General features: G+C 40.3%; 6 protein-coding genes across 15 annotated transcripts; 1 reads left to right on the top strand and 5 right to left on the bottom strand.

The window, feature by feature from the left end:
* Positions 1-5571: 5571 nt before the first annotated feature.
* On the bottom strand, positions 5572-69637 carry arid1b (AT rich interactive domain 1B (SWI1-like)). Of its 3 annotated transcripts, XM_023289158.3 has the most exons (23): positions 68405-69637; positions 62165-62356; positions 49543-49734; positions 45084-45197; positions 32528-32774; positions 32352-32435; positions 31602-31757; positions 31128-31470; positions 30017-30217; positions 28709-28881; positions 28504-28613; positions 24063-24203; positions 17526-17735; positions 17048-17267; positions 15130-15265; positions 13412-13590; positions 12639-12783; positions 11944-12060; positions 11474-11555; positions 9541-10303; positions 9093-9223; positions 8273-8969; positions 5572-7753 (listed from the first exon to the last, which is right to left on the bottom strand). In XM_023289158.3, the coding sequence occupies exons 1-23, from the start codon at positions 69620-69622 to the stop codon at positions 6696-6698; spliced, it is 6909 nt and encodes a 2302-aa protein (XP_023144926.3). In that variant the 5' UTR covers positions 69623-69637; the 3' UTR covers positions 5572-6695. The 3 variants fall into 3 exon arrangements, with proteins under 3 accessions (XP_023144926.3, XP_023144927.3, XP_023144928.3); XM_023289159.3 differs by lacking the exon at positions 24063-24203; XM_023289160.3 differs by lacking the exon at positions 30017-30217.
* A 14009-nt stretch (positions 69638-83646) lies between these two features.
* LOC111576621 (claudin-20-like) lies at positions 83647-92857 on the bottom strand. Of its 3 annotated transcripts, none has more exons than XM_035953813.2 (3): positions 92671-92857; positions 88034-88071; positions 83647-87882 (listed from the first exon to the last, which is right to left on the bottom strand). In XM_035953813.2, the coding sequence occupies exon 3, from the start codon at positions 87541-87543 to the stop codon at positions 86728-86730; it is 816 nt and encodes a 271-aa protein (XP_035809706.1). In that variant the 5' UTR covers positions 87544-87882; positions 88034-88071; positions 92671-92857; the 3' UTR covers positions 83647-86727. The 3 variants fall into 3 exon arrangements, with proteins under 3 accessions (XP_035809706.1, XP_035809707.1, XP_054872034.1); XM_035953814.2 differs by having other exon boundaries at positions 83647-87641; XM_055016059.1 differs by lacking the exon at positions 92671-92857 and having other exon boundaries at positions 88034-88378.
* A 2079-nt stretch (positions 92858-94936) lies between these two features.
* On the bottom strand, positions 94937-163679 carry LOC111576617 (rho guanine nucleotide exchange factor TIAM2). Of its 2 annotated transcripts, none has more exons than XM_035953818.2 (24): positions 163538-163679; positions 131995-132171; positions 128689-129915; positions 127216-127690; positions 125565-125740; positions 123102-123326; positions 119303-119488; positions 119037-119183; positions 111597-111662; positions 110983-111061; positions 110408-110497; positions 109977-110204; positions 109205-109302; positions 104515-104703; positions 103607-103675; positions 103388-103513; positions 102627-102735; positions 102295-102474; positions 100633-100751; positions 100417-100525; positions 100246-100304; positions 99149-99239; positions 98922-99009; positions 94937-97718 (listed from the first exon to the last, which is right to left on the bottom strand). In XM_035953818.2, exons 3-24 carry the CDS (start codon positions 129907-129909, stop codon positions 97175-97177), a joined length of 4674 nt encoding a protein of 1557 aa, XP_035809711.2. In that variant the 5' UTR covers positions 129910-129915; positions 131995-132171; positions 163538-163679; the 3' UTR covers positions 94937-97174. The 2 variants fall into 2 exon arrangements, with proteins under 2 accessions (XP_035809711.2, XP_054872033.1); XM_055016058.1 differs by having other exon boundaries at positions 163542-163560.
* Positions 163680-170476: 6797 nt separating this feature from the next.
* On the bottom strand, positions 170477-198876 carry LOC111576618 (NLR family CARD domain-containing protein 3-like). Of its 4 annotated transcripts, none has more exons than XM_055016114.1 (14): positions 198727-198876; positions 198097-198240; positions 196604-196705; positions 196394-196504; positions 196187-196297; positions 195764-195877; positions 195518-195596; positions 194317-194536; positions 192203-194009; positions 191937-192110; positions 191446-191619; positions 190990-191163; positions 172464-172510; positions 170477-171692 (listed from the first exon to the last, which is right to left on the bottom strand). In XM_055016114.1, the coding sequence occupies exons 3-14, from the start codon at positions 196690-196692 to the stop codon at positions 171163-171165; spliced, it is 3630 nt and encodes a 1209-aa protein (XP_054872089.1). In that variant the 5' UTR covers positions 196693-196705; positions 198097-198240; positions 198727-198876; the 3' UTR covers positions 170477-171162. The 4 variants fall into 4 exon arrangements, with proteins under 4 accessions (XP_054872089.1, XP_054872090.1, XP_035809699.2 ...); XM_035953806.2 differs by lacking the exons at positions 170477-171692; positions 172464-172510 and adding exons at positions 186781-188660; positions 188870-188916; XM_055016115.1 differs by lacking the exon at positions 191937-192110.
* zgc:172076 lies at positions 177429-185459 on the top strand. 2 transcript variants are annotated; one of them, XM_035953810.2, is made up of 9 exons: positions 177429-177566; positions 179648-179846; positions 180151-180308; positions 180855-180987; positions 181373-181529; positions 181870-181993; positions 183264-183453; positions 183591-183626; positions 184972-185459. In XM_035953810.2, the coding sequence occupies exons 2-9, from the start codon at positions 179669-179671 to the stop codon at positions 185130-185132; spliced, it is 1137 nt and encodes a 378-aa protein (XP_035809703.2). In that variant the 5' UTR covers positions 177429-177566; positions 179648-179668; the 3' UTR covers positions 185133-185459. The 2 variants fall into 2 exon arrangements, with proteins under 2 accessions (XP_035809703.2, XP_023138140.2); XM_023282372.3 differs by lacking the exon at positions 183591-183626 and adding an exon at positions 178177-178223 and having other exon boundaries at positions 177454-177566.
* Positions 198877-200714: 1838 nt separating the features above from the next.
* On the bottom strand, positions 200715-229812 carry si:ch211-202p1.5 (uncharacterized protein LOC103909337 homolog). Its single transcript, XM_023282367.3, has 4 exons — positions 229361-229812; positions 211833-211992; positions 203186-203305; positions 200715-203091 (listed from the first exon to the last, which is right to left on the bottom strand). The coding sequence occupies exons 1-4, from the start codon at positions 229419-229421 to the stop codon at positions 202986-202988; spliced, it is 447 nt and encodes a 148-aa protein (XP_023138135.3). The 5' UTR covers positions 229422-229812; the 3' UTR covers positions 200715-202985.
* Positions 229813-251170: the final 21358 nt, after the last annotated feature.

The following is a 251170-nucleotide window of genomic DNA, read 5'->3' as shown; positions in this document are numbered from 1 at the left end:
CCCGGTGGTGCCATTTTGTTCAAAGCTGAGTATGTTAATCTATAAGACTGAAAAACAAACTGTGCAGCTTGGAATCAAACTCAAATTATATGCTAAAACTCTGTTAGCATTTAACATATGCCAATATATGTGACAACATGCTAAGCAAAGGTGTTTTAACATAGCAACAGTGCCATTATGCTATAATGAGACAGCTTTCAAAGTATTGCACTTTGAAAGCTAATTTTCCTATTAAACCTCTGCAAAATTTGTTTTCAAAGTATTGCACTTTGAAAGCTAATTTTCCTATTAACCTCTGCAAAAACACAGACCAGCAGCTGAATCCAACTCGGCTGGTTTAAATAGAGCTGAGTCCTGACCAAGTCCAGTTTAGATTATCGATTGATAAACAGCAGATTTTAATGAAGTTTAGACTGCTTTAATTACAGGTGAGTCACAATAAGTCTAGTTGAGGCTGGTTTAAATACAGTTAAATCTGACTAAGTCCAATTTAGACTGATTCAAATGCAGCTGAGTTTGAAAAAGTCTGACTAAATACAACCTCGTCTAAAAGTACAACTCACACCCATTTAAATACAGCTGAGTCGAGTCTGACAAAGACAGATTAAACTTGTTTAAGTTCAGTGAAGTCTGAATAAATCCAGTTTAAAGTGATTACAGGCAAGTCTACATCCAGTTTAGACTGACTTAAGTCCAGCTGAATTCAAGTAAGTCTAGCTTACATGTTTTAAGTCTAACAAAATCCACCTTAAACTGAAATAAGTATAGCTGAATCCAAACAAGCCTGGCTCAGACTGCTTTAAATACAGCAGAGTCTGACAAAATCCAGCTTAGACTGGTTTAAGCACAGCTAAATCTGAATAAATCCGTTACAGCTGGGTCCAAATATTTCCGGTTTGGACTGGTTTTAAACAATTTATCCTGTCTGAAAAAAATCCAATTAAATCTAAATAGAGCCAAGTCCAAAGAAATCCAGTTCAGAATGATTTAAACAGAGCTGAGTCCAAATGAGTCTGATTGAAGCACAGCTGTCTGACATATTTAAGTCAAATCTGAATACAGAGCTCAGCCTTAGTTTGAAACTGAGCACATGTGCATTTAGCAGTTTTATTCATGCTAATATGCTACCACTGGCTCAGAACACAACTGAGATGAGACATTCCATAAAGGCAACCATACAAAGGATTAGTCAATTGAAGTTAGAACCTTTCTTCTAGTGCCACCATCAGGACAAATCATATACTTCAGACCTGTGGCCCTCACTTCTCACCTGATGAAGACCATGGAGAGGATCGTCCTCAGGAACCTCCGTCCCCAGGTGAGCCAGTATCTGGATCCACTGCAGTTCGCCTACCAACCGAACATTGGAGTGGATGATGCAGTGGTCTACCTGCTGCACAGATCGCTGACACCTGGAGAACCCCAGCAGCACTGTGAGGGTCATGTTCTTTGACTTCTCCAGTGCTTTCAACACCATCCAGCCTTCTCTGCTCAGGGTGAAGCTTGAAGGAGCAGGAGTAGACTGTCACCTGGCTGCTTGGACCATCGACTACCTCACCAACAGACCACAGTACGTGAGGCTTCAGGACTGTGTGTCTGATGTGGTAGTCAGCAGCATGGGGGCCCCACAGGGGACAGTGCTCTCCCCCTTTCTCTTCACCCTGTACACATCGGACTTCCACTACAACTCTGGGAGCTGTCACCTCCAGAAGTTCTCCGATGATACAGCCATTGTTGGGTGTGTATCTGAGGGGGACGAGCGGGAGTACAGGATGGTCATCTCTGACTTTGTTGACTGGTGTGAGCGAAACCATCTGCAGCTCAACGCCAGTAAGACGAAGGAGATGATTGTGGACTTCAGCAGGAGGAGGACACCCCAGACTGCACCGGTGAACATCCAGGGTTTGGACATTGAGATGGTGGACACATACAAATACCTGGGTGTTCACCTCAATAATAAACTGGACTGGACACACAATACAGAGGTCCTGTACAAGAAGGGCCAAAGTCGTCTCCACCTGCTGAGGAGACTGAGGTCCTTTGGAGTGTGCAGGACTCTGCTCAGGACATTTTATGACTCTGTGGTAGCGTCTGCTATTTTCTATGCAGTGGTCTGCTGGGGAGCAGGGAGTACTGAAAGGGACAGAAAGAGACTGAACAGACTGGTCAGGAGGGCCGGTTCTGTCCTGGACTGTTCCCTGGACTCCATAGAGGAGGTGGGTGAGAGGAGGATGTTGGCAAAGATCACATCCATCATGGACAATCCCTCTCACCCACTGCATGACACTGTGGGGTCTTTAAGCAGCTCCTTCAGCAGCAGACTGAGACATCCACCCTGCAAGAAAGAGCGCTATCACAGGTCCTTCATCCCATCTGCTATAAGACTTTACAACATCAGCATCACTGGCTGATGTTAACATAAACGGCTCATATCATATCATCCCAAACCATAAAATTTGCACAGACATTATTGCACTGCTACATCTTTGCACTTTTTAAACTTTATTTTTTTAAAGCCACTTTATACTGCATTGTCTTACAGTGTGTCAATACTGTACTATTTCATCCTCATTTCTCACCCCTGCACATATTGTAAATATTATTACTACTGTTCTATTATTATTTTATTTCTATTACTACGTCTATTGCTACATAAGCTGCTGTAACAATGTGAATTTCCCCTGGCATGGGGAGAAATAAAGGACTTATCTTATATTTTTCCTAATGCAAGTTGGCCCACTTTTGTCCCCACACACTTTGAGATAAAAATGTTTGATTTGAAAGCATTGTTTGGAGAAAAAAAATGAAACTGTGAACATATACAATTACATGACACACTTTTAACTTTGTGGCATAATAAACATTCACCCTCACATGGGCACTGAAGTGAAAAACACATACTTACCTTGTGAACAGATGACAGTTGATTCCTCTGCAGTTGAGAAGTAAAACCCTGATGTTACCTTGAAATCTTCTCCCATTTAGTACGGTGATAATGCTTCAGTGTCTTCCTAAATGTAATCCTAGAACGTAGTTAGATCCTGGAAAATATATTGTACTCTGTTAAATGTTTCCAGAAGCTGTAGAGTGAAATCTGCCACACAGTTTGAACAAATAGTAAAGTTTGGTTTAAAATACAGTTGTCACAGCGAGACGCTGATGTGATGAGTACAACATTAATGCAACCATGTTTTTATAGTTGCCCGATTACTAAATAAAAAGCCCCCATGTGCTGTTACTTTAGAATCAGGTTTCATTGTCACTGTCCTCTGTGTTGCCTAAGTTTACAAGTTAATTGATGGATTTCCCATAATTGTGGCTGTTCAGGTGACAGAGGTCATCATCATGACCATAGGAGGTCGTTTGCAACCACTTACTTCTGTTTTGGAAGAAATCCTCGAAGACTCATCTGGCAATCTAGAAGGAAAAAAATCCAGAGTAAATCTAGAAGGTGAAATCTTCACTTGGACCAACAGCTTCTTCTGAATAGGACCATGTGGAACTCAAACTGGACCCTGGATGGAATCATTTTAAACATACAGGAGGGAAAACACATTTTGAACTGGATCATGCCAAACCTTGCATTCTCCACCTCTGTTGTAGTGTTTCGGGTAAACAAAGCCTGAACCTCCTACAGCTTTCCAAATAAACACAACTGTTTCTGAGTTCGACTGCCAGTAAACACAGAAAGCAGCCAACTGGAACAAACATTATGTCCAACTGCAAAGGGACCCAGATCTAGCTGGCTGAATCACCCTGTATATTCATCTGCACACTGTGGTTTGTGTACATGCTGTTATACTTGTCTTCTGTGAAATTCAAAGCACTAAATGTAGTGATCGTTTGCGGACTATTATCAGGACAATCACGAGCCATTTTATCTTGATGGGTGACTGGATATACTGGAAGTAAAGAGCAACTAGAAGAGGATTTGAATTGTGTTTGCTGGAGATCATATTGAAGATCAAACTGTTGCTGAAGAACAGGAAATAACCCCATTTTCAAGAAAAGCAGGAGTGCTGCAGTTCACCGCAGTTTTTCTGGAAGTAGTCTGAATAAAAAGCTGTGGAGAGACTTCAATCACAGAGCGCGAAACATCTTTGATGAACATTTTTAACATTTGCACAGCTGCTTAGTAACGTTAATGTTGCGACTGGATTTGGCCTTTTCTTGCAGATTCCTCAGTCTCCATTTAACACTCAGAAGATACACGACATGTCATACATGACTGTTCAAAAGCCAACATTAACATTCAACATTGGCATTAGCAGAGGTGTCATCGAATCGGTTTGTCTTGCAAATCACAAGTAAGTTTCCAAAAAAGCCCTGAGACAAGACCAATAAGATTCAAGCTTTAAGACAAGTCTAATGTGAAGTACCAAAGACAAAACAATACAAGACAAATAAGTCCTCCATCAAGTCACAAGTCCAGACCAACAAGCCCTAAATCCAAGACAAAAAAGTACCTTCTTGGTTTCATGACCAGCAAGTTCCAAGCTGAGTCTCATTTGAAGACTAAGAAGTCCTGAATTAAGACCAAGAAATCTAGTGTGAAGTCTCAAATTAGCACCCACATGTCCTAAGTCAAGACTGACAGATTCTAAGTCAAGCTTAAAAGCAAAACCCATAAGCCCCCAAGTCAGAGCAGAGTTCCTGATCCCAAGACCAACAAGTGTCAAGCTAAGGCCTATTTGAAGACCAAGAAGTCCAAAGTACAGACCAAGATGTCCAGAGTCAAGACCTATGTGTAACAACTTAGAACCAAGTCGAGTCAAGCCTAAATTCAAGGTAGACAAGTCCAAAGTCAAGACTCAAGTCAAAACCTACAAATCCCAACCAAACTACAAGTTGTGAGTCAAGCCCCACGTTAAGCTGTACATGTCCTGAGTTGAGTCCCGTTCGAAGACTTAAACGTCTAAAGTCAAGAACCATTTGAAGACACAGAAGTCCTGGAATCAAGTTGAAAGTCAAGACTAAAGGTACAGACCGCTAACTCCCAAAACAAGTCCAAAATTAGGACGGTAAACTTCCAAGGCAAACGCAGCATGAAGACTTGAAGTCCCTAGTTGAGTCCTGTTTGAAGATCATAGAGTCCTCTAGATGTCCTAAACTAGCCCCAATGCAACTCCTAAGTCAAGATCAACAAGTCTGGAGTCAAGTCCTCAGTCAAGACCTACATGTCCCAAGTTATGAAAAGACCATGATCAAGAATTAAGTGAGGTCCAGCAAGTCCAGAGTCAAGACAAACAAGTCAAGATCTACAAATTCCAAATCAAGACCTAGTAGTTTCAACTAAGCCCAAAGTTAAGTTGTACATGTTGCAAGTTAAAATCTGCAATCTGCATATTCTACGATCTACAGCTTTTGTGATTCCTGACCTGAATTAACTCTAAACCACTGCATTCAAACCAAAGAGAGGAAAGGCTGTCCATGAATTTGTCAACAGTTTTCTTCGTACAGATGTGCAATGACCTTCACAGCCTGAGAAGGACGCTCCTGTGGTTGCACATCCTTAAGTTTTAAATTCTGTCAGTTTGGATCTTGTGCTTACAAAACCATCCCAGATCTGCGTTCACAGTGCTCAACCAGAGTTCATGTACGTTTATTCTTTAACATGTTGTGGAACATATAAAGATCTCATACTGAAGAAACAACGTCTGTCAAATCAAACAGGAGACGTTCTGAATGTAGAGATTTTCTTTTTCTCTCTTTACATTTGTTATAACTGTTTTTGAAGTCGTGTCAGTTAACAACATGAGTACAGCCCCGCCCCCTACCTCCTGTACATACAGTCTCTCAGATCAAACACACCCTCCCAGATCAGAGCCCATAAAACATCCTGAAACTGAGGCTTTTCTTTAAATACAGAAAAAAAATACTCTTCATCTGCTTCGAAGAGAAAAACTGAACGTTCAGGTGAGCAGAAATGTGATTATAAATGATGACCGTTAATTGATTACCAGCTACCGTCACCGAGTCATGACACCATGTATTGCAGCTCAAATATACATCGTCTATTTACAGGAGGATGATGACGGTGGAGGAAAATTTGGATTTGATTGGTGGAGGAGATGTAAAAAGTTCTTAAAAAACAGAAAGTGACGCAGTCCCCCGTTCGTTTGATACTGCTGTGGTTCGGCAAAATACTGATGGTCAAACGGCAGATGGTCAAATAATTCACATTTAAAAACGCCCAAAACAAACTTATTGCACCAGAACAAAGTACATGACTGAACATCAGTGTTTCCTCTGTCATACCACGTGAGAAAAGAAAGGCCTATCTACAACATGTGTCACTATTTAAATAACGCTGACCCCGCCCCAAATCTAACTAACCCCACCCCCCTGAACAGAAAGAAACGACCACGTCTGTTTAAAAACATCAAAGAGAGCCAGAACCCGAGCATTCTCCACCGTCACACTTTGGTTAAAACAAAAAACAAAACAAAAAACTGACAAAAGAATTAAAAAATTAAAAATACAAGTATTAAATATTTTTGTATTAAAATTACTTAAAAATCCCAAATAAACATTTGCGGATGGAGCCGAGGAGCTATATATATTCTATATATATTCATTTGTATGTAAAAACATTTGTTTTCTGTTCTTTAAATAAAAATATAATAGGAGCCAGTTCGTCACATGAGCGGAGCTGCTTCTAGAGCCACTGAGCATGCTCCATGGCGGTGTTTGTGTCACGAGCGGCCGATTTTAAACAGTACTTCACACATGATGGCCGCCACAGAGGAGTTGAGGGCGGACGAAAGCGAAATGTCCAGCAGCCGGCTCTCATACAGAACAAACTCCGTCCGGTTCTCTTCCACCTTCGCCATGGCCAGCAGCGCCTTGGCAGCGCGGCACATCATGTTGATGCTGGGCGGCTCCGTTGGGGCCGTGGCGTGCAGCAGGCTGTGTGGATTCTGTTGGTACTGAGCCACGGCGACGCTGTCCTCGAGGAAACCAATCAGAGTGCCTACACTGCCCTTCTGCAGGGCCACAGCCCTCGCCGCTGTGGAGTCGCCCTGAGCCAGGTTGGACAGGACGGCCACCGCCATCTCCCGGCACACCTGGCTCTTCCTCTCACCCACCAGGCGCACCAGCGTGGAGAAGAGCTTCTGCTGGCGGCTGAAAGGCGGCGTGGCGAGCAGCAGGTCCACGTTGCAGTCCTGGATGCTCAGCTTGCACAGACACTCCAGCACCAATCTCTGAGGAGTGAGCGACGAGAAGCCGCCCGCCGAGGAGAAGGGGTCCTGGGCCTCAGCGGACGGACACACCATCCAGTGCAGCAGCCCGTCCAGGATGGGCAGGCAGATGCTCTCAGGGTACAGTGACAGGTCCAGCTGGCCCGAGATGTTGGCCAGCGTCACCAGCGTGTTCTCCCTGAGCGCCGCCAGGCAGTCCCACCACCACTCGTCCCGGCTGCAGGCCAGACCCTGCTCTTCCTCCCGCTGGTAGGTGGGAGGTGTCCGTTTCCTGCGGGGGTGGTGGTGATGCAGCAGCACCAGGCGGCCCAGGATCAGCACCAGACCGGGGTGCCGCGACAGGACGGCATCGTTGCCGGGGATGAAAGAGAGGCCACGCACGATGTTGGAGATGCAGACGCAGCGTTTAGCCAGAGAGTCCTGCCAGGACTCGGCTGTGGACAGAGGAGCCTCGTCCCAGCAGCGAGGCTCGTCCTCCTGATGGCTGATGGGACTCCGAGCCGCCTCACCAGGAACCGGTGGCCTCTGACCTCTAACCTCTGACAGACAGTCTGTTGGCAGAACACAACAAAAGCAGAGTCAGACAAGAGAAACACTTCAGTTTATCGTATGATTAGGGAAAGCCAGAGTCTGATCATACAATTGGGATCAATCTTTGGATAAAATTTACATTTATTATCAAACAGAAATATAATAAACAGCAAGAAAAACTGTATTCAAATGTTTGGTGAGACAAAGAAGTACTGTTTCATTTTATCTTGGCTTACTTTGACATTTATGCGCTGGCCTGAAGCTTCATTCTAGTCTCTGTCATGGTGCTCCTAAACAAGCTTAACTCCAAACACCACATGCCCTCATCTTCTCAACGTTACAGGGTTAAATAGTAAGATACCAGGTACTACAGCTGATGTAGCTGATGTACAGCTTAAAGTATGCACATTAGGAAAATGGTATCGGCTTTCAACTGATACCTCATATTAGCTGACATGGATCAGCAGCAAAAAACAAACAAAAAAAACTTGATCAAAATCACTTTTTAAAGATTTCTCCACCCTCCTCCATGTATTTACCTTGTTGTTTGTCAGCTTGCGTTTCACCTCCATCTGCCAGGTTTATGTCCACGCCTCCGTCCACCTCGTCCTTACCCTGCTCACATCCCTCATTTTCTGGACTCCCCCCTTCGTCTCCTCCCTCCCTCCCCTCCCTCTCCAGCAGCTCGGGGAGAGCAGACTCTCCCATGCGGGACTCAAAATGTGTCTGGATGTGAGTGGTGGAGTCTCCTCCTCCAGCCTTCCAGTGCAGGAGGCCGCTGATGAAGCCATTGGGTCGGCTGAGTCCGGCCCAGCGCTGCTCCACCTCCTCCCACTCCTCCCCCTTCTCCTCCACCCTGATTGGCAGCTTGTCGTACTTGCTGGCCTGTTGTGGGCGGGGCTCTGACTGCTCCTGATGCTCCTGCTTCACCTCCACCGCTTCCTTGACGACGGGTTTGCTGTCTGTCGTCTCCTCTTGAAAAGCCGCGAGTTGCGGCTGCATCTCCTCCACCTCTATCGCAGGCCTCCTCTGGATCCTCTGCTCCTCCGCTGACCGGCCGTCAGGTTCAAGGGTCGCAGCTGGAGGCTCCTTCAGCACCTCCTTCTCCTCCTCAGGCAGAGGTCCCAGCAGGGTCTTCTTGCCCTCAGCTCCCACTTCATACTCCTCCAGGATACCAAAGATCTGGATGAGGCAGCGGCGATAAAACTCCACGATGAGCTCCAGGAAACCAGGCAGCTGCAGGAGGACAGGCGGAGGTGACTCATTGTTTACAAAGTTCACACAAACAATTACACATTTTTTACAAGTTTGTTGTTACTTTAAGGATATTTTGATCCTTTTTCATCAGTTTTGTCTGACCTGTGTGAGGCTGAAGGAGCCCACAGTGCTGTCGTCATACAGCAGGATGTTGATGGTGTCCAACGCCCAGGTGCTCTCTGCTAATAGGCCAGATTTCAGTGACATCATCACCCGCCACGCCTCTGGGGTTCCTGATGAATTAAATCACAGAATGAACTTCAGCTGAGAGAAAAAATACAAAAGTGACAGTCAACACGGATAATCACAGACAGGAGCCAGTGTGTCAGTGTGTTTGTGTTACTGCGTGATATTGTGTATTTGCTGTTTCTGCGTGTCTTATTGTTTGTTTGTGATACTGTGTTTATTTGGTTGTGAATGTGTATATGTGTGTGTGTTTGCTTGTTATTGTGTGTTACTGTTCTTGTCTAACAGTGTGTGTGTTACTATATCACTGTGTGACTGTTACTGTGTGCGCATTTGTGTTAATGTGTGTTACTGTATGTGCTACCTGTGTCCTTGGCGGTCAGTCGTCGCCGTGGTTTCAGTTTGGGGGGCGTGGCCTCCACAGAGGCTGGGGGAAAGCTGACTTCTCTGTGGACGAGGGGGAGGCCCTGAGTGGGTGGGGGCCCCGGCGGGGCACCTGGCAGCCCCGGCTTCTTGATGGAGGGCAGGTATGGGGCACTGTTGGGGGACAGAGAGCCTCCCAGTGGTCGGGGGAAGGAGGAGGGGCTGTGAGAGCGGCTTACATGGTTAGGGACGGTGGGTGTGGCCTGAAAGGAGGAGGGGGGCTGTCTGGAAGGCAGAGGGGGCATGGAGGATGAAGAGGAGGAAGAGTGGGGGGGAAAGGGAGGTTGGCGCTGGCTTAGGTGACTGGGGGGCCACTGGTTGTCCTGAGGGGCCCTGCCCTCCTGGTCGTCCCCTCGGTTCATGCCAGGGTAGGGGGGCCCCTGACCCTGTCGGCTGTATGAGTAACCCATGTCTGTCCTGGGGTGCCACATATTGGCCTGTGGACCCTCCCCGGGACCCCCAGACACCGTTGGCGGTCCTGAGCCCATCATACCGTGCTGCGGGGGCCCCTGTCGGTCTCGGCTATATGGATATGGATACTGTCCCTGGACAGGCCGGCGCTCAGGGCCCATGTAGCCCCCACCTCCTCCTCCAAAAGGTCCGAACATGTCGGGCTGCTGTGAGCTGTACTGCTGCACACCGAAGGCCTCCCCCTCATGACGCTTGGCAGCAGGATACATCCCCTCCATGGGACGCTTGTAGCCCTGCAGACACACAGACTTTTCAGACCTGCAGACATACTTCAATAACCTGATCACAGCCACGACTCTCATGTCCATGCAAACACTCTTCTGTTTCCTGTTGTGTGGCCGTTGTCATGGATACAGCCAATGCCTGTGATCCATGCAGGAGTATTTCTCTTTACAGATTGCATAAATCACATACATTACCATTCAAAAGTTTGGGGTCACCCAGACAATTTCATGTTTTCCATGAAAATCCACAATTTTATTCATGTTCTAACATCATTGAACAAAGGTTTTCTAATCATCAATTAGCCTTTCAACACCATTAGCTAACACAATGTAGCATTAGAACACAGGAGTGATGGTTGCTGGAAATGTTCCTCTGTACCCCTATGGAGATATTCCATTAAAAACCAGCTGTTTCCAGATAGAATAGTCATTTACCACATTAACAATGTCTAGACTGGAATTCTGATTTATTTAATGTTATCTTCATTGAAAAAAAAAAAGTTTTTCTTTTAAAAATAAGGACATTTCTAAGTGACCCCAAACTTTTGAAGGGTAGTGTATATGAAAACTTACCACATAAATAAACTTGTTTTTAAAAAGGAAGATGGTCTTCAGTATTCACAAATTTATTCTGGCGAATAGAATATAATTATAATATAATATAATAACTTCTTTAGGTCCTAAGAGCTTTAGTAGAAGGCAACTAGTCTTCTCTTTTTGTGGTTGGAAAACTCCTTTGAGGACAGCAATGTTGACATTTTGGGGAGAGAAGACAGATGATTTGGAGTGAAGGAAGAAGTTAAACTGAACAACCACCAGGAGCCGGTGTACAACACCACTTATCAGTTACTTATAATACAGTCTTTGGATCCATTTCAGAGAGTTTCACCACCATTAACACTTTTGAGTCACGCATCACCTGGCAGTTTCACAACTCACACCTGGATGCATGCGACTCTTGCCACGTCACTTGGTGGTGAGAATAAATATCAGGGACTCTCCATCAGTCAGTTAGAACTGAGGAACCGTCTTTGATGAGTGAGTGAAACATATTCAAAAACAACAAAAAGAGAAGTTCGGTTGCTTTCTAGACTGTGAATATACACAAATCCTTGCGAGTAGGTTGTACAGGTACAACCTGTAGTTTATTTTGCAGTGAAGGACAATCTGAATGGTCACCTGCTGCTGAGGATACAGGGGCTGATGGGAACCATAGGCCATGCTGTGAGGATACTGCTGCCCATAACCATCGTGTCCATGCCTGAGGAGAATGATGAGTCAGCAATAATTTACCCCCGAAAGACTGAGAGAAATTAAAACTTTGCTCAAAAAAACCCCCAAAAAACATTTTTTCTGCACTAAACCTAATGTCAATCACATTATTGTAACAATAAACCAGACCTAAGTATCACAGTATGTACAATAGTGAGAAAACAAGAAAACACTGCCATCATCGGGCAAGAAATGCAATTTTCATCATCTAGTAAACTCTCTACATGACAAAATTAAAAAATAATAATAATAAAGCTTTGTATTACTTTTGACATTCTGACAGTAGAGCACTGTTCCAGACAAACAGTGGATGGAACACCAGGAGCTGTGTGCATTACAGGGTTAAAAATATTAATTGTCTCTGAGCCTTCTCTTACCTCTGGTGGGGGTATCTGTTGGGAGGATACATGCCAGCCTCGTTTCCAGATGGACCCATGCTGTTCTGTCCCCCAGGGGGCGCCATGCCTCCGTCTGGACCAATCACATGGTCTGGTCTGCAGAAACACACAGAACCCACATGAACTTTAGGGTCGTCATCAAATAAAAGCAATTTCACATTCCTTATAGGCTAAATATCTTTAAAATAAATGTAGTCATGTAAGGCTGAAGCAAGTAATTTATTTCAATTTCCCCTTGAAAACATGACCATACCATGAATGTAAGTAGTTATAGAACCAAAACATTAAAGAAAAAGTGAAAAGAACTAGAGTTTTTAAGAGTTTTATCTATTTTCATATAGAAAAAAAGTATTGAAAACATTTAGTATGTTGTATTTTCATAGCTGAAGCCCATAACCTCAGATAGTAAACTGAAAAAATCATGTGTTTTACTATAAAAACCGGACTATTTACACTTTTTTGCATCACTGTCCACTCTTTATATATTATATACATGGTTCATACAGATTAATTGTTACCTAAACAGTACACCACATATTTATTAGTAGTTTAGTGTTTGCAACTGGTTAAATAAAACAATAACATTCATCTATGTTCTTTCACACCGAGACAAAAATTAGCAACAGTAGTAGCAGCAGTAATTGTGAGAGAAACTGCGGCTCTCAGTATCTTACCTCCGCTCATAGCCAGGGCCGTAGGGATACTGTGGTCTGGGACCCATCCCTGTCAGGTGCCCGGATGGCGGCCCACGGGGGTACATGTCCTGCATGGCACCACTGGGCATCTGACCAGGACCGAAGGCTTCGCCGGGCCCAGGACCTGAGGAGGAACAAATGATTAGTGACAAAAATGAAAACTCCTGACTCCTGAAAACCTCTAGCGGTGCAGTTAAAGTTTTCTTAGCTTGTTTTTATAAATGGACTGTAACGACGTAGAAGGAAGAAATAGGACTGGCATACTGCTGAATACTGCTCAGTGGTGATGTAATGTGGATGTAACCGAGGAAAAACTGCAGCAATCTGGAATAAGAGTGATAGTTGAGGTTTCAACCACCAGGGGGCAGCAGAGCACAGTCATTTCTGCAACTAAAGACCAGAGCCACAACACAAATCCAACATAAAGCACTACTGCTCCTTTAAAGTCATCCTCGGTCTGACAGCTGCTGGGTTTCTCCTGGTACTGTTTATGGATTATGGGCCAGGGTCAGGGTTTTGAGAGAAAGTACAACTGTTCTATACTAAAACTTACACAATACGATCCTGTAAAAAAATATGTTGACGAGCATTTAAACAGGTGAAATGAGTTGCTCATTAACCAAACGGAGCTCTGTGAACTATAGGCAGCTTATGAGCTACAAATTCATGCAAATAGAAGTTTAATAGATGTAATTTATAAAGTAACCTATCCTGTTTCAACTCATGAGCACAGTGTTCTTCCTACTCCTCACCCTTCCTCGGTCCTCCGAACGGGTCTTTGTTGGCATCATACTGCATCCTCATGGCGGGGTCTGTTGGACCTCCTCCCTGCTGGTAGGGGGCGCCGCCGGGTCCTGGGCCTCGCTTGGTGTGGAAGGCTGGATCGCTGCCTTCAGAGAAGGGATCCTGGACACTAACTCCTCCAATGTTCCTGACAGGGAAACCACACCACATTATCAACCAATCAATCGAATTTTGTTTATATAGCCCTTTATAACAGCCCAAAGGGTGATCAAAGTGCTTCACAGTGAAAGACAAGAAAATAACTTAGAGACAGCAGTAAAATATACAATAAAACAATTTTAAAAACAGCAATTTAACAGCACTAAAATATACATCTAAAAGAAACAAAAGTAATAAAATGTCACCATGCCGCTAGGAATTAAAAGCCATTTTAAACACGACGGTTTTGAGCTTTGACTGAAAAAAACCTAGGTCAGTGATGGGAGAGCTTGTTCCAGAGCCTGGATGCAGCTACAGAGAACACCTGGTCACCCCAGTGTTTGTATTTAGATCTCGGTACATCAAGCAGCCGCTGATCAGACGACCTCAGAGTTCTTTTTTGGTCCCGTAAAATTAAAAGCTCGGATAAATAAGGCAGAGTAAGACCATTGATAGCGTTATTAACAAAAATTAAAAGTTTAAAAAGAATTCTGGACTGGACATTAGAATAGAATAAAATATCCTTTATTAGTCCCACAAGGGGAAATTTGCAACAAGACAACATGCACTTAACTGAAACTGAGATTTTAAAAAATGCATAACCTCAGTGTAGAAATTTTAAATACAAAGGTACGGTTTCCATATTTCTGTATTTTCTTTCCGGTCATGAAAAATTGATAGTGTTTAAGTGTATTTTGTTAGTGACATGCAGATTTAGAAGAAGAGTTTTTCTTGGAGTTTCTAAATCAGCATCAGCAGTGTGGCAGACAGCCTGCTACCACAATATCTTTAAAGGTTGTGTATGAAAATTTTAGTATTTAGAAACTAAGCATCATGCTTGGGACCAGAAAAAGTACCATTAAGGATTTGTCATTCCCAAACCTTTTTACTACATGCTACAAAACTGTGAAATACCCGTCACCTCTGCTTAATACAAGTTAAGATAAGCTGATTTCTAGAACAGGAGCGGTCATCAGTCTATTAATCAATTAGTCAATCAAAATGAAATTAATCTAAAAACCGTCTGGTTCCAGCTTCGCAAAAGTGAGCATCTACTGTTTATTTTAAAAACTTAACAAAGACAACAACTGACAATAAGATAATATTTTCTGCAACAGGTTGGAAAAGTGAGTCTACACCTTCAGAACATTGCAGGGTTAAAGCTCAATTATTTTTGCCTCATCTGATGTCTCATCAGTGATAATTTAAGCTGGGGTGTGCCTCAAGGCTTGATCATGGATCCCTTTCAGTTTAGTTTATATTTTTTTGCTTTATAAGCCTAATATTAAATTCACATTCAGCTGACATTCAGTTTTAGATGTGTCATACCAGAAAATAAACTTTATTTCTGACATCAATCTATGGATTCTGCGTCTTCCTCAAGCTGAACAAAGACTGCAGAAAATGTAGTCAAGAGAAAAATGTGATTAAAAATAGCTTTAAAACATTTCAACTCTGAGCTACTTTGTGTTGAGATGCTGAGTAGTTCCTTGACAGGTCATTCAGTTTGACCAGGTGAGTTTCCTACCGGTTTCCAGGCTGGGGGCCCATCTGGCTGTGCGGGGTCGAGGCGGGTGTTGGGGGCTTCAGGTCTCCGGGGGCCTCGGTCAGGGAGCTGCTGCTGGACTGGGGGGTGTTGGGGCCTTGTAAAGAGCCTGAGTTGGCTGCAGAGATACAAAGCACATCTGATCAATATCCGCTGAGAACAAGGCCTACGAATCATCGTGTAACGAGAAACAAAGGGCATACTGATCGGCACAAAACTATTCCACAATGGTTTCGATAATCAATTTTAGTCAAACTTTTAAGAAGAAACTTCTCTGGTTTAGCTTCAGAGTTAATACCTGTGGTTTTGGACTACTTGTTGGACAAACACCATATCTGATAATGTCAACATGAACTTTGAGATCATTTTTTAACATTTTAGAAACAAAACATTTAAGTGCTTCAATGACAAAATGATTAGTAATAAAAACACTTACTAGTTGCAGCCCCTAAATTTCAGTGATAAATACCAGCTAGTGCCAGGAATAACTAATAACAGCAGCAAATTTTGATAAAAGATTAGTCAGTCCAAGCCAAAATACCAAATTATTTCTGTTTCAAATGTGATGATTTGATGCTTTTCTTTGTCTCACAGTAAACTTGACAGCTTTGGATTTCACACTATCAGACAAAACAAAACATTTAAAGACATAATATATCATATTTCATTAAGTATTTACTGAGATTCTGTTGAACAAATGCTTAGAAGAAATACAGTTGCGGAGGTTCTTCATCTGATATTTTGAACATGCAGTGGGTTCAGAATTTCTGCAGTTTCAGGTGAAAAACAAGCCTCAGTAATGAAACACTGCTAAAATTCTGTTATTCTGTTTTGATATTGTCTGCAAAAGGCTGGAAAAGAAAGTCCACCTCTTAGGTCATCTTAATTTAGTTTATTCTCTAAGTCTGATCAGTGTTAATTTCAGATGAGGTGTGCCACAAGGTTCGATCATGGCCTCCTTGTGGTTCATATCAAATATGCTGTTTCTAAAGCCAACACCAACTTTTTAAAATTCCTTTCCAATTGGAAACTAACCTTCAGATTAATCAGTCAACGAAAATGAAAACGCTTAGTAACTGCAGCCCTATTTACTACTGTTTTATTTACTATTGTTAGAGAAACTGTTAAGAGATACCCATCTGTGAGCTGCCATAATTAAGGAATATGGAGCATTATGCTGTTTATATTTTTCAATCTATACCATTGTTTGTTCATTTACATATGATGAAATTGTATTGCTTTTCCCCATTTTATTTCAGTCAGGTTGTATATCCAGTTTTCTTCCCCACTGTCCTATGATTTGATGCATAGTTTTTAGATAGTGGCGGAATTTGTTTTAGAATGTTTGTTTTTCTTTGTACACACCATGTAGATCTGTTTTGACCCTTCCAGGTGAATAAAAGTTATTAATACTGTGGCACTAGTGTACGTGTCTAGCCGAAGACACAAAAGGAATTTCCAAAAGGATAATAATAAATGCCACGAGTTGTGCTCACTCTGCAGTGCATGTGAGGAAATACAGAGCGGCATCGTGGGAAATTAGGTCAGATTGAGGTCACTGATGTTTAAATTCACACTCTCCTCCCCGCCTGACAGCTCACTCAGTATCTCTGTTACATAATCAGATGAGTGTGTGTTTTTGTGTGTGTGTGTGTGAGAGAGAAGGGATCCCTTCCAGCAGCAATCTGGCATCAATAACACTCGTTTCACACAGTCCAACTGCAACAGTACAGGCGTCATCTCTCTTTAATTTTAGTCCTTGTGGGATTTTTATCAGCTGGAAACAGAAGGAAGAACATTTGCCAAAACCTCACAGGTTTCTTACAGTTTATTGTGCGAAGACCCGGCCTCCAGGCTGGAATGCCTTCTGGTGGTTAAAATATAACAAGTTATTTCTTACCTGGGGAGGGTGGCTGAATCTTGGCCTGGAGGGAAGGAGGTTTCTTGCTTTCTCCAGCTGGCCCCATGGCTTCAGGTGGAGGTTCCTCCCCTCGCTCCACCTTGCACTCGTAGGCGAACAGGTACTGGATGTACTGCTTCTTGAGAGAGCTGGCTGAGCTGCTGGACGTCCCCACGTTCAACAGGGACGACAGCTCCCTCCACTTCTTATTCTTATTGACCTGAAAAGAGTAAGAAGAAAACAGATTGATGGGCTAAATTCACCAATAACTGATCAGAAAACACTAAAGTAATATTAAGTCTATCTTTAAGCTGCTTGTCTGAAGCTGAATCTACATTGTAATCAGATCATGAGGACACATACTGACTACATTAGACAAGACAGACATTAGGTGCATAAATTAACACTGCAGGAAGAAGTAAGTAAAGAGGATGAAAAGAAATAGAAGATGGAAAGAGGAGTGTCAGTGATGTCTCACCATGGCCAGTCCTCCGATCTCTCGAACAGCCAGGTACAGTCTGCAGAGGTCCAGCGGCTTCTTTCCGACGGCAGGCAGGTTTGGGACGGGCGTCCCCCTCTCCTCCATGAAGGACAGGTAGCGATCCACCCACAGCCTTCTCTCTGGCTCGGAGCCCATCTCATACAGCCGGGTGATCTTCTCGTTGGTCATGGTGGCCACGCTGGGCTTCTGGAGAGACCGAGACACGAAGACAACCGTCAGTTTCAAGTTTGGATCTCACAGCAGAGATGGAACGCACAATAAAACCAAACATCACCTTGTCACAGCCAACATATATTAAACAGACGTTCTCAGAGGGAACCTTTGAATGGAGCTTGTTTGGCTACACTAACGTCAAAACCCACCACAGGCCAGGGGCTGATGGTCATTTTCCACCACATTAGTCCTGGGATTTTTCAGATTAGTTGCACTTTAAAGGACCACTAAGCAGCTTGAAAGGAAAAAAATGTAAATAAAGAGGTGAAGTTCAGCCACTGTACTATTATCACAGACAGAAACCAAAACCATCTGCCTGCAGAAATATTAGCACAGGAACATTTGCTTTTCTTTAGTAATTTTGGTGAACTGACACCTCAAGAATTTTTTTTTTACAATTTAGTGTGCCTTTTTAAAATTGATACGTTGAAGGAAACTTTCATTCTTGCACTGCACATCTCTGCACTTTTAAACTTTATTTTTATTTTTTCTGTTAAAAAATTTTGCCACCCTTGTATATATTGTAAATAAAGCTGCTGTAACAATGTAAATTTCCCCTGGAGTGGGGAGAAATAAAGAACTTTATCTTATCTTATCTTATCTTATCTCAACACTGAAAATCAGAGCTAGATGAGATTCTTTAAATGTGTAAAATAATATGTTTCTGTAGATGACAATTAGGTGCACAAAACATATCTGAATTTGTCAAAACCTAATCGAAATATTTAAAGCTGACTTTAATTTGCTGTTTTTTCAGACTTTTTATCATGTCAAGGATTTCAACAGAGCTGAAATCCAGTGTTTATCCACATTTCACACACTTTCATAATTAAAAATCAGACTTTGAAATAACATTTTCTGGCCTTAAACTTTATGGAATAAATGTAAGACTTTGAGAGGATGGTAAAACATCTACCATGAAAGACATACTGATCAGATTTATTGACTCCGCCTGGTCTAAATGACGGTCTACTATAAAATAAAACACCAATTTATGAAGGTTAAAGTCATTTACATTTACAAACTGAGGCTTTTGATTAAAAAAAAAACATTACTGGTTAAGGAAGAGATGTTGAATTAATATTATTTAATTTAATTTTCAAGATAGAATATAAACAAGTAACAAACCAAGACAATTTGCTTTACCTTGAACATACTGATCAGTGATTAGCAGCCGTGTCATGTCAGATATTTTATAAACTGGCAGTGTGACAGACTTTAAAGGAAAATGCTTAGTGCTCCATAAAAGTGCAACTCCACACTAATGACCAACATGAAAGTCTGAAGTCTGTAAATCAGTTTTCATGAATTTCACATGCATTTTAGCAGCTGTGCAGTTTCACGTTGTCACATCACAAAGACAAAAATGACACAAAACATCAGTGCTACCCAACCTTTTTAACGCCGGCCCACTACAGAGGAGCCATGTCACCCTACAGTCTACTTCCACATCACTGCACCAAGGTAAGATGTTAAACCGCTGGAAGTTGGCAAAAACAACCCCTTTACAGACCTGCAGCCCTCACGTCTGATATGCTCAGGTGACATTTCTGCATCATGTTCAACACGAAATCATTTGGAATGATTTTTAAGCCTGTGCAAGACGACCGAGTACTGAAGACGGTTCAGAAGTGACCATTAAAACAGACGTAATTTAGACGTAGCGAGGGCAAAGAGGAGTTGTTTTGGATTATTTGCTGACTGGCACAAAAATATTCAGAGATAAGAAGACAGCTTAATGGCATGTGTACTGCTTAGTCTCACCAAATGTGCAAATCTTGACTCTTTCTGTGATAGTCTTGTCTGGGCAAAGCTGCAAGGAACAGTAACATCGCTAACAACACAAAGCCGTCACTTTACCGGCTTAATGAAGCAGCAGAGTTATGTATTCCTTATCTTAAAAAGGCTTTACTATTTGAGGGATTATTCCGGTTTGTTTAGGTCGTCTGTATTATCTTATAATGTGAGTCTGTTGTATCTCTATGGGCCTCTATCCCAAGATTCATAGAAACAACAAGGTGAGATTCAGACTCAGCTCAGTAAAGTTTGTTTAAATGATGCTCGATGTGTGTTGCAAGAGAAACTGGTGTGACTGCTGCCAGCATTGATTGTTAAATTCCCTCAAGACAGGTGGTTAAATCTACATAATTAGAATATTAGTTTTATTATAAAGGTTTAAAATTCTACGTGCTAAAAAAAAAAAAAAAGATAGCTGCATATTAAAGAACAAGATGGAAACATTTTATGTCTTGTTGGTTTTCAGCCCAATCCAGATGGACAACCATGTGGAAGTAGATCAGAGATGAAACACAGCCGGCAGACGTCCTACAGGTTGGGCAGCACTGTGGCAGACAGCCGACACTGAAAACACCAGCAGAGGAATGACCACACGGTTCATCCTGTGTCTGAGCGCGACACCTTCACAGCTGGAGAGACTTTCTCATTAAAACAGTCACATAATCAGCGACGAATTGAACCATTTCCAAGACTTTAAAGACTTCACACAACATTTCAAAATGTCCGACTCTTTGGTTTTAGAGCTACGGTGCTGAGTGTCAAGTAATAGCCATTTGTGGTGAAGTTTCTTCCTTCTTAAATGAGATGATCGGCTGCTTGTGTTTCACATCTGGCAGTAAACCGAACGTTTTTAGGTGCTGAATCTGAATACATCACCTTTGTGGGAATCATTGCTGACATCTATTGTTTTCTGACAAAACAAGTGAAATATTACCTGAGAAATGATCAAAATTAGTTAGTAGCTGGAGCCCTTGTTAATCAAATTTTGTTTCTCTAATGGATCATACAACCCAGATAAACCTCCCTTATCTTCTGCCTGAACACCGATGGAATCTACTGCATCTTCTGCTCTTCTGATTTGCAGTAATGTTTGTTCTGCTGCAGAACAACCTCCTCCGGCTGAGATTCTACAACCATCACATCCAAACTCTAAGTGGCTTTGAACGTAAAATTTACATGAGTTTAATTTAGAATTATTTTGTAGACGAGAAAACAAAATGAGGTCTGAACATTTCTAAGAGAGGCCTGATGAGGGCGACGCCAAACCTCTCCTTTCACAATTAAAGGTTCCTGGTTCGATTTTGAGAACGCTAATTGCATGTACACCTTAGTTATCTCTTAATATCCAGCAGTAACTGTGGATTTTATAAATCAAGAAAAACTTTTAGTCACTGACTTAATGAGAAAGTATTGGTTAAAATTCAAAGGCAAAACATAAACAGCTTTCAGACATGAAAAATATACGGGACTGTGCAAAAGTTTCAGGCACTTTTGATGTCTAGATTCTCATTCATTCATTCTGCAGGACAAACATCCAGTCATAAATCTTCATCTACGAGAAGAACAAGGAGTCCTGCAGCAGATTTGAACCCCACCGAGTCCTGATTTCAACATCACAGAGTCAGTCTGGATCACATGAAATGACCAAAGACTGAGAAAGACTGAATCCTCAGGAGAACTGTGTGCCAAGATGTTGAACAACCTTCCTGCCGAAAAGATTAAAAACTGTGTGCAGGTGTTCTGAATGAACTGGTGACAAAGTGCCAACACTTTAGCACAGTCCTGTATGTCAGATGGAGGCACATTGTTGCTTTGTCTAATGAAAACCTTGTATGTCCAAAAAGTCACATTCTGGAAAAGTGGTAAAACAGGAGATCATGATCAGGTGGACGTCAACATCACCTGCAGGGTTTTAACAGCCCGTTCAGACATGCACTTCTTCTGTTAATCTGACAACTGTAATTTGGTTTGATGCTAACACAAGAGACATCACAGCGTTTAATCTGCAAGCCCTCGATTTCAAGTGTGAACATGTTCTCCGACATACTGAACATTTCACAGTCAGAGAGTAGTTAGTGTTGTAGATACAGGGTGGCAAAAATATTTAATAAAATGCCTCTGAATTAGTCTGAGATCAGAGAGCTGCTCTGCCTTTGTAAGACAACTATGCAGCTCAACAGAACTGAAGAGTCTCAAAAACCACACTGAATGTCCTCTAATGTCTGAATAAAGCTGGAGGTCCCCCATATCCATGGCTGGACTACCAACCAACTCAAAAGGGATTCACTGGCAGTTCAGTTAATTGCACAAAAACCTGAATTACAATATCAACAAAGGCTAGGGCTGTAACTAACGATTATTTTCATTGTCAATTCATCTGTCGATCATTTTCTTTATTAATCGATGAGCTGTTTGGTTTACAAAAGGTCAGAAAATGTCAGTCAGTGTTTCCCAAAGTCCAAGTTAACATCCTCGAATTTCTCATTTTGTTCACAACCCCAAAATATTCAGTTTAGAGGCACAGAGGGATAGAGAACCCAGAAAATATTCAAATTAAATAAGCCAAAAACCGAGATTTTTTTAAATTCTAAAACTCCTCAAACTGATCAAATTATCATCTGACTATCTAGGTAGGGGTCATTTAATAGGGGATAATTAATCAATTAATTGTTGCATGTTTTTGTTTTACTTCAGTTCATTGTAACAAATGTTTTTCTGATGCATGACTGCGGAATTGTAGAGTCACGCCGTCGGTTGTTTTTGGCTCCAGTCACTGGTCAGCTGCAGCTAGTGCTACCATTTTAGACAATAATGGCCACAGCAAAGTCTGTTAAATGTGAAAGTTTTCATAGACCCAAAGCTTTTAGAGCATTTGAATACTTTAGATGATCACAGGACATAAAAATGGTACAGAGTTTCAATAACATCAATAGCTATTCGATGGAGAGGCATTTTACATCTGTTTACTTCTCTCCTGCTCTCTGTGTCAGTCAGTGGGTCAATTTATAATTGCGGGACTTTTTGTAACATAGTTGACAGGTATCATAGTTGACATTTTTTCTGTTTTCAGGCCTAAAATCAACATGGCCGCCCATAGCCAAACACCACATGGCATTTTTTAGAGAAAGATTCTTCTAAATATTATACATACAATTGAGTAAAATCGAAATTGAAAGTTATTTATAAAGATATTGTAGTAAACCTGTTGACATGCCATAAATCCACACTTGACTCACACACTACTTTATATTAAATAACTCAGAAAGCCTTGGCATCTTCCCAGTCTTTTCTTCAGGAGGAAATGACATCATGTGGAGCAGGTCATGTGATTTGGAACCAACACATTTCCTTGAGAGGTGTTTTTGTCATGGGTAACTTAGTTGATTTCTGGGACACAGATGCAATTAGTCATTTTCCATATAAAATTTAATATATTGCCAAAAAAGAAATATCTGTCATGATTATCTCAACTTAATAAAAAGAACACAATCAAAACTATTTTTGAATAAGCTTTGTTATTATATAGCTAGTTAGAAGGAGGTTGATTAGTAAATTCGGACGGTTATTTAGTTGACATTTTAGTGATATCCAGTCCTTTTTTTTTTATGAATAAGCAATTGTTTCCATAAATGATAGAATTAGTAAATACATGATAATAATGAACATAAAACAATATTTGTTTTATTTATTTTTAATAAAAATGTATGCAAGATATAGTCCATGAATTTCAAAAGTCCCTCAATTATATATTGACCCCAGTGATATTTTCATAAAAGTCGAAGCTACCAAAGAACAATTTCACAATAAGGAGCTCTTAAAATATCCCCGTTGGACTTGGTGCAATATATAGATTGATTTTTTTCACTTCTTGACAGGGTTTGATAGAAATTTGGATATCTTTTTGAAATGCACTACTGAGTTCAATTATAAGCAATTGCTTTGTTTGCTATGTTGGAGTTCAAGGATTTCCAGTTTAACACAACAGTTTTGCACTTTAATATGCAAAAATGGTTTCTTTTCCATATTGTGGGGCACTTACACAATGACATACAGACAGTAAAAATATAACAAGCTTAAAGTGGGCAAATTGTTTTTTTTCAGAGGAAAGTTAATTTCTAAGTTTAGTACCTTTGATGGATTAATTGACAAAGAAATGATGGTTAGTTGCAGTCCTAAATATCAACCAGTTCTGTGGTCTTTATCCAGCCTCTTTGCGCACACAGTACAGATTCCTAAATGAAGCAAAGAGTTGTGTGAACTGTAACAACATGGCTTTGGACAGGTTAACCTATTCATTATGCAGTCCATGTCTGAAAAGGGCCCAAAAAGCTAATGGAGCAAAGTATAAATGCAACAGGATCTGGAATTACAAGGTTTTCATCAGTAGCAGCAGAAAGGAGGACTCTACGGTGTAGAGACTTCAGAGGATCAGAGTCAAAGATCATCAAGAACACTGTAGAACCCTGAAAATACATGAACAAGAGTTGTGCTAGGGGCACTTACGGGGCTGGTCGGAGTCCTGAGCCAGGCGGGGCTGCTAATGCTATCACTGTCCTCCCCGTGACAGGAGGACAGACTAGCTGAGCTGGGGGACATGGGGCAGGGGGTGGGGGGCTGGGACACACACTGAGAGCTGTAGCTGTCCTGTGATACAAAACACACACACACAGACATCATTCACACACACACACACAGAGGCAGAAGAGGGAAATCTTTCTTCTTCAGGTTTTAAGTTTCACACCACAACATTCAGAAAAGCTCAGGAGGGAAAGCTGCTTCAGACAGCGGCGTTAGCATTTAGCATCCAGCAGATGGACAGTCAGGTTAATGTGTGCGGAGGTCAGCTGACGGCAGATGTTTGATGGCGGCTGGTTAACAACAAACCACCGGCTGCTGTTTCCTTTCATTAGACAGCAACAGCAAGAACGAGTGAAAAGAGATGCAACAAAGGCTGGACTCACGGGATGCTCTAGTTCTGCTGCTGCTCTGGAAACAGTTGCACGAAACACCTCGAGTTTCTCCTTAAGTGTGACACCTTAATTGTTCTATAGCTGATGGATTTACTTATGGGAGTTTCCTTAGTTAACCTAAAGGCATTTAGTGCATCGAAATAGATTCTACAGCGATAAAATCCTACAGTTTCCATGGAGACTGCTTGCTTGCACTTGTGATACCTGTTATCATCTCACCTGCTACCACCTCACAAAGATGGAGCTTAGATAATGAAAAACAGCAAAAGACAAGAAAACCAAATCAGTCAGGAGGAGATGCTTTTCTTATTGATTCCTGTGCAAGCATTACACTGAAAAACCAATTTGATCCTTAAGATAACAGCAAACAATGGCCGTAAGAGGAAACCGCAACAGAGGAGTGGTACGTTCATTTTCTTCATTTATTGCCATTAACTCAGTTTTGTTGCAGTTAAAATAGACTCCGAGGTAACTGAAGTTTTCCTCCTTACTTTTCCTGCAAAGGTCTTTTTGGATTCCTTAAATACAGGACCAAGATATGGAAGCACCCTTAAATATCTAATGGAATATTTTAAGGAAACCTTAAGGAGTCTTACGGTGTTTTCTGCAACAATTTTATTTTAAGGAAATCTCAACTAAGACTAAAGTGATTTTTATATATAAATTTGTCAAGCTACACACAATGTTTAACAGTCTAATGTTGATTCTGGCTGATCATGTAGCAGAATTAACCCACAAAGGACAGATCCCTTGCATTCCACTGTGTATTTTGCACACTGGATGTCATGTATAAGCTGTAAAACTGTTTTTTTAAAAGTGAAATATCAAGAATTTCACAACTACGGTAGACTCATACAACAGTGGAAGCATAACTTAGAAATTTTTATGTGACAGCACGTCAATTAAATATAAAATCTATCAATACAAAATAAAATGATCAGATCAAAAAAACAGGTTAGATAACATTTATCTTTTGTCTAATTGCATGCTGCCTCTGATTATTCTATTTTTATTAGATTTTTAAAAATGTCAAGCCAAATAATGAAAGAATTCACTCAGATAAGACCATTCATCTCAAGAGTCGGCCTGTTACTTGTTCAGATCACTGATAGGAAACAATTCTATTCTTTTTTGAATGTGTTTTACCAATTGAATGTTTGTTTTTGTCCTTGAGGGCCACCATAGCCAATAAATGTCCCTTAAAAGGCTTAAAAATAATCCACAATCCGACACAAATATATAAATAAATAAATGTCAGAGAAGAGAACTGCCACAGACTCAACAAATACTTCAATATTAATCAATATTCATGAGTTTTAACTTCACTTTAGTAGTGACATTTTATCGTGATCAAAAGACAAATAAACAGTCAGGTCTTCCCCTGCGCCTCAAAGAAAACAAGCGGAATCGTTGTGAATTTTAACATCCCACTGAGTCTTTAAAGTTTTTACATTTCCTGTTGTCTCACATCTATTTTGAAATTCTCTGACAGTTGAGATGAAAAAAACAACCGCCGAACTTATGGAGTGTCAAACTGTGAGCAAACTGTTTCAGCACAAAACAAAAAGTGGCAAAAATTAGCAGCAGCAGCGTCTCCGCACTCTGGAGAAACTTGAAGCCGAGCTGCTGTAACTCCTCGACAAACTGCAGACACAAAGCAGCCACTTCTCATCAACCTAACCCAAGTCAAAGCGGAGGTAGAGATGAGCCGTCTCTCGTAACCCCCGACTGCCAGAAACAGATCTGCGCCGGCTGTGATCAAGGTCGAATCTTCGCTATTAGATAATGAGGAAAGGCGAGTCAGAAGAGAGCAGCGAGTAGAAGTCGGAGCTTTCAAAACTCTCCAGCTGCTGAGCCGAGCGTGAGAGAAACAAGACGGAAAACAAGAAGAAACAAGCAGACGGAGAAGAAAAAACCTGAAGAGAAGCTGTGTTGGAGGAACTCTGGCTCGTGTTGGCAGCAACCGGTTATTTTGGGTTTTCTGTAACACTTCCAAACCAGCCAAAGCCAGATGAAATAATGACAGGTGTAACAAACACCGAGCTGCTGAAAACAAACTGATCAATACTGTCAGCTACAATGAAGCGCAACCAGCGAGGAAGATGCAGTAAAAGCACGAGGGAATCAGTGTCTTTGTGGAACCTGGAACAAACAGACTGCACTGAAAAGCTGACATGTCAATCTGAATCACACGTTTCTTCTGCAGCTTGTTTACAAACCCTGACAGATGCTGCTTTCTGATTCTCAGAGTCTCCATTTTTTTCTCTTTTGAACCTGCTAGCCATCCCCGGCTCAAAAACTCTATGCTCTTATCGTCCTCCAGCTTAGGCATAATTACGAACGTGCGGTATGGATGGGATATTAAAGCTTTAATTTATATTAAAAGTTATTAAAGCTAGATTTTGAAACAGGACCTCAAAAGTCACGAGCTTCCGACAATCAGTTAATGAAAACAACTAGTTGACATTGAATTTGGTGCCTCAGTTTGCTCATCCAGCCTTGGTTTCTCATCTTTGAGGGAAAATACTTCTCGATACTGACTGCTTAATGACAGTTTGTGTAAATATAATCATAAAACACTTCAAAATATCAAACAAAACTAAGAATGAAGAGTGAAAAAAACTCACTGAAATAAAAAAAAACCATCATCTGAAATGATGAGCTTATAACTTGCAAACAAATGATTGGATTTTCTTTGACATTATACCCTTTTGTTTATAATTTTCTCTTTTTCAATCTCACTGATCAGACTTTAACCTTTCCTGTCAGCTTTGTGGTTGCACCACCTGCCTTCTCGTTTGTGTCACCTGACTTCCTGTTTGCAGTTCAGATACAAGCCTCTCATATGGGTAGGGTGTTTACAGGGGTGCATTCCCATTGTGTAATGAGTTTTTGCATGACAGTTCAGTGTTCCAGATGTTTAGTGCCGGACAGAGACTGTTTGCTAAGTAAAGAAATGAGAAAGACCTCTTGTTGCTTCTACATTTCTCTCTGAGTGATCACTTCACATCTAAACACGGTGAATTCTCAGCACAGCTGCTGTCTTTAACTTCTGAGCACGATCACTTTGTCAGATGACATTGTGGTTTTTAAATCTGGTTTTTAGCGGTGCAGAGTAGCAGCTTGGAAGCGACTGCTGCTTGACATGTAGTCTAAATGTGCCATGTTTCAGTCACTATTTTGTTCTCGTTCTATTATCTGACAACAGAAACAGAAAGATATCCAAATGTGAACTCCATTGGGATTTAGCTATAATCAAATGCAGCATTTGTGAGCACAGAGAGCAGGAGAGAAGACACCTGATGAAAAGGGCTGACAACAGCTGGCTGCAAATACTCCAGTCACTCATAAACTCAATAGCCTTTGGGAAGGCACACCTGAAAATAAACAAACAAGATAGTAGCCTGATTTTTTGCAAACAGAAAGACAAGAGAAGTGATAGCGGCTGCAAAACCACCAACCTGACAGTGAAGGTTCAGATCAGTGAAAAGAACAAACAATTTGTTTGCAAGTGCTAAGTTTAACTTTTGAGAAGACCCTTTCTTGCCCCAGTTAGCATTCCTCTTACATTTATTTTTGCTTCGATGTGTAAGAGGTCTGGTTTGATTATTTTAGCAACAAATCGGACTCTATAAGCAGAGAGTAAGCTGACTGATGGATTTTGATGTAACTCATCACATGTATACAAGAATGTTTCTTCATATTCATCTAAAATCTCAGTGGAGTTATCTTTCCTGACTATCATCATTATCAAACTTTGGGAAATATAGAAGTATTTTGTGGTTTATAACATGTAAATTGCTAACATCACACTGCCATTAGAAACCATTATCAGAGCTGTGAAGGTGCATTCCCTGCATCAGGCTCAGCACTCATGCATCTGTTAGAACATGCCAGGAGAGCAAAGCCGGCATTGAGAGACACTGGCAGAGCCAACAGTCACTGTGACTGGTTAACAGAGCCAAATGACAAACCTTGGGTTTGGGTGGTTCGGTGGCAGCGCCAACTCCCTCTTTACTGAGCTCAACTCTTTGCTTGACATCTGCGTGAGGACCCATCCCTTCTGCTGACATCATCATAGGCCCTGAAAGGTAAAGGCAGCAGATTCACTTTTAAATGGTGGTCAAAGCTTCTGGATCACAGTCTGAATCATTTGTGACAGATGTTCTATGATCCTACCTGATGATGGGGCACTGTAGGGGGGTCCCTGTGGCGTCATCCTGCCAGAGTTACTGCCTGGCTGCTGGCTAAAAGGACCTCCAGGACCTCCGGGACCACCTGGGCCTCCAGGGCCTACAGGGCCTCCAGGGCCCATTCCACCCATCGGCGTCATGCCCGGGTAGCTGCCCTGCCTGGAAATCACACAAGAACAAAGGGTTTTGATTATCTGTGAGATGTCATTCAACAGGTGAGGTGGCAGCTCACATGCAGGAGGTTATGCAGAAGAGGAAAGTGAGGAATAAAGCATCAGCGTCCAGGATCTAAGCAGGAAACAGATAAAAAGAAAGACCTGAAGGGTTTCAAGATAAGAAGCTCAGTGGCAGACGAGGTCATCTGGATGAAACTCTCCAGCATGCTGTATTAGGCCCTCTACACCTGTATGTTTACTTGAAATATATAATTTAGTTACAAAATGCACTGCATCACTTTGTTTTGCAAGTTACTGTTAAGTTAGTGTAAATACTTGGTCAGTAATTGACATATTGGCCAAATGTCCTAAAATAAATTGTTGATTTTCAGTAGGATGTAAGGTTTTTTCATGTGTACAGAGCTTAACATCCTCCACTGGATGTCTGTATACAGTGTCCTGTTGACTCATGTTGTTTGGGGTCTGTCAAATAGTACATTTAAATTTTATCACGTCAGTGTTTGTTTGGACTTCCTGTTTGCAGGCTAACAGTAATGATTGTCGACGTGACAACAGGGTGCACAAACACACGAGTGTGTGATTGAAAGCTACTAACTTTACAATGACATTAGTGAGGGATGAATTCAAATGCAGTGCAGAGTTTTTCCTAATTTTATAGAATGGTGAAAGGAAAATGTGAAATATGTTTTTTTTTTGTTACTATTTAGAGTTTGGTTGGTCAGATAAACAGCAGATAGATGTAATGCTATTAACTGATGCAGAAGAAGAGGACACAATGGAATGTTATTAAGAGCTCCAGTGAAAGCTCAAACAATACAAAACATGATGGAAATAAGACATCACGGTTAGTTCCAGCTGTAAAAAAAAAAAAAGACGTCAGCAGCAGCCTTTCTGAAGCCAAGCAGTCTGTCAATGGACAGGAGGTTCGGTTAGTAACACACCCCATAACCTCTGTGTGTACGCAGACCACTGACAAACACTCATCACACAGCTTCATCAGGTGTAGAGCTTATAGCCGCATTTTGTGCTTTATTGTAAGAATAAACCACATTTGCGCAAGAGCAGCAGAAGACAGATGAAGTGTTTCTGTATCTGCCAGGCTCTGACACCAAACCTACCCATAATGCTCAGGGGGGGTCTGCACGGTGGGCTGGGGCTGAGCATTGGTGCCCTGTTGCGAGTGGTGAGGAGGGTGAGGAAGAGGAGGATGATGGTGCTGAGGGTGAGGAGGGTGGGAGGGGTGAAGGGTAGGAGAGAGGGCGGGTCGACCCCCGAGCCAGGACTGGTTGTGGTAGACGGGCGAGCGAGCGAAGGGAGGCCTGGAAACATGGTGGGATGGTGGAGGTTGAGAGGCAACACACAGTCGACTTTCATCAGTTTAACCTCCAAACACATCAAACACAAACCAACGGACGCTCTTTTGCTCTGTTTTGGAGAAATTCCAGTTTAAATATTTTGGGAAATGTTTTGTGAGGAAGAAAATACAACAAACTGACTCATGGTAGCACATGAAGGGCTTTGAAAAGAGTAAAACAGAACTTTATTTTGAACCCCTTTCTATAGTTGGCATTTCTTTACAGTTCTGAATTTGCACAGTTTTGTTTTACAGTGAAGCTACTATTTTGTTTAATCTTTACATTTCCTTAGCACAAATTCCTAAAGTTTTGATGTACAAAAAAGACATTTGTTGCTCCTAACTAACTTTTCCAAGTGGTAGCAATGATGCCACCAGTACATGATTTGGTCATATCGCTGACACTGTGCACACAGAAGCCTCTAGTTTCCATTTAATCAATGCAGCTGTGGGACCAAGAATTACTTTGAAAAGAGTGACTTCTAATGAAAATATCACCCAAGTTGTCCCGAGCATTTTGGACCATTTTAAACGTAAATGTCGCAGTTGACCATGTTTATTTAATTTCATTCATTTTGCTGTGCTGCGTTAGCCACTGCAATTAAAAGTAGTTCAGTTTCTTCTCACTGACTCAGTCGATGTCTGTCTGCCTGAAATTTTAACTCACACACTTCCAAAAGACAGTTGCATACAGGATGTGACAATTTTTTTGGTCACAGTCTAGACCCTGAAGCCACGTTTGGGTTAATGAGCTATTTGTTTTATATTAAAACAAGCTGGTGTCCACTGCTATCTAAATCCTCTTGGAACTCCTAGTATTTTCAAGATGTTTCCAGGAGTCTCCAGCACTATGACCTGCCTCTGTCAGGACTCACCTGCTTTGGGTGGCAGTCGAGGACGAGGAGTTGGCACTTGGTCCAGCGTTGGGGCCAATCTCAGGTGGTTTGCAGCTGGTGTTGGGCCCTGGAGGTCCCATGCCCTGCCCGGCAGGCTGCGGCATGCCGGGGGAGGTGGGGGCCATGGTGTTGCCTCCAGTGTGGTAAGGCCGGCCCCCAGCACCAGGCCCAGGGCCACGACCTGCCGGGGTGGAAGGGCCCTGACCGTGCATGGGGCTGCTGGCGTTCAACCCCAGGCTGTTGGCCAGGCCAGAGCCTGGGCCGGGCCCACTGTAATTGGCACTGGGGGCCCCGCCATAGTGGGGGGGGCGAGGATAATTACCTGAGGAGCATGAGGCAAGACATGAGACGGAGACACAGCGAAGACAGACGAGACAGCAGACGGAAGTATATATTATTTCACTGCAGAGGTTAAACACGCAAAAAACGTTTTCTAGTTGCACCCGTTCCTACCTGGGGGTCCATACTGGCCAAAGGAGTGGCTGCCCTGCTGGTAGGAGCTGTGGTGCATGGGACCCCCTGGGGCTGGGTGAGGAGCCATGGGTGGTGCAGAGTGCTGGGGACCAAACTGGGACCCCGCGGTGCTGCGCTGCATGGAGGGTGGGAAACCTGAAGGAAACACAAACCAAGAAAGGAGAAAGTAATTTACTTTATGTATTTATGATCCCTGCAGAATGGATTGAAATCATATGAGTGATTCTCTGACTTCTCATCATAAGGTCCACACTTTGAGTTGCGACCAAATACCTGAAAAACAGCTTCAACCCGAGTTGGCCTTTAGCATGCTAACAGAGGACATTATACCCGATGCACATTAGCATCATCAATGAGCATTAATAAGAGTACACAGTTTAACTTGCCATTAGATCCTGATCTGTCCTATCTTGACGTTGAGGTAATTTAAAATTATTAACAATTGCTAAAATTCTGCTATTGTTCCATTTTCGTAAATGGAAGCAACTGTTTTTCTTTGGAGATGCTCATATTTATCCAGCTGCTATCTGATGCTGTAGTTCTTTAATAAACTCAGAGGAAAGATTCCTACAAGCAGCTGGAAACAACATACAAAACTTCAGCTGCTGTTGTTCCCTGCTCAAAGTCAAATGTTACCAGGTCTGACCTTGTAAGATTGCGGTTCAGAAGCTGTTTGAATAACTGAAAGAAATGCATGTCTGAAAAAGGCTTTACACTGGTGAGTCGTACCTCTGTCCTGAGTCATGGCAGACTGGGAGGAATGAGGACCAACATCTGATCCAGGACCAGACATCTGAGGAGTCAACTGAGAGCCTAAATCAGACAGAAGGACAGAGTGAGCGTTCATACTATGCTGGTAGGTCCACATTTCATTTATTAACTATCCAAAAGACTTGCAGTCACACCTGGTCCACTAGTGGGGGGGGACAATGGTCCTGATCGTGATTGGCTGCTGGACCCAGCGGGCGATGGAGAGGGGGAGGGAGAGGGCCCGGTGCGAGCTGGCGGGAGGAGCCGGGGTGAGACGTGGGGTGAGAAAGGCGAACGGGCCGGAGTCCCCTGGTCGCCCTGAGTGCTGCCTGAGCCCGACGCCCCTGAACTCACCGCCGCTTCGGTGCCGGTGGGCAAGTCATCGATGGAGCCGGACAGATCCTGAAACAGAAGGCGGACAAAGGGTCAACAGATGGATAAAACATCTGCTCATTCTACCTTTAACTCCATCATTTACCCATTTCTTATTTATTTTATTGAATTTTTCAACATTTTCTGAAGATCAGAGCAGTCAGGATTAGTCAATTTTCTGCAGTCACCTACATTCCTCTATTTAAAACTTCAAATTTTCTTATGGAAACATCCCAGCACCATGGCTAATGGCTGCAGAAGACACTTGTACCGTTGCAATCACCAACAAAAAGTCCTTTATATTTTCTACAAAATGGCTTGACACTTAATACACAATGTCTTTTAAAAGTTTGATACATATATTGTACATTTCCTGCTTCTCACACTTCTTGTCAACAGGAGTAGGACATAAAAGCGTTCAGGTTTTAATGTACATTTAATATATGTGGTTGCAAGAAAAACAGAAGAGGGAGTTGTAGTTTATGAGATGCCAACAATTTTCTTAGTTTTGACTGATGAGCAACTTGTTTTACATGTAAAGAAAATGTAGACGCTGGCTTCCACACACCACAAGACATTGACAGAGAAGTTCAATAACAATAATTCAACAACAACCATTTTATTTTCTGATTAATGGGTTTTCACACAAAATTTAGCAAAATGTTCACGGTTCCAAAATCCCAAATGTTACAAAACAGCGATTCTTTTCTGCATGCAGGGAAAATTTGGAATCAGATGATTTACTGACTACGCAATTGTCAAAAAAAAAAAAAAATCTGTATTTTCATAAATGAATTTGCAATTTCAGCTAAAATGATATACATTTTTCAGTTCATTCCAGAAACTGAATGTGGGGATTTGATGCAAATTTACAGACCTATTGCTTGATCTGTTAACTGGGATGATGACCAGTAGATCAACTGACAATTAAAATAATGATCAGCTGAAGCCCTGTTGGACACACAGTACTTGCATTCTGGATTTCTCCACTTTCTTCTGCTGGTTTATGTGGAACGGTGGTCGTGCTTGTATTTCCAGTGGGATTTGTGACTAACAACGTAATGAAACATTACAGCTGCTGCTCGGTAAATGACATCAACAACACTCTTACAGGAGGATCATTGACTGTTCTTCATGGCTGCTGGTAAACGCAGCTCCTAAATGAGCCGCGGAGGTGGAATCGTCCCAGCTGGAGGACATTAAGAGTCCGACCCAAAATCAACAGAACCAAGTGGAAACTCTGCAGCTTCTTACCAACCCAACGTTAGAGCACTAAGTCAGCATCCACCGCTGTGATTCAGTGTCGAGTAAGAAAAGAGAAAGACAAAGAGCAGCTAACTGTGGGGGAGAACTTAGAAAATGGACTTAAATGCAGCTCAATTCAAGTGTTTTTGATTCTAAAAAGGGAGACTGCACATCATGTAGAGTGGTAGAAAGGTTGGTGTATTAACCTCTTAACATTCATGCCGATTCTGGGTACAAAATGAGCACGAATGTTAAGAGAGTTACTATTCCTGAATCCTAAATATTGCGATCATGGCCCTGGTCTCTCATCTCTAAGTTATGATTTTTCCAGTTCCCTATTAAAAAGTCAGATTTTACCAAAGTGATACTCAACCAAACATACATGGGCACAAACATGGGCCACAAGGCATAAACTTATGTACACCGTTTTGGGCACAAAAGCACAAAAAAAAAGTGATTGTCCAAAGTGTCCATTCTGATCAATTCTGTGTTTTTAGCTCTAAATTTTGAGTTTGGGACACATTTCAGTGCCAGTGTTTCTGGCAGCTGTTTGTGAAAATCTGTAGAGCAGCAAACTGCAGAGAGACAGTAAAAGACAAGCTGGTGATCATAGTGATGCACTTATCAGCTAAAGAGTGAGATATTTCCCTCAGGAGCTGGTGGAGACCAAAAACAGAGCTAAAAGAGAGCAAATATTGAAGCTCTTTACAGAGACAAACATGCCTCCACATGAATCATCCTGTTAACATAATAACTTTACATGCTAAAAATCTGCTTATGAAGGGCTCCACACTAACTTTCTACACCGTCTGTAAGAGTTACTCAAACTTTTTTGTCTAGGAGCACCAGCAAAAAAATTCAGGGACACAGATTTTTCACAACAAATAAAACATATTAAGTGTTCCATTTTTTTGTAGTAATGGAGGATACAGACATTTCTGACTCCTAATGCTTTGGCTTGCTGTTGCCTTGCACTGAAACACTGTGGGGAGGGGTGACATTCAAATCAGAACATCAGCAAAAGCTCTGTTCCCAGCGATACTTTGGCCCCACTACTGGCAATGCTTTAGGCTAATGTTGGCTGTTTGATCATATCTCAGTGTTTCCCACAGGTTGAATAGTGGTAGGTGGGGCAGCATGGCCGACAAACATGCAGAGACCTGACTAGTTTACAGGGGGACAGGGTAGCCCAAGCCGTTTTCTGAAACTACTATTCACAGATGTTTACCTAAATGCCTCACATGCATCAGTAGACAGGGTTAGGTGGTTGTGCACAGGGAAACCTCTAGTCTCCACAGCAGCTCACACAGCTTGGGATGTGAAAAAAGGTGATTTTGAATTGAGTGTAATAAGATGTTTTAATGTCAGATCCATCCAACTTGAAACTAAGTGATTTTACCTACTAGGACAGGGCATGTAGAGACACGCACAGACAGCTCTGCTGAATGTCAAATACAGGTGCACCAATTAAAATTTTTAGTCAGCTGTTGCAGTCCTTGCAGAGTCTTGAATTGCCCCATAAAAAAAATCAGAGTTTCCTCAAATTTATTACAAAAAATCAACATGACAGCAAATACATCTGAATAGAAAGTGTTTGACTTGCATCTACAGCAACAAAAGCGATTAAATGTTACAGTTAAGGGTCAAATTTGATGTGGAAATGAACAGCGTTTTAAGACAAGTTGAGGTTGTGTAAACAGCAATTTAAACCCGGAGCAGAAAACAGACACGACTAAAAAATAGTCTAACATAAAGCCACAAAAAACAGAACTAAAGGTTTCTCAGCAGCTGACGTCAATGTACTAAGAATTTAAGATAATTGTTTCTGCACTTAAACAGTCAGACCTTGATGAAGAAAAGAGAAAGGAGAAGCCAAAAGAAAAGGTAAAACGAGCCGCTGCAGAAGGACTTTTCCTACATGTCCAAACTGTCCTGCAGCTCGCTGATTTATGGGTGTAATTACTGCGTTTCATTACAGCCTCACAGCCTCTGATTGGATGAATAGAATTTTCCGGCCTCATCGCTCATTCAGAGTTTTCCTGCAGAGTGAAGGAGGACGAGTGGAGGAACAGACGTCTCTTCATGTTTCCTCCACGGTAACAGATTCCTCCTCCTTCTCTCAGACTGAACGTAAAGCTTCATGACAGACAACACAACCTCCTCACATCAATCCAACAGCAAGGAGTAACTGATGTCATCTTCAACATGTGAAACTACAGGAGCAGCGGCTCCCACTGTTACTGTGTGTTTAATGCTGTTTAACGAGCATCTGTGATCAATCCTTTGTGATCAGTTTAATCAAGATGTGTTCAGAGTTTCAGTGTGTGACAGCTGGCAGAGCAGGAGATTGACAGCTTTGGAGGGAAAATATATTAAGTTTAAAGTTGATTATCATGATGACTATTGTTAACATACACTGCTAGGCCAAAAAATAAAAAGTTGCACACTCTAGTATTTTGTTGTTCTGCCTTTAGGTTTGAGTATGGCATGCATTCACTGTTGCATCATTTCGATCAGCTTCTGCAATGTCACAGCATTTATTTCTGTCCAGGCATGCATTCATTTTTGACCACGATCTTATATTGATGATGGGAGAGTCGAACTGCTGGGCAAAGTCTTCTCCAGCACATCCCAAAGATTCTCAATGGGGCTGAGGTCTGGACTCTGTGGAGGACAATCCATGCGTGAAAATTACGTGTCATGCTCCCTGAACCACTCATTCTCAATGTGAGCCCTACGAATCGTCATCTCGGAATATACATCAGGGAAGAAAAACTCAGTTGATGGAAAGACTTGATCATTCACTATATTCAGGCAGTCAGCTGACCTCATTCTTTGGGAACATAACGTTGCTGAACCTGACCAACCCCAGATCATAACCCTAACCCCCACAGGCTTGTAGGAACTAACCATGATGAGTGCATCACTTCATCTGCCTCTCTTCTTACCCTGATGCCCCCATCACTCTGGAACAGGGTAAATCTGGACTCATCAGACCACATGACTGACCACATTTGTTCCTCGAAGATGATGGTTCATGACTATCAGGTTTTAATAATGCGTTGGACGGTTCTTAACCTGATTTTAGTAGTTTCAGAAATCTCCTTGGTTGTTTTCTTTGCTTGACGCAGGCCAATAATTTGACCCTTCTGAGACAGATCAACATAATTTCCATGACCACAGGATATGTCTTCCAACATGGTTGTTTAACAAATGAGAAGCTCCTCACTGCATCAGCTAGGGTTAAATAAATTGTTGCAGCTGAAACGTATTCATCACTGCAGTAATTATCCAATGGAACGCTCTTTCCTATTTGCTTAGTTAAATCCAGGTGGCGACTTTTTTTTTTGGCTGCTACTAGCATGGTCAAATGAGCAATATTCTTTCTTAATTTAATGGGATCAAAGTTTAATGTTTATTGTGTTAAGTCCTTATTTTCCTGTTATATAGACTATTTTGAATTATTTTTATTAGTCTTCATGTTGTTCAGAAAATGTAGTTGCAGCACTTGGACTTTTTCATGGTGACCAGAGTGTGTGTGTTTTCCTATGCTGAGTGGACAAATTTTCATTTTGCATGTCAACGCATGTGTTGATTTCACATTTTGAGGACATCTTGGGCCTGACAACCTGTTTTAATAGTTTAGGTGTCACAGAGTGGCCTCACAGAGATGTAAAAAAATGCTTGTGAAACAAACACTTAAGTGTCTGACTGATGGTTGAAACCGTGAAATAGGAGGAGGAGAAGAGAGAAGACGAGGAGGAATGATGCAAAGAAAGTTGGATGGCAAGAGTCAAAGAGAAGAAATGGAAAAAAGGGAATAACGGAGGACAGGGAAAAAGGACGGGAAAAGAGGAACATTAAAGAAGTTGGAAGGAGACAGTGAAGAAAAGTGAAGAAGAGTTGAAGAACAAAAAATGAGATGTGATGAAAGAATACAAGGAAAGAAGAGAATCAAGAAAAGAAGCGTGAAAAAAGAAAGTCTAAGATGAAGTGGAGAGGAAGACAGATAAAAGGAAAAAGGGAAAGAAAAGGAGGAAAGAGAAGGAAGGAGGAAAGGAAGGTGCAGGATAAAAGGGAGGAAAGATGAGATAATGAAGGACAGGAAAGAAAGAGAGGAGAAAAGAATGAGAAAGGAGAGGAGAGAAAGGCAGAATCAAGGACAGAAACAAAAGAAATGAAAAAGGAGAGTTGAAAAAAGAAGAAAATTAGTCAGAAGGAGGACAAAACAAGGAGGAAGAGGAGAAAAGAGGCATGGTGCGGAAAGATGGAATGAGTAAAAGAAAAAAGAGAGAAAGAAAGAGGTGAAGGATGGCTGAAGATGCAAAAATGGAGAGAAAGACGGAAGGAGGAATGTAAAGAGGAAAAGAAGAAGAGAGAAAGCAAAAAGGAGAAAAGAAAAGATTTGATATAGACAGAAAGAAGAAAATGAGAGAACAAAAAACAAGGAGGAGAAGAAAGGGACAGAAAAGAGGAGGAAAAAATGAAGAGGACAGAAAGATGGAAGGAGAAAAAGGAGAAGAGTGAAAGGCAGGAGATGAGAGGAAAGGAAAGCGAGGAGTAGAAGAAGAGGAGTGAAGCACTGCGCTCAAATCTCCCATCTGCCCCTGGGCCTTGGGCCAGCCAATCACAGCGCAGCAACCCATCCTCCATCCCTCCGCCCCTTGCCAACAGCTCGGCCAATCGGCTGCGGCGCTGCAACACACACAGTTCTAATTATAAAGAGTGAGCTGCAGAGAGAGTGTGTTGCTCTGCAGCCTCGCTCGACCTTCCTCCACTCCTCTTCCTTCACCTCCTCCTTCTCCTCCTTTCCTTCCTTACTTCGCCTCCTATCTGTCCTCTGTCCTTCACATCTTCTTCCTCCTCCTCCTCACCTTGCTCTCATACTTTATTCATTTACCTCCTCGTCTTCGTTCACTTTTTGTCCTCCTCCTCACCCCTTGTCCCTTTTCTCATCTCATCCTCCTCACCCATCCTTCATCACCTCCTTCTTTCCTCTCCCCCTTGTATGCTTTCTCCCTCCCTTTTCTCCTTTCCTAAACACGTTCTCCTCTTTGCTCATCTTCCTCCTTCTTGTCTCACCCCTTCAACCTCCTATCCTTCACCACCTCCACTCATGTTCCTCTTTTCCTCCTCACTTCTCTTCCTTCTCTGCCTCACCTCATGCAATCTTTTTTCTCCGTCAGCCTCTTCCTCCCGTAAATGAAACCTCTTCCAATTTTCCTCCTTCACCTTTCTGTCTCCCTATTTTATAAGCCACATCCCTCCTTCTTCTCTTCTCTCCTCCTGAATAGTTGAGATCTATTCAGCCCTTAGAGATTTCCTCCTCCTTCAGTCAATCCTTCTCCTCGTTTTCAGTTTTCTTCCCTCTCTACATCTCCTCCTTCCCTCTTCTTTCCTCCATTTCTCATCCTCTGCACCTCCATCTCTCGTCTCCTTCCTTCCCTCTATCACACTCTCCTCTCCTTCTCCTCTGTTAGTCAGCGGCTGTTGTTTTGTAATTCAAATATTTCTCTTGGCTCGGCAGCTACATGAATCACTGAGTGTGTGTGAGCGCTCGTGTGTCTATCTTTGCGAGGACCGTCTTCAGTTTCAGACCAGCAGCTTCCAGCTTCGTTCCACCGACGGACCTCACAGATCCATCAGATGAGCTCAGGCACCTCTCAGAATTAGAATTAGTCTTAAAACTGAGTTGTCAGCGCTTTGGCTGCTTTTATCAAGTTTGTAAGTTGAGTCGCAGATCTGGATGTTTCAACCACTTATTATTTACTGTATTTTATTATTTCTGGCAGATTACTTCTGGGTTAATTTATTACTTTTATCTCAATATTTCAGGTTTCTCTGCATTGCAATGGAAGGAAATTATACAATAATGATCTGAGTATAAGTGATGGTTGTGTCATATTTGAGGGTGAGACAATTATGTGTTTTAAATTGAGTTGTTAGAAGTGTTTCTACTGGGTGTTGTTTTGTGTGTTGTTTGTAGCCTTAATGTTTCTAGGCCAGTTTGTAAATTTAGAGTAAATCAGCACTAAAGTTCGTTAGAGTTGTTGCCACAGAGGAAATAAATTAATGGTAAGTAAAAATAGTTCATGTCTTTACTGTAGAAATAAACAGGCAAGAATCGCAGTCATTTAACTATGCAGACAACTGTTGATAGACTGTTAAGATGCTACTATGGGACTAAAAAATCTTTTTCTTTCTTTCTTTCTTTCTTTCTAGTTCGTATAGGGTTTTAATACAAATACAACATAAAACAAAAAAAAAACACCCCCATCCATGTATAGAGAAATAAAAGGCTATGTCACAAATGAAGGACTCAATAAAAACATGGACTGAAGAAATGAGGGATCGCGACCCTAAATAAATCTAATAAATCTGCAATGAGGAAAAATCAAAGGGAGGATAAAGAATCCAACAATAGCAAAGCAAGTACACAAATAAATAAAATCTAATTACTTATAGTTGCTAAACAGTTTTGTACTTTGCTTTTAAAATCTGCACATTCTCAACTATCCTCAGAAAAGATAACTACTTCATGCCTTGTGAATACAATCTCTATAAGTGTAAAATAATATTTCCCTACTCAATTTGGTTAGTTTTCCACACAAAAACAACATATTACCACCAGTAATGGTTAGAGTGTTAACACGGCTTTAGGAGTTTTGTTGACTCATCCAACCACCCCGACATCCTCCCTACATGACTGTGAGGCTCTGTAATGTCACCTGACTTCCTCCTTTGCTCCCATCATACTTAACACAACCTCTACAGGGTGCTGCCACAATGAAACATAATTACAGGTTGTAATAAGCGACTGCACATCAACCTATGTAGGTCACTTAGAGTGAATATAGGGGGGCAGCTTTATTTTCAGCCACCCTCAACTGCAGCATAAATTGCATTAAAACTAACTATGGCTGGCAGTTTTAATCCTATTTGGCTATTTATTTTCCTCTATAATTGTGGAAGTCATTTCTATTTCGAAAAGAAAATGAGAGACAATCAACAACAACAAAAGACATTTAGACTTTGGTCTCAGACTAACTGAAAAGAATCAAATCCTACAGGCAGCACTGAATATTATGAACTCTGAAGTGAAGTCAACTTATTAAACAGTCTGCGAGGCCTTCGGGTGCAGCTGATTTCTGCTGATTTTTTTAAATTTTCTCTTCCTGCAACGGAGCTGTCTCCCCCTCCGCCAGCAGTCGCCATGGCAACTGCATCAGCACCCTGACTTCAAAAGGAGGCTCCGAAAGAGAAAAAGGAGACGAAAGAGGGAGAGAGAGAGAGAGCGGACGAGGCTGGCGGCACAGTAACAAGAGAGGGAAATAAGACAGAGGAGAAGGAGGGAGACGGAGAAAAAGAAACAGAAAGAATGAGAGGATGAAGGAGGAGCAGTGAATTTGAGGGGAATAAAACAGACTGTAAAGAGGCAGAATTAAAGTCGGGTGGAGAGACTGAAGGTGAAGTAGAAAGAAATAGAGAGAAAGAAAGATGGGTGTTTATGTTGATGCTGACGGTGGTTTAATTCAAGCTTTAAACAGTTACTCATGGCTTTCTAACAGTCTGAAATGTGTGCAAACGAGTGTGACAACTGGGAAGTATTCTGTTCTGGTCTGTTATATTTCACATCTCACCATGAAAGTTTATCAAATTGACAGACTTCCTATGTTTGGAAAAAACTCCAGAAATTAACAAAGGTGTGCCTCAAGGCTCGGTTCTTGTAAGACTGCTGTTTCGCTGTTATATGAATAAAAGATTATTCTTAACAATTTGTCACCAAAAGAAAGTCATTGTTTTAGGCAGATTTTTACTCCAAAATGGTGAACATTCCCCATTTCTAGTTGCTCAGATTTGAGGATTTGATGCTTTACATGACAGTAAAGTCTATATGTTTGGATTTTTAGATGGTTGGTTGGACACCTCTCACTTATCTTTAAAGTAAGGCTTGGCGATATAGCAGGAAATTCTATGTGGAACAAACTTAATATAGACGTCGATATAATCAATGATTATTTATCCTTTTAATGATCTATTTTAAACAAAAGCTACGAGAAAAAAAAGGGTTAATTTTGAACTTAAACGCTATTTACCAGGGTAACCAGGTTAGGGCTCAGTGATATAGAATTAATCAACACATTTTATTTGGATAAAATGTCAATATCAATAATTACTGATAATATCATTATGGCCTATTTGAAATAATGATAGGAAATTAGTAGATTGACAACAGTTCTTTTTCTATAGATTATCTACCGTCCAAACAAAGCTGGGGAAGTGCCGTCCTTGAAAAGTACTTGCAACCCTGAAAAACATAACAGGGATCAACTACGCTGAGAAGTTTTCTGAAACCAGGCATCCTGATCACACCGAGCTGTAACAAACCTTAGCACTGCAGTCTGTTGCTGCAAGTCCTTGTACTGTTGGGATGTTTGTCATGTGATATTCTACCTATCTATTGTGGACATCCTGCAGGTTGTTTCTTGAGATGTTGGTCGTGACTGGTGGCATGTTGCGCACTCCAAAGGGTGGATGTGGTTAAGGTGATAAAATCCGTTTGTTCTATTCTCACTCCTGGTCAGAGTAATTTTCCTGCACAGTTTCCACACAGTGGTGTTCTGGTATTGGTCAGCCAAAAAAAGCTGCCATATTGACAAGCTGACTTGGCCTTTCTTCATCCACAGTGTCCTTTCTGCCTGTGCTCATGTCTTTACTCTGCTTCTGTTGTTGTATCGTACGCTGATAGTTTGACCAAACAGGGTGAAGGGATATGATTGGCTGTTTATGAGCCAAGGGGAGCTAGCTCTGTTTGTGCAACCAAGCTCGCATCTAAAACTGGAAAAAAGCGAAACTAGTGAACACTGGATTGAACTTTTTATTATCAATTACCTATCAATTTATCATTTTACCATTTTATTGTGTAGACCTAAGTAAAAAATAAAAAATAGAACTGCAGATAAATTGGTAATGAAAGTAACTGTGAGCTGCCCTGTTATAAAAGCCACATTGCAGTTTCCTGCACTGATAAAAACTGCGAAATTGCTAAAATAAACAAATAAATAAATAAATAAGAGCTTTAAATCAAATAAATTGTCACTGAAAAATAAAAAAGACCAAACTTAGCATTTTTAGAGCTTTGGTTATGGATGACGTTGTAAAAACTAAAACCAAAACTGTCACAATGACAGATTTTCACAAAATACATATTGCAGCCAATAGAATTCATGATCATGGTACGTTTTTGAGAAAAGAAAAAAATTCCAATTAGTTAATTTCATCTTAAACTTTTGTTTATTGTGTGATTTCTGTCTCTTATTGTCAAATACAATATAAATACAAGTGTAGGGAGATGGAAAGAATTTATAACCAGAATGACGTTGTATGGCATTTTTATGCCACAGTGTAAACTAGATAGTTACTAGATTATTGATGATATCATATGTGTCATTAACATTGTATCAGTGCTTAAACAAAAATAAAAATAAAAAAGGTACTGTCAATACCAGTATATTGCGACATCCTTTTTGCCGCATATTTTTGGCTTAGCTAGTCCTTCAGCTGCCTCGACTGTGCTGCTACAAACAAGTAGTTTCCCAGAAAAGATTTTCTGCTTGTGATGCCAGAAGATCTCACAAACTCTCCGGGAAAACATCAGCCTTCAGCTGCTGTGGCCGCAGCTGCAGCAAAGGCTCACAGACTTTGGTTTGGTAGGTGTCAGTCTTGCCACTGTGTGGAACATATGACAGTAGAAACATGAAATTTATCAGTCTGACTTGACTCATACTCATCCAAGTAGAACAAAAAGTCTTTCTGATGTCTACAAATGTTAACAAAATCATGTTTTTGTCTGTTTGTTAATCTCTAAAATGTTTAGAGGCAGTATATTTTTAATATATGGCCTTAAATGCTTTGTGTAAATACAGTGTCACTAATGGTCCAAGGCATGAAAGTGTGTTTGAAAAAACCCCCACGTCTTTTAAATTTAAATTACAGTTCAGGCTGCGTTGTGCCACAGATCACCAGGACACATCATTATTTCAGTTGTGTGTCTCTGTACAGCCCGGCCGACACAGGGCGAGCCAGCAGGAAGTCTCAGGCGCTCGGAGCGTGATACCTGTGAGGTTCAGCCCCCGAGAAAAGAGGACATCGTCATTATCAACAACAACAATGAGCTGCACAACAATCAGAGTGTGCAGACAGCAGGGAGGTCTGAAACATGTTCAATCTTTCACACAGTCAGAGACGGAATCACGACCGCTGAGCCTGACAGCAAAGCACTCTTCTTTTTCTATAATGGAACTCCATGTGTCGGCTTTGACCCTTTATGATCTGCTGGTTTTGTCACAATCAGGACAGAAAGTCAAACCTTTCAGCTGCTTCTTCCCAGAATGCACAGCTTTGTGGACCCAAACAGGACTGTAAAGTTTCATGATCAGAGGACTTATTGCTATCAATTTCATTTGGTCTTAATGCTTCTATCATTTATTGGGTTCACTGAAACTTAATTTGAAATGCCTGCTGACTGAGAATGAATGGGTTAGGAGCTCTAAGCTGGGTTGAGGAATGAAAGATTGGAATTTCCAGAAATTTATTTTGACAATACAGGACTTTAAAATGAAGAGTGACCAATCATCCATAAAATCCCTGTTGACTGTCAACTGCCTGTATTTGGATTATTCTGTGTGTTCTGTTTTGCTTTTTTTGCAACAGGGGCATGTATGAGTGATTAAGGGAAGCTACTATCCTGTAATTTTTCCATTAAAAAAATAAAAACAAGTCCTTTTAGAGTGACTGCTATTTAGCCAGCCATCCTTTCCTTCTTTAGTCTGGTCGTCTGCTTTTCCATACTGACCCAAAGACGATGCATTTTTATGGAAATTAGCCATTGTCTTATCCTGTTTTAGGCTGCACTTTTGTTGAGATGCTTGCATGATGCTCAGTAAATCTGATTTGTTGGTAATTTACTGTCTTTTTATATGAAATATCAACTTATCTTGATCAAGTTCTCAGCTGTTACAAGCATAAAAGTGAAGAAATCAGCCTCAGTGGTTCTTGTACCAGAGCTTCAACCAGTGATGCGTTCAAACTTACCGGCAAGCTGGATGGTCTCTCTTGTTGGCTCAGACTCATCTCTTCGTGGTTCGGTTTCCCAGGAGTCATAGCAGCAGACTGGCCCCGTCCCCCATACGCCTCCTGTGGCACCTCCTGCATCGAGACAGGTAGATCAGTCATTTTTACTCTCACAGGAAAAAGCAACCACACTTAATCTGGTACTGGTGATCGTCAATAGTCCCTCAACTGCATTGGAGTTTTAGAACTTCCCAAATGTGTGACAGCTGTCAGACACAAACCCAGATTCTTCATGCCTCTTTGTATGAGAAGCTTAGTCATCAGACGTCGAGTGGTTCCAAATCTACAGATAAAACGTACTCTGAGGGGTCATCGTATGATTCATATTAAGTCAGCAGAAAGATGACTTTGCTTAAACTGGTCTTTCATAGTGGAGATTGTCTATAAAATACTGCATGGCAGTCTGAATTTTATGACGTGAACTCGACTGACAATGAAGAAAAGCACAAAACTGTCACATTTTTCAATCACAGAATCCATCTGGTAAGCCAGCAGACTGATTCCTAACCCCGGTGGACTGCTTCCTCCAGGCAGGTAGATTTGTGCAGTGTCAGCTGTAGTGTGGGTGGATTTTTTCTTTTCATTTTTTTTTTTTTAACAGGATCATTGTGGCTCAAAGGAAAGTTAGCCTGAAGGCAAAGCTTTCAATTGAGCTGTCGATCTCTGTCCCAGCCCTCACCTGTGGTCATGAGCTCTGTGTAGTGACTGAAAGAATGAGATCATGAATACAAGTGAGTTTTCTCTATGGGGAGTCTGGGCTCAGCCTTAGAAATAAGGTGAGGAGCTCACAGTAAAGCTGCTGCTGCTTTGTGTTAAAGAGCTGGTTGATTTGGTCCAGTACTCGATTTGTTTCCTCCCGGGCAGGTTCCATTGGATGTTTTCAAGTTGAGGAAGTAGAGGAGAACTTGGAGTGGACCCAGAACACACTGGCGTGATTACAGATCTGACCCAGGAACACCTTGGGAAAATGTCACTGAAGAGACTCCTGGATTAACTGCTGCGACTGTGACCCGATCAATGATTGCATATAAAGATGGAAGAACCCCCTTTGAGGCAGTTTTGAAGCTCCAGCTATCGGCATCTTGGCAGTGCCAGACTCCTCTTAACTCCCAGTTGATTAAAAAATGAGCAAAGAGAAGCAGCCACACTCACCAGCCTTTATTAGATACACCTGCTCAAATGCTTGTTACCACAAATAGTTAATCAGCCAATCACATGGATTTAGGAATGTAGACGTGGTCAAGACAACTTGCTGAAGTTCAAACCAAGCATCAGAATGGGAACAAAGGGGATTTAAGTGACTTTGAACGTGGCATGGTTGTCGGTGACAGACGGGCTGGTCTGAGTAGTTCAGAAACTGATGATCTACTGGGATTTTCACACACCATCTCTAGGGTTTACAGAGAATGGTCAGAAAAAGAGGAAATATTCAGTGAGCGGCAGTTGTGTGGACGAAAATGCCTTGTTGATGTGGGAGGTCAGAGGAGAATGGGCAGACTGGTTGGAGATGATAGAAAGGCAACAGTAACTCAAATAACCACTGGTTACAAGCAAAGAATGCAGAATACCATCTCTGAAAGCACAGCATGACCAACCTTGAAGAAGATGGGCTACAGCAGCAGAAGACCACACCGGGTGACACTCCTGACAGCTAAGAACAGGAAACTGAGGCTACATTTTGCACAGGCTCACCAAAATTGAACAACAGAAGATTGGAAAAATGTTGCCTGGTTTAATTGAGCATTGTTTAAACTCCACAGCCTATCTGAATATTGTTACTAACCATGTCCATCCCTTTATGACCACAGTGTCCCCATCCATCATAAGGGACTGCAGATGGAAATTAGCTTAAAGCTAACTCTGGTGCAATACATCAAATGGAAAAATGCATGTTTAATATTGTACATGGTTCCTTTTAAAATAAACTGATAATAACAATAATAATAATAATAATAATAATAATAATAAAAATAATCTTCTGATGACTACGTCCAGCAGGATAACGCACCATGTCACAAAGCTCAAATCATCTTAAACTGGTTTCTTGAACATGACAATGGGTTCACTGTACTTCAGTGACCTCCACAGTCACCACATCTCAATCCAATAGAACCTTTGGGATGTGGTGAAACAGGAGATAGGTATCATGGATGTGTAGCCGACAAATCTGCAGCAACTGAGTGATGCCATCATGTCAATATGGACCAAAATCTCTGATGAATGTTTCTAACACCTTGTTGAAAGTATGCCACGAACAATTAAGGAAGTTCTGAAGGCAAAAAGGGGTCCAACCTTTTCCTAGCAAGGTGTACCTAATAAAGTGGCCAGTGAGTGTATGTTTCTGTATAAATTCAAGCATTGTCTGTTTCAACACAATTGAAACAGGTGACCTGTCAAAAACTTCACTCCTACACAGTTGTCGTGACAGGCTAAATTAGCTACAGAGACATGAACTGATTTTTAAACCAGGCTGTAAACACGTTTATTTAAAGTTGGACATTTTTACACTGGGGTCAGTGGGGACTGACTTGCTTTTGCAGCCATCCTCTGGTGGCCATGTGAGGACCTGTAGTTTTTTTGGCACTTCCATGAAGGGCTCATTTTTCAGCCCTGGAATTTGTTGCTTAGATCCAACTGTAATTAAGATGTGAAAAATTGATGCATGGATACCCCAGTGATAACACACGGTTTCCCAACCAGTCCAGTCATTTGTGTCCAAATCATCTCCTTTGGTGTGAAACGGCGATCGTCTGCTGTTCAGCAGGTGAACACTGTGGCTGGACAAACTCACTCATCAGGGTTTTTCCTTTCCTTCCAGTCTCTTCCTCACCCTCTCTGAGATAATTAGAGGTGTCAAGTTGGAGTGTCTCGGGGGAAATCCTGCTTTATGTTACAGTGATTGGGTTTTCTTTTCTGGACCTGAGACATGCCAACACACACACACCTGATAATTTCACCTGTATATTGATTAGATTAAGCCAAGCTGTGTCAAACGTAGGTGTTTTCAGCAGCCGAAGTCGCCGTTTTCTGTCTACAGACTTAACTATTTAAAAAAACATCCAGCAACAACAGTCTTAAAACCTCTGAAATAGTGTGGATATCATCACGTGTGAAGCTGCTGCTTTAACTGTCACTGCAGATGGATAAATTTGATCCAACTGTTAATCCGTGACTGTTTTTTTTTTTCCCTCAGTGGCTCGTGTTAAACTGAAAAACCTGTCATCTGCTGTAGGTCCGACTTTCTGCAGAGCTGCTCGTGTCGCCTTGTGGCAGATGAAGGAGATAAAGCAGCAGCTGAAGGTCGGGGTTTCCCTTTTGCCTGCAGCTGTAACTCAAACTGACTCCATTAAAACGCACCAACATTGTTAAAGTAATCTGATAAAAAAAAAAAAAAAAAACTCAGAAAGACATTTCCTTTCCCGCTGCTCTTTTAAAAATTCCTATTTGATGTCCTCACTAAAACCTGTGTAAACAGAGTCCTCTGAAGTTCTAGCTGCCAAAATCCAGACGAAAGAAGAGAGGAGCTGCTCAGCATCAGTCTTACGAACTGTGACAAAAAATATTCGCCTGCAGCCCTTTTCTCATGACAAAAACTAAACTAAAATTGAACAAAAAGTTACAATATGACTGACTTATTATATGAGTAAGGACCAATTTGTAGAAAGAAGTCATAAGAGATTTAAAATTTACAGCATTCTTCAGAAAACAAAAAGACTTCTGGCATCAAAAACTGTAATTCATCCTTGTGTGATTTATTCATTTGAGTATATTTTTGTGCTACGTGGTTAGCGATGTAAACACAGCATTACTTCAGTGTCTTTACTCTCAGTTCTAACTTGGGCCTAAAGAAGGTGAAACAAGCTTTACATCAGGAGACAAAACAGTTAGTAAAAGCATTTTTCAGAGGGACAGTCAGGGAGGTTTCGACCTTGCTGAAGTCTCTGGGGCTTTGAGACGCTGCAGGAGAAGTCGACGGCCTCAGCAGCAGAAACTTTAAACTCTCTTGAGGCTTCGACTGAGCCGTCTTCCCTCTGAAACATCCGCTTTTATCTCAGTTTGGTCCAGGAAAACAAAGAAAGCGACAGAGGGTAAAGGACGAAGCTGGCCAAAGATCAGAGCTGTGATCAGAGCGACACCGTCGATCTGACCTGCAGAGACTCACCGACCCACAACGTGAGCTGCAGTCTGATTCTACCATTATCTCTCAGTCTGACCAAAGCTGTTCAGTTCTTCTTTCTCATTGGACAGTATGTTGAAAGGAAGCCCCTGTTTTTCTCATCTTATAGTTGTCCTGGTAATTTGCTGTACCCCTCTGCCTCCATGTCTTTCAGAGTAAAAACCGCAGGATAGTAGTTGAATTCACAGCGGTGGTGATCAGAACGAAAGAGTCGGTGAGTGAGAGCAGTGCTTCCAGTCTTACCTGCTGTGGCAGTGGGCGGGGCTGCATGTACGGTGGCTGGCTGGGGGCGGCGGGCTGCTGCTGGGGAGGGCTGAAGTACGGCGGCTGACCCGGCTGACAGTAGCCGCCCATGTTCTGCTGCTGCTGCTGCTGCTGCTGCTGCTGTTGCTGCTGCTGCTGCTGCTGTTGCTGCTGACTGTACTGAGAGCCCATCTGAGAAGACAACAATAACCAAATACATCAGTAAAATGAGACTGATTAATAGAAGAAGAGTCATTACTCCGCTGCCTGCTGGTTTACTACAGCTCCACTGTGACCACACACAGCTGAGAAGATGTTCTGGATGCCCTAGGTTCCAAAAATCCTATTAATTTTCCCCCACAGACACAAAGCGTGTCTCTGCGGTCTCTGTTCACTTATTACATCTGTCAATGACAACATAAAGAGGCACATACTGATCCAGACCAGCAGCAGAAATACTGATAGATGGGTTAATCAAATAAAATATCATTAATTAAATTGTTAATTTCAAAAGAAATGCTTCCTGACAGCCAAAATAAATAATGAATTTGACAACCTGCAGCAGAAAAAAGGAAATATTCAACGCCATTGTGCATGAAATTTACCTTGGAGTATCTTTAAAGTTTTTGTTTTTTTAAAAAAATTTACTGATACCCTGACACTACAAACACAGAAAAAACAAACGAGTGGAAAAAGCAAACAAAAACTCCTCAAAATGTCACAAATTCAGCCTCCCTGTTGTGCAAAGGCGTAAAAGTTGTTGTGTAGATAAAAATCAAAGTAAAACTAAATTGGTGATTAAATGATGGCGAATGTGAATCACATGATTTCACTCGAGTCTCCAGCGATGTGATAAACGCATCAGATGTGTGAAAAGACAGCGAGACTGTGACCTTCCTCAGTTTAATACATGAAACTCTGATTTCTATCATTGATTCCATCTCTATGCTTTGACTGGAACATTTTTAATTATTCCATCTCATGTCCCCTTCTTATCAGTGGATTAAATGGCAACAACTTGAGAGTCAGAAAAACTTCATGCTCTGTTTACCCTCACCTCAACCACTGAGGCAGATGGTCACCCTCCCTGAACCTGGTTCTGCTGGAGTTTTATCTTTCTACTGCTGCAAAGTGTTTTCTCAAAGGGAATCAATCTTTATCTTATTATCTGAAGTGCTTAGAAAATACACATAAATCGAACTGGTACCACGTACACACAACTGAATTGACCTGAACTGAACTTACTGTTAATGGGAAATAATTTGGGTACTTGAAAAATGTTACACTGACTCTCAGTTGGAGCTCTTCTATGTCTGGAACTACTGTGAAACTCCTGGTTGTAAATATCTGTCGTCTTCATAACAAGCCTGTTGACATAAAATCTGAAAGTGAAGAAATTAATTACAACTCCCAAGGTGCAGTTTAGTAACAAACATCCAATCATAGAACTAAATATTCTTCTTGCTTTGAAATTTAGGTCTTGTTTTCTGAACTTGCTCCTCCTCTGACTCACCCCTTTAACTGGCTTTTTCTGTATGACCATGGCAGCTGAGGCTTATGGGTGCTGTGATATTTAGAGCTGTCAAATCAAAATACAAAGTCTGATTTAAACAAATATGAAAGAACTAACAAATGTTGGAGGTCTTTGTACATGAATCTATGTAGTGTCTGGGTTAAGTAACACTTAATATTGAAACAGAACTGTACTGTACTTGGCAGTTTTTGCTGTCTGTCTGCATTAAACCATGAAACCAGTTAGGAAACACATATGGCTGTATTCCTTGAAAGTGACCTAAATATCAAATTTCCTGAAAATCTCTAACATCCCCTGAGGATTAATATGTTCTCAGACTGCCTCTGACTGGAAAATACCTCCCACAACTCTGTGATATCACACTTCATGTTATTATTTGGTCCATCTACTATCCAGATGCAGAGACGCCTGACTTCTGTTCTTCTTTTTTTTTTTTTTTGCTGGCGCCACAGGACGACCACATGGTGATCATCACCACTGCGAACCACATTCAGATTATTAACACATTCCTCATCTGGTCAGATCAGCTCTGGTCTGATGAAGAGTTAAGAAAAGGAAACAAAGATGCAGCTCAGTTTCTACAGACAGACTGTTTCCACAGAGCATCCTGGTTTTCATCATATGATGAATATTTGATAAATATTCCTATCTGGTTTGTGCTACTTTTTGCAGGTGCCTGTGACAATTTGAAATGGTTAATGTGACGTTCATGTAATGTTAACTTTGACTGAATTTGACTTAATCGTTCCAGTAACTGGAACAGCTCAGTATTTTCCAAGCAAACTATTCCTGTCAGAGGTGTCTTTATGTTGATGCCTCTTGGAAAAGAAACTCTCCAATTTCCAGTTATACTCAGACAGTTTTGTCAGGGGACCAATTGATGTCTATCAGCTTCAGCATGCTATCAGGGTTAGCCTTGAAAGTTGTGGACTGTGGTTGTTATGAATCCTGTATCATGTTTTAACTACTGCTACAAGCTTTAATTCCCGCAACCAGAACCTGAAACATCTCTGCACAGCCCAGTTGAACGGCCACTCGTGGAGCTCCCCGCTCGGTCCATCCACTGACAGTTCAATAAAGGTTATTCAAAGAGGACGGCTGTGTCCTCAGTGGTACTTCCTGCATTTTTAAGCCCGAAACTACACTTCTGGCTTCAATGTTTCATTTCAGTTCATTATGAATATGTCCACATGCTTGAATGGAAATTTCTATTATTACGCTATTATTAACTTGGTGGAGTTCTGTGACGATCAGCGTTGGTTTGTTTGTCCATCTGTCTGTCTGTGAGCAACATTACTCAAAAACGGACAAAGGGATGAAATTTTCAGGGAAGGTCAGAAATGACACAAGGACCAAGTGATTAGTTTTTACCAGTGATGCGGCTTATAGTCTGGATCCACGGATTTGTGCAAGATTTCTGTATCATTGCGAGATAGCGGCACAGCATCACTGTAACTATGACATCAAGTGAACACTACTTCAGCTGCCTGCTGACGATCACATGATTGCGATCCTACTACAAATTGACCGTTGTGGACTTATCCATCAGAAATAATACAAGGAACAATTACTTAAATTGTAGGGGTCTTTCCAAATCCCATCAATTCCTGCTACATATTTAGGGCACTCAATTCGGTATCCGCACATAATGTACACGTGCATAACACACGCCTGTGCTAAGCGAAAGGTCATTTTGTTTCTGGGTACATTTATATTAAATGGCCACATTCTATAGTGCCGAAACTACCGCTGTAAATTTTTTCAAGATTTCAGTTGTCAGTAATGGTACGACTGAGCAGCCTTGGCGGAGTACTGCGGTCTCTGAGTGCTTTTCTTGTTTTCTCTGCTGTGAGTCCAAACCTGAGGTACACACCAAATTATGAATTTTGTAAATTGTCACACAATATTGAAATCAGGACATTACGTTTATGTCCAAGATGCTTCAGAACTAGGTTTTTCCACTCCAATGTCGTACTTCCATTTTAGCTTTTAAAGCAATGAAAACCAACCAAAAACCTAAGAGACCTAAGAGTGAAGAAATTCACTGTGTGTTTCAAAGATAAGACGAAAGAATGTATGTAACATAAATGCAAATTTCGGGGCAGATCTCATGCAAAATTACAAAATGCAACAGCTTTAGGCAAAAAAGGAGACCAACAGGATGTTTAAGCCAGATTTAAAGGTGTTCAGAGTGCTGGTTATGTTCTCCGTCTTTGTTCAGATATGCTCATATGATATTTGTCAGCTGGTCCATAGCAGGAGAAAAAAATGAGAAAAGAAATGATATCAACAAAGACAACCATCATTTACAAACAGTTATTTTATCGCTAAAGACTTAACAACCACCATAGGAGCTCTTTGCTTTCCTGAATGAAATGAGCCATATTACTCCTCTTTAATAATTTTAATACCACCTTAAAAAAGGCGCGCACACACACACACACACACACACACAGGCTGAAATTTTGTATTTTAAATCAGGACTGAAATGTGCTCCAACACTTCCACAGACCTTCTCTCTTAGATCGTTATCCCATTAAATGCAAATGCTCTCCGTGGGACTAAAACGACACAAAATGCAATAAGATGCAACCGCAGTGCAATCTGTGAGAGATGCAGCCGCTTTGGAAGAACTGGGAGATCAACTGCCTTGCTCAAGAGCGCTTCACATGCCTGTTTTAAAAGGTGAAGCACGATGTAAAGCAGCTGATGTCTGCAGCGGGAAGCCGTCTGACAGACTGAAAGTGAAACGAAGACAAGCACGTTCCTCACGTGCACACTAGGAAACATGAAAAGGTCGAACCAAAAACGGCACATACGGACAGATCACAAAACCAGTTTACTCTTCTGGCACATGCTGTTTCAGATGGACATCCCACACAGCTATGGATGGAGATTTGCATTACATTCAGGAAACCATGACTTGGCCTTCAGTCGACATCAGCTTCGGCATTTTTTACAAATTTCTGACATTTCAATATTGAAATTTTTGTTATTAACTTGTTACATTAGTATCTCCAAAATATTGAAATCAAAGCTCAACTGAGAGAACACTAGTTGAGGTTAGGAAGAAATCTACTTTAAGTCTCAGCTATGACTTCCCTTGCTAACTGTTCTCTTCTTGCCTCACCTATTTCTCCTAGTGGATTTTAGGAGAAAAATATGAGAAATACACCACACAAAATTGAAACTAAAACAAGGCTGAAAAGAGAATCACAGTTTTGTCTCCCGAGCTACATAAGAGCAGTCGGTTCCAAAGGATGACCCCTTAGAAATACAAGTATTTGTGAAAAGAAATAAGTTTTCATTGAGTAAAAAAAGTTTTTATCTAATGACACAAACTTTATTTGTTCCAGAAGGTTAGGTGCTTTAAAATGTCACTTTACTAGAGATAAATTTCTGCAGATAATTTTATTATGCGAGATCACTAAACAGCGTTGCAAAAGGCTTCTTGAGTGAGAACCCTCTGAACACCAGCACCCATTGGCAGGCTTGAAGACATGCTATCTTTAAAAAAAGAAAATTACACAAATAAATGAAATTTTTAAAAAATTATCAAATGCAGATTTTGTAACAGATGGTACTGTCAGATTTCCAACTTTCCAGTGACATTTTTTTTCCCGTTTGGGACAACTGGCTCAAACTATGCTTAAAAACATGATATTTCATCAAATTGTCTTTATTCTACACGCCTCAATTAAAAGTTTCCCCAAAAAAAATTTAGCACTAGCCAGATCTTGGGAAAAACAGACTGATATGGCTGCAATAAAGGGTGACGTCACAAAAATTCTGGTAATTTTCAGGTGAACTGGAATGAACTGCAGGTTGTGCTCACAGAGCTGATAGGAGACAAGTATGGAAACAAGTAAAAAAAAATTTCAAGTAATAAGCTATCTATAGTATATAGGGCCACCATTGTCTCAGTATTGGTAAAACGTGGGCCCTTGGAAAGATGTACAAGTTGATTCCAGTTTTTTTAAATTTTAAAATAACTAAAAAATAACGGTAACAGTTACAACTCCTTATATTTCACTAAAGGAATATTGAGGTCTTTCTACTTCTATGTCTATATGTCACAGAAAATGCCCAGAAATTGCTCGGGATCCAGAGTGTTAACCCTGTAAAACCCACTGTTGCAGAAATACAACATCAGTTTTATATTATATTCTTTACGGGTTTTTTTTTTTTTGCTCATTTTCTTCTATATTTGGGTTTATATATATGTGTGTGTGTGTGTGTGTGTGTGTGTGTGTGTGTGTGTATAATTTTTTAGTTTTTTTTGCTCATTTCCTTGTATATTTGGATTTATATATTATCATTACTATTATTATTATTTAGTTTTATTTTTGCTATTTTTTTCTATATTTGGTTTATATATATATATATATATATATATATATATATATATATATATATATATATATATATATATATATATAGTTTATTTTATTCATTTTTTTATATATTTGGGTCTTACAGGATTAACGACCTTTTCAAATAATATACAAAATGAAATCTCAGGCCTAAGTGTGAAAGTGTAATTGAAAACCAGAACTAGAATTACTTATCACATCACATTATTTCTCAGCAATCGGTAACAATAATTGCCACTATAAATTCATACTATAAATCAATAAATTGGTGTCACATGGATTGAGATAAGCAACAGAAAACTGACGGATGCTTTAAAATCTTTACCTGTCTATCATGAGTTGATGAGCTTCCAGCTACAGTGACAGTGTTTGACTGAAAATTCACAACAAAAGGAGCGAATAGTCTCCTGCATCTCAGTCTACTGTCACAACACCAAGGTGGAGAGCGTCTACTGACAGCAGCACACACGTTTAATAACCAACATTACTGTCAAATTCAATGCTTTCACATTTTTCACAACCAGCTGAAACAATACAAGTCTCCCAAAATGTCAGACTGCTCCTTTAAAGTAAAGGAATATTGCAGTCTGTGGTTTGGTTTAAGATGTTGGAATTGTTCTCCGGCAGTTAGAATCTGAGGACAAGGAACCTCCTGAAACCAGAGTCAATCTGAGCAGCTCAGAGGAGAAGCTGACTGGTCGACATCCAATTTCGTCTGGAATTAGAGAGTTAATAAAGGGAGAGTCCCGAGGCCATCTGGGGCCTCGGCGCTCAGATAAAAGTCATTACTTTCCCTCTCTCTGCCTCCGTGGCTGTCTTCATCGGAGCCTTGGTGTGATGGGAGAGTGAGCAGAGATGACAGCGCTGACACAGGTTCCCTCAGGCTGAACAGAAAACAGCCTGTCAACCTGTAATGATGTAATAACGTCGCTGTTACTCCGTGATGACAATCTCTCTTTGGAGGAATGTGCGAAAAGCTCCAGGGGAGGAAACAACAGCGATGTGTGTAATGTACGAACAGAGGCGAGAGCAGAGCCTGGAGAAACCCACCTGCAGAGGGTTCACCTGAAAATCTGAAGAAACCACGGCGCAACAGTCATGTTTCCTCACGGCTTTAACGTGATGCTTTCGGATTTTAATTTTTCTAGGAAGTTCAAAAGGGGGAAAAAAAAGAAAACTAGCCTGTGATTACGTGATACATATCTGAGACTGAGGAGCCCCACATGATGCTGATTTTAACTGTGTGATCAACCAATCATCAAACACTTTGCTGACTAAAAATACGCATTTCACCCCAACATCTATGTACAGCCTAGAGACTAAACTGTCTAAAAGCAGCAACAGCAGAAAGGGTTCAATTTGCATCAGTAAACAGGAAAACAAGGCTGAGATCTGAAAGTAAGAACAGGAACACAGGAGTGACACTAAACTCCAAACTTCACAGATTCAGGCAGAAGCTACTCAAGTGCCAGGAGAGACTTTTCTTCTCTGGTCTCTTGACTCTTAAAGTTTACCTGTTGACAGTATAGCTATCATCAGACTTAAACTACATGAAATCAGCCTGATAATAGCCAACCAGAAAGATGTGGGACTGATAATGAATATCTCGGAGGCCTCATGACTGACCCATCTCTCATCTCATATGACAGCTTCCACAATGCACGTGTGATGTTGACCAATGAGAACACAGACTGTAACCATCCCAACAACAAAAACGTAAAGACAACCCATACTGTCCTCGTGGCGCGACACACAGATGCCGATGATAATACGTCTGTGAAACAACATGTAATCTGTATGTCGCTGTGACTGTGTTTGGTCTGCTCAAACACAGAGTTTAGCATTCTGGGCTTCGCTTCAGCTGCTATACCTTGAAATACAATAAGAAACTCAGCACAGCAGTGGAAGTGGCAGTGGTGGCGCAACGGTTAACTACTGATCAGAAGGTCAGAGGTTCAACCCCTGTTGTGGCCACTGTGGCCCTTGAGCAAGGTCCTTAACCCTTCCTGCTCCAGGAGCACTGTACCATGGCTGACCCTGCGCTCTGACCCTAATTGGGATATACTAAAAATGCAAATTTCCCCTTGTGGGACTACTAAGGGATACTCCAAAAAATAAAAAAAAAGTCACGGCTAATTAGTGTTTTGCTGGTGTAGCTATAGAGCGACACAGACACACCAGTGTGCAAGTATAAATGCTCACAACAGCGTTGTCACTTGTTTGTGCCGTAACTCAATGGATGAGTATAAATTTAGCTAAACTGCAGCACTGTTTCAGAAATGTTGAGTCACCAATGATGTCTGGAAACTTTTACAACATACAGCTATCGAACTGGAAATCTGTTTAAATATAATTAACGCTTGACTAGTTGATGAAAGGAAACGGGTCAACTGAGAAGCTACAAGTGTGCACTGTGAAGAATATCAGGATTCTCTACAATTTTTTATATGGTTATAATCTGTCAGGTCTATAAAATGTGAAGAAATGTGAAAATTATCAGGGAGTGCTTCCCAAAGTCCAAGATGACATCATCAAATGTCTTCTTTTGCCTATAACCAAAAGGTATTTCATTTACTGTTATAGATGAGTGAAGAAGCCTGAAATATGAAAACTATGAACCTAGAATAAGAGGATTTAGACTTTTTTTTCTCTTAAAAAAATTACTCAAAGCTATAATCAAAAAACTTAGTGATTATTTTCACCCTCGGAACTCCAAAACCCAGCAGTGGGTTTGAAAGGTTTGAATGTTACGTTTTACAAAAAGAAAACCATTTAAAACATATCCTGTATAATTACTCCACCAAAGAATGCCGGAGCTCTGTGACGATGACATACATTTGTCTGTCTGTCCGTTAGCAACATTACTCAAAAATGGACAAACGATTTGGATGAAATTTTCAGGGAAAGTCAGAAATGACACAAGGACCAAGTGATTAGATTTATGCAGTGATGCGGCTTATAGTCTGGATCCATGGATTGATTCAAGATTTCTGTATCACTGCGAGATAGTGGCACAGGGTCATTGTAACTATGACAACAAGTGAACGCTACATCAGCTGCCTGCTGATGATCACGATCCCACTACAAATCGACCGCTGCGGACTTTTTTTGTAAATGCACCTCAATGCAACTAAGCAATGCAATGCAGTCAGGTCATTCATTTTTGGGTGAACTGGAGGCTTTAAAGAGAGCAGGGAGGAGATGAAAACAAAGACTGAGGAGAGAGAAAACTTGATCAATTAAATAAATGTAGCATGGCTCTAAAATACCGTACAGAGAAGTAAGTGTCGCAAGCATTCAGCATAATGAAATATTTTTCTCATGTTGATGTGCAGAGTAGTGTGTAAAATGCCAAGTTTTTAGATGTAAATAAATGTAAATAGTTAGGTATCTATAATATGTAGAGCCATCATGTTTTGTAATACTGGCCACCCCTGTGGGTACTAAGAGAAATTATGTACATATTGGCACAGTTTTTTTTGTTTGTTTGTTTTTTTGTTCTCGCCGTGGTTGTTCTGTCTGCAGGATTTTCTATTGCAGTAAAAATTGAGCCCACACTGAGTAAGAATGTGACAGGAGCCAAAGACTCCCAGAAACTGCTTGGAACTCACAGGGTTAATAGTTAAAAACTGATCAATTAATTGCTGTAGTGACAAATGTCTGTTCTTTGTTTCCTTGAAAGCTTTGAAAAAATAAAAGTAGTGGTGGTTAACACAACTGCCTTTCCTTTTAAGGACTTCATACTAAAAAGATTGAGACTGTCTTCAAGGCTTGGAGGGTGGATTTCCGGAGCCATTACTTTATTAAACTCCCACAATTGTATTGGGATTTTCAGAAAGTATGAAATTCATTTCTATGCTGATTCTTCCAGCAACAACAAGTTGCTTTTTGACTGCATTTGACATATCAGTTGTCAGTAACCACTGATAAAGCAGGAGAAGCCAGTCTACCCAGAACAGCAGCATCAGACTCAAACCAACAGTCTGGAGTCTAAAAATAGCCTGAGCCCAGGGTGCACCAGGAATAGCCTGACCCACACCGGCCCGGCCCGACCGGCTCTGCAGCAGCCATGTGGTCTGACAGCATCAACCGCTCCGTTGTCCTCAGAGCGGCTCGTCCACGGTGACGAGGCAGTGATGCTGCAGATGAATCAGCAGAACGAGTATGAAGAAACGGGTCCCTAAAAACGAGCAAATTCACGGCAGCTCCAGTGTTGAAGGATAAACAGAAATGCTCCATATACAGAAATAACAACTCATCAGCTAGTTTTTCAACATTTGTGCGCTGACGTGCTACTTCCTGACACATAAACAATGCTTTTCAGAGTTATTATCTGCACAGGCGTACAGCTGAGGTCCGAAACCAGCCTGTACAAATATCCAAAGACACCAAACTGACATACCTGAGATCCAAGACTTGAAGATATGAAGAGGAAAACTAAGGCTGCAATCACCACAGATGATAGAGGGAGCGCAGGGAAAAAATGTGATCAAGATGGATCCCCCCTTCAGACTGGCTTTCTGTCTGTAAGGGAGGTTTCTGATATTAATGTTACTTAGAATCTGCTCAGTGATTTTACTGGAGTCATCTCCTCCCCAGAAACAATTACAGCTCAAAAAAGCACCTGTTTTTCCCAACCAGGATGCTTCTCGTATAATTTAAATCTCTAAAATGACCAGTATTTTTATCAGCTCAGTGTGAAATTCAACTTTTGTGTGTAAATGGAGAAAGTGGAAAATGTTGGAAGCATGTTCTGATGCAACATTACAGCAGTCTACAGCATGTTTGCCAGCCACTAAAACAAAAAAATCCTACAATCTGACAAAGTGTTTGGCCTCAATAACATGCCGAGTGCCCATTAGTTAAAATTCAGGCACAGACATATTTTCTTTATACATACTTTACATGTATCTAGTCCAGTTGCACTTCTAATCTCACTTTTCTGGTTGAATGTCTGGAAAACGTGAAAAACTGCATGTCTGGCTTTCCACTGCAGTTTAATTATGACTAAAGCAGAAGTCTTTTACACCCGAGTGAATCAGAAATGCATCCCCAATCAACCTGCACACAGCATCAGGTCCTCAGAGAAGAACATGCTGTCTGTTCCTGGGTCAGATAAAAGAGTAGAGAACCAAGTTTTTCACATCACGGCACTTAAAGTCTGGAATGATCTGCCTCCAAAGCTCTGACTCACCAAACCTTCTTTTAAATCACATCTTAATGCTAATTTTTACAACAAAACCGAAACATCTTACTGTTATTATTTTTCAGTATTTTGTTTTGATGTCTTTGATGTGTGATGCAAGAACCAATACAACAATTGAGAAAATAACGACGTAAGGTGAGCTTCACCCTGCAAGCTCATCAGTGTGCTGCTGTACTGTCAACTACATGGAAGTGCAACTGTTCTCTCTGAGCCCAGTTTTTAGTCGGGATTTGTTTTCATTTTGCCGAATTGGTGCTTTAAAAAGTATCCAATTTATCTGGTAGCAGCTTCTGTTTGCGGTGCATCAGTGATGTATAGACAACTATAACCAGATTAATGTGATCCCGAGGAAAACTTAAAACTGTGATGATTCTCTTTGTCTATGAGTTCTAAGATTTATTGAAGATTATTTGTTTGCTTTCTGTTTTAGTTTGTGAATGGTGATGTGTACTACAAACCACATGCTGTATTTTTAAAGTTTGAAAACCGCATTCAGAACGATGAGTACCAAGAACCATAGGGAACTACATCTTTTAGGGAAGGGTCTTTAATGCTTTAATTTCAATTCATTAATTACAGACAAAATAATGCGTTAAAAAAAAATAAAAATAACGCATTTAATCGCACCTTTCTCAGCTCCCCAATTTCTGGCACACCGGTCACACTGATGAACACTCCAGCCTGGTAGATGGCAGTAATGCACTTAAAGTCTGTTTGCCAGCCGCAAAGAAGATGCACAGGATGCACTGTAGTGGCCCACTAGCTGGTCACATGACAGCACTTTAGCTTCAGTCCGACCAACATGGTGGCTCAGCCACAAATTTTCTTTTTTATTACACAAACACTTAAGCAAAAAGTATTTCTGAAATCATTTGAGGTGAGTAATAAGCCGTGCAGTTGCTGAATCCGTCCTCGTTTAGTTTAAAGACGGCTAGTTTAGACGTTTAACGAATATTCGAAATGCGGTGCAACGCAACCAGCATACAATGCGATGCGTTTCAGACAAACAATGAATCGGATGCGAGAAATTGACAATCCTGTGGACACATTAGCTACGACAGTCCTGGTACCGGCAAACTGTGTAGCCATCCCACAATAGACCACTTTTCAAGACATTGAAATTGCTTGAGTTTACAAAAAGTCTTAAAATGTTGAATATAATCGCTATAATTGTACTTTGAGTTTGCAGTAATCAGTGAATGTAGTAGACAGATGAAAAATGCAGAGATAAATATACATGAAACAAACATTCTTGTTGTGTAAGCTCACGTATATATCTATTCATCGATGCAGTCATTAACCAAAAAATATTTGAATTGAAAATTTTGCTTATTGTGTCAAATATTGCTATTTGGCAAAAATACGATTAAGCGAGATTAATTAATTACAAAGCCTCCAATTAATTAGATTATTTTTAATTGCGTCCCACCACTAGTTATAACATAACAATAATATATAACTTTTTTTAAATGATTATTTTGATTATCAGAATGCCAGAATGTGTCCTACCTGTTGCTGAGGGTACTGCATCCCTCCCATCCCCATTTGCCCTCTGCCGGGCATCCCCATTGGGTATCTATGTGGCGAGGGGGAGCCGTAGGGCTGGCCGGGGTACGGTGCCCCCTGCTGCTGGGAGTACGGGTTGCTGCTCATTCCGTAGAGCTGAGAGCGTTTCATCGCCATCGGGTCCATGGACGGCACCTGAGGAAGATAAATGATTGGACGGTGAGTGATTCTGCAGGTGTAACGCGATCTTGAAGATCCCAAAGTTTCAGGTGTATGCCAATGTGGATAACAATTCCTTTAACTGCTCAGAAAAATGTGTCTTTAATAAAGACATTCAGGTGACAGTGAATGCCTGCTCCCATGTGAACCCCTGGGGGAACCAACCCTGAACCTGAAGTGGTCCATCAGTGTTTCATCACTTGTGCTCAGAGACTTCTGAACTCACTTCCAAATCTTAATTCTTCTGTTGTTGATGGAAGTCACATTCCACTAATCAGAGGTTAACAACGTGCATCTGCATGTCGAGTCTGCTTTTTAACTGGTTTAATTTCTGCTTAATCAACCCAGTGCCAAGTCAAATATGAAATTATATTTCACACTCGGGTATGTGCAGCAGCAGACCTGATGCTGTTAGCTGTGAGTGTTCATACCATTGTTACTAGGGATAAAACACTGTGTTGTGAATATAAATAAATCCGGGTTTAATTTATCAATGTTTCTGCAGTTTTCAGGCAACTTCATATTATAAGGTCGGATACATGTGAGCTTCAAAGAAAATCTTAGTTTTACAGCAGTAACTCTGACTTGACTTTTGATGTGAGCACAATTTGAAAAGCTGGAATTTGGCAACTGCTAAGCACTGGCATAAATTAGTTTGACCAGTAGTGCTCTTATATCTATTTTTGCATAATCACCTTGGCTTTGACAGATGTTGGCTGCAGTGTGATGCCCATGTTTGATTTCTAAGGCAATTTCTCAATATTTAACTTGAGGCAGTGCTGCACAAACAACTGAATATTAATCACCATGATGATTTTGGCTTCCCACAGTTTAAAATTATCGAGTGCAATATTGACATTTAAAATGCTTCACCCATGGAAAACTTTGCTCTTAGAAGACAGAGCATGTAGATAAAAACATGTCGTTTCAACATGAGAAAAGATCACCTCAGTCTTTTCAAACTAGGTGGAGACTAGAAGCTTCTCTTTGCACAGCCGCCAAGGTAGCCTCTACCATAGTCTGCATGTGAGGCATTTAAGGAACACTGGAAAATTGTCTATCGATAAGCTGATATTCAATTAGTGAGGCATTTTGGCTTTACTTTGCCTCTGGGACATACACTAAATAGAGGTGAAGATTGTTTTAGATCTTACTTTGAAGCAAACATCTGCACTTCAGCAAGAATGTAAAACAAGATGGAAGTGAATGCAGCATTCTAGTAATTTAAAGGTGTAACAGGATGGTGAATATGCGATATTCATATTTTATCGCTAAAATCAATGACTAATCGAGGTTATCACTTGGGCTATAATCATGCAGCCCTTGCACCAAATCAGATATTCAGGGTTTTCAGTGACATCTGAGCTTCCCATTAATAAGTAGTATGACTTGAACAGTGGTGTGAATGATGCTTCTAAATGATTAACCGGTAATTACACTCACTGTGGCCGAGCAAACCTTTCCGTCAATGTGACGTCTATTGTATTGGTCAGAATAAGCGCTCCTCTCGCTTTTCTGTGTAAGTCATGACTGCAATTTTACCGTATTGAAGGCATAAAAATTTTCGCATTTCTATTTTCCCTTTCCCTAAAGGAAGCAGTCTGAACGAATTAAGTCACACTGATGGATAGGCAACACAAGATTGCAACACTTTTATACATGCAGTGTGCCTACAAATCACGACAGCTGAGGAAAAATAGCTGGAAAGTAGTGCGACACACACCTCAGAGCCGGTCTTTCATCACGGCGAGGACAAGATAATCAGGTACCTTAACGGGGCTGTGAGGATCCAATACATTATATCCAAGTTCCCGTGCTGTCTAGTCCCCCCTGTAAGAAACTGTGTGTATATGGCTAGAATGTGGTCAGGGCAAGTCTAAATAAAGTCATAATGAACATTAATGTAAAAGTCACTGAAGCTGTGTTTAATCAAATATTAGGACCCAAATCCTGTGGGTCCCAACAGCTTAACCGAGCTGTGTCCATGTCTAAATGCTACATATTCTATGTCTGACAAGGGCTTATATGACATGAACATTACATCAAACACAAGTTCTATTTAGCAGCTTTAAATTTAGCCGAGAAACATTTTATCACTGAGTGCGCCGTGCTGCTAAATGAATCCAGAACCTACGCTGACGTGTTTTACCATCCACAGCAGGATGAATACCGTTCCTCCCAGCAGAGAGGCAGTTTGTCTGCTGAGCTGCAGGTGGCGCCCCACTCAGGTGTAACCAACCGGAGTGCTTTGATGAGAGCCAGGTGGGTTTCAGAGATGTTGCTGAGCCAAAAAAAAACCAAACAAAAAAAACCAACAACAGACAGCTGAGACTAAACTCTCATCTGCAGCAGCACTCAGACAGACTAAATGTGAGCAATTCAAAAGCCTGGGAGGCCACTTTAAGCTGGAGTCAACAGTCACGCTTGGATACACTTTAATATTCACACTCGCACTGTATTTGACACACTGACATAATAGTAGGTGAGAGAAGTGACTCAGTGAGAACAGATGTTTTGCTGCTGCTCAGACGGCTGCGGCTAAAAATAGAAAGCCGTTGATGGATTTTACGCTAAAAAAAAAAAAAAGGAAAAAAATGATGCAGACTTTTAATCCTGTTCCTTAATCTCTTCTCTGGACGCTACATTTCCATCAGTCAGCTGAGGAGAGTAAATAAACAGAAAAATAAGTCGAGCACGCCTGGAGCGCTGCCAAGTCAAAACACCTGGTTATAGGCAGACAGGATGATCAAGGTGGAAAAAGCCTGATCAATAACCTCAACGTAAACGGGGGAAGGCAAGCTCGGTCGTCAAAGAACTGATGGTGTAAATCTCAGATCAGCCTTGAGGCTCAGAGTTTCGATGGCATAAAGCGACCAACTGAAACTAGATTTTCTTCAGCAGATCAAACTTCAAGGAGAATCTTCCAGACTTCCATTAAAACTGACACTCTTTGGCAGTGTAGCTGTCTGGTTTAATTAAAGAAATATGTTTTATTCTGAAATAGGAAAGGTCCATATGATGACATACATGGTGAGATAATATAAATGTGCAAATCATCAGAAGATTTTGCTTCACTTTTCAGTTTACAGCTGGAGCTGTTAATGTAAGTAAATTATCAATATGTTGCACTTCTAATGGACTTTAATTTTGGGGAGTATTTTATACATGAGGGGAGGTTTAATTTTTCAAAAACAAGTAACAAAAATGTCAATTTATGCAGTCACTTGTGATTATGAATTATGAGTACTGCTAAAAGAAAGAAATCAGACCTGACAACTGTTAATACTCTGACACTGTTGGGTTGGAACGTTAACAATACTGTAAATCAATTGGCTGCACTGCTTTTTGTCACTATTGAGGTTTTAGGAGTTTTTTTTTCTTGTTTGGAACAACAGAAGAGAGCATTTTTAATCCGCAAGTATATGATTCACTGTTAAGTCAAAGTCTGGTCCAAAACTCTAAAGATATTTGGTTCACAATGATATAAAATGGGGAAAAGCAGCAAATCCCCATATTTAAGAGGTGTAACGGACTAAAAAGACGGAACAAGTGACATTGTTAATCTTAATATATACAAATTATTATGAAATGCGAATATATCCTAACAATTTGTGCATATTTTTGAATACCTTTAAGGTAGATGGCTTAAAATTATTAAGCTGAAGTCATGACCACACCTTTTCAGCTCAATGGAGTCGTGAGGGAGCAGAATTTTACTTACAATGACAACTACCATAAAATTGAATCACAAGCGTTTTTAATAAACAATTATTTCCAATGGACGCCCGTATAGCTCAACGCGTTGAGCGGGCGACCCATGTACAGGAGCTGGTCCCCGATGCAGCTGGCCCGGGTTCGATTCCCGCTCGCGGCCCTTTGCTGCATGTCTTCCCCCGACTCTTCTCCCCTGTTTCCTGTCTCTCTCTCACTGCGCCTATCAAATAAAGCTGACAAAAAGGCCAAAAAAAATAACTTAAAAAAAAAAACAAAACAATTATTTCCAAAGAAGTCATGTTTTTCTGTCTATCCAGAATAGTGGGAGACATGTGCCATCAGGGTTTTGCACGAGAAAGACTTCAGGATATCTGGTGATAAAGTAACTATACAGAGCGACAAAGATTACGCAAGGAGGCGGCTGTTTTGGATGAATGGAGCATACATAACACAGGACCATCACCCAGGAAGTTGGGGTTTGACATTTTTGCTTACCATCTTTTATTGAACTACCAAAAATGTCCTTAAGGCTTTCTTATGAGTATTTTATTTCAAGAATTTGCCGACCAACATTTGGATATTAGTAAAATCGCCTACAGAGTGGCAGTCATCAAGCTTGTATCCAACATGATTTTAAAACTGAGAGTTAATATTTAGATATTTATTAAAATGTGTTAAGGAATTGCTAAAAAAAAAACTAAAACACTTATATATTGTGAATAATGTAGCACAAGCAGTCATAAATGGGAATTATCTTGTGAAAAAAAATATTTTCAGTAAAATTCAAAACTGTTCTCATGTGGAGAAATATTTCTTCAGATAGTTAAAGAGTCTGATGAATCTAGAAATACTCATCAAAAACTTTTGAGAAAACAGCTCTGTGGCTAAAATGTGACGTTATGTGAGCAAACTGGAGTAAAATGTTGCAAACATATTCTAATACTTTATTATTGTTTTCAAGCAAAATGCTCAAAATGTTCCTAACTGTGAGAATGTCCTGCTGCTTTTTTTTAACCTTAAATGACAGGAAAAATAATATTTTTGAGTTTTAACCAATACAATGGCATGATCTTGTTCTGTTGGATCCTTAGGATTGCCATTTTTCACTGTTTTTATGTTTTATGGACCAATTCAGAAGGAAAGATTAAAATCTAAAGTTTGATCATAAAAAAGCAATTGTTAATAGTAGAAAACATATTGTATATTACTGTATTACAGTATACTCAGGCCTCCACAGTGTTGCTGGATGAGCAGCGGTTCTGATGAACTGACCCTGGCATGAAGTAGCACTGACCGGTGACAGGAGCGACGCACCGGGGCCGAGGCCTCCGGCGGCCTCCCGGGCTTCTGCGGTTCCAGCTGGAGGAACTCGCGGTATATTTAGCTCCAGTGTTATGCCGGTGGTGATGGGCACATGGCTAATCTGCATGCGTGAAGGTCAGGGCTCTTGTGTGGAGATGGGGCCATAATGGGCTTTCTGCCAACAAAGTTGTGGCCAGATCACAAGCTAAAAGCAGAAGCAGCAGGGCGACGCAGCAGCAGGACAACACCGCCGATAAAAAGCTAATTCCCCTCCACACGGTGGTCTGATGGCACCGCAGAGAGGCTAAACCAAAGCTGTGGAAACAAAACAACCCAACGGCCAGTGACACCTCGAATCACTTCACAGCGGATAATTAGCATATGTGAAGCAATTAGTTGGTGTCGGAGTTGAATGGAGCTGTCAAAAAAACGACAGGGGACCGCAGCGACTTGTTAAGTCCTGCCACCGATATTTCGGTGTTCTCAAACTCCATTCAACAACAAAAGTGATAATTAAAATCACATAGTTTATCACACCGCGTACAGTAACCGAATTGCCTGCTTACATACATGTATCCTCGCCAGGCCTGTGCGGTTAACAGCTAAAATGCTAATGCTAGTTTAGCCTAGCAAGCTAAAAACGGAGTCACCTTGGACACAGAATCGAAAACACCGACTTTACTACCAAATTATACCTCAAATGGCCATTATTTATCGTTTCTTATGCAAATTACTAACTGAGCACGAATTTTTATTCACTTAATAGTCTAAATTGCCCAAATGTGTGAGTCGAGTTGTATATATTAAGTGTATCTGCAGTGGAAATTAAAAAAACACACCTAGCTCGCCAGCTAGCTGGCGTTAGCTATTTGGTTAGCATGATGGCTAACTTTGTGACATAACGTAGGCTAGCAGGTTAGCCATAATAAGATGGCTATCTGTCATTAGTCAGACGAGTTTAGAAGCAGTCAGAACGAACGGACGGGAGTGTAATAAGCGGGTATTTACCTGGGACCTGCCGCTGCCCTGCCCGTTGTTCCCCGGGCTCATGGTGGGGTGATTTCTTTGTTGTCCTCCCCAGCCATGAGCAGCCGAGCCGTACTGGGAGCCCATGTCTTTAGCCAGCCCCATGCTCGGCTGTTGTTGTGCAGAAGGATTATTATAATCTGGATATCCACTTCCATAACCTCGCATCATCGGGCTCGGAGACGTCAATAACTGGTTCAAAGTCGGTGTAGCCCCCGAAGGGTGCTGCTGCTGCTGCCCCTGTCCGGGGAACCGCTGAAATCCTCCGTTGCCTCCGCCGCCACCTCCGCTTCCAGCCGGGGAGCTGGTAGCAGCCATAGCCGCTTTGCTGTGGTTAGCAGCGGCCGAGCTGCCGCTGCCCGGGCCCATCAGGTTATTCCCCTGGCGCGAGGGACTCATCATGCCTCCATATCCACTATTCCCGTAGCCGGGTCGGTAGTTCGGGTAGTGGTTGTACGGGCTGTTGTTGTTGTAGCCTTCGTGGGAGTTCTGAACCTGATCCATAGTGTTGTGTACCGAGTGCGCCGCTGTTACCCCAGTCCCTGGGCTTTGTTGTCCGCCATGTTGATCAAAGCAAGGCCCTCCTCTTCCATTCCCATAATAATGATTAAACTCGGAGCTGGTCCCACTCGGAGGAGGGTTGTTGTTGGTGCTGTTGGTGGCTGATCCCAGGCTGGCATCCATCCGCTCCTCCTCCTCCTCCTCCTCCTCCTCCTCGCTTTGATTCAGCTGGTGTTGGTGATGGCGCTCCTCTGCTCGGCTGTTCCCCACCAGGAGGACGTCTTCTTTTCCTCCATGGTGCCGCCGCTCGCCGCTGCTCAGTTCCCGCGGCTCTCCCTGACCCTTCTGGATGTTGTTGTTGTTGTTTATGATGTTGTTGTTGTGGGTTTGCCGCTGGTGGTGATGCTGCTGGAGAAACTGGCTGAACGGCGGAGGTGTGTGGTGGGATGATGATGATGGTGATGATGATGATGGAGGAGGAGGAGGTCCAATACCAGCAGCTGCAGCTCCGACACCAATACCGAGGTTTTTCCCTTTATGCCTGCCGAGCATCTCCGTCTGCAAGTCGGTCACATTAGAGCCGCCCCTCGGCCTTTTATCCGCGCTGTCCCTGCGTGGTTCACTTTGTCCAGCGGTGGTGTTTCTGTTCCCCAGAGCCCGGCCTGGATCTCCTCCAAGATGTCCATCTACATTATTCATACTGTACACTCCAGCCGATGGTGCAGAACCACCGGTCCTCCCAGTTTGAAGCTCTCCCGGGACTGTCGATGACTTTTCTCACTGTCAGACGCCGAGGCTGATGCTGCCTGCGCGGCCATGGTCAGGTGCGCACGGCCCGGGCAGCTGTTGCAGGTCACCCCGGTGGAAGAACCGCGGAGGACAAAGTACAAGTGATAGAATATCTGATTCAAAGAAAGTCGAACTCAATCCTTCAGAGAACATCGTTTATTTTTCTCAGTTGTTTATTATCTTTCAGTGGTTTCACAACTTCCACAACCTTCCAAATAATCCAGCTCAGTATCAAAAAACTCCTATATGCACCCACATATGCACCCAATTAACTGCACAACGTTTCATAATAGAGCTGCAAGCAAAGATCATTTTATAAATCTGACATATTCTTGTCTCAATTTACTCCAATATCCACACATGAGAAGCTGAAACCTATAAGTTTATTTTTCATATTCTCAATAATTAATTGTCCAACTAGTTACTTATTAATTTACTGTCTAACAACTAATCATTTCATTGACAAGTTGATCAGCTCCAACTCATACACACCATCCAGTTACATACATACCCTCCGTATGTTTTCAATAGTTACCGATATATGGTATATATTAACATGTTACTGCAAATATGTTCATCACATGCAAGGTTTTAATACAATAAACATGCAGGGATAAAGGGGGACGTCCACCAATATAAAGTGCTATTACATACTAAAAATAAATATAAAACACACAGATTAACGAAAAACACCACAGCCAATAAAACTGTCTATTTAAATATGTTTGTTAAATGAGGGTTGCAGACAGCAGTCACTTTCATTGTGAAATAATCTAATAATCTTTGATTTATCGACTAATTATTTGGTGAGTATTATTGCTTAAAAAACCAAAGGTGCACATATTTGGTTTTTGTTGTTTTTCTTTTTGCTTTTTATATCCAGCAAATAAAAGGAGGCAATCTTCTTAACTTAAAATCTGGAACTAAATGATATCATCTTGTCAGTTCTTGAATATTTTTCTGTCAGTTGATTCACTGATGAATTGACTAATCTTTCCAGTTGTGGTGAAAATAATAGGACACAATCAAAATGTCTTTTCCACAGAGACTAAGAGAAGAAGCAGATACAGAGCTTTCATTTTCTTTCAGAGTGGACCTGTTTTTTGGCCGTAAATATAAAATAGAATCTTTGTTGCGGAGTTCATATTGGTCCACAAGGCTCCAGCTCTCTGGTATTAAACGAGTCACTGGCTCCCAATGTCCTCCTTAAATTTCACAGCCTGATAAATGGACTGATAAAACAGGGCATTTTATTATTTTAACCTCATAAAATTCCACTTAAAGTCAGATGTACACACATTTCATGCACTGATAAGAAGTCCGGTACATAAACCTCCCTAAAAAATAAAAAAAAAAAATATATGTATGATCATCACTAACTTACTGCCAGGTGACATGAGGCACGCTTTAAATTTATATGGGATAATTATAGGAAGACGGAAAGAGTTAAGGTTATAGAGTACTTCAAAGTACTCGTTCCACCACTGGGGAACCACAGAAGAGTCCAGCTATCGACCAGCCCTGCTGTGGTGGTTGTATCAGCCACCTTTTGTTGGTAGAGTGTAGTGATTGGGAGGGAGCGTAGACCTGAATGACAGAGTTCAGGTAAGGGGGAGCTGTTTTCATTGTAGTTTTGAATGCAACAATGCAAAAACTGTACCAAAACAAATGGTAATTACTAGATGTAATTTTACTTCTGCGAGCACAGAGCATTTTGGGTTTGTTATTTTAGAGTTTTACACATTTATGCCAGGGTTAAAGAGGAGAAACCTGCTGTTCAAAAGGGACAATGAAAAGGTAGCAAAATGGCACTTTAAGCCCTTCACAGGAGTTTTTCAGGGCCATTCAGAAGTACCTATACATAATGCATTCCCTTTTTGTCCCATGAAAACAATCATGAAAGAGCTTCTACAAGGCCAGTTCTTACGGTTAGAACTCACAAAATGTTCAGGCTGCTGGAAAACAGCCTGAATGTTCCAAACGCCTTATAAGTCACCATCTGCCCTGCACCTGAAACAAATACTTCCCCAACAAGCCTTTAACATATGCTGTTTACAGTCTGAACACCCACAAACAGAAGACTGCAGTTTAAGAAAATCAGAATCCTCCTGAAACACTGAAACAATCTAGCATACTGAGGCCTTAGAAGCATAATGATTATACTTATGGATGCATTTGGTTCTTGCGTAAAGTCACATTATAAGGTTCAGATAACTCTCATGTTTGGATGGTGAATATGAAACTGTGTCCAGCAGCCTAATGTAGCACAGGGGGGAGAATCAGGGAATCTGCTGGCCTGACTTTGCCTAGAAGCGGACAGTGTTATGAACATCTGTGGGATTTATGTGGACACTTCAAAGACTGAGCTGTTGGGGAGACATCAGAGAGGCAGGCCCACCCATTAGGACACTTTGTACCTAGTTTATTTGAAGCATCAGTCTCATTTGATTGTGTTTGTCCAAGTTAGGCCTGCAGTCAAGCACACAGATAGGTGTTTTAGGGAGTTCAGACACGGACAGTTGAAGGACTTTGCATGTTTGTGAGTATCTGAGGGTGTGCATGACATTTATTTTGTCATCCTCCCAAGTCTCCAAGAATCCGCAGAACACTCATCCGTGTGCAGGCCAAAATTTGTATCCGAGTTGACCACACTATAGGAGCAACAGTGTGCACGCTCTGCAGTAGTGCGTAGATACAACATACAGCACATGTACATAATGAAGTCTTCCAAGTCGACTCCTGCAGAACAGAAAATCACTGGTACCAACCAGAGTGTAATAAAGGCACAACACTGGATGTTTCCTTGGAATAAAACAACTGCAATATGCAATCAAGTGAAGATGTGTAACCTCTTTATATGTAGTGGAGGAATAGTAGTTGTTCAGGTTGAATTAATCCCATCAGAAATTCTTATAAACATCTTTCATGTTGTTTTAGCAATTCCAGCAACATTTCCCCCTTCTCTGTATTTGAAAATGAAATTCTGTAGAACTACTTCTGTGTTATTTGTTGGTAAAGATGAAGCTTTAGTTCACAATTCATATTAATGTTAATGTTTAAATTAGTAAGATTTTAATCCAAAACACAGTTTTTCTCCAAACATATCCACGTTATGTTTGTGAATAAACCAAAAAGTTACCCCATCAGTCATCATAAAATCTGGATTTTCAACAATTTATCTGTTATATATATCCTGCTCTGATAGACAATGAGAAATTATTGAAATATACATTAAGAGTAAGAAAAAACTTAGATTTTTGTCTATATTTCTGTGTTTATATGATAATCCAGTGGCCGTCTTAACTGCAATCTGAAGCGGGATTGTTGATTAACCGCACAGAAGCAAACGATTCCTAGCAAGTCTTCACAGCACAAGCTGGTTATATCAAATACACTAAATGGTTTTGACAGTGGTTAGGAACCCCCTACCTTATAAACGTGCAGACACAGAAATAAACACAAATAAATGAATAAATAACATTAATAATTAAATAAAATAATCTAAATACAAGCTGACGTATCCAAATGAGATCCATTTAATGATCATTCTTTTCTCTACCAAAATGTACGACTCTTTACACAGTTTTGTATTTCATTATTTATCTCTGTACTTGTTTTGTATTTTTACTGAAGTTAGTTTATGTCCTTCAAAGACTTTTTATGTGTTATCTAGGAGGGGAGGGACAAACCACCTATATGGTTGTTCAGGTTCACTAAGTAATAATGAGGTAATCTGTGCCGTTAGTCAGGCTTCTATCAAAATGGAGCACAAATTAGTGACTCAATTATAACATTTCCGTCTCCTACTGTGATGTGAATATTAGGTATTAATATGAGGAAGGTTACGGTGTCCTTATTGATCCACAAACATCTGATATTCGTCTCTTCATTGGAAGCTTGAGTGGCATTTTAAGCTTCACGTATGTCATTATTTATCCACTATGTTCAAGAAGAAAATGGTTTTTCAGATATTTTGGATTTCTTTCCAATCTTTTTCTTTAATGCGCAAACTGAAAACGTGCCAAAAAATAGGTGGCTAGAAACAGACTTTACTGCTGCATATAATCAAACATTAAATCCACTTTTTAAAGATTACGTGACAGTGCTTTCAGGACATAAACGGTGCTGAGGCTGGCTGGTTTAGGTGGATCAGGCGAAGCTCATGCAGATACACAGTATGTAAACGGGGGGTTACATTACAGCAGAATTTTCACAAATAAAGAGGACAGCCTTTCCTGCACATGGGCGAGCATGCTGGGCTGTCAGTGACTGGAGACCCAGCAGGAACCTCCCACAGCAGCACTGGAAACAACCCAGTCAAGTCAAGCAGGGAAACTGGGTCAGAAAGCAGCAGCAGCAGCAGCTCTCAGGAACACTCTGATGGAAACACGACGGACGGCAAACAGCAAACATGCTGACTGACGCTCGGTGCTGTTTATTATCAGGGTCACGCTGATAATATGGGGCCGAAACTGGACATGAGTCACAAAACATTGATCCTCAGATGCTAAAATGCTTCTTTTACAACCTTCTGTTCCACCAGGTGGTTCCTCATTTCTTTGATCAGTCATTCTGCAAAGCTGAAAAAGCTTTTTGCTGATATTCTTAGATAAATTAATATCAAGTACAACCAGTGTTGCCAGTTTGTTCCCACAGTTGGCTTTTTTATGTAATTGTTTTGAGGGAGTTGCAATAATTTGGGCAACTTTTTGTATCATTTACATGGTTTACAACAATAAAAAGTTTGGTAATACTCCAATAAATCCGCCCCTCTTCTCAGACGGACATACAATTATTTGTGTAGTTCACTTTTAAACAAAAATATCATATACTTTATGGATTATGATTAACTTATGATACAACAGATAGTGGGACAAAATTAGGCTTTCTATGGCATCAACTTCCATCCATCCATCCATCCATTATCTATACACCGCTTAATCCTCACTAGGGTCGCGGGGGGGGGCTGGAGCCTATCCCAGCTGACTCGGGCGAAGGCAGGGGACACCCTAGACATGTCGCCAGTCTGTCGCAGGGCTACATACAAAGACAAACAAGCACTCACACATTCACACCTACGGGCAATTTAGAATAATCAATTAACCTCAGCATATTTTTGGACTGTGGGAGGAAGCCGGAGTACCCGGAGAAAACCCACGCATGCACAGGGAGAACATGCAAACTCCATGCAGAAAGATCCCGGGAAAGCCGGGACGCGAACCAGGGACCTTCTCGCTGCAAGGCGAAAGTGCTAACCACTACGCCACTGTGCAGCCCTGGCATCAACTTAAACTCATGAAATTTTTTACAATCTTTTTTGTTTCACACACCAATTGATTACTTAATTTTTTTAAAAGAAAAAAAGCAAGATTAATTAATACTAAAAATAAGAGAGAGAACATACTAAGAGAAATAGGAGTTCAGTGGGTTCAGCCGAATGCACATTTGCTTGGTTTCCATCCAAATCTGTAGCAAAAAGTTTTAACTAAATACCAAGTAGACCTACAAAACAAAATTCCATCCACTTCTCTTATATGAACATTGAGAGTAGGTTTGTCGAGATAAACAGTTGATAATGCAAATTCTCCAGTCTGGCAGTATTTTACTGTTGCACTTGGTCCTAATTTACTTTTATTAATACTCCAACTTTTCCCACTTCAGCAGTTTTTATGCAAATTAAAACTGTGCATAGAAACAGGATGGAAATGCACCTGATGACGATTCACTCTTGTAAACCATTTCAGTCCATTACAGGTGAAAGATTTCAGTTATTATTCTGTCACAGCCCTGCTGTTTATGTGACTGAAAATGTTTGCCACTTAATGTAACATTAACTTGAGGACATTTGTTGTGTGCCTATTTTATGTTTTGTATTATAGACCCAATTTGATGGTCAAATCTGTCTCAAATGTTTTTGTTTCTGTGTGTTCGGCTCCAAAGCTGACATTCTGGGTAGCAAACAAGCAAATGCACATTTGTAAAACACTTTGGATAAAAGCTTTATGTAAATCCAGTCAATTAGTTGAGACTTGGAACTTGAAAATGCTCTCTTCAGGATCAAACTAAAAGGTATTTGGCATATTTTTACCATAATTAATACAATAATTTAAGTATGTTGTTGACTGGTTCTTTGGAGAGAAATCTGTTAAAACACTGAGATTAATTTGTAAAGCCCAGAATGGATGAAGAGTCCACCACCACCAGCACCAACTGGAAACAGCAGAAAGTAATATCATGCTGCCCTCTGCTGGATGCCTCTGCTGATACACTCAGTCCACTGCACTCCACTGTTTCTATACATTTCCATTAGACTTTTTTCTAAATCTGTCCTGAATTGGTAAATTGCTCCCAGATGAATCTTGAATTTCTCTACGAAAGGAAATGTGTGAAGGGTTTGGGTTTTCTGAAACTGCTCAAAGACGCAAGAGAAGACATTTGTGATGTGGATGAGAATTTGTGGCCCAACAGACAGGAACGTCAGGAGGTGTAGGAAGACTGCACTGGAATTCCTACAGCAATGCATGTACAGTATTTCTTTTACACCGGCAAATCAAAGATTAGATGGTTTTACCTTAGCTGACATGTTTCAACTGCAACTGCAGTCTTCTTCAGAGCGTCATCCGACGTGTGCTGACGTGTCCTTTTTATCAGGTGACCAGTCTGACAGATCTGTCAGAATCTGTCAGACAGGCCACGCCCCCCGCCGTCAGGTGGTCTCTGGAGGATGGAGTCCCAGGTATTAGAGGGTGTAGGCCCCCTCGTCCCGGTTCACGGAGCAGCTTTCCCGCTCTCACTGCTCTGTTTTTCATTGCACTATTGATGGAAATTTTTACAGAATTCTGTTCCAAAGATAGCAGAAAAATGGGGCAAAAAGTTGCTTTACTCAGTCACAACATTAATATCACCTGCCTAACAGTGTGTAGGGCCACAAGAACAGTTCTTGGGCTGTCCTGGGGCGTCCAGGATCATGATGTAAAATCTTTAGGGCCTGTGGGTTGCAGGGTGAGGCCGCGATTAATGTCTTGGTCGTGATTATTCTGTAAAAGTATAATCTTAAACATATCTGTAAAAGGTATTCCATTATATCAGAGTTATGCAAAAGATTCACAAGAGTCATTGTGTATCAGTGCACCAGCTCATTAAGGTTATATAAGGGTTTTTCTAGCTGTACCACAGGAAAGATGACAAACTAACTCTCACACTAACTTGGGCTGTTTACTAGAATTTAAAACATACATGAGTTCTAACACTTGGACAAATAACGTAATTTCAATCCAGCAAATTCGGCGTCTCTCCAATTACAGTGATGTGCCTCAGGATTTGAGCATCAGTGTCATTGATAAAGTTGGTTTCTAAATGGGTGTTCTTCACTCTGAGGATGCAGTTTTCAGGGATCCCCACCCTAATATTTACAACATCTCTATTCAGAAGTTACTGCTTTATTCTGAAATAATGAAAATGATTTTAACAGGATTGAATCATAATCCACCTCTGAGCAAACAAAACAAATAACCTTTTCAGGAGCACCGTGCTAGACATTCTTCAAACGTCTGTGGAGCTGAGGGCAGGCCTCATTAATTTTGATGAGAATGGCCACTTTAGGAACACAAAATGCAAAGTAAAAGCATTACATTTCACCACAGCACACAACCCAGTGGGTCATGATTCTGTTTATTTAACTGAAATAAGTAAACTATAGAGCAAACAGACGCAGATCAGCACTTACATACAAAAAGAAACTGTTAAAGGGTAGTTATTCTCATTGCACACGGTATTGGATCCCACTGTAGGTCACATGAATCAGGTTTGCACTTTCACATATATCCAGATTGAGGAAGCAGCCACGACTCAGTTTCACAATGACTATGTGAAATGTTTCTGCCTCCAGATGCTTCATATGTTCAGGACTTTGTGCAGAACTAAGCAGAGTGACAGAACACAAAAGCAGATATGACTCATTTAAAAAATGCAACAAGTTGCATTTCTTCATGTGGCTGCAGTACACAGCCTTGGAAATTTAGAACTTAAAAATGAGAGATCTGTTAATGGTGTTCTGTTGGCTTGTACAGGTTCCCCACCAGCTTGATTTGTTAAAGACCTTAAATTTTCCATCTTGCCATCTTTCATGAAAAACATGAGTCATTTAGTATTTCAAACTCCAGTCTGTCTTTCATGAAACAATCACTAGACAGGCCCAAGAAAATATTTCTAATGCCACCCATGTCTTCCATCCTCAGTAAAGCTTCCTTGTAATATTTTTTTTAACTGTAATGTTTAAACTTGTTTGGGAAAATTCAAACATTATTCATATTTCTCTATTGTAGAGCCCTTTGGCCTAACGCCTGCTGTTTTAAATGTGTTACCATGGTGGAAAAAAGTTTTCAGACCCTTAAAATTTTACACAATCTTGAATATTATCATGAAATATTTCCGGAAAAATCTTTTTTGTGTTTCAAGAGGTGAGGCTGCATTAGGCAGATACAAATACAAATGATATATTTTTTTTGTTTATTGTTTGCAAGAAAAACTAACAAAACTAAATTCTACCAAAATGAAAATTTCTTACTTTTATGGAACCAATCAATTTGTAGTTTTTAATGGATTTTTTAGTGTTATGGCTGAGATTGTACTAAAAGAAATTGCACTTGAAGAGTACACCTAAGAGTGATTCTCAATGCAATATTTATGCAAATGTATGGGGTATCTGAAAACTTTTTTCCATAATTGTAAATGGCGGTGAGTTGACTTCTTCTCTCGGGCTGATGTTTCAAAGTCTCCCAAATGCTTTAAGACTTTGTTTGTCCTTCCATCAAACCCTCAATAAGCAAAACAGACAGAGGCAGACCCCTGTAACACTGCTTTTAATCTAATCTACACCGATCAGCTACAACATTATGACCACTGACAGGCGAAGTGAATAACAGCAATCATTTGTTATAATGCGACGTTCTACTGGGAAACCTTGAGTCCTGACATTCATGTGGATGTTTGACATGTACAACCCACTTAAGCATTGCAGGTCAAGCAACCCCCTAACTCTTCATGACAACAGCAGTCTTTGATGCCAGTTTAGACCCTCAGCAGGACAATGCGCCCCAGCACACCACAAAACCTGCTCAGGAGTGGCCCAGGGAACATGACAGAGCTAAGCTGTTCACCCTGGTTTCACACTCCCCAGATCCAAATCTTACTGAGCATGTGGGATGTGTCAGGACAAGCTTGATCTAGGGAGGTCCCACCCTGCAACCCATAGGATCCACAGAATTCATTGCCGCCATCCCAGCGCCACAGGACATCACCAGAAGACCTGTGTCCATGGGTCAGAGGAGTTTTAGCAGCATATAGGAGACCAGCACAATACTCTAATACTAACTGTGTACATACATGTAGCTTGATGCGCAGCTTGTTGGCTGATGGCAGCCTGTAGGTAACATGCATGTGCATGATCTATGTTATTGGTATTTTAAAAGCAGATATTTTATCTGTGCAAGAAAACTTAATTTGGGACAATAAATTCTGTCTCTTGCTTGTTCAAACGTTGCAGCGGGTTTTGCTTGTAATCTTTCCTCCTTCTTATACTGGCTCAGAAGTAATAAATCTGTCTGTCTGTTCCAAGATCTGTTTCAGTTTAGGTGATGGACAAATATCCACAGTCAAAGTCACATTCCACGGTTTATCTGAAACAAATATGAGACTGTGTATTTTCAGAAGTTCTGCTGGTTGTTTTATCGTCTCCCTGCTGCAACTCTGCAAGTAGACTCAGATTGCTGACTCCTCATGTGACTGTATGTCAAAGCTGGTTAAACAATGGAATGAGTTTTTGCACTTGAGGAGAACTACAGATTTTTCCCATTTCTGCTTACAAACAAAAGTATTTTTCACTGTTTGAACAGGAGGAATACTGATAGCAAACAAAACCTGTTTCAGTGCTCATTTGGAACTACTGCATGTTGTTTTACAACCGCATCAAATATTTAAACCTCTTTATTAAATCATTATCTTCAGTTCAGGCACAGCATAACTTAACAATACACTGTTAAATCACCTGCAGTCAGTTAATATAGTCCATTCAGTTTTTGATTTAGAGTGAATCCAGTAACTTTTGTCTGTTTTAGTTCAGTTTGCTGTAAGAGCACAACCAACCAAATGTTTCAAAACAGTTGATTTTACATGCTGCAGTTTTTTTTTTATTTGTTTTTTTTTTTTTTTACAGTGACCATATTTTCTTCAACACTCTGCTCATTTACATCCAGCTTTACAAACACGAACAAAACCAAACACCCATAGGCCTCCAGACATCATAGAAACCTTTGCTGTGCTGGGACAAAAAGAAAGAACACGACTAGACTATAAGATCAGTTGGGAAAAAAAATACTAAAAAGAAATGAATTTCACACTCAGGTTTTTAATTTCACTTAGATCAGATACATGACTAAATGAAAGTTTAGCTTAGATTTCTCTTTATAGGTGAAATGTGTTGACATTGTTATGCATTTGCCATGGGCAAAGTTCTTTTGCTTTGTCTTTTATATTTTATTTTGACACAACTTTATTTCTTACCAACACAGAGAGGATCTCTGTCAGATTGCCAGAGGCCTCTCATTTCTGTTTTACTCAATCTAAATGTTTTAGCAGGCCGCACAACACCGTATGAGACTATGCTTTCCTGTGTTTTAGTACAGTGACTGTGTATTTGGTTAAATGATTCCAGTGACATGCAGTCCATTACTGAACCTGAGCATCGTCTTTGTGAGCACCAGACATGGTTCTGTAATATTATTTATCATTATTGTTATTATTATTATCATGTTGAACAGATAATTATATGACATTAAACTCCTAAATATTCTACAGATGAAGATTTGAAGTAGAGGTCTGGTAGAATTCAACCTGATGGTTTCAAGTGTCATGCAAACTTTGCACCTGTCGGATCCATAGTTGAGATTGGACTCCCATGCAACTCAGCATTGGTTTTCAGTTTGACTGAGAGGAAACAGAAACCAGCTGTCCTGAATGGACATTTACCACCTGCAGCAGGGCTTGAAGGACACTTCCTGTCTGACCTGATGACTGACATATTCATCCAGTGGTTTGTTTCCATGTGTGAAAATGGAACTTAACTTCCTGGAAATGTAATAGTGGACTCCCTGTGGACCATATATTATCTTGAGGAAGGAAACTACTGCTTCAAAGAGTGGGGCCTGATGATGGCAGACTGGGAATATCTCCATGTATCCATGAATGAGTGTGGGACTGCAACTAATCCATCTGCAGCTCTGATAAACCCTGTCTTCCTAGAGATGATGTTTTACCTGACCACATAGACTGGAAAGGAAGACCAAAGAGCAGCCAGACCAGACACTCAGCTGTCCGTACGGTCATCAAATTACCGTTACAAACATGTCAGTTCCCAGCAGCAGTTGAGATGTTGGCAGAAAATCTGAAACAAACTAGACTGTTTGCATAGAAGTTGACTTTATGTTGCCTGGTTGCCTTATAAATGTAACCACGGCCTCTTTACCAAAGCCAACTGTTAAATATGAATAATGACTGAATAATCAATATGTAATCAGAGTACTGTTGGATTGTAATGTAACTAAATGTGTTATTAGCATAATGTTGCTGTTGTGTAAGTTGGGTATTGTCATGATGCCTCCTCCCACAGTTTCAAATAAGTACGTAATTACCTTCAGGAAAGAGCAGAATACTGAAAACACTTGTTACTACACAGATTAAGACCTATATAAAGTTACATGATCACCTATAATTGCATATAAACAGCATTCCACTTGAGAGACAATTTGTGTGTTGTGTCAATGCGTTTTAAGCCTTTTGATACAGTTGAAATGTAAAACACCAAACAGCTACTGAGGAAGACAGATGTTGGCCGAGTAGTAGAAATAAGTAGTAGAAGTCAAGAGAAACTAGGACCAGATAAACTACATGTTTGTCAGTGATCTCACATCTGTAAGGTGTTTCTGTCTGAATATGAAATTGTAAGCTTCTGAATCAAACAATGAGGGCAGAAACTTCACAAAATAAAATTAAAAATCATATTCTATCAAGGAAACAAGAAAGTGATGTTTGAAAATGTCTTTTTATTTTCTGACTAGCTAACAGTTTAAACCTAAAGACATTCAGTTTACAATCCTGCAAAACGGAGCAAAGGCTGGTTTAAGCAAATTTGACTGTTAATCAATTGTCAGTTATCTGACAAATCAATTTATTGACAGATTATTTCGGCTTCAACGGCTACCCAAAGTTTAAAATTGCTCACCAGTCTGACGCCATCATGTCCTAATGAACTTCACTGATGGAGATGAGCTACCTTCTGGTGAGGAGGTGAGTTCGTACATGAGGGACAACAGTTCACTCATCCTGACAACCAGACCAATCTAAGCGCTGATGTTTCATTTGCTATGACACAGTTTGTCTGGCCGTGTCAGACCAATCACAACAGTTTATCTAATATGGGGCTATATTGGTTTGGTGACTGTACAGAGGAGGCACTTCAGTAAACTACCAAGATTCTGCTGACAAAAACAACTACTGCACCCTCTGTGTTTGAAGCCTATATACATTTGTTTACATTACATGTTTTGATTGGTTGTCACTCAGTCGATTAAATTGTGTCCTGAAGGCATTTTTCTGCATTTGTTGTTTACTCTCCTTGGAAAATTAAAATTAATGAAGTACTTCTACAATAGAGGGGGTTTCATTAGGTGGTTTTTTTCATTGTAGGACCTTTGGAAAGGCAGGACGTCCCACAGCTTCAGTCGTGACATTACCTCCAATTGCATAAAAACAATGACAAATAGTTACCGGATGTCACTCCAGTTCTTTTAGCACATAGGAAATACAACAGTAGAAGTTTATTATGTTAGTCTATATAGTGAATTTAACATTGCAGATGCTGATGTTTGATGGGAAAAGACTCATGCTGCTCATGAAGACATCAAGAAGGCATTTACTGATTTCCTCAGGGTTTAGCAATAGGTATCTACCACATAGCAGGTATTTTGTGTCACATTTAAATGATCTGGAAGGAGGCCCTGCAGGAGTTGTTAATGCCATTGGGACACTTTCAGAGGTTGGAAATGGAAAATGGATTAATCTAAAATGTGTTGAACGTTACATGAACAAATTAAAACATATATTTTACTCGAATGGAACCAAATAAACTGTGCCCCCAAAAAGTAACTTTTTCCCTGAGTATTCCAGAATAATTCACATTTTCACAATATGTCTAGTGAAGTAACTTACTGCCATGCTACTGTAGCAGAATGCCTAGGTAGCTAACAGGCTTAAAATTATTATTATTATTACCACATTAAAAGGTCTATAATGCATTTTTTAATATGCTTGAGAATATATTATGAGCAGTTAAGACTATGGCTGTGCATTTCCATTTTGAAACAAATCACTCTAACAATAACATGGGTTTGGACTTCCAGAGTTTCGTACGTGATAAATCCAAGGAACCGATTGTGTCATCTTGCAGGATGGACTGTCTGTGTCTTTATTCTTTCTCAGAATGAAGTTTCTGGTACAAGCATGTGGGGCTGAATTACGTTAATATTATAACTTTCCATTCTGCAGCAAAGAGTAGCCTTACAGTATTGGCAGAGTTGTGGGTGAGCTGGTGTGCTCGAGTTGTAGCCAGTGGGGACAGGTAGGTGGAAAAAGAGGCAGGGTCTTCAAAAATACATTCTAGACAAAGTAGCGGTGTAAAGCTACATCTAAGCTATTTCAAGGTAGGAAGGGATTATTTTCATGGACAAAAGACAGGTATGGGTTTGCAGTCAGTGACCTAATAGAGACTTTATAATAACTAATTTGTGAGTGCATTGTCTGCAATTTTATAATCAGACCTACATTGTCCACTTTCCCAGCCCTGAGTTACCCACTGAAAGGAAATCAACAGCACACAGATCATCACTACTAACAGACATTTAATGTGGTTTCCCACATTTTCAAACAGATCAATGTAAAGGCACAGAACCTTTTTCACCCACTTCTACCCAACACTATTTGTTGTCATTTTATTCAGACGCAGGCAGCCATACAGAGACAGAAAGGTGAATAGATAAATAAAAATCTAAATGTAAATCACAGGATATTTTTGTGTCACTTTCGTAAAACAGATTCAAACCTGCAGTAAATTAAATATTACATGAAGCAGCTGCACCTCTGACAGAAGGACCTCAGTGTGTTTCAAACCTCAGTCCAAACTGTTCATATATCAAAGCAAATATGTTTTCAGATGAAGTAGAAGTGACAGCAGGAGCACATACATTTTTGCATTAGTGCCTTTTTTTGACCTCATAGCAGGCTTTTATTTTACACATTTGTTTATTAGCTGCCCGAGTTCCATGTTTGCTTCAATGTGTCCCGTTTTCTACTCCAATGAATCGCTGTCAGGTTTGGCAGCGCTGACGAATCGACTCTGTTTTCTCGTCTGCCTCCTTTTTTTTTTTTTTTTTGCAGGTTTGAAGCTTTTCCGTAGAGCGAGGCAGTGTGGGCGTTCAGTTCAGCCTTCTCTTCTCCTGGGTGGCTGGTGTGATTGACAGCTCAGTCAGGTTAAAGGACACTTGGCCCACCAGACGTACACGATGCTGTGGAGACTCCAATAGACTCTAAGTTACATCCTTGAAAATGACGGCGTGTCCTTTTCATACAGCTGAACCAGGGTGGTGGAGGAGGTGTGTGCATCCAACCGTGGTGAGAGGATAATGGGAAAGCAAAGAGCATCATTACCTCTCTCCATGCTGCTCCGCACCTCCCGCCTCCCCCTCCGGAACCGCTGGGAAAAGACGGCGTGGATGTCGTTCTTTTGACGCTTTTGGATCTGGATTTGTTGAAATCGGCGACCTCACAGAATTTATGAAGCTCGACAATGTCTTTATTGCTTCAGGCGCAGTCTCAACAATAGCAGCTTTCACTACAGTTAAGCCGCAAGCAGCATGTAAAGCACTGACAACATGCACAGAAATCGGCCTAAAGCAGACGTGATGAAGGACCTCCGGCCAGCAGGGGGCCCAACCTAGGAGTCACAATCAGGCATAATTTAAGATACATTCTGCGGTTTTGTCATTGTGTTCTCTCTGTATCAAAAATCTGCGGTAATTTATTTTAAGGGTCTCGTATTTGCCAGCAAATTTCATTTTAAGTTACTAAAAATTAGCTGTAAAGTTCTACAAGGTTTGGTCCTAATTATTAGGTAGAAGAAAGAGAAGAAGAAAGTTTTACAGTTATACCTGCTCATTGTAGTTGAGTTTTTAAGAAAATGAAAAGATGGTGAAATAAGAATTAGTTTCATCTCAAGCCAATGAGCCACACTAAGCCTCTGTATTTGTTCTGTTAGCATTCACAGCTGTTGAGCAGCTGAAGTCTTACATTCTTGAGTGCGCTTGATATGTTCATCAGCAGTTTATCAGTTTGAAACTAAGGAATTTCCACTGCACCTAAACTACAGGAAATATGCAGGAAAGTAAATTAATATTTACTGAAAAAGGTCTATGGCAACTTTCTCTTTTAATTTATAGTTAAAAAGCAGGAAACTATTTGGAAATTATTCCTTAAACTTTTGAGAAAATTAAATGGAAAACACAACATGTATTATAAATGTTACACAGCATCTTTTAAAGTCAATGTCTGTTTTGTAATTTTGTGTTCACAGCATCATTTCTATACACTATATTTGATACTTTTAGCGCTGAGCATGCTCACATTCTGTTTACAGAATTTGCGCCCGTCATAGGTTTCGGGTGCACTGTCATAAGAATTAGCCCTTTGTAAAATATTTGATGAGTAATGTTAGAAACCCATTAATGTGACTAACAATAATAATAAAATAAACTTAGCATTTTCTGCAGTCATTTCGAATTACAACAGCTTCCCTCAAAATATAATTGTAGAGTCCTTGTATGGTTTTTATTTTTTAAAGCAAAGGTAGGGCCCTTCAAATGATTTTCTCTTAAGATGGTGATATTGGTACAACCACGGGATCAACTATCGTGATATTAGGTGCACGGTCTCCAGAGAACGAAGCCTCCTGACTTTAGTGATTTCTGACTTATTTTCTATCTGGTAGGTCAAACTTTAGAGGTTTCCATGACTTTAGATGATGAACATAAAGTACAAATACCTGCCAAACTAATAACATCTCTGTTAAACTCAGCTGCATGTGGTGTTTCTGGATTCTATTTCAATCCTTATTTTTGAATTGTGCTTTATTTTAATTTTCATGTTTTAGTATAATTGATTTCTTCAGTGTAACAATTCACAAGTGTGTTTATTACTATGATTCATAATATTTTTTTATTATCTTCACTTTCCACCAAATATCTAATTTTATTCAATTGTTTTAGAGTGCATTAGTCCATAAATTATTATTATTATTTTAAAATCTGTTTTGTCAGGCACTTTGAACTGCATTTGAATTCTGTGAAAAACGTTATATAAACACATTTTGACTGATTGAGAACACAGCAAAACCGGAGATTGCATCTTAAACAATATACTCTGTTTGTTTTGTATTTTTTAAAATGTGCACATCACATAAACAGCACCTAAACAACATTTCTCTTTGAACAGAACTGTAATTTAATTGTAAAGCTGTCGAGTTGGAGCTAGTTCAGATTCGGCTCAGGGCCACAGAAGGCTTTGGTCCGGCCCTGTCGTAAGGTAGACATCATCCACAGCAGGAAAATGATGGCTTTTCGATCTCAGTCAGAGCTCAGATATGTGTCTTTTTTTTTTTTATCAGCAGGTTCAGTGTTTTTTTTGCTTTCAGACCTTTGGTATATGCTGCAGCAGTTTTTAAAAAAGATTTACTGGTGCCTCTGCAGTTTATTTCCCCTCACAGAGTCCTTGTTCTCTGCTTCTGAATTCCCAATCTGTCATTTCCAACATTTGGTAATTATTCCCTCTCTTACACACCTCCCCCAGACCACCTCCCCCTCCACATGAGCCAGAGAGCCTCAGCTCCACATTTCACCACTCAGCCATGAGGGTTAAACATACTCCTGGAGGCTGTAGCTGTCCTTGATGTCTTTTTGGGGGAGTTTGGAGGGAGACGAGTAGAGCTTCTGCTCCTGATCCACTTTACCTTTCTCCCGCTTCGCCTCGTCCATCTGCAGTTGGACGCATTTGTGTTGCCTGGTTTTCGGCGGCTCGGCTTGCTGCTCCCGCCTCCGCTGCTCGTCTCGGTACGGCACAAGTCTGTCAGGGTCGGTGGGGGAAGCATAGTCTGGCCGTCTCGATCTTTTTCCGGGACATGAAAGGCAAAAAATGACTCCTCCAGCCAGGAGGAAGCCTGCAGAGATGAACGTCACACACAGAGCTCCACCAGGCTGGTATTTACTGCTGTCCGGCAGGTCCGTGGTCAGGAAGGCGGTGATGACTTCGTTGGTGAACCAGGATGCGGGGACCAGGCAGAGGAGGCTGGCCAGGATGAAGCAGCCCCCTGCAGCGATGGCCGTGTGCCCCTTCGCTCGGTGGCTGCCCCCCCAGCGGGTACATTTGAGCCCCAGGGAGGCGAGGCAGAGTCCAAAGGATGCCACCATGCAGGACAGAACCATGGCGGCCCGCATGGCCTGCAGATGCGCCGGTAGTGACAAAACCGAGTTCTTCATGGTGCAGCTGAAGACGCCGGAGCTGTACCAGACACAGTCCATCCACAGACCCTGCATCTGCGAGATGGGGGTCATGACGCTGGACCAGACGTTGACACTCACCTTCCAGTTGGGCAGCAAAGTGGCCACGGTGGCGCCGAGGACACCCAGGAGTGCCAGGGCGAACGCCAAGATCTGAATGGCGGCGGACAGCATGGCTCGGCACCCCCGTCCAGCCTCCAGTCCCTGTTGGCGCGGCGGCGTCCCGGACAGGTCCTGACAGCAGATAATTCCTCAGCACAGGCTCCAGCGAGCTGCAACCAGAGGAGAAATGAGAATTGAAGTGAGCGTGGGAGCGTGACGGACGCACAGCTGAGGCTGCTGATGGGAGGCTGTTTTCCTCTCCCAGATTTCTGATTTCTGTAGTAGGGGGGCGAGCTCGATGATTGCCTGCATTAGTTACTCTGCAGCTGATGTGGTGATCATTGACACTCAATTATGTCCTTTTAAAGCTGCAGTGTCCCTCAGCGATGCTTCCTGTGAGCTGCTTTTCCACTGCAAAAAACATACAACAGAGCACAAACTAAGAGCTCCTGCAAGAGTGAAGTTATTTCCTCTAATTTACTCCACCCTGATGGAGTTCAACATCTGCAGCAGGAAGAGAATTATTTGTCTAAGTTCAGTTGTGTGAAGATCGGGGTCTCACCTGTGTTGCGTCTTTGGCAGCGTCTCCTGAAGTGATTCCTGAGGACGAAGCAGAGAAGCAGTGTGAATGAAAACACAGGGCGTGTGGGTTAACAGCCTGTAACTACTCCTCTGCCTGCTGTCTCCTTGGCAACTGTACATACAGTTTCATCCCATTCTGCTTCCTGGAAAAGAAGCACTAGGCGTCCTTTCTTTTTTTTAGTCTCCCCTGCAATCTAAGTCTGAATAGCAGAAATGTTCGTTCAGACAAAGCTGACCGGAATCTGATTCAGAAAACAGGTTTCTGTCTCTAACCTGAAGGTCACCGGCTCGGTTGAAGGAGCCGCAGAGCAGCGTTCTTATCTGATGAGTTGATGGCGGGGTACGTCAGCCCCGCACCACCACGGAAATGTTGTCTTTGTCGCCTTTGACCACCTGAAAATGCTTGTTTTTGATACTTTGCTTTTGTCAGTCTCGCTTTTCGAGACGCAGCCACTGAAAGAGTTTTACGAGTGTTTGCAAAATGCGGCGCCACCTCTGGAAAATGATAACAAGCGTGAAGGTAAAAGCTCATTACTGGTTATTACTGATGCTATCTGCTGGTCGAAAACAGCCGCATTTTACGACGACTGACAGGATCACTGGTGCTTTTTGAAACAATCACTGCGCACCATCGCTTTGTCATTTTCGCAGTGGTTTGGTGATAAAACCGCTGAGCTGTTGTGTGCGGCTGCAGTGTGAATCAAGGTGTCGCCCGTCATGTGACTGTATGAAGAATCGCCCACTGCAACGCGCTGATAAGCGTCCGCAGCCCACCCACCCAGCCACCCACCCTGTGGAGATGGGACCCGGCAGTCAGGCAGCCTGTTATTACCATAATCCTCAGTTTGGGTTTATCAGCCTCAGACCTGCACAGACACGAGCTGCTTCCACCAAAACGACAACTATAAACACACATTTTCCTCCCTGTTTCACCAGCCAGCCTCCCTGTGGGAAAACACAACTTTGAGGACGCTGTGGGCGTCACTCCGACTATCACCACCGCTTAATTAATGTTGTTGTGTTGATATAATAACTCACAACAAATAAGAAGTCGGTACAGCCGGCTCAGTTTCCCACCACAGATAGAGAGAGGTGATGTCACCGCCAGCGACATACAGGGAGTCGCTGTGGCTTCAATGTGGACGGAGTTCTAATGGAGGTTCTGCACTGTGGTCACATAACCAGCAGCTGGCAACCGTTGAGGCTTGTGCTCCGTTAGATTTAAGACATATGTACCTATGATGCTGCAGCTAGTAGACACAAGTGGAGGGATTTACCTCTTCTGGATGTTTTCTGAGGCCTAAAGAGTGGAAATATCTGCATCAAGACATTTTTTAGTACAATACAAATATTTTGTGAATTTAAAGGACACTGTATTTTTATATAGTATATATTTAACTCCTACAGATCACTCAGTCACCTTATGTGTCTTTGACAAAATCCCAAAACAATCAGATCTAAAGATGAAAATGTAATTTAATCAGATAGAAAAGTAATTATAGACCTTTTTGTGTTTAATTATAACCAGTAAATAAATTGATTTATTCAGAGGGACAATTGTAAAATTCTATAATTGCAATTTGCATTTAGAAGTTGTATCGTTGAACACAGAGCAGCGGAAGCTCCACTGGGCCACAATTATTGTTTTAAATACATAATTTAAAATTAATTTTGATTCATGTGTTTTGAAAAATTGTAAGGATTAATTCTCTACCTGCTCTTTTCTAGTCTTCATATATAATATTAACTAAAAGCTAAAACTTTACAGCACAAAATGCAATGACAGAACGACAGAAAAACAAAAACATTTTCTGTAAGACAATGAATGACTGGAAAGTAGATTATAATAAAGATTTGTGTTGCATCAGTTAACTGCAAGTTCAGGGAAGCTTTTATTTTCTTAGTGTGAGAATTGCTTCAGCCCGACACATTAAATCTACACACTTGTACAGTGGCACTGAACCTTCTCTGTCTTGTTTCTGTGGAGGTTAAATGCATTTGTTGTGAGTTATTTTGAACTAAATTCAAAATAGTTCAAAATAAGAACAAAAACCCTTTGTTTTTGTATAAACAAGTCAAAATTGTCCAGGAAATCTGACTGAATACAAAACACTTTCTCTTGTAAAACTAACAACAAAGAAACATGAATTTTGGTTATTTCTTGTGTTTTGAAGCTTTAAATCTGGAGCATCACTGAATGCTTCTGCAGAGAGAGTTGGATTGGATTAATTTCTTTTCTGAATTAGCTCAGACCTGTGAAAAGCAGCAGTCTGCTCCTTTAAGTCATGCGTTCGTTGAGTCCTGCAGCGCTCAGATGTGCTGTGCTGGTGGTGGTGGTGCTCTGTATTAACATCCAGCTGACCTGAGCGACGCTCTGCCACATGAAACGAGGCGTCGGTCTATTAGAAGCAGATCTCAGGAGGTTTGAGTCGACGCCTGCAGGCCTGAACGCTGCAGAGCGAACAGAGGACAAACTGAGAGCTTCAATATCAAACACGTCCCACTTTGTTCTCCATGTTCTGCATCATGTTCTTTTATACGTCTGTGTCCCACGAGGGTGTTTCAGAAAAGCGACGTTCCTCTTTGTCTTTTTTGCTAATGTTTTGTGGGAGGTCAGACCACTGAAGAGCAGATCTTTTACAATATATTTTCTTGTTTTTTCATTCTTTGTATATTTTTTCTTTGCTTATGTAATTTTAAGTTTTTCTTTGCTTAATTGTAGTTAATTGTTTATTGAATTTTGTTCATTTTTAAAACCCATTATTTTTTCATTTCAAAATATGAATGTTGGGTGGGTTTTTATATTATCTGGATAGTCTCTCTCTCTATGTGTGTTTATTTATTTTGTATTTGGTTCTGTGTATTCTTCCTATTATTTTTCCTTTTCATTTTTGTTGTTGCAATTGCTTGGTTTTAGTTGATTCAGGGTTTTGTTTATTGTTGAAAAGTGTTCTATTTTATTCATTTAAATATGTGAATGTTGTGCTTTTTTCATGTGTTCTGTGTTTTTTTTTAATAAAAAAAGTTTCATTGTAAATTTGTGCTTTTAAATTTTAGATTTCTATTAGCATAATTGCTGTCAGGTAATTTCATCGACCAATGAACAGATTTAATGACATTTGGTGGGAAGTCTGGCTCATGAGGACCAGATGTTTTTTTATGCATATTTTAATATTTAGTCATTTTTTTCCACTGCTTTTTTCTGTACTTAATTTATTTCAATTAACATTTCTTTTTAATTAAATTTTTTTTTGCTTTGTTATTTTTCACTTATTTTCTTTCTGTTTTTTAGTTTGAATGTTTATGAAATTAACTAATATCAAACCACATTTGATTGGTATTTGTGCCATGCCGTAGCTCAGTGTTTCCATATTGTTGCTGAATATTCTTCTGTTTTACTGATCAATCTGTGGAGAAAAGGCTTTCTGACAATTCAGAGGGTGATAGTGATTCATGACTACTTCATTTTCAGTGGATTTACAGATAAAATAAGCAAACCCAAGTGTGTGTTTTTGATTAGTGGTGTTAATTAAATACCAGAAATAATAGCAGAAATCCCACCTCACTAATTCGCACTTACCAGAAAATGACTTTTTCCCCACAAAAACAAATGATTAAACAGAAATATGCACAGTGTAGTTTCAGGTTGGGTTTGTTCACACAGATGAAGCAGCAGCTAAAGGATGAAAACTTGATGCACATTCAGCCGCTGTTTAATACAAACCTAAAGGCTTTTATTTCCTGCTGCAGTTAAACAAACTCAGCTGAAACTTTATAGTTTTATAGTCGCATCTGTTTGACTTTTGAATCTTGAGTTTCTGCAGCTGAAAAAACGCGATGAATCAAACTAGATCAGTGTGTGGGTGGTTGCTTTATTCATTTGTGGGTGAAATGGCACAGTGAGGAGGAGTTAGCATTAATTTGAAGAGATCTACAGCCATATTGGATTAAATGTTTAAAAGAACAGGACATTTGGCTTGAACTGTCACATGAAGGATTCTTTTCTTAAAAGAATGAGATTCTTGAGTCTTTAATCCAACATGGCTGAAATTAGCTGCACACTGAAGCAGACAGTTTGACCTCTGACCACTCAGTCACTGTGATAATAGTTTGGAGCTGAATCAAACCATCTGGCAGAAACAAAAACCCCCCGAGGCTCCATCAGCAATCAATCAGCAGCCAGACGGGAATATAAATGAAGTGCTTTATCTCTGCTGAACACACACACCCGGTCGCTGTGTGTGTGTGTTTGTGTGTGTGTGTTACGCTGGCTTATTCTCTGAGACTTCCCACAGCCGCTGTATGTTTAAATCTACACATATCCTCACCGTAATCCAAATCTGCACCTCTTTAAATCGAGGCGCCACAATGTATTTGTGTAAACAGATGTGCGTCCCCACAATATAAGCCATATAAATACACACACACATGCATACAAACCTATTTTGCCAACAGTGGACCATCAAAATATTCTGCCAACAGCAGACCTGTGTCTTCAGTAATTTTGTAAATGAAATAAACGTAATTGTCTCCCTTTATGACATCAATTAAAAAAACAAACCATAGTGACAAATAATGATGGAAAAATGCATGTAAGATAAAACTGAAGAAACTCACTAACGGACAGGCGTCATAAGTTTGTCATCCTGCAGTTACTGTGAGGAAACACTCAGGAGGATATGTGAAAACACACTGGCAGGTTTAGAGGTGGCTGTGATTGTTGCTCCACACAAAGCCAGTTAGCGTCAGGTATGTGTGTGTTTAAATGCTGATGATGTCCAGTTCAGCACATTCCTGCTGTTCACACTGACTGTAAGGAAGCAGTGCTGATGGGTTCCTCTAGTTTACACCAACATGCTTAGAGGGTTAAGAGTCTGTGTAAATCCTGGATGTCTAATGAAGCCTGTTTCAAGATGTTGAGAAGTTACTGTAGCAAGGAGGGGGTAATTCACAAATTACCAGACATCCTCATGTAATACTAATCCTGTGCAAATAGTACTTTTTTCGTATTTGTTGTTTCGACCCTCCCGTTGAATCTGAATTCAGGATGAAACCACCCTTTATATTTTTGCCACGTACTCACCCATCGTTTCCTCACTTACTCCTGCTTCACTGCTCAACTGTCTGCAGAACCCATCAACTCAAAGCAACCAGAAAACTTTACACTGAGAAGAATCTACAGAAAATTCACTTTCATCAGTCTGCAAGGGAAAAATAGATTCAGGAATCACGGCAGTGTGCTTTTCATTATGAAGTCTTTTAATGGAGTATTCTTCCGGCTTGGTGCTGCTGCTGTTATTTCAGTTAAAACTGTCAGTACTGCTGCAGCACCAACATCACTGTCTCATAATAAACAGGTATTGATTTTTAGCAAGAACTTAAATAATAAATGTCTTCTTTATTTATTTAGTTATTTTGGTCACTTTTCCAAGTCATGTCAGTTTACTTCACTGCGTTTTTGAAAAGATGTGACATAAACATCAACAAATGCATCAGCTTGTAGGAGTCGTGGTGCTATTTAGATAATCCTTCATCAGAATGAGAATAAAACAGATCTTGAACTATGTCGATGATTTGGCGAAACTGCAGAAACCTGAGATATATCTTGAAACACACGATAAAATCATTAATAATCCATAAGCAGTGATGTGTAAACCTGTGACAAATCCAATGACAGAGTTTATTAATGTGTTTCCAGTTAGTAAACAAAGAGGGAGAAGAGACCCTTGTGCTCTTACAAGTGTATGAATGTGTGCTATGAAGGGCTTTTGTTCTGGTCCATACAGCAGTTACTGTGGCAACAAGAGCTGAAGAGACTCATCACACACACACACACACACACACACACACACACACACACACACACACACACACACACACACACACACACACTTTATGCCTTCATTGCCGTTTTAAAATTTCATTTCACTATCCAAAACAGAACATTTGGAGCCTTGTGGGCTCCGAAAGTAAAATAAATAAAGTCAATACATGAACTGGGAGAACTTTTCCTCAGGTACAAAATGAAAAACAAACACAAAAAATGCTTTGTTGTTTGCATGTTTTTTGTCCAACAGTGAGGAAAGCAAAAAGAGTTGCTGCTCAGAAAAACAAAGACTGAACATGAGGTCAGCAATCACAGCTACACCTTAAGTTAACTTAAAACTCAATAAAAACCTATTCAAAACCCAACCTAAACCTGATCTAAACTCAATCAACTCATTCTAAACCTAACCTAAATGCAACCTAAACATAACCTAAATCAAAGCTAAAACCCAAGCCTGAAAAACAAAAACAAAACTCAACCTAAACAAAAACCCATCTTTAAGCTAACATAAACCTAAGCGAAACCCAACCTAAGCCTAAATAAGCCCAAGGTAAACTTTACCTAAGCCCAAAGTAAACGTAACTTAAACCAAACATAACTTCAACCTAAACCTGAGATAAACCCAACCTAAACCAAAGCCAATGTAAACCTAAAATAAACTCAATGTAAATCTAATTTAAGTCCAACCTAAACCCGATGTGACTTCAACAGACTGTCCAAATGATCCGGTTATCAAATTTGTGAGGGATCCACCATGCCATCAGTTTCACCATGCTTCATGCTAAGCTAGGCTAACTCTCTCCCGACTGTAGCTCTGGGCACACAGTTTAATCTCTCTGGACTGTCTGGAGAGTTTTCAGAACTTCCCAACCATTCCTTTAAAAGGTAAACAAGTCACTTTCAGGTTTTCACACTCAATCATTTCTGATTTCTGCCACAAGCTGAACTGCTGCCAGGGAGTCACTATTACACCAAAAATATTTTCATCTCATAAATTCTGAATTAGAAACAAAACTGAACAAACTGTTTAGGGAGGCCAAATAAAGCGCAACCCTCTTGTTAATTAAATATTTTTATTGGACTTTAACAGCATCATGTCATTAAAAAGATGTACACAAATATTTAGGAAAATAAATTACCAAATACCTTAACAAGTAATAAAAATCACTTGAAAAGTTCATTTAAAATGAAACACTGTCGTCTTTCTAGTGCCTCGGTCACAAAACTGAAATACACACCTGGCATGATATATAAATACAACAAGTCAACCTGACAGATATACAAAGGCTTTGATCCCATCCAGCAGCTCGAAACGGCTTTTGTCGAGAAAACAATCTGTTAAACAGAAAACTACAGCTGGAAAAGAAACTGTACACAAAAATATTTACAACACAAGAACTTAAAAAATGTCTACAAGTTCAGGCAGCGAGTGCAACAAGAAGTCCAACATTCGTCCGGTTCTGATTCCTGAACACAAATCGTGTCCACTCAGTCAGTTAAAAATGGAAAATACAAGCTTTTCTTCCTTCAATCAGATGCTTCCTGAAATGAGAAGAAAACTGAGCGCTTGTTTGTGTTTGTCGGTTTCTGAGGTCACTCGGGATGATTGAGCTTTGATCCTTTTAAAAAAATAGATTCTGACAAACTCTGGTCCTTCGTCTCCTCCACAAAAATCCTTCTGAGGTTGTAGACTGTCTTTGAGACAAAAACATCATGTTTATCCTTCATGGTTTATGAGCTGAGTGTCATTAATTCAGTATCACGGCCACTGTGAGGGGAAAAAATGAAATCTTTTTAAGAAATACGTTGTGATGTCATCAGAATAAAGTTGTGCTTTGATGAGACAAAGAATTTGAAATATTTTACGAGAGAAAAAGTCATTTTTTGGACAGAAATTATAGCTATATTTACAGAATAAAGTCCATATTGTATAAGAACAGTGATATTTTTAACTCGTAATGTTCCTGGAATAAATTTGCACTTTAACCAATACAAAAATGTCCATATTTTACAAGAGAAAGTTATACTATCGTAATGATAATAGTGTCACTTTAGGTGAAAAAAAATTGCAAAAATTCAAGATATCTTTAATAGAAATGTATCACACTTTGAGGTGATAAAGATGTAAATTCAGGAAAATAAGTTATTAATTTACAAAATACGGAGTCAGTAATAAACACAATATGAAGGTTGAATTTCCTCAAATAAATAACTAATAACACAGCTTTAAAAATTAAGAATAATTTGACATGATGGAGTTTCAGGAGCTAAAAGCTGTAATATTTCAAGATATATTTATAGTTTTCTGAAAAAAATCTATTTAATGAAAAACATTTTAAGGAAGAAGTGATATTTCACAAATAAATCTGGTGGACAAGAGCAAAAAAGTTTGCAAAAATGTCATTATAATTCTATTTTCATCAATATAATTCTACAATTTTGCAAAAAAAAAAAGATTTTTTGGGGGAAAAAAAATCAATAATAAAGTGAAATCATTATTTTTGTAGAAGTCAATAAATAAAAAGAAGTATAATGACATTTAAAAGACTTAAGTAATCAATTAGTTAGCTTCAAGTATAAATATTCAGTGAAAATAGCCTCAACATTATGAGAAGAAAGTGAGAGACTGAAGTCACTCACTACTTTTACTATACTTAGTCTATGCATTGCTTTTCTTGTAAAATGTGTTGTTTCTTTCCTATAACGCTACTTTCTGCCCCCAAAAGATGTTTCTATTCAAGTAAGATTCAGACTTTTGCTTAAACTCTTTTGACTTCTCTGTATCCTCCCCTCACCGTGGCTGTAATCCTCTGCTAGAGTTCAGATAAATCACGTGGTTTATTCTGTTTTTAACTCGAGTCATGGCCTCATTTGCTCAGATGTTGCTGAAGGATGTATGAGTTGTGAGTTTGTGAGATCATTAAAGTAAAATCTGATCCACCATCACAGCGGATTGGAGTTCCTCATCTGGAAAAACCTGGATCTTGTGCAGCCTCCGTTGTTGGAGGTGGTATTCCAGAGGTAGGTGTTATCCAGTGTTATCAAACTCACAACCAGTCTAGCTGCTGAAAGTCTCGCTATTTCATATTCATTTAATCAGATGTTTTCCAGTGATCGTGAAGAGATGAATTCCAAAAGACAGCTGGTCAGTTTGTGAGAATGATGACCCACATGTGCAGGTCTGGGAACCTTTTGGTGATCGGAACAGAAATAAAAAACGCCCTAACATAAGTTTCCAGTATCATCATCAGAGTTTAGTTTGATCTCAGCTGGCGTCCTGTTAGCCTGTTAGCTTTAGCCCTGCAGCGTGGGGACGGCAGCCTTCTGCATCCCCAGCATGGAGTCGTAGAAGCAGTCTTCATTAATCATGGAGGTCATGCTCTGAACGCTGAAGTCTCTCTCCAGCAGGTTGCTGAAGTCCGCCACTTCTCCTCCAGCAGTTCTGCGCAGACTGGAGCTCCGTCTCTTCTCCTCTTCGCTTCGAGACGTCGCTCCTCTCTCTGAATCCTCCTCGGTGAAGTTGAGTCTCTGCAGCTGAGCCTCCAGCTCGCTGGTCAGGGAGCAGAGTCTGGTCCTCTTCCCTGCAGCGGCGGCAGCGTGGCTGGGCAGCAGAGGCTCCGAGCAGGTGTCTCCCAGGACGCCGTCGGGTCTGCAGCTGTCCTCCGGCTGATGAGGAGTCGTCCTCTGGGTGTCGGAGCGACGGCGTTGCTGCCTCCTCCTCCAGGAGCCGCTCCTCTCGGCCGTCGACTGCTTGGTCCTCCTCAGGGAGCTGACGGACGCTCGGTCTCTGACCAGGCAGCGCAGAGCTCGCAGCACGCTGGCCTTCGTCTCCAAACCGCTAAAACACAGACAGAAGAAAGGGTCAAGGCTGAAACTGAAACATTCCCGTCTGATTTTCCATTTAAGCTATGGGGGAAAACATTCTTCATGTACTTTCATTGGGGTGGAAGAGCTCAGTTGGTCTACATGTTTCCTCCAGAGGAACCAGGATCTAAATCCAGTTCCAGGAGGAAGTTTTTCTCACGAAAAACTTCCTGCTCAGACAGCAGTACTTTCCAGAGGTTCAGGAACTTTTGGGAGAAGGGAATGTTGTTGACTGGTTGACTATCTGCTATTTTTACACCATTTTACACACTGCAACTGCATACAAGTGTTTGAGTTTTTGTTCACTGAGCTTTGACAAAACACAGTGGAGCTACAGTAAAGGAAATAGTTTGACAGACGAACCAACAACCAACCATGTCCAGTTTCACCCCAATGTTTCATTAAGGTCTCCATTTTTTTGTATTGTTGCACACAAAATGACAACTCTTTAGACTGCAATGAAGACAGAGCTGAAAGAACGGCTATTTTTTGGGAAATATGTGGGGATTTCTAGTGGGAATGTGACTTCAGTCTGTAAAACATTCGGAAACTGTGAAAATATGTCATCAGTTTCCATCAGAGACCAAAACACAAACAATCAATGTACACTGATATAATACAGAATCTCTGAGAAATTAGTGAAAACAAAGCCAGAAACATTGAGCAGGTGTGAGGTCTGGTATAGTTCTACATTCTGACTTTTTAACTCATATTTTTGACTTAACAATGTAACTTTTTAATTGTTTAATTGTGTTTAAATTCTCAAAAGTAATTGTTCTAGTTACAAACCGTCAATCTGCCGCTCAATCATTTTAAAATTTATCAGTAAATTCAGTCATTTATGGGGAATTTTTTTTTTTATGACAGTAAACTGAAGCTGTTTCGACTGTTTGTCACAGATATTATGAACAGGAACATCCTCAGCAGTGCAGCTTTAGCACGATGTTAAAGCAGGAAATATCTGACAAAGAACTGAAAACGAACTTTTAATTCACTGAAACATTTCCTGTCAGAATGCTGGTTTTGGAAACTAAATCTGTGTAAAGAAGAGAATCAGCTCCTGTGATCCGACTGCTGGAAGACTGAGAACTTGATCCACACCTGCAGCAGTCGTCTGTGTTGTGTTTACGTGAATCAAACTGAATGAATGAATGAATGAATGGATGGAGGTGTGTACCTGCTGCAGAGCTGGAACACCGTCTCCGGTCGTCCCTCCACCTCTGACCTGCTGTGGACCAGCTCCCACACACAGGGATCCTCTGAGCCTGGAAACACAGAACAGTCAGCTCACCGTCAGAGCGCCTCCTGCTGGAGGGCTGCAGCACCGACACTCACCAGACGAACACACTGGATCTGCCTCACTTCAAGATGCAGAAACAAACCTCCTTCTGATTGGTCACTGACCTGTGATGTTGGCCGGTCTGACTTGAACCGCTGAAACTGGGATTAACCAGCGGAACCTGAAGGGGTCCAGATCAGCTGAACGTGAAGCGGTCTGTCCGACAGGAAACACACAAAGTCAGACTTGAATACAGAACACTGTGGAGGTTTTACTGTGTCTGTCTGTAAGACTCCGCTGGTGACTTTTCATGTCTTAATCCATGAAACAATGGAAATATGTTGACTACAGTGATGGATTATGGGTGTGCAAAAAGTTTAAAATCTCTGTGAGTTTGAAAGAAAAGAGTAAAACCAGCGGTGGCATGGAAGAACAGAAATTACACAAAAAAAAACTAATGGAGGATCTGCAAAATGAAATAACAATGAAAACATATATATGGAAGCCCATTTCTGTGAAATACAGGTCAAAATAAAAAATTGAAAAAAGAATACTGAGTTGAAAATTTGTCTTTTTAATTTAGAAATGTGACCTAATAGCTCATATTTTGGACTTGATGTAATTTTTGAAAACTTTATAGTTTGTTCATTTACTGTTTTTAATTCAATTTTTGATTTAATTTAATTTAATTTAATTAGATTTTTGATTTGATTTAATTCAATGTTTTTATATCTTTTTTTTACTGACTTAGAAATTAGTTTTCTGACTAGTTATTGGGCTTCTTAGCTATTCTACTTTGTAGTTTTCATTTTCACTCAATTAGTCATAAGTGTTGTTTTATGTCCAATTTTTGACTTACCTTTTTTAACTTTATATATATAACATTTTTGAGTGTATACTCCATTTTTTTACTCTGATATAGAAATGTTGCTTTCTCATGGTATTGACTCCTTAGCTCAAAGTCTCGACTTCACTAGATTTTGAGTATGTATCAGTTTTTTGTTTTTTTCTTCGAAAAAAACGTATATGTAATATTTTTGCCAGAGAAAATTAGCTTTTAATTTCTTATTTTATACAATTCATCTTAAATTTCTGGACTGGACTTACCATAAATAATATTTTTAATCATGATTAACTCTTCTAAAGTTTTTCTTATATTGGCACAAATGGACTTCCATACTAAGTTAAACCACGACAGGATTAAGTGTAGAACTGGACTCACCATCCTCTTCTTCAGTTTGCTGTTCTCACGATAAACCAGGATCACGGCCCGTTTGAACACTGTGGACACAACAGCGCCTGAGTTATTCTACAACATTCTAATTTCACTTCATAAATTTTTTTTTCTTCAAACACACACTGTGCAGGTAAAGCAAAGACAGCGCTGACCCACCAAACAGAGTGAGTTCCGGCTCTTTCCTCAGACGACCCAGACAAGGCAGAGGGTTCAACCAGACCACCGACGAATGGACCAGAAACTCCCCCATCGAGATCTCCGTTACCTGAAGGAGGAAGAATTAAACTCCTCAGGTGCTCAGTTGAGTCTCCACAGCTGACGGTTCAGTCTGATGACGTCACTCAATGCGTGTTCGTGTTTTTGATGTCATACCTGTTTGTCAGCTAAACTCTGCTCTGCAGCCAGCTGGTCGAACACGCAGCCGTAGTCCTCGTAGATCTTCTGCATCTCGTTGATGTGACTCGCCACCTTCTCCATCGCTCGCAGCGCCTCTGAGTGGACACCAGAGGAAGTGCAGGTGGTGAAAAACGTTTGTACACAAAATACGGTGTTGCAGGCTGCTACCTTCATTACAGCTACTGTAAACCTGCAACAATGTACCTGTCTGCTGTATTTGTGTGTTACCTGTGAGGTGTGTGTGTTACCTGTGAGGTGTGTGTGTGTTACCTGTGAGGTGTGTGTGTTACCTGTGAGGTGTGTGTGTTACCTGTGAGGTGTGTGTGTTACCTGTGAGGTGTGTGTGTGTTACCTGTGAGGTGTGTGTGTGTTACCTGTGAGGTGTGTGTGTGTTACCTGTGAGGTGTGTGTGTGTTACCTGTGAGGTGTGTGTGTTACCTGTGAGGTGTGTGTGTTACCTGTGAGGTGTGTGTGTTACCTGTGAGGTGTGTGTGTGTTACCTGTGAGGTGTGTGTGTGTTACCTGTGAGGTGTGTGTGTGTTACCTGTGAGGTGTGTGTGTTACCTGTGAGGTGTGTGTGTGTGTTACCTGTGAGGTGTGTGTGTGTTACCTGTGAGGTGTGTGTGTTACCTGTGGGGTGTGTGTGTTACCTGTGAGGTGTGTGTGTTACCTGTGAGGTGTGTGTGTTAGCTGTGAGGTGTGTGTGTTACCTGTGAGGTGTGTGTGTGTTACCTGTGAGGTGTGTGTGTGTGTTACCTGTGAGGTGTGTGTGTTACCTGTGAGGTGTGTGTGTGTTACCTGTGAGGTGTGTGTGTTACCTGTGAGGTGTGTGTGTTACCTGTGAGGTGTGTGTGTTACCTGTGAGGTGTGTGTGTTACCTGTGAGGTGTGTGTGTTAGCTGTGAGGTGTGTGTGTTACCTGTGAGGTGTGTGTGTGTTACCTGTGAGGTGTGTGTGTGTGTTACCTGTGAGGTGTGTGTGTTACCTGTGAGGTGTGTGTGTGTTACCTGTGAGGTGTGTGTGTTACCTGTGAGGTGTGTGTGTTACCTGTGAGGTGTGTGTGTTACCTGTGAGGTGTGTGTGTGTGTTACCTGTGAGGTGTGTGTGTTACCTGTGAGGTGTGTGTGTGTTACCTGTGAGGTGTGTGTGTTACCTGTGAGGTGTGTGTGTGTTACCTGTGAGGTGTGTGTGTTACCTGTGAGGTGTGTGTGTGTTACCTGTGAGGTGTGTGTGTTACCTGTGAGGTGTGTGTGTGTTACCTGTGAGGTGTGTGTGTGTTACCTGTGAGGTGTGTGTGTGTTACCTGTGAGGTGTGTGTGTGTTACCTGTGAGGTGTGTGTGTTACCTGTGAGGTGTGTGTGTGTTACCTGTGAGGTGTGTGTGTGTTACCTGTGAGGTGTGTGTGTGTTACCTGTGAGGTGTGTGTGTTACCTGTGAGGTGTGTGTGTTACCTGTGAGGTGTGTGTGTTACCTGTGAGGTGTGTGTGTTACCTGTGAGGTGTGTGTGTTACCTGTGAGGTGTGTGTGTTACCTGTGAGGTGTGTGTGTGTTACCTGTGAGGTGTGTGTGTGTTACCTGTGAGGTGTGTGTGTTACCTGTGAGGTGTGTGTGTGTTACCTGTGAGGTGTGTGTGTGTTACCTGTGAGGTGTGTGTGTTCGGGGCTCTCGTGGTCAGTCAGGCCCACCAGCTCTCGGAGCAGCAGTGGATACTTCAGGACTCTCTGAACAGGTTTGATCAGGTACGACTCCAGAGAAGACGAGTGCTGATTGGTCGGATTCCTCGCTTCCAGGAACTGCTTGAAGGCTCCGTCTGTTTTAGCTGAATCAGAGATGATGGTTTGCAAGTTAAATGTCTTTTCTTCCATTTGATATTCGGTCATATATATTTAAATTTGACACATTTTAATAATGTAAAATGAGACTAAATGAGCAAATAAGAGTTTAAATAAACGTTTAGGCTTTGATCCTCACCTCTCTCCAGAACCTTCTGGACTTTGATGTGGTTTGCACAAAAGCCGCTGTAGAGCTTGAAGTGGTCGGCGTAGTAGAGAAAAGATCCACCCAAAGAGAAGAGAAGTTTCTGAGAGCAAAAAACAAAGACAAAGTGTGAAATTAATCATCATTTTAAAAAGGAACAAAAAGTCCAGTACAACAAAAAAAGCCTGTACAACATGTAAAACACATGCTGCAGCAGCACAGTGGAAAAAATACAATTACATTAATAATAACAATTAATATAAATAAAATAATATTAAAACAGATTTAGTAAATTGTGAAAATAACATTAATAAAATTAGCAGCTTAAAACAGCAGCTAAAATATTAAAACACTTAAAAAATGAAGGACGTAATGGAAAGAAAAACTAAAGTGAAAATAATAAATAAATACAAATCCAAATTTAATTTAAAAAAATATATTAAAAATCAAATAAAAACAAAAAAGGTAAGTAAACAAGTTATACAAATAACTTTGGAAAAAGTGTATAAAATGGATCAAAACTAAATAAAAATAATAAATATATAAAATGTAAAAATGAAATGGTAAAACAATGAATAAATGAAAAACTAACCAAATCAGAAAAATAAAATGGGAAAAATAAACTGAAACATGCAATAAAATAGACAAATGAAATGATTAATAAATGAAATGAAAAAAGAAAGAGTCTCACTAAATCCACTGATATAAATGAAACAATGAGCAGAAAATAACCAAAGCAGCTGCCGGATCTTTACCTTGAACTGTTCGAGTGTTTCCAGGCTGCTGAAGTTCGGACAGGATGCGATTCTCTCCTCCAGCGTTTGAAGAAAAACCCTCTGAAAGTCCAGCATCTCAGGCAGGCTGCCGAACAGCGCCTCCATCTGAGAGAGAGAGAGAAGACGCTGTAGTTAGACAAACCAACTCAACCTGAAGTCTACACCGGGTTCCACTTCCTTTTATTTACAGTTTCTTACTTCATCTTTACTGAGGAACGTCTCCTTCTGCAGTGGGCTCAGATAAATGTCAAACAGACACACCAGATCCTGAAAGACACAACAAGAACATTCATAAACACATTAAACACTAACAGGTAATCAACTCAAATAAAGCAGAAACATAAGACAGAACATATTTTTTCCTCGATGCAATGAATAGAAAATTAAAAAATTTAATTATGTACATATTTTTACAGCTGTATTTAGATTAAATTTTTTTTTTGACCTTGTCAGTCGTTGTTTATTTGGATCAAACTCAATTTTAATAAATAAGTATTTGAATTACATGCCATTAACATCTGTAACCACATATGATGACGTTTTCAGAAGTCTGGAACACAGTTCTAAAGTTTTAGGTTATAAAAACTTTAAAAGACACTGTAGAGCTGTAGTAACATAATATACAAATATCATTTGAAAGCAACAAAAATGCATTTTTAACCTCAAGACATTTGAAATGATCAAAATTTGAGCTAGAAATGATTTGTTTGTGGAAAATCCCTATGAAGGACTGGAGTGTTTGGTTCATTATAAATGCTGCTTACCATTAAACAGTAAAACTTTTTTATATCTCATATTTGAGAACCTCAAACCAGCAAAAGTCTCACATTTTTCATTAAAAATGACTTTAATAATCAATAAAACAGTTGCTGTTTTATTGATTAATCGAGCTGCAGCTCTAAAAACAGTCTAATAAAATAGAGGTTTGTAATATAAATGAAAAATGAATATCTGTGATTTTTTTAATGTGGTCCCTGCAGCTGGACACTAACAATGGTTTCAGTACAAGAAGTACTCGCAGTAATTATAAAATGTGAAGAACCAGTGACTGTAACAGTGATACTAGCAGTAGCAGTACTACAGCAGTGTTACTGCAGTATTCTGACCTTGACGTAGGACTTCTCGGTGTCAACCAGCTCCTGGATGACTTTACGCAGACGCTGACAAACACTCAGGTGGGCAGGACTCGCTGCCTGCAGGCCCAACTCTCTGCCGTACGGGTTTTTGGGGACATCTGCGTCCGCCGCTTGGCCTTCTGGGAAAGTCTGGTACAGTGAGTAGACTCGGTCCATGTTCTGAGAGGAAAACATGAAAGAACTGAGGGTCAGATCACCAGTTCGCTTATCAGGACAACACCATCATCAAAGGTCACAGAGTGAGCATACTGACATGTGTGATAAGCTACTGCCAGTTTATTAGCATGCTAATTGTAGCATAAGGTTCACAGGCCCTCAAAGCTAAGATTGTACTGATTAAGCCATGATGATGATGGACAGCAGCAACGAGAAGGTCTCCCGTGCTCAGGACATGTGAGCTTTCAACCAAACAAAAAAGGCAAACAGAAAGTATCACAACCTGTAAGTCCTTTTAATGAGGCTGAATTATACTTTTGAATGTCTCACATCCAGGTAAGTAAAGATGCTTTGATTGGAAGCTTATATGTCGAGCTTTTTGAAAGCTGGTCCACTGGAGATGACAGTCTAGGGACTGCGGATGTAAATTAGCATTGTTGCTCTAATTCGACATACTTATGTCTATTGCTGTCTAGACGGTCATTAATGTGCACTGCCCCTATCAAAAAAAACCCAAATTATTTCTGATTGGATCTTTTGCTTTTGATGACTGTAGAATTGTTCTGAATTTTAAATGGCTGAATCATGAGATGTCACATCTGATCTGTATCATTTCATGAGTTTAAGCAGTTTTGACGATGAAAAACAATTATCCTAAATTCTACATTAACTCAGATTTAATTTAAATACCACACAAGCTTTTCTGTAGTTATACCCTCCTCTGGATGAAGTCTGAGATCAACCAACTTTGTCTCCTGTTGTGTAATCAGCATTAAAACCACAACAAACCTTTGGTCTAGTGACTCTACAAACACTGCAAATGCAAAAGCAGGAAGATAAATCTTCCACTTTGATCGTGAATCAGTAGAACGAGGATCAGATGAGCTCCAGGCTGCAGAGTCAGGAGGTAAATGTGTCTGGTGGACATTCAGGAGGTCAAAGTGTGCTGCTGAGATCAGAGAGAAACATGACCTGCTGACACCTGGAGCTACGACACAGACTGGAAAAAGCTACAACTCTCATTGGCTGACAGATTTAAACAGAGGAACACTGAACTGGTCCGAGTGCAGCTTCTCTGCTGTTTCGACCCTGAAGCACGACGAGGTGTTAAAGAAGCAGCCGCCTCATTCATCATCATAATCTGTGCTGCCAGCATCTAATAAACTGCCGTCAGCCTGATAAATTCAGAGTTTCGGTCTGTTTGGCCTGCAGACGCAGAGCTTTTAATAACAGATGGCACTTTAACTTCCAGGAAGGCTGAGATATCTGAGATCTGAATCTGATTCACTAAATCCTCTGAAACTCTTCATTTCCCCTCAGACAGGACACACGTGGGAAATTACCTTGGAAATAGAGTTTCTAATTCTGGTGAACCAGCCAGTGCAGCTCAGAGCAAAGGAACAAATCCTGAGGAACCTGGACCTCATTTGAGCATTTTAAAGGTTGCAAGGACAGAAATGTGCATCAAGACCATGGGAAACTTGGATACTGTTTTCAACCTACATACATGTAGATATATATCTGATCAAAGCATGGATACCAAAGTGTATATAAACACCCTTTCTGGCTAAAGCAATAATCACATGTGCTGCACAACAGACCGGGGCTGCAACTAACTAAATTTTGATAAACTGATTAAGGATTTGGTCTATAAAACATCTGACAAATATCTTGTTTTGCCCGAAAAACTGTTCAAAACTCAAAAACATCCAGTTTATTACCACGTGAAATTAAATTATTCCATTGAAGCAGCAGGAACCAACAAATTAAACAATGATTGACTGATTATCAGATTGTCTATTTTCCTTTTTAGATGGAAAGGAAATTATGAAACTGAATATGTTTATTTAGTCATGCGCATAGAATTCAAGAAAATTAGACTTCTTGGCAGGATGATTGAATCAAATTTTTCCCTCATTAAAGATAAACAGTTGAGAACCGAATGCACTCAGTTATTTGACTGTTTCAAGGTCCCTGGTCCTGATGAACCTCAGTGAAGTCTTCAGTGTGATTATCTGGTTTGTGACGGTCAAGACTTAAACATAAATTTGTTATATGAGGCTACAGACTGAAACCTGAGCCCATTTAGTAGTTTTATAGTCAAATTCAGTATTTTTTTTACCCCACTGACAGGCTTTTCTGCTGGGAATGATTAAATTTCACTGGTTAAAATAATATTTTGTCAAGCAGTGTCGGAATTCTTGCTGTTGTGATCATGTGCTCATCCATCTGTTCTCTGCCGCTCATCCGGACTTGTGTTGTGTAGCAGCATGTTAGTCCAGATGTCCCTCTCTGCAAAGTTTTCCAGATCCAACTGGAGCATCCTCAGGTGTTCCCAGACCATGAGATGTATAATCTCTTCAGCGTGTTCTGGGTCGACCTCGGAATCTTCCACCTGCTGTCCTAAACCAGCTCCTTTTAATAGGACGAAGCAGCAGCTCCGCTTAGTTTGATATTGAATAAAAAACTATTCTTTAGATCGACTATTTGCTGGAGCTCTACAACAGACCACCAGAAAAGCAGCAGCAACATCTAGCATCCCTCTGTTTACCAGCAGGACGAGGCCGTCAGCGGGCCGATGGTGACCCAGGCAGCAGGTGGCCTCGTCCAGCAGCCCCACCAGCCGCTCCATCAGTCCGGACAACACCTCCCCTCCCTCTTCCTCATCCTCCTCCTCCTCCAGCGTCTCCCAGTCCTCCTCCAGCGGCAGCACCCAGCACAGAGCTCCCATGGAGAGGGAGCGGGACGACGTGGACGTGGGAGCGGGAGTCAGAGGTCGCCTTCGAGAGCCGTTCGTGCCGCCGCCAGAGGAGGAGGAGGAGGTCACAAAGAACATCTACAGGTTCTCTCTGTTTCTACGAGTAGACGCCATTAATCCCTCGGCTCGGACTTTACAAACACTCCACACACTCCTGACGGCGTAAGCCTGGATTATCAGCCAGACCGTGGGTCATGTGATACAGGGGGAGTGAGAGCTGTAGGAGGGACAAGAGGATTGTGGGAAAGGATTCCTGCAGGTAAGTTTGAGGAGGTTTAGAGACTGTACATGAAGATGAATGAAGAGCAGTTTTGAAGCTCAGTGTGGTTGCTTCAGCCATGGTTGTTCCAGCAGTGTCCGACTCCTCCTAGTTCTCAGCTACTAATCCAAAAAATGAGCAAAGAGGTGGAGCGTGAGTGGAGCTGAGGTGGACCATGAACTGTTCTCTATCAGCACCCACCTGTCACTCAAAGTGGCCACATCTGTCATTATGTAAGCCTTAAAACTACTTAAATGTGTGATTTATATAAAATGTGTCTGCCATACAGTTGTCACGATTTGAGAAAACAGCTATAGAGACCAGAACTGTTCTTTGTACCAGGATGTAAACATGTTTATTTATGCTGTAAAGTTGGATGCTTTTCCATGAGGCTCGATGGGGACTAACTCACTTTTAGAATCAGTCTCCAGTGGCCAGATGAGAAATTGCAGCTTTTGGCACTTTCATGGTGGCAGATTTTTTCATACCTAGAGGTTGCTGGTTGCAAAATGCTTAGTTTGGCTGGACTTCATGCTGAACAAAGGCTACTGAGGCCATAAGTGGGAATTATAGGATCAAGCTAACTGTCAAAACATAGGATATCTCTGTCTGACAAGAGTCTTAAATTGTCACAGTGTCACATGACTGACGACACATTGGGAGGACCAGGGGCAATGTGGTGTCTACACAGTGTCTGATGCTACAGTGTCAAATGTTCCCTCAAAGAACACACAGCGATTGTCCCTAGAATGGTATAAAAGAGAAATGAAAGAGACGGTAAAAATCCTTGGGACGTCATGAAGTGTTGAAAGACTCAACACTGGTTGACATCCACTATGGTGGAACCACATCGTCTGTATGAATCTGACATAAGCCTAGTTTATAAAAGAACTAACATATATTGTTCTCATTTGCTCTCAGATGGAGCTGTGTAATGAATTTTAAAAAACAGAGACAAATTCCAATTCTGCAAACTTTCCCTCCTCCACACAGCTGACCAATCACTGAGCAAAGTTTCATAAAAAACACAAAAATAGTCGGACACAGTACAGAGTTTTTCTTCCTCCCTGTTAAAGTTTTTTTTCCCCTCCCACTGTTGCTGACTGCTTGCTCATAGGGAATCCAAAGGCAGTCTCGTATTGTTGGGTTCTCTGTTCTTCGTTTAAAAATTCGTAATTTCTTACTTACTGATTTACTCTGCGAGGTGCTATGTGATGACATATGTTGTGAACTGGCACAATATGAATACAAATTAATGTAACTGAATAGGATAGAGCTGCAACCTCTCAGCCTGTGTTTGTACATCAAGTGGAGAAAAAGGCTTAAATGTATGAACTAAACGAAATGCTTTATGTGATAGTGTTGGCTGGTCCATCCAGATAACCATTTTACTGTGAGAATAATAAGGAAGAGAAAAGAGAGGGGGCGCTAAAAGAGAAATAAATAAAATTCCAGTTTTTTAAAGTCTAAACCTGCTGAGACCTCACCTGTCCCGGTGCCTCAGTGTCCTCAGATGGCGTCGTCGTCAAAGTGTCATCAAAAACAGGAGTGAGGTTGCCATCTGGATCACTGACGAACGACGAATCTGTGTGATCAACAAGATGTGTTTCATAATGAGGTCTTTTTCTGTTCAGTTCTCAGAGTTCATTCATTGTGTCTTTCAGGACCTCTGATTCTGCTCTGGTCCCATTTCAGCCGTTAGAAATAGCAAATTCACCTCTAAATAAACATAGACAGCTGCATTAACCTCGCAGTGATCATTTATTGAAGAAGTCCTGCAAAAAAAAAACCCATAGCCTGAATCTTCTGTGGGCAGTTTTCCCAGAATTCCCCGGGGGGAGGCCTCTGGGCTGCTGCTTTAAGTGTATCTGACTGAGCATCGATCTGCCTTCACAATAAAAACATTTAAGTTAAAAGCTTCAGATTTCCTTCATTTCTAGATTCAGTTAAACAATGAAAAGGCTGACAGTGTGGTTTAACATCTATACATGAGATATATTTATTGTGGTGCTTTTATAGTATGTTTATGGCTGCAGTCTCTAATTCAGTGTGCAGGTAAAAACACTGTAATGTGCTATGTTGGCCAGGAAACCAACCAGCAGGGTTTTAATTATTTACAAAATTTAAAGCAGACAGAATATATATTTCAGGTTGATTTAAAGAGAGGTGAAGCTGCTTGATTTAAAAGTGACATCTGTGAGAACCAACATGAGGTGTGTGGAAAACACAGGATACAAGATGAGGTTATGCTTGTCATACCTGTGGTCCAGGCCTGGAGGTTGGTGGGGGTCGGTGGCAGGAAGCAGGGGTCAGCGGGGTCACTGGGGTCGGGCCAGACGCCGGCCGGCTCCTCGGTGTTGGGCGCCTCGTCTCTCCTGAGCAGCAGCTGGAGCTTCTGGTGGGTGAAGAGACTCTGCATGAGGTCCAGGTTCAGTCCTGAGACAGCAGCTCCGTTCACAGCCAGGATCTCGTCTCCTGTTCTGAGGCCTGATGGGAAACAGACACAGTTGCAGGTATAAAACACGTTTACAGTCACATCGTCTCTTTCTTTGTCTCTGGTTTAACTGCAGGGCCATGAATGCCCTCTGCTGGAATATAGGATGAATTTCAGTGCTACAAACCAACAGAAACTCAGTCATCCCTCTAAATGGAACCTGAAACATTGTTGTGTTTTCTTTGAGTTGTTGTACCGTCTCTAGCCGACAGTCCCAGCGGGTCGACTTCGCTGACGTAGACGCGACTTTTTCCTGCTCCGTCCACATGACCTGTCACTGCAAAGCCTGCAGGGACGAGAAGAAACAGGTGATAAATGAACAGGTAAAAATGTTTATTAGTCGTTTGGTTTGCAGACACAGAACATTCTTTTAAACACTAGTGCTCACTGATGGGACTAAATGTAACTGAAAAATGTGTTCTGATTATGGTTGTACAAAATATGAAACCATTTTTCAACATTTTTCAAAACCCAACAAGATCCTAGCGGCCCTGAAATGTTACAGTCAGCACCGATGAGAGCTTTTCTTAAAACTGGAGCTCAATGTGTTTAAGATGTAAAAGTTTCGTATAACCTTAAAGCTACAGTTTAGTTTTTTCCAAACTGCTACACAGGGCCTTAAGCAGTGCCTTCAGTGACAGACTGACACTCTAAGAATAAGAAATAGCGTTTACGCAGGTCTTTTATACCAACATTGAGCTGTTAAAATAGTGGGATCAACAAAGTTTATCTTATCTCAGTGAAGTGATGCATGAAGGGTTTTGTTCTCACCAAAGTCTTTCTCTGCGTCGGGTCGACAGATGTGCAGAGTGAAAACGCTGATGGCTGAAAGCTGCTGCTCATCACACAACTGAACACAGATCAGAACAGATGGAAGTCAGTTGTTGATTAGAATCATGACCATAAACATCCAGTTAAAATTCATTTGATGTAATATATTATTAAACAAGCACCAGAGATCAATTTGGCTGATCAATAAGGGTTATAGTTAATGATTAATTACAGCGACTATGAGGAAAATATTATCAATATAACATGACAATGGGAACAGTTATTATAGGTATCGTTTTTAATCATTATTGTTGTAGCTGAGACAATGTAGATGATAATCTACACTATGAAATATTACTATAACTAATATTGTTCATATTTTGGAAGATAACTGTAGTGGTAGAGATGGTAGTAATACAAGTATCAAATCATTTCTTTTTGTCATCTTTTTGTTTAAGCATAATTTGTTGAATTAATAAAAAATAAATGGTGTGAGATTTTATGACAAAAACATTTTAAATAATATTCCTTATCAGGTTGGTAGTTTGCAGGCATCACAGTGACTCAACAGTGTGAAGTTCATGCAGGTACAGCAGGTTGGGTAATAAACACACCTGCACAGCTGCAGCTCGGCCTGTGGAGGGCGCCGCCTCCCTCTGTTTGGACACACAGTCCAGCGTCTGCAAGAGAAAACACACGTGCAATTAGTTTTTTTTTAGACTTCATCTCACTGCAAGTCAAATTCATCAAGTGTTTTATGAAGATGAGCTTCAAATAAACATGAAAAACCTCAAATACAAGAGAGAAAGATCGAGCTTGTAGGATTTAAAATCCTCAGTATGCCTCATAAAGACATCTCACAAAATTCATCCATCCATCCATCATCTATACAACACCTAATCCTCATTAGGGTCATGGGGGGCTGGATTCTATCCCACTGACTCTGGGTAAAGGCAGGGAACACCCTGGACAGGTCACCAGTCAGACAAACAAGCACACTCACATTCACACCTACAGACAATTTAGAATCACCAATTAACTTTTTGGACTTTGGGAGGAAGCCGGAGAAAACCCACGGATGCACAGGGAGAACATGCAAACTCCATACAGAAAGATCCCAGGCCCAGGCCGGGATGCCATCTTCTGGCTGCGAGGCAGCGGTGCTAATAAGAGGTCATGGTGATCAAAGAGCTGAAATTACTGAAGCTTCAAACTCAGAAACAATATGACACAAATAAGGAAATACATAACACGGAAAATGCAGTGAACTTTAAGAAATCAAACTTTCTAACAAGCACTTAAACACACCGACAAGGACGAGAGAAACAGAAAAATAAAGATATTCTTCTTTGTCATCTGAGAGGAGAAGAAAGGAGATAAGAGGAGGAAGGAAATGAGGAGAAGCAGCAGCAGGATGCAGAGGAGACTCAGGAGGAGGCGTCGTGTTGAGAGGAAGATGATGGAGGTTAAAAGAGGAGCAGAAGAAAAGAGGAGGAGGTCATGTGACAGCAGGAGGAGAGGAGGCGTGGAGGAGGTGGGGGAGTCATCTCCTGCCTCTGTGGAGGGATTAACACTCAGGGACAAAGGAATTCTGGGAGAATAAAAGGCTCTCGAAGCTTTTAATCCTCAAACAAATCCCTCCTCCTCCTCCTCCTCCTCCTCCTCGGCGGGTCGACACACCAGCAGGCCGCCTTCAAACAGCTGTGCAGCTAAACAAACACTGAATCTGCTGCTCCTCTTCCTCTCCTTCCTTTGTCCTCCTCTCTTTTCTCCTCGTCTTTAGGGGGTTCAGGGGGTGACAGGTGGCATCAGACAAAGCTTCTCAGCACTATATGAGACCGAGAGTGTGTGGACATCATCTTTTTCCAGCTGCGAGTCCTGAAGTTTCTCTCAGGACTTTGTCAAGAAAAATCACCCAAAGATTACAAGAAGCTGAACTATTTTCCGAAGAAATTGTAACATTGTGAGACATCCTCAAAGCATCACAAATTCATTGTTTAAATGTACTGACTCCTAATTTGTGTTAGGAATTTGTCCCAGTAAATGTTCAGTGGGGTTGAGTTCAGGTGACTGTGGAGTGAAGTCCAGTCAGCTCTTCTTGGTCTTCAGGTCAAACTTTAAGACATGTTTGGGCTCATTTTCCTCCTGCAGCGTTAATCCTTCTCCACAAAGATGCAAACCAGAGGGAGGAGCATCGTCTGATGATCTGCTCACTTTCGATCCATATGGTCCTGTTTGGAGACTACTGAGAGTTTCCACAAAATGTTTCAGAGCTCCATGCTCTGCCTACTTGGAAAACCTTCAGTCTAGCCAAGATGTGACGCTGACAAAGCTCCTCTTTGCTTTCACTTTCACTTACTTGTTATACCACTATCACAATGCTTCTTAGTGAGCAACGGTCTGCTGGAAACTTGAGTCACAGACATACTTCTAAAAGGTGAACAAAAGCTGCAGGTTGATTGAAGTGAACATTCCTCTGATGAGCCAAACAAATTCAAATGTCATCTGAATGCTGCTTCAGTGGAAGCCAATGGAACTCAAGGAACTCTAACCATTGTACAAAGAAGTTAACTGGTCACTACCACTAATCTGATCAGTTTGATTGATGATGAAGAAATAAATCTCAATCTGACAAACTTCCTCTTCAGTTTACATATCAGAACATTCTAGTCATTTTAAATGTTTCTAATTATTTCCATATTTACAATAAAATGGAGCAGATTTTCTCAATGGGTTTGTTTTGGATGCTGATGTAGTTTTAGAGCCATGATTTTTTTTTAATATTTCAAAAAGTTTAAAGTTTCAAGCCAAAAATATCTAACTTCATGAAGAAAAGTTGCCACAACAATCTAAGAATAAAGCTGTAGTTTTCCAAAATCTGAGAAAAAAAGTGTAATGTTCAGAGCAAAAGTTGTGAATCAGTGTTAAGCAGCAGTGACTTCTAAATTAATCCAAGAGTCAATCAAGAAAAAAAAAATCTGCAGTCATCTCAGTTTTGTTGCTTTTCTTTGTCTTGTTTCAATGTAAACTGATCTTGTTTTGGATGCACCTCTGAGCTGCAGACAGCAGTGGTGTAGTAAATAGATGGTATGGCGACAAGGCTCTCAAAAACCACACACACACACACACACACACACACACACACACACACACACACACACACACACACACACACACACACACACACACACACACACACACACACACACACACACACACACACACACACACACACACACACACACACACACAGAGTGAGCCATGACTCACGACAAACTAAAAATACGCCCTCGCAGTCTATATTTACACTTAATTAAGAATGATAAAAGGCTCGGATACTAAATTGTGTTCCGGATCAAAACCAAAATTAGCCCCAGGGGATCATGGGAAAAAATTAGGGGTTGAGCTGCGCTGAAATTACAGGTCGGTGAAGTCGGAGGGGTAATCAGAGCGGAGGAGCTGCCGTCAGTCTGGAGTCTGAGGACCACCGACTGTCAGTGAACACATCACCATCACTATCATCTCTGCTCATTAATTCTGTTCAAAATCACTGATTTTTACATTAATGTCCTCAACAATTCAACAGATTTCGTGATGATTTCTTGTATTCAGGCAAAAAAATCTGATAAAAAGCTCTCTATAAACCAGGCAAAATCCAAAACAGGCACGAACACTGGCTGCAAATGTAAATGAGTCAGTTGTTGTACTGGTAGATATCCAGTGACTCACGTAATGATGGCAGCCGAAATACCTAAAGTTTATCCAGAAAGGACTGTTTGTTGCTTTTTACGGTAAGGACTCCCCCCCGGACAGAGCGGTGAGGTGGAGGCCGTGAGGTCCGGTAACTGCGCGGGCTGTCGGCTAAACGTTGGCTGGACAGAAGCAGCTGTTTGTCTCCTGCAGAGTCGAGCAGCAATTAGCTCCACATGTACTTCAGAGATGTGGATCAGACCGTCTCCGTGGGTTGGGACTGCCCAGAAACCACAGCCTGAATCATCTGATCTGATCCGAGAACAGATCCTCGAAGCCTTGATGGAGATTCAGTTTACAGAATTACATCTGTGCTGTTGCATGGCTCCTTTGTAGGAAGCACTTTGAGGATGCTGGAGTTCTGTTTAACCACAATTGTTCCTTCAGTTTCAAAGGACAAGGTCGGGATTTTTCAAGTGTGTCTGAAAACGACACTGAAGTGGGTTTTGCAGGTCTGGCTACATTAAAGTGATGGGGACAAAATTCCCAGTCCTGAAGTTTATCTGAAGATGAAACAAGGCTTGGGCTGAGTGGGGAAGTCCAGAGGATATCTTCGAAAATTTCACCTTTATGTTGCAAAGTTAAGATGCAAGGGAGGAGTAGCAACCAGAAGTTGGGATTTTGTTATTACTAAGAAGATTAACACTTTAAAACATATCCACTTGATGTGATTAACGCAGACAAACAAAGCCTCATGTTACCCAAAGATAAAAGTTTGTAAAACACCACTTCATGAAGAAAGGATATTTAAATGTTAACACGGACACCTGACATGAAAAATCATAAACTTGTCTTTTAATTATGTGGCTATTCCTGTACCCTTAATTATTAAACTTATCCAAATGGCTTTTGTGTAGTTACTGAGATTTGTTTTATGTCAAACTACATTAAAAAAAAAAAAAGTTTGTTCACTTGAGGATGTCACAAACAAGCAGTGAACATAAACCTTTTAAGGTTTGATTGAAACAGTTTCAGAGCAATTTGTTGATTCATTTGGAGCCTGATAACTCCAGTATTTCTTCTGTTTTATCTCTGGTTTTGGTCTCCACCTCTGTCTCTTTAGCTGATAATGCTCCACTATATTCACCAGCTCGTCCCTAACCGTGTTTTTTGGAGTTGAAGCAAAGCAGCCTGGCCTCCCCCGAAAACAGCGATACTCACTCAAGGGGATTAAAATGTCCAGTGTTAAATAGACAGACAGATTAAACCTTTTTTTGATCCCGCAGCGGAGAAATCTACAGTTCAGTAGGCGACCTCTTGCTGTCATACGAACTGCGTGGCGTGCACAAACTTTTCTTTAAAGCGGTGGCATCACCACTGTTGTTCCCTATAGATGGAATGAGGCTTGTCACCCTGGTAACTAAGAAAATAGAGAAGTTTGTCTGAGATGTGCAAAGGCCTATTTCAATCTGAACAATGAGCTTTTCAGTATTCCTGGCCAAACACCGACTTAAAAACATGCACAATTTAAGAAAAAAAGAGTAATAAGTAAACTCAAAATGAATCTAAGTCTAAAAAATGTTGGTTCCACATGGGAAGTGAAGTCTTGGATTAAGTCCTTTAACAGACTTATGCCACTAACGTGGATGTTCTCGCTCTTTGTCCAGCGACATTTCAAATACTCCTATGTGACATTTTGGGGGTCATTAGGACTCAACCTGTTGTGTTGTTGAGGTAAGAGGGTGTAAGGACAGAGAGAGAACCACAACAGTGAAGATTAAGCCAGGAAGCTAAACAAGCAGCTGAAACTCACATTAAAGCTCCGTAAAGCTGGGAGGAGCTGCAGATTCAGCTGATAATCCTCTGCAGGTTAATTACTACCAGAGACACCTAAACATTGTTTTCACGTTGCCATTAGATACATTATTATACCTGTGTCTAATTCTAGTGGCCATGAGTGAATAACGCATCATGTTACTTGATTTTAAGGTTCTTCTTTCTCCACTAAATTGGGAAAACTGTTCCTCCATGGAGCTAATTTTGGCTTTTCAGATCAAAACAGACACACAACAGACACAAACTGTTGACAAAGTTGTCTGTTGTTTACAATCTCACTGTATGTAGGAGGAAATAAATGTCCCATCGCTGAAAGTAGGAAGCCCGTACAAGAAACACAGACCCAGAATAAAAGCAAACTACAGGATGCAGACCTTGACTTCCACATATAGTACCGTTCAAAAGTTTGGGGTCACTTCGAAATGTCCTTATTTTTGAAAGAAAAGCAGTTTTATTCAATGAAAATCGCATTAAATTAATCAGAAATACAGTCTAGACATTGGTAATGTGGTAAATGACTATTCTAGCTGGAAACAGCTGATTTTTAATGGAATATCTCCATAGGGGTACAGAGGAACATTTCCAGCAACCATCACTCCTGTGTTCTAATGCTACATTGTGTTAGCTAATGGTGTTAAAAGGCTAACTGATGATTAGAAAACCCTTGTGCAATTATGTTAGCACATGAATAAAAGTGAGTTGTTTTTTTTTTGAACATTTTATTTATGAAGATTTTCAATTTGAATTGTAAAACAATAACAAAGGTATGAACAGGGATAAGAAAACAAAAAATAGAATAAATAAATAAATAACAAATAACAAATTACAAATTCGTAACAATGCCAAAAAGTTTTCATAGAAAACACGAAATTGCCTGGGTGACCCCAAACTTTCGAACGGTAGTGTACTTTTGACCAGAAAATGTTTTTGTTGAGTCAGTTTTTGTCCTATAACATCATATAATAAATGGGAAAGGCTATGTCTGCTTTCTGAAGTTATCACTACACACAATTTTTGAATAATGCTGAAATACCCACCCTACAGACTTTAAGTTCTACCTAAGAAAATTGTTCTTTATACCATCCTTTAAACCAGGAAAACCATAGCAGGTGTTTAGAACATCTCTAAAGCTTGTAGAAAACAAACGTTGACTTTGAAGAACCAGACACACATACAGAACATACCGAGTCCTCTGATTGGTCAGTTTCATGTAAACTAAACTATCAGCTGACAGCCAAACTACAGCAACATGTGGCAGCAATTTCCCACAGCAAACCACGATGTCCGCATACTTTTGACCATAGTGTAGTAGCATCAGCAGCAGCAGGAAGACCACAGATTAGATGCTCTGTAGGTTAAGTGCCTTGCTCGAGGGCAGGAGGGAGCAGGTGACATGCTGAGATCCTTCAAACCCTGCAGCTCTGATTGTCTACAAAATTGGATTGTTAACATGTGTTGTGGTGTTCGAAAAGCGTCTGACGGTCAGAATCGGAGCCAAAATAAACCTCCAGCTGTAGAGAGAGAGCCGCTGACAGATTTATCCCCCTGACTCTGAATCCCGGACTCTCAGGGTCCCAAAATAGCTCACTGTTTATCGAGAGAGGACCTTCAGGAGCCGAGGATGATGGGAAATTCAGAGACAGATTACAGCATGTGAGAACAGGGTTTTTTTTGAGGGGGGGCGCTTTGCCTTTTTTGGAAAGCTGAGTACAGAAGCAGACAGATAATGAGAGGAGAGGGAGGTCGGACACTAAACAAAGGATTTAAACCAGAGATGACGCAAGACTTCAGTCCAGGAGTCGTAAAATGTAATGTAACGGAGTATACTCACTAAAGCTCAATAGTCAAGCACAGTTTCAGGTACTTTACCTGAGTTTTTCCTCATTTTACTCCACTAAATACTTCTTACATGCAGTTTCTGGTCATATGTTTTTGGTCTTGTCACATTTTTACTCACTGTGGGCTCGTATTTCACTGTAATATAGTTTTGCAAATCAATAAAATGTTGAATTTCTTTGATTATTTATCTGACAAAATATGAAAAAAAACTGAAAGCACCATAAACAAAAACAGCAGGAATTTCAAATACCAGAAGATATTTTAATATTCACATTTTTATCTTGTCTTCATACTTGTCTCTTATTTGCTCAGTGTAAACACTGCCTGCAGTTCAACCCAAAAAGTTCCTGGCAGCTTGATGGTCGCACTGAGAATTTTTTAGCTTTTTACAAAATCGAGTGAGAACAAACTGTATACTTAGCAACTCTTGGCAACTCTTAGGATGAGACATGTAGACTAAAGGTATTTTTATTAAATATAGTGATTTTAAGCAGATGAGTAGTTCAAGGAGGAGTCAGAAAGTTGTAAATATTTTTTTACACTTTCTGGCTATGATATGTGGTGAATCATTAGTGGTATTTTAGCAGTTCTTTTAAAGAAAACATGTTTAAACCTGTTGGCAGGTTTGGGAGGTCAGAGGGTTAACATACAGATTTTATATTAAAATATCCAGCGGGGCAGGCTATTACCTGGGGAGCTGAGTGTTTGCTGTCCTTGCTGCGCCTGTTCAGTCCATCCAGAGCCTTCAGAGAGGACGGCAGGCCTCTTCTCCGGTTGTTTCCTCCAGACAGGGACCGACAACGGCGTCGCAACGTCACCTCATCCCGACTGCACACCTGTGTGAGTCCACAGAGAGACATTTACTGTCTGACGACTGTGCACGAACTCATACTGGAGGTTTGTTTGAACAATACAAAGGGAAACATTTGAGCTGGTTAGAAGCATTGGCTCTCACCAGAGCATGAAAGGAGGACACTGAGAAGACTCCCAGACGTCCCAGAGTGCTCTTGGAGGGCCGACTGGCCACGGCGAGGAGGCTCTTTGGGTTTGGGAGTTCGCTGCCCTGCAGGCTGGACAGATAACACCTGAGTCTGAACAGATCCAGGTTCAGTTTCTCCAGGTTCTGCTCCCACTGCTGGATCTGAACACAGACGATCACACAGGAAAACATGTACTGTATAAAGACATATTCATTCATATATTCTTGACTACTTCTGTTACAACTCTTGTGTCTGCTGCTGCTAAAAGGAGCCTGTTTGTGCTGCTGCTGCACTGAATTCCTTCTTCAACCTTTGTTGTGAGAAACTTTGCAGTTATTTTGTACTCCACAAAGCGATTACCTCCCATCAGTTTAATCTAACATCACCATAGAGGCCCAGTGAAGGGGAATTTCTCCTCCTTCATCTATTCTCCATCCTGTCCTCCCTTTCTTCTTCCTCCCCTCTTTCACTTGTTCTCACAATTTAACTATAAAAACACCAGAAATACAAATCATTTACTAAATCATAAGAACATTTCCTCCATTTTCCATCTTCACCATCCTCTCAGCTCTCCCTGTCCTCCTTCTCTCCAGAGTAAATGTGTAATTGAATGTCGAGTAGGAAGATTAGCCCCTAATCTGCAGTCAGAGGACCTCTGAGTTCAAACAACAGCGCTGGGATCAGTTTCACAGTTCACAGAAAGAGATTAACCAGCTGCTAAATGATACGTCCAATCTGGACTCTCTGTTTCCTTACATCTGCTGTCAGGTATTAGTCTGCTGCTGGGATTCAATCTGCTGCGAACAGGAACACAGAGACCTCTGAAACACAGCGAAGCAAAGTCTGCTCAACTTCAGCAATAAGTTATTCCAGTAACAATAAAAATGTAAAAATGTGTACGTAATGCTGATAACATGTTGTTTTCAAAGTTTAACTGCTGGTCAGGTGCTAGCTGAGCTGTCAGTGCTGAACTAAAGGTGTTAACTAAGCTAAGCCCTTTGAAGTGATGCTGATAAAGCAGCATTCAATCAACAGAGGCTCTTCTAGCTGCTATTATTAGTCCACTCTCTGCCCACAGTTCATCAGGTACCAGATCTAAGACAAGGGCTGCAACAATTGATCAGTCAATCATCACAACACTAACATGCAATGATTTCTATAATGAAAATAAGGTCAAAGTCAAATAAATGCCTTTTCTAGCTTCTCAAATGTGAGACACACATCATCCAAAGAGGTCACATTTGTGGGGAGGAACCTGCAGCAGCTATTTTACCTTATTTTCTGTCATTTTATAGATAATTCCATCTATAAAAATTGGTTTTCCATTGCTGGTTTCTCAATAACAATGAAAGATTTTGTGTTTTGGGATTTTCTGAGTCAAGAACAGCAGCTGTAAATGAACTAAATATCGGTTAGTTAGTGAAAAAGGGCTTTAGACATTTCTGCATTATCGAGTCTAATATAGAGACAGAGGATGGCTGTGGGGGTCGTGTATACATTTTGAATAGATTAAAAAGAACATAGCATCCATCAACAAAGAGTTAAGTTTTAAAAGCCATGTTAGTGAGCCAGAGCTGCATATAAACTTAAAACATAATAACTGTGAATATTAAGTCCTGTAACGTCTTTGGAAAACGACAGGATTGTGACGTGAAAGAGGCCGATGAGGATGTCGCTTTCTGGCTCTGGTCACTTAGAGGTGCAGATGTGACACTCGGCTGCCGTCACCACCTCGACATTTGCTTCCCGGTATCACCTTAACGGCCTCGTCTGGCTCCGTCGTTAGCGGGAAGCCGTGCGTTGTTCCAGGCCGCCGGTAACAGCCCCAACACATCTGGAACTGATATTAAACCCGACTCCACGTGAGATCGAGCTCGGATGTTTTTCTGCCGTGCAGCTGAAGAACATCCTCAAGGCTGTTTGTTACGTAACGACTTCAACCGTTACTAACTGAGAGTTTCCTCTGACTGGTGCAGCTGCTGACGATACCAGCAGGACGGTAACAACTTTATAAAAGGCCTCATCCCTGCTGCTGCTGTCAGTTTGCTGGTGTTGACACTTTCAGCTCAGCTCAGGGTTCGCATTGTTCTGACGTGACTGGAAAACAATCCAAACCCATGTGATATTATTTCATCAAATCAAGTCGCCATGCTCAGAGATTTAAACCTATTTAATAGCAGCAGCTCTAACAGCCTGCTGCGGAGCCTGCGGGCCCTCAGAAATCACTATCATGTGTTTTCAGAATGTCATGGGATTTCCAGCTACGGGATGATAATCAGAGACAGCACGGAAAATGTTTTAAAGATGCCACCACGACTGACTTCTTGGTTCCTCTACATTCTACGTGGTCAGAACGATGGTGGTCGCCATTAAAAACAGTCATCATGGAGAAAAGGTTATTTCCAGGACTGCCTGCATTATCAGACTGCTTCACTGTGATGGCATCCGCTTGGAGACGTAAGACAAACGTATCTGCTAAACGCTGGAACACATGGAGTCAGTTTGTCAAACGATTTAAGTAAAATGGTGTTAGTTGTATTGCAATCAGTTACAATGATTGTTTTTTTCCCCACCCTTAAATAAAAAGAAAACCTAAAAGAAACAAAAGACAAATGCATATTATGCTTGTGTTAACATAGCTGAAAAAGGCATCACCTCCACAGAATCTCCGAACCATCAATTCACTTCCATTGGCAAAATTTGATCCCTGCTAATCTTGATGGGGTCATTCTTTACCTAGAAAGTTTTGACGACGTTGTTCCTCTTTCCAAAAGCCTTACTCTTATGTGATTTGTAATATTTTTAGGTACTGATGCTCATTTCTAGCTACTGTCCTAAAGAAGCAAACTTCTCTAACAAGTGAAATTATCTCTTTTCTTCTGCTATACTTGTATCTGGTGTAGAGGAGAAATCCAAACTTAAAGTGTGAATGTGAGACTAAATGATTTGTTAAAAGGAAGTTAACCAATTCAAATGAAACCTGTTCATCCTGTTGCATGGTTTAACTTTTGACTTAGGTGTCAAAATTTTCCCTTTACACTGTCAGAGGAGACACTCACAAATGCATTATGCAGTGAAAGTGCATTTAATATCGCAATATACAGTATATGTGCCTTCCTGAATTATTTAAAATGCAACTACAAGGAATTTTGATCTTAAATCTTTATTAATCTCCTGCTTATTTTTTGATTAACATATTTCGTCAATATAAAAATGACCTGCCCTGAGTCCCAGGTGGCTTTAAATGTCTTTTGTTTTAACTGACCAACAGGCAACATAATCATGTTGGATCATTTTTTCCTTTTGCCTAATTAAAGATTTTTTAATGAAAATTGTTTGATTTTTATTTTGTTTCCTGACAAACTGATTCAACTCTTGAGTTTATACGGTGTTAGCTTGGGTGTCCCCACTGTAGAGCTGGAACTAACAACTATTTTCATTGTTGATTATTCTGCCGATTATTTTCTTGATTGATCAATTTCTAGTGTTGTCAATAAAGTGAGAGAAAATAATGTTGTAACCACCCAGATTCCAAAGTTAAGACATTCAATTTTTGCTTACAATTTAGGAAAAAAATCCTGAAAGCTGGACCCATTTAAGATGGCAAATGTCGCTGACTAATCCATTATTTGACTGAATGTTGTAGCTCTGCAGCAGTGATTATAAAACCTCTGATGTTGGTGTAAACAGTTCAACATGTTGCAGTTTCTATTTCTAACACCCTGAACAGCCCAGTTTAGTGCTGGTCCAGCATCGATCCCAGCAAACACTGACCTGGCTCTCCACCGCCTTCCTGTTCTTCTGCTCCTTGATGACGGACAGCTGCAGCTCGGCCATCTTCTTCATCTTCCCGTCCATGTCGATCTTGTGCAGCAGCGAGCGGCTCTGGCAGCGCAGCAGCCGCAGCGTGTCCTCCTTCCCTTGACGCTTCGCCATCAGGGAGGCGCTGGCAGAGTGGATCGCTGTCACCCAGTTCTCCAGGTCGGTCTGGTTGGTGGCCTGGGTGGGACAGATGGATATAAAAACAAATGGTGTGAGTTTAGGTTCACTGAGTGTTTGACAGCTGCAGCGACAAACTAGAATAAACTGAACTACATTGGTTGAAGACTGGTTGTAGATATCACAGTCAAAGCAGTGTCTGAGCACTGGATTTCACTGGATTGCACAGTGGTTCGGTGGTTAGCACTGTCGCCTCGCAGCTAGAAAATCCCCAGTTTGCGTCCCGGCCTGGGCCTGGGATCGTGCATCTTCTCCCTGTGCATGCATAGAGGTTAATTGTTGATTCTAAACTGTCCATAGGTGTGAATGTGAGTGTCTTCACCTGAAGTCAGCTGGGATAGACTCCAGCATCCGCCCCCCACGACCCTACAGAGGATTAAGCAGTGTCTAGATAATGGATGGATGTTTTCATGCACATGCTCCATTTCCTTTTCAGCTCGAACAACTCCGAGTGGTAATGTCCAAAATTTGGGGAAATCTGGCAGTTTTCTTTACTCTTGTCTGAGGTAGAATAGTTGATGTATCAATAAAACCAACTGAAACATACTCAGATCACTGAGACTTCACTTCCTGGAGAGACAAAACTAGAAAAAAAACCATCTGCTGTGTGCGGAGTTACTCTGTAACCCACCTCACATTAATACACAAAATTAACAGAAATGTATCAGTTCCATCATGTTTTCCACTTTCTTTCTGAGCTTTGACTGGAGCCCTTTGAATGATCTCATCTCACTGTGTCCTTTTCCTTCCACCTGCTCTGAATATTCACATAACTCTAGTGGATGGAAACAGGCATTAATTCAAATTTTCTGGAAATTTGATTAAAATTTGTGCTGCATTCATTTGGAAACCTTGCTGCAGAGACGTTCTACCGAGAGAAAGGAGCTGTGAAATATGAGACTGAGCTAAAAAACAGGGAATGTCCCTTTAAGAGCAAAACAGAAGCAGTAGAAAGCAGCACTTTAAAGCATTTTTACTTTCCCCTCATGGTCTGAATTCAATCCCTGAGGCTTCAAGAACAAACATCTCATGACACTAACAGGCGTTTTTGTTTAGAAGGAAAACGTGTTAGAGGATTTGTCGGGGTCATTGTCGTAAAGAAGAACATTTGTTGCAGTAATTAGCCGGGTGTTGTGACTCCCATTAGCAGCTTTCACCCTCTTCCACCCTCCATCTTCATCTCCTTTCAGCTTCTGACAAAAGCTCCTCGACACCTCGGTCCCCTTCCTCCTCCTCAGCGAAGCTCCAGGGATCCATGGAGACGTGTTGGAGGAGGCCCGCTGTGTGATTTGTGTGTCTGTAAACACACTCTAGTGCTGAGAGAAGTGAGAGTTACTATGGGAATAAAGAAGTGCTCTCTGAGCTCGTAAAAGTGTGAGGAGGGACATCACAGAGATAAATGCTCCCTTGCTAAATCACGGGTCGACATCACCGCTGCCACAGGAAATATGCAGCATCTAATTTTAGAGCGCTGTGACCCCTGAACCTCTAAAATCCTGCTGTTCTACTGCTTGTTTCGTTTGAGATCAAGGAATATCCTGAATTAGATGAGAGAATAAATCAGTTTAATTTTGGTGCAGCTCTTCTAACAGCCTCACAGCTGTCCGCTTCACATATGTTATATTGTCCGCCAAGAAGCGAGCAAACTTAAAGGCTTCAGTTCAGAACTGTGGATCCCCTTAGTCTCTAAAATGTGATCTTACTACTGAGACTATCTTTGGTTTTGCATTCCACCCTTCTTCCCCCTCGCTGATGGTGGTGTAAAACTGGCAGCAGATGGAGGAAATGCCCACAGCAGCACAGTCATTACAAAGCAAAACACATGCAAAGAAAATCCTAAACTGTGTCCCGTGGCTGTGTGAATGTTTGTGGTGAGAAGCCACAGCCCCGTGTAACACCACATACCATTCCTACGCACTGTTCTGGGGTTGAAATGACAGAGCGTGATGGGAAAAGAGATGCAGCCAGCAACCAAAAGACAGACAATCGAGAGAAAATGGGTTCAAATATAGAGAGAATGAAGGGAATATTTCCCAGAAACCAATTGCAATTGTACTTGGTAATGTTAAAAATGTCACAGCACCAGAATTATTTACAGGAACAAGATGGTAACATTTAATGGTGGTGCGTTCAAGGACGCTCCAGCACCTGAGGTTGGATCTTGCGATTGCACAGCTCAGTTCTCAGCTGTCAGAGCTGTCACAAAATAAACATGGCAATGGCAACATGCTCTCTCACCTGGAACAGGTAGACGTCTCCGTACGAGTTGCTCAGACAGAAGACGTGTTCCTTCTTGGGATGTTCGGGGACAGCCTGGACGATGCTGTCATCGGCCAGCAGAGCGTAGCGAGGAGAAAGCTCCTGCTCGGTGCCACCATTTTTCCCATATGTCTCATAAAAGAGCAGAGTGCAACCTGAGGGGAAAAGAAAGATCATCCATGTTCAATTATGTCTTTTACTCACTGGGTCTTATTCAGATATGGAAGTCAGGTAATCACACAATGAATTCATTAAGAAAAAAAAGGTTTAATGGGGAAAAATGGAACACAATCTCTGATCATCAGACTTCTGATGGCCTATTTAAAACAAAACGATCAGAAATAATGCAGCAAAACCAGAGACATCATCTTTTTTTCATTCCATTTATCCTTGTTAAACCTGGTGCCCATGTTACCCACAAAGCAGCTAAACCCTTGGGTGTAATGATCTTCCGAATTCGAATTTTTCCACAACTTATGATGCCGAATGTTGACTGGAGCTCGTTTTTGTAAAAAATACTTCAGTGATAAAATAATATTTGGCTGTTTTCTTGTGGTTTGTGTTTTTGGAAAAAGCCAAATTAGCTTAATTACAGCATTGCTATCATTATTTCAGTTAAAATTAGCACTTGCTAAGGTTTTTAATTGGGCAACTCTGGCTCATCAGGTTTATGTGCTGCACATATAGTAAAATAACCTGCACAAAGCGTTAAGCTTGACTGGACACTTGATTTATTCTGTTTTTACGTTGGGAAGCATTTGAATATTTGCAACATTAGCAGAACTCAGCTGGGTGCAGCAATCAACCCGATGTAAGAGAATATTTTACAACAGTTAATTCTGAATCTTACACACTTAAGCATGTTACATGTTTCTCAGAGCATCTGCTTTCCGTGAAGTTGTATGAAAGTGAACTGAGCTGCTGTTTGATATTTTTTGAATGCAGATAAGTTCAGGGTCTGTTGAGGTCAGTGCCACTAATGCAATCTGCAGTAGAGGCAGCTTTACAGGGCTCCCTATGAAGGCCCTAAAGGCTTCATACTACTTTCTGTTCTTTACACTTGCAGCAGTAGTCTCACTTTCGCAGCGAGAATAGAATGGTCTGGCTGCACCTAATCATCAATCTGCTACATACTGTTTTTAAAACAATCCTGGTCGTCATGGGCGAGACTAAGCAAAAGATGCAACTTCAGTGTTTCCTCAAAATATGAGAAATGGAACTGTTTTGGTGGAACATTTGCATGTTGGATGAGGAGCACTGTGACTGAATTGGATGATCCAACAAAAAAACAACAGCCATGCCTTACCACACAATCCAAATCCTCTGCAAAACTTGAACCTTTTCAGTGTGGTAGGTTGCTGCTCTAAGGTTGTTGTTGCCGTCTGTTGTAGTGAAGACAATGCTACCACACAAGTAGGGAGGGACAAAGCCAACTGAAATGACTGGCCGATGACAGGCTTATACCTGCATCCTATAGAGTTAAGTTATCGCAGCAGTAACACCTGGAAACACGCCTGAAAAATCACTACAATTCCCCGTGAATCAAAATCCTATGTAAATGTAGAACATCAGACTATAAAATGAATTCCTAGCCCTCAGCTCTGTTTGTGGTTCATGCAGAGGGAAGTACCTTTCAGTGTGACCCAGTAGTGCCTCCACTTGCGGCGGGCGACCAGCTCCAGCCTCCTGTCCTTGTTGACGGTGATCAGAGCCTTGAAGGAGAGCCATCCGGCCCGTCGCACCACGCCCTGCTCCTTCTCAAACAGGACATCCAGCTGCTCTCCTCCTCCTACCTCCACCTCCCCATCAGCCTCCTCCTCCCCCTCATCTTCGTCCCCTTCGTCTCCCTCCCCATCTGAAGGCTCGGTCCGGTCGGCCGCGCTGCTGCAGCCCGTCTCCAGCTCCTGCATGAAGTTTTCATAGACGTTCTGCCGCTGAACGTCGCTGGTCTGGTTCAGGCTCCTGAAGGCGCCACAGTGGACCGAGGGGAAGTGGTTCTGGTTCAGGGAGCACAGGGGGTTGGAAGACCACAGTGTGCTGCAGCCAGCTAGACCAGAGCTCAGTCCGTTGATAAAGACATCACCAGAGTCATTGTTGAAGGGCTCCTGCAGAGAAATCAGACCAAAGCTTTAATCTACAGTTTTAATTTACTATCAAAGCTTCAAGTCTAAGGTGTTACAGTAGAAATAGACTTCCTTCAAGCAGCAATCAGACAAACATCCACATAAACTGTACTGAAAGTGCTGTTGTGATTCTTCTTGTGTCCACTAGTCACTCAGAACTTATATTTCCTTTATTTACTAAACTCAGACTTTCTGTTTTCTGACCCTGGTTTTGTAAGGTTTTATTTGCTGCAGTTATTTGGCAAATTCACTTTTAAGGACTGAAATGTGTTTATGAGTTAATTTCTCTAACCACAATTCTCCATTTAATTATTGTTAACTGGGTGTGAAAGCGCTGCACGCTGCACTGTCAGCATAAAAGAAACAAACTGTGAACCATTAAACGGCCTCCCAATATACTATTTCAATCGCACAACTATGAAGCAGCAAAGGATAGGAAGAGAGGGACTGTTGGGCAGTGGGCAGGTGTACTACTGTCGGCAAGAATCAAAAGATGCTAATACGTTGTAATGGCGAGTATCAGCTCTATTCAAGCACCGACTCCAAACGTAGATATGTAAGTCAACTTAATATCAAACTGCAGCGTTTAGTTGATCGACAGAAAACTGTAATAATATTTTAGTCCTTTTATGACCAAGAATGCCAAACATTAGCTTTTGATGGTTATTATTGTGTTTTACAACCAAACATTTCAAGAATTTCTCAGGGGGTAAAAGTTCTGTCAGTGTAGTGATTTGTGTTTCCACAGCAGGACAAGAGATGTGGGAATATTCAGCACTGATGGTAAAACATGTGAAGGTCTCAGGTAGAGACAGAGACATTCATCCTGACAACTGTAGGCCACAAGCAGACCTATTACAATGACTGCTGGTATTACGTTACTGCTACAAGAACTACAACATATAAATGGAAAATTAAAGATTTGTAAATTAAAACTAATTACTGTTAATAACTATTTTGTCACTGCTGTTGGTTCTTGCCTGGATTCTCCTCTTCTTCCTGCTCAGACTTCCGGTCCAGTCGCTCAGCCGTCTGATTCGGCTCTTCAGGAAGTCCTTTCGGTTGTTCCCAGCGGCGGTGCTCACAGGGTCGACCTTGCGACAGGGCAGCGTACAGGAGGAGTAATGATTCCTCACGCCTCTGACTGAACCCTCCTCCTCCTGGGTGACGTCCTCCAGCAGCCCTGAAGAGACGGAAGAGGAGGAGGTGGTCCTCGGCTGCTGCTGCTGCTGCTGCTGCTGCTGCAGCGAGGTATCTGGTCCGATGGGGAAGGCGGCCAGCGTGTTGTGGCTGCTGTAAACACTGGAAGGTGAGAGCAGGTTGAAGTCTCTAAGATCAGGCTGCAGAATCACTGAGTCTCCAATACCGCTGTCCTCTGTTCGCCCAGAGGAGCAGGTGTTGTAACCTGCGGTGGAGGTGAACTCGCTGGTCTCTGCGGTGGGGAACAAGAGGGTGGAGGTAAATCCAGGTGAGATGTCCTCCACCGGAGCTGAGAAGAAGGCGTTGTAGCCACTGCTGCTGGTGGCGGTTTCCTCCGTACGGGTGGAGGAGTAGGTGGTGTATCCGCTGCTGTTATCCACGCTCTGCCTGCATACAAATACGTTGTCGGTCAGCTCGCCACCGTTGCCCCACGGCGAGTCGTACCAGGAGCCGTCGGAGCTGAGCGAGCTGCCTTTGCTGGTGCGGAGGGACGGCTCTGGGCCTGCAGCGGTGCTGGTTGTGGTGGCGATGGCGGGGAGGCCGGTTAGCCCCTGCGGCTCCACAGGAACAACCCTGCTGTTGGTGAACTCCACCCTCATGCTGCCATCTTTGCTGAGCAGCACCTTAGGGCTACCACCACTCTCCAAAGACGCCCGTTCGCCACAAATCCCATTGGTACCGGCACCACTTCCCAGGTATCCAAACTGACTCCTGCAGCCGCCCTGCGCCCGCTCCGCTCTGCTGTACCTCTGAGGAGACCCTGCTTTCAGCTTGGGGCCTCCTCTGGCTGCTTTGGTTGCGTGTTCGTAATGCCAGGACGTGTACGGCGGGCCGGCGACGTGCTGGTTCAGGTAGCTCCTCCCTCGGCTCCTGCAGCTCCCCTGGCTGCTCCTCCACCAGCTGCGAGCTGACGGGACCTCCTCCCTCCTGCAGGAAAACCTGAGCGAGCAGGAAGGCTTGGCCGGAGAGGCAAAGCTGCTGTGACTGTCTGTGTTTCCCATCACCACCTGGAGCGGAATCAAGGAGGGTGAAGTCAGCAACATGAGACAGACGGACGACGTGAATAACAGCACAAAAACTACCAGCGCTGCAGTTTGTCTGCCAGTAAACATGAAGACAGACATCAAAGATAAATTTGACTGTTTTCTAAGGCCAATATACTGACTGATTCAGATTAATATTGGTGCTGAACCAATAATTTAACTGCTACCTTTTTTTTCTGTCAAAAGAAATGCAAAGCTGCTGCCACTATAACTATAGCATTACTGCAAGTACCTCATCATTGCTACTGGGGTGATTTCTATCACTTCTGCATCATGTATTACAACAGAGACCCTGTTACTACTATAAACACTACCTCCACCACCAATGCTACCAGGGTCAGATGTACCTACTAGGTGGCATAGGGGAAAAAGCGAACTGACTCCCAATTAGTCTGAAATTCTGTGCGCTGTTAATGCACATAGACAGTTCCACACATTCTTCCTCTTGATGCACCTGGACTCGTTTCACTTGACAACATCTGGTGGAGATTTCCAGAATTCAGGCTTTATTTCAAACGACACGCTGGACTTCTTTGTTTTTCGTAGGTCCAGTAAACAGTAAAACCTACCAAAATTAAAGCAACAGATTGTAAAGAATTCTGGCTGACGCAAAAGTTTTCCCTTTTGAACAACGGGGACTTACACAGACGCAGTTTGTCTTTGCTGTCTCTGGACATGCACCGCCAAATTTAAAATTACCTGCACCTTTACGGAGTTTTCAGACATAACTTTCTGGCCGATCCCTGCTCGTAGACCGTACATACACATCAGTGCAGCTACCATGTCATCACCCATTGGATTGTGCCATTTTGAGGCAGCTTGTTTATTTGAAACTGGATGCAGTAAATGAGTAACAGATCTGGTTAGGTACTCGAGGACCCAATGCACAACTGTACAGTAGTGACAATGTAGCCCCTTCCTAAAACAAACCCTGCTTTATTGTCTGTTTTACTCTAAATTGAACTATAATTTACAAAATGAATGTCATGCTGTATTGAAGGAGACTTTAAACTAGTAATTGCAACCATAAACTCATCAGTAAAGTATTTACTGAGGTAGTAAATCAAGTAAAAAATGGCATGATTTTTTTCTATACAATCTGACTTCTTTTTGCAACCAGAGGAGTCGCCCCTTGCTGGCTGATAGAAAGAATGCAGGTTTAAGGCACTTCTTCACTGAATTCACCTTTCAGACCCAGGGGTTACATCTTTCTTTTATATGCAGTCCTTTTTATATACAGCTGCTGAAGGGCTTAAAGTTAAAAGTTTGCTTCTAAAGTTAGTATAAAGCAGCTTTCTCATCAATGGCTTGTCAACAGATCCATCTACGACAACAACGCAAAAACTTTATCACACTGAAATCATTTTCTGAGTTAGCAATCCAGTCTCAACTCCAACTCCTGGTTCTGACTGATTTATATATTTACATTATTACTATTTTTGTCTTTTGTTTATTTGTATCTGTTTTTTATATGTATAACCTATGCAACTTTAAAGTTTTTTTTTTTTTTTAAATACAGCTTAACTTATATTACAGCTATAACAAGAACTACTGCTGCTACTATTAGCATGTCCCCATTTATTTCTGCAGGGACAGTTATTTTATATTTTAATCTAATCTTGTCAGAATATCTTACTCAGTTTTGGAAAACCAGATTTAGTTCCTTAATACAAATAACTGAAATTGAATGCTTTGCAGTATATGAAAAGCAAGGTTACACCGACTGTTAGACTTGTTAAAATGAGAAATAATTGTTGATTTTGATTCAATTAATTGCATTGCATCGATTTTTATGAAGCACATTTATAAAACACACTTCATAAAAAAGTATCTATAGTTTACAATTTTTTAAATGCACTTTTTCAGGGAAAAATGAAACTGCTTCATAACCAACAGTTACAACAGAGTCACTGAATCCAGAGCAATGAACAAATTAAAAATCTTTTCAGATTATTTCTGCAAATGAGCAAAAGTCCCTGAAAACGGAATAAAAGTTTGTCAGTGCTGTCTAGGGGTAAGTAAAGAAAATGTGAAGAGTTTTACCGGCTTGTGTTTTGGTCGTCAGAATCAGATGAGCAGCTCCTTCATGCTTCGTCCTGCTGCCTCCTCTCTCTCTCCACTACTGAAGCTCTCTGTCGTTTCCAGCTGCTCTCTCTCTCTCTCTCTCTCTCCCTGTGTGTTTGTCTATGTCGCTCGCCCCTTCTCTTCACACCGACTCATCTGTTGGGGGAGAACAGAGGGAGGGAGGGGCTTCATGAGCCTCAGCACACAGACTTTCCTTTTGTACGAGCCCCCCTTCCCCTCCGCTGTAAAGCTCTTCCATGACGTCTCTGCTGAAGGTTTTTTTTTTCTTTTTCTGAAACCAGACCTCACTCGCTCCTCTGTTTATTTTGGTTTTCTGGAATGCTGAGCAATTTTCTCCCCATTTTCTCTCTTTCTGTTTCTTTTATGTCCTTTTTTTTGGTCAAGCATCAATCTGAGAGCAGCGCGCTGAGCTCATCAGACTGGAGCTATTTAAAGAAACTCGGGATTAGAGTTAGATACAAAGAGAGTAAGACTCAGACTGGAGGGCTGCAAGTGATTGTTATTGTCATTATTGATTGTTATGACAGATATCTTTTCAGTTAGCAGGCATTTATTAAATCCCTTTAACATGCCCAAAAATTGTCCATTACTGTTCCAAAACCTCAGAGTACTCATTTTCAAACATGTGCATGATGATAAATTGTCTGCTATCAGCTTAATTAACATTAACTCCAAGGATTAAAGTGAAACCAGAGACAGAGACAAATCCAAAGCCAATGGACTCTGGTAATTGCTCATATGGACTTTTTTGACTTTATTAAAGTCAAAATTGCTACAAGTTCATCAACCCTTCACACCAGGAGTAACTTGAGTCAAAACACGACCCATGAACACCACCGCAAGATGGACAGATTAAACAATTTTGAGACAAATCAGACAAATTTGTCAAGAAAGATAAACAGATTTTTTTCTGTAAATACACGCGGAAATGCAAAAAACTAACAAAAAAACACCCATTTGTTTTTCACAAATAACAAAAACTAGATGTACAGAATCACCAACTCGATTTAATAAAAACCTCTTCAGAAGTTTGGTGACTTTGCTGCAAAAAGGTATTTTGCAGCAAAGCATTTTCTCCACAGGTTACACAGCTTTGCATCATTAAATTTGAGTCAGCGTGACAATACAACTGGCTTGATGTTTCCTGATTTCGTCGTTACTTGGCAAATTATTTGGCTTGTTGTTGTGTTTGGAAATTTAGAATTTTTCCATTGATTTATATTCAGGAATCTTTAAGAATCAAACCGTCTCTCCTATTACGTTTCCGGTGTTCCTCTGGTTGATTTCCAACCCAGTTTCATGTCCACCTCTACTGTAGCCACCCATCTAAATGAAGGCCAGAATGAGAAAACCAATGAAAAACACTCAACACCACAAGTGCGAATGAAAGCATCGACCAAACTGAGACAAGTCTGAGATAAAGGCAAGTATGGGTGAACATACATGAGAAAACGCCTACAAGACTGAGACGAGTCCAAGTAAAACATCTACAAGTCAAAACACTGTGACACTGAGACACCCAGGAGACCAAGACAAGTCAAACCCAAAGCTCTCACAAGACATCTTCAAAGCACAACAATCCATAACACTAAGAAAAGTTTGAGTGGAAGATAACTGTGACAAGTCTGGCTACAAGTCTGCACAAATGAACATTTAGTTTTTCTGAAAATGAATAAACAATTGATCCCCAAGACATAAATAACAGATAAACAGCATATAAATAAATAACAACCTAAGAGGTCTTTAAAGCATAATCTTGTTAGTTTTAAACTGTTTACTCAATGTTCATCTAGTTGGCTGATTTTCAACATTTGACAGCTTTGACTGTTGTATATATACATATTACTTAAATAAATAATAACCAGAACAATCTGTTAGCAGACCTTATGGCCTAAACTCTCTCTTCCTGTCCTGTTTGTTCTGATTTCCACTCCAGCTGCACTTAAAAACATCAAAAAACACCTAAAATATTTCAACAATCACGATCAGACGTCTTCTGTAGAATGATAAAGAGCTCTGGGCTCTCATTTCCTGAGCGAGCCAGGGGAGAGGTCAGAGGTCACGGTGGACTTGAGGTTCAGTGTGTACTAACAGCCAGCTCGGGCAGGCCGACACCCATCCTGTCCCAGAGTCCGGGCTGAGGAGGAAGGAGCGGGGATAGGGAAGAGCCCACGGCAACACAATGCACTGCTGACCCCCAAATGCATCGCTGCCCTTTGACCCCTTTCATTGAAACAAGATGGGAAGTGCTGAAGAGGAACCCCGACAGCTGAAACGCCCCGACAGACGAGGAGGGAAGAGAAGGAGATTTAATTGGAGAAAGAGATCGTAGATTGTCCTGTTGGTCAACATATAAGGTTATTTACCCCGAGGCTGCAGCTGTCACACAAGCTTTTAAAATTCAGTTTGAAATGACAGAACAGTCGATTTGTTGTCGTCTGGCAAAACAATTCATGACTGTTTTCTGATCTTCCACCTCTGAACTTAAGGTTTGGTGAAGTTCGGTCAACTAAAACTACATGCTGAAGGTTAGAGATAGTGATATGAACACATCCATTTATGCAGTGCAGCATAAAAAGCACCAACATGAGCGTTACTACTGTTGAGTACACAACAAAGAGCCAAATCTTTCTGACCGTTCACTGATGAAGTGAATAAAAGCGTTGGAAAAACGGTGAATTTCACGGTCTGAATGTATCAGACTTGAAAGAAACAGTCAGTTTTCCTGGTCAGCATAGTCGGTCTTGGACAAATGGGCAGGTGAAACGATGAAAGACTATACATGAAACTTTTATATTGTCTATAAATGGGCATCTCTTAAAGCTTTTGGTGTTTAAACAGTCAACAGCAGAGAAGAACTATTGACAAGAAAGAACAGACAATGCAGACCATGAACCAGACAGAACTCCAACTTCGAGGACTTAAAGGATCTGCTGCTCAAGTCTTGGTGCCAGATACCTTTGGAGGTCTGTAGAGGGCAGGACTTGGAGATTCAGCGCTGTTTTGGTGACATTTTCCCAACACTCCTGATCAAATATGAGGATTTGCTGTTTTTTTTTTCTCATGTGTGATAGTAAATGAGACATATTTGGATGGTTTATCAGGCAAAGCAAGCAATTGAAAAGAGAAGTTCACATTTTTAGGACATAAAGTTTGCGTCTGTGTGAACACAAACAGTTTAATTAGTCCCTGTTTCTATCGCATATGAAACAAATAGTTCCTAATGCTCATCACATTGAGTGATGCTGTATGAACTCTTACATCTTTGTTCTGCACAAAAATGAACAGCATCCTACTGGCATTTTCTGCTGGTCATTGTTTTGCGTTTAGTCTTTCATTGATCTGTCTCGGTTTGTTTTGTTTGTATTGTTAGCTCAATCATGGTTGTTCTGCATTGTTTGTTTGGTGGATTTGCATTGTGCTGACTATCTGAATATGTTATTTTTATTCTAAATTTAGCTCGAAGTTTTAAGAGTTGGGCAGGAACAAGAGAATCAACAGGGACAGCTCTGATTTATTTACAGTCATTTTTCTGTGGATCATTGAACCCTGTATCTGTCAAATAAATGAATAAATGAGGCACATGAAATGAAATGTTTATCTGAAGCTAATGTGAGGCTTCTCCAGTTTGCTCTAGAGGATGTCTATTAAATTTTCATTACAAAATGTCATAATCCTCCTCTGCAGTCCAATAGAGCCGCAACGATAATGAGTCTGGTTTAGACACACTTGAAAGAATGTGAACCTGTTTATTAAACACATAACTTAGAGCCCCAGGAAGCTGTGGTTTTTACTGCCTTTCAACACTTTACAGACGAAACAAATAGTATTTAATTAAGAACAGTCAGCTGCATAACGCTTTCTTTTAGAAAGGTAATAATATGAGCCATTACAAGAGTGTATTTCTTGGTGAGGACATTTAGGAACACTTTTAATTCCATGGACCACATTGCATAAGATACTTCTCATAGAAGGTTTTATAGAAACTTAAAGATATTCATAATTTAATAAAAAGTATTAAAGATGTGAGTCTACTGACTCTAACATAGTGAAATATGACTAAATCCAACCCTGATCTGAGGTTCCAATAACAGATTTCCCATCATCACTAAAGGTTGAACTGTGTGTAACAACATCCTCCATCCTCCCCCACTACGGCCCGGTGCTGTTTTGTGTCTTGCAGCTCAGACGATCAGCTCTGAAAGGAGAAAGTCTGCCCTGCACTTTTGTCTGTTCGTCCTATTGGCCATCTGCCGGCTCGCAGGACGCCCCGCCACGGGCGACCCCTCACATTCTTTCCAAACAAAGGCCCTCCTCACCCTCCTCACCCGCTCTCTCGGGCAGGCGTGAGGCCAGCATATTGAAGGAATTCATCAGATTCAACGTGAAAAGAATCTGATTAATGTGCAGATTGAACTCTGCTGAGTTTGTATGGAGGAATGCCACCTGTTCCCTAAGTGGATGTCAAACTGGATGGTTCTATGTGATGGTCATGAGGAGACTCACTGACTTCCAATCCAACTGCAAACGTCCTAATCTACTGTCTTTATGTGCTTAACGCTGCCAAAGTGACATGCTTGGTCTGATTTAGTTAAATCTTTGGAGGGATGATTCTTCTATGTTTCAGAGTTTATAAAAATACACAGAAACCCTGATGGGACGCTGCAATGACAAACAATGACAAATATCAGCACAGAATCAGTATTTACTGTGAAAACCCAAAAATGAAGACTGAAATGTTTGTGTCCAACATTACTGACAAAACAAAGCATTATGCATGAGACTTCAGAGTTCATAATAATAATAATAAAACAGTTCATTCTCACTTAATTTCCCAGTGTACTGTGGCAAAAAAACTAATAAACTTAAACCATTTCAGTTATTAAAGAGTCTACACCAATGCATTAGAGCTCATCTAGTGATATAATATAATAGTCAGTCACAGGATATTTTTCTGCTACGAGTACTTTTACTCTTAAACTTTATACATTTTCCTGATAATATTGCATATTTAGTTGGGTAGTATTTTAAATGCAGGACTTGTACTTGTAATAAAGTAATTTACAACACAGTATTGGAATTTTTTACTTAAGTAAAGGTATTGAATACTTCCTCCACCACAGTATCACATACTGTAGGGTAGTGGAACAATTTTTATCCAGCAGTCAACAGATCAAATTACTAAAATGTGACTAAACACACGGTTCTGCCAAAGGACTGAAACTAAAACTAACACTGCCATCCTGGACAGAATATTTTAGTGTTAAATCTGCGGATGCTCAACCATCAATCAGCCTCAGTTCCCAGAAGAAGAACACCAGCTCTTAACACAAGATCTTTAGCGTCGATATCACGAATAAAGTCACACAAAAGTTTCCTGGAACTAGAGGAAATGTACATGATAAAGCACAAAATGACAGCTGGAAGCCATTTGTAGCCCAGGTGTATCTTTGGGGAGCTCTAAACATTTGAAACATCTAAACTCTTGGTGAATTTGGGATGAATTAAACAGAAGCGATTGAGGTAAAATGTTGCAAATGCAATGAAGTCGTTTAAAGAAAATTATCAGAGTCAATGTGTTGAGTCTAAATGACCTGCCGAGCTGTTGAGTCTGCTTTCCTGAACTGTTCTGCATTTTACAAGACCACTTAAGAAATCCCACAAAAATCACTTGTTAGGCTGTTTGTTTTTCCTTCTCTCAGTGTAGTGAAGCTTTTGTCTTGAGGCCGAACAGACGCAGGAAACCGGAACTCCAGATCAGCTGTAAATAGCAGGAAACTGAGACACCTCCTGCAGCAGCAGATACACAAATACACCACCCACCCTCAGATTTCATACTTCAAATGTTCATCTTTAAGTTTCTTAGAGTTTTCTATCTATCTATCTATCTATCTATCTATCTATCTATCTATCTATCTATCTATCTATCTATCTATCTATCTATCTATCTATCTATCTATCTATCTATCTATCCATCCATCCATCCATCCATCCATCCATCCATCCATCCATCCATCCATCCATCCATCCATCCATCCATCCATCTATCCACATATATACACATACATATATATACATATACAGGCTTGATTACATCCACTTACATTTCAAAACAGTGGAGAGAGAAGGGCTGCAACTAATTATTTTCATTGCTGATTATCTCCCCACTTTCTCGGCTAATTATTGGTTGTTTTGTCTTGTATCAGGCATTCAGCAACAAACAGGGACTTTTTTCAAGATCAACTTGGAACAATCTGTGACGGGATTGTGTGTTAATGAACTTGTTCTGATGGGAGTAACTGGGAAAATGTAGCTCCATGAATCAGACTGGCAATGAAGATGCAATGTGCATCCTGTGGAATAAAAATCAGCAGTCTAAAGCTAAAGCTGGAGTTCAAAATTTAAACTTCAACAAAAAAAAAGAGATGGTCACATTATAGTGCCATCTTACATGCTGTTTATTTTCCGTACATGTTCTTGTTGAATGAGAAATGTGCTGTAACTGACAAAGTACATTTTATGTTTTCCAGGAAAACGATGAAGCTCCAAACTGTGATTGGTCCAAAGGGGAAAAAAATCTGTTTGCAATCACATGAGCAAAAAAGCAGCAAATCAAACTGAATATTTTATGGTTTTGCTTCAAATACAAGCAAAACAGCTGGTGATTAGTTCTTTGGTGTTCAATAAAAAAGATTAACAAACTGTTTTAGTTCTAAAAGAGGTTCTCAATCAGCTGGAGAGATTCTTAGCGGGGCACTCTGCCAGTCACAGTCAGTGTTTTTCTCTGATTTTCCATCATGTTCTTTTTGTCAAATAACTGCCGACTGTCCAGGAGGATGTGTGCTTTGCCATTGCGGTCTGCCAGAATGTTTCTCCGCTTCCAAACTCTACACTGACAGCTCCAGAATACGTACGGAGACAAAAATGTTGTTAATTGTGGTGCGATATAATATGTGTAACACCGCCCTAACTGCAGTTTCCACAGAGCTGAGCTGTAGCTGCTAACACACCCTCAGGTCAGCGGGTGCGTAGAATGAAACACGGTGCATCACTTCCAAATATTAGATCACATAAATGACCAAATGGCTAAATCAAGTTCTGCTATTGTTCCCCAGAGGCTGCAGTCGGCACGACAGCAACAATCTGAGAAAAAGCGTTCTGGGGATGGCGCAAGAACGAAAGACAAAAAGTCATGAAAATTGAAAGAAATTATCCTTGAGGAAAGCTAGTCAGGTAAGTTCCTGATTCATAATTGCACCCTCAAATTAAAAAATGTCTCCAGTTGGGAATACGATTCCCCTGTTCATTGTTCCTTTAAAAAATGTTATAAATAAAAAGTTAAAAAAAAAAAAAAAAATGTCTCCTAAACACAACCAGAGCACAAAATCAGACAAAAATAAACCACAAGTGTAGAAATTGCACACTGGACTTGAGAGAAAATCGAATCATTCTATAAAAAGTATTGGAAGTTTATCTTGCAAATGCCAGTCCTCTCATAAAAATACATTCCTACACGATTAAATAGCTTTCTCAATTATACTTAAGTGCAATTTAATCACTGGCTGAATTATATTTAGAGGCAAAGTTTTGTTTGAACTTAATGAACCGTCACGTTTATGAAGTGCAGTCAGCAGGAGGAGGTTGGGGTGGAGGGTGGGTGCAAAAAACGCAAGACTTCGAGAGCGAAGGCCAGGTTCACATCTAGACTACTATCTGTAGGAATAAGGTTCAGGAAAAAATTGGTTCAGTGTAGATAAACACTTTGTGCCTTGAGCCACTGTGGGCTTAATCTCTATAAAACCAGACCATCGTCTATCCTGAACCTGAACTGGCGTCTAAACAAAACCACAAAACAGATAAGTGGAGGTTCTACTGCAAAAATGGACACTTTAGCAGAAAAAAATAACTTGACAGCGAATTTTTTTATGCTCAGTGTTTGCAACTTCTAAAATGGTTATTTAATTAGAGGTCTTGATCATATTGATAATAAACAGAATCCAGTCAGAAGTAGGTTTAATTCCCCAATATGTTTTTTTAGGGCAAGTGAAAAGTGTGTTTGTTTGAATTCTTGCTCTTCAATATCTTGTACGAAAACATCATTTGCAGACTAAGCATTCTTTGCTGCACTCAACCAGTGTTCCCTCTTGCACTTTTCTGTGGGGTTATTTGTGCAGCACAAAGGGGGGAGGGGCAGCCATGGTGTGTATTTGCAGGGAGACGCCAAGAAGCAAAACAAGCCCTCCACCTCCCCATGGGAAAGCACAAAGACGGAGTTCGATAAGGAGGAGGGGGCCGCTGGCTGCAAGCCCCTTTCTCCTCATCAGGGGAAGTGTGCCTGGCCCGAAGGAGGGGGTCGGTTTGGGTGGGGGGTCTGTTTCCTGTCCTGGCTGACTGGGGTCCTTGTCCTGGCACTGTGGGCAGACGGGTGGAGCCCTCGGACTCAGGTGGGGCCAAGTGTTGGGTTTGGTGTGGCCACTGCAGCTGCTTCCTCCTCTGGAGAGCCTCAAACATCCAGGAGAACACTGGAGAACATTTACAAACGCTTCGCTTCTGATTCGGACGGTGGTCTGAAGGATCTGTCACACCAGCACTTAGAACAGCCACGTTTCAGACTGAAATCGACTGTCATGAATCAGCATGGAGGTGGCGGCATGATCACATAAATTAACGTGCCATTTCCCATGAATAATGTCATGTTCCAACTTCTGTTTGAGAAAATACTTCTGGATGACAGAAAACTGTTGAAAACGCTTGTCTTGAGATCACATGAATCCAAGGAGAAGATATTCTCAAAAATGGCGTGTTTTCTCTTTGATGGGTAAAATGTAAAACTACATTACATGGTGCAAACCTTTTTCCCCCGACCACATTTTTCTTTGGGACACTCGATGACCTTGCTCAGACTCAAAAATATATTTCTCCCAAGGTGGGAAAACATGTCACAGAAGATTTCAGAAACTCCTGCAGATAAACTGCATCTGAAAAACTCACAGAAAACACTTTGTCTGGTCGTCAAATATAATAGTAGGAGTCAGTATCATTACATAGTAATAGGAGTCCCACCTCTTTTAAATCAAATTCCCAGAAAAATATTATCTTACATGGTGGTTAACAGGGTAATCAATTGCCCATCAATCAAAACCTTTCATTTTTCAAGCAAAAACATGAAATATTTCCTGGTGCCAGCTTCTGTCATGTGAGGATTTGCTGCTTTTCTATTCATTATGACAAAGAACTGAGCATCTTCGAGGTTTTGAACTGTTGGCTTGACTGACACTCACACAAGCAATTTAAGATGCCACCTTGAACACAAGGATACTGCATTTTTTTTGTAATTACATTCTACAGAACAAATACATAACAGAGAAAGTTCTAAGCTGCAGCCTAATCTGACTCACTGGATATAGGTTTCAGGTACAAATCTGCCATTGGCCGCTTATTTCAGGCAGTTTTCTCCTCCCTTTCACAATTTGCTTGTCACAATTTTTGAAATCCACTTTACTAGGCAGCAACCTACCACAATGAATATTTAAAATCTTGATAAGGATTTGGATTGTGCAGTGAGGCAGCCATTTTACTTTATTTTTTTGGTGGACTATCCGTTTCAATGACAATGCTTGCTTCCCTGCATGCACACGTTCCATGAAAACAGTTCCACCCTTCACTATATTGAGGGTAAAACGAAGCTGCAATTTTCGCTCAGTTCCACCCAAGACAACTGCAAATGGTTTAAAAAAATACATACAAGCCAAAGTGTTTTTTCCTCTTATATCAGAATGATATTGAAATATAGCCAGAAAGATCCTGACACACAACACAAGTTGCAGCTTCTACCCATTTTAGCTTATTGTTAGTAAAGTGAATATTTTAGGTTTTGGACAGTGTGTAATTTTTATATGAAAAACATAAAGGAATATCAAACAGTTTTTTGTTTTTTGTCTGAACGTTACCATAGCATACATTGTTACCTGTCATATCCACCCCCATCACCACCAGCATCATGTCTCCCAGCTGCTGTGACGGATTGATCGTCTCTGTCTAATCGACGGTTAATTGAATGAAGTGTTTGTTGGTGTCGGGGAGGCTGACAGACTCGGGCGATGCTGCAGAGCTAAACAGACACTAATCAGATTTGATCCTAGATAAAATGTAGTTTGGTTTAAGCAGCACGAGGTTATCTGCAGGTCCTGCGTAAACCGTCAATAAATCAGCTAGTCCACAGTCTGTCAGACCTTACAGCCTCCGTCTTCTGTTCACAACGAGGCATTTCAACATTTATCCTCCTGGACTGCAGTCATGTTATTCATTCAACATTTGTGGGTGTAAACATGAAGGTTTCAGCCTTATTGCCGTCTTTGTGTAAAATGCATTTTTCCCCATGTTAAGTAGCAGAGTGGACTAGAACGTCCCTTGATGATAAGAGCTGGAGGCTAAACTCGAAGGGAAAATGTTCATCAAAAAAAAAGAAAGACAAGATGCATAAAACAGATTTTTCAGATAGATGAGGGGCACGGGACTTTTTTTTTTTTTAAACATATTAAACAAGAATAAACTATTTGTTGTTTCTTCAAAAACCTTCTCTTCAGAAATGACAGTTTAATCAGATAAACGTTTGTCTGTATAAAATATCATTTCTCCATCAACAGAGTGCACATCTTATTCACTGAATGATCTGAGACATCGACACAGTAACAACAGCAGAAGCTGCCAGATGAAGGTGAATGACAGGAAAAGGACACAGACTTCCTTCCTCATATAGAACAAAGATATGCTTTTTCTGTCAACAAATAAAAAGATTCCCAAAGATTGGTTGAATGCAAAACCTCTGGAAAGTTGAAATAAAATATCGCTCCTTGATCTCTGAGGGATAATTTAGACTCAGACTTGGATTTTGTAGTAGAATTTTCTTTTAGATTTTATCTCAAACGTTGCGCTACAGCTGAATTGAGCCACAATATGGCAACTTGAGGCTTTCAGATCATAATATGGGGACTCCCTGGGGCCCCTGATGGACACGTGGAGGCCCCAGGTCTTCAGTTTAGCCTAAATGATCTAAATGTTCCGCACCATAACAACATTTGTCACCGTGGCAAGCTCTCTGAAAGCCCCGAATCCAACCAGACAACTGTGAGCCTCTCAATGGCTGTGTGGTGAAGTGTGTCAGGATGTGTGTGTGCTGTCCTTTGTGCTTCAGAGGGTGAATACAGAAAGAGAAAGAGAGAGAGTGGACAAAGCAGAGACGAGTGCCTGCCGTCAGTCCTTTCATTCAGGCTCCAGATGCTGCTGTAGGGACCCTTGGCCCCCGAAACATCCATCAAAATGTAAGATTGACTGTCAGAGAGAAGAAGAGTTGTGCTAAAAAAAAAAATCATAAAATAAACATAGCAAGAGTTTTGTGCAAGCAGAAAAAACTGTCACTGTGGGGAAGACATAGTCAGTAGAATGCCTCATGTTCTTGGCAGTTTTGGGGAATTTATCCTCACGATAACGTTTGCAGTAACTCACTTTCACAGATGGGTGATCCTACGACACTGACGCACCAATATTTCCTTCATCCTCTGTCACACAGAAAGACGTGTTCAGAATTTTCAAAATGAATGGAGAAATTCTTTAGTTTACTGGTCATCATAACTCAGGCAAAACCAAGGCCGATCAGATGCCTCCCTGCAGGTGCTGCATACTGGATGAGAGTGTGAACAACTGAAGAGCTGAACGTTTTCCAGTCATCTGCATCTCACACGCCCGACAGAACATATGCATTCTTTTAATTGGTTGTGATTTATGCTTTAAAACACAAGCCAATTTTTGTGCTTCAACTGCGCTTTCCAGGATTTTAGGTGCATAAAATGACTTTACAAACAGTACCCTGAACAACAATCTTAAATACTAGCCAGCTAGTTGGGCAAGGGTAGTTAGTATGTACTGTATATTTAACAATGTCACCACCTGCTTTTCCTCATTGCAGAAGCTTAACTCATTAAGTACGAGTGCGACTCGATACACGAAAGATGAGAGACAATACTTAAAAGAGAAGAAATGAACTCTATGAGAAAACATCCATTAACTAGCAGAATATAAAAGTATATCCTCCCCCCTGATCCGGTGCGTCAGTCTGAGGTTGCAACTTAAAGACAACTCATGTAGACACAGTGTAAAACTTTCCACAGTAGTGTATGACTGCACTGAACTCTTGAAAATGTTAGGTTTCTCTGCAGATGTGCTTCCTGATAATTTCAAAGTAGCATTATCTTATCTGTTCATGCAAAGCAGCACACTTGATACAGTGAAGCCAAATGAGTCATCGTGCAGTTTACATAGTAGCCAGTGATGGACTACAAACACACTGCTTTCCCTCAGGGGATGCCAAATCTGCAACCAACAACATTAAACACGCTCACAGTCCTGTAAGGGTAATTTGGGGGAAAAAAAGCATCCATTTAAGCAACATATGCAGTTTCTCTGTGAGATAAAACTGTGATTAGCTCCAACTGAAAGGAGGCAGCAGACTGTGAGGAGACGAAGCGACAAACACTGAATAATGACGTCGGTCACAAAAACCTCGCTGGGTAAAAGGAGCCATATGTTGGCAGCAGAGCTCCGAGCCAAGTGTTTGCCAAGAGGCGGAGATGTGACGGAAACAAACCATTGCTGGATCGCCTGAAGAACAAGAAATCCGAGTCGCTGCTGATGGGCCTGTTTATCTGTTTTTTGTTTTTTTTTAAATGAGCCCAAGGTGTTTTGCAAATTATGAAGTTGATGCAGACAGCAGATTCTTATTTTCATGTTGGGAATGCAGAGCAGTTCGTGCCACGCTTAAATCCACAGATCAACACCTGGCCAGGAACAGGAACCACACACGCACAACAAACACACAGAAATTAGCAGGATTCAGCGGTTAGCTCAGAGCTCATGTCAACAGAGTCCAACCACAGAGTAAACAGAGGCTGAAGGAGCTCAAAATGAAGAACAGACTGCATGTCGTTGTAATAACAGACAAGAAGTCAAAGCTTTAAATCTGCATTTTGATCTGTATCTTAATTCTCAGTGACAGTCAATTTGTGCGACACAGGTGCCAGTTTTTATTTGCATTCAACTGCACTTAAAATAACCAAAACATTCAAAAATTCTAAATGCAGACATTTCTGGATTTGCACCATTCAAAATCTAATCACTTGTTCTTTGGCTCAGAGGATGTTTTTCCATTAATCTCACTAAAACCTTAGCAGGATTTTTTTTTTATTTTTAACAGAACAAAACAGAATGATTGCCCTCCTCGGTGGATATAATTTAAGTCCTTTTAACCAAATTTGGGTAAAGCTGAGGGTGGTGTTGTGTTGCTTTACATGAATAGTTGAAAATGTGTCTTTGAGTGGTAAGTATAACTCTTTTTTCATGAAATCATATTTTAGTGATTGTATTTCAGTGTCAAAGCAGGCCTGACTTAAACATACATTTAGTATTATGAAATGACAGCAGGTTTGGGTTCATTATACCTCAGCATGGCCACAAACAGCATTTACCTCAACTTGATTTAGAAAATAGAAACATATTCACTTTTTGGTAGAGATTTAGAATAGAAAACTATTAATTCTCATCTTTGCACAGTGAATTTGTTCAAAACGGTTAATATATGCTAGATTTTTTTCCCCAGGAGCCAGTTGTGTTAGCTTTTTGTCAGTTTGTAACTAAATTAAAGCAGGAAGCACCAAGCAAGGTATTTCTTCTGTAGGGATGACTGGCTGCCAAATATTTACACTAGTGACTACTAGCCATAATAGCTAATAGCTATTTGCATGCTGCAGGCAACCATCTGTCCTGTTTGGATTCCTAGACAAGCTGATGGAAACAGCATGTTGTCCATGAGCAGGGAATACTTAATTAGCTGGATCTGCATTCAATGTCAAACTTTCTGCTCATCGTCATTTCAGTTGTGAGCAGGATTCCTCATCAGCAGAAAATAAATACTTTTGCTACAATGTGATACATCAGTTGACTTCCTTGTTTACACTGTCAGATGCTCTCTGATTGGATACTGCCTCAAATGTTATTTAGTAACTGATTCACACATTAAACAAGAAAAGCACTCAGAGAGCGCAGCACTCTGCCAAGGCTGCTCAGTCGTTGTATAATTCCCAACGGATAAGTTCCAATAAGTCTGCAACGGTGGATTTGTAGTAGGATCACAATCATTTTTACTGTCCACATCTTTTAATGTTGACTTTTAAGCCAGTATTACCAACAAAAATTTTGTTATGTAAACAGTAAAAAGAAATTTCATAGTGACAATAAAGATTCTTGATGTGATCTGCAGCAGGTAGCTGATGTAGTGTTCACTTGTTGTCATAGTTACAGTGACGCCGTGCCACTGTCTCGCAATGATACAGAAAGTCTTTAGCAAATCTGTGGATCCAGACTATAAGCTGCATCACTGCCAAAATATAATCACTTGGTCTTCCTGTCATTTCCCTGAAAATGTCATCCAAATCCGTTACTCCATTTTTGAGTAATGTTGTGCACAGACAAACGTACGTCAATCGTCACATAACTCTGCCGTGTTCCTTGGCGAAGTAAAAAGTGTAGCCTAGCCCAGCCCAGCGGATGCAGATTTCTGATATAAACTTGCCATTGGTTGTTTATTTCACCCTGCTTTCTCCTTCCCTTCTACTATCTGCACGTAGTCATTCTCCAAATCTCCTATAGTAAGGGAAACAACATAAACAACCTCCGAGCAGCAACCTACACATTGAAAATAAGATTTGAATTGTGGAATGACACAGTCCTGCTTGGTTCTTTCAATTATTTTTTTGCATAGATCTGCAGTAAACATGTTTACAACACTTGCTGTCCAGTGCAAGTGCTCGACCAAAACAAGTTCCCCCAACACTAATTTGCAGGGGCACCATTGCTGCATCCTGGGCTTAGCATTTCCACTGTAGTGACTGGTTTAAAGAAATACAAACAGGCCGGAGCTTTTTTCCCCTTCTATAGCAGAAACTTAATGAGTGTAGCCAAACCATTCCCAAGGACTGACACAGTGCAGTGGAATGCAGCTATGCAAGTCTAAAAAAGGTTTTACTAGCTGTGACATCTCTGCTGCTTGATGGCAGCATTCTAATTTAATAACCTCCTAGTTTAAAACTTGCTCGTAAGAATTCAGGAAGGACTTGACGCACTACTGATGCATTTACAGAAAGCTGGTGGAACCTGTTTGGAGTCTCCATTGGTTGCAACCATTTAGAAGCCAAAGAACAGACCAGCGTATAACCCTGTGGCTACACTGTGTGGACTGTTTGTGGAGTGGATGCTGCAACACTATGCCACTGTTATCGGTAAAAGCAGGGACTGCCCTGCCTAGTAGGCTTGTTTGGGGAAATTGGTCTATCTTATATTTTGTATTTAGTTGTCATTGAGGGGCTGGACGCTGAGCGGGCGATCCTGTCTGCCTGGAGTGTTTTGGCCCGGTGATCCTGGGATATGAAAGGCCCACCCTGAGCGTCTCTTTCTCTGCTCTGCGGATAACATTTGTCCTCATTTGGTTTGGTTTGCTGCACCTGCCACCATACCACGACCACACATCCACAGTTCCACAACTAATGCCACTGATTGACAAATCCCATGTTCTTTCATAATTTTTTGCTGTCAATTCACATGTCTTTTCAGCCAGAAAGCATGCAGCCATCAAGATGTTAAACTACTGATGCACAAGCTCATTGAAGCCAACTGACAGACTAACATGGAGATCTACCTAAATAAATCTACCAAGGCTGTACTGAGCATGGGGGCAATATATTTTTAAGTGGTGTTACATTGTGTGTACGGGCTGTAAAGTGAACGTCTACAGAAAAGAATTTGGTCTGGACAAAAGGCCCTCTAGTGCAGTCCACACCCACGGTCTCCATGACATTGTTTAAATCATGCGGTTACGTCAAGCAAAGTCATATCTGATAGGAAGGACTGCCAAAGTACAATTAAGACCACAAACTGTAAAACAACTACTCAGAGGTCGACTTTAAGGGCAGTCAGTGTGTTTTTAGAAACACCTTCATCCGCTCCATCTGTTCTCTTCACCCTCATCGTTTTAGCTGTTTCATGAGAGTGTAGAAGAACAGTGTTCTCCTTGTTGTCCTGAAAACGTGATTAAAGAGCTGTAAACAAGCTCAAAGTGCATCTGAGAGGAAAACTAGAGAAAGGAGTGTTTGTTTCAGAGCAGGTACCACTTTATGTGGTTTACATCTCTCTGTAGTTTGTACCAGCCTGGTTTGGTCCTTAAAGGTCAAAGCCTGCAGCCGCTGAGTCTCAGTGGAATGTAAAAGCTTTTACAGTGAACTCGCTGAGGTGAACAAAGAATTTCAAAGACAAACTATGCAGCTGCGGTTGCCACACGTTGTGTTTTCAGGGTGTTTTGGGGCAGAGCGGCCGTGCAGACTCATGGAAATGATCCTGATCTGACAGAGCAGCAGCACTGAGGCTGAGAAAACACCTCTGATACTGACGAAGACCAAAGACTGGCCGACACAAACACAGAGGATTCAGGAAATCTGCAGAGCTTACCCTTTGTCCAGAAGCTGAGATGGCTGACCTGACAGGTGATTTTTACAAAGCAACCCAGTTGTTTTTATGCACATTTTTTTGAAACATGACGGGCCGACAGCCATCAAACCAAAGGATGATTCAGTTCTCTTGGGTCGTACTTCTGGAACACTTAGTCTCCAACCAGATGGCAACAACTCAAGCCAGCCTTCTTAAGAACATGCCGAGTATAAATGCTAACGAGTGAACTGAACCACCACTGAGGGTGTTCACATGGACATAAGTATTTAGGTTCTGGTCCAGTTTTTGAAGCATCCATTTTTTTCTAATATTTACGGAAATATCTGCAAAATTCCCAAATAGGGCTGCAACTAATGACTATTTAGATAATTTGACTTTTGGGATTGTGAATCACACCAATACTCGATTGTTTTCTTTAGCCGTCAGCCATCAAATTTAGCTTGAGCTCGTTTTAGGTAAGTGTTGACTGACAGTTAAGTCAATAAAGATGCTTGCTGTGTACTTGTAATATAGTGTATTTGTGTTTTTCATGATTTCTATGAGTTGCTGCTACAACACTGCCCAGCCTTATTATATTGTCCAATCCAGTGGCTGGGAATCCTCTAATGTGCATGAAAAACAGACACACAGAGGCCAAGTACAGGGACAGACAGGGCAGGTATGAACTAGATGGATGTTTTGATGGTTTGATGGGTGGTACACCACTGCAGCAAAGAGTCCTTTTGGATTGGGGGGCAGTGACATACTGAGGGCAACATTAATGTAGGGTCCAATAGTTTCTGAGGACTGAGTGCTCACTAAATTTGGTTGTTCGACCTAAGTCTTAGCTACCATTTTTGACTCAAATTTGTGAATGTTAGATATCACTAGTGAGCTTTCTAAGCAAGCTGTAGCTGTAGTTAACAGCACTTCTTCTACAGGTCTTTGGTCTCATTAGTTTTGGTTTTAAGTGTTCTTCCGGTTCTCCTGCGCTGAGACCCGCAGTGGTGAACTTAGTCCGTATGTCCCCAGCTTATGAACAGTAGGTGATTCATGCTTTTAAAAAAATGATACTGGACAGCGACTCACATCCTTTACTCAGTCACCAACTAATCGATAAATACATTTGTTTTCAAGTGATTTAATCATCAATATTAGTCAGTTATATCAATTATTGGCTATGGCCCTACTCACAAGTACTGCAGAAGAACAGGTTTGGTGCAGGTTTCTGAATCCTACCTGAAGACTTTACAGGAACACAAACAGTGGCAACAGTGATGAAGAAAGGGAAGGTAGTCTTCGGTCATTTAGATGGAGAATGTTTCAAGGTGCTGAGCTGTTCCAGTGAGATGCTGCCAGGTTACAGGGCGGCAGTTTCCCAACACTTACAGTGGAACAAGTCAGTTTAATAGCCAGAGTCACTTCACTTAAGGATACAGCAATGTCACATTAACTATTTCACAACGTAACAGGCAGCTGGAGAAACAGCAGACAGTAACCAGGAGCCACACAATAGTTTGATCATGTTTATGGGGATATGCAGAACCAGATTTCTCTGTTCATATTAACCTCATATCCTCAGTAACTATCATTGGAGTTTATGAATTACTATTAAAACTTGGAAATACAAGGTCTAAATTTAATCTTTTCATGACTGAGATGAATGATGTTACATACATTGCATGTATTATACAATGTTTTACAACCCTGGCTGAGAAGCTGAACAGCAGATTTTAAATTTAAACACACATGTTTAGATCAGGTCAGGGCTGTCGGCTTCCTGACAAAACGACGTGACGACAAACTGCAGCAACATCTGGCTGCTGGTGCAGGAATTTCCCACCGTGGTTGTAAACAACATGACGTCAACAACACACACACACACACACACACACACACACACACACACACAGGACATGCTGATTTCCTCTGAGTTGTTTTAGATTCAAACACCTCTGAAGGGTCAAACATCCCGTCGCACACTTCCTGTCTTGCTGTCACTGTACGGACGCAGCGACTGCTGAGCTTTTCATTCCCTCGACAGGAGAGAGCTGGAAAAAAGCCACACCTGGATTTTCATGCCCTAGTTTTATATTTACAAAAATCACTCTGTTCCTACTGATAATTTTCCAAACTATCCATCCAGCTTTGAATGCATTTCCTTCAATGCGGGTCAGCATAATTACTATGATAACCACACTACTGCAGGCTTGATTTGATTTCACTTTTTGTCTGAATTTGTCTTGCGTCCTAAAGTATTCATGCGCTACACAACACATTACTATGGATGGACTATAAGACAACAGAGCCCCCCACTCCTCCTACAGAGGCCAGATGTGTGGCATGAGAGACAGACAAAGTGACTATAAAATAACTGCAAATAATGTCTGCGTATCTTCTTTGCTAGCTTGTATCTTTTTGCCATTGGTTTAGGTCTTTTTGCTGTAGTTTTGCACCAATTTACATGTATTTTGAGTTGGTTCTGTCCATTTCTACTTGTAAGTATCTTTGAAATTGCTTTGTACTTCTTTGTGTTGGATCTGCATTTCTTTTTTGTTGTTTTGAATATCTTTAAAGTCATTTAATCCTTTTTTCTTCTGTGTCTGTCTTTACTTTGTCTTTTGTGCTGTTTTGCTTCTTTCTGGCTGTTTTGAGCATCTTTGTAGTTATCTCTTTGTGGTTGGATTTCAGCTCTTTATAGTTGTTTTTGCAATTGTTTTGCAGTTTTTCACAAACTGAATCCTGTTTCTGACAGTCAGACATGGACAGGATCTCGTGGTGTAGCCTGCATGAGGAGGGTGTCCAGTTTGGGAACCTCCGGACTGCGTCTCTGCTTTTTGCAGATGATGTGGTTCTGTTGACCTTATCTGACTGCGACCTTCAGAAGGCACTGTGGGTGGTTTGCAGCAATGTGTGACCGGAACAAGAAGTAAGCACCTCCAAGTCTGAGCTCATTGTTCCTCTGCTGGAAATTGGTGAATTTCTCCATCTGGCTTGGAGGCGAGCTGCTGTCTCAATCAAAGGAGTTAGTATCCTGAGATCTTGCTCACGAGTGACAGGAAAGTGGAGCGTGAGATGGACACATAGCTTGTTTGAGAGTCAGCAGCACTGCAGGCCTTGTACCTAATCGTTATGACGAACAGTGAGATGAGCCACAAGCCAAAGCTCTTGATTTACTAGTCGTTCTACATTCCAACCCTCACTTATTGTCATGAGCTCTGGGTAGCTATCGAAAGAATGAGGTCGCAGATGCAAAATAAGTTTCATCCATTGGCTCAGCCTTAGTGATGGGGTGACTAGTTTGGACAATTAAAGGGAGCTTGGAGTAAAGTGGCTGCTCCATTCCACTGAAAGGAGCTAGCAGAGGTATTTTGGGCATCTGATTAGGATGTCTGCTGGACGGCTTCCTTTGGAAGCTTTCCAGACATGTACAACCTGGAGGAGATTCCAGAGTAGACCTAGAAATTGTAAGGGGGATTACAAAACTCATCTGGCCTAGGAAGGCCTTGGAATACCCCAGCAGAAGGTAGAATATGTTGCTAGGGTGAGGCTCAGCTTCACCTGCTGGATCCACAACTCAACCTCTCATGAGCAAAAGAAAATGGATAGATGCATCTCTTCGTAACCATTTTGAGTTCCTTTTTGGTACTGTGATTGTCACTTAAAACAGATGAAGTTCAAGTGCCACTGATACCTTGCAGCCCTGGGACTGTGCCCAGAATGCCTCTTCCCTAATCCTTGAATGGGCTTTACTAACAGGTAGCTGCAGTTCTCATTTTTTACAATTTTGGGGGACAAAATAGTTCCACATACCGGTTAGTTGAGTCTGTAGGACTTTAAAATGTTCTGTTTGATGGCGAAAGATGATTTTCTCATTTATATAAATGGCATTGCTTTGCTCTTTGAAATGCAGTCTGGAACGTTTTCAAGAATTCCAGTTTGAGAACCGCTGTCACATAAAAACATTCCGAACATATTAAATACTGAGCAGATATGTTGTCTTACATAAGAGCTGCTTCAAGCCAGAGAATACCAACAGGGCGAGAGTCATCAGAAACCACAGGATGCTGAGGACAAGCTCACTCTCTACTTATTACACAACAGTTGGAGAAGCCGGGGCTGGAAAACAATGACGACTGAAATCAGGAACAAGGCGAGAAATCAGAGAAAACACACAAGGAGTGGACTCTATGGTGAAGAAAGGTTGGAATAAAGTGAGCAATGAGGGAAATATGATGGGAATATTGCATGTTAGAAACTAAATTACAGGTTCCAAAGATTTACAGTCTAAATGACGAGAAACATGGTTGAAAACTTGCCACAATCCACTGCTCTCTCTGCAAGAGGAACATGCTTCCCTCAGAGCTCTTAGCAAAGAGAACCAAGAGTTAAAAATCACTTTATCTTTCGGGTGGGTGCAGCTCAGTATCGGCAGCTTTTGGTTTTTCCACTGATTGGTGAATCAGAGCCAGATACGCTTGGAAGCTTCACCAGTCAGCTTCCAGTATACCGTTACTAAACCAAACAGAGCCCAAAGACCAGTGAGCAACAACGGAAAAACTCCCTCAACAGAGCCAACACGACAACGACACGCTGCACTAACGCAATGGAAATAAAAGCCACAACATCTCAGGAGTGATTTTCCTGAGGAATCAAATCTGGAGGGATGGATGGAAGTAAAGAGGTTGGGATGGAAAGATGTGCCCAGGATATGGGAAACAGGATAACTGGATATCTGTTTTCCAGTTTGCACAAATCCTCTGTAGGAGGGGATGTTTAAAGAAGGGTTAATGGATGCTGCATGAGTCTTTTTAATGAAAAATTAGAGAAGAAAAACAAGGAAACAAGGAAATTAATAATGACCTTTTCATGTGATGGCAGAGATCTTTTTGAGGAGGAGTTACACTTCCTCCAATAGAAATATAACAATGAAGGAAAAAAAATGTGAATCGTAAAAACAACTAAGCTTAATCTAATAGAAATACAGTCACATGGAATGTAATAATTTCTAAATGCTGCTCAACTGTGTGTGAAGATAAAAACAAAACAGATTTATGGTCGAGCAAAGTGAAGCTTCACGGATGCCACCAGTTAACATGAACCCACAGTCCTCAACTCACTTTGTGTTCTGTCAAAGCTACATGTGACTTTGTGAGCGTTTTTATTTTCACACACACACTTTAATGACTACATGCCAAGTTCACCTGTATGACTCTGGGCAGGGAGGGCGAGCGAGGGGCTTTATTGTGATGTGGGAACACAGAGAGAGAGAGTATTATGTGAGTAATTGGAAGCAGCTGTTGAGGGAAATACTGATCCTTGTCGGTTTGGTTGGAAGTTGCTCAGACAGCAGCAGCAGGGTGACGTAACACAGCGACAGCAGTGTTGAGCTGATACACACAACACCAGGACATGTATTTTAGCTCTCAGATTACTGTGTTTTTTTAGACTAGAGGCTTTTGAGGCATATCATGGATGTAAAGACAGTTATCACTGGATTACTGTGACATTGGAGAAAACTTAAAAATATGATGATTCTGTGGCAAATTCTGTCACCATTATGGAGAGAATACTTTTTCCAGTCAATACATGTACAGAAAAAGTCAAAGTGACCAGATTCTATCTATTATCTGAAATGTAATGAGAAAACACTGACTATAAGGTGCAATCATAAAGTTCTGATTCTGTTCCTCTTAGCAATACCGGAGAAAGGGATGGTGATGCACATGTAACAACTGTTAGCATTAACACTCATGAGTCAGAAGTCCACATCATGTCATACATGAGGATCACTGTCACATGCATTTTTGTCACCATTTGTAGACGTGCATTTGTGATTTAACCGTGGACCCGAAAAAGCCACATTGTGTCAAAATCTGCAATGGTTGTCAGCAAGCCTGAAATGTGCCAACATTCATTTTAATGATTGTCACTGGTGACGAAAGGTAAGTCTGCAAATACAACTCAGAGACCGAACAGTAGGTAGTCTTCAAGACCAGGGAAAGCGTGTCAGGTCTGGAGCACACCAAGAGCAAGCTCTTCCACCCCAACCAGTCAATGCAGATGGCTGCCTTCCCTGAGCCTGGTTCTGTCAGAGGGTTTTTTCCCCTCCCTTTTAAAAGGTTTATTTGTTCCTTCCCACTGTCTCTCACTGCTTGTTCATAGGGAATCCAAAGGCAACTTTGCATTGTTGGGTTCTCTGTTCCTTATTTAGAATTTGTAAGGTCTTTACCTTACTACATGAAGTGCTATGAGATGACATATGGTGTGAATATAAATAAAATCGGACTGAATCATTGTTTTCTTCATTCATCATCCATTTTGGCTCAATTCAAATCCATTGCATGTCGCAAATTGTGTTTGATGCACTCAAACAACAGGGTTTCTAGGGAGTGTTCCAAACATGGCAGGTGCACTGCGATCAGCAAGGAAACTACTTAGAAGGGGATGGTGGCCGAATTTAAATCAGGCATGGTTTTTGATTTTTTATTTGCACAATCTGAACTGCGTATTTGGGAAGTCACACAGAAATGTGCTTCATTATCTATTGGAAAAAATGGGGACCTGCTTTAATACAAAAAACAAGTCCACCATGGCTTAGGACTGGTTCTTTCCAAGTAAATCCAAACTGACATCTTTCTCTAATATAAACCAAAGTGCCTAAACCATGGATAGAAGTTTAGATGTAAATCCCAATCTCTGCTGTCACAGTCGAAAGCTTTATGCACCCATCATCCACCTGGACCTCCTCCTGCCGACTTTGAGTTCATTCACAAATGTTTTTCATTCATGTTTTAAAAACATAGCCTCTGAACTCTGAAACCACCTGGCAACTAAGCTGCACGTAATTGGAAAAACCATTTATTTACATAAAAGCATTATTTCCAGGAGACAGAGTTGAGGACAAAGGATGAATTCTGAGACAAACTGTATCTCACACTTCATGTCTCTCTCTCCAACATCGCCTCTCTTAAAGCTTCTCATACTGAAACTTAAGGATGAACAGACGTAGTAAACACCTGCTGTATAACAAGCAACTAATACAACAGATAAAGTTTATTTTAAAGCATCAATATGGAGTTACATCCATACTGGACTATCCTGTGCCTTGCATTTGATGTCCACTGCCACCAAATACACTACAGAGACTCCCAATACATTTCATAGTCGTGTCAAGCTTTTTCCACCACCCTCTGCAAAATGCCCCCTCACCACCCTTAACCTCCCCCAAACATGCAAACCAAAGCCTTTCAGTCCGGCGGTACAGACAGATGACTCCTGAAATTACAGCTGCAGGCACCAAATAAACCTCATTATCATGAGCTTTACTATTACAGTTTCCTCCATCTTCTGAGTAATCATAGCAGGATGAGTGTGTGTGTTCAGCAGCCTCTGATGTTTTTATTTATTCAGAGGAAGATTGCTCTATTATTCAGACGCCTGCGCTGCTTGTTTGGTGAAAATTGCTGAATTACAGAATCAACACTGCATCTCTCTCTCTTGTCCTTGCAGCTGTGACAAACCTGCGTCATTAAATACATTTTAAACTGTATTTTTACTTGAATTGACAGCAATCTTAGGTGTCCACTTTAAATTTAGCAGGAAGGGCTACCTAAAGCTCAGCTGTGTCCACAACAACTCTGTCCAAACCACATAGTGTTAAGAAAAAAAATCAACTGCAGTGGGTTTGGCCAAGAACAGTGTTGGCCTTGTTAAGTTCGGGTTAAAGTATGCTGGTCGACAGCTCCGTCCACTTCCTGTGTTGATGTTAAGGATCGCTGCGCTCAAAGAGGCTTTAATTCATCTGCACATGAGTCCAAACTGAGATTCAGAGTTTATAAAATCTCCACCTTAACCAGGCTTAACTGGTGATGGAGACCACATGGAGACTGGCTACTTGGACTGCTTGTGTTTGCTTCCATTGGTACCAGTCAAGACTACAGGGGATTAACACAACATTTAGACACAGAGATGTATTCTGCCTTGTCTGATGTTAAAAAAAAATCTTCTTGAAAGTAGACTGCACTGGAAACCAGAATTGACTCATCAAATTGGTAGTCTTAGGCCACAAACATGCTTAGCTCAAGTAAACAAATTTTAGCGCCTGGCCCACCTGCTACAATTGTGGTGAACACTAGTCACCATGATCAACGTGGACCCTTATGCCCATGCATGGAGGTGTTCAATCTCAGCCCTCAAGGAGGTGATATGGGCTAGTTAAAGCTAATCAGACCATTTCTACCACATGTACCACGAGCATTAAGTGCTACCTACTGGCCCACAAGAATTTCTCACACAAACTTCACATATAATCAGTAGGAAAAAAATAACAACTGTGAAATGGTGATTTTTTTTTTCGTTCTAATGTATTCTTGTGTGCAGAGAACCAACAATAATCTTGTCAGCTAGCTCAGCTGGAGAGGGATAGTAGTGCATGCGTGCTATGGGTTCGACAACACGAAAAAATGAGAAATCCCGCTAAAGATTGGCATCTAAGCCATTAAGCCACATTCTTAGAAACAAAATACGTGCCAATTTGTTTTCCATGACCATCGTAGAAGCATGGGGTCTATGGAGGAACATGTACTGCTGTGCTTACTGCACTGAAAAATAGAAACTAGAAAACCCAGCAGATGCAATGTGATGCAACTGACAATGTTCAGCTGAAACTACGGGGAGCTGCGTAGAATTAGTCAGACACTGATTGTCTTGACGTACCCAAACAAAAAAACAAGAGCCTTCCAGTGCAGCTACAGTCTGTACATTTGAAATAGTTTGGATTTTTAAAGAATTATGTTAATGTAAAATCTGTCTCATGTTCTCATCATAGCTCTTGGGATCTGACCTTTGACCGCCTTATACAGCTACTATAGTTGATGCTTAATCGGGAGCTGATTGTAGTCTCAAGCATTTACAAGTTCAAAGACTCTCAAATATTCAGTTAAACCTCCTGCCCTCACAAGGGCAACAATAAAACTCTATCATGGTGAAAATGTGATCCAATTAGTTTTATTATCCAGAAGCTGCTTCACTTTGTGCTGTAATTGAGCTCTGCTCTGTTGAGTTGGATCTTATCAGCTCGGTCTCGTGCCTCATGCGCAAACAAAGCCTCTCCGTTGTTGGATCACTCTGAGCTGAGTGGCTTAAAGAAAGAACAACAGGGCTGCCAAGCCTATCGCCTTTTTCCATCGTGCAGAAAGTGGCGGCCTTGCACGACAACATGGAAGTTAATTAGGTAGAAAATCCACCGCACATTCCAGCCCAACACAGACGCCCTCTTCTTCGTATTCTACTGCTGCTTGTTGGTGCTCCACGGTGACCACACTGGGCTCTCTGCCCGCCATGACCTGAACAAAAACAAACTGCTGGATTCACCTAGTGCTTTTTTGCTGCTGGGAGAGCCAACTGAATGACTTTTTAAGAATCTTGACAGCAGTGTTTCTGTCACGTGTTTCATTCACTAACAGAAACACGTTTCTGAGATCCAATGATACGTTTCTATTTGAACCCTCTTTTAAGCCCCTACTAAGCCCAAATAATGAATTTTAACATCAAAATTAACACTCCTCCATCTGATTAATTCAAAACAGAACATACAGAAGTAATACTGCGCACATGCTGCAGAAATCCTCATGACCTATTAAGGCTAATTCCTGCTTATTACAATGATAATTATGATGGTACAGCACAGGTCATTTTAGCTTGATGGTTGGTCATTTTTTTCACAGATGAAGAGTTGAATCAAACGGAAGATGAGTTTCAGATGGGGACAGAAAGACAACCAGTGTTGTTCCTGTGCTCGCTGCTGTGCTGCTGACTGAAGAAGAAAACTGTTGCTGCAAAAAATGGATGATGGCAGACTGAGAAAATCTCTATGTGTCCATGGATGAGAGTGGAAATACAACTAACGAATGTGCAGCTGTGATTACCATCCTGGAGGTAACAGTCCACCTCCCCAACATCAACTAGCAGAAAAGAGGTACCAGACCAAGAACTCAGCTCTCCATACGGTAAGTAAAACCTGCTACAACAGTCTATAAATGTCATTTTATGTGCTGGATGTCTTGCTTGCGGTCAGACAGCAGGTATCCCTGGATGGAGATTGATAATGTACTTAGTAAAATGTCTGTTCCAGTCAGCTGATTTCTGTGTTTCTTTTCAGTAAGATTGAAAACAAACACTTGGAAAGCTTTTGGGAATTTGTGCTTCTTGCCCCAATATATGGCTTTTTGATTTTGCATAACTCCCTGTGCAAGTTCTGTGTGACCCATTAAGACACGATAGACATATTATTGGATTTCCCATTAATTAACAACAGGTTGAAGTAAACCAGAATGATCCTTTAAGTCTTTCCACTGACATCTGATGTCCACCATCAATAACTATAAAAGACTCTCCTTTTTGTACTATAACTCTTGCTCTTACTCCCCAGGTTTTTTTAAATTTTCTTCTGTGTGAAAGCTATCTCGTGACAGCTGTCTGTCTTTGCCGCCTTCTACAAGATGGCTACACTCCTCCTTATCTTCATATACAATACATTGTGAGAGTTTTATGGTACCACACACACACATTGATGATACATCTGAACTGTCTGACCTAAAAGGATTCTGTTCTAGTTTTACTACAGTCAGGATAAAGCAATTTTTGCATTTAATTTTCATTCCTAAACACAAATTTAAGAAATGTTGTGATTATAAACATATTAAACGTATCTGCAGCAACAAACCCCAGAGCATCACTTCCACTTGGTTTGTAGCAGAATCTCGCATACTTCCTGCTGTTTCTGGCCTTTCTGTGACTGAGCTGATGTGAGAGTGTAAACTGAGCTGCTCTGACTCTCATTAGCACACAGCAGAGCCTAATGAGGTCGACTCAGTATTCATTAACACGCTGTTTAACCGCGAGGTGACATACGGAGAGCCAAGACCGAACACTCGATTGACGAAGCGTCAAGCTCGGTGAAAACAAGTTTCTATTGTTGATGAGGCGGAACAAAGAGATCCGAGATCTTCTCTGGCCTCCCACATGTCACACTGATCACTCAAGTGTTTCGGTTATTGATTGCTGAAGCCTCCACAGGGAATCAATGTGGGTTTTGTTTCGTTGGTTATATTAATCTAATCCCTCCCTCAGGTTTTGAACTGATTTCCTTCCTTGCAGACACTGTGGTAAATGCATTTCTCTGAGAACCTTTTTGCAGAGAGATCATTGATCACATTAAGTGTTTAGTTGCCAGTTGTTATTTTGAAAATAGCATCATTTATGCATCTACTGCTAACGAGTCCATAACTCTACTAGCACAAAGTTTAAAAAAAACATATTCTTTCTATGATTTCTAAACATCTAGAATGTTTATCCATAGAGATAGCATCATTGCTGCAGGAATAAACCACCCTGATTAAAGCAATGTGTATATAGATATCTATATGTTGAGAGTGATAATACAATCTCAGATGAAGGTTTTTCTTTGTTAGGGTTAAAATGATTAAAAAATAGGACCAAGTCAATCACTCTGGAGTTGACATTAATGACAAAACTCCAGTCTGTGTTTTTATTACTGGCAGTCTTTAGCAAACTTTCTAATGTGACAACTTCGGATTCAGACCAAATGCCAGTTTTAAGCTTCAGGTTTCCTCAGAATATTTATTTGTTCTGGAGTAAAACGCTGTCCAAACATTCATGTGTGTTTCTGCGTGTTAATTTCTAAAAACACAGGCATGACTGTGCTCCTGCTGGACCTCACAGCTTCCTGCTGAGAGCAAACTCTGCCTCGTTGTGGTTTTCTGGACACAGCGAGCAGTGTTCTACCTGTCGGGGCGTTTCCTCGCCGCCATGCTTCCACCTGAGCTGCTCACCTTACAACACAAACAACCGCAAACCACGTCAGTGAGCAAAGGAGGAAACTCCACGGCAGCAAAATGGTCAGTAGGGTAGAAAAATAAACACAGTACTGGGATTTGTTTACAGTTTTACCTGACTTATAAAAACCGATTTGTAATTGATCAGCAATTCTAAATCAGTTTATCAGTCTGTTGGTGACCATAGCAACCAAACTGATGCTTTAAGGACGGTTGGCAAGGAAGTGAGCGGTGAAACTAACCGGATTAAACAAACACAACCTCTCTGCTCCTTTGATTGGTTGACACGCCTGTCCTCCATTCTGTTGTTTAAAATTTTTTTCAGCATATATATTTCATAAAACGAATCTGAGTTTTAAAATTTGAAAGCGAGGACATTTCCTCATTTTGAGACAGACCCTCAAAGAGCAGACTGAGGGTTCAGACTTGGCTTCAGGTCAGTGTTCAGGTTTAGATTGGAAGTTTGGGAATTCATTATGTCAATGAGGACTGTCCCAATGGCAGAAAAATGCGTGTGTGTGTGTGTGTGTGTATGTGTGTGTGTGTTTCTGAGTGTGTTTTGGGGTTTCAGGTCTTGAACTCTCCTCCCTTGAGGTTTTAAGGGCTCTGCAGGACCCCACTTAGCTTTTAATGTGCCTGCTCTTTACTCAGCCACACACACACACACACACACACACACACACACACACACACACACACACACACACACCACAACAAAGACTCCATGGGGGCCCACTGGGGTTTATTTAACAGGGTTTCCACTAATAGAGACCCAGCTGCTGGATTTCATGCTCAGTTTCTTACTGTGAAATTCGGGGAAACAACAAGTGAAGCAACACTGTGAAACGTGTGGAATTTGCACCAGAGTAGAGCATGAAATAAGTCTGTGGCCACATAAAGATGACATATAAACTAATCACATCACATGTGAATCCTGATGTGATGTGAAATGTGTGCATGATCCAGCCTTGATGTAACCCAACAACAGCCAGTGAAGCCAGTGAAATACGGGTGCAAATACTTGGGAGGAAACCTCAGACTGTGAATGATGCATTTCTACTGTTTACCTCCAGATCATGGAGACAAAATAAAATCATTTCCAACTACAAAAGTGGACTTTTGAAGTTCAGTCAACAACAGATTGTGTTCTCGATGAGTTGTTTGGTTTACAAATGTTGAAAAATTTGCATCACAAGTTACAGAAAGTCCCCAATTTGTCATATTTTGTCTTTACAATCTAAAACTACTGTTCACTATCACATGAGATAAAGGGAAGTCAAAAATACTCACACTGTGGGGTATTTGGCATTTTTTCTTCAAAACTAACAAAAACAATTAACTGATATTTAAAAGTAACTGCAGCATGTATTTTATGTCAGTTAGCTTTTTTTGTACACTGATTAAATTCATCGAGATAAACTCCAGCAATTCCAGAAAAATGCAAACAACTTCATGTTTATCAGCGATTTCTCAGTTTGTAGTGTTGGATCCCAAATGCTTCCTCATGCTACATCTCAGATGTCATGATTATGGCTTCAGTACAACTCGCTAGTTTCCTCCATTAGCAAACAGAACAATAATAGTCTCTCACACTGACACAGAAACAAAGCATCAATAAAGCAACACTGCATGTCATGCCTGCTATGCAGAAATACTAAAAATCAAGAATTTCATCACGTTTTTTACAGACTAAATATTTCCATTTACCCCACGTTCAAGTTAAATTTTGAGTAGACTCTGACAGCTTTACTGTTGAGAAGTTGTGAAATGCTGCCAAGTTTCTGGAAAATGACCAAATGACAATATGGATTAAAGCTTGTTTTCATCCATGTGAAAATTAGTGCCTTGGTTGGTCAGATTAACAGTAGTTGGTGTTAATTCTCAAGTTGAGTCATTAAATACAACAGAGGAAGAACAAACAACAAGATCATTAAAAGATCTCCAGTCAAAGCTTAGGTGATGAAAAAGTCGAAAACATGAGTGGGATCTTGGCAGTCCTAAAAGCTGCAGTAGAGGACAACTGGACTTCTTTTTTTTGTTCTTGAAGACATTTTACTTTTCATTTCAATGGCTTTTTCAGTTCTACCTGACTGATGAGGAGTCTCACATATATTTTGCCATCTGCAAATCAAATGGCTATTAGCCCATTAGCGATTCAAGATTCCCATGACTCATTGTGTGAACAGTGATGAAATTGTCCAGGGAGTGACATCAAGACTGCATTCTAAGTACTTGATAAGTGTTGCAAAAGCATTTGAATACTGACCGATTTGGATGTGGATTACTGTGGCAACAACAGAAGCTTCCAAGACCTGCAGTCTAAATTGTTGCAGGTTCATTTTCAGTCAATAATCTGGTAGATTATTTAATCTCTGGGTGCTTGATATAATGATGAAACTGCCAAACTTTACTCTGGGGACCACAGGTGGTTAATGTGACTTTACATAACGGTATCAATGATAATAATCAAATCGTCAATTTGAATGTTTCATATTCATCTCGGATCCACTTTGGAAGTTCCATCCACAGAATTACTGCTCTGACTGATGCACTTTTGAGCTTCAGTCAGAGCAGGAAATGTCTGTTTACATGAGCAGGTTCGTGCAGAGAACAGCAGCTGCATCTGGAAGCTAAAGCAGAACATCTCTCTGTTCATGTTACGTCATCACCTTCAGCCCGCCAACATACTAGTGCTGCTGACCCACACCAGCAATGTAACAGGGCTTAATTTTCTACAGAAATGTCCCCACAGGAGTCCCAAAGTGAGAGTAATAAAGATAATAGAGGTCCCACGTTTGAATCGTGTAGGACTAACTCTTTAGTTTCTACAGAAATGTCACACAGGGTGTCATAAACCAGTGGAGATTGTGCCATACAAGTGCCACAAAGTTTGATAAACTCACTTGTGCTACTTGAGACACTGCTGGGATATTATACAGACAAAGACCACTAGAACCCTGCTGAAAAGTAACCCTGAAAGGATCAAAGAGAATCCTGAATCTCCTTAGGACAGTGAAGGCAACATGATGTCCCTCCATCCGGACAAACACCCTCAACAATTAACTTCAGTACAAACTTCCATAGGAGACAGACAGCAGAGAAAACAGACTCACCCACAGTTAATTCCTGGGTTTAGAAAAAAAAACTCTCCTCTTCTCTGAGAAAAGATCCGAAAGATGTGTTGTCCTCTGCTGCGCTCACTTGTGTTAAATCTGTGAGTGTGAGTCTCGTGTTTCCCGTCCTGACAGCATGAAGGCGGGGTTCTCCAGCTGGACCAGGACCAGCAACTCAAGGAGGAGGAGGAGGAGGATTTGTTTCATCAGAACACACCTCTGTCACACATTTAAACAGAGGTGGACAACAAAGTACACCTAGAATGTACAACAGTGAGTTACTTGTTCTTTTTTTAACACTATATTATACATCTACTGCTCGACATCTGCCAGGGAATAATAATGTAGTGTTATACAGATACAAAACATATGAGCAGTTAGAAAAAAATATGTGTTTAGTGCACAAAATGAGCCTAGTGAGGAGAATCTTTTAACATTTTAGTCATTTTAATCTGGTCTTGTGCCAGTGAGTTAGGATTATTCTATTAGGAGTTGAGTATCTGCAGTGAAACGTTGTTCAGCCTCCTCTGTGCAGGGAGACCTATTGTTTACTGACCTAAAAACAGCCACAGATCCATATCAGTGTACATCCTGCAGAGCAGTGTTACAGTCATGTTATAGCCTTTCATTAACATCTTTGGGCTTTTACTTTGATTCCTTGACTTTAGTCTTTAAGGCAGAACTGACTCCCTAACAACATAACAACCAACCCAGAGAATAAACCTTTACTTTATGTTGTTCCTGTGATGCTATGAAGCTCACAAGATGCATGATAAATCCAACAGTGTATTACAAAAATGCTGTGCAAAACGTTCTTTTAAGTACGCTTTTATTCAGTGGATGTTCCCAGTTTTCACTATAGATTAATGTGGAGGCAGAATTTTACTGCTGAAGGTAGTCAAGGTGTAAATGGTTTCACTGTTTTATGAAATCTTGGCAAATGTAATCTGTAATTACATTTCATCAGCCAATCATATCGCTTGGATTTTCTCACATAGAGACAATTGTAACTAAAGCTATAAAGAGTAAACTAGAAAGTGTACTGTTATAATCTGAACTGTTATAAAGCAGTGAACATATTAAGTAAGTTTGCCTAAAAACAGTCCACAAAGGGCATTAGAGTGTATGTCAGTAACTATACCTAATATTCTTCATGTTGCTTCCTCATAGTGTTAAGAGCCTCTTACATTTGGGACTTTCAGCCCACTGCTGCCCTCTGCCTGCTGCACCTGTGCATCACTGTGAACATTTTTTCTGTGAACGGAATAAAACAATCTGCTTGTTTGATCTTCAAGGTGTTACATGGACTCGCCTCACCCCCCATGTCTGACTTTCTTAAAAGAAGGCCTCTCAGCGGTCTCAGGACCAGGACCTCGTCTAGAGGGGACTGTGAGGTCCCACACAGAAAAACAGCCTTTGGACAAAATGCTCTTTCTGTGAAGGCCACTAAGATCTGGAACAGTCGTCCAACCGCCATAAGGGCCTGTCTCATGTTACCAACTTTCAAATCTCACCTGAAACAGTGGCTGAAAGTGAACCAATCTTGTGACCAATGACCTTTAACTTCTTTGTGTACACTTTGTAATGTCCTTTTATTGTGGCCTATTGTCTTTTAATTGCGACCTAATGTTCTATGTTTTATTCTATGCTTCACTGTTATGTTTTCTTTGTGTACTTTTTGCAGCATGCTTAAAATTGTGACTTATTGTCCTTAGTATCTCTGCTTTGTCTTTTTTTATTTTTACCTAGGGACCGCAGATGTAAATTAGCGCTGTTAAAATCTGGCATATTTCCGTCCATTGCTGTATAAATAGGCATTCATTAATGTGCACTGTCCCTACCAAACAAATAAATAAATAGAATATCTTTAAATAAAAAAATAAAAAGATACTTTTAAACTATAAAATGATTATTCAAAAAGAAAAGAAAACACAACAAGACATCTGATACTGTACTTTTCAAGTTTTAGTGTTAAGTACAATTACAGCTTTGGGGAAATAATTATTTTTCAGTCTGTTAGTCTGTGTTTTTGTTGACCTGAACGTCTGCCTGAAGGCAGCAGTTCAAACAGAGAGTCATTCCAACCTACAGTCTCAATAACGGTAAGCTGTGTAAACATCTGTCCAACATATTCACTAGAAATCAATAAACCTTAAACTGTCACAGAGTGGAAACACAAATGCAAACTGGTTGTCAAAAAACGTCTCCCCTGTTCTATCATTGAAACCTCACAGCTGCACAAATGAAAGAATAAATCATGCTCACTAACATCAACAAATTTATTTTTCTCAAAGTTATTCAGTTTACAAAGACATACAACCAATACAACCAAAAGCTCTTAACAGAGAAGCTGATAACAAAGAACGTCGTTCATTTCAGCTTAAAATATTCTTTAATGTTTTGTCGTAACTTTCTGGTGTTTGTAGTATCTAATTGTGTCAAAAATTATACACTTCAAATAAATCAATCTATGCACATAAGCATGATTCACCTGATTGCAAAATGCTGCCGTAAACTAGTGAATTAACAAATTTGATCAGACATGGCCATTCAGAAATAGATTCAAAATCTCTACCCGTTTTCTACAGTCTGATTTGGGTTTTTTTAACATAAAGTTAAACACGTAAAAATAGAGCACGTATCAATGAAAAGTATTTGATCATTGTATTGCCGCTTCTGGTGGAGACTATGTTCTCTCTATATTATAAAAACACACAATACTAAAGACTACATTTATGCAAAATTAACCAGAATTTCTGCTCTCTAGGTCTCTGTTTACCTCTTTGGTGTAGGAATTGCCAGTTTAGTTACCTCTGGAGCTTTTATAATGATCATCGTCTGCTCCTTATGGGCTTGGAGTCGACTAACGTCCTCGTGGGTCACATACGCTGACGTAAAGAAATGGTAAAGAATGCATTACATCAATAGATTTCATTGACTTTCTTGTTTACAACACTTTCAGGAAATCTGGCTCAACCTGAAAGTTTACAACAGGCTGCTGACAACACAGACTACGGTGGATAATAATGTTATTCTGCTCAAAGCCACAAACCATACATTTCTGTCATGTTTTTGTCTTCTTGAACTGGTCATTAATTGTAGCTCCTTAACTACAAATCGTGTATTTATTCTTTGCTTATCAGTCAAAAACTACGGTTTTAGATTTTTACTGCTTAGGGTTCAGAGGGTTCTCCTTTCACATTTTGACCCACTGTGGGCTCATTTTCCACTGCATTAAGAAGTCCAACGCTTCCATAGAAACAGCTCAACCATGGCTAGAAGTTGTTTTCTGCTCAGTGTAAACAAAGTTAAAATGTATTATGCGTTGTAAAAAAGAACGAATAGAAGTTCTGTAATTACATATTTTACAAAAATTCTTTAAAAAAAATGCCATCAATGCGTACAACAGTTTTCCTAAGTGTACACAACTCATATAAATATTAGAAATAAGTGTGGGATCCACATGCAATAGATATCTTCCTACTTACATTACAACCTCAACAAAATAGTTGTTTTTCATATTACTTTGTACATCAACTCCATGCCATATGGATTCAGATAATTCCCAAAAAGATGAAGTTTCGTTGTATTAGTGTTTCCAAACAATGCTTTTATGCTTTTAGATAAGAAACATCTTTAAAAAAAAAAGCCTCTATGATTGCTTTGGTAAATGTGCAACTGTGACATCCACATTCACCAAGTAAAGCCTTTCCAAATGCATATATGAATTATCTGGTTTGAGTAATTTCTTAATTAAAAGAAGAAGAAGAAGAAGAAAAGATATAACTCCAGCTTCTTTAAATGAAATATTTTCTGGTTTCTTTACTCCTAAATTGAATATCACGGGGTTGTGGACAAATCAAGACCTTTGAGGACGTCATCCTGGCTTTGGGAAACACTGATCAACATGTTTTGACATTTATTTGAGCAATACAACTAATGGATTAATCGAGAATCTAATAGATAGATTAATTGCTAATGATTGCTAGTTGAAGCCCCATCCTTACTCTGAGCCTGTAGAGTCCCAGTAGACGTCCCCCATGTATTAATATACTGGGTCACAGAACAAACTGCTGGTGTTTCTGACATTACGACCACAGATTTAATAAAAAAAGAGTCTTTCGTTTCTACAAACCTTAAACCATCCGGGTAAATATATTCTGTCAACTGATTAATAAATAAATAAATAAATAAACGAATTTAACTTGTTAACTCGTCTGTTACTGTATCAAAACAAAGCTGGAAAAACTTGGGAATTCACAAACACTTTCGGTAGCATTCAGGAGAGGAAATGTTTGAAAATAATTTGAAAATACTTTCAGAACAACGACAGCAAAAGTTTTAAATTACCTTTTCAACACTTATGGTTAAACTATTTGTATTATATAGTTAGCTCCGTTACATAAAGCATGCTGAGGGAAAATAACGTATTCACATACCTAGTGGGATATATCAGCTCCAGCCAGGCTCACCGGTTTCTACCTCCACGTGGGGCACCACTGGTTTATAACAGACACTTCCATAAACACTCCCGCGTGCGGTTTGTTTACGTCACGTGTTTCTGGAGACGGAAGTGTGTGTGTGACCCGGATGTACAACAGGAAGCGAGTGACGCAGAGGGAGCGAGCAGGTTATGCAAAGCATTTAGATGATTTACTGGAGTAAAAGTAGCTAAACCACGATATGAAAAGATAAAAACTAATCTGTTTTTCTGCATTAAAATTTTCTTCATAAATTTAACATAACTATGAGGGTACTTTACAAAGTTCTCTGCCTCACCCAGAAACAAGGAGCAAATTCCCATTTTGGTGCATAAATGTGTCATATAAAGTCTTATGCGACTGTCCACATAAACTTTTATATATATATATATATATATATATATATATATATATATATATATATATATATATATATATATATATATATATATATATATATATATATATATGAGAAACCAGTATAAGTGTTTAATTTTCCCACTGACACAGAGTGGGGATTTTAAAAATTGTTCCCTGAAGTCAGCTAGAGTAAACTTACAGTAGTTTGAGAGTACAACAGTAAAAATCTGTGAAGTACTCACATTCACACAATGCATCTGAACATTTTTGTAAAGATCACACCACGGGGAAGGTGTCTTAGTGAATCTCCTTTCAGTTCTCGGAAAACAGAAACTATTAGACACACATCTAAAGGCTTGGCCAGGGAGACAATATATAGTTTTTAACTTAAACTTTGGAACTTCAGCTTGTTGTTACCATAAGAAACATTTGTTGCTGATGTTTAACAAAGTGTGTCCTGCTTTATTTGTTCCTGATGTGATATGAATTTGTTTAAAATTGATCATGTTCTTGGTTGTCTTTTAGTTATGAGTGTAAACATGACCAGTATGGATAGTGTTGCTTCATACTCTGCTTCAACAGTTTTGTAACATCATTGATCATCACCATGAACCAATGCAGCCTTCCTCAATATGTATATTGCATATTTAGTTAATTACTCATATAACTATAAAATTTCACTTAACAAAATGTATATGTACAGCACTTTTCATAAACAAGTTTACAAAGTTCTTCACAGGTATGAAAAAAAACAGACAATGCAATTAAGAAAAAAAGACAGATTTCTAAAATAACAAGATTATTCATATAGTATTGCAACTGAATAAATGTTTAGCATAATTATTTCAATACAGAAATAATAATAATAATTTCAGTATCTAGTAAGGTTTCCTGTTTAGCTTTATCATTGTGATACATTTTTCAAAATTGCTGGACTGTTTTATGTTGACCTTGACTTTTAAAACAACTTCCTTTTTTTCCCTTTACAGTCATTCTAGTTGTCAACTGAGTTGCCGTATAATATATTCAGGTAATAACACTGAATATATTATGAATACATCAACACAACCGCACAGCTAGAAACACTCCAGTCATAAGTTACATTTCAGTTCACTGTTTAGAGGTCTCTATTATTTACTCTACGTCCATATCAATAGCAATGTTGTGTATCATAACTGTATTTTATTAGTTTGTACCTAAATTCACTATCAGAGATACAAGCTGAGCACGTGCTACAGTAGCCATGGCTTCCCTCACCTCAACATCTGGCTTTCAGTCTGTTGGCGCAAAGAATTTCCACCCTTGACAGATTTCAGGGATATGGACCCTTGCAGATCCCTGCAGATTTGGTCGGATGGCAAAACGTATGTCACGTGTACCGTTGTGGATATGGATGTGTTGGATTGAAATATTAAATGGTTTGAAGTATTGTTCATTCTCACCTTGTTGCAGGTGTCTTTGCCTGCTTTCCTACATGTGTGATCACCTGTCCCACCTATCTACCCTGACCCAGTGAAAAGATATTCACCATTTTCCTTATGCTGTTCACCAGTTCATCTTGTGCCCTCATGCCAGCATTATAGCCTTTTTCTCCTAGTGACCTTTCCCATGTTGCCTATGTGTTCCTGTGACCCGTCCTGTTTTGACTACAGCACTTGCTTTTGTGATGTGGATATCTCTGCCTGATTATTGTGCTTTGTACAAGAAACCTGTTGGACTTTTCGTGAGCCTCTGAAATAATGGATTTGCATTCTATCTCCTGGTTGTCGTCAGTCCTGCTGTCTGTGTGATTTGATCTGATTACGCCATCACATCTTCTTAACTTCAGAGTCCAAGCATAAAAAAACACCAGAGTGACGTCAGAACCAGTTTAACGTGAGGCAGAAATTCTGGCAGTGATAGAAACATTCAACTTACAAAGATGGAGTTCTGCAGTCTGTCCACTAGATGGACCATTTGATGAAGTAAAGATCCGCTCAGTGCAGCGATATCATGACAAGCAGCAATTTGTATCATATTTCAGTTGAAATAATGCATTTGGTGACTGTTTGTACAGAAAAAAATAATATTTTTTTACATAAACATTGAGACGAGGGCATTCAAGAGTCACATGCTTTTTAATTTGAATGTTTTGCACAATATTGCACTCACTATGCTGAAGAACACATTGTAGATATTATTGCCTACATTTTATCACTTTCACATGTGACAACAGGTATCACATAAAGATTACACAGAACTAAAAAAAAAAAACAGAATTAGTGTCAAAGTCCAGGTAATGTGAGGTGCTGGATTTCAGAGAAACAAACTGAATCATGACTTTTAAGGCCCTTATTAAAGCCAACTGAAACACTCACACAACACATACAAGTATGTACAAATAAAAAAAAGAACAAGTACAAGGAGAAAGTGGAAATATTATGCAGTTATAGTGGAAAACGTGGATCAGCAGTGTCAAACAAAACATACCAAAATAATAAAGAAACTTTTTGTTTGACATTTTCTGCCACAGTGCCATTCATCCTATTGTTCTAGTGAGAAAATAGGATTGAAGTATTCAGTATGCACTGACTTTATAACTATAATCTAAAATCACGCTTGCCAGAATTTAATCTGGAATGATTACAATTATTTATTTACTGTAATCTGATTATGTGTTCCTGGTTATGTGTAATGCATTACTGTCTAATCCTATAAACAACAGGTTTATGGCATTAAATCACAATCAGTGATTCAGGTGCAAACATCATCAACACATGAAGCACAGCGTTGAATCTCCCCCTCCTACAGAGAACACAGAGACAGTGAGGAATAAGATGACCATAATCTGAATCCAGCATACAGAGGTTCAGTGAATGTGGTGTTGAAGGTGTGGAGGTGGATCAGAGAGTCAGAGGAGACTCTGTAGAAGGACAGAATGCCAGCAGGACAGTCCACATACACTGCTACTCTGTTAGAGAAGGAGGAGGAGATTAATGTTCTTTTGTTGTTGTGCCAGACAGAGTAACCAACATCATCAGAGCAGCGCAGACTCCAGGACTGATCATTCCGTCCAAACACACATTTACCACGGTTTCCTTCCCTTCTGATTCCTCTGTAACTCACTGATACATGCACCTCTCCGCTCCACTCCACCTCCCAGTAACAGCGACCAGTGAGTTCATTTCCACACAGCAGCTGCCAACACTCAAATCTGTCTGGATGATCAGGATAAGGCTGCTCCTCCTCCTCCACCAGCGTCACCTTCCTGTTGTTGTCAGACACTTTCAGGAATCTGTTCACTGAGTTTGTGTCCAGTTCAAGTTCACAGACATCTGATGGACAAAAGAAAGACACATCAGAGCTGCAGTTTATCATGTGACACATCTGATGGCGTCATTCTGTCATGATTTGCTGATACATAGTTAATTAATGTAAAGTGAGAGTATGATGATACCTGTTTTATATCTGTATGAATGATTATTGAATGAATAAACATGACAACCATCAACTTACTATTTAACCCTCATCAGAACACGTGGCAAAACCTACTTCATCCGTACACTTGGGGTCCAGCTGGACCCAGTAGTATTTCATCTCTTTCACATTTCTGTACCTGTCCATATACTCTCAATGTACATTTTCCTAAAATGTGTGTCGTCTATAGGTACAAATAAGAAAGAAACAATGAAATTACTATTGATGATTACTGATGTGTATTGCTTACAATATTAGTGTAAGAACTCCTGAATTGAAATGAAACACAGTGCAACTGAAGCAGTCATCACAAGAGCAACAGAACACAAACATACATAAATAAAAGATGCACAGTTCGACTGGGGTCTGGCTGGGGTCCACATGTACCCCAAATGATTTTTTTATATATACATACCAAAAACCTGGTTGGAATCAAGTAAGCTTTGGTGTATGTGATGGCAACTATGTGGGTAACAACTACCTAAAGGGACTGAAAAATACAACTTACAGATAAAAAGATATGACAAGTTATATATATATAACTTGTCATATCAATCCTCATCAGTACACTGATGAGGATTGAAGACAAACTGACATTTTGCTGTTTTGTCATCATTACTCAAACTTACACTTCCTCAGACCAGGTTTTAATCTCTGCTCTCCACAATGATCCGTCCTGCAGCAAGAAACACAGTCAGAATGATTTTCTATCCAACATGAGTCCTTACTGCTGTTCAACATGATACTGAGTTCCTCAGTTTGTCTGTGTTTTGAAGAAACAGGCCGAAGAAGTGGAAGAAAATATAACATATAAGTAATAAGAGCACAGTCTCCACTGATGTGTTGTTTTTTAATTGATGTCCTTCCACGTGTGAAATATCTGCAATTGTGTATGTTTAACAGAATCATCCACCCATTGATAGGCTGTGGTTGGTGAGAAATGGATTCCATATTTGATGAGAAAATTTTGTTATGTTTCATGTTTTGTAGCATAGTAACAGTTATTTTTCTATTACCGATAAAGACATGATACAATCAGCAGTGCATCTTATATTCTGAAGAAAAAGATGAGGAAAATAGCCATGCTATCAATGCGGCTGTCTTTAAAAACAACGATTTCAAAGTTTTCAGTGTTTCTAAAAACAGGAGTTTCCATTTAGTTCCATCTTAGTTTTTTCACCTCTTCTGTGTTCTGCATGAACCAACCCAGTCCTCTTTACCAGCTGAAATTGCTTTAAAAGGGTAGTTCATTTAATAAAATACTGATCTTCATTTGCCAAAAGGTGACAACAGCCCCTACGTTGTAACTGAAATGTCATGAATGCATCAAATTGACTTGATTCCATACATGGACATGATAATTAAGATTTTAACTCATAGGTTAATTGCAACAAAAAATATTTCTTTATGTTATATATAAAACTCATCCATAAATCATGATATGATTATAGTCTAAACAAGGATATTAGGCATACCAAGCAAATACAGCCTAAACATCAGGAACAATACATAACGTTACCTACTATCTACCATATTCTCACCTCAAATGTCTTGTTTTCTCCACAGCCCAAAGATATTCCGTTTACTGACAATGAGGAGTAAACAAACAGAAAGTCTTCAGAGGGAATATGCTGGGGTCTGAAAAGTTTGACTTTTGCTCCCCTAAAATTTACTCAAACCAATTAATCAATTATCAGAATAGTTGGTACTTCATTTAATAGCTGACAACTGATTAATCGTTGCATCTCTAGTATAACCTTAAATGTCTGGTCTGATTGTGCTGTAAACTGCACATTTCTTTGGCCACAATTATTCAGTTAGAAGAAAAGTTTCACAAAGACGAACCTTTGCTGTTACTACAGATATAAAGCTCTGTGTATTTGCATGTTCAGATTATTTGATCCAGATAAAACAGTTGAAGGGGATCAGTTTGGAACAGCAACAGCAGCAACAGTCATTTAATGCTGCGTTCAAATGCACTCAGACGTCATACCTGCATTCGTTGAAACTTGTAAATCGAGTTTCACTGGATGAACTTGATTAGTCGGAGCGGCCCGTAAGATTCCCAGTGTAGTCTTTAGTCTCTCCGAGATAATGTAGTCTAATTTTAACCTGTTGATTCGTAATAATTTTGGATCTGGACCTGGCCAGATGTGGTCCAGACGCATAAAAAACTGTGAAATCTCCCCGACAAGTTTGAAAGTAGGATTCAGACAGCAATAAGTGTTCATCTAAAACGTTGAACACAGTTTATGTTAAAGTGAAACTGTGGGAAATACAGAGATGGGGTCGCTCAGAGCCCTTATCTTTCCTCTTAAGTGTAGACTGTGCAGACTATTGCGCAGTTTAAAAAGAAGAGGAAGGTGAAGCGACTACTTCTAACTTTACAAAGCTCTACAACTAAAATAAACCAATCAAACCGGTAATATCGTGGCGTCGACTTTCATTATTTATTAACATTTCAACACAAACAGATGACAGAGTGAACAAAGTGTCTCGTTCATGTCACATCTGGAGTCTCTGGTTTTCTCACCTGCTGAACTCACCTGAGGTCCACTTCAACGCACCGTCCAGTTTCCTGTTAGGAGGTTGTGCTCATTTCACCTGTTTTTGTGAGACCAGGTAGACTCTCTGTGTCTCCTTTGTGCTGCTATGTAGTCCAACGGTGGAGAATGAAAATGAAAGTGTGTTGCTGTGGCGTCAGATGTTTGGCCATATTATTTACAGGTACACACACCCACACACCGACACCCACACCCACACACACACATATATGTGCGTGCGTGCGTGTGTTTGTGTGTGCGAGCGCTTTCTGCATTGTAGATTAATACTGAAGATTGATACTTATTTGTTTACAACATAATTCCATATGTAACCCCTCCAACACATTTGAAACACATTTGTGAATCCCTACAGCTTTGTTATTTCATTATACTTGACATTTACACTATCCCAAAAGAAAGTCAAAAGCTAAACTCTCATTTGCATCTGCACTTCAAAATTTTTTTTGACATTCAACTTTGGAGAGTTTACACCTTTTTTTTGTATTTGAGGGTTTATTTTACAGATAATATCCCTACACATGGATTATCATTCTGTTTGCATGAATAATACTGGGACAAATGGAACATCATAGTGTCCAGACAGTAATGAAATGCAGATTAAAGTCTGAGAAGATGGTGACTTTCACGAATTAGGCATGATTTCTCATTTAGCACCAGCGTTGCACAGATTTGTTATCTGATGACATGATACACAGTAAAGGTAGTGATGTTAACATTGACTGAAGGTGTTTCACTTTCATTTCAGGTAAATGTTGCATCCAAATGTCAAGATTCAATAGAATGAAAATATGAGTCAATCCATGTCAGAAATTACATTAAAATAAATTATGTTTTAATCTTTATATGTATGTATCAGGTGCACTTATCATTACCAGTTGCATTTATAAAGCGCCTTTATGTTTTTATTTCCACCAAATATAATTATCAGTATTACTATTATCCCTTTAATTATTTCAGTTTCTAACATAAAGTTTATTCAATTCAGTTCTTTTCTATTCAATTCAGTTCAATTCAAGATTACGTATAGCACCAATTCAGAACATATGCCATCTCATTGCACTTCACATAGACAGACAGATGTTACAAATTTTAAACAAAGAACACAACAATCCAAAGTTGCCTTTGGATTCCCCATGAGCAAGCAGTAAGCGATGGTGGGAAGGAACAACAACAACAACTTTAACGCTGACAAAAAACAAACCTCCAACAGAACCAGGCTCAGGGAAGGCGGACATCTGCCTCGACTGGTTGGGGTAAGAGTGGGGATGAGGGGGGTGGGGGATAGCAGATGGAGAGCAAGTAATACCTTCCTCTGTGAAGGACTTAAATTCCTTCATTCACACACCGGTCTTCCTGTTTCATGCTCCTGTTTCACTCACACACAAAGATAAACATTCAGGTGTAATTTATTAATAGGAGCTGGCACTGTATTAAAGGTCTGTGTTCTATACCTGTTCTTTCCCTTTCACTGCTGCTGGGAGGAGAGAAACACAGACCTGTTTCTAAAGTCTGAGTGTTATTTTGTATTCCTTAAGTTGTTTAGTCATCCTCAACGCTACAGTTAGGGAACAGTTGAATGCAAAGTATAAGGTGGGCTTTACAGGGTGATTTTTGTCAGGGACAGCTATTCCGTTTTTTCCAAACAATGGACAGGTTTTTACATGTTCTATTATCTGGAATAACTTGAAATATAGTACATATAGCTGTTCTCTAAAGGAACATGCTCCTGGACCCAATAAATGTGGGCTAAGCCCTGAATATTTACCTGTGGCTCTGCCTCTAGCCTAAACACAACCCCAACAAAATAACAAGGAAAGCACTCAGAGAGCGTGGTACTCCGCCAAGTTGCTCAGTTGTATCGTTTCTGATGGATAAAATCTTGAAAACATTTGTGGCGGTAATCAAGGCACTATAGAATGTGACCATTTAATATGGATGTACCCACAAACAAAATGACTTTGTGCTGAGCATGGGTGTGTGTTATGCATGTGTACGTTATGTACGTACACTAAATCACGTGACCTAAATATGTGCGGGCGGCAGGAATTAAGAATTAATGGGACTCAGAAACCCCCACAATTTAATCAATTGTTCCTTGTATCATTTCCGATAGATAATCCCCAATAAGTCTACAGGGGTGGATTTGTAGTATGATCGCAATCGTGATCGTTAGCAGGCAGCTGATGTAGTGTTCACTTGTTGCCGCTATCTGGCAATGATACAGAGATATTTAACAAATCGATGGATCCAGACTATAAGCCACATCACTGCCAAAATCTAATCAGGTGGTCCTTGTGTCATTTCTGACCTTCACTGAAAATTTCATCCAAATCCATTAGTCCGTTTTTGAGTAATGTTGCTATCAGACAGACAAACCAACGCCGATATACTCCGCCAAGGCTCCGCCTCCTTGGTGGAGTAATAATGCTGTAAGTGGATATTGTATTTCAAGATCGGGTATTTTGTTGAAATATGTGCAAAAAATATGTTGCCAGCATCAGCATGATACATTTATAGCATGTTTTGGCAGGTGTTTATGTTTGTCTGCAAGATACACAGACAAAACTTTACAGGTTGTAGATAAAATCAAATTGAAGGCGACGTTTGAAGATGGTTGTGATCAAATATTCACTGAGCAACATGTTGATGGCTGTGATTCTATGGTCTCTAGTATCAATAAAGTTTCTTTATTACATTGCCAGAAAATGTAATCTGGTTGCAGTTACATTTCCTTCGAAGCATACTAGCTGTTCCATTTTATTTCTAACAGCAGCTGCGGCATCCTGTCATTTTTCGGTCAGTCCATTAAAATAAAGGATGAGGGCAGGAGTGTCCACAGACATGTCAATTGCAGAATTAAAATTATGCATTAGATTAACAGGGTGAGGAGTCCCTTATTTTGAAACCAAAAAACATATGATGTCATACATTCTTTACTGATGGATGACAGAGTGACCTCACACACACAGACGTTCACAGCAGTGCAAACATAGCTGCAGCGCTGTCCTGTGTGCAGTTATAAAAAGGCCACATTGTTTGGACTGTAACTGGACTCCTGCAGGCTGCAGGATGAACTGCTCAGGACCAACACAACTATTCTTAGACCTTTTGTTGTGCTGACAGCCCTCTGCCTCTGCCATCAAGCTGACGACATGTGGAAGGTTAAACGTGAGTGTTCCCTCATTTTCACTGCATGCCGTTGTGTTTTTCACTTCAAAAAATAACTCAGTCACACATCATTACGTTTGACAGATTTAAGGTTTGTTTTAAACAGCGATCACCTGTAGAAGGGCACAAGAACCTTCAGTCTTATCATCACTGACAAGATGTTTGATTATCTTAACCTGTGGTTTACAGTCATTAATGTCTCTTTTTTCCAGACAATCATCACATTCTTTTATGTTAAAGTTAAATATGTGGATATATCGAGTTTTTTTTAATATTTAATAACATATGGAATTATGCTGTAAACAAAAAGTGTTAATCTTCAGTATTAATCTACAATGTAGAAAACAATACAAATAAATAAAAAGCACTGAATGAGAAGGTATGTCCAAATTTTTGACTGGTAGTATATAGAAAACACGAGATGAAAACGGTGATAAATGTTTAACTGTGTTTTGTCCTTATTTACAGATATTCAAACCTTTCTAACATCATTTTGATATTAAGTCAGCTGGAATAGGCTCCAGCCCCCCGACGACCCTACAGAGGAAAAAGTGATGTGTAGATATTAGATGCATTATAATATATGTTTACCGACTGGTTTTTGTTGCAGCCCCAGTTGTATTTCCTAAGGAGACAAGGTACCGGCCAATTTTAGAGGTAATCATTATGATCCAGCATGATGCAGTGTGATTTGGCATTTGATCGCTACAGTATACACCAGAAGTGAGCACACCTCTGTGCAGTGAAATGAAACGTCAGATGATTCAAAATTGTATCACCTCTTATTAAATGCATTATTTTTGAGCTGAACAGTTTGCTTTGGATCATTATCATGCTGGAATATTCCTCTTCTGACAAGCTTGTGCAGACTGGAACTCATCTTGTCAGTCTGTACATCCACAGGCATTCATGGTACCATCTATAAATGTCTACTGATTTTGTACACACAGCTCCATATCATCACACATAACCACTGCAGCGCTGATCCGATGGCTCATTCTAACCTCCTGATTACTGTTGCGACTGTGTTTCTACTGTTTTTCACTACTGACAGATCTTCCTTTATCCTTTTCCATTGCTATACCAGATTTTTCAGTTTCTCTGTCAATTCTTTTCCATGTGGAGAAAAGACACGGTTCATAGGTCCTAAACTGAACGACTTCTGGTGTTCACAGCTTATTTTATAAGTACACAAGTATAATACAAGTGTATTCAGGTTGGCTGTATTGAGTTTCTGCTTTGGGGTCTGTATTTTCTGTATAGTTTTTCTTAAATATTTGTTTTTGTTCATAAGTTAAGACTCTCTACTGTTCGACTTGGTGACAGGTAGGTGATGCAATTTGAAATCATTTTGCATCTTAATGATATTGGACAAGGGTGTATCACTTCTGTCATGTCTTGTATAACTACAAGTACATATTGTAATAGTTCATATGACAGAGTTAATACATTATTTATATTCTCTTTGAGGGAGTGTAGACTTTCTCTTATTACAAATGCACAAACCAACCACTGATCTGACTCATTGATGACCTTGCCTCAGTTGGTGACATTTAATCTGCAGAGGTCTTTATAATTATGTGAATATGAATGTGTACACTATATGCCTCTAATGAAAGAACTGTTGAATATACAACTTTAGATTGTCTTGATTTTTAATCAAAGTCTATTGTTATGGAGCTGAGGAGAGAAGACTTTGAGGAGAGCTGTTGCAGCACAGTGGTTTGAGTGGAATTTGGATTCATACAGGTTGTTGGCAGAGAGATAGGAGTAGGAATTGTGATCCAACAGCACATTAATATATTTTAGACAGAAAAGTAACATTGGAGATTGGTCTGTACTTCTTTGGGATGTCAGGATTCAGATTAGGTTTTAGGAGAGGATGTGGTTGTAGTAGTTGGGGATGTTGAAGGGGGTGTGGAGGTCAGGGAGAGGGAAGGTCGACATTGTTTCCATGATTTCCGTTCCATATCACAAAGGATCAAGGTCATTTCGATGTAAACAGCACTGCATGATGGTATAGAGGTTAGTTATACAACAACTTCTACTCTCTTCTCTAAAGACATTTTCTATATGTTCAGAGTTTGGTTCCGCCTGACCCCATGTCCCAGTTCCACCTGAGGAGAGGTTCTCCTGAGGAGGAGTTCCCTGACCTGTGCAGGAACTCTACTTGGATGGGACGGATCCTTACCCCGGCCATGTACCGCCGACAGTTTAATCGCTGCACCCAAAGTGGAGTAATCTTTGATGATGTCATCCGTCCAGGCCTTGAGGAACCAGGTGATGTCACAGTCAGGAGGATGATGATGTAAAATCAGTAATTTGATGACATTTGCTGAGTACGACTCTGCATTTAAAGACCTTTGATCATTTGATTCAGTGCTTCAGATTTGGTTGGTAGAGCCTTTGGTTTAAAGTTGGATAAATTCTCATACTTACTGTTTTATTTTAAAAACTCACACATGAAGACCAACATCACATCATCTCAGCCACACCTCCCCGCTCCCTACCCTTTTATTTGTAACCATAACAGCTGTGGTCATGGGGGCAAGCATAAAAGTGAATGTAATGTTTGTGTATGAAGGTGAATGGTCAGGTCCTGTGACTGTCGGGTGTGTTGCGGGCGATGCTCAGTCGTACATTTTGTTCTGTGACTTCTTCGACCGAGTCATCGAAGCATACCATGAACACAAGATCACCAGCCAGACGCCGGAGAGTGACTTCAATTACGACAATTTGAAGGTAGCTGCTCAGAACACTGGGTGCACGGTACCACTGTTGATTTGATAATGGAATAATCATCGTTATCAGTAAACCAAGGAACGATGTCAATGTGGTTTTAGAAAAAGAAAATAAATCATTTGCTAAACATTCACAACAGTAAAATGTTGAAATTTTCAGAAATTATCAAGTGGTATTCTAACATGAATAAAAAAGTCATAATTAGAATTCTTATTATAGTAATTTTGCATACTTTTTCCAAAGCTACAAAAACTATCTGTCAGAAAAAGGATCCACCATTAATGTGCAGCCCAAAATGTTATAACCTGTGGGCAGCTGTACTGTACAGTCGGCAATATATGAAAACACTCATGTATCCACATCCCCGGTGAAATGGCCCTTGAGAAAAAATGACCATTACTTCAGAGCAGAATGGTGTTACATTATGAAACCTCTTTATATGTCTAAACTTAGCATTTGAATGTTAAAACTTAAGCTTCAGAAACGTGCTACCAGTGGAACTGTAAGGTTTGAATGGCATAAATCATTGTGTGTGTGTTTGCACAGGGGGGTGATGACTTGGATAGGTCATTTGCTGTACGCTGTGAAATTAGTGTTGTTCGAGGTGTTGAAGACTTCTGCTTCCCAACACACTGCAGCCGAGGAGAGCGCAGACAGCTCCTCACGCTGGCCAGGAGAGGTACTGCATGTCTGTAGATCAGGATGATTGAGGCTTGTCATTTAACCTTCCACATGTCGTTAGTTTAAGGTTGGCCACCTCTAAAAAATGTGAACAGCCAAGCATTATGATTGTATCTGAGCAATGAATCTGAACTGTGCTTGTAGTGATAAGCTGTTTACCAAGAGCAGTATTCATTGAGGACCTTATATTATTGCTAGAAGTTCCCCTCAATGGAAGAAGTTTGACACCATTGCTATGGATTACATAATGTTTCATGGATGAATTTAGCCATGTTTGAGTGCTAATTTTAGGAGCAACTAGGAACTACTTTTAGCCTCAGGATGTTTCTTCAGCACAACTCCAGGTACTAAACCAGCTGACCTGTGATTCCTATTCTTTTTAGCTCTGCAGCACCTGGAGGAGGAGGAGCTGCCAGGTCAACTCTTCTTACTGGAAGAGCTGAGCCAGGAGCAGCAGAGGGAGCTGAACCTGAACCCTCCATCTTCCTCCCAGCTACGTATCGGTGTGGCCCGGGACTGGCCTGATGCCAGGGCCGTCTGGTCAGTCTAGTTTCTTGTATTGTTACAGAATGATTGAAACCGTGCAGCGACAACAACAGTGTGGTGACTAAAGTATATTTTTATTTTCAAGCAAATACAAACCCAAAGTGTGCATCAAACAACAGAACAAAACAGAAAACCAGACTGCTGGTGTTTGACTAGAGGAGTGCAGCTTCTGTCAGAGAGCCTTTGAGCACCAACATACATTCAGATCAGTAAATGAAATCTGGCCAAAGCTTTGGGCACCTGTGATGCTTTAGGAGGGAAATTAAAGTTGGACATTTCAAGCACCTGTTTTAGATTTAATTTACATTCAATTCCCCTATAATTCTTCATGCAGGGTGAGTAAAGATGGCAGCCTGATGGTCTGGGTCAACATGGAGGACCACCTCAGACTGGTGTCCACACGAGACGATGCCAACGTGGCTGAAGCCTTTAAATGCATCTGTATCAACCTACAGAAGGTCAGTGACTCTACCCTAGACCTTTTAAGGCTTGTTATCATTTATAGGTGAATAAAAGATGTTTAGGCTAGAGAGTAAGGCAAATTTAAAAAAAAATTAAACTTAATTAAATTAAGAGTTTTAGAACAGTCTGCAGTTCAGACAGTCTTAAAGTGGTCACACTGGAATTAATCAGGACAAACAAGCATAAATAAAAGATTTTATACTACTGTTTTGGGATCAGCAAAGTGTAAAAGATGTTGTCACTGAATTTATCATTATCACAGGAGATGTAATAGTTTCTTAGGCTATAAATGTCAAGTCGCATCAACCAGACACGAGTGGAGTTTTGCTGTAATGAACCAATGTTATTCCCACTGTTTCCTGCAGTGTTATACCAATAGACTGACATACCATCTAATATTAGCTCATTACATGTATATATACACTACCGTTCAAAAGTTTGGGGTCACTAAGAAATGTCCTTATTTTTGAAGGAAAATCAGGCTGTTTCAATGAAGATAACATTAAATGAATGATAAATCCAGTCTAGACATTGTTAATGTGGTAAATGACTATTCTAGCTGGAAACAGCTGATTTTTAATGGAATATCTACATAGGGATACAGAGGAACATTTCCAGCAACCATCACTCCTGTGTTCTAATGCTACATTGTGTTAGCTAATGGTGTTGAAAGGCTCATTGATGATTAGAAAACCCTTGTGCAGTTATGTTAGCACATGAATTGAAGTGTGAGTTTTCATGGAAAACATGGAACTGTCTGGGTGAGCCCAAACTTTTGAACAGTTGTGTATGCACTGGGTTATATGACGGCTAATAACATGAAACTGAAATACAGAGATGCTACATTTGACGTAATTTAGAACAAATGTGTCAATTACATACTTTGTACATCAGAGTGCTTATTTACAAATTGGAAGATGTTCCAGTCAGTACTTGTCTTAGTCACAATTTACAAAAAACAAAACAAAACTGTGAAGTGTATCCAAATATGTTTGTTTTGCAATTATTTGCCAGTATACTATCCTGTGAGTTATTGGTGCACATTAATTGGTTCAGATTTTTAGTGATTAAGAATGTAACTTGTTAATAACTGTCACAAGTGTGAACACCTGTCTGTTACTCTATTGATGAAGTCCTACAAAGTCAATCTAAACAGTTTAAAGCCCTTCAAAAAAAGTCCATGAAAAAGTTTCAGCTGAAACACAGGAAAGACTTTGATTTTCAGGATCTTGGTGTCTGACTGTCCTCATGTATCTGTGTGATCAGCTGGAGCAGTACTACAGGCAGCTCAGACACCAGTTCATCTGGAAGCAGCAGCTGGGATGGGTGATAAGCTCCCCGGCTGATGTCGGAACAGGTCTGAAGATTAGTGTGTATCTTAAACTGCAACACCTCCCCAAACACAAACGCCTACAGGACATCCTGAAGAGACTGAGGATCCGCATGGACAAAACTGGTATGTAGTATTTTCATTTTAGTCATTCAGCTTTCTCTTTAATAAAAATTTTATTGTTTTAGTTTATTTGTAGAACACGCAATTCTTCTATGGGTGCGATATCAGTGAAGTTGGTTGTATTTATTTATGTATTTCAGATCAAGACCAAACAAAGGGCCTTGACTTAAATACAGGTATCAACAACATCTGACATGCAGGTCACTTCATAACTTCATACTTTGCATTTATGCACCACACAGCTTTTAATGACAGATTTTTTGCATTCATTAAAATTGCTGTCATAGTCACGGCTCCGTTTATGGCCTCTTTAGAATTTAAATGTGTTAAGCCTGTCACATTGGCAGGCTAAATGGTAAGTCAGATATCAGATTTTGCACCACTCTACAGACTGAATGTGTCTCACAAGCACACCTCAGCATGTTAAAGCACTGACTTTACCCTACATGTACAAGGGCTCGTTCGCCAAGTGCTGCTCATGGTGGGAGTTGCTGTAGTTCTATGTATAAGGCCTTAATGATATGTTATCCATTCATCCATCCATTATCTATACACCGCTTAATGCTCATTAGGGTTGTCTGGAGTCTATCCCAGCTGACTTAGGGCAAAGGCAGGGGACACCATGGACAGGTCATCAGTCTGTCTCAGGGCTACACATAGAGACAAACAAGCACACTCACATTCACACCTACAGACAATTTAGAATCATCAATTAACCTTAGCATGTTTCTGGACTGTGGGAGGAAGCTAGAGTACCTGGAGACAATCCACCCATGCACAGGGTTAACATGCAAACTCCATGCAGAAAGATCCCAGGCCAGGCCAGGACATAAACTAGGGATCTTCTAGCAGCTAGGCAACAGCGCTAACCACCAAGCCACTGTGCAGCCCGATGATATGTTGTGATTTAAACTGAACTAAACTGAATATCTCTCCATTTAGGTGACTTAAATGCACAAGCAGAATCTGTAGGAATGTTACAGATTTCGCTGTTCAGGGATCTAGTTTCTCTTAAAGACATTGAAGCTGTTATCTGCAGTTGAGATCAAACCCATGGCCATTAGCTTACTGTACGACGTCTCCAAGAGCTACTTCTGTAATGTAAAACAAACCTTAAAGACCCCCTCCAGAGAAAACCATGTAGGTTTTTGTTTTTTGTTATCTTGTTAACACATTCATGTGATTATTTTTTAAATCTTGACACTGAGAGGGTTTCATTTGTAACAAACCCTAAATGCCAATCATTGGGTGAACTGGTGAGCTTGAGCTGCAGTGAGCAACAGAGGGGTGTCTGGAAAGTGAGTCAAGGACTTTATAGAAGCAGTGATGTAGAGCTGCACTGATTCATTTTAAGGCAAGAAGGGATTATTTTCAAGATGTAAAACTTAGAAATATTGAACTCTGATACACAGGGATGGGTTTTAGGGGTTAAAAATGGACTTTAAATATCTAAATTTTCCCTCTCCAGCTATTTTCTCTAAAAGTCAACACAAGCTACCAGCTTGCCTTTTCGTTTCCCAGAATCCCCGGTGCTGTATCGTGTGAGCAACGTGGCGACCTTTGGCCAGACCGAGGTGGCACTGACCCAGCTGATGGTGGATGGGGTCAAACTGCTCATCACCATGGAGACGAGGCTGGAGGTGAGAGGAGACATTGATGAGCTCGTTCCTACACAGAAGTAGACGTGGACGATGACTGGTTGGAGGAAGGAGAAGAACAGATGGACCGACCAATCAAATAGAAGCTTGTAACTCAGTCCATTATACAACAGATAATGAGATAATCAGTAAATTACTAAGTTATTAAGTGTATCTCTCTTTAAGTTTGTATTATAATAAAATATCTAAATTTGAATTTGATTTGTTTATATTCAACTTAATAAAATGTGATTAAGCGGTTATATTATGCTATTTTACCATTTTCTGTACACATTCAATAATAATAGTTTATTGTCTTGTAACAACATGTGATTTGTTTTTGTCTGTTGTCATTAAATTTGGGGCATCAGATGGACAGACTTCATGAATCAACATTCTACACACAGCAGGTGATGGATGATGCACAAATTAGTGATTTGTGATTTTGATCCAGCTGAACTGATTTAACTTCTCAGTCATTGCATGAACATGTAGACACGCATGTGATATATCAACAGTCACCATATTAGCTGCATCAAACACCACAGAACACCCAAGAGGTCCTGAATCCACAAACTCAGCTTCAGTTCTCCTTCTGATGAATCAAGTTTCAGTACATACATCTTTGACTAACTTGTGCACCAAAGGTTCATCAAGGACTTGTGTAGAATTTAGACCTGAGACTTCTTACACATTATTTGAGAATCATCCCTTGAGACAAGACACTTCTCAGAATCACAGTACAATAAGACTTGTTAAAATAGACAAGCTGTGTGGTTTCAAATGTGCAACTCCAAGTCTTCTCTTCACAGTTGAAACTGAGACTTCTTACTACGACCACTGTTAAGCTGTGCTTGAAGCTGTTGTTCTGTGAGCCGCCTATCACCAAGCTGTTGACTCTCAGAGACTTGTCTAACTTTGTAGGGGCTTTGGGTCTTAGAGACGTCTTAATGTCAAATTTTCCCCCAATTTCTGAATGCCTTTTGATGGTGAAGAAAACTGTACTCACTGACACTTTGACTTTCTTCACAGTTTCTCTGTAGGAAAGACCTAAATTTTAAGTTTTATGATGGTCTGTCTGTCTTTTATTGTTAATTGCCTTTTCCACACCATTTTTATGGCAACATACTACTTTCTGCAGCACAATGCTGTTCAAATAATAGTCTTGAGGATATGGTGCCACAGTGTGTTCCAACACTACTTCATGCAGACAGAGGTTGTTGTAAGTAATCAAGAAAAGTTGGAACACCTGTAGGATTTGGTAGCACCAACTTTCAAGGCTTGATCAACCTCCATTGCTGAAGAATAGTTTTAAGTTGTTAACCCATTTCTTGTTCCCGGAAAAAGGCCTTTTTATATAATTCTGAAATGTAGATTATTTTTCAGTTTTGGTTACCTTTTTTTTAAACCTCTGACAGTTCACCACTTACCTTTGTAGCATTTCAAGCTATTCATTGGATTTGAACTAGTTGAATTTCAATAAAAAACTAAAAAAATTGGGGTGTTCTAAAACTTTTGACTGGTAATGTATATACTGTAACTTTAAATGGAAATATGGTATCTTTCCTCTCTATCACATGTTCTATTATGTGAGAAAGGAACCCCTTTCTCTCTGTCATCAGACTGATTTATAGCACAACCAACACCTTCACACAAATACAATAACAAACAAACTATCAGTGGAGAAACATAATAAAGGTAATAAAACTTGTTTAATCAGTTCTGATACTTTCAGTATTTTCATTCATCATTTGAGTATATTAATAAACTGATACTCATTCCAGGAACAATTACACCATGAAGTATGATACAACTTATTAAATTTATTGTCACTTATTCTAAATGTTTTCATAACATTGCCATGTTGTTTTGGCTATGTAGTCAGTTTTGCAGTCAGATTGACTTTTGGTTGTTACAGCTGTCTCTGTACCTCCAAAACTCTGAAGCTTTTGTTGGATTTTGCTGAATACCAGTGATTTATTTTGCATTTATTAAATGACTTCATTGTTACAGAGTTCAAACTTCCTTCCAAAGCATTCAGCGTTAAAACTCTAAATTGTGTTTTCAGGAATTAGGAGCATCTAATTCTGAGAAAACTAGCACCAGCCTATAAAAGTACATTTCTAGTGTTTTTTTTAATCAATAAAAAAGAATTAATAAAAATAAAAACAAAACATACTTATAAGGTATCCAAAGACTGGAAAACTTGTTGCAGGTCCATGGAGGTAAACTGTAGACTCGATGCAGGACAGTCACTCTGCATCAGTTCTAGTGTCTGTGTATATTTGATTTGAGGACGCTGTTAAACTGCCATAACTTCAGAGTTTAAGTTTATAAAACAAGAGAGTGATATCAGAAGCTCAGTGCAGAAAGATGCAATGGAGGAGCAGCAACTTGGATCATTTTTCAGCTAAAATGATGCATTTAGTCACAGTTCTGGAGAGACATTTGGTGCAAAATTATGGAGGGGAGTTTGACGAAAATATAAAATTGTTTAAAGAATCAAATAAATAATTTGAAAAAACACAAAATCATATGATAATACAACACATCCACATACAATAGATAAAACAAGTATAAAGAGATAAAGTCAGGTACTGTTCAAGTCAACCTGCCTCACTTTGACTTTTTGTGTGGTTGGTAAAGTGTGTTTGCTGAATGACTATGTCAGATATTTGTTTTCCATATTTTGCATTTTCACCCTCATGAGAACTGCTGCTGCTTGATGCATCAATCTGTGCTCAATTCCGTTTATATAAGTACAGCATGTAAGAAACCCTGTATTTCAGTCTCTGTTCTCATGAATAAATGTAAACACTGGTTATCATGACAAAATAAATCAAGTAACCTTTGACAATGCAACTATACACTAAGTTTGAATGTATACCAATGTAATCTTGGCTGATTATATGATCATTTTTTAAATCTGAATACACCCCTTGATTACATGTAATATATGTCATAGTGTTTTAACTGGAAACCAAAGTTGTCACATCATTGACCATCAACATTTGAAGCAAGCTGTTGTGACTTCATGACACTCTCCCTCCTACGGAGAGCACAGAGACACTGAGGAATGATGAGACCAGAACCCAAATCCAGGATACAGAGGTTGAGTGAATGTGGTGTTGAAGGTGTGGAGGTGGATCAGAGAGTCTGAGGAGACTCTGTAGAAGGACAGAATGCCAGCAGGACAGTCCACATACACTGCTACTCTGTTAGAGATGTAGAAGGAGGAGATGGATGTTCTTACGTTATTGTGCAGCACAGAGTAACCATCATCAGAGCAGCTCAGACTCCAGGACTGATTATTCCATCCAAACCTGCAGTCATCACTGAGTCCTCTCCTGATTCCTCTGTAACTCACTGATATATAAACCTCTTTTTTCCATCTGACCTCCCAGTAACAGCGACCAGTCAGACCATTTCTACACTGCAGCTGCCAGTATTCAAATCTGTCTGGATGATCAGGATATGGCTGCTTCTCCACCACCATTGTCACGTCCCTGTTGTTGTCAGACAGTTTCAGGTTTCTGTTCACTGAGTTTGTGTCCAGTTCAAGTTCACAGAAATCTGATGGAGAGAAAAAGACACAACAGAGCTGCAGTTTATCAGCTGACACATCTGATGACTTTCTTCTGTTATGACTTTGTTAAATAAAAAGTTGATGTTGATACGATCTATCAGTCATCTGTGCAAAGTAATGTTTGAACAAATATGACAATTGTCCACTTTGTATTTAAAGACAAACTGACACTTTGCTGTTTTGTCATCAAACTTACACTTCTTCACACCAGGTTTTAATCTCTGCCCTCCACAATGATCCACCCTGCAGGAAGAAACACAGTCAGAATGATTTTCTATCCAACATGAGTCTTAACTACAGAGGCAGTGTTCCTCAGTTTGTCTCAGAATCCAACAAACCAGACAAAGCCACCTGGACAGTCTCACCCCGGGAACTATTCTGTGAAACCGGTACTACTGTCAGGTCCACAGCGTCAGGCTCATGACAGTGCAGTGCTCACCCCCTCCTTTCCCTGTTCCATCTCAGTGTGTGCATGTGACGCTGGAGGCGGCAGGTGTTTCCAATTCCAATCAGCGAGTGCCGGGCACCAGCAGGTGGGAGTGATCCAATCAACCACTTCCTCCAGACATATAAGCAGACTTCATTCACTACTTGATGCCGCACTGTGAATAACCAACAGTTAGGCTGAGTCGTTGTTGTGTCTAGTTCGCTGTGCTTTTGATACTGGCTATTTTTCATTTGTGCTCCCTTCCAGTCTGGACTCCTGCCTGCTTGTGCTTTCTCTGAATCCTGTACCTCAAGACTCCACTGTTTACAACCTTCTGTAATTCTGGACCCCCCACCTCCATCATCTGCGACTGTTCTCTGTGACTCCTAGTTCTAACTACCACTCCATGCGCTACACTGCCATCACTCTCTACCACCAGCCAAGAACCTGAGCCCCAACCCCTTTTCCCACACTTAAAATTGTGAGGTGCCTGACATCTGATTCAGTTGGCTTTCATTTTCCACCTCTTCCTTGGCCCATTTTGTAAGTAGCAGTCTCTGCAATCGAGTCCAAGGCATACTTGTCCACACTGTGAGAACACTATGTCCTGCCCTATTTGTCTCAGAGACCATCCAGCATCATGAAGTGCTTTAGTTCAGACCATCTTTCTCAGTGAGTTCCCTACGCTTCACCACTTTGAACAGGATTGAGGAATTTCAAACTGACTTCACGTTTTTAAACCCAAATTTGAGCCAACACGCTGGAATTCTCTGAGAAGTCAGGGATTAATCAAGAATAACATACAGTCACTAAAACGATTTTATTTCTGTTCAGGAATTCAAACAAATAACTGTAATTTAGTGTCTCAATCAAAAAAAATAATGTAATGTGCTTTACAATTTTTTTCTGCTTTGCAGTAAAACCATTAAATCTGAAAATTCATGGTTAACAACAATAATTATTTTAGCATTAAAGCACTGACATGTACTGGTGGATTAGCCATTACAGAAACATTTCAAAAATAAAAAAAGTCTGGTAAACAGCAATACTGTTAATTTAGGGCAGTGATGGAAAACACCTTACAGTAGATGGTGGTCCAAAAAATTTGTTAATCACTGTACATTTAGAGAATACAGCTTTTCCCCATCTTTTGGAGGTTGTGAAGCCATGGCACATTTGATCCTCTTGACACTACATTTCAAACAGCACCATTCTAGAGACTTACAACAATGATCACTAATGATAACACTGAAGAGAAGCTTGCATACAGAAATGTAATGTTATTCTTTTTGTATAGCAGAGCTATTTATTTGTGAAGTTTGTACATTGGATTGATTTTAATGGCATTAATTTAGTTGAAATGTTTCATACTGATGAGAATGGTATCAAAAATTAAACAAATACTAAATAATGACTTGAATTTTGAGATTTCAGGATGGCAAAAACATACTGAAGAAATCCACATTTAAAAAAAATCTTTACAAGATGAAAATGAAGGCAATACTACAAGGATATCAGGGGAAAAAGGCATCAGCAATTTTTTTTTTCAGCAGCAGGCCATGTGTAATGTGCTAAGTAAGTAATATATTCATCTACTAATTTGTCTTACCTTAAGTATATGAATATCAGTATAAAGGGATAACATTTTATTATTTGCAGAAAAGGGTAAGAAAAAAAACAAACCTTGTGGTTAGTATGCCTTAAAGAGAATGATTTTATAGTTTCTGTTTAAAAATCCATTTGAGAAAAGGTTTTTGAAAATCATTGTGTTTCCAAACACAGGCCTCCATTTCTCTGAACCAAAGTCAGAGCAGTTACTCTTCCACCATGATTATGGACATGTCAAAAGAAAAACCTGCACTATGTGAGCTCCTGTAGTCTGTTCATACCTGACAGTGTCTAGTCTCCAATGTGGATCCTCCACTGCAGCAGAAAGCAGCTTCACTCCTGAGTCTCCTGGATGATTGTAGCTCAGATCCAACTCTCTCAGATGGGAGGGATTGAAGCTCAGAGCTGAGACCAGAGAAGAACAACCTTCTTCTGTGACCAGACAACCTGACAGACTGGGACATTTATTGAAATGGTCAAGTACAAGCTGGCAACAGACACATCAGACTTAATCAGTTTAATGTTTTCCTTTGATTCTTTTGAGAAGTTCTTTAACTGTCTGCAAAAATAAAAGAATGCCTGATATTCAAAAACTGAACAAAAAAGTCACTGAAGGACACATATGGCCAGCATCTCCAGGTGTCCTAAACACACTCCAACCAAACCACAACTCCTCTAATATAATTTGGAAAATTATTTTATTATTGAAGAAAAGCACAAAACCACTGTATTCTGACCTGAGAGTTTCCAGTTCACAGTGTGGACTCTTCAGTCCAGCAGAAAGCAGCTTCACTCCTGAATCCTGCAGGTCGTTGTTACTCAGGTCCAGATCTTTCAGACTAGAGGACTGAGAGCTGAGAACTGAGGACAGAGCTTCACAGCTTCTCTCTGAGAGGTTACAGCTGCTCAGCCTGAAAAATGAATTGTACAAATTTGACAACATTGATCAGAAATAATGTGGCAGTTATTGAAACTGTTTCTTTGGGTAGTAGTTACTTACGTTTGTCTGTGTATGTATATTTTTGAATGTCAGATTTAATCGGTAAATGCATCATTGAACTGGTCTAAAATGTTTAGTCAGATTGTTAAATGTATTTTATTGTACAGTGTTTTACTGGAAACACAACAAAATACAAGTAGATTTATGCGGAAACTTCTGTTTTGATGGAACTAAAAGTTACTTGACATTAATGACTTTTTATGTATTGTAATCATCCTCTATGCTGACCCAAGAGTTTCCAGTTCACAGTGTGGACTCTTCAGTCCAGCAGAAAGCAGCTTCACTCCTGAATCCTGCAGGTCGTTGTTACTCAGGTCCAGATCTCTAAGACTAGAGGACTGAGAGCTGAGAACTGAGGACAGAGCTTCACAGCTTCTATCTGAGAGGTTACAGCTGCTCAGCCTGAGGAAGAATTAACAATGAACACAATCACAACATTTAATTTGTTATGTACAAATGTAAATATGTTTGAAGTTGTTCATTAATCAACTTACAGAGCTTTGTTGGAGGCTTTGATCACTGGCAGCAGCCTCAGAAGAGCCTCCTCTGAAGCAGAATATTTCTTCAGGTCAAACACATCAAGATGTTCTTCTGATGACAGTAAGATGAAGACCAGAGCTGACCACTGAGCAGGAGACAGTTTATCTGTGGACAGACGTCCTGATCTCAGGAACTGTTGGATCTCCTCCACTAGAGAACGATCATTCAGTTCATTCAGACAGTGGAACAGATTGATGCTTCTCTCTGTAGACAGATTCTCACTGAGCTTCTTCTTGATGTACTGGACTGTTTCCTGATTGGTCTGTGAGCTACTTCCTGTCTGTGTCAGCAGGCCTCGTAGGAGATTCTGATTGGTCTGCAGTGAAAGACCCAGGAGGAAACGCAAGAACAAGTCCAGGTGTCCATTTGGACTCTGTAAGGCCTGGTCCACAGCTGTCTGGTAGAGGTGTTTTAGAGTAGTTTTGTCTTTGATTGCTTTTGGTGTCTTGTAGGTTGCTTGCTGTTGCTCTACCAGTACGTTTATTCCAGAGTTGGTGAAGGTCTGATGGACATGAAGAGCAGCCAGAAACTCCAGAACACTCAGATGGATGAAGCAGAACACCTTGTCCTGGTAAAGTCCTCTCTCCTCTTTGAAGATCTGTGTGAACACTCCTGAATACACTGAGGCCTCTCTGATATCAATGCCACACTCTGTCAGGTCTGATTCATAGAAGATCAGGTTTCCTTTCTGCAGCTGCTTAAAAGCCAGTTTTCCCAGAGACTCAATCATCTTCCTGCTCTCTGGACTCCAGTGTGGATCTGTCTCAGATCCTCCATCATACTTGACATTCTTCACTTTGGTCTGAACCACCAGGAAGTGGATGAACATCTCAGTCAGGGTCTTGGGCAGCTCTCCTCTCTCTCTGGTTTTCAACAGCTCCTCCAGAACTGTAGCAGTGATCCAGCAGAAGACTGGGATGTGGCACATGATGTGGAGGCTTCGTGATGTCTTGATGTGGGAGATGATGCTGATGGTCTGCTCCTCATCTCTGAATCTCTTCCTGAAGTACTCCTCCTTCTGTGGGTCAGTGAACCCTCTGATCTCTGTCACCATGTCAACACACTCAGGAGGGATCTGATTGGCTGCTGCAGGTCGTGTGGTTATCCAGAGGCGAGCAGAAGGAAGCAGTTTCCCCCTGATGAGGTTTGTCAGCAGCACATCCACTGAGGTGGACTCTGTAACATCAGTCAGGATCTCGTTGTTGTGGAAGTCCAGAGGAAGTCGACACTCATCCAGACCATCAAAGATGAACACAACCTGGAAGTGTTGAAAGTTGCAGATTCCTGCTTCTTTGGTTTCAGTAAAGAAGTGATGAACAAGTTCCACCAAACTGTATTTTTTCTCTTTCAGCACATTCAGCTCTCTGAAGGTGAATGGAAATGTGAAGTGGATGTCCTGGTTGGTTTTGTCTTCAGCCCAGTCCAGAGTGAACTTCTGTGTTAAGACAGTTTTCCCAATGCCAGCCACTCCCTTTGTCATCACTGTTCTGATTGGTTCATCTCTTCCAGGTGAGCCTTTAAAGATGTCTTCTTGTCTGATGGTTGTTTCTGCTCTGTCTGGTTTCCTGGATGTTGTTTCAATCTGTCTGACCTCATGTTCATCATTGACCTCTGCAGTCCCTCCTTCTGTGATGTAGAGCTCTGTGTAGATCTGATTCAGAAGAGTTGGGTTTCCTGCTTTAGCGATCCCCTCAAACACACACTGGAACTTTTTCTTCAGGTTAGACTTGAGTTGTTGTTGGCACATCGCAGCAACAGTCCCTTAACAAACAAAAATTAACAAACAAGGAATATAATCAATAACTAATATTAGGACAAGGTTCTTGCCCTAGAATGCCTCAGGAAATTTGTAATATATACATTCAGAACATTGCCTATAATTATTTTTCACCTCTTTGAAGTCTATTTAGCACATTGAAATAGTTTCTGATTGTTTTCAGTCTAGAAAAACTCATAGATGTGATGCAAATGTTTGCATAATTTTAACAGAACGGTTTGTAAAATCTAAACTCCCATGTTTCCTCCATTTGTTCTTTCCATCATGTTGAAGTTGTTAAAATCCTCTTACTGCTCTGCAGACAGTCAGCCAGCTGGTCCTGCTTCATTCTCCTCAGGAAGTGTAGTGTGATCTTCAGAAATGACTCTCTGCTGCTCCTCCTCTGCTCTTCATCCTCACCCTCCAACTCCTCCTTCTGACTCTCTAAGCATTCTGGGTAATCTGGACTCAGAACCTTCTGGATCTTCTGCATCTCATTCTTCACAAATATGATGATGGTCTCTTCCAACAGCTGAAACAGAAATATGTCAAGTTTACTTCTATCTGAAACTGAAGACAAATTCAGCTCTCTGTTTAAATCCAGTATTATTAACTTAATAGTATTATTCATTATATTGAGATAAGTGTCAGCAACATTAGGATCATAATCATAGTGGAATCAACAGGTGAAATGGTTTCAACAGTTATTGAACGTTATATTCTCCATAAAGATTGGTTTTTATTGCTGCACTGATGAAGCAGACAGCAAAATTTGGACCTGAAAAGTGCTATGGTATTTTAAGACTGAACACATGTTAAAAGTTGGTGAATAGGATGTGTCAATCAGATTCTAGAACAAACAATGATAAGACTGGAAGACCTATCATGTCAACTGAATTTATGTATACACTAAATAATCCTGTGGAAAGCAGCAACCCAACAGAAGCCTATGGAACCCATATAAGGTGTTGAGACCCAAGTGCATGTCCTCTCTTTGTCTGCACTCGTGACTTGAAACCTTGGTCTAAGCACAAATCATGCTAACCTAGCAGAAATAAAAAAAAGAGGAGGTGGTTACATCATAGTCATCCGGATTGGGTCTTAAGACGATGGGTTGTGTCTTTCCACAACAGAAGACGAGTGTTTAGGAGAAGTTTGCATAAGTATATAAGATGATGTAACGCTTTGTGTACTCGGTTAAAATCTCGAGATTTTGCACGTTTGTTATTATAGCCTCTGTGTTGAATAAACATTATTTGCGTCAGACTCTAAAGACTGCTTGAAGACTCTTTCTTGAGAAATTTTTGAAAACTCCAACTTCTGATCCAGACATGATTTTTGACTATGTTTGACAAAGCTGCCTGATCATCACCGGCCCTTAGCAGGCAGACTGAGCCACAACTAAGATCTAATAAGCTGCTCAGTGAGTTCCATATTTTAGCAGTAAATCAGAACAAATTATTTTTGTCAAGTTACTGTGACAGTAAAGTGTTGAATGTAGAATAGTTCTCACCATTAATATGGAGTCCAGATCTGTTTGATGCTGAGGGACAGACTGACCTCTGAGATCCTCTGAACTCTGCTGGTTAACGCTGCAACAACATTCAACTTTAGCACATGGACACTTTGTTAAAGGGGTTGTGTTCTATAATGATGAATTCTGACAGAAAGACAAAGTGATCTCTAATGTAAATGATGTTCTCAGTATTGGATGTCATGTTTTCAGAGAAGAAACACAATGAAACATTTACACTTTCACCTTTCATTAACTGTCTGGTGTCCATCTTTGAATTCAATGGGTTCAAGCATAGAGTGGTTACTCTTCATGGACACACAGCTGGGTTCAGGAGAGGCTGGTCTCTGCTCCATGAGTCTGATGTAAATCAGAAGATAGAACAGCATTCATGACCACATGATCAGTTGTCGAGCACACAGAATAAGGAGGTAATGAATCAGTCCAGTTCTTTTATTGCTCGAAAGTGAAGCTGCTGAAAGGCGACCAGCAGCAGACTATGGTTGTTTTTCAGATACCAGCTGAGAGGAGAAATGAAAATAAGCCCACTGACATGCTGCTGGATTTTTACATTATTATAACTTTAATAATTTTGTGAATTATTATGAAATAATCTATCTTTAAAATGCTAAGTTAATGTCAATGACCAGCTATATTATTATGCCTTACTGTGTTTCAGAAGAAGATCGTACTTTAAAAACAAGATGTTTGTCCATAGACTGGTCACTCTTCATGGACACACAACTGGGTTCAGGACAGTGTCGTCGCTGCTGCTCAACTCTGATATAAATCAAAAGAGAGAAAATTTACAATCAAATGATTTGCAGTGCAGCCGCAGAACAAGACTGCAAGAACAGTTATATTATCATCACTTACGGTGTTTCAGAAGGTCGTCCTTTAAAAGAAAGTGGAGGATCCATGGACCAGTCACTTTTCATGGACACACAGCTGGAAACGGGAGAATCTGGTCTGTTCTGCTGCTTTGGTCTTCAACACACACACAGAATTTTGAGTGTAAATAATGATGGTCAGTGCAGAGCTCTGACATGGAGAAGAGTCATGGACAGTTAGAAATGTTCATCTCACCTCTGAGCTTTGGTCTGGTTCTCATGTTCCCCACACAGAGTGGTTTCAGAGGGAGGAACTCCCTCCTCTCTGTCCTCACACTGATTCATAGCAGAGACACACCTTCACACAAACACAACAACCTGCTCAGTACAACATTCACACTGCTGTCTACCACAGTCTCATTTTAGATTCTACCATCAGATAACACCAAAATCGGCAGTACTCAAATTACTTTATGACTTTTAAATTTCAGTTTTACTCCAGAAACTAAAATACTGGTCTGCACACTCATCAGACAACTCAATTGATAAATGTTTTCTTTCTGGTTTTTAATTTAAGGGTCATGTAATCACAGTTACAAATCAACTGTGGCCTTTCAGAAATATTCACAGAATTTTCTAAAATAAGTCAAGTATTCATGCAAACATTTACAGTAGTTTCAGTTTTTCTGAGCTCTCAGTGTATCTGACAAAACAGCTGAATTTGACTGACAGGATTTGACTTGTTTTGTTTCCTCTGGAGCGGTGGTGTGCACAGATAGACACCAGGTGGTGCTAGAGCACCTGCCCCTTGCCCTCAGTATCAAGCAGGTGCCCTCCTCAACTTTTTTTTTTTTTTTTTTAAATTTAAGCATTAAACACACACACAAACACCAATGTTATTTGGTGAATTGGGACAGCATATGATCAGTATACTATAACTGAATATTTAGCAGCTCTCTGCTTTTCTGGATTAAAAAAAACATCTAAGGAGGATGAGGAGACAGATAATGATCATGAAGAAGAAAGGTCAGAGTCAGCATCAGAGTCATGTTAACTTTTTAGGGCCTTTTTCCCCTAATTTTATTGAGATATCTTAAAAGCTGTTCCTGATTTATTTTGTCAACAAAGCGATTTATCTCACACTGTTATTATTAAGGCAGCCAGTGGTTCTACACACCACACAAGGTGCCCTTTTTTTCCACTGAGCACCTGCCCCCCAAAATGTCTGCAGACCACTGCTCTGGAGGATCAAAGATGTTTCCTTCAACATGGAAGCTGCTGAACGTTCCACCAAACACATTTTAACTCAGCTGAAATGATCAGTCTAACAGTGACACCCACTCACACTGAAATGATGTAAAACTGATGATTACCTTTGGATGGTCAAAGTAATCGGATGGATGAATGAAGGTGAAATTATTTATCCCTGAGACCAACCAGCGAGGATAAACATGTATCTCACAGTGGGACGTTTTCAAAACTGATTAATTAATCGTTGCATCTCTAGTATAACCTTAACTGTCTGGTCTGATTGTGCTGTAAACTGCACATTTCTTTGGCCACAATTATTCAGTTAGAAGAAAAGTTTCACAAAGACGAACCTTTGCTGTTACTACAGATATAAAGCTCTGTGTATTTGCATGTTCAGATTATTTGATCCAGATAAAACAGTTGAAGGGGATCAGTTTGGAACAGCAACAGCAGCAACAGTCATTTAATGCTGCGTTCAACTGCACTCAGACGTCATACCTGCATTCGTTGAAACTTGTAAATCGAGTTTCACTGGATGAACTTGATTAGTCGGAGCGGCCCGTAAGATTCGTAAGGTGCTCTAGGAACTACACGGTGCCAGACCCCCCCGGCCTGTTCGATGGCCACGTCTGGCCCATGTACCTGCAACACAAGAACACAAGATTAGACTATGTTATCTCTCCGAGATAACATAGTCTAAATTTAACCTGTTGATTCATAATAATTTTGGATCTGGACCTGGCCAGATGTGGTCCAGACGCATAAAAAACTTTGAAATCTCCCCGACAAGTTTGAAAGTAGGATTCAGACAGCAATAAGTGTTCATCTAAAACGTTGAACACAGTTTAAGTTAAAGTGAAACTGTGGGAAATACAGAGATTCGGTCGCTCAGAGCCCTTATCTTTCCTCTTAAGTGTAGACTGTGCAGACTATTGCGCAGTTTAAAAAGAAGAGGAAGGTGAAGCGACTACTTCTAACTTTACAAAGCTCTACAACTAAAATAAACCAATCAAACCGGTAATATCGTGGCGTCGAGTTTCATTATTTATTAACATTTCAACACAAACAGATGACAGAGTGAACAAAGTGTCTCGTTCATGTCACATCTGGAGTCTCTGGTTTTCTCACCTGCTGAACTCACCTGAGGTCCACTTCAACGCACCGTCCAGTTTCCTGTTAGGAGGTTGTGCTCATTTCACCTGTTTTTGTGAGACCAGGTAGACTCTCTGTGTCTCCTTTGTGCTGCTATGTAGTCCAGCGGTGGAGAATGAAAATGAAAGTGTGTTATTTACAGGAACACACCCACTCACACAACCACACACACACACAAATACACTATATTGCCAAAAGTATTCGCTCACCCATCCAAATAATCAGAATCAGGTGTTCCAATCACTTCCATGGCCACAGGTGTATAAAACCAAGCACCTAGGCTTGCAGAGTACTTTTACAAACATTTGTGAAAGAATGGGTCACTCTCAGGAGCTCAGTGGATTCCAGCGTGGAACTGTGATAGGATGCCACCTGTGCAACAAATCCAGTCGTGACATTTCCTCACTCCTAAATATTCCACAGTCAACTGTCAGCTGTATTATAAGAAAGTGGAAGTGTGTGGGAACGACAGCAACTCAGCCACCAAGTGGTAGGCCACGTAAACTGACGGAGCGGGGTCAGCGGATGCTGAGTGCGAAGTGGAAAACACATTTTTCCTTCTTCCATTTCATGCATTGATGCAGGTTTCCCAGCAGGTGGTGTTGTTGTAAAAGATTCTGAACACCTCCATCAACAGTTTGAAAACATTCTGCTTTACAAACTGAACTGGCTCCATTAAGTTTTAGGATTCACATTGTGGACAGAGACTAATTCTTCTGATGAAGACACACATTTAACAGCCTGCTGAACCTCAGACTGGAGCCAAACATGCTCTTCATTAGTTTCATAAATCACTGAACTAAAACTCAAATGGCATCATTTATCTTCCTTAGATAATGTGAAACCTGCACTCCTGTTAAATGAGCAACTTCTTTCCCATTGGTGCAACGAAATCCTCACTCAGTCTACTTCTGAGGCGGCTTTGATTGAAACACTTTGGTGATGACTTTATTGAAAGATTATGGGAATAAAAAGCCTCTGAAAGATGGTGGACAGAAAGAGTTTGTCTTTAAATGCCATTACTCTTTCGATGCTGAAGACTTGAGGAAAACTCTGGGCTATGTTTTGGAGATTCTGCCTGTAACACTTTCACAGCTGAAATTCTTCTGGATAATAAATATTTCAACAAACAAGTCTTCATAATCCGGGAGTGACATCAGAGACACTCCTGTGACAATTGAAGTTTCAATGTCCACATTCTCAAAATTCAGAATTAGAGTGAAGAGTTGCCTTTTAACAATGAGACAGTGACACTGATGTAGAACTTTTTGCTATTTTCTTGCATCATTTTCATCATTACTATTAACCATCTAAAGTTTCCCGGTGTTGTTTTATTTATTTATTTTTTGCTTCTGTTACATTTTTACTCACTGTGGGCTCATTTTTCACTGTAAAATAAAGTCAGGCCTTCACAAAGAAGCAGATAACTCAGACTCCGAAAGACTGGGAGAAGCGAATTTTCTTTGATCAGTGCCCTCTCTACTTATTTCCGACACCCAACAGCCAAAACGACCGTATCTATACTGATGATGGTGAGAAAATATCATCTTCTGAGCAAGTGAACTTCAGTACCCATAGTATAATTTGGGGAGCTATGTCCACTTCAGGTCTGTCAGAGCTGCACATTGTGCCTCAAGCTACCACTGTTAATGCACAATTTTATACCAATAACATTCTAGAGAAGGTACTACTTCCAGTTTTGGTCAGGAGGAAAAAATCGTGGCCTCTGACTGAACAGAAAAAAAAAAATTAATGGAAAATTATATTGCATATTCAGCCTTTGAGCTTTGTTTTTCTGGGGAGAACAAACTTTTGGGACACGGTGTAGAAAGTAGTTTCTGTATGTTTCTGTCATATTAGATAAAAACATTTTGTGGTAAATTTAACCAAGTGAGATGTTTCTAAAAACAGTCCATCTTGACATTTCACTCTGAAAGAAACCAAAAAAAACATAGTCCACAAAATTTTGAACTATTCCTTTAATACATTGTGGATGTTTTTGGAGTCTAGGGGTCAAATCCTTGAATGCAACTACAGATGTTTACTGCTGAGGAGATGGTGACAGTTGTGATGGTAGTTACAGATACTGTTCTGTTGAAATGGTTATACTTCATATTTGTAGAAGAGGATTATACACAAAATAAATATTTCTGTTTTACAGTCCCACATGTCTTTGCATCATTTCGTTTCAGGGATGCTTTGACACATAGGAGGATTAAGTAAAAGGTGCTAACAGACATAAATAAGGCAGACAGCGACATGGTTAATATATATAATATATATACTATATTATTATTCACATTCAGACAGTGATTTGTAAAGCTCTGACATGGTGTGAAAACCTCACAACTCCAATTTAAATTTGCGTAATTGACATCATCTGGCCAACGGTTCGAGGTTTGTGCTCAGTTTTATTCTTCACAAACACTTTTTAGGCCAACAGCTTTTTAATGGTGATTTCAAGCATTGAGTCCAAACCATAAACTACATCCTGACTCCATACAGGGTTTTAGTTTGCAGTGTGTTCACCCGAGAAAAGCAACATAATTAAGCAGAAAGCAGTCAGTAAGCACAGAGTCAATTTTTGCACTTTACAGCAACATTTCAATTTTACATGTTTTGTATCATTTTCTATTAGAGGAAAATGATAAAGTACGCTGATATTTCTGTATGCTAACAGCTAAGCTAACAGCAGTACCAACAGCAGCCTTTCAATACAAGAAAGCACTTGATTCACATTATACTTATCACAATGTTCATAACAGCTTATTATTTGTTGGAGTCACACCTCGAAGAACACAGACCACTAGTAGACAAAAATACAAATTTGCAGGAATAAAATCTTAAAATTTTGAAAAGAAACTTCTGCTTTAAGAAACATCTCATAATATTATAGGATAAAACTGAAATATTCAATGAAAGTTGACAAATTCTTTGAAAAAGTTGTGTTATTTCATGAATAAATTTAGATTTTACAAGAAAAAGTCCTAACATTTCAAGATAAAGTGATATAGTTGAAAAGTACAATCTGAAATTTAAATATGGATGTCTTCATATTTGGAGAAAAAAGTCTGAGGAAAAGTTGAAGTGTTTTAAGAGAAAAGTAAATATACTGCAAGATAACAATGCACTCATATGAAAAAAGTAGGAAATGTACCAAAAAAACCATTATATTTCAAGATTAAGTCATAATTTGGGGAAAATAGTGCAAAATTTCAAGAAAAAGTTGCAATATTTTAGCTAAAGATGCAATAGTAATATGTGATTTTAATATTTCAGAACAAAAGTTGCAATGTTACATAAAAACGTAAATATTTTAAGGCATATTAAGATACATTAAGAGTCATTTCAACAACAATTTCTAATTTTTCAAATCTAAATAAAATAACATCACTGTTTACATCCACATCTAATCCAAACTAATTAGTCTAAGTATAACATATGACATGTACTTTTTTCTCATAATATCAGAAAATATTTGATCTTTTCCAGTAAAAGTTTTCTTTAATAAAAAAGTTTCTTGCATCTCATAACATCACCGCTATCTTCTAATATCATAACTTTGTTTGGTACAATTACAACATCCTCATATGGTTCACTTCATGAAATGAGAACTTTTCCACAGGATGTTGTGACTTTTTCTTCTGAAATGTGTTTATCATCTACTAGTGGCCTCTTTTAAGACGTTAAAAATGGTCTGTAGCCTTGCAAAATAATATATCATTATATCATTTTTTGTGTAACTGTTTGCTGTAATTGGCTTCATAAAACAAGTCTTCTGACTCTGCAGATGTTTTTCTGTGTGGTTGGTGTTTTGCCTTCAGAAATCTTTGAAACTCATTTGGACAAATGCTGACGTTTTGGTGATTGTGAAGTTGTGAGGTTTTCAGCTGAGAACTCTGGTATTTGACTGTGTTTTCTGTCCCACAGCTTTTAACAGCAAAGTGTCACAGGTTCAACTCATTCAACTCTTAAAGTATCTGAGCTGGACAGTGAAGTGCTGCTTCTGCTGCTTTAAATAAAGACATCAGCCAAATGCTAAAAAGATGAGCTTGTCAGTGGTCGGCACACATATTTGTACACTTCACCATTATTACATTTACACAAACAAACACTGTACACGTCTGAAGTGCCATCAGGCAGCCAGATGATCAAAAGGGTCCATTATTTGATATTTCTGATACATTAGGACTTCCTTTCAGAAGAGCTGGTGTTACTGTTGTGTCTCCTCTCTCTCAGGTCTGATGTTTGAGTGCGTGTCGGCTCCTTTTTTCCCAGAATGCAGCTCTGTATCTCTTCAGTCGTTTGTCAGTCTTCCTCTTCATGAGAGCATTTTCACCTCTGAGGAGAAAAAATGGGACAACAGGGTGTTTTCATTGCTCTGTGTTCTCAGTGCGCTGCCTGTCTTAGTTAATGTGTGTGAATGCGTCCTTACTGCGGTTGCGTCTGGACGGAGCAGAAACTCAGACACTCGGCGTCCTGTGAATCTGTGCAGCGGCAGCGACTGAGCTCCCTCCTGAGACGCACCGAACCAAATCCATAAGGAACCACGTGGCTGTAAAACAGAGTCATTGTTCACACTCGGATCTCACTGTCAGGCCACAAACATGTTGCATGAAAGTACGCATATGGCCTCGACCAGGGCTGTCAAACAGACTCTCCAGAGGGTCCAGTCCGGCCCTCAGGGTGACTTTGCAAAGTGTAAAAATTACAGAGAAGACACTGAACATTGTGCAATATAATGTCAGTCAGCAGCTTTTGTACAAAAAAGTTTAGTTTGGTGGAAGCCTATGATTGATACAGTGCCACAACCTTTATGTATTTTATATGTACAATCCTATGCATTTACAAGGCAGGGGGATAACTTCACCTTTTCCTTAATAGTTTCCATTTAGTTTGTGTGTTGTGGTGGTCAGGATTACTACACAGATGTGGAAATGAATGTAAATTTTAAACATTTTTTTCATCTTGACAAGTTGTTTTGATCATAAAGTAAAACACTGCATTGTTCAGTTCCAGATACCTGTGATTGAATGCTTTGTGCCTTTAAAGATACACTGTTATCTGTAAGTTGTAATGCTCACATGTAAATGATGAACTGAGGCATAATATCGGTGAGACTGCACTTATTTTTCTTAAGAAATTTCAGGTTGTTCATGTTTTGTATAAAAAATATATCATTAAATGTGAACATTTTCAGAATGTGCTTGGGCTCTTTTGCACTAAAACAAAGGGAAAAATTTGGAGCTGTCGTTGTTTTTAGACTATTATGCTGTGATTTTACTGGTCCGGCCCACTGAAGATCAAATTGGGCTGTATGACTCCCTGGAGCTAAAATGAGTTTGGCACCACTGGCCTAGATGGTCCAAACATGTGACCTCCATGAACAGAATCAGTGTTTTGCTCTTAGCCATTTTCTCTGTGCAGTCTGTGCAGTAGTGACTGGATGTGGGACCTTGAAACTCTATTTCCACCACTGGGTCACTAGATAGGAGATACTAGCACTCATTTGTGCCACACTTTGGCTTCATTTTTGTACAGTTTGAGGATGTAGTGACTAACCTGACGAAGCAGTCAGTTCCTGCTTTCAAAATCTTTAACCCATATCCTCAGTTGCATTTTACTTAAAGTACGAGCTGAACTAAACTCCAATCCATGGAAATTCTGTAAATCTGTCAAAGCAGGTTGCAGAGCAAGTTTTATTTTAGTCATTAGTCACAAGGGGTTACTCCTTCTCTTATTTTTCACACAAATACATGTAGAACTACAGGTTCCTATGATCATATGTTCAAAAAATGCTATGCACTTTTGAACCAGACAGATGCAAATAAGAATCAATAATAAAAAATACTTTCCAGAGCACCTTTAGGGAAAAATGATGAGAATTTAGCTTCATGAGATTCAAGGCCTTTCTTTGTTTTTTATGACCATGACTGTTTTCAGACTTACTATTTAATGAAACAAACTCAAATAGTTACATAAAATGCTTTGTACCACTAGATACAATTCTGCATGACTGATTCGAAAGATTAAAATGAGACTTAGGATGATATTAACTTTGATCATTAATTTCAGATTGGACACAAAGATATAAACATTTTAGAATCCAAGAAAATGGAATCTCCAAATGATTGGGGAGAAAGTTATAAAAGATTATTAAGGATTTGCAGTTGACTACCTAACATATAAGCCAACAGATATTGAAGAAAGGTTATAAAGTTTTATATTTTGTGGATTGTTGGACAAATTAACAAAGAAAAGATTGTGTCCAAGTAAGGAGAATAATTGCCTTCATGTTCTTTGTGACTGGTGATAAAGCAAATTGCATGAAGATGAAAGACCAAGTTGAAGGGTCCAAAATCCAAAGGTCTGTCCAAGAAATTTCTTCTGATGCAGCTATAAAGACTAAGAGTACTTCAAAAAGTTCTAAGCCTCGCTAGAAAACGTCACAGGAGAAACATCGTTCTTGCATTTATTTTCAACATCGTTTTGAACTTAAGTGCACTTGGCCGACCATTGTTCAAGCTTCGCAATCATGGAAGAAGGTCACATCTTGAGCAGCATGCATGACCTCATCATCAGTTTGGAAATGGCCACCACGCAAGTGGGATCTTAGTTTGGGAAACTGATAGAAGTCAGACGGTGCAGGTCAGGTGAGTAAGATTCATGGGGCAACAGTTCAAAGCCACATTTGACTGAAATGTCAATTTGAAATGTCAATCTGTACGGAAGGACATGTTGTCCTGGGACGGCAAGAGTAAGCTCAAAGTTTTTCTCCCTTTTTTCTGGTTGCTTCAAATATTTGAGTTTTTGTGGACATTTATAAATGACAAGGCTTTATTGTATACAGTAATGACACACAATGGGAGTTATGCTCCTTATTTCTGGCACTTTTTGAAGTATCTTCATATGACTCTGACTTCATTTGTGGGGTCTGTAGTTCTGATGGAGGGTCAAGATTTGGTCATGGTGGTGTCTTGTTATCTCAAAACACATTCTGCTTCCTTTGATTGAAAACCAGTGGTACTCTTTGCAGGTACATGTTCCCTGGACCCCTTCCCAAAGGTACAAACGTATTCTGTGCCCCAAAGGAAGTCCGGGTCAGACATCTGGTGGCAGTTGATTCTTTGTGTCAAGCCAGTCATTTTTACTCGTTTGCATGTCCAGTGTTGTCATGGTTGGTTGTTCTTACAGCACCATCCCACCCTACAAAGATCTACAGGTGGACGGACAGGTGCGTCTGGACAGGGGTAGACTTTGACAGCAGCAGGGAACCTGCACCCAGATGTGACCTGGTTATAATACATCAAATACATCTTTATCTGGTAAGTCCTTGCTTCAAACCAGCAGTCGTATCCTCTGTGAGCTATAATTCACACAGTCTCTGTTGTTGATTCAGCTATTCATTCTCCGGGGAAAGCGAGTGTCTGGAACTAATTTCCCAGCAATCCATCAATTACTTCCTATCATTTTTCTCTGAACCAAACTGTTGTACCGACTGACCGTCACGACAGCCACACCATAAACGTGACTAAGAATGACTGGGGTGATTCATTTTCCAGTTACGCCTGTGTTATTTTGCCTTTGTGGGTTATATATCTCGCTGTTTGAGTAGCCTCACTACAAACAGCCACGGGAGTTTCTTTTACTGCTGCTTAGCTGCAGTGAGTCACCCTGCTTCTGATCCATCTGGTGCCGGTGTGACCGCTGTGTTGGCTCTTGGCTGGGCTGCAGCCGGCTGCAGGTTGGAGGGGAATCCACCGCCGGATTAGTGGTGGCGTTAACTACACCACAGGAGGAACTGCCAGCAGATGCCAGCAGCTTAACAGCGCTACATTTATGTCAAAACAAGAGCATACCTTAAAATAAAGAGAAGGCTATATTGTTTGTAAAATGCACCTTGAATGTAAACATATTTGGGGGGAATTTAGATTTCAGGCTATTTCAGAGCCATTACACTACTGACAAGCTTTGTATCTTTTTCTTTTCTTAGTTAAATGGCAGCACATCTGGGCCTCATTTCCACTATAAGGCCAGTGAGAAAATGCGTCCCTTTCATCTCCCGGCCTTCCTCTACTCTCTACCCTCCTCTGTCAACACTCCTCTCTCCTCATTTCTGCAATATCATTTATTTTCCCCTTTCTGCTGCTTGTTGACCTTTGTGTTGTTTAAATAAGTCTGTTGGCTTCACTTCCACGTTTTTGCCTTATGTGTCAAAGGGCTAAGGTGCTCCTTTTTTAAGTTACGCTGGTGAATAAATCTAAGTTACCTGAACTATTGAACTGTAGCTCAGACAGTTATGGCTCCGTTGCACTAAATACTCAGGACTCTTCTACTCTGTTTGCTTCTGTTCAAACCTGCCTTTAGACTTGGGGTTATCGCTCATGTGCTACTCTACTGCCAGACAAGAATGCACAATTGAACTGTTTCAAAGTCAACAATTTCTTTCCTTTTGTATCTCTGCTTCAGCATAAGTGTATGTTGCTATAAGGAAAAAACACCCAGATCTCTGCTTTGCCTAAAGCCACTCATATGTATGGTATTTTAAGATGTTTTCAAAAACATCTTAAAATACATCATATTTCCATTGGTTATACTGGCTGAAGTGTGACAATAAAACAGTGCTGAAAATAGTTTGGTACATATAATGTAAATACATTGTAATTCTAGGAATTTAACATAGATTAAATAAACTTTCAATTAATGTGACATACGTATGGAAACATTTTGAACCAAGAGATAAAATTTAATATATGTAAAGTCAATTAAAGAGCTCTATCGGTGCACAAACTCTTTCTCGTGAAAACTGAATTCAGTGCTTGTTGTTACATTTCAGTACCTGTAGATATCTAGTATTAGACCTGTTATTTCCAGCAGTAATATGACCATAAATTCAGAGTGATATTTGGACCCACTGCTGAATGTATGTCCAAAATTCGTGTACTTTCAGTTCTGCTTTTTAGGTCCACCAACTACACAAGAAAATATCAGGTTCTTTATCTGGTAAAAGCTCTACTTTGTTCACCAGCTCATCTCTAACTGTATCAGTTTGCCCCTTAATGGGTGCATACAGAGGCTTTTTTTATAGCTTTTGCTCTGAAAACTGCTTTTTGCTGTCACCGTTATGATATAAATGAGAGCGAACTTTTACTTTACTGTCTCCATAAATATTACACTGCTTGCAGCACTGTACGTAAATCTTCCATTCCATAATTCCTAGATATACTGAAAAGATTCTGTTAAATAAATGGTACTATCCTCTCATAAAACAACCTCACCGGTCACGTTATGATACAGCTGCATTTCAATGTTAAGCCAACTCCAATAGTCATGTGACACAGCATTACTTATTTCAGCAAATACTCCCTCTTACAAACATATGTTTGTGTTCAAGTATCCACTAGGGGTATGCAGTAATTATTACAGAAGCACTGCAGAAAGTCAGCCGATGTTGTTCTAGAGTGACAAAGTTGGTGTAGGAGGAGGTCGGGGTGGATGGATGAGTCGACACACCACAAAACTTTAACATGGGAGACTGTTTCAAACGGATAGTGCATGTTGTTTTTATTAAACATGACCATTCCATAACCTCAGCCACTTATTGTTACCATGACAATGAAGGTCCTCAAGTCTTAGCAAACTTCCTATTTTACTCCAAACCATGATTATTCTCTTGTTTTTGTGTTGAAACTCAAATTCTTGCTGTACACAAAATATGCAAATGAATATTTGTTTCTGCCGTGAAGTTGCCCATTTTAAATGGGAATCTAAGGGGATTGACTCACTTCTGGACCCACAAACTTTTTGCTACTTTCACACTGGCAAAATTTTTCAGCTCTAGGGAGAAAAGACAAACCACCTGCATGGTCTTTTAGATTGGAGGGCTTGTTGAAAACAATATTTTGGTGGTTTCTTGCTTTGAAAAACATCTATTAAGCATTAACTCTCATACTGCATGTCAGCCTCTGCCTAGAATATTATCAGGCCACTTCTGGCACAGTACCATATTATCAACTGGGCTAAAGCACGAAAAACAACACTGTGATCATGGAAACTTACACTCATAATATCTAGGCGCATTGTTAGTTTAAATTTGGCTCACATTTTTACTGAAGCCTGCCAAAAGTGAAAAATGCTTTTATTATTGGCTTTTAGTAAAGTAAACTTGTCAACCAAATAGCAGATGTTACATAAACTCTACTTATTTGAGGTCACCAAATGTGGCTGTTTTCCTAGAGGCTTGCTGTTGTCAATTAGCCCATCTTTAGTTTGGATCCCAGCCTTTTTGGATGTTTGGAGACATTTCTTTGTAACTGAGGCCAAAATTGAATTCTGTGTTTATTTTTAGACTTGTGAGGATGTAAATCTGACTTGAAAAATATTTTGAAAATTTATACTAAAGAATAGCATAACAGTTTCTGTTTTCTTCTGGTGTATAACGGCGGGTCGGAAGAGGGTCTCCCTTAGAGACAAACTCTAGTGTTACTGGATATTTTTATTTACAGCAAACCCACAAAAATACCAGAAACCACCAATGTGTCAGATTAAAGTCTCTGACTTCCCTCCTCTGTCTGTGGCTCTGAGCCCAATCCCAGTGGTTCCTACTGATGGTGTGAATCATTAAACACACCTCCCAATTATATAGTTTTGGTTTTAATAATGTGATAATTGCTCATTTCCTCAAACAGCAGGGCATTGTAGTTTTTGGCAAACCAATAGCAGGGCATGGTGTGTTTGTTGAGAACAGTTTTCAGCAGCGGATTAATCCACATTTGGTCTGTGGTAGCAGGACGGTGCACGTGGGATAGATAAAAACTACAGTGTGTGTATTCATGAAGGAACATATTTCTGGACAACAACTGAACTCTATGGCACAGAGAAAAAAAGGTATATCAGGCTTCTCATCAGAAGGATGCTGTACATGGGGATATAGGTTATCGCAAGGCTTCCCATCGTGTCAAGCACATGTTGGCTGGTCTGCATATTACAGAAAAAATGTTATTTTTAGCAGGATGTGTGGAAGAAGAAAGCAGTAGTCAGGAGCTCCCTGTCGCCCACAGGATTTAGTGGCATAGTTAGTGACGGTGGGCACTGCCACTGCTGTTTAAAGCGTCTTTATGGTGAAGGCAGGAAGATTCCATTTTACCACACTGCTATGTTTAGACTAAACTAACAATCTGAGACGGTCCCAGTGGTTTTTGGCTAATCTCTGGAAGCTATTTTGGTGACACCTCTTTTTCTCTCCCTAAAGTTAATTAATTTCGAATGCGACTTGGTGGCATTACATGGAAAAACCTTCAGTACGGTATACCCTTAGGCAGTATACCTTACAGTTTGTCAAATATAATCACACGGGTTTTGATGCTTTGGATAAAAATGGAAAAGATCAACGCGGCAACTTTAGATACAAACTATTAAAACTTATTTACAGCCAAAGTAATGCTCATTTTGAAGAATTCTGTTATTACCAAGTGTTGCATGATCAGTATTTTATTCCAGATCTTTACTTTTTAATCTCCATGTCTTCAGCTGAACAGTAATAAAATCAGTATTATTACAAACCTGTCTTATTTCCAGCCAACAGTTTAATGTGAACTGGGCTTATGAAGTACTTTGATTGGGAACAGGCTGTGAGGAGTTAACTGGTTGTGGGCAGATCAGGGTCCGACCATAATGATTTCAGACTTTTTGTGGTCTCCACGGTGGGTTGGTGTTAAAGGGTTAAAACAGGCTATTTAGAAGCAGCGAGAGGAAACATGGCAGAAATTACCCTTCCTTAGGAAAGGTGTGCTTTCTTATTAGCTGCACCACATCTAACTGCTTACTCATTGCTTGTGCATACTGAACTAGAATGAAGTTAATTGCTACCAATTGTGAAAGGAGCCGAGCGCCTGGTTTCTATTTGAGGCCAAGCAGCTTAAAAATATGAACTGGACTTGTAAAGACTTACTGGAGAAACATTCAAGATTACCCATCATGGCACAACAATGTCTGTTTGATGGTTTCTGAGATCAGAGGTGGGTGGAGTAGCCAAAAAAAACCTGACTCAAGTAAAAGTACTGTTTTTTCGAAAAAAAAAAAGTAAAAGCAGTTAAAACAATAGCTAACTGAGTTAGAGTGTAAAGACAGCCACTGAAAAGCTGACTTGAGGAGTAAAAAACAAAAAAAATGCAATGCTTAAATTTGATGCAGATATGACTAATAATGTAAAAGATAATGTAAAGAAGTACACATTTTTTTTACAGATCATGTGAACCGTATATCAAAATAGTCTGTATCTCTCAAGGAAGACAAAAGAGGGAAATCTTGTGTTACCACTGCATCAACATTATGCTTCATAAAGACTCTGCTCTGTCTCCTTTAAAGGACCTATTTTGTGTCAGTTTTTAGCAAAAGTTTGAATGTCTCACATGTCCTCTAAATATGTCTCTAAATTTTCATCTCAAAGTACCACAAAGATGATCCATTCCACCATGACTGTATGACCCCTTGTTTCAGCCTCGTTCAATATGGGCTATTTCAGTGCTGCTGCTGTCCACACCCCCTTCAGGAAGAAGACTCTCTTTGCGTCTGGAGAAAAACATTTGCCCGCATAGCAGCAGCCACAGAATCAATGTTTGTGACCAGGAGTTTCAATTACTTCTACCTTTCTCTTTGAGCAGCCATTTTACATGGATATTCACAGCACTTCCTGTTTTTGTCCATGTTCTGTGTTTTTAGGGAGTGGCTATGGTTAACATTAGTTTTTAAAAAGGCGGAAGACTTGTACAGAGTTGTTAAATGCCGATGACTGATTGTGTGTAGAATCCTGTAACCTTATGCTTTTATTCTGAAAACTACTGACTTGGCAAAACAGTGAAAGTTTATCTTAGTGCTGGACTGGAGCTGCTGTGTGTGAACACCTCCCTTCCTCCCACAGAAACCTCCCAGCTACTGCTGGTCACATTATTGCTTGTGTGTTTTCTTTGTTTTTGGTTTATTAGCACATTTTAACAGGATAACATTCATCACAATGCTCTAATGTTCCATTACAGTGAAAACAAACGCTCAAACTGTTTAGTATTCTTCTCCTGCAGACTCACCTCGGCGTGTTCACCCAGACGATGCCGATGTGACAGAAGAAAATGCACTCTTTGTCTTTCTGGTTCTCGCAGGAGCAGCGCTTCTCTCGCCGGTGGGCCGTGTGGGTGAGCTGCACCAGGGGGCCCTCCTCCTCTGCAGGGCCCTCAGAGATGGATGACGCTGCAAAGCACAGATGACAGACTGACATTAGTTCTGTTTTCCTGTTAAGCACCATCTATTAGATTATATTTTTGTTGTTTGACATGAATTCTTACATCAATCATAACAGTTGGCTCAGATGTTTTGGAGGCACCAAAACTGGGTACTTCTTCACACTTCAAAAAAGTCACATTTTTATTTAGATTTGAGATCGTTATAAGATTTACTGTGAACGTCCTAATTTTTAGGATTCCTTGCATACACATCTCCTACATTGCTTAAAATCCTTTGCTCTGTCTTTGCTATAAAGTTGAGGGGAAGAGTGAGCCAGCTGTTAGTCATGTCACAGGTTGGTGTCTTTTAAAGAGAAAAATCTTTTCAATCATGTTGTGAAACAACGTCACCAAAATTTTGAAGCATTTCTTGAAATCAGATTTGACTGTTGATTCTATACATGCAGTTTTTATGTCCTGATGACCATTTTAAATGGAGTTACAGTTGTCTTCCCATTCATTTGGATAGTGACATAGTCTTGTTAAAATTACTGCCGAGTGATGAGATTTGCATATAAAGATTTTGTTTCAGGATAGTGACAAAAATAAGAACTGCAGGTCATGTGACTCCATCTGGCCTAGTACAGTGTTTCATGCACACCCTTTACAAAAAATCCAATTAAAATTGTGAAAAACCAAGCAGAAGAACGTTTTCTCAAAAATTGTCTTTGTCCATTGTCTTCTAACATTAGCATTTTGAGTGTTATGTTGCTAGCAGTTGTCTAGCACACTCCACTATGTAGCGGTGGACCGTGTGATTAGATTTCATCCATGCCATTCATGGTTCAACATAAAATATCTAAATAGTGGTGGAACACAGTGACATAGCATTTCATTTTGGCCATCATGAGTTTGACATTTGAGTCACACTGATATATCTCTAACACTACCCTGTCATCTCACACCCTCTAAGGACGCATAATTAATTTAGAGCTCAGGTATAAAATTGCCATCTTCATTTCATTTCACTATCTGTGCTACCATTTTCAAAATTCCCTTTGCAATAGGGAAAAAAACAACATCGATCCAGCAACCAACCACACTGAAAGTCTCCGGTTTTGCACAAAGTTTGCATCCTGCAGTGTTATTTTTTTCATCTTGCATGACAAAGGCCCTGTGGCTGCAGACTGTTTGGAAGTCTAAGTAAAATGTTGACCTGCTGCAGGAGGAAACATCAGAGGAGGCTTTGCTAAATAACAAAGAAAAAAGATGTGGGGCAACATCTCCTCTGAAGTTGGAAATGACGTTATCCAACTTTACAGCCACAAGGTCTTCATCAGGGAGGAACAATCAACACCTCAGAAAACATTGATCACATTCACAGCTTGGGTCAGATGACATAATGCCGAGTGCCTTTCCTTACTTGTCCTGTTTTTGAGTTTTGGCCTTGTGGCTGGCACCTCACAGGCGTTGGAACAGCTCCCTTCTTCTTCGCAATTTACGGCACAACAAGCGCAGCATGAGCAGAAATGTTATACTGTAAATGTGGTGTCTACACCTGAACGCACACACTTACATACACAAAGGCATACATGCACACATGTACATATTAAAAAAAGAACACGTAGACACACAGAGAGCCCATAAAGCAGACAGAGCCCACAGACAGACTTTGATCTTGCTCTCTCTGCACACACGGGAATGTTTGGGCGTCTAAAGAGGGATTTACACGATTTACACACAGGCACAAAATAACACCTCTTCTCACCATAAATGGTATAGCTCTGTTCTTTAGGTTGTTCTGTCCCACAGTATCAAATATCCGAGCTTGTCATTCATGTAAAATTTCCAAAGATGATGTTATTTGGCCAAAATACCGACAGACCACCTCTATCCAGTTTTCATCAGCAGAACAAGTATCCCACTTCAGATGCTCTTGTTTTAGTCACAGACATGTGTAAAGTTAAACAGCTTCAGTTAATACCTCAATCACCAACGTCAAAAGCACCAAAAAGTAATTTTTTTGCTATTTAGCTGTAGTTGAGTTTTAGTGGCAGTAAGCAAGTTAGTTAAAACGTCCCGCTAATGTTTTCCAGCTTCTCCTGGGGGATCCAGAGGTGTTTCTGGGCCAGATGACTTATAAACTCTCTAGCATTTCCTGGGTCTAACCTCAGGTCTGTACCAGTTGAACATGTTCAGAAAGCCTCCAATGAAAAAAAACAACTCCTTTCAACACAAAAGAGCAGTGGTTCCTATGTGAAATCCCTCCAGATGTCTAATCTTCTCAGTCCGTCTCTAAGGGTGAGGGCAGCCACCCCACAGAGGAAGCTCATTTTCAGCATGTTTGTGATGTTTTTGGAGGGAGCAGTCTACTATTTCCGGCTTCAGACTCAGAGGTGCTGACTCTCACAGCCTCAGAGTCATGCTACCTTCTTTTGATTATGGAAATAACCCCTTCTTGGAGCCAGTCTAGAGACGGAGAGAGAGTTTGTCTGTAGGCAGCTGATATCCAGGACCTGCACAATGAAGCAACATGATGGACCCACCACCTGCAGTCACTGGGGTTAGGTGGAAGGCTGGTCATAGATTGGATCTATATAGGAGAAATGTCATATTTTTATCATAGTTTCTACATGTTTTTTCATTAAGCGCTTAATAACATCATCTTGTGTCCTCCTCCTCTGCAAGGGATTAATGGAGGGATGGTCTGATCAAGTTTTTTGCCTGAAATCTGATCTGAATAATATTCAGTGGCTGCTAATGTCCAGTCCAAGTCGGGCACCATTTTTTCTAGATAATGCACATATTTGAGCATGTTAAGGTTATTACAATCAATTCAGTGTATTTGCTTGACAGCTGAATAGTGCTGCAATGGATGAAAAAAAAAATCATGGATGAGATCCAAACGATGGCAAAAAAAACTGCATTGTCTACCCTGTCAGAACATGCATTATATATTAAGATAAAGATACACCTTATTGATCTCACAACAGGGAAAGTAATGTCTTGACACAACTTAAGCTCTGCCATTCTGACAAGTGTCTGACATCAGGTATAGAGAAAGGACTGGAATTAGTAAAGAGCTAATACCAATAATTAAACTAAAGTACCTATATCTGCCCCAGATTTGATGCTTGAGACAAGCTCAGGACTAGTTTAATGCCACTAACCGGAGAATTAGCTCCACGAGCGTTTTTGGAGGCAGTGAACTCGTATTCACAACATATACACATGTCAGGCTGACTGCTGCCAGGCCCAGGTAGTGCCCCCTGCCTCTTTCTCCACCCTTTTCTCCTTTTTAGGTTCACTCAGCAGAGCAGCAGCAGCAGCAGGTGTTCATCATTCACAATCACCATCAGCCCAAGCAGCAGCAGGTGGAGCTGCTCTAATCAAGAGACACCCTCGCCTCAATATAAGCAGACGCCATTCACCTCTCAGTGCTGGATCGTGACACGAGCCAGTAAAGTGTTTACTGATTGTTATTCCAGCCACAGTTCGTACTTTTGCTCCTCGAGTAATTCTAGTTGTCTTCCTTTGTTCCAGTTCTGGTTCACCTGCTCCTGTTCCATTCTGTCTGGCATCATCGCCACTTCCAGTCCCCTGTTCTGTCAGTGTTCTGGAGAATATTCACCTGTGCCGTTCATCCATCTTGGTGTCCCTCTAGTTTTCATATGTCTAGTTCTTCGTTAGTGTAGCTTAGATATTGTTGTTCTTGTTCATAGTACTGATACCGAGTTCTTCACTAATGTAGCTTAGATATTGTTGTTCTCGTTCATAACATTTGTATTAAGTTCTTCGCTAACGTAGCTTAGACATTATTGTTCTCGTTCTTAGTATTTGTAGTTACTTTCTTGCCTGGGTGTTACCCTACGTGAGTTAGTGCCTTTTGTCCTCCTCGGCCCTAGTAGTCACTAAAGTATTCTCTGAAAGAGTTTGCAACCAATTCCTGTTTCTGAGTATTTCCTGTTGTAGTTTTCCGCCTTGTGATTTGTAGTCCACATTTGAGTCTTGGTGGAATAAAACACCGTTTTTACAATTCTGAGACCTGTCTGTTCATTTCCTGCACTTGAGCCTTTTGACCAATTGTGACAACACATGAATTATTTTCTTTTCATGTTTTTATGGTTGTGTGGTTCAGATTTGAGCTACGAGTGGATGGAAAATTGATGTTTGCTCAAATAGGTCAATCAGTTGGTACTAATCCAAATCACTACACAGCCCAGTGCTGCTCCTGTGGATCTTCTACACTTGCTGATTTGTATTGTTCTTGAGTACAAATGTGCCTAAAGTCCAGCACATTTGATAACTGTGAACTTTGCGTACCGTATCTAGTTGTACTATACCTGTGTTGTTGTACTGTGGATCAGGTGACCATAGGAGACCATGTGAAAACTAGCTGTACCAAAATCTGGAAGCATACCAGTGCAATACTGTAAACATTACTCATCTGTCAGCTTTTCATGCATAAAAAAAAGCCTTTCTTATGTGTGTTTATGTCATCTGTTTTCTTGAATGACAGATGACTTTTACTGGCAGACAACAGTTTCCTCCATGTCTGTGCACCAAAAACAAAAGCATCAGCAGGAAGATGAAGCACTGTGCTGTAAAGTGAGATGTACGAAACGTATCTTTTACTTTCCTGTGTAAACAAGTGTTGTATATTCAATATTTGGGTATGGAGCATTAATGTGAACAATGGTCAGCAGGGAAGTTGACAGAGCTCTGGATATGCCTTAATGCACCTGTTGCTGTTAAGCTGTTTCAGTCATCTGTACGGTATTTCCCTGCACTTCTGTGCTCCAGAGCACAGATACATTTGTCATCACAGCAGCTCCCTACCAGACACATCACTGCAATATCATAAAGAATGAGGTAACAAGAGAATAACGCAGCTGCTGTTCTGCTTCATTTCACATTCAATGAAATTTCAAACAGCAGAATTGGAGATCACCTGAATCTAATTAACATAACGTTGGTGTTATTGTTGTTGAACTCTTTCCAAGTATTTTCTGAAAATTGAAATTAATTTTAAAACCGTTTCATCTAACCTGAAGATGCTGATGTTCTGGTCTTTGAACAGGGAGCCAATGTGTTTAATACACCCAAGTTTTGGTTTGAAGCACCACAATGCTCCATAAAGTCTGGAACAAACAATTAATGCAACGCCTACGTTTAAAGTCTTGATAATGGTAATTATTACGAGTTCTGGGATTCACTCTGACTTTCTGACCCCAACTTGGAGCTGGGATCACAGAAGTCTTCACTTTAATCGCCTGTCTGGAATAAAACACTGGCTTGAGACCTGATCACTGGAGCGACTCTTGAAGAAGGAATGTAAAAAATAACAGAAAAACACCCCAATTGTTCATTTGATATATATGAGAATTCCTTGCCTGTTTGTACCGGAAGGAGTTACCACTTTTTGTTAAAGACACTAAATCAGGTAACAAACACTAGTCTCCAGATTGGATAAACTTTGGACACAAGGTTCCAGAAGAGTTCAATCTCAGGTTGCTTTCTTGTCTGCAGTTTGTCTTGTAGCACTTACGCACAAAAGAAGCAAACTCGGCATACCAAATAGTTTGCACGGTTGTTTTCCCTGCTGCCAAGTCAAACTCCACCAAACTGAGATACTTTGTTCTGATACAGAACAAAATGACAAGTTTTAATCCATTTGCTATGGAGATGTTGCGGTTCTCATCCACAGTCATCACATGTCCCACAAAAAACACAGGGTGAGTGCAATATCCTGGTACTGACTTAGACACATACTGGTTTATTTGTACAAGCAGGTTGAAGGACTGAATTCCAGCCTGAGTGGGGAAAAGCGTCAAGGGATGCCGTCGATTTGGAGAAGATGCTCTGAGGCAAGTAATCAATTGCAATCGGGGTTGAGTTGCATCAGAAAATTCCTAAATACTTGTTGAAAAAGATACTTCCAGTCCACTGGTTTCCTGGTGTCTGTTTGGAGCCGAGAAATAATTTCAAACACTAATGACAAAGCAGCAAATCACCATTTTTACTTTAAACGAATGAGAGGTTTAGTAACAACTGGACCAAACCAGACTAACCATTATACAAACTTAAGTTAACTAGCTGTAGCTGCAGATTTCAGAGAGCTCGTAAATATAGATCACCAAATGCCACTTTAAAGCATTGAACTACAGCTGACATTCATGCGTTGCAACTTCCTCTTCTCAGATTTTAAACGCTGCCCCCTGTTGTGTCCTGGGTAGAGTTTATTCACTCCAAATGCATCTAAAATTTATGACATTACATGGATCAAACAGACTTCATTTCCTTCCTCTTTTATGAGCTGGCAGAGTGCAGTCTGCAGATGAGCTGCTCACCGCAACCCTCACCCCGAGTCCTTGGGCTTGTCAGCTGAACTTTTCAGTGTCATCAGCTGTTGACATGCGGCATTTTATCCTCAACATAATTTAATCTCATGACCGATAGTTTGTTGTTTTCTTTGTCTTTGTCTTGGCAAGAAGAAAAAAAATGCTGCTGAGCATAACGCACATTATTTAGACTTTAAATCTGATTTGTGCTCGTCAGCTAAAGGTTAAGTATTTGGTGGGCATTTTACACTTCATCATCAGTTTCATGTTTGTGTGTCAAACTGCATTAGAAAAACTTTAGCATTTGCATTGATGCCATTTTAAAAACGTTACAGACAGTAATCTCAATATAAATTTCAAAGATTTTTTTGAAGTGAAGGTAAACACTGCAAAGCTGAATAAACAACTGAACACAGCAGGAAACCGACAACAACACTGGTCAGGCTAAAAGTTTACAGTTTTGTAGTTTTATTTTGATCATGTTTTCATGTTTGTTAAAGGGGTAAGCCTTATAATATGTTATTTCCACTCCAAAACTCCAATATTGTGTATCCCTAGCTATATACACTGCCTGGCCAAAAAAAAAAAAGAGTCGCCACCTGGATTTAACTAAGCAAATAGGTAAGATCCTTCCATTGGATAATTACTGCAGTGATGAATACGTTTCAGCTGCAACAACTTTAACTCTAGCTGATGCAGTGAGGAGCTTCTCATTTCTTAAATCATGCTGGAAGACATATCCTGTGGTCATGGAAAGGATGTTAATCTGTCTCAGAAGGGTCAAATTATTGGCCTGCATCAAGCAAAGAAAACAGCTAAGGAGATTTCTAAAACTATTAAAATCCGGTAAAGAACCGTCCAACACATTATTAAAACTTAAAAGGACAGTGATGAACCATCATCTTCGAATAACAAATGTGGTCAGTCATGTGGTCTGATGAGTCCAGATTTACCCTGTTCCAGAGTGATGGGGGCATCAGGGTAAGAAGAGAGGCAGATGAAGTGATGCACTCATCATGGTTAGTTCCTACCAGCCTGTGGGGGTTAGGGTTATGATCTGGGGTTGGTCAGGTTCAGCAGCATTATGTTCCCTAAAGAATGAGGTCAGCTGACTACCTGAATATACTGAATGACCAGGTCTTTCCATCAATGGAGTTATTCTTCCCTGATGGCATGGACATGTTCCAAGATAAAAGTGCCGGGAATCACGGGGCTCACACTGTGAATGAATGGTTCAAGAAGCATGAGACGTTATTTTCACACATGGATTGTCCTCCACAGAGTCCAGACTTCAGCCCCATTGAGAATCTTTGAGATGTGCAGGAGAAGACTGTGCAATCATCCGACTCTCCCATCATCAATATAAGATCTTGGTGAAAAATTGCCGCATTTGTGGACAGAAATAAATTCTGTGACATTGCAGAAGCTTATTGAAACAATGCCACAGTGAATGAGTGCCATACTCAAAGCTAAAGGCGGTCCAACAAAATATTAGAATGAGCAACTTTTTTTTTTTTTTTTTTTTTTTGACTGGGCAGTGTATAATTACTTCATTATTTAACCCTCTGAGTTTCTGGCCATTTTTTGCTCCGGTCACAGTTTTACTTACTTCTTTACTGCTATAGATGGTCCTGTACCTCTGTGAAAACACGGCTATCAGAGAGAGTTCAAAAATGTCTTTTGTGCATTGTAACACAGCTAGAATGCCATTTGTCATAAAAAGATGAAAATTGAATTCCTTTGAAGAGTTATTTTACAAAAACTGAACAAAACTGAAATTAACATGCACAACATTTTTCCAAATGCCACAGATATTAACAATACTGGGAAAAATGGCGAATCTTTATACTAGAGATATTTTACTACTGAAACTTTCATTTTATTTTACATACTTAGTGTGTTCGGCAGTTCAGCCAGAAAGTTCCTGAATATTAGTCATGTTTTTTAAATTTATTTAATTTTTTTTTTTTTTTTTTTACAGAACCTGATGTTGTTTGCAAACGTTTTAACAAGATGTGAAGAAAGAAAGTGATTTTAGATTCGGTCAATTTTGCCAAAAGAACGTCTTGTGACAGGTGAGTAGTTCAAGGACCGCTGGAAAGTTGAAAATCCAACTATTCAATTTCTGTTTCTGATAAATGGTGTAATTTTGGCCTTTTTGTAAATGTAATTAGCCTTCCAAACCTGCTGGTAAGTTTTGGGAAGTTAGATGCTGACAGCAGATAAGCCCCGTTTCAAAATTTTGGCTTCAGAGCTTTATTTCAGTTTATATGGTGCTCACATAGCGTATATTCCTCAAGAATGTCCAATCAAAATTACCACAAAGACAGGAAACATGTGGCCAGCTAGTACTGTTCCAGCAGAGGAGTATTCTGGCTCCAGACCCCTCAATCACAGTGCACATTGCAGATTTTTTTTACCAATTCAAATAGGACTCTCTTCCAGCCAGATGCAGACCAAGCCAGTTGGAGCTTTGCTCGCAGAATAGGGAAGTAGGAAATCATCTTTTGGTGCTAGACCCTAACAGACTGCCACAGAAAACATGAGGATGAGTGCAGTTGTATAGACTGTTGTAAGCCACCTTAGAGAAATGGATTCTTTGGCCCTTGAATGGACATTACTAACTGCTACTAGCAACAAGCTACTGCACTGACAGGTTAATGTAGTGCAAAATAAGCCTCCCCTTTCCAAATGGAAAATAATTGTTCCACAAGGCCACTGGAAGTTTATAGTCTTTTTTGCCTGTGAACTAACATGACCAGTAACTGTCAGAGGTCCATCTCTGTGCAGCTCAGTAAGTCCTCATCAAAGTCCCGTTGATGTCAGACTATGCGACTGCTGGAAAACGGCACCCACCAGATGACTGCTACTGCCCCACACAGACCACAATATGTGCTGTAACAACGTGAACAACAATCCTGGCAAACATTTCAATCTGTCTGTGGTTTTCTGTGTCAATGAGACCGAAGTTCCACCAGCTCCGGGAACGTTTTCCAGCAGCCGTGACAGAACTGATGAAAAAAAGCAAAGATGTTTAAGCAGACCCTCAACTTGATGCTCATGGTCTGTTAATCAACGCCAGAAGGAGTGAAGTCACATGTAGCGGTGAAGTTAAATTATATAATGTTCACTATGAGCCAACAAGAAAAAGAAAATATTGACAGGAAAATCAGGCAAGAATCATTTTGGAACTTAACCTGCTGAACTTCAAGCAGATTCTGGGTGATTTTTTTTGCTTTTGTCACATTTTTACTGACTGTGGGCTCATTTTTGTCTTCTGTGTGGTATAACAACATTACAATGCAAATAATGATATGAAAAAAACTTGAAAGAATTTTTTTCTTAATTTTGCAAAACTGAAAAAAAAATCTAAACTCAACGTGTCTAATTTTTTTTTTCAAGTGCCCATAGCTTTAATCAATACTGGAAAATAATCTTTTATTTGTTTTTCATTTGTTTCTATATGGGTTTCCTGTATACACAGCCTGCAGTTCATCTGAAAAGTTATTGGATTTTTGTTACAAGACTGTTGGTTGCTGTTGGGCCACTAAATGCTTCACGGTTGCACAGAACAGTATAAAATTATTAGTGTTTCACAGATTCTAGTTAATGCCAGTGATTTATTTTTGGCAATTTTTGAAATAAAAATGTCTAATTAAGGGATTTGAATCATATTTCAGAATTTTAAGCTCAAATTTGGTTAATTTTCCAAATCGAACCATATGTCGGGCTGCACAGTGGTGTAGTGGTTAGCACTTTTGCCTTGCAGCTAGAAGATCCCCAGTTTGCATCCTGGCCTTCCTGGGATCTTTCTGCATGGAGTTTACATGTTCTCTCTGTGCATGTGTGGGTTTTCTCCAGGTACTTCCTCCCACAGTCCAAAAACATGCTGAGGTTAATTGATTATTGTAAATTGTGTGAATACAATTGTCTGTATATGTAGCACTGCGACAGACTGGCGACCTGTCCAGGATTAAATGGTGTATAGATAATGGATGGATGGAAGGAACCATATGTCAGAGATAAATAGCTCACAGAACATTAGAAAGTTAAAAACTCTGACGATTCTTTCTGTTTTTACAGTGTTTGACTCTGATGAATGGAGTCATTTTGGTAACTTTTTAATTGTAACTTGCTTTCAGTTCCACCAGTGTGTTCTAGGACTGAGAGGGTGAAAACTAGTCAACACTAAGGAGCTCACACCAATATTATTAATTTTGGCCACCATGTGTGCCGTGATATTTCCATTTCCCATTTAAAGCGTGGATGGAAACCCCAATTTGGACATGTGCCAATCTCAAATGTGATGTCAGACACAGCTGTAGTTTATTGTCTACTTGCTAAAGGCCATGATTGTACTTTATGGAAGTAAACATGATGTTTTTCCTAGATGTTAGGTTCTCGTCTCCCCTTTTGGCACCCGTTCAATCCTCCGAGCAGCCCTCAGTGCAACGCATGCTTCCTCTCCCATAATTTCATTTAGTGGTTTGTGACCTTTGAGCGCAGGTATTTCCGTGCCTGTTCCCATAAGCTGCATACTTTGTGTCCATGTGCAAGTATTCATGCAAATATCTGTATTAGTTAGCATCTGTGGCTTCTGAAAAAAATCATGTGGGAAAACCCAAGGGATAAAATCCCTGTTCAGGCTCCTACAATGTTTGGAGACTGCCGGTTTAATTTCTTTCCTGGTTATGAGATAGTCTGGTTGGCTCCACAGGGTTTGACAATATTTGACAATATACGGGCGGCTCAGTAGATAATCCACAAGCTGGCTGTTTGGACTGGCAGGGGTCACTCTGCAGGTAGAAGCCTCTCAAAAAAGAAAGGATTCAACAGCGTAACAGTTTTCTTCGCATTTATCATCATGCATTCACTTAGAGAAAGGAATTGCAGATATGCAGCTAAACACAGTTTGGGGTTTAAACATGCTGTTTAGCATTTCAGGTCCATTGAGTTTCTTGGGAGGTGATAAAAGGTGCTGAGGCCAACATGACAGCCAATGTAAACTCTCGGCTTAATTTGGAGCTTTTGAAACCCAAACGACTCCGGTTTGAATCCCCAGACAGGCTGTAAAAATCTTATTGGAGTGAAGGGTGTAAGAAAAACTCTCTTCTCCATCAACAGTCCCTGGTGACTCACTGAGGGCAGCTGAACACGGAACCTGCTGCAGGGCGGGAAGCTTTTCTGACCTTCAGCGAGACCACAGCCTGTAAAGTGAGGGCACTGAGAAGATGCTTTAGGGTTGAGTTTGACATTTGGTTTGTCAGATTAGGGCTTAATTTGAGGAATCTGCTGATCTTATGATGCACGATATTTATTCTAAAAAATGGCTGATGCTTTTATTTGAACAGGCCAATATTACATTATGTCCAGCAACAACAGGTTTCAGACCCAGCTGAGGACAAATGTTAAAGAGTCCCTGCACACAAATAGTTAGTATAATTGTATAGTGTAATTGAAAAGTGTTATTTTTATAAGATATCTTAACATAAGTGGTGGTGAAACAGTCCATTTCCCTCCTCTGTGAGGTCAGGTGAGTTCTGCTTCCATAAAAAGAACATGTTGGAGATTAATCCTTAAGGCAGGTGTTTTGCTTGTCATGGTGTTTCTTAATTCAGCATGAACCAGGGCTTTAGGTGGTCTCTCTTAAAAAAAATAGCTCTATAAATAAATATTTAATGTTCCTAACATTATTTCTAAGGATGCTGATGCTGGTTACTCCATCAGTTACAATCTGGATGATACACTTAAGTTAGTAATTAAATGCTAATTGTACTTGTTTAGCACTTTATAACAAAATTACTAAGAAAACATATAAAAACTGTACAAATATGTGTGTCATATGTCATGTAAAAACACAGGCAAATTAAAAACTACAGCAGTCAATGCGAGTGTTCCCATTAGATGAATGATATGGGTCATCATTGGAGGCAGAGTTAAACGTGTTTGCAGATGAACTCTTCAACTTTATCTCCAGGAAAAGTGATGGGAGAGATTTTCTATCTACAGGAAGAATAGTTTTGGAGCATTAGAATCATGATAAATAATATCTTTTGTCTGATTCTTTGTACAGTTGGAGAGGAGCGTTATGGTGAAAAATGTGGTCTCACACATGGATCAAACTGGTTGAATTGTGCATCACTGATCTTGCAAAGTGAAGCGATGTGCCAGACAAAAGGCTTGAGGATGAAGACTAAATCTGACAAGTGTTGCACTATTTTGGAAATTGAGTTTGGCGAGTTTCAACTTCCCCAAATCCACTGAAGATCAGGAAAAGGTTGCAAAATTTAGCACAAACTTTGATATTGCATCTAAAGGGTGCAGCTGCCACACTGTACACGTTTCTTTATCCCACCAAATAACTCTGTAATCTTCTGATAAACTACGTCATTACCTTCAAAATAAAGACTGTTCAGTGTGCAGTAGCAGTCAAAAATATTAACCCCATCCCTAATGTTTCAGCTCATGCTTGGTTTGGTTGAAAATACATCACTCTCCACAGTCCTTTACATGCCAAGCATCTCTTACTTGCTGACACGCCTGCTCACGGTTGTACAGTTGCAGTTTAGTCATCTTACTTGTATTTAAAAACCATCACAAATCTCACAGATATGTCATTTTGTGGTTAGAAGTGTTTGAAGAGAAAAAAATGCAGCTCATTAAGGTACACTGGTGGATGCTTTCTGTGTTGGAATGAATGGGTCTGGATTCTTCATCCATTGTTTAATACATTAATTCATAAACCACTTTGCTTTGAGGAAGAACAGACATTCCCACTGCAGCCACCCAGTTAGAATTTTTAAGTATTATAGATGTCAAAGGTGATTGTATCACCACAAATAGATTGTGTTCAAGGACACATTTCCATTTTAACTAGCTCAGACTATTCCTGCAGTTATACGGGCCACTAGGTTTTATTTAGCATCCTAGGTGCTCAGAAAAACGATACCCTGGTTTTATCTTGTGATTTCAAATTGCTGGTTTCTGCAGCAATCCCTAATAAAGCTCAGATGTCTGGCTGTGACACAGGAACACAAAACAGATTAGGCCCAAAGCACAGCTGGAGATAATACAGACAATAATGGCAAGAGGGTAGACAAAGGAAATGTATGGACAGTGAAAATTAAAAATCACAGAGGGGCACTCCTCTGAGGCTGATGATGACTGTACGCAATAAAATATTTGTCTAAATGGGTGGAGGTGACATGTTCCCAGCGCATTTCATCACACTCAACAATACACAAAGAAAGGCAGCATTTCACCTCCATGTTAAGTAGTACCCTGTAACAGTAATGAATAATCAGCGTGGAACATGAGGAAATGAGTAGATTTAGGGCTGGCCATGACTCTGTAAACCACAAGCCTTATTTCATAATGATGAGTTCAAGCAGCAGCACTTCTTAAGCCACATGCTAGTCTGCCTTAAGATCGGCGTTGTCACAACAAAAATTTCGCTTTTTCTATCAACTACCTGTTGCTTTGTCATGAAGATTGTCAGCCATGTTGAAGTCTTTTTTTTTTTTTTTTTACCACTCATCTCTATATTTCCTTCCAAAGGTGTGGAAATGAAAACCTGCAAACACAAGTGGTTGATTCTCACATGAACCCGCCACAAACTGTTCCAAGATGTATCAAGAGGTGAGGTTTATTAAGGCTGCTGTGAAGTCAGATGTGAAAGAAGTTGTATGAGTGTAATTTTTCGATGTAGGGTTTTCTTACTTACTAAGACTGCAGATGTAAATGAGTCCAGCCGCAAATAGCTGATTTGTATAACAAGGTAATAAATAAGATGAAATACTGTCCGGTCTTAAAATGTGCTGCACATGTGATACCACAAATTTGTATTCATTTAGCATTTAGCTTTTCACTTTCCAAAACTTAAGCACAAAGTATAACGGGAGCTCAGGGAATAGTCAGATTTGCAGGTTGTGGACAGGCTGAGATATTAGGGAAGGCTCATATAAATTCCTACAGTTCAACTTATTCTGCTGGTAGTTCATGTTAAAGTCATTCCACTGCATTTGCTAATACAATGCCAAAAAAACTTTTAAATGAACTAGTTCCTCGTAGTTTGTACTTATTTCTGGACTAAACATACAGGTATAATGACTGGAGTACCAGGTGAAAACCCCACAGCACTCAGAAGTAGAGCACTGACAATGCAAATAGAAAGGGAGTCAGACTGATAGAGATCCAGATGATTGTTTTTGCTGCCTTACAGCTTCATCTGGTCAGGTCTGCTCTATCAACAAGTGTCACAAATGATAGTCTAATACATACAAGGACTGTGGGATTGCTGAAATTTTCACAACCAACACTCACATCCCAGATAACAAAGAATGCAGAGGAAGGATTTTACATCTGCACGTGAATGTATTCATCACAAACCCATTCTAAAGCTCGTGAAAACAGACGCTCATATTGTTCTCTGTAGCTGTGCAGGGACCTCTGTCATGTGTGAGAAAGCCTGGACTTGGAGATGACAACTTTGTAATGAGAAGTCTGTGAAGTTTGAGGATGTATCAGTTGCATTATTGGGAGTGAAGGACCCAGGAGATATGGAGCTGGATCTGTGCTAGGATATGTATGTTAGGATATCTTGACCTCTACTGCTGGGTTGCACATGTGCTTAGTGGTTAGCACCGTCGCCTTGCAGCTAGAAGATGCCAAGCCTGGGATCTTTCATGTTCCATGTTCTCCCTGTGCATACATGGGTTTTCTCTGGGTTCTCCGGCTTCCTCCCACAGTTCAGAAACATGCTGAGGTTAACTGGTAATTCTAAATTGTCCATAAGTGTGAATGTGAGTGTGATTGTTTGTCTTTCTGTGTAGCCCTGTGATAGGCTGGCAACCTGTCCAAGGTGTCCCCTGCCTTTGCCTTAAGTCAGCTGGGATAGACTCCAGTCCCCCCCTAACCCTCCCAGGACCCTAATGAGGACTAAGCAGTGTATAGACAATGGATGGACCTTTACTGCTTTTATTTTTTAACGATTCTTATTTTTAATCTCTTATAAATTTCCCATTTTTATGAAGATGGCAAACTTGGAAAAGCTTAGGCCATGTGTATTGTAAAGCTTATTAAATGCTCATGAAGATGCTTTTCCTTCTGCTAAAACTTTACAAAAGGCAAGTTTCACTATCCTGCAGCCATCTTGGTATTTCCCCAGTGCAGCTATGTAGAGCTAACAATAACACATATTTATGCAAACGAATGTGGAGAGAGCCATAACTGCAACTTCGGTGGTCATTAGGACACGAAAACTACATGCATAGAATCACCAGTCAAAGCTGATGAAAACTGCTTACAAATTAACTGACTTTGTCCCGAAATAAGGCTGAGAAGTACTTTTGTGCACAGGTTATACTTCCCCATTCATGCCCACAGCTAAATAACACTGCACTTGACAGTGTAACAATGCAATTAGGTGGAAGTTTCCCAGTCTGGCGGTTAAAAAGCAGGCAGTCTGTTTTTTGGGGGAGGAGCAACACGTGTCACACAACCACCAACTTTGGAGTGATAGAATTCTAACATCAGTTGCCATGCAGACTTCTCCTTCCCTTCTAACATCACAAATGCACCATCCAGGTTCGTGAGCACGTTATTACAGGTTCTTGAAGAAGCTTTCCACAGATCGCCTGTGGCAGCAGTCTGAGGAACACCTAAACCACCGAGTGGCAGCCAAAGACATCTAAATCTGAGATTAGGCCAGTTTTCAATACAAGCATGGTGTTACATAACCCGTCCATAAGTTGAAAAGGATTCATTTCAAATATAAGAGGTTTAACCACACAGTCTTTAGCACGTACAGCACCTTCATCAACAGATGTAACAGCCAGGGGCCACATTCTGAGTTATTCATAGCTGGATCTTTGCCTGGCTCACACTCAGCTCTCCAGACTAATTTGTAGCATCTTCCTTGACACACGAATGTGTGAATGGAGATGGAAGGATGATTTCATCTCAAGAGACTCAGAACTGAAGAGCTACTAGAATTCTGTTATTTACCACTCATTTTGGCATTTTGTCAAAAAGTGAAAAATCATTTCTTCTTTTACAGTTTCGATCTGAGAAGGCAGGGGAATCTCCAACAGAGGCTCCTGTTATCCATAAATGCCTTTTTGTTATCCTGTAGGTTCAGGTAGGTACAGACGAGAATCTGCAGGTAAAATCCCTGGCAGCGAGATCAAGTGAATGCAGTCCAGATTCTCCTTTTGCGATGAGACCTTAAACTGCCGTGTGATGCACAGGACTGCATTCCTGAATAAATAACTGAACCTTCTTTGGGGTATCGTCACTTACATTGGTTGCTTATTGGATTTTTCTTTAAGAGTCACAGGGTTTCAAAGTTTGTATTTGTATACAGAAGCAGAAAACCAACAAAAAGCAGCGAAATGTTGTCAAAAAATGCAACTCCGACGGGAATATGTTCGGTTAAGTCATTAAAATGTGGTAACGTACACACTCTGTAATTCAGGGCCAGTGTTTTCCCTAGAAACACACAGACGCACCCATCTCATTACCATGTAAACAAGTGGAAAGCTAGAAATGCAACAACGGAACTGAAAAATTATTGCAAAACAAACAGAAAAATTAAGGAGTTGGAAAATGCAAGCTTCTCACTTTTGTTCCCTCCAATCCAACAAATTGAACGTTAAAAAAATTCTACTTTTACATTTTGTTTTACACTCATAACTGTAATTATCTAACCATTTGTTTTAGTTGAATATGTGACTTGTCATTTTGTTTGACTTCTGTCAGTTTTTGGGCTCCACTTTCATGATCTGGGACTGTAGTCTATAAACCTGTCACCTTAACTTCCACTAGACACTAAAACCCATGTTGGAGCCTAGTCTGTTTTTTTTAGCTATTAATATACACTCTTCAGAGGAAGTGCATATTTAAATGATTTTATAACTAAAACTGCTGCAGCTGACATCCAGTCTTTATTTTAACAGATGGTCATGCTTCATCCATCAGGGAGCAAACTTTCTATGCTCTTTTACTTATTCAAACTGCACTTGGAGTGACCAGAACAGCTACTAAAGATGGCTTTACCTTGATTCTGGTGGATCAACATCAGAGTGGTGGCGAGGAGCCAAAGGTAAGTGAAGTCCATCTTGCTTGCCTCCTCAGGATCTAACTGATAAATCAAAGAAAAATAAAGCACCTCAGTGTCCACGTTAAGTTCCTCAATAGAGTTGCCTTCCTTCAGTCATAAAAACAGCAGAGTAGAGCCCAGAGGCTCCAGCTGAATCAAACACTCGGGTGTGTAAATGATTCCAGTCAACACTGAAGAAAAATAAGATGCTCCTCAATCAAAATGTCCCCTTGATCCTGTCAGGCAGAACGCTACAAACCACCCAGACGCGCTGCTAAACTGAACCCCGGTTCAGGGTGTTGCGCTGTATCCTGAGGCTGCTGTGGTTTCCACGCAGAGGGAGGATAGAGTGACGGGCTCTCGTGCTGAGCTCTATCACAACAGATGGAGAGAAGTGAACTGCAGGAGAGGAGGAGGATACAGGAGGGGAGGCTGCCTCTGCACTCAGACACCTTCACAGCTTGAATGCCATTAATCACAGCCTCCTCTCCCTGAGGTTCGCCCGTGTCATGTTCTCAAGCTCGCTGTGTCTCCTGCTGGGGTCTTATCCATCTCTCCTTTGTGTAACCTGAAGTCTGTCACTCTTCTCCCTGGGATCTCCTGCTGTTTGTGTATTTTGTGCACACAGTGTTTTATCTGTGTCAAATGAAGAGATTTCCCACTGAAGAAAACGCCGCTGCAGCACAAATGACCCCTTGATTTCACCAGTGTAGAAAAGGAAAAATTCAGTTAACAGATACAAACAGACGGAATGAGGTGGAAATGAGTGACTGTGATGCTGCTATGGAAACTAATGTGAAAAATGCTGAACTATCTAGTAGTTAGTACAGGAGATCCTTTGTCCCCACAGCCAAGAGGCACCACAACACCTCGGTCAATGGCAGTGTACCTTTGTAATACTCTATTTTTTTTTGCAAATACCAACAGGAGAACAAACTATCTATCTATCTATCTATCTATCTATCTATCTATCTATCTATCTATCTATCTATCTATCTATCTATCTATCTATCTATCTATCTATCTATCTATCTATCTATCTATCTATCTATCTATCTATCTATCTATCTATCTATCTATCTATCTAGCTGTGGTATTCTGGCACTGAGAAGTTGAACCCCTCACCTTTCACAGGTCAAAATCGAGTTAAAGTTACTTCATTCTTTCAAGAAGATGAAATGAATTTTGTCTCAAGATGAGACAGAACAAGACATCTGAAGATCATCAGAAGACGTCACTGAGGCTTAAAGATACACACAGACCCTGACATTAGAAAACTTGCCAACCTCCAGGTGTAACTGTGTGAGTTTGAAATCTGTGTTCGCTCATTCAGCTGTAATTGGAGATGCCAAAAGAGGATACCGAGGTAATTTAAAAGTACCTAATATTTCTGTCCTCCATCTATCATTCTGGCCAAGTATCTGCTATTTTGAGCTTCCACTTCTACTTTGGCAGATCGCATTTTCTTTGTATTTGTTTTGGACTGAATAGCAGAGGAGTTGCCTGCAGTCTGTCCTGACATCATCTGGAACATAATATGGACCACTGAGCAGGAAACTGATAGAACCACAAAAGGTGGTCCCATGTTTGTGTCGGTCTTTTAATCTTTTTTTGGGCCCAGTTTACGGGAAGTCTTCTCACCGTCCTCCTGTCAGTGTGACTGTGGAACGGCGGCTGTGGTAAACCAGATTCATAAAGAGAGTAACGAGGACAATCCAGACATCTGGGAGGCAGATTCCATGATGAGCTCCACAAAGAACCTTTTGGTTAGGTTTCCCCAAATTGCTCAACCAGATCTCGTGAAATTCTCTAAAATGACATGGAAACGGCATGCTCTGTGGAGAGGAAGTGAATGTTTCACCGCTGTGACAGAAAGAGGAATGACAGGAATAGGCAAGCATGAGGCGTTTTTTCCCTTTATACATTGCGGGAAACAAGAAGATTCGATTCCCAGTTTGGTAATCTGTGGAAGAGGTTCTAATCTTGGCTGAAGCTGATATTTTGTTTGTGAGAGTGAAATGCTGAGATGGATAATCATCTGATATTTATGTGTTCTGTACAGAGCTGAAGCCAGGATGTGGTTAGCCTAGCTTAGCATGATGACTGGAAAACAAGCATACCAGCCCATTCTATGCAAAGTTCAAAAGTATCTACCATCATGCCTAAAGCTATTAATTTACAAATATATACACAAACAGAAATGTTACAATTAAAAAGTACGGTTCTACGTGAAGTAATGTGCTGCAACTATGTCTTCCCAAATAACAGTTCATCCATCTGCCAACTTTCTGTTCAAATAGGATGGGATGGTACCACAGAAATTCATTGTAAATGCATGACACACTATACCTAAGCTGAGGACAGTTTCAAACCAAAGCAAACAAGAAGAGAAATCCATATTAGACAACTGAACGAATACCAAACCAATAAAAATTACTTTTGAAACTGGTAGAGACTCAACAAACACATACAAGATAAGAAGGAGAACTTTTACAGTGTTTAAAACATACAAGAAACCTGGATGTTTAGTGATTCGCACACAAACACACAACTGATTTTGAAATACACACATGCAGGTGTTAGTAGAAGATGAGGTGATGAATATATTTTATCCCACCCTATGGATTTTCATGCATCTTGCAGTTATGTGGATTTATGTTAAGTCTGGATTACACCCAAAAATAAGGTTTTACAACATCTGCACATGGGAACTATAGCAATATACATTTTACAGAAAGACTGTCAAATGAAACATCCATATGGCATGAGTAGAGTTGGGAAGCTAAAACACTTGGTTATTGCAAGCAAAATATCATAGTTACTGCTCAGATAAAGGCAAATCCTACTGTAGTTTCAAGTCTGTGATGTGTAAACACTGGATATGGTGTAAAATGTTCTGACTTGGGCTTTTGGCAATAAAGTGATTCTTGCAGCCTCTGGTTGTTGTTCACCAAGTAGTAGTTCCAATTTGTTTCTCCTCCAAAAATCACAAACTGCTATTTGGCTCAGCATTTTTAAGATACAAAGTTCTCATCAGTAAGATTTATGGCAAATTCATGCTTAACGCATCTGCAGTACTTAAAAACAAACATGAGAAGCCTGTGTGAGGACATTTGTCATTCAAACAGCTGTGATTGCAGTAGTCACAGCTGTGGAGGTGCTTTAATTTGTACACGCTTTCTATCGACTGAAACCAAACACAGTGGAAGTGATCATTTCTCCAGACATCCTGTGTCCCATGTCCACCCATCTCAGGAACAATCACATAAATAGTGCTAGAGCAACCGTTATATTGAACCAGCTGCTGTATGGTTTTTTTTCTGTTCAATATTAAGGGCAGTGCAACTTTCCGCTTCGCCGACTGACACGTATCACTTGTAGTATGACTAGAAAACCTGTGCTGTCCGCTCTTTGTATTCAAACATCGCATTGGTTTGCGCACACAGACATCAAAAACATGAATCGACACTTAGAGGCTTTATTAGGTGTATTTTAAACTAGATAGCTGTTCTCTCCTCAATCTGTTTTCATGCTAAGCTAAGCCAACCACACCCTCACAGTCATTTCGCCTTGCTATATTGTGACTCTGCTTTATTTTTTCACGTTGAAAGTGAAATCTGGGATTTTAGTCTAATACAGCTTTGTCTAATCCAGCATCTCCTCACAGTCAGCTAGCTGTCTACTCCGTGTGTGCTGGAAAAATCCATGTTTGTACACAGCCAGAAGCCCAAAGAGGCTCGAACTGATCAACATGACACTATTCCAGCACGTCTTGTGCATGTTACAGTTTGTGTACAGTAATGCTTGTGCACAGGAAAAGAGGAATCTGACGCATTCTACAAAACTAAGTATGCTAACTGGCTATATGTCACATACAGATCCCACCTCTAAAATGAGTCAAAGTGGCCCATTGAATGCAGTTTGTCCACAAAACCTTGATGAACTTCAGAGTTAGACTTTAGCAATCATGCTCCTGCCCTTTGCATCTTTTCAAATGTAAAGAGTTTTGAATTTGCAAAGTGAAGCGACATGTTTCTCAAATGGAAATGCATGTGTGTTTGTTTGTGCGAGTGTCTGCTTGTCATTTAGCCGACTGTTTGACTTTTCATCAGGTCTTCAGGCGAGATAATTAGAGAGCAGAAACTGAAAACAACAGCCCGACGCTGCCATTGCCCCGAGATACAATTATAGAGGCGGAGGTGAAATAATGCAGGAGAGATGAGGAAGAGGGGTGTAGTAAAAAAGAAATAGAGAGAAAAAGGGAACACAGTGGAGCTTAAAGAAGGACAAGAAAAAACTTTAATTTTCCTACTACCTTCAAATGCGAGTTAGCTGCACTTTGACTGATAAATTAGTTCAAAAGGAACATAAGAGTTGTGAAAGTGTCAAACCGACTGAGTTGAATTGAATTGAATAAACTTCAGAAAACAAGTTCAATAAATTTAAAATATTTCATGAAATCAACTGGTTGCTTTCTCTTCACATTTTCTGTTTAAAGAGCTTCTTGTCTTTTAATCATTGAAATTTACAGCCATTTTGATCAGTCAGTACAAGGACAGTCTGTGAGGCTGCAACCAATTACAGTGACATAATTTTCCAAAATTCCAAAAGTCTTTGGATGTAGGGACTGAATTCATTACTAACCTTTTTATTGATTGAACTGTTTTGATATTTATGAAAAGAAACCATAATTTAATTTACCAAAGACACAGCAAGTTTCAATAATGTCTGTTTTCTCAAACTACAAAAAAGAAGAGTCTTTGGGGACTTTTAACTTTCTAACAGCATCCCGGGAAGTCGTCTTCTATGTTGGTGTTAGTTCTTATAAACTTAATTGAGTCAAGTTTTAACAACACGTGCTTTTAGGTGGTCTGAAACTAAAAATGCAGACATTTTAATTTTAATCAAGTAAAAATTAGCAAAACATGTGTATTTACATTTAGTTGAAAAAAGACAAGTTGTTTTAACTGAATTCCTTTGCAGTGTTTTACAGTGTAACATCAGTGTAAAGAGGACAGAGGAAGGATCGACTACAGCAGTGAGAACAATATATCAGAACATAATGACAGAAAGAAAACAGAAAAATCTTGAATTTTTAAAAAATAAAAGTACACCACAGCCCACATTATAAACAGCCCAAAGTATGGATGGTTTTCATGACAGTGGAACAAAAAGTTCAAGGATAAAATATTGTTTGTCAGAAGCAGCAGTAAATGTTTTTGCATTTGTCCTCAGGAATCGAAGAACTTTGCAAACATATAATGAACACATAAATTCAGTTCTGCAGAGGGTGGAGAAAGTTGGAAGAGATGAGATGAGACATAGTTGGCAACCAGGAATGAAACTCCATAACACTTTATATAAAGGATGAATCCTAAGGTGCTAATTAAGCTTTGCACTTTTTGCACTTTAAAAGAAGCATCAAAACCCCTGCAACAGATATCTGTCTTCCTTTTCAAAACCTCCACTGATTTTACATTTCTTCACGTGTCTTTTTCCAGGTGTTGGGGAGAACTACTGTAACAAAAGGCTGTATAGAATCTTTAGTTTCTCCACAGAGAGTTGACTGACTTTTGATAAATGTCCTCCAGTGAGGTCACTGGCTGCAAGTGTGAAAAGGAGAGCAGTGAGTTTAGCAGACATCTGTAGCTGCTGCATGCTACATGAGTCACCGCTCCGATGAAGCACCACAGGATTTGATCAACAATGACTATAACAATAATGCCATTCTAACCCAGCTCTGCTACAGGGAAGAACATAAAACCAGATGGATTTGATGGTGCAAATTGTTTACTTCGTAGTGAGGAGTTTTTAGTTTGCTGCTTTCATTGACTTTAGTAAGTCTACTGCTACTCCTACTACTCCTTATTTAAGCAAACAAAACTCATTGGCAGCAACATTGGTAGCCTGTATTTAGGTTTTTCCTCTAACAGTGTGCATGTGTCTAAAAGTCTGAACCTGGACCAGGTAACATGGTGAGGTGTTAAGGTGCAGTTTTTACAAAAGTTCCAACAATTCTTTTCTTTTTTTTTGGTGCACTGATAACTACAAAGGCCAGATGATAAGCTGTGAAGATGGACAGCTGTGTGTCAGCTGGGAAAAGTGGATGAGAAAAATAGGAGCCTGAATATGACACTTTTCCGTTGAAGTCATCGAGTAGCTGAAGGGATTGTAAGTGATTATAAATGAAACTCCTGCAAGAAAAACACAGACTTCATGTTATAAAACTGACAAATAGGTGTTAACAATCGCATGTTGATTTGTCTCAAGTGGATGAGAGAAAAAGAGACAAAAGCAGATGCTATGAGCGCTCACGAACAGAACGTTCTGATCGGTCTAAATATGAAAAACACCTAATTCTGCTGGCAAATCCACCTCATATTTACTGTCCACTGGCCACAAGGCCGGATCAACATTCTGAGACACAGAGGAAGAGGCTTGATCTTCTATGAAACAAAGGCATGAAGTCAGTCTTTCACATTTACTCATGCTGTCTCTCAGTCAGTGGTTTGTGTGCTGACAATTGGGAGTTCAAGGGAGGTTATGATGGGGAGCTGGGCGCCAAAATAATGCTTAAAAATCACACAAAATGATCAGTTTTTGTTTTGGTTGCGTGAGTGCAGAGTGGTAGTGGTGAGCACTGTTGCCTCACAGCAAGAAGGTTCCGGGTTTGAACCTGCAGGTAGGTTGGAGCTTTTCTGGGTGAAGTTTGCATGTTGTCTTTGTGCCTGCATGGATTTTCTAGATTCCTCCCACAGCCCAAACACATGCATGATAGGTTCACTGGTGAACACCTGAACTGACCATAGATGTGAGTGTTGGCTCTGTGATGGAATGTCAGCCTTTCAAGGCTGTATCCCGACTGTCACTCATTCTAAACTGGGATCTGCTGTGGCCTCCCACAATCCTGGAGCACATCTTGAACCGGCCACATAGCTGGTGGGTATAACTGGATGTATGAGTGCACAAAATACATGCATAATGCTGCCACCAATCGCACACAGGATTAAAAATACCTTCCTGAGACTAATCCGTGACTGTTTCGCCAACACAAAAAAAAAAGAAAAACAAAATCAGCAGATATTGCATTGTAACCCAGTCCTCCTTTCCAGAATGAAAGTTCTTGGTTGGCTTTTGAGCTTTTATTTAGAAAAAAGCATCCTGCCAGCTGCAAAATTTCCTGATAAATGACTTGATGACATTTTCATCCAATGTCTTCACTTCCTTTGACACAACTGAAGCATGGATCACAAAACTGTGGTTGACTTTTACTCATCTGAACAGTGATAACTTTGATGCTTTTCCATTACAGGATGATTTTCAGAGCAAGAACAATCAGTCAAATGATGAACTTAGGCTCATCTCAGTACACATGCATAGTATTTCCCTGAAAAGCAGACATTGCCTGGTAAAGAAGATTACAAACTAAAACTGAAATGAATGCCACAGTTTTCACATATTGTGGTTGATATGGCTCTGAAGCAGTGACTGTGTCTAAAGATGGACAAACCTTCTATGATGTCTCACGGGTTTCCTGAAGGACGGTTTTGAAGCTCAGTGTGGTGTTTCCAGCTGCCACCTTAACGGTGACTGACTCCACCTAACTCCCAGCTGATCCAAAAATGAGCAAAGGTAGGAAGTGTGAGTGCAGTTGAGGTGGGCCATGTACATTTTTGGACCATAGACCATCCTATAATGGTACCCATGCGTCACTCAAATCAGTCACACCCCTAAATATACATAACTTTAAGCTTTATTACAATTTAAATGGGTGAGTTAAATAATGTTGCACCAGTGCACTTGTCATGAATGTGTAAATTGGCTATAGAGATCCATACTGTTGTTGTACCAGGCTGCAAACATGCTTAATTCATTTTAACACGGGGCTCTACAGGGATTGACTAACCTTTGGAGTGAGCCTCTAGTGGGTATTTGAGAAACTGCATAGTTAAATTGGACCAACTTGGCAGCTTATTTGAATACATTCCCTTTAATTAAGAAAACAGTTCACTGAAATGGGCCTCTGATAACATTTAAGGAGAACCAAGCACCACAGTGGATGAATCCGTCTTCATTTCATTGCAACAGTGAGTTCAAAGTGTTTTTCAGGAGTTTCCAGAGGCAGACTTCAACCTTATGTAAAAGAGGAGCTTCCAATGCGGTGCCCCATCTTTTGAAATGCAATTAGGCACCACCAGAGTGCATTGCATAGACAACTGCCACTTGCATAGGCAATAAATGAGAAGAGTTAGCGCCTTTGTTTGCGGTGGTCGCAAAATATTTTCATCCTAAACAGGGCTTGCACTGAAAAAACAGTTAAGAACCACTTTTCTGAACAATTTAGTCATCTTACATCTGCAGCAAGACTGAAATTCAACCTTTGATCTCCTAACTACAATGTAAAGTTGGAAGAAAAAGGTTAAATAAAGGCTTTTGGGACCATGAGTGAATTTGTGTCTTTAGTAGTTTGGATGTCTTGGTGTGGAAATTTTAGGGAGGAAGGGCAGGGATCCATGTAATTACTCACTAATAATCTGTGATCCTATTAGGATTTGCCTGGAAATCTTTCTTTTACAGTGGACTCACTGACTTTTCTGAAAACAAGTGTGACTGATGACACTGAGCTGCATTTCATTTGGGTGTGTTACAGTCTGCTAGTTTATCACACAAAAGGAGGATGGTGGTGTCATACAAGGGGAAAGTCCAACAGTAATTAAGATAAACTGTGTCAGATGACTACTTTTAGTTAACTGAAAGCAAAGGTTGCTAAGCTAAACAGACCAAGAGGCCTCCCTTCCTTTTTCCCTACTGTGATTTTTCTATAAAATTGAGTTCACTAGCTTTAGATAACATTCACCAAGTAAATCATGTGTGGAATTATTTGAAAACGTTTTGTAGTCTGTTTAGAAAGCAAACAATCTAAGTCCAAACAGAGCAAAGTCAAACAAGCTGGAAGGCAGAGAAAAGAGAGTGAGACAACACAATGAGCTGAACAGCTAAACTGCATTCTCCTTTACATTTAGAAAGAATGGTGTTCTCTCCCTGAAAGGTAGGATGGTGAAGGAAAGAATGCAGTTTGAAGGGGCCACAAAGTCCACAGAGCGAGGTAGGAGGGGAGGATGGGAGCATAAGTCGGTAACTTTACCCTCATTGTGGAGGCTGTGGGCTGCATCCTGTGTGGGACCATCATTCTTATGCTTAAGTTTCATTTTCTCTTGTTTCCTTTTGGTTTTCACAGTTTGGATAGGTTAAGCCAACAACACTAGGTGGTGAGATTTAGAAAAATGTCTCGCTTTGACTGACACTTTCATTAAAACACCTGTCAGGAGCTTGGGTAAGTTCAGGAAAACTGAAATCTTTTGGTTAGATTTAAGAAAATACCTAATGAGTTTAAAATTCAGCCCTTTCCAACCATGTTGGAAGGCTGATGAGTCCTACTTCATCTCATATATGATGACCTGGCCAAAAAAGAACAACATTATAGCAATAAAATAAATGACAGAGATGCACACAAGATAATACACTAGCAAACCGATTTTCCTCAAAACAAATTAGATGCCGTTCAGTTGTATAAGAACATTTTTATTAATAATTTTACTCACTACTGAATCCAAATACAAAGAAGTAAATATTTTTCATGACTGGGATGGTGGAGGATTGAAATTCTTAAGGCACTGGAATTTGTGGTGAGATTAATACTGCTGCTCATTGTAGCAGTATTTTACACAGAAAATCATCAGTGGGCATGTTGGTGATCAGTCAGCACTAAATGTTGCTTTAAAAAGAGCCAAACAAGTGTTGTAGAAACAATAAAAAGCACATTTTTAAAAAAGCAAATTCTTATTTTGTGCTCTCCAAGTATTTATTTGTTTGCACAAATGATTAAATTGTGCATTCAAATTGGATTACTGGCTAAATTAGTAATTTGCATACTGGCGTTGACAAACTATAACTTTAAACAACACTGTTACAGAACTTGCAATGCATCAGAGGGGACATCACCAATTTGTATGCACCCAAACAGAATGTAATGTTGGGAATTAGCGGAAATTTTATATGTATGCCGAAGACAAGTCAAACACCTTTCCACAAAACACAGTTTCATCATTTATCATTTTGAACATTTGTTTTTAATCTGACTGAAAGGAAACACTGAAAGTAGCCTCCTGGAACAGACATGTTACAAACTGCATTGGGGATTTCCCTCTTGGATACTGGCCAGCTGATCTAACCCCCAACATATTCCTCCACATGAAGGGAAATGATTTGCCTATAATTCCAGATCCCTTGTTAATAATCCACTAACATCAAGATGTATCCGCTCTTTCTTCTATCCTACTTTGTATTTCTTTAAATTTTCTTTTTCCATGTGGTTTGCTACCTCCCAGTGTTTTCTGCTTTTAAGGATCTTTTCCCTTCAAAGTTTGTTTTAGTTAGTTTTGTCACATTCTCTCCTTTGTTCTCACAAGCAAAGACTTTACCATATGCTTGGTATAAGAGTGCTGTATTAGGAGGAAAAATTACTAGTAATTCTTCTTCTTTTACAAACATTTCCATGACTGACTATTGTGAGTACTCCATAGAAGCTCCAACAGATGGTCTTCACAGGAAAAAATAAAAAAAGAACTTGCTGTCAGTCATTAAATGGTATGAAGATCTTATGTCTTCATTTAATAATTGGAAACAGATTCACAGAGACGTGCTCACAAACACGTGCCACTGTGTTCAAAACAGATCTGTGGTCGTCTGGCCAGGTTGAACGCTCCATCTGGGTTTGTATAATTATGCCTCAGTGTTAAGACAGTTTGCTTCGATTCAGGAAGTGCTCCTGCCTGTTTTCTAGCTTTGTTGTTGCCTCGTCTCAATCGTAAGCCGGTGGGATTCTGCTGGAGAACACACCACATCTTACAGTCTGAGGCTGGGAGCAGACGTTTGTGATCTGAAGCCACCCCACCTACACATCTCCTGCCCCCTGAATACCAAACAACCACCTAAACCATCAACCCACAACCACAGCCCGGAGTTACTCTAAACACCCCAACTATTCAACGCCCCTAAATATCATGGCCGGACCTATTTAATGTGCTGTTTGCGTGGTGACAAAACAGCTAGTCTTCTGAATACTGGACTCTCCCAGATCTCTGAAGCTACCCTCTGGTAGTTGGCAACAAAATGTTGACAGCAAATCCTTTCCTCTGCTGAGCAGACTTGCTCCAGTGCATCCTCCAAGGCCATGTGGCTGCTTCAAAGTGTGTTCCACCTCGGACCACTGCTGGTAGGTACACTTCCGTGTCAACTGGTAGCATCCCGGAAACATCGCTATTTCAGAGACGCTCTGAAATGTAACAATTTGGCTCTTGTTAAAGTGAGTGTGGTTTTAACACCTATCCATTTATTCAGCATCCAGCGATGAGAGCCAGTGTTTGCTTGCCGTCTCATATTTTCCAGACTTTGGTACGTGCTCTTTACAAGATCATCAACATTATTGCTACATCTGTGAGTGGTCAAAATGTTTTGAAGAACCATTTAGTTAATTCTGAGGTGAAGTCATCACACCTGTTAAACATGTTAATTATCTAGGAATTGTAAAACCTGTCTTTCAAAAAACAAATTAGTAAGGTCATCTGTTTGTTTCTTTCTTTGTAAGGTCACTGGCAATTAGCATCTCTCACTAATTATACACAACTGCTGCAAAGCTTTTGGACACACAATGAATACTATCCATCCATCCATCATCTATACACTTAATCCTCATTAGGGTTGTGGGTGGGCTGGAGTCTATCCCAGCTGACTTAGGGTGAAGGTAAGGGACACCCTTTACAAGTCGCTAGTCTATCACAGGACTATATATAGGGACTAACAATCACTCTCACATTCATATCTATTCAGTTTAGTCACCAATTAGCATCAGCATGTTTTTGGATTGTGCGAGTAAGCCGGAGTACTTGGAGAAAACCCACGCATCCACAGGGAGAACATGCAAACTCTATACAGAAAGATCCTGGGAAGGCCGGGATGCGAACCAGGGATCATCTAGCTGTGAGGCAAAAGTGCCCACCACCAAGCCACTGTGCCACAATGAATGCATTTCTTTAAATTTATTTTTTACTCTGATGCACACCTGATGTTAAAAACTTAATAATTTTGCAACCTCTCCTCTTAGGGGATTCCTGGTTAATGTGATATCATCGAGTTACATATGAATAATGTCACTTGAGGCATTCTTAATGTGTCATTTTATGGCGTTAAGGTGCCAAGCACAGTGGTTGCGTTAAGGGTTAATGTCAGGGGAATGATGTTATTCATCGAGACTCCATAGTGTGAGGTGGCAGATAAGAAGCAGAGAAATGCTTCTGAGAACATAATTAATGACCAGGTATACCATCCTGGCCTTGGCTTTTCCTGGCAGTGGAAGTGCTAGTAGGACTAAAGCATCTTTACAGGAGACTTGGTACTAGATCTTAGTCAAGTCGGTACATAAGCACCACTACCAATAAATGCCTTATATTTATTGTACTGATTCTGTTTACTATTGTGTGTTGTGCTCTTTTATGTTTGTAACTCTCTTCATGACAGACGCAGGTAGTTCTTTGTAATGGGCGTTTATTCATGACAGTCCTTGGAGCAATTTCATCCTTACATGCCAGGTTCATGCCAAGCTCACTTCAGGCTACCGTCAGGCTAACGCCATGAGAACTGCAATTGTGTATGAACAGTAGAAGTACTTTAAGAATAGAGTTCACCATAACAATCACTGTCCAGACATTAACAAAACAAATACACAAATGATACCTCGTTGCACTGCCAGTCATGAGAATGTCCTTAAAGTCTGTGAAGTCAAATAAATCCAGATCGGCTCGGGAAGTGAACCTGTCCTCCCATCATGCTGTCCCTCTCTCAGTCCGTGGCAGGACCAAAGCGTGCAACTTTAGTTCCTACATGGAATGGTAACCCCCTTTTACTGTTATTAACTAATTTAATTCATCAAATTACAAGCTATGAAATACTATTTATGACTTTAAATTAAAACCATACAAACTTGTTTTATTATGTAAACTCAAACCTTAAACAATAATATTTACAATGTTATTAGTTTTGTCCTGTGGCTGATGTGCAAGCTCAGTGTCTTAATGGATATGGCACCGACCTCCTAAACCAGGGGCTGCAGGTTCAAGTCCCAGTCTGATCTGTGACACAATGGTTGAAGGATAAAAACCACTTATTTATTTGTCAAGGCAAGGCTGGTGCATAGCATGTGGCGTATTTTACCTGGAAGATCTGAAACGTACACTCCAGTCTAAAAACAAAGCTCAACCTGTAGCATAAAGTCCATCCTAATGTACAATTCTGAACACCGGCAGGTAGCCACAGCTGTAACATAAAGTATTAAGGCATTCCACAGCGCTTGCCTGAAAGGGGTCTGTTTCATCCTTCAGGCAAAATAAACCCTGGAAGACCAATCACGACGTGGAACAGAACTGTGACAGATGAACCCAACTTAGTGGGAAACTCAACACACCGCCAAGGATTGTGAATAATGTAGACAGCTCAGGATGGCTTCTTGTCCCACAGGGGACAAGTTCCTCTCAACTCAAAATGTGTTTTGGTCATTGTTCCACCTCCAGGATGTGTAATGTTGACTATGTAGAATGATATATTTGCAGGGGCTGTTTTTCTAAGCTCACCTAAAATCTGGGTTGAACGTGTGGACTTGCAGTAGGATTTGTGGCATCACAGCTTGCCTAGGGCCAATCATGGTCCAACACAGAACCCACACAAGTGAGAGGTGGAGTCATGAAGCCTGCAAAAAAGGCAAAAGGAAAACAAATTTCTCAAAATGTCAAATTCTTACTTAATGCCTCTTTGATTAAGATTTAGTAGTGATTTTCCACTACGTGCATCTACATTGTTACAGCCTGGTGGTAAATGTGTTTGGAGTAGCTAAATCGAGCTTTATGTTAATTTTCATACTTTCTTTCTTGTTATTAGCATGTGGATGTGAATGGGAGAGAGAGTGTGTGTGAACGTGTGCCTATGGGAGAATAAATGTCCATAGGTGTGTTTACCCCCACCTAGAGGAGATCAGAGAGTAGAACTCCACCTGGCTGAGGAAGTTGAAAGTAGAGCCCACCAGGAAAGGCTTCAGACCCAGTTGCCACATCATCTGGGTGTGCTGGGGCAACACAAAAAAATGTTTTTTGACCGTGTGGCTGCATCAAGGAACTAGGCCTTTTTAAACACTCTTTGGTTTAAAGTTTTTTAAAAAGTTTTATTTCAACTTATCTTTAATTCAACAACAATAAATGCAATAAACGGTTATTGGGACCGACTGGATCCACTTCTTCTCCTCATCTTTCATCTGCATGTGTCAAGATTAAATCCAACCCAGCCATCAGCAGTAGTCAAGCAGCGGACTAAAGGGATTTGCTGAAACTGCTACTACAATTAGTCAAAAAACTGCCTTGGATGGAAAATCTGGGAAGAAAGGAACATTGGATGGAACTGGATTCTGTAAGAAAGGAAATGCAAATGCAAGTTGCAAGTGCCATGTGGGACTGTGTGAAGGCCCAAAGTGAATCCCAAATCAATCCGGATCAATCGGTATGTTTATGAAGAAATTTTGAAAGGAATCTTGTTTAATGTCTTAAGAAGAATCAGCTTTGAGGAATATTAAGTTATATTTTTGAAAGAAAAGGACTTTTCATTTTTTCTTTATGGTTAAATTGAACAAAGAGCTTCAGTTTTCAATATGGATGACAATGCCACTGGCTCCTTAACTGCTGATTTTGAGTTAGAAAAGAAGAAGAAAGAAGCAAAAAATGCAAGAAAAAATGAATCTGATGCTTTAACTCGTAAAATGATTAAGATGACTGAACTTATGTCTGATCCTAGCACATCTGGAGACAGTAAAGGAATGCTTAAAGAAATACACAGAGATGTTGGAGAAATTTAATGGATTGCACAAACAATATTAAGATCTTTTCTCAAAGGATGAACGTGTTTAGGACACAGAACAGTGGTATAAACTGAAGAAGATTAATACTAGGGAGTTTAAGACTGAGGCAGATCATTGGATTCGAGCTTGTCCTGTTGTTCCAAATCTACCTAAGATGATGGAATTGGTCCCAAAGACAGTATGTCTTTAGTAAGTCAGGGGTGTAAAAGCTCAAAGTCAAGTTCATCTTCAGTTTGCTTGGTAGCACGGGCTGAGAAGGCAGCACTTTTAGCCAAGGCTGCAGCTATCAGAGAAAGCCATGCTCTATAAGAAAAAGAAGAACGTTTAGCCAAAGAAAGTGAGAAAATAAGGAAGCAAAAGGAGACTTTGTACTTTGAGGCTGAATTGTTTGCTGCAAATGCCAAGCTTGCAGAGTTGGCTGGTGCTAAGAAGCAAGTGGCCTCTACCCCGGCTGATGGCAGGAATGACTACCGTGATGAGAGGAACATGGAACTTGCCAACATGGATAGAAAGCAAGCAGTGGATCACCCAACTAACTTGCATGAGGAAAGGAGTGTTCAGGCCAAGGACAGAGCGCTTCACATGCCTTTGTTTCAAGCATGCATTGGACATGGTCTCCAAGGTGACCACAGACGACACTGGCTACTCCAAGAAACACAAGAGGCCATGAGGTGAATTGTTTTCTTGCACCAACAAACTCAGTTAGTCAAATGCTTAGGAGAGTTCATATTTGCACTTTTTGGATCAGGATATGAGTATTGTAGTAAAGTAGTTACAGAATCCAGCTACAGACCCCACAAGCTCCAAGGCTTAATAGCCAGGTGTCCAGTGAACTGTTTCACAGCTCAAGTTAGTGCCAGAGCCAAGATCTCACCAAGAGCTGTTTCTTATTTAGCTTGATCCTATTTGTGTAGTTTTGTTTGATGTAGCATTTAATGAATGAATGAAAATGTTTAATGCTCAGGGGGAAAGGTTGAATGATTAGGGCATTGAGGAATACAGACAGACCTCTAATTTTAACAAGGGGGAAAATTTAAAAACTGAGTAACAAAACCGAAAAACAGAGCATAAAATTAACAGGTATGCACATTTGATTTACTACACCTGGGTGTTGTGGGGCTCCACATTTTAATGACTGGGAAAAGCTGTAAACATGAAGCTCACCTAGTGCACATCAGGAACTTATTAAAATGATACAACATCTCACCAGCAAAGAGATATGACGTAATTTGCCAACAATTTGTTTGTTTTACAACAAAGAAAAACAAAGTGGCTACATGCCTCGTTTGAAAAAAAAAAGTATGAAACCAGATGTCAGTATAACAGCTGCAAAACAGAGCTATTTTCAGTTGCAAACTTGACATATGATAATCTCATTAAAAGCACTTTATTGGTTAATGGACAAATTCAGTTAAATTCTGCTTATTTATATAGCACCAGTTCACAACATAACTCATCTGAAGGCACTTTATATGCTAAAGTGAAGACTTTACTATGTTACACTATGAAGAAAAACCCAATAAATTCTAAGATTGTCTTTGGGTGAGCACTTTGGTAAGAAAAATGTCCCTTTAATGGGAAGAAACCTCCAGCAGAGCCAGGCTCAGGGAGAGCAGCCATCTGCCTTAGCTGGTCGATGCAGAATTTAAAAAAGACAAATAACACAGAAGAGAACAATAAACACTGGGCTGCAAATTAGAAATGTGTAGCTCTGTAGCCAGAAACAGTGTCAAATAAATGTATGCAGTGTGTTAGTACCCACCAAAGTGGTCCTAAGAAAGATAACTGGTGACTGGGTCATGATTGGCCAAGGCTCACTGAGGCTCATGGGGAGTAAAGACAAGTTAACACAGTTCGATTCCACAGAAGAGCTACTGGTAAAAACTGGTGAAAATCTTAATGCTGCTAATATAAAAAAGTTTCAGAACACAAAGTGCATCACAAGTCCACTGTGTATTGAGATGTATAAATGCATTTATCTGTTGAAGAGGTGGAAGCAGGTTGCACCATGGGAAGAAGGCAAGCTAGGGGAGGTAGTGTAATCTTTGTGGTAATATCCTACTGGAAAACCTTTGGTACTGGTATTCATGTGAAAGTTGCCTTCAGACAAATAACCTAAATGTGTCATTTTCTTCATGCATGATTTTTGTGCATATGCATTATTTAGAGAACTGGCCAGAGGTCTCATTAGAGGGAGGTTCCAGTGTTGTATTGCTTGAATTTCTAGGTTTATCTAGCTATTAGATGATAAAACAGCCAACTGAAAATCAGGTCAGGACCATTTAAATAACCTAGTTTTTTATTTTCTCAAAAAAATCTAAGAGAAATTACTAATTACAGTGTCTAAAATATAAATCTTTGTGCTGAAAGGTGGCAGCATCCTCTAGTGGCCATAGTAACCGTGATGAGAGCAAAGGAAAAAGTCAGATTACATAGTCAAAAAACCAGTGTAGGGAGGAGGTTGGGGTCGATAGATCGGTTGATAAAACACTGACCAATAATTTCCAGTTTCAAATTGATATTCAACGTTATGCCTTTTAAACAAAACCTTAACCACAAATTTACTGTTGTTACCAAGCTTATAATAAGGTCAGAAATTTGGTAGTTGATGCCATTGTAAATAAAATGTCACCATTTTCAATACCCAATTTATTATCCAGGCATAACATTAATTAATTAATCAAATGTATTCAAGACAGTACACAACATTGTATTCCAAAAGAATGAACTGTAATGCCTGCTATGTTAGCCAAAACCAGCTAAAATTAGCATTCTGTATGTTGAGTATGAAGCTACACCAGATGCAGCTGTCACAGTTCACAGAAACATTTAAGGAACATTGTGATGACACATTGTTAAAATACAGCGACAACTGAAACCCTCTGGGATTAAACTCTGTGTACAGATCAGGATGTCTTTCTTTGAGCTGCCTAGATCATTTTGAGGCGTTTCTTCCTTTAAATGCTCTGTAACACTGTTTGTATTCTGGATTTTGCTCTTCTACAGCTTATCCCTGTGACAAATCTAGAATTGCAATGACAGTAATGTTTTCAGAATTTTGACATTGACTTGATTCTAAAGGATTAGTCTGTGTGACATCCTCACTTCATCATCTTTGCCTAAACCCAACAACGTTATTTTTGTGCCTGAATCTAACCAAGCCTTTGTATGTCACATGAATAAATAGATTTCTGATTTTAGATGCTCAGGAGGTAAGATCAGATGACTTATGTGGATGCTTAGGTTGGAGGAGTTAATATACTTAGCACTTAAAACACATTAGCCTTCCTGCTCTTTCTTCTAGACTGAGTTGCAGTGGAGGGGGGGGTATCCAAATCTTCCCCGCCACCCCACTTCCACACACTCAGCTTCTAATAAGCACAGGAATGGACTGGATTTACCCCAACGGCCTCTATGGGTAACCCTTTCCCTACAACCCCCACCCATCTCCCCTTACTTCCGACCACACTTTAAATCGACAGTATATTCAGGTTTATGAGGTCTGATGTTTGGTCAACCTCATTCCTCTTCCTCCTCCCTCCCGTCATCCATGTTTTATGGAAAGTGAGACGGCAGCTCGGTTTGCTGTTTTGGACTCTAATTTCAAAACAGAACCTTGAATGTATGTTTTTCATCAACAGCTCACCTTTTGTTCAGCAAACATATTAGAAGAAACTGAGATGAGGGAAGAAGCTATATAATGATTGGAGGGGAGAGAAGAGGTGACTTAAGGGGAAAGCAGCAGAGAGAAAACAAAAAGAGGGATTATGGAAGAAGAGAAAAAAGAAGACTGTGTCTGATTTACTTTGTTGTTTCAGATTTGAAAGAGCCCTGAGGTATGTTATAGACAGAATGTATTCTGGCCCTATTTCTAATAAATACCCACACATATGGGCCAAATGCTTGAACACCTAGAGGAGCTAGAGTTGCCTGTCTAAAAGAAAATGTCTTTATTTAGCCTTCTTTACCATGCTATGAGAGAATAAATGTGAATAAAGCTGAGACAAAGTGAATCATGAAAGTGTAAACTGTACTGAAATAAACTGAATCTAAACTTGCTTTGGAGACTTCTTCATAATCATTTGTTTACTTGTTTTCAGAGGTAGAAGCCAAAAGAATAGCCTATTTTTTTGGGCTGTACACCCACTGAATCACAACACTGCAATATCTTTTAGTGTGTTGCTCAAGGGACCACCAATTAAACTGTTCACCAGTTTTAGGTTCAAACCTATTTGTTTGAAATCAGCATCCAAAAACTAGCATTAATATACTAATTATGTAAATATTACTTAGTTTTTGCTTGTTTGAATTTGGCTGTTTGGACTATTTGGAACTAACATTTAACTGTCCCACCAGCTGAATTTATGTTCTTTTGCATATCATTCATTGCAACAAGATCAAATAAATAAATAAATAAATAAAATACAACAATCAGTTTAAGGATTCATTGGCAACAGAGTTCAGTTCAGTCTGGGATTTTATCAACCTGCCACATTTCATTGTAAGGTCAACATTTTTTAGGAATGTTGAAGCAATAAAGGACAAAGTATGCAGAACTATGTAATATGCTAAAATGATCAAGATAATATTATGTTACACAGTAATATTAAGCTACAAATAAGAACGACTGTCTGCAAGCTGAGATCAACAATTAGTTCAGCCAGCAACTGACAACTGATTATTGCAACCAGCATCTCCCATTTTGAGGTGGCTCAGAAACATTTGTTATGCTTCCTGTACTGATTTCTTCAAATCTTTGGTAATTGTACCTTAAAACTAACTCAAGCATTCATGTTCAAAGCATCATCTCAGAATCTGTTTTCAATTTGCAAAACTTGCTTTCACATTGAATCAAATGCAAATAAACCCTTGTATCAGTGAAGAATGTATACAGGATATTTCGCTACATTTGCAAATGATAGTTACCGCTCTCTATTATCCAGTATAATAAAATCCATGCTTCTATGAATTCAGTTCAGCTTTGTTGCTGCTGTAACGCCAGCAACAGACAGCAACTGATCCACAAAACCCCATCAGAATGAAAATGCTGCATGTTCTTTAACTTTAAATTGCATGATCCATCATGTAATCAGCTGCCCTATGTGCTGTTCAGGCTTTATTTCATGTTTTATTAGCTTTTTTCAACATTGCACTCACAGCTCCATTATAGCACATCAAACGCCTACTGAGGTGTTCCTGAGCAAAGCACTGAAACTCTACGTTTCTCTGCAGCTGAACCCTGACCTGTGAAGTTTTCTATGGTATCGCGTCTCAAGGGAAAAGAAGAATTTCCCTTCACAAACTAAGAAAACATTTCATTAATATTTACTGTTCTAGCTCACGGTGCAACAGCACTTGGATTTGAAAACCGGATGTATGTTCACATTGCAGAGATTTATTGTCAGCGCTAATCGCTTCTCAGGCAGGAAAAGGTAATGTAGAAAGGGAATGTGGAAAACTAGAGGTGGAACAAGCAAACATGGGGAGACTCTTGAGAGACGGGAGGAGAAAAGTCAAGAGAGGGGCGATAAAGATCGGAGGCTCCCCTCACCTCCAAACAGTGATAGTCACATGCCATGAAACCTGAGCTAACATACCAATATGACATTAATGAAATTACAGCTGTGTTCCCAATATGACTGAGACTGAGCTACACTGCACATACAGCAGGGACTATTCGTCTCTCAGTTTTAGAGACACTTGAAACCAGCAGACGTTCCCCACCCTTTTTGATGAAGAACTTTTAAAATTATGCTGGAAATGACAGCAGCACAGGGACTGTGAAGCGAGACAGAAATGACTAAGCATATCCCGCAAACAGCCAAAAGACGCTCACAAAGCCAGAAGCCAAATGACTCACTGTGCACTCTTTAAAATCTAAAATCTTTTGGCTGCTTCACAATCAGTTGGATCAGACTCCGAAAGTGTAGATTTTCCAAAACAGCCCCTAGAGTGAACTGGAGAGATTTTTATGTTATTGGTTTGATTTTGAAGGGCTATAGTTTCATCAGGATAAATGTTATATGCAGTTGAGGGACACTTTTACCAATCAGAGAAGATACAGTAGATAGACTGCATACTATCATAGATAAGTCTACAATTAACTGTGGATTTAATTGTTGAAGCATCATGAAATGGCACAACACTTTTGATAAGAAGCCTGATATAAAACAGTTGATCTGACAGACTTGTAATGAAAACAAATGGCCTTTTTTGTCCCCTTATGTTCTTTGACATCTGATTCATGTCCCTGAATGCCTTTAGTTAGCGGTGGTGCTTCCAGGAATCAGACAATAGATTCGGTACAGTCAGCTGTGACGTCTGGGGCGGGATGCCGCCAAAACTGAGATTTTTCAGATTCTCTGAATTTCCTAAATATTGATTTCTTCATTCACAATCACAACTGTGATGTCTAGATTGAATTGTTGGCCAAAGTGCTCTCATTCAAGAAAATTCTCACTGATGCACAACATGGGTCAAAAGAGACCCAAATCCAATGGAAAATGGGTATCTCCTGACCCACACTGTGCATCAAAGGGTTAATGATCATTGGGACATAATAAATCTATGATAGAATTCCCAGTTAAATATGATTAACAAAATACTTTTTTGCCCAAAAATAAGGTTTAACAGATATTTTCCCCAGCAGGTTATACATTCACTGTGCACACACAGTTTCATGATGCTCTGCTTGATTACTTGGATGTTTGCCAGTTCGGCTGATAAAAAGCAAATGATTGGTTTTGCTGGAGGAGGAGGAAGACATGCGTCATACAACCACCATTTGAAGAATTGCCTCTTTCGGTCATTG

The sequence above is a fragment of the Amphiprion ocellaris genome, chromosome 12 (genome assembly GCF_022539595.1).
Source record: "Amphiprion ocellaris isolate individual 3 ecotype Okinawa chromosome 12, ASM2253959v1, whole genome shotgun sequence".
NCBI lineage: Eukaryota > Metazoa > Chordata > Actinopteri > Pomacentridae > Amphiprion > Amphiprion ocellaris.
Note: the sequence above shows the minus strand (reverse complement) of the source record. Positions and strands in the feature narration are given on the sequence as shown.

Coding starts and splice junctions, on each gene's coding strand:
- arid1b (XM_023289158.3), bottom strand. CDS start 69,622: ATGAATAATGTAGATGGACATCTTGGAGGAGATCCAGGCCGGGCTCTG. Junction 31,758..32,351: donor TGCCATGACTCAGGACAGAG/GTACGACTCACC, acceptor TGTTTCCTTCAG/GTTTCCCACCCTCCATGCAG. Junction 31,471..31,601: donor TGGCCAGTATGGACCCCCAG/GTAGGAACGGGT, acceptor CATGCTCCTCAG/GTAATTATCCTCGCCCCCCC.
- LOC111576621 (XM_035953813.2), bottom strand. CDS start 87,543: ATGCTGTCCGCCGCCATTCAGATCTTGGCGTTCGCCCTGGCACTCCTG.
- LOC111576617 (XM_035953818.2), bottom strand. CDS start 129,909: ATGGGAAACACAGACAGTCACAGCAGCTTTGCCTCTCCGGCCAAGCCT. Junction 127,691..128,688: donor GGAAGAAGAGGAGAATCCAG/GCAAGAACCAAC, acceptor ATTTCTCTGCAG/GAGCCCTTCAACAATGACTC. Junction 100,752..102,294: donor CGAACACACACACCTCACAG/GTAACACACACA, acceptor GTGTCCACTCAG/AGGCGCTGCGAGCGATGGAG.
- zgc:172076 (XM_023282372.3), top strand. Junction 180,988..181,372: donor CCTCACGCTGGCCAGGAGAG/GTACTGCATGTC, acceptor TATTCTTTTTAG/CTCTGCAGCACCTGGAGGAG. Junction 181,530..181,869: donor CCTGATGCCAGGGCCGTCTG/GTCAGTCTAGTT, acceptor TTCTTCATGCAG/GGTGAGTAAAGATGGCAGCC.
- LOC111576618 (XM_055016114.1), bottom strand. CDS start 196,692: ATGAATCAGTGTGAGGACAGAGAGGAGGGAGTTCCTCCCTCTGAAACC. Junction 195,878..196,186: donor CGATCTTCTTCTGAAACACA/GTAAGGCATAAT, acceptor GATTTACATCAG/ACTCATGGAGCAGAGACCAG. Junction 195,597..195,763: donor CACCAGACAGTTAATGAAAG/GTGAAAGTGTAA, acceptor ATGTTGTTGCAG/CGTTAACCAGCAGAGTTCAG.
- si:ch211-202p1.5 (XM_023282367.3), bottom strand. CDS start 229,421: ATGGACTTCACTTACCTTTGGCTCCTCGCCACCACTCTGATGTTGATC. Junction 211,993..229,360: donor GTTGATCCACCAGAATCAAG/GTAAAGCCATCT, acceptor TGTGCTTTGCAG/CGTCATCCATCTCTGAGGGC. Junction 203,092..203,185: donor TCCGTCCAGACGCAACCGCA/GTAAGGACGCAT, acceptor TTTTCTCCTCAG/AGGTGAAAATGCTCTCATGA.